At 40.8% G+C, this 275,349-nt stretch overlaps 1 protein-coding gene and 2 long non-coding RNA genes across 3 annotated transcripts; all 3 read left to right on the top strand.

Annotated features, from left to right (window-relative positions):
* Positions 13,182–23,814, top strand: LOC110395151. The gene is made up of 2 exons (XR_002436194.1): positions 13,182–13,234; positions 22,815–23,814. It is a non-coding gene; the product is annotated as an uncharacterized LOC110395151 (long non-coding RNA).
* On the top strand, positions 58,806–64,782 carry LOC110393393. Its single transcript, XR_002434989.1, has 4 exons — positions 58,806–59,020; positions 62,386–62,460; positions 63,727–63,876; positions 64,461–64,782. It is a non-coding gene; the product is annotated as an uncharacterized LOC110393393 (long non-coding RNA).
* Positions 104,650–237,777, top strand: ARPP21 (cAMP regulated phosphoprotein 21). The gene is given in 21 exon segments (XM_021386232.1): positions 104,650–104,871; positions 137,353–137,521; positions 139,162–139,367; positions 140,205–140,240; positions 141,023–141,112; positions 145,105–145,249; positions 146,470–146,521; positions 146,523–146,546; positions 148,058–148,117; positions 149,027–149,167; positions 164,150–164,258; positions 165,963–166,064; positions 172,304–172,341; positions 174,164–174,223; positions 176,732–176,961; positions 183,483–183,713; positions 188,273–188,442; positions 192,988–193,251; positions 201,433–201,559; positions 235,670–235,821; positions 236,959–237,777. Coding segments are annotated over 19 exon segments (2,457 nt in total). The 5' UTR covers positions 104,650–104,871; positions 137,353–137,521; positions 139,162–139,199; the 3' UTR covers positions 237,217–237,777.

Consider the following 275,349-nt stretch of genomic DNA (forward strand, 5'->3'; position numbering starts at 1 on the left):
CTGTGTACCAGAATGGATTTGGCAGAGGCTGTATCTTTTGGGGCCTTTGATCTCCAGTCAAAGTCCATTATTTCATGTGTGGAGAGGACATCATTTTGGCTCAAACATTGTGAGAATGTTCTAAGGTATTTCCAGGGAAACATTTTGAGAAAGTCAGAGCAGCTCTGAAGAAATCTAAAGCAAATGGATGACAGAATGGGAGAAAATGGTTTTAAAAGGAACAGAGTCAAAAAAAAAAAGAGAGAGATAAAAGACAATTTGGAAGATGACTGAAATAATCTGAAAGACTGAGGAGAAAAGTGAACAAATGGAAATGTAAAGGGAAAAAGGTGGAAAAAATAGGCATTAGCAAAAATAAAGAAATTATAAGGAAAAATGAGAAAAGGAAAAACATTCAAAGTGGAAAAAAAGGAAAGAGCAGAAGATGAGAGGGAAAGCAATTGATGGCAAAGGAAAAAGAGAAAAATAGGAAGTGGATGGATATGTAAAAAATGTGGATAGAGATGATGTCCTTAACGCTGTAATGTGGACTTTACATGAGTTTTACTTCAAAGTGAGCAAGGAAAGAAAAGACAAGTTCTATATTTTAGATTACAAAGACATTAGGCCAGTATTCAGTTGTCCAAAACTACAGGTAGATCTGTGTCGTTCAGAGCTGACAACATCAGACTGTGGAAATAGCCTTGTGATATAGCCCAGAGCTTAGTTTTTAATTTGGCTGACAGAATGCACATTTCATGCTGCTCTACAAGTGACTCAATGTTTATATTCTCAAATTGGCCCTTCTTTAATAAATTCTGTAAGGAAAATGCAATTTAAAATCAGCATTGTTATGTGAGTTTGAGAAGATTTGTATTTCTTCAAAAGTGTATCCAAAGTTTAAAGAATCCAGGCCTTACCTAGTCTCATGCAATCTTCAAAATTAAACTGGAAAGATTATTTGAATACAGAGATCGTATATTTCACAGAAAATTTTCTAGCCAGTATTAGGATAGCAACTCTGATCTTCAGGATCAGGGCTGCAGAATTTCTGAAGGCATTTGTATTTTCCTTAACCTTCTTCAGCTGCTGTGAATGCCAGTTGGAAGCAGCCCCACTGTGTGAATTTCCTTTCTACACAAGGATGATGACTTTTTTCCCCAAAGTTATGACAAAAGTGTACAGGTGAGGCTAGCAAAGATATAAAGCTACTAAAAAGAGACTCTTTCCTGAGGAAAAAAACACTGATATTTTTTAAAAGTCAGAGCTTAGCATTAAACTTTTGTAAGGTAACTTGACTTGGAAGAGCTGAGTCACCTGTTGTATTTATTGATTTGAAATTAGCTGTTCTTAAATCACTCAAGTTATTTACATGTTTTAATATGTATCTAAGATTAGAACTTTAGTTTTCTGCTGTTGAAAATTTAAGCTCAAATTTATTAACAAGTCTGCGGACTTCCTTCTTGCTATATAAAATTATATGAAAAACCCACAGTAGCTATTTTTGGAAGAGTTAATTGAGACAAACTAACCACGCTTGCCTAGTAAACAAGGACTGTTATGCCCTTACAGAAAAGTTAAATTTGGGATTGTGATGATTGTTGGTGGACAAGTTATGCAAAAATCTTTTTTTAAAAAAATACAGAAAAGAATGTTTTGCATAAACACAGGGAATGGAATAGAGCATATCTCTTTGTCAACATCTTTTAGAAGTAATTCTGCCCAGAAGATACTCTTTCTAGACTGTTTTTAGAGCAACACTCCTTTTTTTTCAGTCCATTACCTTATCTTTATCTTGTAAGTTATGCTTTCCTGTGACTTTTGCTGCTTACATAAGCACCTCTACTAAATATGATGTCCAAGAGCCTTTCCGTATGTGTGCTTGGTATGTACTGCTCTGTTGGCCACAACCTTGTGTTCTGGAAGCTGCAAATTGTTCCCATCCTTTTGCTCCATAAAAGAACTTCTTATGCTTTTTCCTTTCCGAATTAAGAACACTTGTTAAATCATTAACTTGCAATAGAATTTTAGCAAATCGTGACAGCACAATGAAAATCTCTGTTATGCATTACTTTGTCATTTCAGAATGCATTCTCTCTATGAACATTTGTTTTCCAATAGCTTCTCTCAACTCTTTCTATTAAAAGAATGAGAAGGGAGGGGCTGAGCATTTACACTGAAGTCATGACTGAACTGTGGACAAAGCACTGGTCTGGCCAGGTCTGGTTGAGAGCATCATCAGATGGAGAGCCCCTTCTCACGTGCTTCCAAAGCCAGTTGTTGACTTGTTTCATCCTTTCATTCACAAGATGAGAATGCAAACATTCATTTTCTCCCGTTACTTGCATTGCCCTTTTAAACATTTTACTCTTTCCCATAAATATTTGTGGAAGGTATGCCTTGGTTTATCTTTGGTTGTCTTGTACTGATATCTAAAAGCACATTTATCACACATTTCAAGGCAGTTCTGTTTGTGCTACTGAAATATAAGGTCGCAATAGTTTTCATCTTCTCAAGAAAATGTTAGGGCAGTGACAGATGAAGTTCAGATGGTTCTGAAGTCAAGCTAAGCACAGAGGAGTTCAGGCACGTAGATAAGTCTCCTGAGAATATCTTATTTACCCAGAATTTACTTAGGCACAGGCTCCCTCATGAGGTAATCTCTCCTGCTTCAGTCCTAGGTAGAAATACACAAGAGCAGCCCATCTCTGACATGTGATGATTTCATGTTTTTATACCAACAGGAATTCAGTGGAAATGCTTACATGCCATGTACCAGTAAAATAAATAAATCATTTGGTTAACTTAATTTAGTGTTCTTATTTCTACCTGCTTTAGGATAGGGTTAATATTTTTCCCCCTACAGATCTGCAGTATATTTTAATTGATGCTGGGACCACTTGTGGAGTGAATGTGTACTTCATGGCCACCTAAATTTTAATGTTTTCATGCTTTGACTTCTATTACATGGTCACTATTCTTATTGGGAAATGGGAAAGAAATATAAAGTATATGTGTGCAGAGTATTTATTTTATATTGACTTCGAAATAGTTTTCTCTAAATCTCTGCAGCTTTTTAAATACCTCCACATGCTGCTGTACAAGAGAAGCATTTTTTTTTTCTTGAATAGACCCTTACAGTTCATCATTCTTCTGAATAACAAGTGGTTGATCATGTACTCTAATTACAAGAGCAAATTGAAGGTAGTTGTACTATTCATCAAAATAAATCATGTATTTGTTAACTAATGAAAAAGTCAACAGACAGAAGAATAATACCACAGCAGTGCTAATAAACACAGGGGGAAAATTCTTAGCTCATGTATATCAGCATAGCTTTAGTCTCCTCAACTGAATTGTGCTGGAAGATACCGGGTAAAGATCTGACCTTTTTTGGAGGTAAACGTGAAGAATTTTGTGCAATAATTTTGCATTGAGAAATTGCATTGAGGCCAAAATTTTGTGATGCTTGCTATTAGAATGTTGTTTTTTATCTGTCTTTTCAGAAAAAAAAATGAAAAAAACTATCAAAATAAGACAAAACAAACAACCAAACAAAGAATTGTATTACTCATGTAGTGGGAGACATTTGCTTCCTTTCTGGATAAACCAAGTGATTTGTGATTACCATTTTCAAGGCCAGTTTGGTATGATTAGGTACAGAAGTTAAACGTCTGGGATCAGAAAGTTCAGTTATTAGGTGAAGTAAGGAACTGTGATTCTGCAGTTATAACATTTTGAGATTTAACTCGATAAAAGATTAAAGGCCAAAGTTATTCAGCGTACCAGAGGGAAGGCTGCTTTGGCCACTCCTTCTCAAGAACTTCTGATTTTAGTGCATGCCGTTGTTGGTGAATATCTGTCAAGATCTGGTGAAAAAATAAAGTGATTCGCTGTCCACTAATAGATGATGTGGGAACATATAAAATGGGTGATATTATCAAGTTGTTTACCATGGAAATCATAAATAAAAGAACATCAACTCAAGGCAACTCCATGAAATCACTGACTGAGTCTTAAAGAGTCCTAAATCCTAAAGCTCAGGATATTCTATGGATTCTATGAGCTCTTCTTTGAAGATCGTCTACACAACAAACTATTTTGATCTTTCTGCAGATGAGTATTCAAATAATTTCAAAGATTGCTCCTGGGTGAGTACTGCATAATCACGACAACATGTGTTGGAGAAAACTGGCAGATTCATTTAATTATTGCTTTGTCCTTTCCTTGTGTATCAGAAGGTTTTGCTTTGTTTATATCCTTTTTTCTTTTGCACAAAGGGGAAATGTTTTAGACACTCCTAATAACTGATTGTGTGAAGAGTAGCCCTGATGGTTCTTGGCTGTCTCAAGGCTTCTTGTGGTTGTAGGGCTCCTCCAGTCCCGCGGCAGAAACAATACCCTGTGACTTAGACAATCAATCACACAGCATGAATAATGAGCAAACACTCAAAGCAACAGTCACATTTGCATAAACCATTCATTCAGTACATTTGAATAACTACCAAATTAATGAAAATCAAAAGGAGCTCATGGATCATTTGCCAACAGGAAGGAGGACTAAAACCACTGAATAGATGGCTTGCTGAAAACAATTTGCATGGTTCTGTCTTTCCATAAGGAAAAAGAGGAGGCAGGTTGGAGCGAAAATTACCAGAAGAGCCTTTTCTTGTCCACTCCTGACAAGATTTCTTTCTGTGTAGTTCCTCTACATCACCCTATTTCCTCCTGTCATCATTTTTTCCAAAGCAGAAAAAAAATACCTGGGACCCACACTTTGCAACAAACTATAAGAAAAATCAAATAGTTAAAAATATGGAATTAATTGACTTTTTGCAGGTGGAGAACAAGATGTAAACATTATCAAGTAATACTGTTTTACAGAGACGTCTGCACTAATCAGATTTTGTTTATGGCACAGTGCATGCTTGGCAAAATCAGTTATATGAGAGTCTCTACATTCAAAACAGAACAATTTTGAAGGAAACCCAGAAAGAATTATACTTTTTGTCTGTTTGATTTATCCTATTTTTCCTCTTCTTGTTGTGGAAGGTGCTGACAGTCCTCTGCCAGGAGTCTGTATTCAATTTCAAGAAAGTAAACTTTTCCAGCTGTCACAGCAGAAGGCAAACACTAAAATCAACGGATGGCTTATCAGGAGGTGCTTTTCACTTTGCTGCTCCTGCCACTGCTCAGGTTTCCTATTTCTTGGGAAGCTTTTTTTTTCAGGAAAAGAAAGAAAGAAAGAAAGAAACTATGCATCATTCAAATGTAGATGCAATTATTTTACTTTGGATTTCTGCAATCCTAATGCAAGAACAATTCCATATTACATAAAAGATCAAATAACATGTGTTTCCATCTATACTGAAATTAAACAAACCAGTCTCTACCTAGTTACTGACTGCTGAATTATATTTTTTATGAAAATGCTTCCACATGTTCTTCATACTTTGGCAATACTATGTCAACAAAGATTTTATGCATGCCACTCTAATTACCTAAATTAGAAGATACATAATTATTGCTTTGGTAGCTCCCATAAGTAAGGAGAGAGCACGACGCGCTTCAGTCGATTGCTGTCAGGCATGGCGCTACCAGACAGCCTTGTGCTCTGTGTCTTTGAACAGTTCTCCAGCCTGGGCTCTTCCAAAATGTTTGTATTTGACATTCCTAACTGCTTAGACCAAATGCTGATGCTACTTCAACACAATTCACTTCTTGCAGTTGTTCAACAGGCTGTACAGAGTCCTCCAGAGAGGTCTTTTAACTTAAGGCTTGTGTCAGGAGGTTAAACAGTTGCTCTGTTCAACAGCTCATGACTCATATAGCAACCCCTCTGAAGGCACTAAGCCTGCCAGCTGACAAAATCCAGAGGGGTACAAGTTTCAGAGGGAATCCCATTTTGGGAATGATAGGAAAGGAGAACATCACTTGGGAAATGGTTTGCTCACTCCTAGAGCAATATAAGGCACTTTCTGCTTTTGGATCCACGAGTTTTCTCAAATCCAAACCACCATTGCCTCTGGGGTTCTTCCAGCTGCTGGGTTTTTGTTTGTTTGCTTGTTTTGTTGTTGTTGTTCTTTTTTTAAAAAGGATTACAGGCAGAAATACATCATCTCAACTTTTTGTGGCCCTTCTCCTGCAGGATTTGGTGTGTGGGCCCAGGGGTTTGAAGTTGAATGAACTGGGTCTGTTCCTTTGCATGCTCACAGTAAGCCATTGCATTCAGAGACATCATCTCTCTCTCTCTGACCTGTACGGTTATTGCTGTTTCTACATCTAATCACTGAAGGATCAGTCCCCAAAGACTAGATTACTGCCAGTGAAATCACAAACTCCCCTTTTCAAGAAAAAAAAAAGCCACTGTTGAAACCCTTTCATATGTTTTATGTACTATTTTAACAATAGCCATCTGATGTAGGCTTCAGTTCCAGCAATCCAGAAGGGAAACGACATATGATGTTGCCCAGATTTCCTCATCTTCTTCTCAGCTTGAACTCTACAGGCCACTTTTGCATTCTCTGTTGGCAAATGAAAGGCCCCATGAATTAACTTCCTTCTCTTGCCCGCTTTCATTCACATTCAGAGAACAGAGATTATGACATCTAAACACCAAGTGCTAAAGGCTGCTCTTTGGGAGAAGTGTATCTTACAATTAGTCCCCATGAAAATCAGTAACACAGCCATGTAAAACAAACTGTTCATAGATATAAAACATGTGAGTTTCCTGGTTTAAGTTGCTAGAAAATGTGAAGTTATTGGCATCTGGAAATTTCACTGTATGCTTTTTGTATTTTAAGCTATATCACAAACTATTGATGTTTCTTTGCTGTTTTCTCCACAGAAGAAACTGCTAAGATACATACCAGTTGTCTGTCTTGGTCCTGTATAACTTTCTTTCTTGTTCCTGCATTTGCCATGGCTTATTGTTTGCCTGACTGCTACTTTCTATTTATTTCTTTTGTAGCTCTAGACTTTTAGTTGTGTTTTTCATTCTCCCAGCTGTTCCTCAGTCATCTCAAGGGGCATGTGTTCTAGGCAGTGCTTCTTTTGATGGTCATGCCCTATACCCTATGATAGCAGAAAGGCAGCAGAGACTTTACCCACCTTCTTTGCTATCATGGATCTGTCCAAAGCTGTTCTGACTGCAAAGCTCTAGGTCATCATTAGTGGCACTTAATACTGTAGCCTCATAATGTGAAGAATTTCTACGTGTCTCCATGTTGCTTAGAGATGGAGCCTACTCCACTCCATGAATGCTCTTGCTCTCTCCTTCCAGTTACACCTTTTATTCATTTCTGTGCTTTTCTCCTATCCTTGGAAGAAGAGAAACCCACCCAGCTGAATTTGCTCTCTCCTGAGCTAGATACTTGTCTGAATCTTTTACAAGCATCTGCTGCCTTCTCAGTCGTGTAACAGAGCAGAACATCAGCAAAAATCAAATATCTGAGCTAGAGATTTCAGCTTTATTCTAAGCACAATGAATAGTTTTGTAATTAGTGATTTTTTCAGTCTAATACCCTGAGAGCTGAAGGGCATGGTATCATGTAGACTTCATTCCCTCATGGAAAGTAGTAGTACTTCTAAATATTCATGACATCATTATACATTTCATCAAATCCAAAGGTATTGCCAGCTTTTAATTTAGAGCACAGTGCAGCCATATTTCACTTGTAGCCAGAAGTATTTTTTTATTTCTTTTAACACTTGAATCCGAAGTATACAGAACAGATAGTCCATGAATTTTAAACTCCCCTTGTCTCTCCACAGATTCTCTTATTTACATTTTTTTTTGTTTTTATTTCTTAGGTTGTGCATTAGAGCAACCAATCAATGCAATTCAACAACATTTAACAGGAAAGCAGCTCCCAGTCTTTAATTCATTCTGGTTTCTGCTGTTGTTTTTTGTTTTATATCTGTAGTTAGGTTCATCAGAATAAAATCTCCAGGCTTGAATGATTGGCTATTCAGGGCATCAGACAGATATTTACCAATTATAATTCAATCTACTCTACTTTAATCAAGACAATTGTTTGCTTCAGTTAGACTATAGGAAGGAGAAAAATGAAACTTAGCTAAAACCAAAGAGAAAACCCTCTTTATAGGTTTGGATAGAGCATCCAAACTTCTGCAAATTCCTACAACTCTACATTCCAGAATAAGCGATGAAGACCTACTACTGCTTCTCTTCTTGTATGTATTTCTTCTTTATCTCCAAGAAGCTAGAAGGAGAAGTTGTGTGTTGTCATAGGTAGCCAAGAGCTGTTGAATGTTGTCACGTGAACCCAGCCAACATGAAGCCCAGAGATTGTTTTCCATGTAACCAAAACAGCAGAGCTGTTGCAAGCATGGAGAGAACAGGGATACATATTTCACTCACTGTGGAATTCATCTATCCTCTTGCCAATTTATTTTTCCAAAATAGCTTGGAAATGTGAGAAATAAGGATTTTCCAAGAAGACAATGCTGAAGCAAGAAAAGGAAGAGTATCATGGAATGGTGTAGTAATCATGTTGTTTGATGCACTAGTTCACTTCTGGGCATAACAGTAACTCAGCTTCCAAGCTCTGTTTCATTCACTAAGGGGTAGGTTTTGAGGAGATGTTTAGTTATGCTGTTACTTGTCTGGTTGCCTAATTTGTACATCAGGACCACCTAAAACCATCACCCCTTCCTCTCCTTAACATGAATGAGTTGCCCTAGCTCACACTTGGGTTTGGACTGGCAGTTCTTTCCAGCGTCTGCCAGAAGCACTGTTTTCTGGCTTTGTTAGCTAGAAGCTCACAGATCAAAATGTTTCACATCAGTTTGAGTAGATATATAATTAGTTACCATCTTTCAACTTAATCCATAAGGCAATATGAATAGTATCTTGCTTATCTTTGGGTAAAGGTAGATACATGAAGATGTATAGCTATCTTTAATTTCTTAAAAGGTATTTCATCATAAAGCTATTGACCTCATGCTTGTAACAATTTTAGTGCTTATGCATGTTAGCTAGATATTTGTCATTAGTCACGTTTTGTTGCAATTGGTCACTAATCCTTGGTTTCTGTGACACTAACTGAGGCATTCTGGAAATGCAGACAAGTCTACCTTATATCAAATAATCAGCACTGCCTCAGCATTTTATCTGGAGAACACTTATTTTGGAATCCTCTGGGATCTACTTAATAAAGGCTAAGCTGTTGTGTATTGATCTCTGTATTATTTGTAAGGGCTTTTGCTTTCTGTGTATCTGATATTGGGAATTGAAATAGCTTTTGTACCACAGGGCAGCAACTTCAGCAATATGCTTTGTGTTGGCTTGTCCTGTTAGGGAGAGTGATCCATTCCCAGCACCTTGGAGCCTGTTAGGCTTTCTGCAGTTTAGCATGTACACTTGAAATAGAGCCTGACTTTTCTTTGGTGCCGGCACTAGTGCCTCTGCTTTCTACAGATGATTGCCTTTTCCTTTGGAAGCAGCTGCTGTGCAGTGCTAGGAACTCTGAAGTCCTTTTTCGTTCCACTAAGGGATTGGTTTATTTACTGTCTGCCATTGATTATTACTTAATCTTACACTTTTTCCCTCAAGAAAAAAAGAAGCAATCTTCATGGAGTTTCTGGTTTGTTCCGTGGCCACAGAAGGAAACGCTGTGGTGTCACTGATTAAAGAGGCTGTTCAGTTTTGAATCGGAGTGCATTTGTTTTCATTTTACAGCCGAGTTGCACCTCAGAGAGATTTATTTTGTGGTAGAATGTAGTGAAAATTGCCAGGTTGATGTCCCCAGTGACCATTTTCTGTGTTCACCTGCAGGACAGTTGCAACAAAGACACCTCTGGCACGTGATGCTCCCCAGATCTCCTCCCCTGTTTGAAAGAAGAGCTTTTTGGTTGTAAGGCATGCCTGAGCACCTGAGGGGTGTTTAGGCAGTCAGAGAAATGTGCTCTGACCACTGCAATCCACTGGAATCCTGCTTAGGACTGTAGATTTGGACCTTTTCAGTTGGTGTTAACAGCAGGGTTGGTGTGAGCAAGAAACTGTCCTGGGCAACACACAAAGCAACCATTTGGTGTTGCTTGTCCCACTGTGCTGAACAGCCACTGAATAGCAAAGATGCCAACGCCACAGTGGGCAAGATCTGCACTAGTGACTTGGAGAGGAAGAACAGCCTGCAGGACAGAGGGAAAAATCTCCCAAACAATAAAGACAGGTCACTTCACAAGGAACAATAGCGAGGATGTTAACTTTTCTGTGCTTTTGTACACTAATCTTGGTGCTCTTGCCACAGTGGCCCTTGCAGGCTTCTCATGGACTCTCTTGGTTCACTCTCATGTCCCTGTGCCACCCGGTGGGTGAGGAGCTGTGTGTAATGGAACAGGGCTGGAAGATGTATGTGCTGCTGCGTGTGAGCAGGTAAAACACTGGGTGGTTGTTGGCAGGTCAAGCACAACTGAGGGAAGTTGCACTCACACTGCAGCTATTTTCCTCCCACGGAGAGCTCCACTGGCTCTTTGCTCAATCCATCCATCCATCTACTTGTATGAAACTTTCAAATGCATAATAACCTTCAAGATTTCAGCTGCTCTGTCAAATTTGCTTAAAGTTAGCTAGGAGGTCTAGAGATTCAAAAGGGGAAAATGAACCAATGAGCAGACAGAGATTGCTGAAGTTTTTGTCCCTTAAAAAAAAAAAAAAAAAAAAAAACACCAGCACAAAAATCGCAATCAGTTCAAAATCTATGTGCAGCTGGATTATTAGGGGAGACATATTCTCAATTATAAAATTTTGTGAGGGAAGAGGAAACAAGTGGCATAACTCATAAAAAAAAAAAAAAAAAAAAAAAACCCAAGCAAACAAACAACCAAACCACAATGAAAATGGGCATAATTTTTATTCATTTCTAAAGGGGGGGAGGGTGGGTGGAGGAAGGAGGTGGTAAAATTAGCAGTACAAACTTAATTACTGGCAATCTTCTTGTCTAAAATTACTTTTAAGCTACACTCCATATTTAATTTTGACAGGAAATTAGTGAAAAAAAAAATAATTTGCAATATTTCCTGTAGATTTTGTGAAAAGACTGTGATCAAATTATATATTCAGTGGCCTGAGAAAGATAAAAGCAAGTCTCAATAGCTCGATGCAGCATTTTAGTCTCATAAATATAAGAACTACCAAATCACTACCCATAATTATCATGTACAATAAAGAATAACAAGTATTTCTGTTTCTATAGTTGGGGGTTTTGTTTGTGCTTTTTGTTATTTTGTGAGTGTGGGTTTTTCTGTTTTTGTTTTTTTACATAAGTGATGGTTTTAAAGGGTTTTTAATTACATACTTGTAATACACACTTAGAAAGCTGGCAGCACTTGCATCTAGCAGCATCCCACCTGTAGCTAAGAACTTTTTTAAAGGAGGATTTTTTTCCTTCCCTCTACAGTTTTGAAGAACTAGATCGGGTTGGCCTTCTATTTGACATTCATGGGGACTGAAACCCCTAATCTTCTGACAGGTGTACAAATTACCCCACCTTGTCTTACCCCAGTGCACCAGCTGTCCCTTGAGCAAATGGAAATCCCAAAAGTGCTCAGTCCTGTCACAGCTCTGCTCCTTTCTATAACTAACAGGGTTACTGATGAGGCTGTAGCTGAACTGGACTGTCTTGAAAATTCCATCCCTTATCATCAGCCCCGCACTGTCCATTTAAGAATGTAAGGATGTAATGCTATTTCTCTGAGCAGATGCTCTAAGAATATACAAGAGCAAAAAACATATGGCTAGAATGCAGAATACTTCCCTAATCCTGACTAAGGTGTTAACTCCTGTTCTTGTTTCAAGTTTTATATCCTTGAAGTCACAGGATTCTGCTCAAGTAAAGCAGAAGGGAATTTACCCTATGGCTCTCACTGCCAGGCTGAGGGTAGAATGGGCTGTTGACCAAGATATATGTGCAGCAAATGTCCCCATTTCCCCTTTATCCCATTTATTTATTAGTACTGGATTCTATTTCAGTATAGAATATTAATAAGCAAAAAGCATCAAGACATTTGCTCAGGAAAATTATTCCAAAACCAAAACCTGCTTTTCTCCACAACTTCATTAAACATAACATTCAGAAGAAGATAATTTAAGGCAGATTTTCCAATCCTTCTCTACTACACAGTGCCTAGCAGTGGTGGGTGGGACTGGCAGGGCTCTTCTGGTGTAACCAGTGAAACCTTCTACAACATCACAAATTAAATGCACACCTGGGAGTTACAAGTATATTTACAATGATGGAGCAAGGAGCTGAAGACAGCCTTTCTGCTCAGTGTTGTCTACTGGAGTGCATGAACTCCAGATGAAAAGGAACCACCTGGCTATTCAGCCCACTCCCTCTTCCCCCTTTCCTCTCACCATCCACAGCACCTGTGCTTCCAGTTGTGAGGCTGAGAAACTCAGCCAGCCAGCCTAGCCAGGTTTCTGCATAAGTCAGCGCTTACCTGTGTCATTATTACATCTCTCTCTATATATATATCTTTTTATGACATGGGAAGGACTGTTTCATATATTTGTTTTACAAGTCTATTTTTCTTGTAGCACAGATGCTTCTAGAGGGATCTTTCTGGCCTGAGTAATTTCTCCTATCAGTTTAGCACGACATTTTCACAGCTGTCTCAGCAGTGGATAGCCCTGGATGTGCCTGAGCTCTCCAAGCCCCTCATGTTTAATGTGAAAATTCCCAGGCTGGAATTGTGACCAAGCACTGATTTGGGGTGAGCTGTAGGGGAGTTGATGTGCGAGGCCGGCCCTGAGTATGCAACAAGTTAAAGCTGTTCCCACAGGATGGCTGGAGCTATGTATGCACAGCTGAACAGTTGATCTTTCAGGAGAAAGTGTTGGAGGACATCGTACATCTTTCTCAAATTACAGCCAGGAAAATCTAAGGAAATGTGAGTGCCAACTCTGAGAGCCTGCAGCCAGGGAAATCCCAAGCAAGGATGCTCTACTGCGGCTTATTAATAATCTTGGTGCAGCTACTTGTGATGTCTCTGTTAGATAAGGGGAGGTGTGCCCTTGTAGCAGAAATGCTAACTCACGGCCTGAACAAGTGCTTGAGCACCTTGTGGGAAGGCAGGGCCAACCCCGGGGGGAGCTCAGGTGCATGCAATGTGCCTGAGTGACCGGAAGCGGTGGAGCCAGGATCCATCCCTTCCCAGACCTCATTTAAGGGTTGGCAGCAGAGGCAAGGGTATCTCATTGGAGATTCCTGTCTATCTGAGGCCTTCTGAGGGTAAGTGGGTTTTCTTCCTTTGTTCCTGTGTTCATAGCTGCTACATTTGGGCTTATTCTCCCTTGCTGTAGCCTAGGACTTTGCTACCCTGTTATCATTGTTATGCTTTCTAATGTATTATAGTGTTACAGCCTTGTACTCAACTTTTCTTCTTGGGCTACTTAGTACCTCTCTATGCAGTTTATGTGTTTTTGAGTCTTATTGTTAGGATTTAATTCCTTGTGTGTACTGAACAAGAACATGGGGGAGAGGGAAGACCAGGAGTGTAAATACAAGTGTTTGTGGACTACCTTATAGCATCTTAAATAACATTATCACTTTAAGTATATTGCTTGCCATAGCTTACCTGTTGTAGCTACAAAATGTGTATGGATGTCCCACAAACTTAGGGATGTCTAAAATGATCCCAGAATCATAAAATGGTCAAGATTAGAAAGGACCCCTCAAGGCCACCTCATCCAACCCCTGCTCAGACAGGGTCACCTACAGCTAGTGGCCCAGGCCCATGCTCAGGTGGCTTTTGAACATATCCAAGGAGGAGATACTGCAGCCTCTCTGGACAAAAATAATGGTAGGTGCATACATCTAGACAGCTGTATTCCATTGTGGGGATTTGTATCTCTGCTCTGGGTTTCTCTCCTGAGGTTTTAAGTTACTTACTGTAAGATCTGATGGGCTAGTCTGCATATCTTTCTTGGGTATCGCCATTACTGCTCGGGTAGTGCTGCTAATAAGGGTAGAGTGTCCTCAAGCCCATCAGGTATACTCCAGTGAAGCACCTGCTGCTCAGATGAATGAAATTTAATAAAAATATCTGACCATCAGCCTAACAAAACTATCTGATTTAAGTATTTTTCCCCAGCGTATTCGATGGCTCCCAGCCTCATGGTCTCACTTACACCTTTAGCCAAGTCTCCCTATTAGGACTATTTCTGTCATGATGTTCTTGGAGAAAGAAGTTTTGTTTTCTCTTGGGGAACTCTGGTCTGCTGCATTAAGCAGAGGAGAGTGGTGCTTGGTGGCTGCAGCATCTAATGAGCACTATGAGAAGCGCCGTGTCTGCACAAAGGGAAGAAATCAACGTGCCACAGAAAGCACACTTCATACAAGCTTTGAAGTTAGTAGAAGATCAGAGGATGTTAACAGAGACTTCCTTTATTTTCTTTAAACTTATTCCATTTGTATCACTGATTTATTTTAAAAAAATGTTTTAGGAAGCAAATTTTCAGAGATTGTAGGTAACAACAAGTGAAGTACTGAGTTTTATTCAAGTTAATGTTTGTGGTGCTTCTTTATTGTGTAAATACTGCTGCATCTAAGCATGACTTTTAATTTATATGAAAATTAAATTGAACTTACCTCCATGAAAAAATAAGTAGCTTAAAAGCTAATAATTGTACAAGAATTAAGATTAGAAAGTAATGCTATCAATGACAAAGCTCGATAATGGCTTTTTATCCCTGTGAAGTGGTGAACTATAACCAAGATAACTGGCCTAAATGGAATATACTGTTTCCAGGTGTCCTTTATTCTGCTTTACATTAATTATTCCAAGGTTTTGCTCTGGTCAAATAAAATTTGGATGGCTTGTCCACCTCTCTTCTGAAAGCCTGAGCAAATGTCAGATGAGATGCTTTAAGAAGTCAGGAAAGGCATAGCTGCAGCAGAGAAGATAAGGCCATGCAGAGACAGTAAATACAGAGGTGGGGACAATTGCTATGTGCATGATTTTCAGTCCACTCCAGAGGGTCATGCAGGATGTTCCCAGGTAAAAGAAACTTTGTTTTCAAGGACAAGATGCTCAGATTAGAGATTATACTTTTATTTTTCTTGTGAATCTACTCAGGTTTGCAAGTGAAAATAATTTTTTTTAACCCTGTTGAGGATGTATGCTGCTATCCTAAAGTTGTTTTAATGTCTAGTGTGGGCAGGTCTGCTCCAGGCTTCTCTGGGAGTTGGAACAACACAGATGGTTTTTGATCGTGGCCCTTGAAAGTCCTTACCAGAGGGGTAGATTTTTCCAGTAATGCCATGTATAGAAATTATAGTGGAATGTATCAGTGTGCTTTGATAGCCTTTGTAAAGCCCTTAAGAGCAGGCTGTGGCCTCTCAGGGACCTGTAAAGCACTACATAAAAACCATTGGCCTAAAGAAGAGAGGCTGTTGAAGTAAGAGATGTCTGGTCCCTGTCTGGAGATGCTGGCTAACAACAGTGAACAGGTAGGAGAGGTAGAAGCAGGCTTCTGAACTGCATCCCTTGCTTTCCTGCCAGCAGTTTGAGCAAGAGCTTAGTTATTCCCTCTTGTGCCTCTGCAGTCTGGAGTAGTGGAGGTGAAGGGAAACTACACCTGGTTTTGTGCCCCACAGTACAAGCAGGAAGGATGGATGCTATGGGGTTTAGGGTTTTGAAGGCTTAAGAATAAATGACTATATAATTCCCCCATGGCAAAAAAAAAAATAAAGTGGAATAATGGAGTTTGAGAGGCTGGCACAATACTTTCTTAATTTCTCCCTTTTTGACCTGCTACCTACTCATCCAAGTCTAGCTTTTACTTTGTATTCTTGTGACATTTTGTATGGGCAATAACTCAAAGGTTTATTTCCTTCCTGTCCTGCACCTCATTTGCTGAGCAGATCTTGCACCTGGCAGACAAATCAATTCTAAACCAGCAGATTTCAGGGAGGCTTGGTGCCATGCTCTATGTATTTTGCACCGGTTCAAATGGTAAGAACTCCTTAACTGATCCGAAAAGTTTGCTGTGCTAATGCAGTTCTGCAGTGAACAGCCTAGTACCCATCCATGAGCAACTAAATGGGATGAAAAAGGTACTTAAAGATTCATATAATGCATTAACCATCTTTGTAACTTAATTCATGGCATGATATATACAGCTGACATCAAAAGCCTTTCATAGCTATTCTTTAATTTCAGTTTCAGTAATGAATATAGATCCAATTAGAAGGGAGCTGATACACATTCAAAAGAATTAACAATACCCCTAATTTCCATGTTGAAGTAATGGCTGCTATTATAGACTTCTTGATTTTAATCAGTCTCAAAAATGACAGCAAACTTGGATTCATAATGTTGATTCTACAAGGGATGGCTCTGTCTGTCTCTCTGTCTTTTTAAAAATCTTACAAGCATAGAGCAAAGGCTTCTTCCACACAGTATCTGTTTTCATGGAACAGCAAAGTTTACTCAGGAAACAGAGAAACAAATCACAAGCAGCGTGTCTACTGTCTAAAGATAAGATCTTAGGCTCTTGGGCTAAAGAATTTTGTCTTTATGGTGGAGCAGTGGTCACAGCTTAAACTGAGTAAGCGATTATGACACTTACATCTCCAGGTATGGTGACCATGGGGAAAAGCACAACCCTGAACTGACCAGTAGGTGGTAATGTACCTTTTTTCAGAAAAAATATGTTAAGTTAAACTGGATGAGAACTTGCCAGGGATGGAAGATTACTTAGTGTACTCTTCATGAGGCTGTGTCCTAGAAACTGATCAATTTTCAGGGTTCCTCTGGTTTCTATGACTTGGGTCAATTTTAGAGGGAGGAGATAAAATTGTGTAGCTACAACACACAGGGAACAAATCTACTTATACAGGTGTTCCTCTCACCCATCTACCCTTCTGGTAAAATGTGAGTATGTTTTTTCTGACAGGATGTGTCTGTATCACCATCCTTTACCTTGCTAATATAGCCATTAGGATCTGGTATCGCAGCACAACTTATGCCACTTGAATGATAACACGTGAATGGGGTTAATTTTTTGTTATATACAACATCTAAGGCTGTAATGTAAGGCCTCTTCAGCTTAACTTACTTTGCTGACGTTTTTGAGTTGGTACGTACGTCAGCTTCAGTGTGTGTGGGAGGTGGGGTATGCAGCACCTCAGGTAGAGACACTGGAGAATATTACACTTCTTGAAGCAATAAAGCCAGGCAGCTTAACTGGGCAAATAAACTATTTAGAGAAATTGAAAGTGTACTGTTTTGTTGTCACTGAAGACAAATTCCCCAAACAGGCTCACCTTTTAATAACTACTTGACTGACGCATGAGCTCAAAATAAAAGCTATTGATAGTGTCTGGCTGCGACATCTGTACAGCAGTATAGGGAAAATCTATCCAAACCTGTATTGGAGGACACCTTGTATGCAGATGAGCTGTTAATCTGAAGCACATATTAGTCAAAATTTTAATCAAGTGCTTTGAATTAGAAAATTTCATCAGCAGGGACACATCCTTAAATTGAAAGAGATACTGCGTGCTGCTGAGTGAATGTACTTCTGTGTTCAGATTTGTCCCCACTTACAAATAGCTTTTAGATGTCCTGCATTTATTCTGGCTATGAAGTTTAAGTCTGATGGGGAGCTGTCTTTGGGATGTGCTTACTTCCCCTCGGTAGGTGTTGCGCCTCATAATTAATGTTGCCTGCTGCAGTGCTGGGAGTATCCTTGCTTCTCTCTCCATGTTTTCAGGAGGAAGTAAGTTAAAGAAACCTTCATTTATAATATGAGATGGTGGAGAGATAGCCTGGCATGTGTCTTTGTCAAGAGCCAGCCCTGAAACTATATTAAAAACTATATTAACACAGCTAGAACAGACAGGGCTGGATAGAGAGGGAAATACGATCAGTAGTAAGTTGGGAAGGCAGCAGCTGTGTTTCACAGTGGTATTAGGATGGGAAGTATTAAACTCTATTTCTATTTGATAATACTAATGCACAGTCCTTTGTCTCTATTTGATTCTTAGCAGCTATGATAATTCTGTATGTAATACATTCACTGTATTAGGTGTATGTAACTTGATCATATGCAGTGTGGAATCAGGTATGTATGAGGAAAGAGAGAATATTAAGCCCAGGGAGAATATCTTTGTAGCATGGTTTTTTCCATACTGGAGTGAATATACTTGCAAAGAAAAAATTCTCAAGTAAAAGCAGTACTTGATATTGTGTTGATATGAGCCTGAAATGAAACTCTTAATTCCTTAGTCTGCTTCCATCCTCTTTATTCCTTATTTCATGCTGCATTGTTCACAGCATCAATTCAACAGCGTTTCAGTAAATTTATACTTAATGTTTCCAGCTTTTACAAACTCAAAACTTATTCTTTATTTACAGGAGCTATTCTCCTGTTCAGAACTGCCTTATTTAAAATGGTTACCTAGAAAATATTTAAAGTTTGTTTTCCTCTGAAAATACTTTGAAGCAGCAGGAATATTTAGGTGTTCATATTCTTGTTTGGTTTGTTTAGCATTCTGGCAAATTCTTTTATATTCCACTACCCTATTTAAAAATCTAAAAATATTACTGGTCCAGAGATACTACTTTATGCTAAGCAAACATTCTAAGAGGTAATGAAATGATTAATTTCTGTTCAGAAGTATGAGAGCTTAGTAAACTGTTACTGTTAAAGGTTTGCATGTCAGGTCTTGCTCATAGCATGACTTATAAAAGTGCACTTGCAGTATGCACCAGTGATCTGTCCCTCCTGATATTGTAGCTCTAATGTGGGGGTAAATAATTTATTACAGTTGTATCAATTAAAAAATGTGCCCTACATATATGGAGAGATTCTTTAGCAATGGTTCAAGTTTAGTACTGGCCCTTCCAACACTGCCACGTACATATGAGTATTTGCAGTAACCATGGACTGAAAGCAAAAAAAAAAAAAAAAGTCACAGATGGAAAAAGCTGCATTAAATTGTGGCTCAGCCAGGAAGGCTGGGAAGACTGGAGAGTAAAGTCTGGCTGGGCATCTACTGAAATTGGTTCTACACACAGAACTGAGGAATATTAGCCTCTGTTACCAATCCATTTCATACCTAATCCTCTGGCTCTCCCTTTCATAGGTATCTCTGCTAGTGCTGGGCTGTGGTAGGAACTGTCTGTGTTCTCTTTTGTATTCAGTGTACTTATGGATATAACTCACCCAAAGTTCAGCAAAGACAAACCTATATTTGCTAAAAGCTGAAGTCACAGTTTATGGAGAAACCCAAGTGCAGACTTTTCATTAGTAGGCTGAAAACAAAAGATAATGAGTAACCTGGTGAATTATGATTTTAGTCCCATCTTCACAGCTGTGTGTTTCCTTTGGCTGGGTTCATGTGGTGGCAGCCATCTAAGAGGCTGCTACCTCTTCTGACAGGTCTCCTTCTTTCTGATGGAAGAAAATAACGGCACTTGTGCAAGATATTACCTGTCCTGTCTCAACATTCAGGGTGGGCACCTGATGTCAGAGCCAGCAGAGGGGAATAAGCTGCACCTTGACCACTGCAGTTCAGTCTGGGGTTGCAGGTGAAACCCATCTTTGCTGGGGTTGAAGCTGCTGTAGTGAATACTAGCTCTAAGGGGCAGAACACATCACCCTTCCATAAGCCCTCACAAAGGGTTTTGTCCCCTGTGTGAAAAGGAAAGGGTGAGGCTGGGCAGGTGGGCCGGCTGGGTTGGGATCGGAATTCCAACAAGGAGGCTCATCACCTTAGCCTCCCTCTGGATGAAGAAAGGCAACCAAGGCAAAACTGGCCCGTCAGATCTGTTAGGATGATCTGTGCCAACTTATTCAGCTGGAAAATACCCTGATCTGTAGACTGCTGGAAAGCTAATATTTATGTAATTGGTGATAATGGCTTCTCTTTCTCCTCAGCTGGGGAGAAAAGCAAGACTTGGAGAAATTTTTTGATGATTTTTTCCTCTTTCCGGCTCAACAAATAGAGTGGAGACTGTAAATGGTGTTTGTTTCAGAACTGTGCCTTCAAAACAATGATACATAGTTTAATTTTACTCTTACGCAAAGTCTCATTGAATCTGGAGGAGATTACTCATGGTAGTGAAGTGCAGGACAATAAATGCATGCAGGATCAGGGGCTGTCTCTGTTCTTTAGTCTAAAGAATTGTCATTACATTGTACCTTACTGATAATTGGTCTGCCTCAAAAGTTTTACTTCTGCTTTTCCTCTATTGTAGTTCTTTGAGATCTAATTGCTGTGTTTTTTCTTTGCTAATGCGTGGAATTTCTGGACGTGAAGTTGGATTGTGTTAAACAGTTAGAGTAACCCAGACATTCTGCATTCTGATGGTGTTGCATAAAAAGTGATTAAGCTTTACTGCTGGGCCCAAGCAGGCAGCTCAATTCAATCCTAGCAGGCTCAGTGCTTTCCTGGGTCACGGGCTCCCTTTGAATGCTCTTCTGCAAGTTCCCTCCTCTACCCGCTGAGCTAACTATTTCATTCATTAACCGGCAATCCTGGCCTTTGGCACATGGTTTTTATATACATGCAGCTTCCTGTTGCACTCAGGCACTGTCACACAAAATATCTTCAAGGTGGAAAGACAGTATTTTCTCCAAGTGAAAACATATCATCTTTCTTACCTCAAGAAAGAAGTGAGGCTTGACCTTACATATGAGCATTAAAATGTACTTTATCTGGCTTACTGTTGTATTTAAAGGTGATATCCTTATCATATAATGAGATATGATCAGCTGGTCTCTTAAGAGGGGAAATGCTGAAACTACCAGTAGGGAAATTATGGCAAATTAAATAATCAACAAGCCTTGAGGTAAAAAGATGCATTTATTCGAGCTGTAGTGATACTAAGTGTGATATCAACATTAACAAGATTTTTGTTGTAGCTGTTTTTAATGAGTACTGTTTGTTTTTTAATTTGTGTTATCTCTAAATCAACTATGTCTAGCTGTGCATGTATTGTTTCAATTCAGATCCCAGTAATGAGAATGTAGGTGCACTGATCTTCATTGTTTGAGCTCTTGAAGGGGAAAAATACTTTAGGCAACTTCAGAACTTTGAGATTTTGGTGACTTCCTCTAAAGGCTTTTTCTTTTTAGATTAACTTTGGTATATGCTTTCCTTACTATTAGCAATACTGTAACTATCAGATATATGGTACAATTATTGCAATGTCATACAGATAAAACAGCATAATTTCACAGAGCCAAGAAAGCAGTAATTGCTCATGCAGAGGAATTGCCAGCGAAGAAAAATTTCTTATGAGTATTTTAAATATTTTATGTCAAGTAAGTTATTCTTACACTAACATAAACAGGAAAGCAGGCTATGATTTTCAGATCACTTTGAGTAACATTTGTTCACATTTCTTTCATTCATTCTGCATTCTTATTGTACCACCCAAGAGCAGTTTCCCTCCCTTTACCACTCCATTCATCCATTAACGCATAGATAATGACCTCATTGCATTGCTGCAAAATGCACTTATCACTGGGATTCATTATTCTGTCATGGCAAGGCTATTTTTAGCCCAGACTCAAGCTGGCAACTGAGAAGAAACATAGGAAAGGAAATTGCCTCAGGTGCTATTAGTACTATCTAGTTGCCTGTAGTGTCTACCGTTTAATGTGAAGTGCCCTGGAGTACATGGCTCAAAAATTAATCTTACTTTATTTCTTCAGCTTGAGAAGCAATATGCTAGTCTGGAGAGGAAAAAAATGTATTTAAATAAAAACAGCAAAATAAAAAATGAATGCCTGCCCCTGCTTTAAGGGGCAGTACTTTACAGCTAATCAATAAGGGCAGGCAGAAAAATGTACAGCAGTGAGAGCTGACGTACAATTTGTTACCTTCATGTTATGCACCTTGAACCTTAGCTGTGATGGGCACAAGCTCATGTCACATTAACATCTCCTGATGGTTGGGAGATGTTTATTTAGGCATTTGCGCTTGGGAATGCTGGAGAAACTTGACATTCATCATTCTGTGAAGCACTCAGGATTTTTCAAACTATTCTTTTTAAGAACTTTCCTGAAATAAAAAATATTTCTGCAGGTCTTCCTGCTGATTTCTTTGACTTACTAATGTTTAAGATTATGACCTACTGGTGGGAGGGGGGTTGAAGTTGGAGAAATTATTTGACTTGTCTGACCTATCTAGGTGTAATATTTAGGAGAGATGCACTGGTTGTGCTATTTCCCTAACAACAAGTTTTCAGAGGTATGAACTTGGAGTGGAAAACTTGCAACCACAGACCAACCTTTGGCCAGAAGTAAGTGAAACTGGCTGCTGTGGGGCTGGAGGCCTGTCTTGTATGAAAGGGGTCTCAAAGGCCACAGATCACAGTGCACAGATTTCTGCATCAAAATTTGCCCTTTTCAACAGGGAAGCTAAATGAATGTGAAATATAAACTACACTGGAGAGCTGTCCCTTGGACTTGAGCAAACATTTTGGAGTGCAGACAGTGTTTTCATTTCTTTAGCATGCAGCCTCGCCTTAGTCCAGAATCTTTCTCCTGAAAACATCTGATGGGGACTTGCAAGTTTAAGCTGTTTTGATTGAGAATTGAAGGTTCTTATTCTGATCCCTCTTGCATTGCTAAAACTACTTAGAAAATTGAGGTTGGGATGCACTTAAATTCTCCACTAGAAGCATCTGATCTCCCCCATGCAAATCTGTGTTGTATAGTTTTGCTGTAGAATACTCATTTAAACTCACTGTTTTTACTACAGTCCAAATGCTGATTATGAAAGAATGCTTTCAATAGAAAATGTGTGTTGAAAACATAATAAAAGTGCATGTGAAAGTTCTTTCCCCTTTTAGCCACAACAGAGCATTTGGGAGGGAAGTTGAGGACTGTTTAACAAGAGAGCGAATGTGAACAAAACACCCATGTGCAAACCAGTCACCAGGAACTGCAAACCTTGCTGATGCCACCTGGGGACTATGACTCGCCAATAGTCATGTTGTTCTTTTGGATTGCGTATCACAATGTGGCCCGACACCTCCATGCCTTCTGAGTAACAACCCAGCCCTGGTCTTCCTCAATACCAGACTGAGGTGATGAGAGCTCTTTCTGTTGAAAAATCCACAAAGCTGCAGTAAATCTTCATGAAAATCAGCTGTTTGATTCCTGGATGAAATTCATCTCTAAATCTCCTTATTCAGGATGAGCAGCTATCATGCTTCTGCGATTCACATGACTAGTTTGATAGATGCGGTAAACAACCTGCAATAAGAGCTGCATGCCTATGGGAAGAAAACTTTATGCCAACATAAAATGATTTTATTGTGTGTTGTTTATCAAGGGAGAAAGATTAAGCTTTTATAAAGCACAGCTTTATCCTGCTGAGAGGTGTGACACCCAAAAAATTAAAAAGTGTAGTTAATAGATAGGGGAGCTAAAGAGAATCACAAATAATTTTGAAATTTTTTATAGAAATAAGGTCCCTTCATAAAGGCCATTGCCAATATTTGTACGTTGAGTTCAGTTAAGCAGAACTCCATCCTTTGCCTCAGGCATTGTTATTTCCAAGCTACTCTGAAGTGTCTATAATATACTCCATTATATCCTTAATTAAGCATCACAGGACGAAGAACAAAGAAGCTTTGCAAACAGTTCATACAGAAATGTTCTTCCTTGTGGAGAAGGGAAATGTTGTGCATGGCATCTTTTCCTTGTTATGATAAAGCATGATGGAAAAATAAAACTACCTTACAATACTTTTTGTAGTAAATTTAACCAAATTGTGTACCATGAACCTGTGAGTGGATAATGGTTTGACAGTGACTGGAGAACACCAACATGATTAAGAAAACTTAAGGAGATAAGTATAAAATGAGCGCTGCATGTGTAAATCATTGTCATTAAATGAACAATTCTAAATCATTGGGTTTAAATAATAGGCAGTAAAATATTGTTGAACCAACAATCCACTCCTGGATTTTTGAGCTACTAGAAATCTCATTAGGCAGCAGTCAAACAGGAACAAATGAATGTTAAAATTTAGATCATTTAAAAGTGGCAAAATATTAAACCAGCAAAGAAATAATGAACTGAAGTCATGAACAGAAATACTTTGACTGGCTTGGGAAAAAAAAACAATCTTTTTATTTCTTTCCGAGCTTTCTGAGACTTGGAAACTAGTATATTCTTTTTTTAAAAAAATAAAAATAAAAAAAAAAATTAAGCTAAGAACATGTTGGTTTCCTTACAGCTAAAATGCTGCTTTATCCTCTGTGTTATTCAAAATTTCTCCTCTAAATAAGACTTGTTGCCTTTCTGCATTTGCTCATGTTTGGGTTGTGTATGTGACAGTGCTGGTTCCTCCCAGTCTCTTCTCTGGGAAGAGAGGCAGGGAAGTGAGAAATAAAGGCTTCCCCATGGCTCATAGCTGGGCACTGATGCACAGTGAAACTGAGACTTAAACTCTGCATTTGGTGGTATTCAGTCAGGTGGTTTCCCCTAGTCCGGGCCCTGTTGGTTTTCTGCCTGTAGTGAAAAGTAGGTTGCAGATATGATGTCTTGAGGAGATAAGACCTTCATCCACCTATTTAAATCAGTCATGTAGCTGATTTTTTTTATCAGAATAATTGTGTTGTGAAAATCAGTTGTCATGGCTAACAGGGACATCCCTTCTTTTTGTCACCATAGGCTTAAAGTAGTTTTTGGCCATTTTCCCTTGCTACTAACAGAAGCTGTATCAGACAAACCAACCGCATCAGTCAAGCAGAAGCCAATGATTGGTGAGCTGTCCCTTCCTCTGTCATGCTCTCCAGTTTGCCCATGGTGAACTAAGGGCTGGCAGGGTGGTTTATCATGACAAACATACTGATTTTCAGAGTGGTTGCTGTTGTGCTGAGAGCTTTGCAAATGCAGCATGGTGGCAAAATGCTTATTTCCTCTATGTACCTAGGGCTTTAATTCCTTTTTCTGTTAACTCCGATTTGTCTTTGCAAAAGAAGATTTATGTCTCTAAATGGAAAGCTAGATGAAAGAGGAAAAATAATTCATATTTTCATGTGAGCAAAGCAAAAGTTTGCATTAGTTAAAGTATAAAAGCAAAAGAGAAATAACAACAGTTTCTTAACCTGAAGTGGATGAAAATGACCTGGGAAGAGAAAAACATCTTACTTCACAGCTGAGATCACGTGGTCCACAGACCCTTGGCATAGGATCTGCCAGGAGCTTTCTGGAATGACTCAGGAGCTAGATAAGAAGCAGAGGCTGCCAAAAACTGTTGGAAACTCAGCAAACCCCAGAACAATTCTTCCTTCATTTAGCATTTCAAATATTTTCTAGAAATTTAAATAGGAGAGAGAAAAACAGCTGCACAGTGCTTTAGGGATTATATGCTAGTCATTAAGAAAACATTCACTGGCCTTTACTAATTCAGAGCAGGGAGATATTATTGAAAATGTTGTGACTAAAAAAAAAACCAAAACAACAATTGCAACTAATAGACAGTTATGTTTGACTATTAGATTTCAAGTAGGTAAGTGGAAAACTACTGACCAAAACCCAGCAATACTGAGGAGTTTGTTTTCCTCAAAGAGGATTAGGGCAGTTTTATACTATATCTTTGGTTTTGACCAGGGTTTTTGAGGACTTTGCACCTAAACTCTCTGGGTGTAGACTGTGTGGCCCTGGGGCACCCCGGAGAGAAGGGTGGTGGGGTACAGGGTTTGTGTGCTCACCGCAGGCTGCTGGATGTGGCTGTGGTGGGCAGAAGAGACACAATAATTTCAGTCTTTCCATGGGCATGTACAGGAGGAAAAGCTAGCTGGTATGAATCCTGGAAAGCAGGGGATGGTTTCAGCTATGTATGTTGCAAAGTCCTGGCTGGTTGGAAATACTGGGCTGAAATTAATTACGTGTGATTAATTTCTATTGACTATAACTTCCTTTTTTGACCCAAGAATTAACCTAGAAAAAAAAACCCTAGTTCACTGATGCCTTTCTACCTCATTTTAGACTAGTTTTACAATAGCATGACTGGGCTTCTCCTGAAGCCATTTGCAGATATTCACTAAAGTTAATGTGGGAATGGATATCTCAAAAAAATATTAGATTCCTATGTGCTGAGTGAAACTTGCTGGTAATGGAGAGGGAAAGCCCTCATTAGTGCATAATAAAAGATGGAGGGAAAGAACATTATGTCTGTAGCCCACAGGCATAGCCCAGCTCCCATCACATTGTGATATACTGAAGCATAATCAATAGCCTAAGGGATGTAGGAGAGATCTGGGGAACAAGAGACTAGGGGACATGGGGGAAGGGGAAGGAGATATGGCAGGGGAGGAGCCACCGAGGACAAATTGCAACTATTGTAAGTATGGCAGCCGTACACAGCAGTGTGTGACTCAAGGCCATGCAAAAATGATCATTGTTAAAATGAGGTATACAGAACAACCTGTTCTTCATCTCACTTAGAGCTTTAGCAGCTAGTATCCTTATTAGAAGGAGGTCTTCTGCAATGTGGTGATCTGCAATTTATGTTATTTGGTTAGCTGAGACTAGACTTGTGAGTCACATGATGACATTTCTGTCTCAAATAGGATGAAAATATCTCTGTCAGCAAGCTTGTCCCAGAATAAGCCTCCTGTGTTGCCTGCTTAAATGCATCCCAATTGAGTTTTCTCCTGTGTTTGCATAAGATGATTAGCGAGCAGGTTTTTGGAATTAATATATTTGCTGGCATACCTGAGAAAAATAAATGCAACATTCAGCTAGAATGAGCTGCCTCTCATTTCAGTGACTGTTCTGTGTATACATATTTTTTTCAAATATCCAGAGTGCGTAATGTAGCTATTGTGCTTATTTAATTTCATCACTTTGAAGTTTGTACAGTATGGTCATGTTTCAGGAAGCAAACAACTCTGATCATAAAGAATAAATGTAACTCTTTTCCTTCTCTCTTTTTCAGTTTCCTCCAGCTGATTGGAAAGTTTCTGTTTGTGAATCTTCCTGGTTCTCCCCCATTGCAGCAAGCAGCAGATGAGCATGCCATCATTGTCTGCTTTTCCCTCCTGGCCCATCTAGCGTTTCCTTTCTTTCCCCTGCTTTGAGTGATATACTGAGGTGTTACAGCTGAGTTTTAATATCTAATTATATCCTTTAGAAAGTTGTCCACAGCCAGTTTTCTAGACTTGGAATTTATTAAGGCCACTGCATTTGCGGGCACATTGGGATTAAAAAAAATCAGAGTAGAGCAAGAGTAATGCTGCAGGCAGACCTGCTCATTTCAAGCAACTTCCAGTATACGTCAGTGTAGTACAGAAATTCTGTCCCATTAATAATTCTTTACTATTTTTTCCCATTGGTTTTCAAATTGCCTAGATCTGTCATGCTAAATGGAAATGGTGATGCAGGATTTACTGGAGGGGTTGTTTTGGAGTTGGGCTCTTTAGGGTAAGTGTTAAAATACATGAAAATACTACCAAAAATAAAAGAAGAAAATACCTTGTGTCATCCTACCCACAGAATATTTCATTTTGCAAATCTTAGTGATGAGTGAGGTTACTTATTGTTGTGTGCAACGGTGGGATGAGGAAAACTGTCATATCAGTGCCTAATGTACTGAATAATGGGCCCTCTACATGAAGTGCATTTGCTTTGTTCCTTTAGTGACAGATGCAAGGAATTAATTTCTCTTAGCAAGAAATGTTCATTGAAGATAAGACCTGAAATAAACACTGACACAACTGCGAAACGCCCTGAAACTGTTTCTTGGTGACAAATTACTGCTGAGGTATATAGACGCTTCCACAAAAGTGACACCTATTGAATTTATTAGACAGATTATAAAGAGAGGACTGAATCATTTTTTTGTCCTGTTTGTAGAGCTGACATTTACCAGCTTCTCCTAATGAATAGGATATAGGCTGCTGAAAACAAAAGTCAGATGGTTATGAAATCTCTTGGACTGGCAGCCATGGATCATACAGTTACCGATAGTGTTGGCAATGCCACACTTCTGTGCAGAGGTGGACAGACCCTAAGCTTGAGGCTGAGGTCGTTCATCTTTTCATGGGAAATTGTACAAGAGCTGCAGTCAGAGCTGTGAAGCCTTGGTGAACACATCAAAGCACGTGAACGCAATGCACAAGCACAGGCTGGATGTGTTGACGGGGTGGTAGAGAAGAAGAAACCCGAGGGTTTAAAAATCCAGCAGAGAAGCTGGTGGGAAACTTGGCTCTTACCAAGTGAAAAAGCCAATACAGTCAGTGAAGTGTAAGTAGAGATTTTTGTAGTCAGCTCTTTGTAGAGGAATAAATGCTGTGATAAATTCCTTTTGTGGGTGTTTATCCTTGGAGATTTCTGTCAAAACAGTGTTTGGTCACGAGTCAGCCTGAATGTGGGCTAATTTTAAATTCTGTCTCTTACTTACGCGTAGTCAAAAAAGATTTAACATGGCACTTCTCATCAGTACTTTGCAAGGGAGATTAATATCATGAGCTCCAGTTTACAGAGAGGGAAACTGAGATGCAGAAACATGATCAAATAGCAGTCGTTCCTCCCCCCAACCTACTGATGGAATCAGTAGCAAAACCGAAGTTGTTGATCACAGCTATGTTTTTTTTTTTTCTCCCGCCCAATTCATGGAGCTACAGCTCATTTTAGTCTTCTAATCTTGTCTTGAAAATTGATTCCAGGTTACTACTTGGGGAACAAAAACCATATCCTGTAACTTCAGACCACAAGTCACCCATGAATTCAAAAGTGTGGCAGGCCATGTGGCTTGGAGTGCAAAAGCACTAGGTTACTGAGTTGTTTTTCATGTAATCCTGTACTTAAAATGCAAGATAGCAGACTCCTAAATAAAAAGCATCTTAAGAATTTGCAAAAGCAGATGCATGAGGAATTTCCCTTTTGCATCTCCATCCAAATTATCATCAGTTATCTTTTACAAGGTAAACCCCCCTCCTCAAGTTATTTTGAAGGAGAGGAGAAGAAAGTATCCATCAGCAGTTTAGGATAAAAACATCTGAGAACTTCTAGTGAAGGTATCTCCACTCTAACCTCAACAACTTGGTGTTTGTCTGTTTTTCCTAGCTTCACATTCCTATTCCCTACAACAACTTCTCTGCAATGGGTAAATTGACAGCCTGACACATATCCTATATAGAAGAAACAACCAATAAAGCCTTGCATCTGAACCTGTAATATAGGTGAGCATTTTCTGGCAAGGCTCATGAAGCTATCTTGCAAGAGTTGCCCATAGTGCAGTATAAGCCCAATACACTACTTTGATCCCACTTTCTTCCCTGCTTTGCTGGACTCAAATACATGGGTGACTTCTCCCCCAGGATAAGATGGAAAGAGATGCAGTAAATAATATATGACAGAGAAGTATTAAACAGCGCTTTTCTTCTGTTTGCCTAACGCAGAGCCAGCTCTGCAAATAAATAATCTGCTAACTGGTTCAGCATGCTGATGTGGAAAGGCTGATCTCACTTGGAGATTTCTTCATGAGTTTCCCACAAACATGTAAGTGGACCAAATATATCTGAGTAACAGGTGCAGTACTTTGGATCCATTTGGCCAGATGTATGTGAAGACAACCCAAGGCTGTCCTGTTTCCACAGTGGAGTGTTTAAAGCAGCTCTCCATTACGTTAGCAAAATAAGAGAAAAACATCACTTTGATTCCTGTTTTTTCCTCCCAGACCTATTTGTAATGCCTTCTCTAACGTCAGCGATTAGCTGGAATTTGGCTGTCAGTCTTTTCTCTCTTTTTGCTTGCTACAGAATATTACCCATGTCAAGAAATGGAGAAATCTTTCTCCCTTTGGCATAAAAACTTTTGCATAACCAGTGTGATCTGTGCCATTGCACTTGAGCAAGATTGTGCATGTACAATGCAATAAAAAACATCATAAAGAAATTTCAGCCGAGCAATGACAAAGCCCTTGGAAAAGATTGCTTTGATATACTGTCATATGTATAATTTTAGTATTTTTTTCTCCCCAGTGATTTAAATTAATTTGAATCAAATCATTAGGCCCCAGACTGGTACTGAACATAATGACTCATCCCTAAATTAATATTGTCTACCCTGAACTGCTCCTGTCTAAATCACTGGAAGACTCACGCTACTCACAAAGTCAGCTACATTCAAATGAGTTCTGCAACAGTTCATTAGGTAATGATGTAATTTATGTGCCTGGGCCAGCTTAGGTTTTTTGTTCTGGCTTAAAATGGACAAAGTATGGATAATTAAACAGGTGTTTTGTAAACTTCTGACATTTCCCTGTGCAGGGGAAAAAAGGTGGGGGGGGGGGAAGAACAGTAATCAGAGTTTGAACGAGGACAAAATGCATCACACAGTACTGCAGGAATTTTCAGCACCAGCCTTGCTTCTTCCTAGCATAGCGAGGCTTTATATAAGAAACGTGCCTCTCTTTCAGCATATTCTGTCTTATAAATGATGTACTTGACACCAGCACTTGAAAGGAGCTATACTAAAGGGATCTGTTAGCATGAGGAATAAATGTATGTAATTAGTCTGGGTTCAGTGTCTAGGTGAAACCCTTGTATAGCAGAATTCAGTCATTTTAGATTTGTGCTGTACACTGAACCTCTCACATCACTGTATCACCATGCTATCCATTGTATCTCAATTGCTGCAGTGATGGAGGAGAGACTGGTAACAACGCACCAAGAGCAACCTACAGAGGGAGTTTCTCCTGAAGCTCTTAAATAGCGTATCCCCAATAAAACAAATGCAGAATTGAAAGTATTATCAGCTGAGCATAAAACCTTTCTGGTTTTAATTGTTGTTGTTTTTCCCTTCTGAGTATCATCTTTGGACAGTGGCTATTGTTATATATTACCAAGCCCACCAGTAAATGAACTTCTTTCCTCATACACGTGTGTTGACAGGGTATGGCATTTCAGAGTTAAGACTTAAGTAATCTTGGCCTCCTTAGGGGAAGAAGCTGTCAGTTGTTCCACATAATGAATGGTAGGTTTATGGTGTGAGGCACTGCCTGTAGTATTCAGCAGCAAAGAAAGCATGGCTGTCCTAGATTGCAAAATGCTGGCTTCAGGTTATGGTAGCTGTAATAATGAATAACTAAATGATACAACTTGACAACTTCTGTTTTATAAAATATGACATTGTTTTTGCTTAATTTTCATGTTTTTATGAGCAGCTAGAACTTATCTTCCTTCAGAAATAAGAAGTAAGTGGTAGTGAAGGAAAAAATAAGAGTTGTTTCTTTTTCCCTTCCCTTTACTGTGGTAAGATGATTACCTAGCTATTGAATCCTTTAGTAAAGGTCTCTTCTGAAACAATCTCACAGTGCGTTTTTATGACTAGTGTTGCTTGCTTCGGTTGCTTCTGTAACCTGAGTATGCTGGATGCAGCATATATATTTCATTGTGTCGTTCCGTTTGGAGGAAGTGAAGGAATAATACTAAAAATGAGTGACTGAGCTGGTGGAAGTGATTCAAGATGGCAGTTTGGAGAGGTTTGGAATAATTCAGGTATAATGGATGTGAATCATACCCCTATCAGCTGGTTTGCTGTCTGCAAGCCAGTTTACTGAAACACTTACCTGGTTGTATTTCTACAACTTCTGGGTTGCTGGCAACTGCTCAGTCCCCAGTGCCTGTGGGGATGGGCTGCTCTGACTGCTTTTCATCTTCTCCACCAGTGGTCCTATCTTGCTGCCATCATTTTCAAGGCGTCAAAGCATGGAAATTTCTTACGATACCAAGGTACAGTCCTGGGGCTATTAGTAACAAGTATATTTTTTTATGTACCTGATAGAATCTCTCAGAATCCTAAATCCTTCAAAAGTTCTTTTGAGACTACTTTTCTTAAGACATCTTCCACTTTCTCCTTTTATCTGGGCGAAAACAACATTTGGGATGGGTCTTGTGGTATTTTTCTCCCGGATCAGAAGTACTACAGAACCTGAAATGGTCACAGAAAAGTTGCAAGAACATTTTAAAACACTCAGTAAAAGTTTGCTTTGTGTATTTGACTACAAAAATGAGCAATGACTGTTTTTCATTGGTTCTTTGTTTAACAGGCATTTCTAAGCTATACGCGGATGTACAAATTGTTGAGTGTATTGGAATAAACTCACCGATTAAATTTTTTAAACAACACACTAAACAAACCCATTAGTGAAATATTTTACTTTGCATCTCTAAAAACTGTTGTTCAATCATGTAATTTTCTCCTTTGGCAGATTTTCAAAGTTTTCAAAATATAGATTGTTCTGTAATTTTGGTCCCCACAGCTGTGGCAGAGAGTTAATTTCCTTACTAGTGAAGCCAATCTGCATAATCAAGGTCTGAAACAATGGTCTTTTTTCTGCTTTTCCTGCTGAATGTCTGCCTCAAATAATTCTAGTCCTATAATGAACTGCTTGCAGGAACATGGAGCGGAATGTGCAACAGAGAGGTTTCACATGAAAAATAATGTAGTGAATTATTTAATGCTCCTGCAAACTCTCTGTATGCATAAACGTATGTACCACTAGCACCAGAGATGCCTAGCGTTCTTGTTTCTGAGTGCGCTGCTCTTCATACATAGACTCCTCTTCAGCTTGAAATCCCATGCACCCTGCCTTTCCCACAGATGGCCCAAGGAAGACTCCCACTTTCCCAGAGGGGAGGATAGAATTAAATTTATCCAGATGCCCTCATAAAGTCTCTCTTAGAAATAAAATAAAAGAAAATGACAGGCTAGAGTGCTGACAGGTGTGTGCTGACAGGTGTGTCTCAAACACCACAGCTGCTGAAAGTAAAGCAGTAAGAAACAGTGACAATAAATGAACGATAACGATAAGTATTCCTGAATAAATGAGTTCCTATGCAGCATTTGTGCGGACCAGTGAGGTGTAAATGCAATGAAAAAGCAGAAGTCTTTTTTGTGTCAGAGGTTAGGGAATCAAATGGCTTCCCATGTCAGTGGGATTTTGCTCATGATTTCAAGGTTTCACACTGAGGCTGTCTTCCTGTTGTAAGGAGTTAATCACCTTCACTTGAGGAGCTCACCACTGGTTCCATGTAGCTCCTTTCTCAGTGTAAAGGGAGAAGATACTTTGCAGTTAGCTTGTTGTCTATCATTTGCCCCATGGTCAAAATTGATACCTGTTTGTAGGAGACACGTTTAGTTTAGGAACTAAGCATCTCACATCTTAATGAACAGACAGCCATGCTTCCTCTCATTTATACATATATCTAGTGCTACACATCTAATGACACCTGGAAGGATGGCTAGAGTTACTCTGCTGTATTATCAGCCACCACCTTGAACAGCTTCCTGTACTTCTGTTTTTGTTTTAAATTTAAATACTGGATGTATTTAATTGAAAGGTATCTGGGTTTCTCTTTGAGGCTGAGATTTGCTTGGCAGTGTTTATGAGCCAGTCTGTTTGTTGTGACCTGTGTCAGGGAGCAGCTGCTGCATGAGGGGACCTGGCATGCCTTTTAGTGCTGCCCACACTTGGGGATGGCTCCTTCTGTCCTAACCTGGCAAGTCAAGTGGATCCTGGTTTTTAAGATAGCCAGGAATAGAGAGGTTCTGAACAAGTTCCTCATTAGTAATGCTTTGAAAAACCTCTCTGACCTAATTTACCCTTTGCTGAATATCACCATTAAGAATTCCAGTTCAGAAAACTCCTGACTGGTACATCCACATGCATACCTGTCTGTATGTGCACATATATACTTACGTATTTGAAAGCCTTTACAGGTGTGAGCAGTAGGTGTTGTATCTCGTTGTAGCACAATGGAGAGACAGCATTACAAGTTGTGATAAGCCATATGGCTGTTCTGCATTTCAATTCTACAAGAAGCCACAGCAGTCACACAATCGCTGTTTTCAGAGCTGTGGTTAAGGTGAGCATCTAATTCGCACCACACACAGGAAGCTAAATCTCCAAGCCAGAAGAGGACCAAAGAGCTGGTTCATATAAGGGAAAGTTATTGGCTCTTTCAGGGAAGACAGGACTTCAAAGATATGACTAATCTCTATTTACAAAATACAAGCCAGAGGTAGCTTGCACCCTAGTTCCCTGAGCAGAGCATGCTTGAAGAGCAAATTGAATGTAAGCTCCAGGCTGGAAATACATTTCTTTCAGAGCTAAGTGCTATGCTTCCCACATGCCAACTGCTTCTACTTTGGAAAGGAGAAACCATGGGGATTCAGGAGGTGCTGAGCTTAATATTAAAATGTGAATTCATAAGCCTGAGCAATTCTCAGAGTCGAAGTTGTATCTTTCCTACTGTATAGATGGGGAAACTGAGGCACAAAGAATATGTCCTATTTAAGGTCAGACAAGGAGTCTGTGACAGAGCCAAGATAAGAGTTTAGCTCCTTCCTTATCACGAGGCTTTATCCTTCATCACTTCTTCCCAAAATACAGTTGGTTCAGGGTCACCCTGGGACCCTGTCCCCCAGCACAGTTTATTCCATTTGTTGTAATGATGACCAACTGCATCACTAAGTTATTTTAACTAAAGATGCTTGTTCTGTCTTTCACAAAATTGAGATTTGCTTATTTGATTTAAGAAATAAGCAAAACTGCCTTTCAGCTATTATTATCTTTCAGAGTAGACATTAAATCCCAGTATCTCCTTTTAGTTTTCAGTTGTGTATGGCTTTCTGAGAAAATTGCACAATAAAGTTAGACAATTTATATCAAAGTTTAAGCTTTTGCTTGATGAAGTTGTGCTGCTCCCTTTTCTAGTTATTTTAATATGTTATTTTAATTGCCCTAAATAATTAAACTGTTTTGCACATAGAAATACCATTTTGTTGTTTCATTTCTATACAGATGTTTTTCATTTCTATCATAACTAAGAGGCAGAAGTGATTTGATAAATAATGTTAATTACAGATGATAAAAGTTGAAGTCTGTCCCTTACTTCTAAGCTTGGTGTGATTGCTGCACTATTCATTAAATTGAGATTGCCAGTGAATTTAGATATTGAGTGCTGCTATTTTATCTGTGTTTCTTACTGCTCTCTGCTGTCCCACTTCTTGAGCCAGCACCAGGAATTTGAAAGCACCAACATCTTCAGGGACATCATCTGTTTCACACAGTGAGACACCTGAGCTGTTACTGTGAACAAGCAAGCAAACAAATGCAGCTGAATGACTTGGGAATGACTTTGCTGCTCAAGAAAATATTCTCTGTCCTACTCACACTGTTTTTTCAAGGCTGTAATTCCAAGCAGTCTTTCAAGGTTCTCCTTGTCTTGTCCTCATTTTGTGATTATATTGACTGGATCTGTCATGTTTGCAGGCAGCACTATGGGGCTTGAAGGCCTCCTTGAAGGCCAGAAATCCATTGGAGGGTTTACTTCTAATGGAGCACTGGTGTCAGAATACAGTGCTTGGAAATGAAAGCAAAGCCTCTTTTGTTGTGAGATCAAGGAGGGAACTGCTGTCCATCCTCTTTTGGTAAGAGCTACATGAGCTCATGTCAGCATTTCTGGGGTTTTCCTGCTCTGCTAACCCTCCAACACAGATATGGGAGTCATATGAAAATGTTTTTAACATCATCTGCAGAAACTTATTCTTTCACTGAATGTATACCTCCTGATCTTTATATGTGGTTTCTCAGAATTGCGTACAGATGAGAAAAGGTTCCTGATATACAGAGGCACATCACATCGGTACCTAATGGAGGATATTTTGAGCCTGTATATTTAGGGAAGGCTGCAGGGTGATAGGGAGGGATGTGGACACCTGCTAGTGTCAACGCAGTCCTGTCATCTGGGGAAAGGAGGTGAACAGGGCAACCAGTAAAGCTGAGTTTAGCTTTGAACTCCTAAACAGATTGCCCACTTCACAGGTCACTGCTGATTTAGAAGAGTATGGCAAGGCTTTTAAGCCCAACAGGCTGAAGATTGACCCTGAGAGCACTTTCTTAGCACCTACAAGCAGTTTGCTTTTTGGAAGCAGTATGCTCCAGATGTCACTGATGATTTTGCACATCTGGGAAGGAGAGTGCACCAAGGCTGGACATCTGCCATGTGATCCCTGGAGCAGGGTTTTGTCTGCAGATTACCACCTTGAAGACTGCAGGGAATCTTAGGCTGCAAAGACAGGTAATAATGAAAGACCTAGGAGTTCTGATGGACAACAGGATGGTCATGAGAGAGCAGTGTGCCCCTGTGGCCAAGAAGGCCAATGGTATCCTGGGGTGCATTAAAAAGTGTGGTCAGCAGGTTGTGGGAGGTGATCCCTCCCTGCACTCTGCCCCGATGGGTCCACATTTAGACTACTGTGTCCAGTTCTGAGCTCCTCTCATTGAATTTACAGCTGAATCACAAGTGCTCTCTACCTGAGGGTGAAATTTCCCTTTTCCCAGCCCCTACCTGCAATATAGTATTTTTCACTCCTGTGGTGGTGCTGAAAACCAGAAGACCATCAGAATATTTTGCATTATCTATAACCTTCCCTCTGCCTTCTTTTGCCCCACTCTCACATCCCAGAGAACCTCAGACCATGGCTGTACTGCTGTGGCTCTGGATCATGCAGTTTTCCTCATCCTTTACTGGCTGCAGAGGCATAAGTACTGCTTCTGCATCCTGAGCGTGCAGCAGGATCAGAAGGGCTACCGATGGAGTTTGCTTTCTACTCTCAGGGCTGGAGCAGCTGACAGATGTTTGGAGGATTTCTTGTCTCTGGACCGACGCTTCATCTGTTCTGAGTTATTCAAAACACAAACAGTGGGTTGGCAGGAGTGAAACCTGCTCACAACTGAGATGTCAAAACAGAAATATATTTTTAAAAAGACAAGTGTCAAAAAAAAAAGAAAGAAAGAAAAAGGTGTTTGTGTGATTTATAGCAAGATGTATTTAAATAGTTGAGATTTTCTTCTTTTAACCCCTTGGACTCCCACCCGAAATAACATTTTTCTATATCTATATCAATTTTCATGCTTAGATATATGAATGATATTTTAGGTCTCCATTTCCTGCTCTGCTGATGGGTAGATTGGCCACGTTTCCAAGGTGTTTGGAGTACTTGATAACAACATAATTTGGGACTGTCTTGTCAAGCGTACTGTTGTAAAGCTGTAAAGTGATCCTGAAAATGTAGTGAGCAATACTGTTGAGCAGAGCGGTGGAGGGAACAGTCAGTGAAAAATAAAATTACTAAAAAAAAATAGAGAGGAGTAGGGGACAGATAGGGAGGAGAAGGCTGTAGAAATAAAAAGCTTAGGTTTAGAGGAGAGAAGAGGCAGTTTTCCAAGTCTAAATCAGTATAGATAGAATAATTTTGAGATCTGGTAGCAGATAATGCTTGTCTGCTGGCTCATTCAGCTCCATACGCAAAGTAAAGCAAGACTGGTAGCTGATAGCAATTCATTTAATTGGCACCAGAGCCCTCTGAAAAAGCATGTGCTCCTTCAGCCGAGTTACAATCTGCGGACTGTGTGTTATTAACTCCAGTCATATGTAGAGGAGTAAGTTTTCTTCTATGAGTTTTTTAGAAAGTAATCAAAATAGAATTCAAGAGAAAGCATAGGAAGCAAGTATTTAAATAATCAGAGGAAGCAAAATGCAAAAAAACAGATGATAAAATTGAAATTATTTCAATTATATTTGTCTTCTTTTTAAAAGTGATGATTTTTTTGAGTGGAAAAGAAAAGGAAAAGCAATCCACAGAATCACAGAATGTTGAAAACTGTCATCCCCTGTCCAAATGTTATTTGGCTGGAGTAAGAAGGTAGTCTCTGTTAGGATAAGATCAGCATAGGAGAAGGATATAATCCCATCATTATTCTGTGCTAATAAAACAGCAAAGTGCATCTTTGTTGGCTTTTGACAGTTGCAGAAATACATCTTTCTTCAGCTTCTGATGCTGTACATGTGTTTCACATGTGGATGCCATCACTATCATTTCTCTTCTTCTTATAATCGTTATCAGGACAGACATACAGTGATACAACTTGATATCATGATAGTCTATGACCTGTGAAGTTGCTGCATTTTCATCTGAGCATGCCTTTGGTGACAGTGGATAATTGCTGTGTTGTCTCTGCTCGTTGTTGTGAGAATGTGCTGGATAGGAGCACTTATTATTTTTTGATGTTTTCTATTTTCATGGCAAATAGTACTGATGCTCTGGCATTTTCCATTTTTTGTTGAGATCTGATGTGAAACTGAAGGCTCTAAATATACATGCATGGTGGATTTATGAATTATAGTTTTGAGCTTGCAGCACTTTTATTATCTTTGCAAGTCCAGACTGTGACTGAGTGCCCATTCCTTTTTCTCTCCAGCAGATGGATGGCTGTGTGACCAGGGCCCAAGCTAAAAGCAGTGGCACTGATTTTATTTTCACATTAGCATAACTCAGCTGACTTTAGCCAACATGAACTTTACTCATATTAAAATCAGTGAAGAACTGATCAAAGTGTATCTGTATGCAGTGGATATTTTACTGATTTCTTCTATGTCCTCTTTACCTCTCTTTTTTTAGTTTAGTTTTTTAGTGTAAACAGATGTTATAAAATCTTGCTGTCTGTAAAGAAAGCATGTAGCCAGGGAAGATGCTGCTTTTTTTTTCTCGACAAAATGGTGTACAGATATTTACAAAAGATATTTACCTGTGTTAGATTTGTAATGAATGTCAGTTTTGATCTGGCTGTGTGGATTTGGGGGCGGACACTGCTCAAACATTCGTACTTAAAGCATTAAAACTCTGTAACCTATTGCAGCTGAGGTCATAGCTACACCTACTGAGATAGAGGGTAGAAATTGGTGAGTGGGTGTGGACAGGGAAAGGACAGAAAATGACTTTTAAAATAACAAAATAAATAAATGCAAACCTGTGCAATCTGTATTTCACATAATTGGATCCATACAGCAGTATGTCCTTATTTTTGCTGACTCCCAGATTTACATTGTAGTTCAGACACTGAAGGCATTTTGGCCTGCTGCCTTGTGAACCCGACGCAGAGTAACTGGGGCTGTAACTCTGGCCTTGCAGCCAGGCTGCTGGCTGACCTGAAGAGCATCCTGCTGCTTCTGGACATTCCTGCCTGTTGTGCTGGGCAGCTTCTGTGGCAGACCCAGCATACAGAAGCCTGCATCTGAGTCCAGGAGTATTGATCTGCTTGAGGGTAGAAGAGCTCTGCAGAGGAATCTGAATGGGCTGTATTGATGAGCCACATCCATTTGTATGATGTTCAACAAGACTAAATGCCAGGTGCTGCACTTGGAGCACAACAACCACATGTAGTGATACAAGCCTGGGGAAGAGAGGCTGGAAAACTGTCCAGCAGAAAGGCTCCAGGCGTGCTAGTCACCAGCCGGCTGAATGTGAGCCAGCAGGGTGCCCAGGTGGCCAACAAGGCCCGTGGCAGCCTGGCCTGCACCAGATGTACTGTGGCCGTCAGGACCAGGGAAGTGATTGTCCTTCTGTACTTGGTACTGGTGAGGCCACACCTTGAGTTTGAACCCCTCACTACAAGAGGGATTTGAGCAGCTGGAACACATTCAGAGAAGAGCAAGGGAGTTGGTGAAGGGACAGGAAAACAAGAGCTGTGAGGATCAGCTGAGGGAACTGAGGCTGTTGAGTCTGCAGGAGGCTGAGGGGAGGCACCATTGCTCTCTACAGCTACCTGCCATGAGGCTGCAGCGAGGTGGGTGTCAGTCTCTTTTCTCTAGTGACAAGTGATAGAATGTGAGGCAATGGCTTCACATTGCACCAGGAGAGGCTTAGAGTGGACACTGGGAATAATTTCTTCATGGAAGGGATAGTCAAACCTCACAACGTGCTGCCCATGGAGGTGGTGAAGTCCCCTTATTGATCTTATGGGTCTTTTCCAACCTAAATGATTCTATAATACTATGAAATATGAATCCATAATGATGGGCAAGGACTTCTAACATGGAAGTTGGAAGGCGTGTTGGGCCATGGAACTAGGAACTGGAACTAATTTCTGAGTTAGCAGTCAGCAGTACCAAGATGAAGTGACACTGTCCACACCTGAAAAACATTCTGATTTTTGTTCGCTCTTCATTCATCTTTCTTTTAGGAGCACTTTATTTTAAATTGATTTTGTTATTAGTGGATCCGCTCAGAGGCAGTGCACCTGTTACATATATTGAGAAACCGACTCTAGACTTTAGCAGGAACAAGTGACAGTGTTTTAAATTAAACTGTCCCCACTGCAACTATCTTTCTTCTTTCCTTTATCTCCCCACCCAGCCATAAATAACCAGGCAGCAGAAGGCAGGTAGTGTTATAAATTGTCAGGCTACACAATTGCCTCATGTTCTGCATTCTGTTCTTCTTCCCCATTATCATCCATTTTAAACTAGAATTTCATGCATTTGTGGCTCCACCATGAGAGGGTGTCAAATAAATTGGTATTGCAATTATTAAAGAATACAAATATACAAAAATGCATTGATAATGCTCAGCAACTCAAAGAACTTGATACTAATGGGACAGTAGTGCTTTGTTACTGTCATTTAAAGACCAAGAGGAGTGAAGTATAATGTGAGCAAGAGTGAGTATTTCTCATATTGTTTGATTTAAAAAGATGAATGCTGGTTTCATTTGCCCATGATCTATTAGCCCTCTGTTTCCCTTATGTAGGTGGTGTTCTTCTAATAAAGATCTTGCTTTACCTCTCAAATGTCTGTATATCATCTGTCTGGTGTCTTCAGGGTGGTTCTACTACACAGTTGTAGGCAGAAATGGCAATGAGATAAAAGGCTCTTGCTATCCAAAGTGTTCAGCCAGAAAGGCATGGCACAGCATCTGCCAGGCAACTGGGGTGTCTGGCAGGCAGTCCATGACTGGCCCCATCCTTCTTTTGGGTTTGTCCTCCTTCTCCACTTTTTATCATGGCATTTCAGACCACCTTAGTCTCTTTCACTCCCCCTGGATAGGTGTTCTGCTCTATTTCCAGAGGCTCTCTAGGAACCGTAACCTGTTTTTCATTACAGTTGCTTTCTTAAACATGGCTTTGCTATCATATAATGCACATAGGTCAGATTTGAGTTGCGTAAATGTGCCCACATTGGTACCTACAGCTTGTTTCCTACATCAGGGCTGGGAAATGAGTGTGATTTCCCAGGAGCCTGCTTCCCATGCCACTCTAGGCTGCCATAAACATGTAAAAAGGATAATCCAAACTCCTAAAAAGGAGTTGACAGTATTCGTTTTGCCCAAGGAGACAAATAACAGAACAGCATACACAGTGCAGTTACCTAAATGATTACTATCACTAAAAATGTGCAAATCCCAAGGCCAAGGTGTATACTTTGTCTGCTTTCTACCTGCACCTAACACATAAAAACGTTGAGTTCTGTGAACAATCCACAACTTTCTTGGAAGAAAGAGACAGAACAGCAACTATCCTGTCAGAAAAATTTCCGCTCTTCTGCTGTCCAGAATCTCTCTAATTCGTGTCTCAAGAAGTGTAAGAAGACAAAAACGTATTTGTCCTAAGCTGTCATGGTCCCTAATAAACCAAATGGATGTGTGAGCCAGCTTGTTGGTGAATGGGACTTAGGTGGGGCATGGGGCGTGGGTGGGCTTTTTGGTGTTTGTTTGTTTTCTTTTAATCACTAGCAGCTTCTAAAATGTCTTGTCATGCTAGGCAACCGGAACTTCTTAATCACACTGCCCATTTCCTAGTAGAATTCTGTGACTGTTTTCCATTTTGGATAACCTTCATACATTTTGTAGAACCCCACAGACTGTATGTACCCAGTTAACTGTTTTACACCTGCACTCCCCTCAGACTGCCATTGAAGTTTAGATGGACAGAGGTGTTTTGCATAAACAGTGATGGCACAGCATGATTTATGATCTTATTTTAACAAACCAGGCTGACTTGCCAGATGGGTTTCTGCTGTTGGGAGCAGACAATGAAACACTTGTTTTGTCTGATTTTTGTAACTCCAGGGATGGAGAACGAAAGCGGTGTCACTGAAAGTAGACTGGCCTCAGTCAAATTGCCTCCACTTATTGCTTTTCTGAAAGTCTTTAGGATTGTGTTTTTTATATTGAAATCTTTTGCATATACTTTTTGCGAACTCAAAAATTCAAAAGAAAAATAAATGTGCTTCTACATTTTTGAGCCAAGCTTTCAGGCTATCTTTCACACAGTCCTTTTTGTGCAGTGCCAATCTCAAAATACTATACAGAGCTGTTGAGAAAGAAAGCTGCAATATAGTGATGCTACTCTGCAAACTAATGACATCCGAGAGGCAGCGTGATCACTTGGGCAGTATGATCATCTTCATATTTCCTCCTTTTTCTTACGATTTCAGTGCTAAAATTACAGCCTTCAGAAGTGACTTTTACAGAAACAGCCATTAGTAAAACCGGCTTGTCCAGGGGGAAGTCAATGAGCTTTATTGTATTTATGCTGCCTACTTCTAGGAGAATAAAGAACTATTTAAATAGATGCTCTGACTCCATGTAAGGAATCATTGGCCATGGAACATGAATACCAGAATGACAGCAATGACGTATTCTGGAGACTAATCAGGGGTTGCGTATGTGCTTGCTCGGTTCCACTTTAGTCTTGCTAGTTAAGCTGACTAGTAACAGATACTGATGGGGCAGAGGAGGGATTTGTTAACTTCTATAACAATTCAATCCATGAATAAAAATGCTAGAGGATGAGCACCGAGAATTGGGGAAACTCTGATACTATACATACATATACGTATATGTTTTTTTTAAGAGAGACAAAGATGTCTTATATCCAGAACTGGAGGCAGTCATGCTAATGAGTGGGAGATGATTGCAATAGAGCAGAAATAGGGATCAAAGTCAGTAATAATCTTAGTTTGCTCTTGCTTGCTTACAAGTAGGAAGCATTTTAGAGGGGAACTTGTTGATACAATAAGAGTTGGCCATTAGAAGGTCTGCTAAGGGTGTATCTGGCAGCATCATGGGATGAGCCTCACAAATAATTTGGAGGCAGAAAGGGAACCGTGAGTGACATATAACTGTAGCTTGTCTGGCTGGTAATGCTGCCTTGTAGTTGCTCTCTTCTCTGTATTGTGAAGACATTTTCAGTGCAGCTGGAAATGCTGTTGCTAACCAACACATGAATGTGAACACTAAGAATATAAAACCACTGACATTTTTAAAGAGAAAATGTGAAGGGTCTTCATCTGGAAGGTATTTGTACTTCCTAATAGCTTCCGACAGCGATAAATATATAAGTAGTATCATTTCATAAATGAGAGGTTGAAAATCTGAAAGGATTCCTCTGATTATGAGCCCTGAGTGTTTTTAGGGTTCCTGGCAGTGAGGAGGTCTATCCCAGGCTGACTTGCCATCCAGAGGACCTTTTCATTTCCATGCAGATCTTTCTTTTCTCCTGGTTAGAAAAGAGCAAAATAATTACAAATATTGGAAGTGGTTATATTTCAGGAGAATAGATCTTGCTTATAAATAGAAGAATCGCTGTACAAGCCATAATGCTGCATCCAGTCAAGCATCCTTAATAAGCTCCTAATGCTGTGCTCCATTTTTGCCAGATGGTGGCTGGGCACAGGAATGGAAGGTGAAAGTTGCCCTTCAAAGCTGGATCTGTAACAACTTGCAATTCACCTGCATGTGCAATAGTGCTTCACAGGGCCTGTCTCTACAGGGAAACTGAATTCAGGCTATTGGCTGCTCCTCAGTGCCACACCTCCCCACGTGACTTAGGGAAACTCGCTCTTGTGTTACCAAAAGAGGAATGAAGAAAGAGATTATTGCAGTATATGGATGCCTGAAGAGCAAATGGACAGAGATGTGTTCCTTTTTATGGTATTGTTTTCAAGTCCACTTTCTTTTAAGAAGAGACAGAATAGTCTCAAGGTTCCCCTAAATCATCCTTTAAATCATCCAAATGTGTCTTTCTGAGAGTTAACTGAGACTGAACTGTGTTTGGCTTGAAGTCTTTTTGTTTTGTCATTCAGAATAGCTTCTTTCTGAATATGTTCCTTTGCATGAAGCAGAGCAATGTACATGTAGAAGCAACCAGAAAACCTAGATGAATGTATTCATACAACAGCAATTCAATCCTTTTTCCTATTAGGTGTATTTCAGGTGTACATATGCTATTTAATCTCTAAAATGGGAGCTAAATCCAAGTTAGACCTGAGATACTTCCATAACACCCACAGGACTGAGAAGCATCACTACTTTTCTTCAAATGCCAACCTTATCACCACATGACATGACTGCTGGACCAGGTGATATCCCATTAACCCCAGGGAAAGGGTCTGTGCATGGCTGATCCTTTTTCTGCCATTGTGAGTTTCTCTTCCTTTGAACCCTTGGCTTTATTGGCAGTTCATATTGGTGTTGAGGCCATTGGGCACCTCTGCATCAAGGCAATGCAGAGAGCTCCTATGCCATCCTTTTGCTTCCATGCTCCCTCTGCCATTTCTTCTTCTCTGAGCTGGCATAATTTAACACCCCCATCTTGGCTCATTAGGACTTCTTAATTCTTCCTCTTGCTTCACTTAGGCTGTTACAACATTCAAGGGCATTTTTAGGCACCTGTCTAAAGCAGATCTACCATCTGATTGTTTTTAACTTTATTTTATATTTTCAGGAGCAGTCTCTTCTGTTTGGAGTGAAAACAAGCTGTGCTTGAGCACTGCTTCATGTCTCTAAAAATAAAAGTTGGCTTTCAAAGTGCACACACGCTCCCTTTCCCTCTGCTTCTCTCTCTCTCCCCTCTCCCTTCCCTCTCTCTGCTCACTTCTTTCTGCTAGAAAAGAGACAAGAGGACTTTCTTGGCAGCTACCAGAGATGGATCCTAAGTGGTGCACAAGTGCACACATAGCAATTTGGCACACAGCAGGGGCTGGGGGTGGGAGGCATTTTGGATTTGTCAGCTCATCGGTACAGCTAGATTCTTGTCAAACAGCAGAAGTTGCACAAGTCCCTGGTGGCTGAGATCGCAATTGGCAATGCTGAATTGGTCTGAAAAAGCAAAGAAGTGAGGCCATAGGACCATTTCTTCCTCCATACTCCATCACAGTTTGCTAACAGGGTTGCATTCTGGTGTTTCTGTCTCGACACCTATTCTCTTTCTTGTCTTGTGTGCCCCAGTTTTATGTCAGTTTTCTGTCTGTGTCTTCATTTCCTTCATTCACATTTCAGCAGTTGTACTAGTCGTGGTTCTGTTACATTAACTGCTGGGAAATTTTAGACCTTATTATGGCCAGCGTATACTTTTGTCTGAGAGAATTTTTGGCAAGCACAGAAGTTTCCAAAAGGCAATATGTATGCCACAGTTAGATGTGCTGCTCCAGAAATGTAACCAGTACAGTGCTGAACCAGGTGCTGCCTTTGCCAGTAATACTGCTTCCACTGATGAAGCATCAGTGACTTATAAAAAAATAATAATAATAATCCACAAAAATCAAGTGTATTGCATTCCTGGTCAAGGATTTGAATCTACTCTTCATAGTACAATATGAATTTCTACTGATAAAATGCTTTTAAATGTCCTAAACTCCTTTTCTGACTTAATTTTTTTGTTGTTGCTGTATTTGTGTATGACTCAGAAACACCCTTTCTATTCAGGATTGTGAGCAAAAAGCATCAGAGCTTTTTACCTCTGTGCTGTTTGGGAATTGTACTTTCATCTTCTGGTAAAATATACAGTGTAGTTATGAAAATGTTTGACTTTCTTTCATGACTTGCTTTAATTCATGTTCTATACATTTCTTTAAGATATCTCAGCAAGAGGCCATTCTAACCATATGATTAGGTTCCTCCTTTGACCTTTGCTGTTGCAGAAGTTGTCGAATCATAACGAAGGGAACACAAGGATTCTAATAGATTCATGTTTTTGTACATTCACAACCACTGTCTCCAGTGCAGTACGGTGAGGGGATGCTCCTCTGGCAGTAGGTTCAGCAATGTCCTTAGGAGTTATTTTAGAAACTATTAGGCCAATCTGTCACGTAAAGATCAGCCTGGAATTAATTTTATGATAACCTGATGATCAATCCAGCCTTCCCCAGAGTGATACAGATAGCATAATTACAGGCTTCTGTATGAATAGAGTCAGAATATTTTGGAAATCTCACCTCTGGACTTGAGCAGTTCAGAGGAGCTACTGCTCAGCCTCATCACGCTTAGCACAGCCCTACACTTCATACACATTCTGCGCATCCAACAGCGAAGTGGTTGTGTTGTTATTTTTCAGATGGACTGATACGCTTAGGAAAACAAAACAAAACAAACACTTGATGATTATTACTAACCAAAGATGAGAATAGTTCTGTCTATATAAAAATATTCAAATTTGTGTTTGGGCAGTTAAAGGGTGGCTAGCAGGGTTCAAAAACAAACATCTGGCTTCCCAATTAAGGCATTCTGCCAAGTTAAAGTCCAGTTGCTGAAATATATGACTATTCCCCTGTACATACTGACTAGCTGGAAACTTGAGTTTTGCTTTTGTCTTGTTCATAAGAATTTATCTTATCTCTTCTACTAAAATAGCAAGAGTTTGCAAACATCAACCTCAGAGCGAGCTGTTGCTGTAGTGCAGGGCTTTATGTTGGGTTCAAGTCCCTTCAGAAAGGGAAGGGGGCATAGTTTATTTCCATATACGGGGTTGCAGATCTAAACACCAAGTGTTCTGATAAAAGGAAAAAAGAAAAAAGATGTAAGATGTAGGGTAAATTGGCCCCAACTTCAGTATAAACTACTGACCTGGATGTTTACAAAATCACAGAATCATAGGGGTTGGAAGGGGCCTCTGGAGATCATCTAGTCCAACCCCGCTGCTAAAACATGTTCCCTTGAGTACGTTGTTTAGTGTTACTGGGTTGAAGTACAATCAAGTATACCCAATTACAGGTATTTGGAAACTTACAGTGAAAACTTTGAGGCACTTCCACAATGATACAAAAGCCAACTGTGGCTTTTGAATGTATAAATCTTGTGGATCTGATCTGATCTATTTTTGTTCTCTTGTATCCTTGGCCGTAGGTTTCAAAGTAGAACAGTACAGAGGTTGGAGGGGCTAGACTGAAAAATACTTTTCCTCTCATATTTTTAGTACTGTTCCTTCTGATAGCACAATTCAAGCTAGGCTGATGACAACAGAAGAGGCCATACGTTCCCTAGAAAATCTGTGATACTACTCAAAAGGAAAAATCAAAATATGTGTGAGAAAACTCAACAGTAGGATAAAATCTCTTGAGGGGATTACATGTAGGTATGTCTACAGGAGCAGGTCCAACTTTAGCCTCGTGCTAGAGCCTGAGTAGCTTGTTTCATATTGTAGGAGCTCGCACAGCATTGAGTGATGATACCAGCTGTGCTCAGGTTCTTAAATTACAGAGAGATGGTGGCTGTAAGGAGACAGACTGTGCCTGCAGGAATGGTTGACTTGCTGATAGACCCAAGAGCAGAGGGATGGCAGCTGAGGCTGAAAAGTAAATAAGTAGTTTCCTGAATCTCTGTTATTTATTAGTAATCTCTTGAAGAATATGACTTTGCATCTGATTTTTTTATTCTGACATGATTACCTTCTGATGACATATGTTGGCAAATAGCCCCATATACAATATAAGTGCAAAGGAGACAGCTAAATCCCAATGCACCCAAAGGTGAGACAGTGCCTTACCTTCAGTCAAGCTTTGCAGCTAGCTGCTGTCTTCACTTGGTCTTAAATTGTTTGTGATGTGAAGTCTAGCTAAGGTCATACTAAAACATTTCCTGAAATGGATATGCAACTCGTGCCTCAACAGCAAACATCCTTCATTAAGCTGATGTCTGATGCTTTCTTCTTTTAAGGAAAGCTGTAATTTTCTTCCTCAGTAAGCTTAATGCCTTTGAAAGAAACTGAACAAAGCAAAGAAAAATCAAAGATATTTGTTTATATAGGTGGCTACCCAGGGTTACTTAACATACTGTGTCACATCAGGACAAACCAGGCTTCCTACGTTCCACTTTGATATGTACTACAAGGGTTGCAATAAGTCAATTTGAATTTCCTTAAGAGAAATGTTCCTTTCTCTGGTAGGCTGGAATATGTCACTCTCATCACCTGACATCTCTTCTTTGAAATGCTGTAAAATACAACGAGAATGTTCGTAACTTGCCAACACCATTTGAAAGATTTAAATACTAAATATGTTTTGATGATTTGGTCTAAAGATAGACGTTCCGGCAAAGTGAAATTTTTTTTTTAAAGCTGAATGACTCAAATAGTTAGGGTAGAACGTATTTGGCTACTGCAGACTGGTGAGCCCATCGAGATTCAGTCAGGTAAACAAACAATAGAGCTAGTGGGGAAGGAGGGAACCTGCCCAAATCTTGGCCTGATCTCTGTGCAGCTACCAAAAGAGAGATTTGGCTGCGCAAATTAATCAATTTTCTTTTCCCCAGGGACAAAAGGGGTTACTCAGAGGATGCAAAGGGAATGTAGGGATTCATCTTTGTCACATTTTCTCTCTAATTTAGCTGTCTAGGGAGCCTCCCACGTTTTGCAGAAGTGGAAACATCCAGTTTAATTTCATCTTTCTCAGACTGCAGCAGCTTGCTTTGTCAGAAGCCAGGGTCTCTCTCCATTTACTTTCAGTGTTTGTCCCTTTAATTCTCCTACAGTTTCACAAGTACTTCTGGTATATTTTGTAATTTTAGCTTATAATCACATTTTTCGAAGAGGCACCATCTGGTTCCTGACATGGCTTAAAATAACAATCCAACTAACACGAACCCTGCAGCAATGCTTTATGCCCTTCCCAACTCAGTGTGAGAGTGTCTCCACCTATATTTCTTCACAAGTGCTCTACCATCAGGTCCCATCCCTTCTGATAGGTCTCACGGAAAGCGGGGCCTTTAAACTCTTTCATCTTGAACTGAGTCGTTTCAGGCAATCAAAATGGATGCTTTAAAAAAAAAAAAGCTCACAGCCAGGACAGAGGAGGATCTGCTGTGAACTGCTCAGTCGGAGATTTGGAGCTGGAGCTCACGTTCGTATTTCAGCTGCCCTCTGGTGCTTAGCGCTGCGGCAGTACACACCATCATCGTGGCCCCAGTGCTCAGAGATCCCTGCAACAGTCCAGCAGAAACCAAGCGCTGCAAGAATTCCTTTAAAAAGAGAAAAGTGGCCCAGTGCTGTGAGTGCTTTATTTTAAGCAGGGTAAATTAGTACTGCAGGTTATGCTGGGTGGGAAGTTTTCTTGGTTTTGACTTTTATAAACTACTTATAGAGCTGGCCTGTTGTGCCTCCACACTGCATGCAAAGTGCCATGTGTCCATGCTTTCTCGGTGGCCCTGGGTGATGCCTGCCATCAGGTAGTGCGATGGTGTGGGCCTCAGTTTTGCCTGCAGAAGGACCAGAGATCCTCAGTGCTGGGGCAGCAGGTACTGATGTACCCTCCTCTGTTCATGGCTGGCTGTTTTGGAAGGACTGAAACAACCGCTGCAGGGCTGATTTGTCTGAGGTGATAAACTGAACAGGACTGTGCAGGGCTCTGGGAATTCTGTTCGCTTCCTCCAGCTGATGGGGCCGGAGCACTTTACTCCTTTTTGCTTTCCCTTTAACTAGAGGCAGAGAAGGACAGTTATTTCCCTAAGGGCTGCTCAGTGGCCAGATCACGCTTCTTCCTGGCTAATATTAGCCACACAGCTGATTGTCACGGTTTGTGCCCCGCAACAGGTGCAGCAGGGCCGCGGCGCTGGAATCCGGCCCGGCCCAGTGCCGGCGTTGGCAGCAGCCTTCCCATTATATCAGGAAGGGCCATATCGCATCGCCGCCATGCCCCGGCCCCCCCAGCTCGCCTCAGCTGTCTGCGGGACGTGGAGCCGGGCAGAGGGTGCCCTGGAAGAAGCAGAGCCGTTGGTCTGTGGTGCGGAAAGCTGACAAGTTTGGATGCAACCGCTGCAGTGTGGCGGACAGGGTAAGGAGAAGGCCTCAGCACAGCTCCGCTGCTCGCAGGGGGGGATCCACTGAAAAAAATAGTAAAAAACTCAGCTATCAGCACTGCTGGTGAGCAGATAGGGGTTGTGTTTGCTTATGTGTTGGCCCTGGTTTCTTTGCAGCGCAGCAAAACATGAGCACTTTGTTTTTTGCATTAATTTTAATTGTAGTTCTCTAATTTTAGAATGCTCCTGTGCAAAATTACTTTCAATTCCAGTGGTGATTAGATGATGATGACGTGTTTTAATAATAAACATGGGAGAGATATAGAGAAAGAAATCAAATATGCTGACTGCACTTGTGGGAAGGGAGGTGAGAAGTGCTGCTGCTCAGAACTGAAAGTATCTGATCTGCCTGATCAGGGATCTGACAGTCTCCTGTATCCTTTGTTTTCTTCTTGAAACAGTGATAGCTTCTTTTGGTGAAACCAGCAAAATGTTGCAGAGGTGTTTACTGAGCATAAAGTTTGGAGAGGAGGTGGGAAGTGCCTCACAGGGCACTCTGGTGCCTACTGCGTTTATGTGACCCACTCCCCAACCACAGGGAGAGGCAGGGCCAGCAGGCACACCAGAGGAGTTCTGCTCTGAAATGATGACCAAAGGCACAAGATTGGCTACTGCAGTATTCTTAGACAGCGAGATCGATGCCTAACACACGGGCACCAGGGGGAACCTCTCCCTTGGCTTTGGTAGGCTTTGGATCAGCGCTGTCCTCACTGTTTCCATCTATAGGTGAAATTATTTTCTGGGAAGCTGTGGAATGAGTAAGCACTATCTAGACCAAAGAAACACAACCTAAAACTGATGAGGAAGGCCTTGCCTCACAAGCATTTGCTGTCTCTAGGTGCAGTTTAAGTTTCTTTCTAGGAGAGGTTTTTGCCCAAGACCATAAAATTAAGAACATGGTCTTTAGAAGACAGAAACTGCATTATTTCAGTGCTACTCGCTACAGTTGTGTGTTGGGTTGTGCCTGAAGGAACACAGAGGCTTACTGTTGCACACAGGAATTTCTCTGGGGTCTGTGGATTCTTCCTGGCACTACCTCTGACTGAGGACACGGTGCTACTGTAACTCTACTACTGTCCTGCTGCTCGTCACCTCTCACAGCCGGTGCTGCGCTGGGGACCTGACATGGCGGTTTGGCAATGAGGACACTATGTAAACTATGGTAATCCCATACATCTCTTACCCTCTGACTCACGCTTTCAGCCAAGCCATTCTCTGGCTCCCTGTATGCTTCACAGTGCCAGTTCAGCCTGGTTTCTGTTCCCCATCCTTTATGAAGCAGAACTTGCTGTACCACAAAACAGAGGAAATACAGGAGCTGCTGGGCAGGATTGGGTCAGGGCTAACTGCTGGTGTCATGCTGACAGGAGACACACCAGAAGCACAGAGAAAATACATGGCTGTCTCTTTTTGAAAGTCATTTATTTGCAACTTTTAAAGTGTCTCTCCAAGCAGCTTGCAGAGAGGTCATTTGCAAATGTGATGCCATTTTTTAAATGCAGTTTGTAAGTGGATTTCACTGCCAGCAAGGTCCCATGAGAGAACAGCAATCTGGGTCTCTACAGAGCTGTCTCTATTGCCTTACAAAGTATCTTGCATCCAGCTAGGGAAGAACAGGTGATCTATGTGGATCTCCAGTGGTGCAGGTGACATGGGAGATCAGAAAATCCCAAAGACAGAGCAGCAAGGCTTTTTGTTTGTGATTTTTTTTTTGTTTGTTTGTTTTGTCTGTTTTCTTGTTTGTATTGTGGGCTTTTTTTAACCATTATGGGCAAACGCTCAGAGTTGCAGAAGCCTGAGAAAAGTGCATCTCCTATTTTGCACACATCACTGATCTTGGATATGAGTTAGAGGGCATATCCAAAGAAGTTTTACAATTGACCTTTCATAAGGTCAAACAGTCATTGCTCTATCTGCATGATACTTTTTTATTATTATTTTATTAAAATTATGTATCAGTTTCATAGGAAATCGACATTATGGTTTTATGGGTTTCTGTATCACATTAGGTAGTACATTATGCTCATAATTTACTCTGCCATCATAATCTAGTAATTTCTTGGGTATTTAGTTTGTAATATCACTGCAACATAATGAGAAAATCCAATTACATTTCTAAGCAGCATAGGAATCCCCTCTGATACTGTAAACACATTAGTTGGTCAGGTTATTTTAATATGGTGATAAGGAAATAGAGTAATATACTATAATAACATACATATTGAGGTACTGAAGAAGACAATTCCTTTTGCTTCATCAGCTGTTACAGACATCTGCTATATAAAATCTAGGCCAAAGGAACATATACATGTGTGCATTTGAGAATATGACTTGTATAACATAACAGCACGGGCTAGGTAAGGTCAGCCCTCTTAGGATCCTGAACTGCTGCTGCTGAGGCTGGCAGTAGCCAGTAAGCAAGCAAGATACCCCTCTGTCATATATTGACAATCCTGCACATCTGTGAATTTGTACAGGAACACTCCTTTCCCTTTCTGACACAGAAGATCTGATGGTGGTCTGTCTACTCTTCACCAGAGTCCAGAGATATAGAGCAAGGGAGAAAGGCTGTTTGGCAAGGAGACTGGAAAGAAAAGACTGGGACAGATTTTCCACCAGATGCTCCCCAGAGCAAAGGCAATTTCTAGACAAGTTTATTTACAGCTACAGTTGTGTATTGTTTACAAACTCACACCTCCTGAAAAGCAAAAGAGGGAGGGGAAATTACTAGAAACAGAAAAAAGAACATGTGAACAATGTTACTAGCTATAGAGACCCTCTAGTAGGTTATGTCACCCATCCTTTGGGGAGGTCTGAGGAGTGCATACCCAGCTGGAACTGAGTCTGCTGAGCCCATGCCTCCTCTTCTTGTCTCATTTGTTATGAATAGCCTTCATCAGCAAGCCACGACAATAGTAACGTGTTCTCACTATGACTGATTACCTTTAAATAGCTTTGTCTTAAGTACAGGAAGATCTACCTAATGCTGGGTTTTCTTTGTTATTTTCCTAGCAAGTTCAGACATCTCTCCCTTGCTGCTACAGTGATGGCTGCACCTTTGCTTACATGTCCACTTCTTCCCCACAGCAGTTAAGAAAGATCAGATAAAGGTCTATGTAAGCCAGCCTTTGGGCTAAAGGTGTCAGCAGAGCATGTGCATGGAGGAGAGGACGGGAAGGTAGTCTGGCTCTTACCAGGGAAAGAAAAATCCATCTGCTACATATATTTATTTAAGGAATGAGGCGGTGATGTGTTTACAAAACAGACAGGTTGACGCTTCCTACGTGAAAGCAGTGTTGGTGGGGAAGGCTCATAGATACCCCTTTGAACCCCTTAAAAATGCGCTGGCAGCTCCAGGCAGGCTGCATGGTAATGGAAGAACGAGATGGAAGGCAGCAGCAGGGCCCAGCACCTGCGTGTGCAAATCCCTGCGCAGTGCGAAGGCCCAGAGCTAGAGCAGGGCAGGTGACTAGCAGTGATGGACGATGTTGAGATCTCACAGAGAAATGATATAATAAATGGTTGGTCTGACACAGTAGAAAATGTTTGGATAGAAGTGACGGGTAATAAATAAGCTCATGTTGCTATAGATCCTCCAGGCTGTGCTTCTGATTTTCTTTCTCTAAGGGAAAGAGGCAGGGGTTCATAGTAGGCAGGCATGAAGAAACTGTTTGCTGCATGCAGTCGATGTAATCTAAGGCTGAACCAGACCCAAGTCAAGTATTACTGCAGCTGTAGGTTCTCAGTTGTCATAGCTAAGGTTACAAAACAACTTCCCTTGCATCTTGTCTAATGTCACCATCTAGAGCTGAGGCCCCACTGTTTTATTTGTGGCTATAACACTTTGTTTCCTTGCACTTGTTATCAGGGCTGCCGCAAAGATGGAGACAATCAGACAGTTTGCCCCAGGCATGGACACATTATATGTGATGCATGGTGATACATCAAAGGCCACAGACTGAACTTCTTCTCTTGGGTTTCCAAATGTTTCTATGTACCATTTTCAGTAGTAATCAAATTTTATTTAATTTTTTGCATTTCTTCATGAATTTTTTTTTAACTTGAATGCAGTAAACAGATTTCTGTTGCTGCTGCTGCAATGGTAAGTTTGGTGGGTCCTCCAAGTTATTTTTTGCTGGATAGCTATATATTGTTTGGATGCCTCATTACAAAATTAATAAAGACTTGGATTAAGAAATCTGTTAATTGAGTTAGTGATCTGAAAGGAATTTCCCAAGAAGCAGATTAGCATAACAATTCTTGATTTAAAAAAAAAAAACCACAAAGGAGTGGCTACATTTCTAGCATTTTGTAGTAGTCACAAACTCCTAAAATCAGTGAAAAAAAGGGCCCTTTTATTTTCATTAGAAATGCTGAAACAATGCATAAGAAATTCCATAGTAAACTTTTTTCTACAATACACGTGTGGTTTAGTAAACAGTCAAGGAATGAGATTGCTAAAATTTTCTGCATAGCTTCAGTGTTTAAGTACAATGTGGTTCAGTGTATTTTCTGCAGGTCTCACTCTGTGTAATGACAGCTATCCAGTATTGATGAATAAAGCAGGGGCCAGAAGAGCACTTAATGATCCCTTCCAGACGGGCTGCTGGTATCTGCAGTGGGACCAATAGGACAATCCAAGAGAGTCCACATTTTAAAAACTGGCATTGAAGTTAAATGGCATAGTACATGAGGTTTCATGCATTTGTATCAGAGTTTTAGAACCTGTCATTTCAGAAAATGTGTAATTTCAACACTTTCTAGGGCACCTGATTTCATATCTCCTATTTTCTTAGCCATGATAAGGGTTTCCGGGACTTGGCAGGGGGGAGGATTATTTTGGAGCAGGCATGTCGTGACCTATCATTTGATTTACAGTATTGGGCAGAGGCCCAACAGTTACTACATAGGCCTACTGAGTTCCAGCATTTAGAAAGCAAGGTCTGCAAATGAAAACAAAGATTTTTTCCTGAACCTGTCTCGTAACTACAGTAGCTCCATGTGTCTGGATATATTTTTCCTATTTCCTCTGCTTTTGCAGCACACTAAGCCTATGCTAACTGGATTTTAGGATTACTTGCTGTTCAGTGTGGTATTGGCATCATAGGATTATAATGAGAGACTTTTCAACCACTGGATACAATATTAAATCCTGCACTATACTTTCCATAGTATTGCACTATGTTCCCCCTTCATTAATCTGTTGGCCTCTAAGCCCTGTATTTCTTACGATCAGATAACTGCTTTGTTACAGATAACCCTAATAGGGCTAAATCTTGTTGATAAGCGGGAATACCACATTTTACACGTGAGGAAAAAAAGGGGCTAGAGGAAATGCATGTAGGGGGATTAGATAATTACACGTACAATATATTAGTTCCAACATCATGTTTACCTTAATTATCTATTTGAGAAGTGGAGAAAGTTTCCCTAGAAGATGGATAGCTAATAGCACTGGTTTAATCTATTTTGCTATTGTTCTTTTTATTTGTAGATTTGACATGCTTTGCAAAGTGGTTGTGAATATGGTTATCCCTAATTTACAGATAAGTAATCCTGGGTGATACAATTTGTTGGAGATTAGAGAAAACATTAAGAGAGTAGCACCGTGTCTGCTACTCCCCAAGCTGTGTGCTCTTTGACTTTCCAAATAACCTTTTTTACTGCCACCCATCAGTGGCCGTGAAGGAGGGTCGATATGGAGGGACTAGGAAAGTGCTGCTGCCACTGCAGGCTGCAAGCAGCGCACACATATCTGGCATAGAATTTCAACCCTACTGCTGTCTTTTTGCTGACAGCACAGTAACGAGCTGAAACAACACCACGCTATTCCCAGAGCTGCGTGGACATTGCTAATGCCAATGAATAAGTAAAGCTTATCTGTTATGACATGAAATACTTGTATATTATGCACATATTTGTGTATTATGCCAGATCTGATGCTGTTAAATAAGAAAATCTCTCCTTGTTTTCCTTTTCACTCAAGAAAAAAAAAAAAAGAAGATAAAAAAATCAGTATTTTCAAACTGGGAGCGTGTATTTATCAGGTTTCTGAGGGAGATTGGAGGCTAAATACTAAGTCTCACATGACAATTTGAAGAATATTGCTGTGAAATTAGAACCTTTTCCCATTTTCATGCTTCTAGGCATCAGAGATTTAAGAGCAGCATCAAGCCAAGTAGCTGGGGAAGGGTGGGCCAAGTGGAGTTGCTATTACACTTCTGAGAGTGTCAGGATCTCATCAACACCCCAAAAATTAAGGCCCCACTGGTGTGCGAGAAAAAGATTCATGGAGAGGGAGGAGCTGCTCACTGGTGGCACTGGCTTCGTGTGACAGTGGTGACACAAGGCCAAGAGCTCCAGGCCCCAAGTGAGTGAGGCAAACAAACAGCCATGAAGAGTGGGAGTCGGCTTCGGCATGGCTCAGGTGATGTGGTGATGGCCCTAATGTCCTTAATGTGCCCGACTACCAAAGGGAGGGGAATTGTAGCACAGGTGATTTCTTTAAAAATTGTATCTAAGGAAGACTGTAGTAGAAAAATGTGGGGAAAACTCAGGCTTTCTTTATGGAGGTTTGAGCAGGTTCCTTGGCTGTGTTTGGGTACAGGAGGGAGCAGCTCTTGATGTAGACTTCTCTGACTTGCTCTCACTTCCCCTCACAAAATCTTCTGCATCACAAGGAGGCTTCACAGAACAGCACAGCAGAGACAGGGTTGGTTTTGGTGGCAGGTTATGGGACGTTTTCAAAGCAGAGATTTCATGAGCAACACCAGCCAGAGTAAACATTCTCATGTCTGGCCCCTGGAAAGGGAGATAAAGCAGTCTTAAAAGACCAGTTTTGTTGACAAGTAACTTGTGATGCATGAAAGATCTGGTGCTTTTTGCTGAGTGAAAACAGATCTGTGCCATAGTAACCAGGTGACTCACTGCATGGGAAAAATCAGAAATCAGAAGATGCCTTGTGAGAACCGGTCAAAGGCAGCATGGGGCTGATCCCATTGGTGTTTTGCATGTTTCACTCTAAGCCACAAGCTGAGGTCAGAGGCATCCCTGCACCACTCCATTCAGAGCCATCAGCTCCACTCTTCGTCCCAGCTTGTCTCGTTGTGAGGAAGTAGGAGACTAAAGGCTCATCTAGCTTAGATCTAGCTTAGGATCCAGGCAAGCAGCAGGGATACTGGAGAAGAAATAGGACATAATTACAGAAACCTCTCTTCGTGCTGCAGCTCCTCACTTTGGGCCACTTAGAGGTGCAGGGACTTCCTGTATGGTGTGGCATCCCAACCACCGTGTTTATTAGATATGCCCCTCATTAATTTGCTGTCAGGTTTATTTTACACTTTTGGCCTCTATACCACTCTGTGGCAGTGAGTCACAATTCATTTATACCTTGTGCAAACCGGTTCAATGCTGCGTCGGAACCAGCAATTAGTACTTGCAGTGGTGATGCATCGAGACATTTTCCGTGCGAAATGTACTTTTCATCAGCACTACCCCATGAGGGGAGCTGCCTGTTGAAGCTTGCAGGAGATAGCAGTTCCAAGGGGGAAGGGGCCAATGCCAGCTGATGAGCAGCACCACAGTGAGAGGAGATAGTGAGGCACTGTCAGCATGGGGCCGCTTGCTTTGTGCTACTTGGCACGGGAACAATTAAAAAATCCACATTGCTTGCTGAACCCCAACTGCTTATTTGGTTCACTGTGGTCATGGAAACACCTGACCTATTTACACCTTGAGCAGAGCGAGAGGCGGTTGGTGGAGGCGGGGTGGGAAAAGAAAGGATGCTTTGAATTTGGATTTTGGAGACATTTAATTAAGACAATATACATGTATGCATGCTCGTGAGGCACAGCAAGAGGACATTGGTTCGAGCAGACCATGGCTTCTGTCTCAGCTCAGCTCTGCAGCTCTGCAAGCTCCTTGAGCAAACATGATTTGCCTGAAGCCTATGTTCCGTGTATGTAAAATAACATTTACCTTCTCGCCCAACATTTCCAAAGGTTTGTCACTGGCTTTCTCAGGTCTTAGGGGAATTCAGCCTTCTGTCACTTTGACAGTGTGCTATGTCAAGCTCTCACTGCAACATCCATCTCTGAGCAGGCTTCTGTTCAGAGAAATCTGCTTGCTGTAACTGGGAAGGGACATAAAAGTCTCATTCTGCACCTGAGCTGCCCATGCACCTTGTGACTCTCTTGTACTATTTGTCTATCTCCCAGTACAGCCAGGAAGATGGGAATGAGCAACTTAAAGTTGTTTAAAAAGAACATGGCCAGCAGGTTATGGGAGATCATCCTCTCCCTTTACTCTGCCCCAGTGAGGCCTGGAATACTGTGTCCAGTTCTGGGCTTCCCAGTACATAAAAGAGAGATCTCCTTGAAAGAGTCCAGTAGAGAGTGACAAAGATGCTAAAGAGTCTGGAGCATCTGCTGTATGAGGAAAGGCTGAGTAACCTGGGTCTGTTCAGCCCGGGGAAAAGAAGACTGAGAGGGGATCTGATTAATGTTTATAAATATCTAAAGTGCAGGAGGCAATTGGACAAGGCCACACTCTTTTCAGTGGTGTGTAGTGATAGGACAAGGAGCAATGGCTTAAACTTGAACATAGGAAGTTCCACACAAATATGCGGAAGAATTTCTTTACAGTGTGGGTGATGGAGCACAGAAACAGATTGCCCAAAGATGTGGAGTCTCCTTTGGAGATATTCAAGACCCATCTGAATGCCTGCCTGTGCAACCTCCTGCAGGGAACCTGCTTTAGCAGGAGGGCTGGACTCGATGACCCCTAGAGGTCCCTTCCAACCCCTGCAATTCTGTGTTTCTATGAATCTTTTTTTTCACATCGAATGGAGCAGGAGATTTCGTTTAATTGCAGCTCAGGCTTTTACTTACCCTAAATGTTCCCATGACAGAATAATGCCATGTAAATCAGTGGAATATGGGTGGGGCAGATGTCAGGCTGAATTTTGAAATTCCTTGCCTTCCTCAGGCCAGCAGAGAATGTAGCTGACCTTCTGAGGGCATGTATTTATATAAAAGGGCAAATTAAGTAATGACAGTTACCTTAAATGGAACCCAAGCTGAAGGAAGAAGAGATCTGCTGGAGAGAGGAAGATATTAAAGTCTAGGTATGAAGAATTCTGCAGATACAAGATAATCACGGTGCATATTAAGAATGAAAGAAGCTTCAGGACTTTAATGATCTGTTGGGAAATCTTGAGGAAGAAAGGATGATTGCATTCAGTGTTAGTGAGAGAGAATCTTTAATATCCCCAAAGCATCTGATTAATAACCATAGCATCAGACCTCAGGAATTTGTTTTTGGTAGCTCTTTAAGATGAAAGCTCCCCCTCTGCATGCTTAAAAAAGGTATTTTTTTTGATTGCATGTTTCAGAACCATTCATGTTCTGGCCGGTAACAGTTTTTATCCTAAGAGTAAGGGTTGACTGAAGAACAAACTGTGCAAATTCTGTTCTCCAAACACCAAAACTAAAGAGAAAATACCATCTGTCTCCTCTCCAGCCTACTCTTCCTGGTCCCAGCAATGCCTTCTAGTGGAAAAACAGTTAAGCTAGTCATGAAGCTACTAATATGACCAGCAGCAATGGAGTGTAACATAATGGTCTGTGTGTGCAGAAGGACTGCTGCCTCTCCCCAGGAGGCAGGTGTAAGTCCTGGTCTCAGCACGTCAGGCAGGATGCTCCCACTGCTGTGATGCTGGGAGCTTGGTGGGATGCCTCTGGCACAGCAAAGGCTTTCAGGTGGCATTCCTGAGAGCTTTCCCCTCGCCCTGCTACAGCAATCAGATTGATGGAGTTTTGACAGCAGCTGTGACTCATTTCAGGAAGAAATCGACTTGAGTGCTCATTATCACTTCAGCATCATTTACATTTTTCCCAGTCAGGTGGATATTTTGTCGTGACAGGGTGCAGGCTGTTTCTTTTGCCCACACAAACGTAGTTTCTACCTGGAAGCTCCTGCCAGAAGCTTTGCATCTGGCTGACTTCTGACTTCCTTATTTCCTCCTCCTTGTCCTAAGTGGCTGTCTGGGTTTTGGAGACTAGTTACACAACGCTGCCTTCTCCCTCCTCCAGTGCTGCTGAGTGTGTTTCAGGACCATGGAGGAGGAGAGACTGATGTGTTGAGCTACCTTTGACCATCCACTTGTGACTGAGGTGTAATAAGTACAGTTCTCGGCAGAGACTGCCGAGAATTTTCTGCCAAATTGAATTTTTCATAAACTGATTATTGCAAAGTGCTCTTGGCTGAGGAGAGAGTTTAACGCCTTTCTAACACAGCTAGCACAGCTAGAAAGAGAGTTACTGAAATAATAATCCCCCTCTGGATCCTTGGCCAGGATTTTGGATTTACCAAGAAACTGCTTCCACCCCCGTTCCCTCGCCCCTTAGTAAGCCCACTTAAGGTTTTTAACAGCTATTATTGGTGCAGGCATAGGGAGAGTTCTCTGCTGGTGTAAAGCAGCCTACCTCCATTGATTTCAGTGCACCGAGTTGCTTTAGTACTGTGTGGGTGATCATATGATTCAGACACAGCCGATAAAGTTGACAGCAATCTACCCTCGATAACTTAATCTTAGCATTTTAATCCAAAGACAGCTATGTAGCCAAGGGAAGGAGCTGACTGAGCTACTCAGTTTGTCTCTGAATTTCTGCTTTGTGTTTTCTACTTGCAAAATAATCATCCTGAGCATTCTGGGGTTATAAAGTGTTCATTTTTAATTCCATGTCAGTGGGTAATCAAATGTGTAGGTGAATCTGGCTACTTAAGATGTGATGTTGCCTTTGGTGCCTAACTGTAACCCTACAGGCACTGACCTGTTGCTGAGGACACAGAACAAACTCCTATCTGCAGGTAAATGCTGTTGCTGGACAGAGTTTTCAGAATATATTTACCTTGCATGAGAGTCTGCAGAAGGGTGAACAGAAAACAGATTGCAGATGAACCAGAGCTGCTATTTGGAATTAGCCCAAAAATCATGTTTTGAACTCAAAAAATACTTACCAAAAGCATTATGTTGGACGAATCGTATCTCTTCAGTTTAGCTGCTTGAGGCTGTGCCCACTCAGCTTCTGTGGAGGACCTGGTTTGTGGTGGCACTTTGATGGGAAATCCAGCTGGATATCCCAGGGGTGGGCAGGAATCCCATGGCGCAGACCTGACAGAACAGGTGCCAGAAGTGAGTAGTGCTTTTAAAAAATAAACAAATTCGTCATTTTAAAACTCATGCCCCTCAGATCACCTTTCCAGCTCCTCACTTTGAGCAAATAGTACCTTCACAACAGCAACAGGGGGAGAGCGTGTCCTTATTTATTATTGTATTTCCTTTCCCTTTTCTTAATATTTCTGTCATTTAAAACATGACGGGGCTTCACACACGTTGGTGACATAGATCCAACAGAGAGCCCACGCTCTGCCAAAGGGGAGACGTTTAGGAAAGTGCCAAGGAGCAGAACAAAGGCACAATGTGCTGCCAGCCCACTGCCACTGAGATCCTATGAAATAACCCGTACACTGCACAGGACACATACGGACAATGCGGTCACAATTTAAAGCTATGCCATCTGTCTGGGGAAAACTGAATGGTTTTGATCTGCTCCCAAAATGAAAACAGAAGTAGGAGTGCTGGGACTTGGATTCTGCCGAGTGATGCAAACAAGCCTGGCGTTCCCAAGCGTCCAGCAGAGCCTCTTCTGCTGGGAGAGGGCGGCTGGGCTGCTCCGAGGGGCAGGCACAGGAACCGCTTCCACATTTGCAAGAATCATGAATGAATTAACATAGTGTGGATATTTATAATTCAAGTGTTTCTGCTGAGAGTGAGCAACTTGAATCTTTTTGTGGGCCAAAAATGTAGAAAAGCTAGGGAAAAAGAACAGTGGGAGGTCAAGAACTTTTTCTTGTAGGAAAATGTCTTTTCGCTGTCCATTAGCATCCATTTTGAAATGAAAAGCCATTTTGATTTGAGAAATGAACCTTTGTAATTAAAAGGGAATTTCAGTGCGACATTTTCACTGATGTGGGATGTTCACTGAAAATGACCTAAAACCAAAGCCAAACCCTTTCAAGAAATCCTTCATTGAGTACTTTCAGCCAGCTCTTCTCAGTGAGTGGGCGTTATCTACACCAGTAGGAGTTCTGCCCTTAAGCCAGAAAATACACATCATGAAAACCTGTCGTTTTAGTCGGATAATTCATAAATATTAAGGATAGTTGTTTGATGTGATAAACGAGATAGAAAATCACTATATGGTAGGGGAGGAGCAATGGTAGCTATGAGTACACTATGGTTAAGCGCCCAAAGCCTTTGGCAATAAAAAAAATCATGTACTCATTGTTTTCAACAAGAAGAAACTATGTTTTGTTCTGGTTTTCTTTTTAACAATTCAGACATCAAATCGTATGCCAGTAAGGATGAGTTTCAAAAAAACAAGAGTGTTAGAATAATTGATTGGGAACATTTTTCTGTCATTCCAGGAACTAAAGTGTCGGCAAAGACAAGTGAATACAGGATTCCTTTTCTGGAGAAAAATAAAATAAAAGATGAGCAGGGTAGGTTTCACCTGAAATGAAAATTATTTTCCCCAACATTATTCAGTGAAAAAGCTCCACATAAAATTTTTGTTTGTTTCTTTGTTAAAAAAAATAAAGTGAAAAAAAATGTGTTTTTTTTTCCCCATGGGGAATTTTTTTTTTTTTTCTGATTTTCTATTTAATCAGCTAAGGAGGAGAGGGAGGAAGTTTGACAGTTTCATTAAAAAAAGAAATGAAAAAGCTCCTTTATGTCTTTAAAAAATCTAAGCTCCTCCTAAGAAGCCAAGGTGGCCAAAAATAACGAAGCCTTCTGTTGCTTCGTTGCAACCAGAGTGTGTATCTCCAGTGTAGCTCTAGAGAGCTGGGAGCCTTGTTCTTTCCCTGGGATATGGGCAAGGAAGAATGATGGCACATTTCAGTGCTTGCTGTAGGTCTCTCCTAACCATTGTGTCCGTATGTATGAAATGCATTTTGAATTGGCCTCCAGAAGGACTGGGGACACGGTACCTATCTGGTGTCACCTAAATGCAGCTTGGATGAAGCAGGGATCGTAATATTTCAGGTTTTCCACTGCCTACACTTGCTGGGAGAGAGAAGACATTTAGTACTTCAGGTTCATTTTCGTGTTCTCACCTTTGTTAACACACATATCAGACCTAGAGAAAAAATCTCCACATTTATTTCAGAGAAAAAAAAAGCTGAAGTGCTGTTTTGATTCTGAATTGGGAACAAAAAATGCTCTTGACTTTCTCAAGGCACAGAATTCTAAAAATTCTCTTAGCATCCTATTTCATTGGCTTTTCAGTTCTGCATTTATTTTCTGTATTCTTCTCTAGTATGTCAATAACACACAGTACTGGTTTGGGTCTTTCATTTGGTCTTTTCTGCAATAGCTGAAATACTTATTTTAATCAATTCTTTTTTTAAACCTTAGGAGCAGCTGTTTCTTGGTGTTGACTAGCATGTCTTAACACTGCCTGTAGATCACAGAGGATTTTTCACATTATGGCTGAAAGCTTTTCCCCTTAGCTCAATCTTTTCTATAGGTATCTTTTTAAACACCATTCATTCGGATTTATAAAAGAATAAAATGAAGGCCCTCTATTTCAATCTGTGTAGCATGATTCCGTTAGTCCATATAATCCAGTATCAAACATTTCTTTAGATGCCTTGTTTCATTCAAAGCATTCTTCTGCTCGGAGGCAACAGGCAGGCCCCCTGGGCAATTTGTTTCCAGTCGAGAGATATTAATGTTCCTATCTGATAAAGTGTTGTTTTCCTCAGTTCCATCATTCTGTGGCACCGAGATTGTGAATGCAACAAGTATTGATGAACGAGGTGCTCGTGGAGCCAAACAGCAAATCCACGTCAGTGAGAACAGAGCAACCTGATGTAGAAACAAGAGTCGTCTCCTGATCCACGAATACACGCTTTGTGCGTACCTATAGGTTGCTGCAAAGTGCACTCTCATTTACTAGATGGTTATATGACAAATGTAGTGCTTGTGTCATTTCTGACCCATGCCTATGGAAAATGGGCTTAATGTTTTATCTAATGGCCATGATCTTTTGTCTATATTGCCCAGCAATATAGATGCTGGATGTTGCGTGTGTGTATAGTATCTTAAGTGATAAACAACGTGTTTTTGCAGTTTGGCCAGCATCATTAGTTAATTAGACCGTGGCTGTTTAGGCACCTGGAACAAGCAGTGGGAATTTAAATTCTTCTGATAAAAGGATTTATTTCTAATGAGTCTCAACACATAATGAGTTCCAACCGGGGGAGACTGACCATTAGCGGATGACTCACAGCATTACCGTAAAGATCAGAGTCACATATTTAATTTTATAAGGCTTACTACACTCGGTGAGAGCACAGATTCTAGAAACAAATCTTTTGGTTCCAGTTTTGTTACCGTGTTAGATTTCACACAGTCCTCGTATGCCTGAGAGTAAACACGTAGGACGCAGCAGACTATTTATTTTATTTCACTTTTTTATTGCTCTTCCTCTCTCCAGTTTCAAGAGGAAAAGAAGCTGAGTTTTTAATATTGCGAGAATGCTCAGCCCTTTTCAGCTGGGAGATGTCAGAAGCAGCTGCAGACCTAAATGAAAGGAGCTCATCTCTGGAAATTTGCTATGCTATAATAAATGCAGGCTTCTGCTGGTGAGCTGCTGATGGTCCTTTAATGTCTTTATGCTCCAGCACTACTCAAAGACACTGTGTTGCCTGCCCTCCCTCCCTTCCCCGCAGCTCCCTGCACCCCCTGCCCACCCAGGGTTAGGATTTGATGGTGCGAAGGTGAGAGTTCACTGCAACGCTCAAGGACTAGGCTGGGTCTGAAGGAAAGGGCTGCCACCTCCTTTTATCATGCAGGCAGCAGCTTGCATTCACCTCAGACTGATATGCTCCTTTACTGACATATTTGCTCGAGACATTTGGCTCCTGAGTCGCAGTCATATACCACGTATTGTCTGTGTGCAATACAGGGGTATGCAAATCTGTGCTTTGTTTAAGTAGTGTATGCCATGCAAGGAGGAATGCATTTGCTCCACATCCTGGTGCAGTATTTCCCCAATTAGAGATGCACTGCTCGTTTGAATGAAACTCAAGAATTGCCTTCCAGCCTCCAGGCCTCTGCTCTTTCTGAGCTAAGTTGGGAGCACTGGCACCTACCAGCCTGGAGCCTGGCGAAGTGTTAAAAGAGCAGGATGGATTCCCCAGAAACACATTTACAGCTGGGAGGTGAGGACAGCATGTGCAAAGCTTGGTGAAAGGATCTCAAAGTCTGAAGGAGGCTTTAGGAAACCAACTGGGCAAAGAGTAAACTGTAGTTTAGAAGCCTTAGCAAGAGTTGTAGAGCTGCTGTGCCCAGCTGTGATTCATCACAGGGTATGTGAGTAATGTGGGTGGCAGGTGAGCCCTGAGGGCAGAGGAGAGTGGGGCAGATGGGCAGCACTGAGGAGCATGGAAGAGCCTGGGCTAGCAGGTCCAATGGGCAGGGATATTGTCTTCATAAAACAGCAGGGTAGTTTGGATTATTTGGAATTATCACAGCAGAAATGCCACCTCCTGATGGGGGAGAGAGAAGGAGCCCCAGGGGAAGGCCTGCAGGCCCCAGCAAACAGGAAGCACCAAATGGCATGGCAGTGATAACACCTACTTCCCTAAGGTAAGTCACCTTCTGGTAACCTCTGCATGTCAGCCCGTGCCAGCACTTGAGACCAAACAACCACCACTGGAGAGCAAGGTAGGCTCTGGAGCCTGGAGGAAGGAGTGCATGTGGAGGCAGAGGACAAGGAGCCTTCGTGCCCATGGTTGGCAGGTGTAAAGCAGTTGCTGCCTCTCCAGAAGTTTTCTTGGTAAACAGCTCATTTTATTTCAGAAGCACAGAGCCCTCACTTGAACTTACATAGCACTTGGTTGGCAGTGTAGTGTAATAACAGAAAGAATCGGCAATCATCATTGTAATGAAACTTCAGTTTTTCCATAGCTTGGAATATTACAGTAAAATACCACCAAAAAGCGAGTTGCTCTGATTGACACGATAAGTATTAACATTTTGGAAATCATTTTTCTGCATTAAATTTCCCTTACATTTTTTATTTCAGATGTTGTTTTTACATCAGTTTGATTTTTTCAGACTCAAATAGTCCCTTGCATAAGACTTTAGCTGCCCAATTTCTTCTGAAGTTACTCATTTGTTCTTCTGTTGTAGGAAACCTGTTGGTAGCTAGGATATGCCAAAAAAATAAAGCAGACCTTTTGCTCTTTTTTCCCATCATGCCGCCCAGTTGTCCCGAAGTCTCATTGCTCTTTAATACCAAAGACTTTAATGCAGAGAGAGATAAATAGAAAGAGACTACAAGTACCTTCATATGGGGCAGTTTGCCACTTGGCACAAGCCTCAGCTTGAGTCAATGTTTAATTGCATTTGCTGATCATAGTTCTGGCCTGGATAATTTTAAATAGATGATGTCTATTAAAAAAAAAAGAGGGGAGAAGCACAACAAATTCACACTGCAAGGTGCCTGAACGCTTTTAAAATTTTATTTTTCCTTTTAAAATCAAGAGCCTGGGAAATTAAAAACATCCACATTACATCGATTGGAAGTAGAGACTTTGGAGCACCAATTTACCAAATACATGCAAAATCCAGATGTAATTCATCCCTGATGTTGCAGCTGGGATGAATTTTTTCCAAGATCGCTACAAAATCCTTTAATTCTCTGGTTTGACAAAGACCGGCAAACAGCCAGATTCTATTGCACATGCCAGGCATTGTGGGCTGTGGTTCCTTTTTGCCTAAAGTGCCCTCTGTGACCTCATTGCCGTGAAAGATTTTGTATGGCATCGTATGCATGAGCAGTTGATGTAGTTCATTCAGCCTAAAATATTGTTCCCATTAGCTAATGGTGACACGTTCTCATATATATATATGTATACATATATGTATTTATTTATTGTACTCCCTTTGCCTGTGATCCTGCAAGGTGAAATTCATCTGCTATCCACTCTGTGAGAATGGGGTACCACTCTGCAAACTGGAAGCTGAACTATAAAACCAGAAATCTTTCTCTGTGTAGCTTAGTGAAGGAGTATTGCAGCATCCCTTCACCTGGATGAAAGCAGCCAAAGAACCACCATGAAGGCTGCGGGAACAAATCTCCCCAAAATCTGGCAGAGGAATTGCAGCTCCAGCAGCCTGAAGTTTCTTGCTGGAACGGTTTGTCCGCACCCCATCAGGGGTCCCATGCAGCTGTGCCATGCTTGAGAGTTCTCTTGCAGAACAAGAATCCAGTTCATTTCAGCAAAACTGTTTCCAGGTGCAGATGTCAAGCTCTGAACTTGATTCCACGTTCCCAAGAGCTGCTGCAGCTGTGGCAACACTGCCAGAAAGAAATAACAACATCAAAAAATGTTTTCTGTAGCTCATTTTCTCTTAGAATTAATGGTGGCTGTTTAAAAAGCCAAAATGCCAAAACCAAACCGGAACACCATAGGGAATTTGACATGGAGTTTGACACGGCTGAGGGCAGGCTCCAGGTCATGTGCATGGATGGTACAGGACAGATTTTGCTCGTAGGAGTGATTCCTGGCTTTGTTGTCAAGTTTTCCTTCTTGTTCTCCGAATGAAGTATGAGAAGTAAGGATAGGTTGTGTGTAAAATACCAGGTGGAGTGCCGCTGCTTTAGGTCTTCATCCTTAAATTGACAAGGATGTCAGGAGTTTCATAAAACCCAAAGGGTGAGTCTCTGTTCCTCTAGCAGTGCAGCAATAAAATCAGCAAAGGCCGATGCTGACACATGGGTACATCACTCCCAGCAAACACTGGGAAGGCATTGCATCTCCTCAGTAAACGAAGCTGTCAAAGAAGGCCACTTTCAAGAAATCAACCTAAATTACGTCACATGGAAAGTACTGCAGATCAGATTAGCTCCTCTTATTTCATTCAGTGCTAACTGGCCAGCGTGAAGGGCAGGCAAGTAGGGGGAGGCTGGTTGTGTTCAGCCTGACATTTACGTAAATGCAGGTGAGATGTTGTGAACTCATGTCTTCTGCTGTAAGGGAGCTTCGTTGCATCCCCAGAGACACTGGCAGCCAGAGTAACTGTAGCTGTGGCACGCTGCGCTGCATGCTCGGCTCCCTCTCTGTGCAGACATGCTGAGTATTTCTCTTTTCTCTGACCTCATTGAAGCCATTCAGCCTGAACATGTGGTTTGTTCCTTGTGTACCAATGTGATAACCAGCAGAAACGTCATGCTGCTCTCTCAGCGCTGACCAGCAGCCTTCCAGGCCTGCCCTTCCCTTGTCCCCTCCCAGCTCTGCCAGCAGCTCTCTCTGCAGCCTTGGTTGAGCCATCTCCTGGCTGCTCTCAGCATGCACCAAGGGGTGCTCCCAATGCCTCCTTTCCTTTCTGGATGGGTAGTATGGGTGCAAGCCTCAATAGCAATGAATTATTAGTATTTGTGGAGGGAATTATCAGTATTTATAGTGCCTCTGGCAAACTCTGACTTCTTAAAGGAAGCGCCAATGATTTGTTATGGTGTTTTAATTAAAGAGAGCAATCTGTAATTAACAAAGGGATGCTATATTTTAGATCTGTGAGGGTGGTGAGACACTGGAACAGGTTGCCCAGTGAGGTTGTGGATGCCCCCTCCCTGGAAGCATTCAAGGCCAGGCTGGATGGGGCTTTGAGCAACCTGGTCTAGAGGGAGGTGTCCCTGCCTGTAGCAGGGGGGCTGGAACTAGATGATCTTAAAGGTCCAAGCCATACTGTGATTCTATGATTCTGTGATTATTTTTATTAATCATCAGTGCTACACAGGTTATATTCTCAGTTACTTGTAATGCTCTTTTGCATATTTTTTCCACTTCAGGGTGTAGTTTGCTGTTTTCTTAAGACACAGCCTGACGCAAGGCTCTGCTTATGTCAGTGTGGTGTTGTACATGCAAGTTATTCTGAATGCTCTTGAGAGAAAGGAAATTTCAGTTGCTGGGCTTTACGGTTTAATGCTTTGCTTCTTCTGCAGTGTAACTCATCTGCTGGACCTAAGCCATATCAGTTATCAGTGTTAAAACCTAGTAAAGACCCAGTGGTAACAACAGAGCAGCTTTCAAAGAGGATGTATTTTTCTGTATTCTGCTTTGGAGATGTAGGTATTAAACTGCAGAAATCTAGCTCAGGATGACCACAGACATTAATTTCCTACACAATGCCAATAACCATTCATCTGTGTATGCTTTAGAGACAGCAAGAGACAGTCTTGAAGATCGTTTCCTCCTTAAATAGGCTGTGATGCTGCAAAAGGTGGTGGAAAAAATCCTGAGAAGCTTCACACTGTTGGCATTAGCAGTTAACACCCTTCTTGTGTATGACAGGGCATGTGTAGGAGGTGCACGGCCACCTAAGCTCCCTGCAAAAAGAGGAAAATGGTTCAGAGCTGTCAGTGCTACAACTTATGTTTGTTCCTTGCTGTTATGCATGCACACTGCAGCTTCTTAACTGGTGGCCCCTAGACTTTAATTTTCAGGCTAGGTCTTCGCAGCCCTCACTGGGCTGGTGGAAGCATTCCTGCAGAGTGCAGCCTGATGGAGAGGCTGTAGCTGCAGAGTTAATCTGAATGCTAATGGCACATACAATTGGGATAAATGGGAGTGGGAGGAGGTTCTTCTTTCCAAAGATATCTCTAGCTGGGTGCAATTGGTGTAAGCCCACCAATGCTCTGCTTGATTGGTTCCTGAGAGCTGGGAGAAGCAGCAGCATGGCTCTGCCTTGGAGCTGGGTGTCCAGCCAGCTTCGCAGTGCAGCCCAGAGAGATTTTTCCAGCCTTTTTCTCCAGTGTCTACTGCCTTACCTCCCTCCCACAAATCAACATCTGGGTGTAATTGCTATTGTTTATTTTGAAATCATTGGGAAACATTCTATTTTTAAAAAAAATCATTTGGGAAAAAGAGAGGTTAATGTAACACTATTTTGTATCATTTTCAATTGCCCCATTTATTCTTACAGATATCAGTGTAACCAGGAGTTAGAATGAGCTCATCAACTCTAAGAGGAACCTTCTCAAACACCCTCACCACCTTCCCTCCTACCTCCCCTCCCACCCAGTGATTCAAAACCAGAGAACTTCCTTGAGGGAAGCGCTCACCTGTGCTTCATTAGAGATTTAAGGATTAGAGATTTGGCCTTAAACGCTTTCCCAAATAGGAACCGTCAAGTGAATCACAGCCTTGTAAAAATCCCTGGCAGGGAAACGTGGATTCTGGGGCTCCCAGATGGTTAACCATGCCCTTGTTCTGAGCTTCTCTGAAGAGTGCACGGAAGGATTCACAGCTAGAAATACTAGCGCCTGCCTTTTTTTATTTATTTTATTTTGGCAGTCCTCCTTTGCCTGCATGATCATGATTCCCTCAAATGGAGAGCAAGTGAATGTTAGCATTTACCAAGCAGTAAACACTTTATTGCATCAATGTGTTTATAAGCTCACACAGATTTCAAGGTACCAGAGAAGGTCCTGGAGGTCCCTCTCGCTTACTGTTGCTGAAGGGAAGAATGGAAAGGCAGAGGGAAGAAAGCAAGGAAAGAGGGAAGACAGAAAGGAAAAAAAAAAGAAAAGAATTAAGAAGCTAATAACAGGGAAAGCTCACTGCCTGGGCTATGTCTCTTGCTGTGTTTGAATGATTTTTCTTTGTAGACAGCTTTGCACAGCACTATTTTTAGAATCTCTTTAATAATTGAGCTGTAGCGATTGTGCTCAGCAGTTAGAACAGGCAGGGAAAATAGCATCTCAAAGAAACAGTGCGCCAGGGTAATAATTTAAATCAAACTGCATTATACTGCATCGCCTTCTCCCCCTTCCCCAGAAAGGTGAAATGCTGCAGAGCCCTGAACACAGGGGGAAAATGAAAATTGGGCAAGTTTACAGCACGTAATAAAATCCATCAAGAGAGTTTATGTCTTAGAGGTGGAGCAGAGGAAGAGGAAGAGGTCAGCTTCTAACGAATTGCTGCTGCTGCATGCTTTACAGTGGGGCTGCCTCAACTTCCACAATCAGCTGTGAATTAGGAGAGAGCAGCCTGGCCCTACATCGCAGTGAGAGACTTGCCACAGAGGAAAACATTTGTCAAACCATGTTGAAACAAGCACAAAATCCAGAGGCACACAGGAAAATCCAGTTGGACTTCCCATGTTTGCTGTGCTCGGCCATGGTCTGGCCATGCGACCCAGTTGGTGCTATCCAGCACGGAGCTGAGAGCCTGCCCTGCCCCCACTTACAATAAAATTGCATTGTATGGCTGGGACAAATGAAATCCTGCTTGCCCATACTGATTGCAGCCTCCTGTTCCTGGCTTCTCTGCTTACAAGTAGAAGATCCAGCTTTGTTGCAGGGTGAGGCGTGGGAAGCAAATCCAGAGTAAACGGGTAAACGTGTAACATCACTTGAAAATGCAGGACAACAGCTATGATGGCAATGTATAGATTACTACAAGCTATTTTGATTTTTAGTGAACTTTCTCTAGCCAAACACTGAACAGCATTTGAAAAGGTTAGCAGTTGCTGATATTTTCATATCTTAGTGCTACTAGAATGTAATACTGTTATTTCAAACATAATTTGATAATATTTTTGTTTTTCATTATTTTATGACAATATTTTTTACTACTGATATGCCCAAGCCTGATGGCATGATTAAATCCTCTTTAAGATTTTTGAGGAATTAGCTTTGCAGTTCCAAATCGGTTGCCTTGTCTTATGTTAATACACTTCATTACTATACAGACAGAAAATACTTTGAAACAGAAAAAGAATATGAAGTATTATGATTAGCACTAAGTAGTGGCTGGCTTTAAAGATAGAAAAATCGGAAATTTTCTGTTATCATCTCATAATGTAATATTACAGCACAGTAATAATTAGCATCCATCTCTGAACAAAACCGTGGGAACTTGTAAAAAAATCAGAGTTTCAAAAGAAAAATGTTGAGCTTCTATTCTCTAGAATTTTCTTTTAACATAAAACGCTTCAGCAGACAGACATTGAGCAATTCTTAGCAGTCGAAGAATCTGGGTGTTGAGCTGATCTCCTTAAAATGTCTCAAAACTGGGAGTTAGCTTGAAAATGCAGATTGATCCACTGGCTTTTCAGAGCAGGACCTTTACAGAAGATGACCATAAAGTAAGTTATTAGGAAGTTTGATTTTCCAACCAGCATACTGAAGATCCCCTTCAGCATTCCTTTATTCAAAGTTTTTATAATTACTGGAGTTTATTTGCTTATGTTCAAACTCAAAGCCTTCTCTCATAACACCTTCTTCCACTTCTAGGACGGTTTCTGGTAAATAATAATATTGACATTGTGATGTGAGAAATATTCCTATGATAAGAAGCTACTGTTAGAGCCTGGGAAACTAAGAGCTTCAGCAACTTGGCTGTCAGGGTGAAAAGGCTCTTTCTGAAAAACAATTATAATAGCCTAGGTCACAAAGGTCCACGAAAAGTATTAGAAATATAATTATATGGCATTAGCCTTTTCTTCTGTTCTGACCTAATTTGGAAAGGAGTCCCTTCTTTGAAATTCAAGCAGAATATTAAAATGAATTCACTTCTATGTTTTTTCTTGGTTGGGATTAAAATCGAAAAGGAGAGTTTCCTTTTTAGAACAGTATGCACTTTTTGCCTTACTTCTACTAAGGCTGATTTTTACAGATAATGCTGTTGCAACTAAATTTTAAGCTCCCATTTTTGACCAAATTGCTGTTGTATCCTAGTTCATGAATCGTATGTTGACCTGGTTCCCAGAATATCTGGTTTAATTTTGGAACTGTCAAACAAAACAAAAAGTAAGGCAGAATATGTCGCAGGATAAGTAGTTCCTCCATAAACATGGAGATAGCATCCCAATTGTGAGCTCTGAAGCGTCTACTGCCTGTCTGCAGATGAACTAGTTTGAAAATTAAAAATAAGATTGCCATGTTCATAAATAATGAAGTAATCCTAGCAGGCTTGTGTAAGAGGTTGTGTCAAGAGCTGGTAGTTTGGAGATGAGCTGATCATGACACAGCTAGTGCCAGCTTGCCGGAGACATCACGAGGCAGTAGGAGCCAGCAGCGGGAAGGCCAGTGCATACTTTACGACAGATTGCTTATTTTTTAGGTAACATTGAGTTTGCTTTGAGACTAAGATGTAACTGAGAGACTCTCTGCTAAGCCTGCGATCCATACTTCTCTTATATATCATCATAGGAAGATTAGCTTGAGAAACTAATTACAGCTGGCTTCTGGAGACTGGATGGGAACAAGATAAGGAGCAGAAATATTGAGGATATGTCTGTTGCAGTTCAGCAGATCCATACATAGGAGAATGAGGGCTGTGGGCCCAGAGGTCTTGTCCCAGAGCTGAGACTGATGGGTGACTCTGGTGGTATGGCATGGGGAAACGTAAAAGCACTTGGGGAGAGCACTCTGATCTTACCAAGGAGAGACTGGGGCTAGACTGCATGTCATTTCTATGGGGAGCTGATTGGAGAAAGGCAGTGGTGCAAGGCAGCATGCAAGCAGTGCTATTGCACAGCCAAGTTGGTCTCAAAATTACACTGGAAGATAAACTTGGCCTTCAATTTTAAAAGAAAAACTTTTTAAACTTGTTAATGTCATATACAGCAGGATATTTATAGCACTCTCTAAATGTTAAGCAGAGGGAAATATCACTGCTAGACAGTGGGCTTTTATATGAGTAAAAATATGTTTCACTTTTCTTCAGCTGATAAGGAAAAGTTATTAGATGTAGTAACCGAGGGTGAGAGGGGTATGAATAGGCAATAAAAAAATTAATTGTATTGTTTTCTTTTCAGCATCATATTTGATTTTATGCTTACTGAATGTTGGCTTCTATTTATTGTGGTGCCTGAGTGCTGGAGTTATATTTAAATATAAAATATATATTTTTAAAAAAAGCAGTGTGGCTTTCTTGGCACAAAAAATTCATTGTTTATGGTTTCCAGGTTGGCTGATATGCAAAGAATATGTGTGAGTAACATCCCTCTGCAGAAAGACAGAAATATACATATATCATTATACTTGCAGGCATTCAGCAGAATGGCAATTTTCAACTTCACAGACTTTCCTAAAGCTCAGCTGCATGAGCCAATTGGACCCATGAAATTGAAAATGAGCTCAGATTGGTTTGGAGGGATTAGGGCTACAAAGAGCATCCCCAGAATGGTGAACTTGGCCTCTCGGAATTATCCGCATTGAACCTCAGAAATTCTAACTGGAAACTTCATTTGATGGAATTCGTGGTGTGCTAGAGAGTCAAGTGGACCTGTGTTCCCAGAGACAGCTTTGTGGCTTAAATGTTGTGAGCTCTCAGCTCAAGACTGACTTCTCAAAAGCCTGAACAGATCTATTTAGTATTTGGAGGTTTAGGTGGATTATGTGTCAACTGGAAAGCCCGCAAGGCCTAACTGCTCCTGTAAGCTTGTAACTCCTCTTCTGTTCTTCTTAGCCCTGCTTTTCTGAATTATGAGTGATGGGAATTAGCATTTAATTTAATAATTTTATTTTCAGCAGAGGGAAAAAAGGAGGAACCTAACATTTAATTTCTCCTAACTTCTTTCTAGAAAGGCTGAAATAGAGCAAAGTGTCAAAAAACAGGAAAATCCATCAGGTTTTCAGTGTTCTTCATTTAAATACAAAGTCACCTTCAACCACAGATTACTAAACTAATAACAGTAATTCCTGCTTTTTGCTGATCCCCAGTGTCCTAGCTTCATGGAAATGTAGGTAAGAAAAAATATTCAGTAAGAAATACAGCAGCTGAAAAAGCTCTGTCTTGGTGCCAGAAATAAAAGCACCCGGCTGTTGGGAAGGTGCCTATTGCCCGTTGCAGGGTGTGCCGTTCTCAGCTCTTCTGTGCTCAGCCATTAAGGGGTAATGAACTTCTTAATACCCATTTGTTTACAGAGCTGGCTGACAGAGGGATCATTTAATCTGGCTTCAGTGTATTTTTTCAGAAGTGAAATCCTTCCACTCTTCCTACTGCAATTTTTTTCTTTGTGCCACTAGCAAAGGCACTGCCTCAGAGAGAAAAAGAGCTTTTACAGATTTTAGGATCACTCAATGCACCAGTTAGCTTTTAAATTGTGACTGTTAGCAATTGTATCAAAGCAGAACTGCAGTCACAGACTCATTGCACCATCTGTGCATACGATAAAAGACACGTTCATTTAAGGATATGCTAAAAGGGAAATAGTTAAGAAATTCGAATCTCCTATACTGATGGGCACTAGACTGTTGTGCAGTGCACTTAGTCATGTTGTGCCTATATTCTACACTAAATCTTGTAAAGAGTTGTTTTTTTTTTGACAAAGATTGAGAATTAACACTAAAATATATAATAACCTTTTGAATATATAGCTAAATGTCTATTTTTTCTGCAGAGGCTAAAGTTATTTTTTTGTGGAAGCTTGAGAGAAGCTGCTGTTTTCATAACAGCATCTTTCTGCCATTGTTTTTACTCAGAATGGCCTTTGCTAACGTGCAGTCATTATCCTCACTTAAGATGCCCATTGTAAAATGACCTGCTTTCTGTGTCGGTGTAGAGAGAGTGAAATTGTTAGTCTGATGTTTGGTAGTCCCATACTGAAAGAGAAACCTTTAGAAATGAAGAGTAATGGAAAGAAAATGACCATTTCATCCTAGCCAGGTGGACACAGCAGAAGACATCTGAGTGTTAATTATACAGGAAATACAGAGTCTAATCATTGTTATGCTACCAAATCACTTGGGATGAAACAGCATGCTACTGTGAGATGCTGAATTTACTGAAGGACTCATTTTAAATTATATTTTAATTTAAAAACCTAATTAACCAATTTTCCTGTAAACACATGGAAATACTGATTAATATATCAAGAACCTGAGCAGAGTCCTTCAGACAGGGAAATATAGTTAAATCCAGTTTGAAGAGCAAAAATCAGTTCAAACTTATCAAGGGGATAAATATATATATATGTATTTGCAGAATACGTGCAAATGGATATTCTGGTGCTGTATTTGTATGTATGCCTCTATTCTAAAATGTTTCTTTGATAAGAATGTATTATCAGACTGGAAAGTAATTTAAGACTTTGTATTATATTTGGGCAGATGTGTATTTCTTGCTAATTTATTACCATTAGATACTTTAATGCATAAATGCACTCTCTGAAAACTTGCATAGCTCTCAGGAAGCAAAAATTGCCTCATGTTGAAGAAATCATATAGTGATTTTATGGTACCATTAAGGCTGACCTTGGATAACTGGTTAGGGAGATTTTATGCCATCAATGCACCATTCATGCTAAAGTGCTAACCCGGCACTGTTACGGCTCCTTAAGTGAAATGGAGCTCCTGATAGGTCTTAGCAGTTATTTTACAGTTGTTAATCATTAATATGTAATGGTCAGATCTCGTATGCTTCACTATCATTACTTCAAGTAGGAAGAAAAATAAGGGATTTAATAGCACCATAATTATCCAGTGCTGACATATTACATCCCTAATACACCATGTGCCAAATTTTCAAGCTGCTTTTCAGGCTAAGTTCTCAAATGAGGCAGACCCCAGTTCTGCACTTCAGTTAGCAAAACTGCAGGGCAAAACTTAGTTCAGTGATTATTTTGGGGAGAAATCCAGTTGGTTCAACTGGAGCCCGCCTGCTGCCCTGTGCAGTACTAGTCAGCAAGCCTGAGGAGATGGGGAACCTGTGGTCATGTTATAGCGTAGACGTTGCTGGTATTTCTTCCTCATGCTTTAATTTATGCTAAAATTGTAAGTACTTGCTTACACTTTCAGGATTGAAGAGCAAGACTAGATATCTAGTATTAAATATAATAATATGTACTAAGGAGCAGTTGCTTCCTAATTCAGCAGTTTCAAGATGTTTGCACAGATATGACGCTTCAGATTTAAGCAACTTTTTGTGACAAATCTTCCTTTAGACAGTGGTTGATATGGATCTGTATGTAGATGCAGATCATGAATATAACAGAGTGGAAACAAGGTTTGGAAAGGGATCTCTGGGCCCCTACATCAGGTCCGTGCCTGTATTCATGGGATAGGAAGGGCGCACATGTTTGTATTTGCACCAGCTTTCTCTGATGACTAACAGACAAAAAAAGCAGAGAGCAAACTTGTGGCATCTGCAGCACCTGCTGTAGTACAGCCCTCAAAACTCACCTAAGACTGTCACAGCTTTTCTTTAGAAACTGTTTCTTGTACCAGGAGGAAGACAACGCTGGAACACGATAGGCAGACACTGTCACATCCATGCAGATACTGCTGTGGATGGAGCAGGTTGCACAGCCAGACTCTTCCCTTTTTAAAAACAAACAAACAAACAAACTCTTCTTTCAGTTATCAGTAGATCTGTCTGACTCCACTCTCTTGGTAGATACTTTCCGAAGTATATGCTTTGGGCTAAATATCATGGAAAATTTGTGCATTTCCACCTGGCTGTTTCTAAGAACAAAGCTATGCAAAAAGCTGGATATTTTTCCCTTACTAAAACCAAGCAAACAGAAGAACCACTCTGAAAAACCTTCCTGAAAACCCCATTTCCCCAAAGACCTGAATCAGATCTTTGAAAATAGCAGTTGTTTTAGAGACGTGCATTTTGCTCTTCCCATGAGCATCCACTAAAATTACAAGTTTTACAACTACTGCTCACACATGTGCAGTAGAGATTCTTTAAAAAAGAAAAAAAAAAGCAAAAAACTAGTAGCTGTTTTTCCTCCTGCTTTCTCAGCATTTTATACACTAAATTCTCTAAATAATTTAACTGTCCAAGGCTAAAGCTACAGAGTGAGTTAAAACAGTCAGTCTTGACACTGCTGGGTCATAATATGCTGCACCGAGATTTGGGCTCATGCTGTTAATATTCAAAATTGTCTGACATGCACAGATCATATATGCCACGTTTCTCATGAAGGTCTTTTACAAGTCCCAGTTTTCTCAAGAACATCTAACATGTGTTTTATCAGCTCTTCAGTACGTGTTGCTTCCTATAACGTGTTTAATTATGTGCACAGATTTTCAATAGGTCTTCAGTTACTTGAAGTGGTTGATCAGTCAAGTTACTGACAACCGAACAGCTGTGTTTACTTTTGTTGGTATTTTGTTTGACCAAATTGTTTTGATCCCTTTAACAAAGGAAAAGCCATTTTGATTCTGTTTTTGGTTCAGATAAAAACGGAGCTTGGTGTACATAGGCTTGCAGCTTAACTAGAGCTCTGCCCTCTACGGATACTGCAGATGATGAGGATGGTGGGTCTCAGTCCCCATCCCAATGAAAAGGGTATTACAGGTGAGCTGATCAGGGCTCTCTGGATCACCAGCAGTGGAAGAAGAGTCAATGGGGTAGAGCCTGGGGGACTAGAAAGCAAGCGGCAGGAAACGTGGAAATGAAATATTAGAGAAAGTGAAAAGACCAGGCATAACTGTATAAATAGCACTGGTCTGTGTACTACAAGGAGTGTCAGGATAAGCTCCCTACCTTTGGGATTTGGTGATGAATAGCATATTAGAGAAGAGGAATGAATCTGTGCTACAAGTCTTATGTTTGAGGCAACGTCTGCTATAAAGGGAGAATGATCATGGGGCAAGAAGAATGTTAAGGTCACAGTCAGGAGCTGTCAGCAAAGCATCACACTTGAATACATGCAAATGCATTATTTCTAGAACCTGAAGTGGTTCTTCAAGGACCTTGAATGTAAGCCTTGTTTTTAGAAAGCCCATTCCCCCAGCAGAGCATGTGTTTAATTCCCTTTTAGTGTTGTTGCACCTGAGCAACACTAACCTACTAGACCTCCACTAGGAAATGACAGAATTAGCTTTGCCTGTGTCACTTTAATTAGACCCTCCCCACTCTGCACATAAATAATTTACTCTTCGCAAAATAGTCTTTAACTGCATGATCAAATTCTTCCCTCTGGACTCATGCTTCATTCATTGCAAATAATAGATCTGATACAGTAACAAATACATACTGTGCAGCAAAGAGTGCTGTTTATCTACAGATTTCCTGCCTCGTCTGTTGAAGAAATTAGGGATTGTATAGAAGAGCTGAAAATGGAAAAAGAAAATTATCATAGTGAAATGTTTTCCTGAAGGCTCTTATTCCAGCTTCTGCTATGTTGTTCTGATGCAATATTAATTAAAATAAGAAAAAGGCAGGGAAGCTTTTAAAAACCCCGTTTGAATAGTTCCACAAACTTCGCCTCTGAACAGAAAATGTTGCCCCTTAACTGAGATTCTGTCACAGAATCATAGAATCCTTAGAGTTGGAAGGGACCTCTGAGGGCCATCTAGTCCAACTCCCCTGCAATGAACAGGGACACCACAGCTAGTGGTATGCCGAGGGCCTGATCCAGCCTTGCCTCGAAACTCTCCTGGTTGCTTCTGTCATGGATCCAATTATTTTTTTTTGTGTGTGTGTTTGTTACACTGAATAAGAGCCACAGTACTTTGCTGGTCATATTTCTCAGATGAACACATAGTAACTTCCAGGTAAGCTGAAACTGCGAGCCCAGAGGCATATTCAGAAGACTTTCAAATTCAGCTGCAACAGCACCTCACTGAAACCATTCCTTCAATTGGTAGTGAAAGTCTTCATTTTTACTGAAACATGAAAGTCTCATCTCTATCAGAATTTGAGTACTCACAGTGGGAGATGTGCATCAGACATAGAAGATGCTACTGAATGCTAAGCGTGATTAAACTCTCTAAGCAAGCTGAATACCTCTTTAGCTTATTTTAAAAAAAGAAAATCTGACCCTCAATTCTGGTTATTTAAAATGGTTAGTACCACCTTCTAAACCCACAGACTTTCAAAATGAAAAATAGACATTTCCAAGTTTGCTTGAATGAAGTGTGTGCCAAGGAAAAGTCTGCAAATAGATTGTTTCATTCAGAGCAAGGAGCAGAATGGAAAGCCAAACCACTAACACTCATGGACAAAAAATAAAATATTGAATAGGTTCTTATAAGGTGAATCCCTTCTATCCAATGTGTTGTTTGGTGCAAAGAATCTGCAAAGCAGTAGCATGTGACCATGCGATTCAAAACTCTAATGCTGTCTCACAAACAGAGAAAAATGAAGTTCCCCAGGCCATTTGAAGCTGCTTAAGAAAGACGGAGGTTAGGAGCAGTCTTGAGAGGGAAGTATTCAGTAAGGCGCAGGTGAGTGTGCTATTTATAATCCTTCTCTGCAGTTCATCATATGGTTGTCATCACTGCACATGCGGACTTGTGTGTAGTTGCAGAAAAGTTTTCCATAAGATCAAGTTCCTTTCCATGTAAGGTGACTGTGATGTGTTTTATTTATGTTTTTTTTTGCTAATTTTGACTATGCTGAGCTTTTAATGTGTGCCTCCTCTCAGCATCACTCAAAATATTTTTTCTAAAGTTTGCTGTTACATTTCCCCCCCCCCCAAAAAAAGGAAAAAAAAAAAAAGTAGTCCAAACCTACCCTTTATTCTAAGCATGAACACTAGGACTTGCTGTAGGCTGTTTTGTAATAAACTGTTTTAATTACAAGTAGTGCTGGCCATGAGACAATTTCATAATGATGCTGCATTGTGAGCTGTGACCAATACCTCTGTCTCTTTCTTTCCCTTTTTCATTCCCTGCACCACACTTTTGGCAAACATCATATACTTGCATTTACTCACTTAGATGTGCTGAGCAGCTGGCACTAATGATTAGAAATAGTGAAGTGGCTGATCCAGGTTTTTTCATGTGATTGTGGAGTTCAGTTTATGGGGAAACACAAAAGAATGTGTGTTACACAAGGGGAAAGAAAAACTCATGACATCAAATACAAGCATAAGAAGGAGCAGATGTGCAAACACGGACATTCTCACTTACCTCCTGTGTCAAGTCAGTGTTAAGGAGATGCTCTTGAATGCCCTGTTACTGGTTGGAGCACAGCAGAAAAAATTGATAAATTTATGAAGTGCTTAAACTTGCCTCCCAACCTAAGTTCAAAATCTTGGTTAGCTCATTTGAACTACAAAGGGCCTTCTACTTTCATTAAACAACTGATAGCACACCGGTCTTCAGAATTCGGGTTCTTAAAACCAGATGTGTCCAGATTATTCAATATATCGAGTAATTTAAAACTTTTAGTTTTTCAAGGAGACAATAACTCAAATACAATAAAAAACAGCAAACTGAAATATTCAGCATTTTTCATAGCTTCTGAACCCTCTCTTCCTTCTATACACCTCTAATTTCTTTTGCGATCATGTGTCAGAATTTAATGAAAAGGCTAAGAGCGCTGCCGTTGTGTCCGTGATTAAGGGAAACAAGCAAAGCAGTTGATATGCCAGGAATAATAATGTACTATTCCTTTTAATGAAATTGCCTTGAGTAGTTTTGTCCTGCAAGTGAGATATGCTTTGGTTTTAACTCCAGATCAGAATCACCTGGGTATTTTCTCCCACTGAGTCTCATGATAACAGGGAAAAACAAACAAGGCAACAAGAAACAGCAGGCAGTGTATGGGTATCATTGCTACACCAAAGTTTCCTCTAGGTGTTTTTTTTTCCCACTAATAACTGTATTTTCTGGTGATACAGAAAGTCATCTCTGGTCCTGTGAAGAATGTTTGAGAAGCAAAGTCAAAGAAAAGCTGAGCTGGGGTTTTACAGTAAAATTAGGTGACAAATAAAAACATCTAGGAGGAAAAAAGTCTAACATAGAATGTAAAAAGAAAAGTGTTTTTTTTTCTGAAAAAAAAAAGCTCTATATTCAGTCAGCAACTATCCTGACATACTATTATCTTGCTTAAGACGTGATTGTGCAGAAGGCTTCAGTACCTGATGAATGATCAGTTTACAAGATCACAGATGCACCATCTGTCACTGAACTTCTGTATGGCTTCCCTGGAAATTCCAGATTTTGTTTAGGCAGACAGTGGTGGTCTACAACACATGGGACTATTTTAGATTCAGAACTGATGTTAAATCACCTTTCATTTTTTATTTTCTTATGCTTTAAGTAATCTGTAAATTTCTTCAACACCCTCTGACACTTGGCAGCAAAATTCATGTGTAGCAGGTTTCTTTCCCCCCCTTCTTTTCTGCTGGAACAACATCCAGGGAGACCATTCTCCTGTCACAGAGCATCACTAGGGTTTCCTGTCAACGGGTATCAATGCTCCTTTCCCATGAAGCCTACTCCTCTTGGCAAGAATCGTGAGCCACATCAAGTAACCTTCAGATCACCATTCAAGGTGCACCATTTGCTGTTTGTGTCTTTTTTTTTTTTCGGGGGGGGGGGGGGGGGGCGCTGCAAAAGAGAATACATAAATCATGTAGAAGGTGCAATTTCTTTTGTCACTGTAGTACAGTAGTAATCAGTAAATTAAAAATAAACAAACAAACAAACAAAAAAAAAACATTGGAAATGAAGGGTCCATGGGAGGAAATCAAAATATGTGGATATTCTTAGTAGGCAAGCTGGAAATGAAATGCTGCAGTTGTATACTACAGCCGCTCTTCACAGTGTTCTATCTATTTTATTTACCCCACATGCCATGCATTGGCATCCACCTACATCAGTTAGGAGTTTAACTGGAACTGGAAGGATCATGAAATAGAGATGTAGGCTTAAGTTAGCTATAAATGTAAAGACACGTGCTTGAAAGTGAAAGCAAGAGAGGAAAAATGGATCACAGCTTCAGATGCTTTTCAGTTGCTCAGGGAGGTGAAATAGTTTTACAGTATTAATTAACATTTTAGGGCATGCTATATCTAAGTAGCAAGCGACTGTGTTTTGTGTGTGTACATGAGCGTGGGAAGTGTCATTTCACAGCAGAAAGATAGAAATAAATAAAAAGCCGTCATTTTCTGAGAAGTAAGATTTTACTCATGGTACAATAAATAGGTGTATAACATGTTTTTATTATCAAATGAAGAATTTTGGTATTGTTGGTAAATGGTGTTAGAAAAGTAAAACAGGTTGAGGAAACACATGAGGTGTATGTCTCTCTCTCTCTATTGCTGTTGCTTATCGCCTCTCCTCGTCACTGGCAACCAAGCTGTCCCTCCTCCAGTTCACATGTATTGAAGACCCCAAGAAAAGTTGCCTGGCTCTTTTCCCCTCAGTCCACAGTGCAAACACTGAAGCCCACGAAGGGGTTCCTCCTTAGTTACAGAGAATTCAGGGTGTGGAGCAAAACCTTTCTGACTGCACAGATCTTTATCCCCTTATTCACTACCAACATTCCTCAAGCATGGCTCCCTCTCATCCCAACCCCATGGCCAAGGATGCCAACCTCAGCCCCTTCATACCAAGCTTCCTCTTTCCAGTGCCTCACACAGTATGACACATCTACCTAGTCGTGGGGTTCATGGGACATCCCCTCTCTGCTCATAGGTCTCTCCTAGATGCAGTATCTCTGGACAGGTTGCAGGCAGATGAATGTGTGCATCAGTGGTTGAAAAACAGCAAGAAATCTTTAAAAGACTCGATTGTTACCTAGAGTACAGTTACTGTCTGGGCATCTTTGGTTGTGTATATCTTTTTGTATTTGTGTGTATCTTTTTGTGCTTTTGAGTCCTGAACTTGTGTTTCTTGATGCCAGGGTAGTGATTTGCAACAAGAAAAAAAATATTTTATAGGTGTTCCCAATGGAAGGTGTTGATATTTTAGCATCTGACCATTGTAGTGATCCCAGGTAGGCATATAGAAGGAAACTGAAGTGAATGGAAAAAAAACCTGTGACTAAGAATACATCAGTAACAAACAGCAACTGAAAGCAGTTGATTGTAAATACCGGGAAAGAAATCTGCCTTGCTGGAAAAAGAAAAAAATCTCACTTTACAAAGAGACTTAGGTAAACAGTAGAACTAAATGGTGGACAGAATCAGCACGAAATAAAATGCCTGAAGAGAAATCTTGATATCAACAGCAATTACACATCTAATACGTCATTTATAAGATAATGGGGATGATTAGGACAGGTGTCCAATTACATATTCTGTTTATAATTAAGCCATTATCTGATATCATTTTAAAACCAGTCAGTACCAGAAATTGAAGAACACAGCAGCAGGTTTTTTTTGTAGGAGTCTATTCTTTGTGAATGTCTGTGGCCAACTGTGTATTGATGTCCACAGTTCTGTTGTTAAAGAAATCATCAATCAGTCATTATGATACAATGCTGGATGTACTGTGACCTTACACTCAGACTACTCCAGGCCAAAATATTGATATGATTTATTTTCTAAGGTTTTGTGTTATAGAAGTTAACTGACAATTCAATAACTCAGCAGCCTCCTTGAATATAGCTTCCTTATATTGTTTTCCTCTCATGAAGCAAAATGGAAGGGGAAAAACCCAGCTGAGATACACAGTTCCAGCCAGCTTTTCTGCCTCTTTCAGGAAATATCTCAGAGAAGTGTGTTAGAAAGTTAAATGATAGACAATCTCATCAACTCGCATTCTTTGCTTCGCCATTGTTTGGGGCAGATTTGGGTAGGAAGTGAATTTTCCAGCTTCTTGCAATCCTGATAAAGAGAAAAGATACTTTTAATATAGTTGAAAATACTTGCATACAGCTATGTATTTCGTATCTCTGTGTTGGGCAGATTACCTGAAAAACAGAAGTTTCAACTCAGATCGCAGGTTTTGAATGCAGATACCTGAGCATGTTTTAATTTTGAAAAGTACAAGAAATATATTTGAGCAACAATTGTTTAAAGACAAAGCAGTTTATTTAAAATCTATGAAAATTTGTTATAATTTCTGATATCTTGAACTTTTTAAGACTGATGGAAGCTAAAGCTCTTGTACAGTTTTGACAAATGGTGATCTTTTTCTTTAAAAGGTAACAATAACAGAGGTGGCTATTTAAAAGTGGGTTCAGATCTGCATCCCAACAGTATGACTCATGCTTCTAATGCCCTTTCTATGCCTCATACATCAACATTTCCTACCCTGCCCAGGCCTAGTTTTACAGCAGGAGATAGAAGACTTTTGCAACATGTATGGCAAAATCTCCAGCTGATGGTGTAGGCAAAGATTTACTAGTTTACCAGATCAGGAGGACTGCTGCTAGGCTGCCAGCCAGCACGCTAAGCATAGTGAGTTTCTTGTCCTTGAGACCACATTGCAGAGCCACATGCACCAAGCTCCAGGTAATACCTGTTCTGCACTCCCCTTGCTTGGGGACTCACAGAGCTGGGGCTTCTTTCTGGATGGGAAAGATAAGACATGAGGCATTGATGCCACAGCACCAAACAATTTCATGATGCCTGGGATGATGTGTCTAAGCAAGATAAGGAGGGGGAGTTTCTAACTTGCATTTGTGCATATGTCTGTGTGTATATATTCACACATATGTATGTGTAAGCCTTGCAATGTGGCCTTGTGCCAAAAGGTTTGACTATCCAAAAGTAAACAAAAGATGCCTTCTTTATCTTAAACCACAAGAGGTTGAGTGGAATACTCTCTACACCTCTTTAGGGGAGGTTGTAGCCTTCGGATACTTCCATGAGCATTCAACTGAGTTGCTATTTGTATTACTGCATTTGGTGAAGAACATGTTTCAGTAAATTATAAAAAGTGTAAAATAAACCAGTGTAGATTCATGTCAGGTCTTTTTCCTAAGTTGTTTTACATGTTCCTCCAACCTTAAATGAAGATTGCATAATACATAAACCATGATTATACACACAAGATTTTAAAATGCCATTTAACAATAATTAGTTTTCATGAAACAATTGAAAACTACCAGAGTTTTCACAATAACTCTCTCCAGAGACAATCAACTGCTTCACTAGAGCTTGGTCTGTACTGCAAGTTCATTTTCCTTTCATCTTTTGCCTCACAGATTGAAACAAAAAAAGTGAAAAAAATAGAAAACTAAAATGTGAAAATATAACAAAGCAAAGAACGCTTAGCATACAATCAAATTATTTGAAATGGTATTGGCTTTATGTTGTTAAGAGTTTCACTGATTTCTAATTGCCTGAAATAAACTGTCTCAACAAAATGCCATTTAGACTGTTTATCTTAAAATTGTGTTTTGTAGGAAGGTTATACCCAAATCTTACTGCATTACCAAACTCCCTAAATTCTATATTAATGTATATATATGGGTATATGGACAAAGAAAGCATTGGATTGAAATATTTGGGCTGAAATTAAAATATAAGCCACATAATAAAGTATTAGGAAGTCTGAGAAAGGCTCTTGAAACTGTTCTGGAAAAAAGAAAATTGCATCTCAATGATCTATTAGTCTTTATCACAGAAAAGAGGAGTTTGGTGGCCTGCCCTGATTCAGGCATCTGAGCTACTGGTGGCCTCATGGTCACTGGGAGACTGGGAAGAGATTAGGGAGAGAGTTCAAGCTTTTGTTTCTGTGTGGTTTATGCACCCTTTGTCTCATATTTCTACCTTCAAATATTTGAGAGCTTTGTTTTGAAGTGGATTGTTGAAATCTTTGGCAATCTTTCAAAAAAGGTCTTTTGTTTGCTAGCCAGTCCTCATAGGATTTTTGTATTAACAGTTGTAGGATGCAAAAATGGATGTCTAAATGCAGGCTTATTGGCAATGTGCATCTGTGTTTATTAATTAGGAATGTGATGAATTAGGGTTTGTTAGGAATGTAATTTGGAACAATAAAAATAATTGTTGACATGTTGTTACAGGTTCAGAATTACGTTTTCCCCTGGAATAGTACAGGTCACTATTTTAGAGAGGATTCTGTGGGATTAGAGGGAGTTTGGGGAAGGAATGAAAATGATGAATAAAGGCATAGGAAAGCTCTTGTATGAAGTGAAAAACTTGTTTACTTTATAAATAAAAAGACTTAGAGGAGACACAGAAGTCTATAAAGCAATAAATGGCTGCAGACAGGTAGATGAGGAACTTCTGTATTGCAGCACCTGTGGAATATATAGATGGGGATGCTTAATATTAGAAAAGAAGTGCTCTTCTACATGATATTAAAGTGTTATTGGCTATTAGCAAACGTCGTGAACTTGGATCTTGGTCACTTATACAGAAAAATATCAGAAGTTTAGTGCTAGAAAACAGTTATTCATGTATTTCCTTCAGTTCATTTCATTATCAGAGGCAGAATCCTGGTAGGATCAGATCTACTGTGGTGAATTCTAAGTCTTTGTATGTGTGTGTTTCCCAAATGTCCCTTCCTTTACAGGAAATGTAGCCATGTTAAATTCAAGAAAAAGCATTTTTCCCTAACAGTGGCATAGCAGATGTCAGGAAACACATTATTTTTGTAAGTAAGTCTTAACCTATAAGGAGAACAAGTTTCTCATTTGTAACTGTTCCTGAAACTGGGATACAGCATGCCATAGGGACTGAAGTTACTAGCTGGCCGTAGAAGATGCTGGACAAGAAGACCAGTATAACTTCCTTCATCTCCGCAGTCCTTTAATCTTCCTCAGCTGGTAGCCTGTAGGAAAAGGCAACTGACTGCAGAGGAGCTTCAGCCAAGTAATGCTTTCTCTGGCTCCTCTCACTCCAGACACTAGAGGAGGTTTGACCATATTATAATTCTCAAGGAGAGTCTGGATAAAGCAATTCTTTCTTCCAGCACCACCGAGAAGGCTCTCCCAGTGTAATGGTAGAAATGGAATAAGCTTTCTTCCATTGAAGTCCCTTTTGTCAGAACAACAAAGAAGAAAAAAGGAGATTAATGTTCCTAGCACTTTGCAAAAATGAGCAGACAAGGTAGGACGAGAAGACTTTTATATGGTAACTGATTATCAAATTATAGCAACAAACACAGAAAGGCCTGAAATGGATGAGGAAAATGAACCTATTTGCCTTCTCAACTAAGAGTTATAGTGTGTACTACATCTCATGAATATTATGGCCCTTGACAATAAGAGAAAGGGGAATGTGAGATAAGGGTTACTAAATGTTTCTTTTTATCAAGAATTACATGGAAAATGCTAGGGTTTCCCACAAACTACAACAACAAAAATATCAATTTGTTTTCTTCTTTGGTACATTAATTGCAGTGATTGTTATTATATTGTATACATGACATTCCAGCACGTTTCTCTTCTTCTTTGTTTTCAGGCAAATTGGTTTGTTTTCTCAGCAAAGCTTGGCTACTTAACAGCAGCTTGTCATTCATTTGAAAGTTTTTTCTAACTTCATGACTGATCTTGTCTGCCTTTGATTAAATTATGTTTTAAAACGTACTTTTACTTGGACTTTTGCAATTTTCCCAGCTGCTGTTTCTCATTTCACCAGCTTGCTGACTTGATATCAAATGGTTTTACAGAAAAATTACTCTCTGGAGACATATCACATAGCTTAAAAAGCAAAACAAAAGGTAATCTAATTTACCTGAGGGAATAATCCTAGAAAAAACACCTACTGCTGAATACTGGATAATAGTTTAGTAGTACTACAGCTCAACATATGAGCGTACTCCTCTGTTCCTGAATCTGCTGGACATCACTTGGAGATCTGGAACCTGAAGTTCTGATTCCATCAGAAACAGGGGTTTGTTTGCACAGCAGATAGTTCCTCTGTTGCTCAGAATGGTACCACCTTCTGCTCCAGGTGCAATAAACGTAGCTGAGTACTGAACTGAAAAATTAGTTACTGTGCCCCAGCAGTAAGCTGCAATAAACATACTTTTTACCTCACAGCCCACCTTCATGCACACAGTGTTTTACTGTGGAATCGAGGAATTGTTTTGGCCTGTAATCCATTGCTTTTCCTTCTTTTGTTTTCCTTCTTGCTCCCAAAGCGGCCTGCAGTAACATCTGTTACAGTTATGATACACTGCAATGACTTTCTGATGCTGGAGCCCTGTAGCACTTTGGCTATGCAGCAGGAAAGAGACAGGCTTTTCTGTCTACATGATCTATAACATTGTGCTGCTAATTCAAGAAGAATGAACTATTTTTAGAGGTTACCAAATGACTCAGAATAAAGAATCAATTGTATAACAGATGAGAAACTGAACATTCAGATTATCTGGCTGCTAAAAACCTGGAAGAAATCAACTTCATTTCAGTTCAGTAGGGTTCTTTAACAGCATCCCAAGTTAATTACCAGCATATTCCTGAGTGTAGAACCTTTGCTATCGGAGCTATGGCTGCTCTAAAGACAACCAACCAACCCCTATCTCCCCTTCCGATAGCAAACATGGCTTTTACTGCTAGAGATTTATGCCAATGATGTTTGATGTTGACTGCATTGCACCTAGAGTTCTAAATCCCATTAGAAACTGTTTATCTTATTAAGTGAGAAGTGTAATAGTATGCTTGGATAGTCCACAGCCAAAACAAGATGAGGAGTGCTTTCACATAGTAGGAAAAATGATAAATAAGATGATGACTGAGTATGTGCGAAGTGTCAACCCTGTCAGAATCATGGGCTTGAGATGTAAGTTTTAATATAATATTTCTCAAACCCTATTGATTGTCACTACTTAAAATTCGCAGGTTCATCTCATAGTGTTTCAGGAGCATTGGAAATGTCACTACAAACTCAACAACTGGAAAGTTTTGCATTTGAGTCAAAAAAAAACAACAACCACAAACTACTGCAATGTTTACTCTTAAATATGGAGACAACTTAATAGCGCTAATATTTCAGCAGTTTTCTGCAGCAGTTTATTAGGTGCGCCGCATGAAGCTAAGATAGAAGTTTTTCATTACGTACCATGAAATAAGCAATTTTTAAACCTTACCCGGTGTTGTATAACGCTCCTGTAAAGATGGTCAGTAAAAAATTAGGCTCAGGTGAAATCAGCGGCACGAATTCAGCGGTGCTCTAATTTCATTCCACCTGAGAGAATTCTGCCTTCTTCTTGAAGGTGCTGGCTTTGGAGAAAATATTGGTAATGAAGTGACTTTTACTGTATCGTGAGATAAGGCATGCTGATGAGAGCATGCCAAGAGGGAACAACAGGATGGAGTCAGCAGTGGTAACCTTTGCATCCTCAGCTTTGAAAAAAAAAACAACCCATACATACAGAATGAACTAGAAAAACTGGCAGAAGGAAGGAGACCATACCCTGCTGTGGCTGAGTTGAGGGCTGCCAGTAAATTCTCGCTGGTTCAGGTGGAAATGTTTCTGCTGTGTCATATTTGTCAGTTTAATATGGTGGAGCTCCTCATCACTTCTGAGGTGGAAGCTAGGTGCTAGAGAAGGTAGAGCCTGCAGGGCTGTAGGGAGGGGACAGAGCTGTGGGAGTCACTAGCACCCACCTTGGTATGCTTTCTTCTTTTTGTGGTACTCAAGTACAGAGAAAACCCTGTTAGTGAAAGGGAAACAAATCTAGCTCCCTGGCGTTTTTTTTTTTCCAGTTGCATTTCCATCTCTGATGAATGAAAACTCATCTGGAGAAACAGTAATTGGGTTTGACACCACAAGTACAGCGGTAATGGAAGCAGGTTTCTCAGCTGGGCAATCTGATGATCTAACAAGCTGTCTCAATGAGATTAGCAAGTTTAAGGTCGTGTGACATTATTCATTAGTTTTCTAACACAGGAATCTTTACAGTACCCTTCCCATTTTGATGCTGTGTCTCCTCTAGCTGCAGGCTCTATTCTTCTACGCTGCAGACAATACTGCTTGTTAACTCACTGACACTCAGCAGTAAAGAACTAACACTCCCAAGCCATTCACCCCTTTCATTAAAGCTCTGAGGATGTTTATTTCACTTCGATGTTATTTCATCTTCACTGGAGAGGTGATGAGTTGATCAAGAAGCTATCAATGTGTATTTATTAAGTGATACCTGTGAAATGTTGGAATTAGTTATGTTCAGGAGAACTAGTAGAATATAATTGTGTTTTCAGAAATGGTGCAAGTGCAGGAATGTAAGAGCTGATTGCCCAGAGGAAGTACCTAAATCCTCTGATTAGCAAATTCTTTGTTCATGACAGTGTAGGAACTGGAAAACGTAAAAGAGTGAGAATGTCTGCAGTTCCATACTATGCAAATGAGTGTGGTAAGTAAAGAAAAACAGAAGTAGCATATGTGTCTGTAAATAATGCTGGATGTGTTTAGACATTACTGGGATTATAGCACAGCATTGTCTGTGCATTGTCAGATTTTAAAATCATCTGCAATTCTCCTTGTGATCACTGTTACTGCTTTTTGTATTAATTCCTTATCAGTATGGAGAAGTCTCAGTATTCAAAGTATGTTGTTTTCACGTCAATCTAAGCTGCTGTCACTGAATAACTGCATTTAACCCAAAAGAAAAATATTAGCTTCAGTTGCAGGAATGCAGGAGTTGCAGAGAGAAAATGTGCTCTGCTACTCCTTTTCTCCTCGAAAAACTGTAATGTGGAAGAAAAAATGTTTGGTATGCATGAACGAAAATCAACAAACAAAATGCATCTAACAGTATTTGTTTGCCTTGGGAGTTTCACACATTTCTTTTCTAGTGAATCACAGTATGAATGTAAATATCAATTGTCATCTCTCAAGAATTAGATTCATCCACTATTTTTTTGCTACTCATTGTGTGGATGAACATTTTGAGTATCATAAGGAAAAGCTGCTTGCAAACGGATTGTTTTTCAGTTAGGAAATATAATGTCCTATTCTGTTTTATTTGGGCTTCACCTATAATTAGAAATCAGCTGCTAAGAAATGAGTTTACTGTGCTAAATTATACTGCTTTATTTTGCTACTCTACTAATCCTGGTAAAGCTAAAAAATAGTTAATAGGCAGTCTGTAAGATCCGATAAGATGACATTTGGAAATCCTGCAGTCATATTAGTCATTAGCCATGGCAATATTCTACCATAAGGCAATGAGTCAGACGATTGATTAGAGAACCTCGTCATGATATATCCTTTGGCATGAATATGGAGAAAGGGAGAAGGAAAATCACAAAGGAGGGTGCATGGGGCACAGGATGGAAATATGGAGGAATGGAAGGGCAAATGAAGTCTGAAAGAGCTTCTAATTTTTTTAGAGGTGAAGTAGAAGAAGCAGAAAGTGCAAAACATGAAACTTGACCTACAAGGCATGCTGTCCTCATGCTTTGTGAGTGAAGTCCAACATCACTGGAAAATCTGATTTCTCTTGCTCTTTAAGCAGAGCAACTTCTAGAGATGTGGACACGGCAGCTGTTGGCTGCCTTTTTTACAGTTATTATATAAAAGCCACAGAGAAGACTTGCATTGAAACATTGCTTAATTCTGCTCATTTTCCCAAATGGATGTGTGGATATGTATGGTTTTACCAACTATCATCATGTTTGCTGAGGCGCAAAAGCAAAACAGCTGAGTGCACAGAAGGTGACAAAAAACTTATAGGGGACAATGGAGAAATGCTCACCTTAGAAAAAATTGTTGGGCACAGTAGTTAAAAGGAAAGAGCTCTGGTATTTAGGGAATTATTATTCTATTACTGGTGGCCATTTTATGACCATCCTGCTGCTGTTTTGGAAGTAAGCACACTGATTTTGGCTGTGATGCTCAAGTATGCAAAGCTGGGTACCTGTCCCATCCCTGCAGTCAATCTTAAAAGATGCCAGCTCCTGCCAGGAGAAAGGCAGGACATGAAAAATACAAGCATTGTATGAATAGTAGAATTTATACACACAAGAGGAAATTAGTTGTGCAGCTAAGACTTTAGCACATTTTTTTTTTTCAAAATTCATCTCTTCAGTGTGTGCTTTTCTCTGTAGCAGGGCATAATAACCTAAGAGCCTTATTTGCAGTATTTCCAAATGTCTGTGTCTATCTTGATTTGCCCAGAATCAAATTCATCTAGGTCCTCAAGTGATGCACCGTTCCATCAAAAATTGGTGAGCTTTGTAATTTTACTCCTACAGATTTACTAGCGTTTGTCCAGCGGACTTGTATTAGAAACAGTCAGAGGCGCTTTTGCCTTCAGTGCAGAGGAGCTATTAGTGAGATGTTTTCCTTGAAGGCACTTTCTTTAATGGGTTTCAATGGTTTTCTTGGTCTGCAAGGCTTGTCTCTTTTCTTAGGTATTTCAGGAAAGAGATTCCCACTTTGGTTTATGTGTATAGGAAAGTAATTACAGTTATAATACAGGGAAAATCCGATCTGGTTTATTTTTGGCTTTTTTTTCTGAAGTATTCTGATTTGTGTAGAAGTGCTCTGCCTGTGATAAATACTAACTACTTTATAAATCAAAATGAATAATTTATTGTTTGTGCTTTTAAAAACTGTGTTGATCAATACCAAACATTTCAGAAGAATACATACAGATGATATTATTGGCAAACGAGATTGCTTCTGAGATCAATGTAGAATTCTTGTCGTCTTCAATGAGGCTATTTTCAGACTAGGATGTAGGATGCAGTATTTTTGCAGACTGCCATTATGTAAACTTTCAGTGATGGATAGTCCTTTACCTTAGAATTACAATAGCCACAGGAAAGATCAGAAGAAACAGGTGTGAAGGATAATCAGTGGCATCGGGAGATGGGTTGAATTGCTCAAAGTTATCCACTAAATTTAAGGCAGAATCAGGATGAGAGCCTTGCTATTTAAAGTCAAGATGTAACTCCTGCTTAATGATGTTGCTTCACACGCAGCTTTCTCAGGTGATGCACAGCTCATCTTTCTTGAGCTGTGGAGATCTCATAGCATGTAACAGCAAAATCAATTGTAAGAACAAGTGGCAGCAGATTACTCCCCACTGCCACTAATTACTTCTTGTAGTGGCATCTAACCTTTCTCTCCGCCACGTCCCTACGAGTATGAACCACTTCTCTCTCTGTCATTTACAGGTGAGCTATAAAACTCTCATAACTATTAAAATAAACAAAATTACTGCAGATAACTACATAGCATAAGGTTAATGCCATGTAAGGTACATGTAAGGTTTTACTTGTCATACTGTATGGCATAAGCTTGTTTTGCCTTAGAAGTGAGCCTTAGGATTGTAATCTCAAACCCTTATACTACTTGCAAAACTGCAACTAATTTTAATGGTTCTGACATAATTATCAACCTTCTCTAGTAGTCTTTATATCTTTGTACAAGGATTGGCTCAGCTGGTTTATTATGTTTGTATCTTGCTCTGTGATGTCTCATTTCTTCTTTCAAGTGCTATTATTAATAGTGAAGTACATAAAGCAGTCCAAGGACTCCATCATTTTCTTTAGAGTACAATTATTTCTAGATAATATTTACAAATGCATAGGCTTTCCAGAGGAATGTGTCTAACATAATAACTATTTTACATGGAGAAATGGTGACTAAGGTTCATTATCCAATTGTATTTCAAGGAAGATCATCTGCCATGTAAACTATCAACAAGTAAAACACAAATTAGGGTCACGAACCAATCTTTCAAGAGCATTTTAGGCTTTTCTTACCCTATTCAAAAGATTTTTAGTGTATGTGCATTCAGTTAACTTTCAATTGTTCAGAAATTTCTTGATGGGCACAGAAATATGACTGGAGAGTATAATCAGGCCCCTTGTGAAAGTCTAACAGGCTCTGCCCAAAATGTCACAAGTGTCTGAATGTAAAAGACAAGATAGTATTAAAGAAAATGGAAGGATGGATTTTTGATTCCTTTAAGGTGGTGGTGGTTGTTGTTATGGTTTTAAATTGCAGGACATCCTCTGGTGCTAGAGTTTAAGAATTCACATAACTCAAATTCTGATAAGTAGCAGCCTTGGAATGTGATCTTAACTAAAGATAGCAGGACTATCATACAGTTTACTCTTTGAGCCTTGAATCAGGTCCTCAGAAATTTTCTTTTTAAGCTGCTTGCTCTGTAGAACCTCATAGTAGCCATATCAAGAGGTGTTTGAAAGCAGACCAAAGAAGGGTATCACCTCACAAAGGCCATTTGACTATACTGAACCTTCAGGGAATTATTTAATTTGCTTCTAGGGTTTTCCGTGATACTGGAAAGTGATCAGAAATTTAAAGTGTATAGTATTAAAAAAAAAAAAAAAAAAAGAAGAAGAAGCTGAAGGAGCTTTTTTCACAATAAACCCAATTTTCTTATCTGTTACATCAGGAGTTAATATAAAGTTAATATGTAAGTAAATGGCTCTGGCAAATTAATCTTCCTTTTACTAGGTGTCCCCTTGCTTGATGTCAGTGAGTATGCCATTCATACCTGGCTAGGCATTGATTCAGTCAGGACAGGACAGGATGTGCTGTAGTCCCAATTGGGACTATACTCATATTTGGATTATGTGTATATTTGCATAGATATTGGCTCCCTTCTTTACTAACAGGAGAGAGGCATAAAAGGAAACTCCCCTTGGGTTGGCAGGAAATAACTTTTTCATATGCACAGGTACTCGATAATCTTAAGGTCAAGTTTCCTAGCAAGCAAATGGGATGGGAATAGCTATACTTTAATTAACCCATTTTTTTCCTCTTGGCTGTCAGCAAATTTAAATTTGTCTGCAAGAATCCGATTGCTGTTGGCAACACAGGCACTGAGACACATGCAGCTTGTGCAGGCACTGGTACAGGCTACAGTCTAAGTACTGAGCTCTGAATTTCATTGCTAGGCTGCTTGGTGTCCCCCCCCCCCCCCCCATGTCTTTTAAAGTCTTCTAGGCTCTGGTTTATTGTATTACCTTTGTCAGTCTAAAGTGAAGTAATTTATATTTGTTACAGCTGCCCTTCATTTGGTGTGGAGCAACCTTGGGCTTTTGTCTTGTCTTTTTTATCGGTGAAGGAGTCCGGTATTTTGAATAATTAAAAATACATAAATAGTTGATCTTGGCGATACAGCACATAACACTAAGGTGTCTTACGTAAAAGCCACATGTTTTTACTTCTACTGACTCATTTACTTGAACTAGATTAAAAAACTGTTGTCATGAAAAATTAAAGATGATCATAATAGGCATTATTATCCTGTTTACTACATGTCGCTAATATAGAGAGATTTAGATTTCTCCTGAGGAATGGTTTGATGTATATTTGTTTTCAATTAAATTTGCATATGGTGCTTTAAAGAGAAAGCAACTCGATTTATCTCTCTATTTGCTTTCACCAAGGAGGGAATAAAAGTTGCATGCTTCTTCCCCCCTTGCTACAACACTGCAGGAGAGGCCTGCATTGTGCCTCATAAAGAGACTGGGAAGCTGGGTAATTAATCACGAGCTTTTATGTAATAGAAAGTTTAAAATTCATTAGCTTTATATCGGAGTGTTATGAGGGAGAACATGTTGTGAATGAGAGGGAGAGCCTTATAATTAAGGAAGTGTGTAAATAATAATGAAAGTCATTAGTGCCATTCAGTTTGTAAGAATGTCATAATGTAATCGGAGCATTAAAGTGAAATTTGCAATGACAAACATTAACGATACAAAAGAGAGAAAATGTGGTTATCTTTAGTTTGACAGATAATGTCAGCTTTCTTGCAAGGCCCAGATGGTGCACAGGAAAACGTTATGAACAGCTTTATTTTAACATTTTTATGATGTGATATTTGGGAATACGATGTCACAAACACACAAGGAAGGTTGCATTTGTGAACCAATAGTACCTTGCAGAATACGGAGTCCAGCACTCAGTGACTGAAGCAATAGACAGGGAGTCCTGTCATTGATGCAAGATTGTTGTTGCAATAAATGTGAGGTGCAATGTAGCATGGTATTACAAAGTTGTTAAGTTTTTTGTCTGTCTCATTCTTTCCCTTGGATGTGCACTTTGAATCTTTCTTTCCTTTTGGAGAAAAAAAAAAAAAGAAGAGAGGAGGAGGGAGAAAAGGAAGAAAATGATTTAACAATTATGGTGGAAATTATATGATTCTAAAATTGTACCATGTTCTGCTCTTGCATTGAAGGGGCTTTCTACAGTATTGCACATTGCAAAGGCTATAATTTCAGGGTGTGAAAAAATGTAGATTCCAAACAAAGGAAAATTTAAATATGTCTAGAGGATAAGGCAAGCCGAAGCAAAAATGAAGGCAGCTGGAGAAAATCTGGGGGAACTGTATTATTTGAGACCAATGACTGAGAAATAACTATGCTTAAGAATCCAGTACAAGACCTCAAAGTACTGGAAGCTTAAGTGTCTCTCTTAGCATTCAGTCTGTGACAGTGTTGTGGGTTTCATGTGCCCCTGCTCGCTTTGTGATGAATGGACCTAATTTTTACATGAGCAGCAATCCATTCCTTAGCGTCTCTTGTTGGCAGCAGACGAACGTATGTAAAAGTTGATTTGAAAGTGTTCAAGAGAAACACCGCAAACTGCTAAATTGGTGCCAGCCAAATTCATATTCTGATCGGAGCATTTGGAGCACTGGCCCTGTGAAGCTGGGGTAAGTGAAGCTGGAGAGGTGAAGGTGTGCTGGAAAGCAATGTGCTCTGCTCACAGGTACAGAGCACATTCTAAGGCTATTACAGCACTCAGTCTGGGGAACAAAGAGCCTGCAAAGAGGCTGGTGAACACAGCAATTCCCATGCCTTATCACATGGATTCCAAAAGCCCCTCAGTAGGATTGTAACCCAGAGCTCCTTGAAAACCCTCAGAGAGTTCCAAGTCAGATGACAAAGGCCTCATTTTTGCTAGTTTTATCACAATCAACAGAGCTTGAGAGGGTGTTAAAATGACACATAGCAGGAGTTCTGTTTGTTATAAGGCTGCTGCTTCACTTGGAGGTTTCGGATACAAATGTCCTAAGTAGAGTCATGCTGATTATGAACGTTACGGTTACATCTGTGCCTCTCTTGGTCATTTTTACCAAGCACAAAGAAGACTAATGTGTTGCTGGTACACAAAGTATAAAAAAGAGGCTGTCCTACATTGCCTCCAGTAGTTCATAAAGTGCTGGTTTTGGCAAGCATGATTTAGAAAAGCGTAGGCTCTTTATTTGCTTCTCATTTTTTAAATTTTGAGTTGCTTTTATTCTTTGGCACATTTGCACGCTGTTTTGCACATAAAGCATGATGTGGCCTTGAAGAAGGCAACTACTTTTTTCATGTGGATTGTGAGGGAAACCCCTCTGTCAGTGAAATATGCTACACCCCTCAATCCCTCTGTTGCGGAGGGTCTCCTCAGCTCTCTTGTGCAGAGATCATGACCAGTGTTTGAACTCCACTGCCTGTTGTTTGCTGCTGCTCTTACAGAGCAAGCTTATAAAGCTGTGTGAGGGAGGGAGAAGCACAGATGGTCATAATTTTACAGAATAAGAACTAGACTTTCATTTCCTTACATTTAGAGCACTTCCAACATTTATATCATAAATTTGTGTATAGAGGACAGATTAGGAGAGTTAGTCTGTGACATGGCAGGTTCATCCTTGTTTAGGTATGATGTAGTTTTTGTAGTCTTCTTTTTTAATTAATAGTGCTACAGTAGTGTTTAAGATGTGACTATCCACAATACCAGCAGCCACATCTTGAAATCATCATGCTGTTTTTACCTCTTTATACTCAAATATCATTTCTACCAACTTGGGAGTTACTTTAGCAAAGCCAAACCTTCTTCTACAAGCATACTTCAAACTGAGGATCGTAAAACAGCAACAATTTCCAAGCCTCTTCAACAAGATGTGTTGGACTCCTTCACTTCGTGTATGGTCCTGAATCAGCAATCCAGGCTTGCAGCTGCATCTGCAGGAGGCCTGAGGTGGGAGCAGCTGGACAGACGTCAAAGCCTGTGGCTGGGAGGTCCCCAGTTGGCTTGCTCTGTACAATAGCTGGTGCAGTCCCAGGATTAACGCATGTATATATTCTGTTCATTGGATTCTGGTAATGTAGCTTTCTGACAAATGTAAGCCTGAGAGCATACTGCAGAGATGTAGGATGGGCTGCATGAAAACAACACACCCAACTTACAAAGATGCCAAGGCTGGGATCCTTGCTAGAGGTTCTGATGGAAGAAATTAAACATTATTCTTAAAAAAAAAAAAAAATATATATATATATATATAGCTGAAGAATATCAACCTACTGGTGTATTACTAAACTACTTGCGAAAATATCTGCAAGGTGGCTCTGGGTCTAGTGGGAGCCTTTTCTGAAGATGTTCCATTCAAAACATACATTTCAGAGAATACTAGATGTTCTAGAAGCAGAAGTTAAGAGGGCAACATGTTCAGAGGGATTTTAAAGAGAGAAATTGGTGAGTCCTCTGGGTTACAGGGACTGTTTGGCACAGCAATTCATGTTTTCTTCACCTCTGGATAGTTCACCAACTTCAGTCTCCAGGTTTTCCTATCATACCTGATCTACACTGGCACTGCCTGTTTAATGGACAGTACATTGGGCTGCATCTATTTGCCCTGATCAAAATACAGAACAAAGAACTGGTGAACATTAGCCAGACTGACAATGTGAAATAGCTGAAAAGAAATACCTCACAGTACGTGTGATGGTTCTCTGTCTACTTACAGCTGGTATGATCATCTCTAAAACATATCTGGTGTTACTTTTGAGTGTTAAACCAAGCTTGTGGTCCTATAATCACGATTTACTGCTATTCTTAATAGTGCTGTGGCAGGATTTCTAGAAGGTAAATGGGGATTCCTCTCTTAAAATTGCTTTTTTCCTCTCTCTATAATTTCCTAGATCCACTTGCTCAGCCGGGAAGCCCCTTGGTCTCCCGGCTTCCTTTCTGCCAGGATACTTAAGGACAGATGATGTAGGTTTAGTGATGGTTTAGCAGAGAGAGAGGCCATGTACTTTTGGAAGCCTGTACTACTCGTATGTGGGTGTGGTAAATGACAATTGTCACCAAAGCTTACCTGCTCTCTAGATGTGTTGGGAGGAAAGCTATACTCTTATGCTTTGCTTTAGAGAAAGGGCTGCAGTAATGACTTTTGTTGGTGAAATCTTGAAGGGAAACTGCTTTGTGCTAGAGAAGTTCCGACAGTTAAGGCTCCTATGCTGATGACTGTAAGTACTCCCCTGGAGATGCTGTGTTTGTCCTAAGCTTCCTTAGAGCCACTCATACTTGTGATCCAACCAGTTCCTGGGCTCTTAGGTGACCCTGAGCCATCAGATTATTAAAGCTCATAAATCTTACTGAAAGATCTTGGAATTTCCTCAGCTTGATTTCTCCCCTACAGTACCTCTAATCTAAGTAGGTAGTGCACATTGTCCATAATAAGTCACATATCACAAGATAACTAGCTTACTGCATTCTGCACCTAGAACTTCTCCTCTTTTCTCACCAGTTTTTTGCTGTCCTGTTCTAATACCACAGCTCACAGCATTCTCTCTTCTTACTGCTCTCATTCACTCGCCACTGCACATCATGTCTCTCTATTCTAATATGCATACTGCACATATACATTATAAAGGGAAAAAAAAACCAAAATCATGATACTAAGTTCCTACATCAGAGATGTGCTTACACCCATAGCAACTGAGAACAGCCCCCTGTCTGAATTGTTTACCCTGTCAAAGTTCTTTGAATGTTGTCGGCAGTGTGTCTGAGTGAGTATACCAGGTGAGCCCTCTGTGTGGCCTGCACCTTACTGGTGGAACATCCTTTGCAAGCTGCCAGCCACCCTTTAATCCATAAACCAGTCCACTGTCCCTCCAACACAGTGACCTGAAAGTCCTCAGTCCTCCTGCCTGTAAGCATAAATGAAGAAAAAAGCTTTGACAGGAGCGCCCATTTGCACCAACGCTAGCTCAAGGCTACAGTTCAAATTCCTGCTCATTTTCTTCTGCAAGTCACAGCTGAGCAAGAACTGCGGTTTCTGGTCTCAGAAGGGATCAGAAGACACTTTTTTTTTTTTTTTTTTGTGGGGTGAGGAACTCTACACTGGAATATCCTTTTCAAGATATATAGATACGGTACATCAAACATTTTGAGATTTCTAAAAGAAACTAAGAGGGGATTTGAAATGTCAAACACAAAGAAACGATGCGTTCCTTTTAGTGGGGAAAAAAATATCTTCCTCAGCCCCTCTAGCAACAGATTATATTTTTAAAGGGTTGTTCATTGATCTTCCTCCAAAGAGAGAGTCTTAGATTTAGGTACATGATCTTAATCCTAATGAAGTCCATTGCAAAATTCTCACAGACTTCAGTGGGAATAGTATAAAGCTTCATTTTTTTTCTTCGTTAAATCTGAAATGCTATTCAAGTTGTACACAAATCACTTGGTTAATTTTCCTTTACTTGTGATGTCGCTGGAATAAATATTTCAGCTCTTCCTAAGAAGTGTCTGAGAACTAGAGTGATTTAGCTATATTTACATTTTGTAAAGAGCTGTTTTAAATAGAAGTGCAGTATTTTTAAGTCCATCTGCAAATTATGCATGATTAATTTGTTTGTAACACATAGGACATAAAAATGGAGAAAAGAAATCTTTAAAACAAACTGCTAAGGCTGATCTCTTTTGCAGAAGATAATGATAAAATACATCAACAGTTAGGTTATTATACTGCAGTGCCTTAATCTGAATCATTGCATAACTCCAAAACACCAGAGACTACACAGTAGCTTTCTTTCACTGAAAAATGACTAGAGGAAGAAGAAATGTGCAACCAGTCATGCAAGCTTTTATTAAGAAACACTGCATGCCTTCTATTACAGGAGTCTCCTGTGGCTGCAGAACTGCATGAATCTCTGTATGTTTGTCTGACATCGTATACTTCCAATCTGATTCTGGTTTTGAAAGCCCACTCATATTTTCTTGATTTCTCATTGAAATTGAGTAAATGTAGTTACAAAGTGTGTTCGCAGTGGAAAAAGTATTATAATCTCTTGTGGTGCTTCAAAAATATCTCAAGTTTTGTGCTGCCTATTGGAATTTTGTGCATGTACGGTGAAAGCATGTGCTGCAAGTTAACTGCTTCATTCCAAAAAGTACTTGGAGAAGTGCTACGCAACAGACAGGAAAAGGTGTCAGAGATCTGAAGAGTTTATCAAATTCTGACCCTGTTTAAACACATAGCTCCTGCTGACTTCCATGAGGCTTAAATGGACAGTTAGCACTGTGCGTGCCTACCAACCAGCACAGACAGCAGCAAACCATTGCCATAGTTTCCCACTTCTTAGAGGCTGTGACTGTGCAGTGACTGTGATTTTGTGATTTTATATTCCGCACAAAAAAGTCCGGAAGAGGGGAAGCAAGATGCATACCCTGTTAGAATCACAGAATGGCTTGAGTTGGAAGGGACCTTAAATCCCATCCAGTTCCAAACCCCTGCCGTGGGCAGGGCTGCCACCCACAGACCAGGCTGCCCAGGGCCCCATCCAATCTGACTTTAAGTACCTCCAGGGATAGATTCAGGACCGGCTCCTAAAAGATCTGAGGTGACTTCTCAACAAAGGGAGGCAAAGTCAGCTCCTCACACATGCTATGCCTAATACTGCTTGCCATTCGGAGCTGAAATCGTAGCTAGGATGAGGGTTTATTTATTTATTTATTTCCCATTTCTCCTTCGTTGTTGCTGAAGTTGGCGTCTTTTCGCATTTGGTAGCTTGCCCCAAACATCCTGCCGCACAGGAGAAAGTGGAGTGAACTGCCAGGACTACAGTTTGGATGAATTTTTATCTATTTTCAGAGCTGACATATAGCTTCAGTGCTTCCCACTGCAAAGGCACTCCAGGATCCAAACTGCGGGGGAGAAGCTGTGGGCACGTGGCTGTTCTTGCCCATTGTGTCTAGTGACTGGGGCAAGGCTGTGAAGTATCTCCTTAAACCTCTTTTTGCAGGCTGGTTGAGGTCTGTATTGAGTGAGTACCCTTCATGTCCTCTTGCAGCCCGAGGTCTCTCCCCTTCGCTGGTAGACTGCTTAGGATGATATGCAGCAGCCAAGTGAGGTCCTCTGCATTTCAGTGCGTCTTCAATACAGTTTTTATAGCCATGAACTTTATCTGAAAAAAACACTTCAAAGCCAAGAATGGGTCCTACCCCAGCCACCAGCTATTGCAAGCTTAGGTGCAATGCTGTTCTAAAGCCTTTCTGCTGCTCTTCTTGCTATCAGGTGCAACTTGTAGCACGTAGCATGGGGATATGTTAAACAGTGAAGTCAAGAGCAGATGGAGCCACGTGTGTCCGTCATAGGAGTCAGCCACATTAGGAGGTGCATTAGCACATGGGTCTTGGTGTCCTTGGCTGAATGCTTCTGATCACTGGAGGCGTGCACCAGGACTCTGCTAATGCGCTCCCCAGTGCAGTTCCGTGCTCAGTGTATTCTTCCAGCCCGACCCTGACCAGTGGTCCTTGGTGATGGCAGGTGCTCACTTCTAAGGGGAAGAAGAGATTCCAGGGGTGCTGGGATAATGCTTTTCTAAACCACCCTCCCCAACCCCCCACCCCCACACATACCTTCTGTGTACTTGTCAGCATTCGACTGGTGCATGGGTTCTGCAGTCACTAAGTGCAGAAAACTCTATTTTGAAACAGGGAATTGTTGAAAGTATGTAATAAAAAGAGGGCATTTTTTCACAGCATATTTTAAATTAGAATTATCTGTCTGTGGGAGTCAGGCTATTCGTATCGCTGCAGACAGAAATGATCACTATATGTTCTAGCACCTTGTTGCGTTATGCTGATGGACTGTTTATTTTTCATCTGTAGGATTGCTAATTGTAGCCAGTGCCAACGTTGCTGCCCCTTTCAGGTGACTGTGGTGGAGGGCACTGTACAGACGCACGGCTATTCACAAAGCGTGCACTTCCAGCAGCTGAATTGCTGGATCCGCTCTGAATGATCTATGGCAATTACATTTGGCGCTGCACTGCTATAATTTTACTGCACATTAACAGCCACCTAGCGCAGAGGTAAAGGCCCTTTCCTTGCCCGGTGCAGAAGGAATGCCTGGATGTATTCAGCTGAGTAAAACGAGCTGTGATTTTCTGAGCAGATGGCAGAGGTTTTTTGGTGTTGGAAAAGCGTTTGCCGGTGCAGTGCTGTTTCCCCCCACCCTGACGGGTGTGCAGGAGGCTCCTGGAGAAGTCCCATCCTCGGGTCCTGGCAGGGGGAGGGGAAGAGATGGGGATCATGTGCCCCATTTTGAGTGGCTCATCTGCTACCACCCAAACTCTGGTGCAGTCCCCCCCTTCAGCAACTCGGCTCAGCACTGCAGGCGCCGTCAGATTTATCTGGCAAAAAGAGTGATTAAAACACCCCCCTACACGCACACCTTCACTAAGGCTGGAGTCGGGGGCTGTGTTTTTAGGGTTGGGGGGGCGATAGGGCGCGGGTGGGAACGCGTAGGGAGGGTATGAGAAGATGAAACGGCCCTCTCGTCAGCGCTGACCGGCGCTTTGTGTGAGCTCCCGGCTGGGGCCGGGCCGCTGGGGAGTGCCGGGGTGTGACTGGAGGAGCAGCACCGCGCGCACAGGCAGGCGCACGGACGGCCACAGCCGCGGGGCCGGGCCGAGGGAGAGGAGCCGCCCGGGCGCGGTGTCTGCGAGGAGAGAGGGGCGGGAGGGGTCGGGCGCGCCATGGCGGCGGAGCCCGCGGCTCCTGTGAGGTGGCCGAGGCGGCGCGAGCCGGAGCGGCGGCGCTGAGCGCAGCGAGCGCGGAGCCGGCGAGCAGCGCGCCGCTGTCTGCGGTCCGAGGCGCACCACGCTGCGTGGGCGGGGAGAGAGAGAAAGGCGAGGGAGAGACTCGCAGACAGACAGTACAGCCGGGAGCGCGGCAGATAAAGGACAGGGGACGGGCGGGAGGGAGAGCGAGCCAGAGGGGACCCGGGCAGGCACGGAGGGGACCCGTGGCGAGGGCAGGCAGCGCCGAGGCGGGCAGGCGGCACAGCCCGGCGAGAGGAGCCGGCCCAGGCGGGAGGCGGCGGGTCGGGCGGCACCGCGGCACCGCGCTCGGCCGGCGGCGGATCTCCTCCCGCGGCGGAGGCGGAGGAAGAGACCATGTCTGGCAGGAAGACGGGCGCTGCGCTGTAACGGCGGCGCGGCCGCGGCACCGTACACGCAGCGGGCGGCCCCGCGCCGAGCGCAGACACCGGGCCGGCGGGACGCTGGGCGCATCCGTTATCAGGCAAGGTAACAACAACACGAGAGAACGAAACCCAGAGCGAGCCAGAAATCCGCAGGCGCTTGTGCGGCGTGGTGTCCTTTGTTGTTGCGATTTACGTTTATTTTTTCGTTCCAGCATGCTTTCTGTCACCCCGCCGGTGCCGGCGCCCCAGCGCTGCCCCGGCCGCGGGGCTGGGTGCGGGCGGCGAGGGTTTGCCTCTGAGCGGGGAAGAACGACACTGTGTGTCATCGGCAGCCCGGCGGGGAGGGACGGCAGGTGCTGGAGCCGGGCTGCCGGGTGCGGGGCGGTGTGCGAGAGGCAGGTGGGCAGCCGGGGGCAGGCGGCGGGGCTGGGGGCTGCGGGGAGCGGGGGGTGGTGTACCAGGAGGAGAACGGTGCGAATCACGCAGGAAAAAATAAACTTTGACTCGCTGGCATCGAGGAATACGCTTCTGCGTTGTTAGAGGAAAGCATTGTTCTGGAGGGTGGTGACTTGAGGGGAAAGGGTCACTTGGAGCCTCGGGAGCATCTTTTTTTGTTCTTGCATGCAGTGAGGGGAGCCGGGCGTTACAGCGCGCTGTCAGGCATCCCAGCAGCCCACTTCCATTAAAACAGCGTTAGTGTGCTCAGTGCAGTGCTGCGTGCTTGTCTGTGCCTTCAGCAGTGCCGCTTGCGGGTCTACGGACATGCTCACCCAGCGCAGCCATTGTGCGGTGTTGTTAATTACTGTTGTGTTCCGCATTCGCTCACTGCCTGCACCAGCGGGGGATGCGTGCGGCTGTCGGGTCCATTTGTGCGCCTGCTGCTCCCAGGTCTGTGCAACCCTTTGCAATGTGCCATTCCGGTGAGCGCGCTGAGATGGAACAAAGGAGCCACGGAGCAGCGCAGGTGTGTGTGTGTGTGTGTGTATGTGTGTGGGTCACCTGTTTGGCTTCCCTGCCTTGGCGCTTGGCTGTGTGTGTGCGAGCTTGGCGCGTTCGCTGCCCGACCCGCTCCGAAATGCCATATGTAAGTTTTAGGTGAGCGCAAAGCGTCGAAGCTGAGTTCTGGGGAGGGGAAGAACGCTTTGTAAACTGACCCGCAACTTTCCAGTCACATCACTTAACCGCACGCTGCTTTTTGTTTTAGCAGTCTTCGTCACGGATCGAGGCAAGTTTGCGTGCGCAATTAGGCTTGCACACTGCTAATCTCGCACAGGGCTTGCCTCCCAGCTCCCAGCTGGGCATGGTTACCTTGAGAGCTGAGGTGTCAGCGCTGTCGGAGCATGCTCCGGCGGGGAGACCGGGTGTGTGCTATTTTTAATACTATTTATTGAAGATGCTTCTCACTCTGCGATATACCGAGCATAATGGAAGAGCAGAGCGATGATTGGTTATGGATACTGGAAAAGGAGAAATGCAAAGGTAAAAATGGAAATCCCTCAAATACCTCTGTTACGATTATCAGAAGAAAATGCGGTTGTGCGGCAAGCTGAGCGATGAGCTGCTCTTAAGTCAAACTGTTCTGTGGTATCTAAAGTGATTTTATTTTCTTTAGGAAGTTGTAAGGAACAAACTGTAGCTAGAAAATGATTTCTGTTCTGTGCTGTTGATAAATATGATTGTATTTGGATATGTTTAAGTTGAGGAATGTTCCATTCTACTTTTTAATGTTGAAATGTCTTACAATAGAGTAGTGTGAGGGAACGCTTTAAAAATCCCCCCCGCCTTTTTTTTTTCTTTTCATGTGAATACAGTGCTAACCAATTTTAATGATTATTTATGTTCTTATTGGTAGCTTCCTGAAGCGGGAGTTCTAAGTTTTCATTGTTGCATGCAGTATTCGCAGAAGGCTATAAAACTGCCTGAGATACTTGTGTAAAGCAAATACCTCTAGATAACTACAACGTATGCCATTATGCGAGATGTGTGGAGATGGTTCTCAAAAACTGCCTTGTTTGGTGCCATGTATCTGCAGTCAGAAATACATGCTCTGGCTATCTGCTACAGTCTTCGGAATCATGTAGAGAAACTAGTCTTGGTTAAAGATGTTGTCTGTAAAACAACTGTATTTTCTCTGTGTTGCCTACAGTTTTACAGGGTGGTGGTCTAAGAAACATTTCAGTACCCCTCCTGCAAAATCCTTTTTCAGGCAATTACGCCTTCTTGCTCTGTGTCAGTCCTGACTGCCTTGGGGCTGAGCATGCGGATGAAGGTTGCTCAGATGAGGGCTCGCTTTATCACATCCCTGGAGGAAAAATTGCTTGAGGAGGATAGAAGAAATGTAGTTTTAACACAGGTGTAAGGATAGATCACAGAGAGATGCAAGAACAGTGTTGCAGCCACTTTGAAACTTTATCCTACTGTGGGTCAAATAATGTTTTCCTGATGGTGCTGCTTTTCCTGTGGGCTTCACTGGGGTTATTTGCATGATCACAGCAAACTGGACTTGGCCTAACAAATCACTGTTACCAAATAGAATTTCTGGGAGTGCGTCAAAGGAACCAAAGAAATCTTAAAATTCACCGCGCTCTTGGCTTCCTCCCAGGTTACGATTTTAACAACTAACACGAAACTTAGAGTAAACAGAGGGAGGGGGATGGCTTGCTTACAGTCTTCCTTTCCTCCTTTGTGCATCGCACTCACTGCAATCAGTGGGAGCTTTAAATTTGGAAGTGCATCCAGAGTTTGGTTTCATGGTTTTGTCAGTGCTAAAGAAAGACCCAGGGACAAATCTTTGGCAGCTGTGAATCGATGTAGTTCCATAGGGTTTAAGAACAGCGTCAGTTTACACCAGCTGATGATATGTCTCTCTGCTTGTAACATACAGGATCCATAATGGGCTTTGAGTAGTATTATCAGTTTTGATGGCATTAATTTCAGAGCGGGAAAATGATTTTGGCAGATCGGCAAACCCTTGTTTATATGGACCGCTCACAAACGATCCAGTGAGTGCTCCCATCTCAGCTTATTTGCTCAGTTGTAAAGAGAATTTGTAACCTACGTGATTATTTGAAGGGCATGCTGTTCATATTAAGTAACTTATTTTCGAAAACACCATTAAAGACTGGCGAGTTGAGAAGTAATGTAACTACAGTGCAATAAACTTGCAAAATGCATTTGTCCCCTGCTTGTTCATTTATTAGATTTGAAGTTTTATTATTAATGTCCTCAGCAGGTAGTAAGTCATGCAAATGGGTCACTTTTTCTTCTAGAAGATTGAAACATTCATCAAAGGAGTAATAAGTAGTACGCAGCAAAGGCTGTGTACGTTCCAGTGGAAAGGATTTGATTTGGAAGAGTTCAAAGTACTGTGTGTGAACATCTTTGTATCTGTATGGCAACATGCATTTCTAGGGCAGGTTCTGTTTTGATGACAAACTGTAACCCAGGTAAGTAGGATTTTCCCCATTTTAAGGCTGGATAAATAGAATTGCAGAGAAATCATGCAAACCACGTCAGGTCACACGTCTCATTTTTGACAGAGCCTGTAAACACGACCTTTTCGAGTACTCAGTCGTATGCCGGTCATCCCCAGAGGATAAGACTCCCCATCTAATTGCTGCTTTTGTTTTATAATCTTTCCACCTTATACGTGAAATGGTAACTTTTGAAAACATGTAAATAAGTTCAAATGCTTATGTTTATAATTATTACCATTATGACATTTTTATCTTATCTAATGGTAAAAAATACCTTTAGGACAAGTGAAAGGAATGACTCGTGCTGTCATGTCATGATCATGTTTTCTTTTGGAACCGGTGACGGCACCTATAATTTCAGGTGGGCATTCTGGTCGCTCTTAATGGACAAGATACGGTTTTCTTGGGTTCTTAGTTAAGAAGCAGACTTTAACTCCATCATACACAGACCACATTGGCTATTGTTGACTATGCCAGTGTGTACACACAATTCATTAGAAAAATAATTAAAAAAAAGAGCACTGAAAAGCCTACTTTTTAATTTAGACTTGTTTCTTAGTGAATAACATCTGTGAGGGATTCGTGCCAAGTAAGTTCTCCTTTGTCAGTGAAGGTCCAAACACTTAGTTACAGGTCTTCAGGGCTGAAGTACTCTTTGTTTCCTTGCATTTTTGAAGCAATTACAGTTTTTGAGACTCCACGATATTGCATATGGTACTTACCCAGTGTGTAAACTTGATGATTCATTGCAAAGAACTCAATTTAAAAAGGCTCTCTATGTGTAGAGGTCTTTTATGTTTTTCCTTTTTAGCTTAACTTAGTTTATGAGAATACATGAATAGTCTAGTTTAATACTAAATGTGTGGCGTGTGTAATCCAAAGTTATGTATTACCTTGATTTGTGGGGAAGAGTATTGGAGCTCTTACTGTCACTTTCAGGAAAAACAAAGGACTTTCATAATGTCCTGCCACATTTGCCTGCTTCCACCTGTTAGCAGCATTGCAGTGCTGCTACTGTCTTTTTCACTATTGTGATTTCAGGTGAACTGTTACCTGTACGTTTTTTTTAAGGTTCCTTGCTGAAAAAGTGTCCTTTCATTAGAATATATAATTCTTCAGTCATGGTGAAATTCTTAAGCCACGTTAGACCAATCTGGATTCCTAAATAATAAGTCAGTACATGAAAATGTGTCTTTTCTTTTTCGTACACCTAAATTCCCTTTTGCTGAAGAAAAAAAGTGTTCTAAACACGGAGAGAAATACAGGAAAAATGAGGAGTAAACCGAATAACCTATTTTACAAAAGTGAGTTCGTAAGAGTTTTGTAGATTGAATTGCTGGTGTGGTAAACGTGAAACATTCCAGACAACCCACTAGCTGTGGGTTTTTCTGTTAATGCCGGAGAAGCTATGAAGTGTGAGAGAGTGATAATGTCATACAGTATGACTTAGCTGAAATGCAGAAGGCATAGTTAGGCAGTGACAGCTGGGAATTTGAAATTTATGATTTGGATATCCAATGACTTTCTGAAGCAGCAGGGGATTTAGGATGTTTTCTGGTCACTGGTGTTATATGGAGGCAGTAACTGGAAGACTTTTCTCAGAGCCAGCTTGTTCACATAACATATGTTGAAGTATGTAAGGTGAGAACTGCATTTTTAAAGGTGGAAGAAAATGTTACCCACAGAGAAACTGGGACACCCTTACGCTTGTTTCTCCAAATCTGATGCTTGCTGTTGGATCTTTTTAGGCCAGGAGCCACAGTTAACAAGAAGAGTACCGTGAGAAAGGAAAGTCCTGCGTAAAGTATTCTTGTATTTTAATGCTTTCGAGTTTATTTCTCATTTAGTCTCAGGCAATGCTATGATTTATGTATGAGCTGTTTATACACTGCCTGTGCTTAAAATTGCAAAATCTTAGGAACATCTTCCAACTGAGCAAGCTGCCTCTTCCTAAATCAGATGCCTTAGAGCTGTAAGTAAAAAGAAGGCTTAAATGGTCAGCAGGAGGGTGTTCAAAAATGATCAGCAATAAGAAAAACAGAGCTTCTTTCCCTGCTGCTAAATACTGTTTTTATTTCTCAAGTCTTTTTGCCTTTTGTTTGGAGTCTACAGTTAAACATAAATACTTACAGATCGACTGCTCTCAGGCTTCTGTTTCACTCCAATTTTTATGGCTGCACAGCAGTGATTTTTACTGGCTCCATAAAGTTATCTGAGCCAGTTTTTATATTCCAAGACTTGAATTTTGTCATCAGAAACATTCCTGAACAGCTAATAATTTTGTCATTAATTAATCCTGGTGCAGTGTTTTTATTTTTATTGCCTCATGAGCTGAAATCTCATGATGCCTCCAGTACAAAAAGCATTTTGTAAATTTTCGTCATGTCCTTGAATGAGTGGTGCTTTTCTTTGCAGGGAGTACCAGCATCTCGCTTTTGGTGCCTTGCAGAGCTTCTTATGGTGTAGTGCTTTATTTATTGTGAAGAAAGTTACCACAATTTCTTCCTGATCAAAGAGAGATGGCAAGGCTTTTTGACTGAATGAAGCTAATGTAGATAAACTGCAGTGATTAGAAGCATGGTACAAATAGTGAAATTGTTGTGTAGTTTAATGCTTCACAACAGTTAGTGGGAAGTTTTACTGGGAGCAGCCTTCAGTGTGGGTGCTGTCATGTGAGTTAGGTACAGCATGATGCACTTCTGGGGAATACACCTGCTGCCTAATTTTGGGGCGTCTGTGCCATTGAACTTAATCTGAAAGCATTTGCCAATCACAAAAGTCAACAATAAATTGCAGTGGCTGAAACTAAACTTTGAGGTCTGTCTGTGTGCAAGTGAATATTCCATTTCCAACTACATTGCCATAGGCATAACAGTTAGAATCATTTGAATGAGTTTGCTTAATGTATTATAAAGTATTTGTCATGGAGTCAGAAATGTTTATGATGTCATAAAAGCTTTAGGAGAAACACATCAAATAAATTGGTCCACACTAAAGGCACACTGCAGATTTTAATGGAAGCCCAGGAAATGTCTGATAGCTTTATAATTTGTGTACTTTACAAGCCATGAAATCGGAAGTGAGGAGGTCTGACTTTCATGCTTTTGGCTTTTATTCTGTTAAGGAAAATTCAGAGCTTTCTTTTACCAAGAAAAAAGGAAAATCATGGGCACAGATCTGAAAAGAAAGCATAATGAGCGACTTAGGGCATCTCTAAGAGTCTTATTTCATAAAGCATACTAACACGAGGAAAATGATAACCATTTTTGACTCAGGTATGACTTTGGGGAAGCTTTAATTCATACAAAACAAGTTTAACTAAATTGGAAAGTGTTCTGTATTTACCAGCTTTGTGTATCCAAATGTGCTTTTCCATTACAGTGTAGCAGCCTGCTCTGCATGTAAGCAGGAAAATGGAGCGGTCTCTAGTGACCAGCGCTGTGGCAAGCAGTGTGAGAATCCTGCTAGATACTGAAAAGACAATGAATTATTACTGATGGGTAATGCTGCTTTGATTTATTTAACCTGTGCACTGATGAAAATGGCAGAATGGGAAAGAAGTCCTTGAATGACCCTCTTCTTTGAAATAACCATGCTGGAGTTGGGGGCTGAGCTGAGGGAGTGGTGCGGCGGGGACCTGCCGGCGGGTGGGCAGAGCAGGGGCATTAGGGATAGGAGGACAGCGAGGGGAAGGAGGATTGTTAGGAGATACTCCCTGAAGATTGAGTAACTGAAATTTGGATTACCTGGAGAGAAAAAATACATAGACGCGTAGCCTCTTCCCAGTATGAATTGTTTTCTGATTTAAAAAATAAATAATCTCCTTGTGCATGTGATGTGATCCCTGCCTCTGCATGGAGTGTCAGGACACGGTGGGCACTCCGCTGCATTCTCGTTTGGTCTCTTCAAATCTGAGGGTACAGGAACCGTAACGTACGTAGCCTGTGGCTTTTGGGTTCTGCTGCTGAATTGCTCCTGTCTGCCACCTTGCAGAGGAGAGGGGAAGATCTCAGCACTGTTGCAGAGGAGGAGGCAGAGGGCACCCGCACAGCAGCATGGCCTGGCCTTGTTGTGGGTGTGTGAGGCTGCGCAGCCCAGCAGCACTGGGAGGTGTGCGGGGTCAGGGGATCTCTGCTGTGGAGCTGACGTCTCCCTGAAAATAAATCAGCCTGTATCGTTAATAGCACTTGCCTCCACATGCCAGCAGCCTCATAAATTAGTGAGGTATTTACTGAAATAACAGAAAGGCCCCATGACTACATAAATTTCCCACCTTCTGCGAAGGCCTCACTGTTAATGGCAGGAGGGTTGGTAGGAAAGACCAGACTACAAGATGCCAAGGGTGACGCAGCGCTTTGGCTGTGTGCGGTTTTGCTCCTGGTGGCCGCACAGCCATAGGCACAGGGCTGCAGACACCATGTCCACCCACTCCTTCTCCGGAATCGGTTCCGCAATGCGGAGGAAGATGCGGCACGCACCTACCTCTCTCAAAGCCCCCTTTGATGTTTTTGTTATTCCTGAGGGTTTTTTTTTTTCATGAAGAACAGAGAACGTAATTTGTACTCTCCAAGGCTAATTATAATTTTTCCTCCACAGATGACTTCTTAGAGAGCTTTATGTTCAAAGAATTGCTGCTAACTCTTTTCTGTATTGCAGTTACGTTCAGTGTCCAGATGATGAAAGTCAAAATGTAGATTTCTTTGGCGTCTGCTTCTGTTTGCGTTTGTTCAGAAACATATATTTCTGTCATGTCTTTATTAACATTATCGGGCACTCTACATCCTTATGTAATAAACTGCTACGCTGAGACAACAAGACAGGAAAATATCAGTGGTACTTCAGTAAAACACTGTACTGATTAAATAGCGTAATTTCCAAATGTGGGAAATGAAATCAGTTCTGATTGCTTCAGTCCTTTGAGAGGAACTGCAGTAACACCCGATTGTTTGGCTTTCTGGAAAATCACAACAGACCGAGCCATTCAAATTGTACTTGGTGTTAGGAACAAATTGTGCAGCGCAGGAATGTGCTCGCTAGATTCACACTGACGGGAGATTGTAACAAAGAGAGAGCACCAGTAACCCAAGTCCTTCTGCTGTGCAGATGAATGTTCCCCTGCGATGTAGGATTTACTCCCTACATGTAGTAGTTGGAATGAGGTGGCACGTGCTGGTGTAACACCACGTGCTCTTCTGAACATCAGCTGCATGTGCAAGCAGCCTCAGTGTCTTGAAGTCCAGGCTTCTGGTTTTGACCTATGCGGATTTATGTCTGGGCCGGGAACTTGAGGTGCTGTTTCGGTATTCTAAAATAGAGATTTCAGGTAGCCAGCCTTACAACCGCAGTGCAGAGGGAGGAAAAAAATTACAGAGGGACAGAGGAAATTTAATGTTAAATTCTTCTGGCAGTAGCAAACTGGGAAGTAAAGCACACTGACATTATGTATCTTTCTGCATCCGTAAGTGTAATGCATAGAGGTGGCATGGTCATTCAAACCAGTCCAGAGCCCTGACTTAAAGGTTACTGAAAGGGGAGGAGGTCACTGCTATCCTGATAGAAACTCTTTTCTTGCTTTGTTTCTTCACGTACCTATTTCAAGCAGATGCTAGCATTTATGTCTCTGCCTTTTGCCCGATCCCTTCCATGCATGACACAACTGTCTCTTTTCTGCTTCTTCTGTCCTCTGAGCATTCTTCCTTCTGGGCCTTCATTTTGTGAGCTGTGCCCCCTGTGACCTTTCCTTTGTAAAACTGCCCTGGCTTTTCTTATTTTGTAACGTTTGCTTATGTTTCTTAGCTTTTGCTTCTTGTCTGTCTACATCAATTGCATGGCTGTGTTTGAAATGACTGAAAACTTTGATTTATTCATTATAGTTGCATGCTTTTTCAGGTAACTTAATTCTGTAGATATTTGCCCAGTTTATACTCTGACTTGCGCTATAAATCAGTATCATTATTCAAGCTATGCCAGTTCCTAGGTCTTTTGGACTTTGTTCTGGTATCTCCTATGGAGAGAGCACCAAAGAAGTCCTGATTCCATCTGTAAAATGAGATTTCGTAGTGGGATATGGAAAACATCCTTCTCTGGAACCTCTTCCTGTATGAGCTCCTGTTGATGTATGTAGGGCCCTTTCGGGGAGCAAATTCAGTAGCTCTCTAGAACTGTGTGTGTTCGCTGCTGGAAAATGTTGTGTCCTGAACTCTCCATCTGTTCATATAGATTTTTTTTTTATTGGTAATATTTTCAATAAATTTCACGTTCTTCACTTGCTCAGAAAATAAAACATAACAAAAATGCCACAGAACAAAGCTTTTGAGTGTGTTTGTTGGCGAAGACTTATCACACTTCGGCTCTCTGACCTTTCAGGTGGGCTGCTGCCTATGGTGTGAGCAGGAGATCCAACAGCTAGCTCGGCGCAGAGTGCATTGCACTGCGTACAGCTTACTGTATTAGTGGATTATGCAACAAAGAAATGAGTGTAGACGGAGTTTTATTTTGTATTTTACCTGTACTCTTGTTGAACAAGCTTGTGCACTGCACCAAAACCTGAAGGCTTCAAATAGTAGCCATGGATCATATTTGAAAGCAGAGGAGGCTGACTGTAAAGATGAAGTGAGACATGTATCTGTCTATGTTTGAGGACCTGTACTGAATACCTAATCCATTTTTGTGAAATGCATTTATAGAATCGCCTTGTAAAGGCAGATTAATTAAAACAATAAGTCTGCAATCAGCAAATGAAAATTGAGCTTTATTTTTCCTGGAAATCTCATCTTTTTTTTTTCTGTGTTTTGTTTCTCGTTTTTAACCTCTCTTCATTGCTGAAATAAATCAGGAGAAATGCCCGTGTTCTGCTGCCAATTACTGATTTAATTCAGTTATTTTCTTTTCAGTAATCTGATTGCCATTAGTGCCTAGTTCGCTAATTGCCCACTATACTGTCAGTTTATTTTGAAGGGGACATTCTGAGTATTCCAAACCGTACTGAAGAATGGTGGTGGTAATGTGTGAAGATGACGCATGGTAGTTGTGAACCAGTCTTCTTCTATGGGCTGATCTTGAGACTGGTGGCCAGTCACTTCAGTCATCCCAGTAAGCACCACTGAACTGAAGAGTTTTCTCAGCAGTTAAACCCTAAATTCTGTGATGTGGAGTCCTTCCATGTTTTAGTGGGATGTCATGCAAATGAGTATTTTATTCCATAAATAATGGTGCCAGTGTATTGACTCATAACTGAACTCCTGACTTCAGTTGCTTGCTAAGGACATAATTTGTGATTTTTTAAGACACATGTATAAATCTCTGTAATTGCACAAGGGACTTGGAACACAGTGAGGTTTTATTCACATAGCCTATGTTTAAGTTGGCTGAAGGAAAGCTCTCACTTCTGTTAATTCTCTAGTTTTAATCCTTGCAAATAAAGGTGTGCAAATGCTAGTCTGTGTAAATGTATTGCTACTGTTTGAAGAGATACACAGTTTAAGTCCATTTCTGCAGGAGGAAGCAGGTACATCTTTTAAGATCCAAATCTTAAAGATACGTCTTTAAGATTCCAAAATGTGTGTCCACATATTTTGTGGTCTCTTAGGTTAAAAGTGTAACATTTTTATTTTTGAAGAAAACTAAGTTTGGGATGTTTCCCACATGACTGGATTACCAGCCTGCTGCTAAATTGCCTTTCTAGTCTGATATACAGACGAGGGCTATTGACAGAGAAGAAGTAGGTTGCATATGGAAGAGAGACAGGCAAAACACGTGTTTTCAGCTTTGTGCAAAATTTGGAAACTGGAGCAGGTGAACCTATTATATGATAAAGGAGGCTGTTTTTGTACTTCAGCCTCCCCAAATGACTGCAGATGCAGAATGTGGTCTTCATTATCCCTACTCTTTTACATGTTAATGTCCCCTGAATGAAAATTGTTGAGAAGATTGCTGACTATATGCAAGGCAACTTAGTACAAGGAGGATGGCACTAGGCTAATACTGAGACTGTGAATAAGGACATAGCTGTCTAGGAGAGCTTCCTCCATTGATGCCCAGCTGTAAAGCACTGGGGGTAATAGGACAGTAGAGACCTGTTCCGCTTTGCCCTATGTAAGATTCAGTCATAAAGTGCACGATTGGATTCAAGAAACAAAAGCAGATCTTTTCTTAAATTGGCCAGTTATTCCACTCAGAAGATATGTTCCCTGAGTCACTAGCAGAAAAGAAGAAATGAAGTAACTTGGCATGCTTTTTCTGGGTATCAGTTGGCAAGGTGCATGTATAGCACATATGTATAGTATATGGATACTCACACGCACGCACACACGAAAACTTGCCCAGAAATGTGTTTTTGTGTAAATTGGAGCCTGATCCGTGAACGTGAAACAATTTCAAGAGGAGGATGGTCTACCTTGAGCCAATAACTTTGAGAAAGATATCCTAGCAATAGAAATGCCTCCTCAGTTTTAATTTTTGTTTCATATTTTTCTTCCTGACTTTCTCCCATGCTGAATTGCCCTTCCTTGAACACTGTTCTACCGAAGTGTGGATGTCTCTGGGGAAGGAAAAGAGGCGGCCAGCCATCTCTGATCAGCATGGAATTTTCTTAACAAGGATTCATTTAGGGAATGAGTAGAGGAGGGAAACAAAAGGATTTGCTTTCTAACAAAAAATGTACTTCCAGGATCCTTTTTACTGCACAAAGGAAAGCATATCAGAAGTATGTATGTTTTGGAGATGTCTGTACTGAGTGGTAGGCAGTGAGGATAAAACCCATGGTATATGTGAATTTTCCCAGTAGGGTTTTGAAAAGTACTGGGAGTTAATTCTAACTCAGGTAATGAAAGCAGACTAGAACTGAAATTGCACTGATCATCCTTACTGATTGCCCTGTTTGGTTTGTGATGATGCTGTGCAGTATCCCATAGTAAGGTGGACAGCTGATGTGCCTGGACCAATTCAGGATGCCCCAGAGAAACAGTCCTCCTATGTAACTGAAATCTGAAAGCTGTTTCCAGAAGGGTAGGCACTTCTAGTCAGGGTGGTACAAGAAACATGGAGTACAGTCTGCTCTCAACACTGCATTTGTCATAAATAACTGAAATACTATTGCATCAGAATTTACATGCTGATACAGCTATCTTTTTTTTTCACATATTTGTTGTCAGTATTATAGCGCAGGCTTGCACACTGCCTTTTTCTCAGTTCATTTCTCTTTCTCAGGAAATAAATCTGAGCTGTAATTATAAATTGCTTGTGTTATTTCAGTCTTATTAGATTTATAATGAAGTGAATCTTGTAGATAGTATTTTGCATGAATAAACGCATTTTTTATTGGTCTTTCTTACCTACTATCTTGTAGTTCCTAAAACAGTTAATTGCTACCGTTAATTGCAGTGCGCTTCAAAAGGTGAAGCAAAAGAAGCATGTGGGGCTTTTTCTGCTGAACTTCTAGGTTTCTTGTTTTGTGTTTTATACCTTAATGCATAGTCAAGTCATAAAATACTTTTCAATTTACTTACAGTTTCATCCATGGCTGGTTTTCAGTTGTACATTCACATCCCAGCACAAACATTTTTGAGTGTAAAGGCAGCACTGGAGAGTGGAACGTTGGAGAATTATGGCCATCTACCTGGGGAATAGGATTTTGCTGACCTTTTTGTTCTTCGTTTGACCAACTTCTTTGGTCATTTCATCTCTGTGTTACTCAGTGTCCTCATTAGAAGGTACTACCCTTTCTCTGTACTTACTCACTGAAAATAACACATCCAAATGTCAGATGCTGCACACAGCTTTCGGTTAAGTATGTCGGTTTTTATTTTCCAGATCAAGGTTTAATAGGCAAAAAATTTTGATGGGGAAGCTTTTGGTAAGGGTGAGGTGTAGGTACTACCTAGTTCATTATAGATCTCTGAATTCCCCTCCTATGTGCCTTTATCTTTGCTTTGTATACAGAATTTATACAAAGTTATCTCCCTTTAAATATATAAAAATGTATATATTTTTAATTCTGTTCCAGTTAATGTTTTAAAAATACTAGTATTCCGTACAAACCTGTGCTTCTAAAAGAATTGCAAAATTTAAAATGGGTCCTTCGCTTATTTATGCATTTTATTACTAGAGTGTAAATATTTTTTCCAGACATCTTTTCAACGTGTATCATGGAAATGTGTGATACTGCTGTGATAGTGCAAGTATCCACAATAATTTAATTGTCTTTTCCATTTCTGTTTGGTTTTGTAATTTCTGTCTCGAGACTCTGAATCAGAATCTGTCATTTCTCACTCAACAAGGTTTTCTTTGTGGTTGACATGGAGGCAACTTATTTAACATTATCTTGTTTGCTGGGCTCTATATGTGTATGAAGCCCAACTTTTGCCTTAAAGCTTCACTGATTTCTGTACACCACAGTTTCACTGTTGGATGTAGCTTCAATAGTTAGTAGTTCTTGTATAACTGCTCCATACCATTCATTTTAGGCATTTTATAGTGTTGTGGGTTGGTTGTTACATTTTAAGTAGTGCTGTTGGTTCATTTTGTTATTTGTTCTGACCGTCCCCTCTTTTATGCTAGTTTGTACCCCCGCTGTTTTCCTGCTTATCCAGACAGGTGGTACCAACCATGGTACCAGTGTTCTAATTGCTTTTCCCATCTCGTTCTTCACATAAAAGAAGACTTTAATTTAAAACAGGAGTCGTCTCTTTTCCAGCTGCTCTGCTGCCTTTCCTGTTCTCCAGGCTTTCTCTTACGACTGGAAATTTTACACTGTCCCACCTGCTTCATCCAGTCCTTCCTTTCCTTTTAGTAGTATTCTGTTTTTCTGAATTCCTTGAAATTTGATGATTTTTCTGATATCCCGAGATTACCTGTGAGTCAGGCAGCACCCTGATGCCTCCTTTTCCCAAGTACAGAGCCCTTTGTTCAGTTTTGTAACAGTTTCTATACGGTTGAAAATGTGTAACACATTTTAAATTTTGCATGAAACAGATGGCTAGTGGCACGAACTCCAGATTTGGTAGTAAAATAAGCCTGGGGCAGCAGTAAAACATTAATGTATTTAGCATTAGCCAGTCCTTTGGAAGGTCAGATGAAAACCTTTTAAATCAGCCAGAAGAGCCAGAAGGCAGTGGTGAAACATAGATTGAGGTATAGAGTGTTGGTTTTCTGATTGTCTGGTGAGAACATCTACCCACTGCAGGAGCAAGAAGAAGGACACGAATTCAATAACTTCGGAGAGTGAGTCAGAAACTCAAAATATCTTTCATGTATGTCACTTCTCAGTCTTCATACAATGTTGCTTTGGGACTTAATATTGCAGAAAACTTGTGTATGGTATGTGGCAAATGTTGTAGTGTTAATTATGGGAGTGTGTCAGTGGTTACAGGGTGTCACTACCCATTTGTCCCCAGCAGCATGACACTCAACTGACACTGGCTTCCCTGGAACCCTATAAATACAGATACCTCTGCTGTCATTGTTCAGTGATAGCATTGCCTACTTTTACTCATACCCAGTTGTTGTTGTTTTTTCCACACACATGCCATAGACTGCAACTGAATTTTTGCCTTCACTATGGCCATGAGCAGTAAAGTAAAGCTAAGGTGGTATTAAAATGGTTAGGTTAAATTTAACCAAGTAAACGAATGGCCTCTTTGGTTCTTAAAAATCACATACACAAGCCAATGACGTACATGTACGATATGGTGATTGGAAAAAAAAAGTTTCACAATTCTAGTATTAGCAAAGATGCTGATTAGGTTCTTTTGTATGTTTTCTAAATATGGTCTGACAAAGGCCCTGAAGTATCACATAAATACTCACCAAACTCAGGCACTGCAAAGTGAATGAAGTCTTCCAAAGAAGCATTTTGGGGCAGAAAGTGGACTTATGGTGCATCTGTGGGATCAGACTTCTTCAAGAACAGAAGTTTCCCAAGAGCAGGTCCATTGGTGCAAAGCAAGTTGATTCCTTCAGGAGGTTCTATAGGAACTGAAGGTACCCAGAAAAGAAATGTAGTAGTTGTAAAGCTTTTTACCATCCCTGGTTCACATCTGGAACCAATAATCCGTAGTATAGGAGCAAACCCAGAAACAATGCAAGAAAGCTCCAACGTGAGATATTCTCCTGGGAGGTCATTGTGAGTTTGGAACATTCTCAAAGAAGTATTTGGCAGAGGAACTAAAGACTGTTGAAACAAGTTTTATGTTGTGTCTCTTGAAACAGAAATAAATTTAATGTACTTAAATTACCCCTTCAGACCTCAGACCATACATCAGTATGTAATTCTGTTTTTTTTTACCCTTTGTTCTCCCCCTCTCTGAGTTGCCAGAGATTCCAGCTAGGTATGTGAAGTTGTTGTAAAATACGGGTTCACATACCTGAATTGATAAAAAATACTTAACACCTTAAGTCAACAAACCTCTTCCATAGGAGATTTTAAAAAGTGAAGAAGTGATTGTTAAGGAAAATTATGTGGTTAACTTCTAGAGAATTTGAAACATTCATTTAAATGCTTTGCCGTGTTTTTTAGTTAGGTTATATCCACAGTTTTGTCAGGTTGCTCATGCTAACCGCTGGACATATGGGCATAAATGAGAAGAGCTTTGAGTTCTGTAGAAGAAAGCAGAGTATTTTTGGTACAGAAAGAGGTAAGGTGATCTGGAGGCCCCTAGTACATGGGTGGAACTGCAGCCAGAAGCTGTACGTGATTATGGTGAGGAAGCTGGAGCAGAAGCATTGCCAGTCACAACGTAGTTCAATTGCAGTGCTGCTAATTCTGCTGTGGTCAGGAGTTGGTGCAGTCTGATACTTGAATCAATTGTTACAAGATATTAAATGTTCACATACTGAGAAAATTCCACTGACATTGAAAAAATTTTCTCCTATTGCATTTGAACTCTTGGCAACCCAAGTAAAATGAATATCCAAAAGTGAAAGGCTTGAGGGATCTTACAGTACAGAGGATAATAGTAAGGCATTTGATAATGAGGGGGGAGGAGGGAATAGCCTCTTGAGCAGGGCTTTTAGGACAGTGATATTTGCTAGATTACCAGTGGTTTGCAGCCTGCATGAGTGAGACTTGGACAGCCGAGTTCTTTGTCCTCCAGTAGCCTGTCAGTTGTTACAATACCTGCAGTATTGTAACACCCCCAAAAACATGAAAACTGCCTCCTTAATTATCTCTGCTCAGCCTGAGACTTTACCCTTCAGTAGTTTTTGCAGAGAAGTCCTCAGAGGAGGAGGAGGGAAGTCTTCTAAATTGTTTTAGAAGACTGGTTCTAGCCTCCCTAATTGAGTACTGCAAGAGTTACATTTTGAAGCTCTGCCTAGAGTTTGCAGCCAAGATCAAAAGTTCATTAAACTCTTCCTTTTTCAGTCCCACGCACTGAAGAAAAGGATCCTTTGCATTGAACAAGCATAAGTGGGAGGCAGATAGAGTGGCAGGGATCCATGTTGATGCAGCAAAACAGCATGTGAGGCAGGTGCATTTGTCGCTTTTAGTTTTCTGAGGGTAAACCACATTCATTACCAATGAATTTATATGTTCCAATTGGTACCTTTACTACAATACTGATGTACCTAAACTATGCAGTCAGGTGGTTTTTTTTTTTTTTTTTTTGGAAAGTTACAGGAATAAAGACACCTCTGAAACTTGTTTGACTTTGTGTTTTCTTTCAGTTGTTTTTTCTGAAGTGGCCCTCTGATACAAAGGTTAATAAGAAGAATTTACAACTTCAAGTGTTGTCAGTCTGAAATAATGATTTAAGTTTTGTGTAGCCTACTTGCTGCCCAGTATTGGTGATAATCTTAGCTCTGTTTATCCTAAGATGGAGCGTTGTTATGCAGCTGTATGAGCTGCAAACAAACAGGTCCTGTTTAAGTATTTACAGCATACTGAAATGTCAGATACTTCCTTTCTTAGTATGTCCAACTATGAAAAATTACTACGCAGCAGAATAGCCTTCAGAAAGTTGTGTTCACATCACACTCTGACCATAACAAGCACATGAGAGATGCAGTATTTTGCTAGGAGACAAGGTAGCCAAGAACCAGGCAGTAATTGATGAGAATAACATAGGTATAACAGTGATTCATGGTAGTTGTGTAGGCAGGAAATCTTCAGCTTTTCTCCTCCTGATAAGTTTGAAAACTTTTACTTGTGGCACCATCATGTCACCAGCTTCAAACAACAGGGATCAAGCGTCGTACTTGGAAGACACGTATGATAGGTGCCGAGTTTCTCCTTTGCTGTTGCTTCCAAAACCATCATTAAAAGGAAACAGGTGCCTGGCTTCTGCCATGGTTATCATTTCTGTTTTTTCCTAAATTGGTGACATGCTGTTTTCAGTGAAGGAAGCTTGTCTCTATAAAACTTGTCTGGATATAAGATGGTGATGAAGTGGGTATGGATTAGGAGAAGTCAGATGAAGAGAAGAAAAGAAAAAGCGCTGTGAACTCCCTATCTGTTCCTTTTCTTCAAAGACACTTCTTAGAAATAACCAGGTGTTTCCCAGCCAAATGTGAAGTTTCAGAAAGCAATAGCATGTCTGGATTTTTCAGAGGAGAAAACGATCAAAGGAAGGCTAGGATTCTCCTCTTTAATAATCTCTGTATGTAAAATGTACTAGGAACTGGGGGAAAAAATGTGCAAAACTTAAATATTAAGGCAAATCACTTTAAGTGAGAGGTAGCCATTTATCCTGCAGAAGGCCTTCTTATGACTTGTTAGTGGAAAATGTAAGGTCTTTAAGTTGACTGAGTGACAAAGGTCTTTCCTTGGCTGGCTGCGTCCTTACTGAGAGCTCAAAAGGGATCCAGCTCTGTAGGTGGTACCACACATTAAAACTTGCAGTAGCAAGTAGTGTGTAAAAGGGGTAGAGGATTTACTTGCAAGGTGTTTTAAAAGTCTGTTAGTGTAAATACTGGTGTTCCTAAAACTTGGTTCTCTTCATTTTTTGTTTTAAACCAAGTGTACCATATACTTAGAAATTCCCACACAGAGAAGTGATAGTATTCTTGCTCTCTTTTCTTGCCCTAACTCCTGTAACTTTTCCTTTCTTCTCTTCCCTTATTTTTGATACAAACAAGGAGATTATGTACCAGACCACCATTAGTATGATGCTGGGGTTGGCCATGAAATTGTTGGGATGGCTGCTGATGGTCCCACCAACAAGCAGAACTAAGCTAAATGGCACATATGTATTAAGGCATAAAACACAGAATATACCAATAGATAATATTCCTTATAACACATTATGCATGCTGTGGGAATCATCACTTTGAAAATCTCTACTTCTGTGTGTTTAAAATCTCTCTTGAAATGTAACATTAATGTATTTTTTCTTTTGCATGTAAATTTCTTCATGCCCACTGGTGATAAAAATCAGGTCACGAGTACCAGCTTAGTATCCCTGTGAACTCTGCATAGCAACCAGTCCTCCTCCCTCATTTAGTGTTTTTGCAGCAAAAATGGATAGAAGAAGAAATAGTTATTTGTGTGCATGCAGTGTAATGAAAACGCTAAAACAGTAAGCTTCCATTATGACCGTGTTCCATCTCAGTGAGCTCCAAATGATCTCTGATAAATGTTTTTAGAAAAACAGATTGAAATATTACTTTCTTAGCTTGCAGATAAAAGTAAAGGAGTACTTAAATTATATTTTTATTTTGCCAACCAGCAGGTGTGGGACCATTCTGCAGTGTAGTGGAAAGCCTTTGGTTCGTGTTCTGCAGTACAATTAATAGTTCCCATGCCAAGGCTACATTTCTAGATATCAGGGGTTACTAAAACCTGTAGCTGTGAGGAGGCAAACCCCCAGTGTGTGCTGAAGCTGACATCAGCAAGTTGCCCTGATCAAACAGCGAGCCTTCATCCGTTGTCTCATCCAGTGGTGGGACTCCTGAGCTGTCAGCGTTGTCTTCTAGCTTGCTTCCAATCTCATCCTTCCTTTATCCTGTTCACTTTGACTCTCTAATGTTTGAACGTTTTAGCTGTTAGCCATATAAAGTAACTTACATAGTCTAGAAGGTTGTCTTGAAGCAGGTCCTGCAAGGGTATGATAATTACTGCTCAGCTTGGGAAGATGGCTTCTGGTCAATGTTATTGTCATGCTTCAAACTTTCTCCTGTCATCCTCTTTTTAAGACTCCCTTTGAATTTGAAAGGAGTTTGTATGGAGCAGCAAGATACAGAGGTGGACTCAGCAATCCCTTGAAGTCCCTTCCAACCCCTGCAATTCTGCAATTCTGTGATGGCTTGTAAACAGCAGCAGAGTTTTGCATTTGAAATGATTTTGTTCAGTTGGCTGTAATTTCATTTGAGATGCAGAAGTCTTTAGTTAGATCGTTGGCTAGAAGCTGAGACTTTCCCAAGAGTCTGAGCTGCTTAGGTGTCCAACTTTCCTCAGACATTAATGAACGATTAAGGGTCTTTATTATCTTACTGTAGTGGAAATGCTAAGTCACGGCCTGAACCAGTGCTTGAGCACCTGGTGGGAATGCAGGGCCAACCCAGGGGAGCTCAGGTGCGTGCAGTGCACCTTAGTGACCAGAAGGGATGGAGCCAGGATCCACACCTTCCCAGACCTCATTTAAGGGTTGGCAGTGAAGGTGAGGATATCTTGTTGGAGATCCCTGCTTACCTCAGGCCTTCTAAAGGTAAGTAGCTTTTTTTCCTTTGTTTCTGTATCCATGGCTGCTGCATTTGGGCTTGTCCTTGTTTTTGTAGACAAAGGCTTTGCCACCCCTCTATTATTGCTGTACTTTCCATCACATTATAGTGTTACGCTTACGTTCTGAAAAACTGCACTTTAATACTGATAACAGAATACTGATATAAATTCTACAGTTCTAAGAGATTTGGTTTTGTTTCTGAGCCAACTTGCTGCATTCTTGTCTTATGCTGTCTCGTGGACTTGTTCACTGTGTTATGGTAGCTCCAAGCAACTCCTGTGAAGACTTGCTGTGGAGGATGCTGGATAAACAGATTAAAAAGTATTTCCCTCATTAAAGAGGATGCAGTCCATTTAATCTTGTAATCTGGCTAGACTTACAAATTAGAATTGAAAATCGTAGTCTAAATAACTTTCTGAAATATTTGCAAGGAGCTACAGCTTTCAGAAGTGCTCTCTTTGCAACTGCTGATCATCTTGGATTGATGCTGGAAGAATGCACCATGAGATAGTGCTACAACAGCCACAGCTTCAAGGCTCCTTTCTTATACACCAACGTGAAGATCTAATAAAAACAAATATTTTTATGGTCACATGCTAGAAGAGAGATCTTACATTGCATGGTTTTTCTTCTGTGAGCTGTTTGTATAATTCTTCATGAGAATCAAGATTCAAAATGAGGGAGAGAAAAAAGAGATTGCTGTTCTTTGATATTTTGTCTGTTTAGTTTTTCTGTGATACACAAAGCAAAGCCCTTAGGCATAAGGCATGCTGAGCTCCCAGGCATAAGGTGGTTTCAGTGCTCCATTCATGGAGGACTTTCTGAGTATTGGGGCTTTTCTGGCATGGTTATTCACTTGAGACAAATTTAGCCTATGGTTTTTAATTGAGCTTTCAGAACATTTGTTTGTATGGTGCAGTTCCATGAGTTGCTGCTGCGTTTGTTCATTGTCCTTCCTAAATCATAGAAATTTCCTGAACTTAAGTGACTTAAATAGTCAGAGAACAACTTAGACTGTGCCCACAAGTTTTCTGACTCGCGGTGGCTATGGAACTACTTCAAAGTAAATTACAGCACTGAACTTGCTCCTAGATACTTTATTTTTTGAGTTATCCAATGGTTTTAATAAGTAACTTTCTCCTGTTGCAATTCTAGGAGAGGAACATGATGCTTGTCTGGCTGTTCTGTATGTATTGTACTTGTGTATAAAAGCCAGTGCTGATTTGTAAAACATGAGAACAATCAGATACACTACGTAGAAAAAGGAAAAAAAAATGTAGCTCTTTCAGTCCTTCTCAGCAAGGACTTCCAGGAAAGTCAACTTGATCTTTGTATTTTAAGGAGAATATGGAGAACATTGTTTGGAAATAGAACTTTCTACTGGAAGTATTTTGGAAAAAAAGTAAGTTTCTAAGTCAACGGAAGCTAATTTCAAATATGCTTTTATTAGAAAATTATTTTTTCAAGTCTTTCCTTATTTTCAGATATTACTGTAATTTTAATACCGTCAAGTAGTTAGTAAATTTATGACATTTCTTATAATGAGAAAATACTTAGTATTTTGGACTATACTTCTTTCATTGGGTGAAAGATTTCATTCAGTCATACGTAATTGAAAGTCATGCATTATTGCAAGTTCAGTGAATCTCCATCAGAGTTGCTGATATCTGCTAAAACTGGTGCTCATAGTCAACACCTATACTTAACAGGTTCTTGGGTTTTAAACACATGCTGAAATTGAACTCATTTACTTCTTTTGTTTAATAGTTATAAACCAAACTTCATAAGTTTTTTCTGTGATTTTGAGATACTGTGGCATGTAAAATACCAGATTTCAAGCAGTTCCTGTGCTTTATTCTTTCATATGAAAGTGTGATTTTTCCACTTGTGTCTCAGGCTGTACAGTAGATAGACATTTTTAAGCAATATTCAATTAGAAGATTGGCTTTGCCGTGCCGTAACTAAAGCAAAACATACAGGATCCTAGTTTTACTTCTTCCATTGCGTTTTGCAGAATGTTATAAAGCAGAAAATTTCTAATGCTGGAAGAAATGACAGGGGCATTAATTTGTAGTGTTGCAGTTGGACGATGCTTAGGGTAAGGTCTTTTCAATTAGGAGGGCTGATTTGCAAGAAGCTTCACAGTTCCTCAGAAGCTTACAATGACAGTGGTTATTGACTTGCCCTTTCTCATAGTTGCCATGTTTCATCAGCCTTTGAAAAATCTTGAAGATATCAAAATAAATCCTGAGGCTCAAAAGCATTTTATTATATATTAAGAAATACTGGCCAAGCAGATTCTGCCTTGCGTAAGGTTATGTTCTAGTTCTTGCAAGAAGAAGGTCAGCCTAGACTCAGAATGCTATTAAATTGGTGAGCGCCATTCAAGGTGGAACTTATTTTTTTTAATGTTGAGAGGAAAAAAAAAATCAAGTGAATTATAATTGTCATTGAATGCTTCAGGCAACTTGTAGTCCCTCCCCTTGCCCAGCAAATTGATTCAGTTTGTGGAATATTGTTTGGCATTCTCTTTTTATAAAAAAAGAAAACACAAACCCTGCTAATTGCTTCCAGGACTCCTGTAATACATTTCAGTTTCTATTTGGCATCAGGTACCGTACTAATTACACTTCTAAAGTTTGTGAGATACTGAAATGAGCTAATTTTAAGAGCAGTTTCAGACTCTCAGTGAGTGGAAAAGTTCTCAAGCTTCTAAAGAAGACGATATTTTTCCTTTCCTTACTAGAAATCTAGGAGTGTTGGGCCAAATTTTTAGCTGTTACGTGACCTATCTTCAAGTATTTATATGATTGGGTATTTAGAACTGTATGTTGTCCATTGAAAGGATTATTCCCAAATGGGGAATAAAATGTGTACTTTAAGACTCTTCAGAATGAAATATGCCCTTGAATTAAATGGGCATCAGAACTGTACCAGTGACAGCTCTCTGCATGAGAGGCACTTAAAATCATGCTTAGGTTGCCTACATGTTACTAAAATCTTTGGGCTTAGCCAATGGAAGACAATGTTAGATACCTCCAGAGAACAGTTAAGAGCAGGGCACTTAAACATTCATCTCCAGCCAATATGAAATTTCAGGTGGAGAACTCAATGTGTCTAAAGCTACAAAGTACTTTAAGCATTCAGAACACTTACAGATAGCTGCTTGAATTTTTATGAATATATTTTATTTTTCCGAAAACTATTAAATGAAAGTCCCATTAAAAAAAATACAACTTTTCTTGAATGAAGAACCTGGAGTGCAGAGCTCTTCCAGGTGCCTGTTTGTTCATTATAGTCAGTGCAGAGCCAGCACCCCTGTTTTTCCTTCAATCTTCCCAAAAATATATTCCATTATCCCATTTCGGTGTTCTACTTTTTATAATCAGATTGCTCTTTACTCTTTGATTTGCAGCACAGCAATGAAAGAAGAATGATGATGCAACCATTGTGCAGTGGCGGTGGAATATATTATGGAGTATAGAACTTCTGTCCTGCACTTCTATTCCGTAATTTAAATCTCGATATTTTTGGACCATTGATGTAGTTAGTGGTTTCTTGTGCCAAGTAAGACAGATTGTTTCACAGCAGGTAAACACAATTTTGGATATTACAGGTTTTTTTAAAAAAAATTATATTTGAACTTGAGGAGACATCAATCTGTATAACAAGATTTGAAGTACTCAGAAAAACCCTTACTGTTTTTCTGAGTGGGCTTTGAGTGTACTTTTTGGTAAAATATGTGTTTTCTACTTTAAATTTTTCAGGATGTATTCCTTGGAGACATTAGCTTGAATATTTCACTTCTGCTGTGTATGCATTGCTCTTTTATGAGTTCATGTGTCATGAAACTTCTGGCTAGGCATATGTGGAGTGGCCAGTTACATTTTTAACAAAACTGCTTAGCTCTCTTTCTCATGCACGTCATAATTTCTTCCCTGAAAAGCACAAATAGACATCCAAGTGCTTTTTTCTGACTTTTGTTCGCAGTATCACACGGAGTCTGGAATTACCCCCTGGAAAAGGCAAACATAATGCAGAAACCACAGAATTTCTGGCAGGATATTTTCAGAAGCCAAAGCTTCAAATCCACTCTAGGAACTGGCACTCCTGCTTTTGTAAACCAGGGTTACTGCCGTCTGTCAAGATCCAGTTATAACTGCTTTTGAAGATTTCTTCCTCTCCCTAACCCTTAGGGTGCTGGTGTAAAATACCTGAGCTTACCTTTGCTCAGTTTTTTGCTGCTTTAGTTGGTCTTCTTGCTTTTCTTTAGGAATTGATAGCATTATCTACTATATTGGGCGGGTGCTGCTAAGAAGGAAATGTGACATATATCTGTACCTTTCTGAAGATGAGTGGTTACATAAACTGGGAATCTCCAACATTTTTGTAGATGGCAGAGGAATTGAGAGAATGTTGATTTCCTTGTTGTTTCTGTGAGTGAGCATAAGCTGAGAATATTTGGTGTGTAAGTGCTTGAAGTGCTACGCTGAAATGTGGAATGATGTCATTGTCTTTTATAAGATACCTTTTATCAGTAGCTATTTTAAGTTAGTTTTAGTTTTCCTTCTTTTTTTTTTCAAACTATGGCAATATACAGCATTGAATTCAAACCATGGCATGTTTTAGGATTTCTTGTAAAGTATGGGGTTTTTATTTAACTGCATTGCCTAAAACCAGCCAAAATGAGACAGACAAAATGAGAATAAGATATTTTACTGTATCTATATTTAATATAAATATAAAATTTAAATATGTAAAATACACAGACATTTTATGTAAGTATATATTTAATACATAATATGTTTATAATCTCCCTGTAGTGTTGGAAAGGCAGAAACAACATTAGTTATCTTACCATAGTTTACTTTTCCTTCAGAAGCACTTCAAACAAAGAGGGAAAAATGGGAATGGATCTGACAAGGAAAAGTGATCATGATCAGAAAATTCAAAGCTCAAAATGAGGTGCAGGTCCCCATTAGATTGAACATTGTTAAAATATTATCTACGCTCCGTGCAAGATTTTAGGCAGGGTACTGATAATGTAGTAAGATAAGCTTCCTCGAGGAGGAAATTGTTTCTAGACAAACTGCCCTGGACTTTGGTCTGCTAGGTTTGTTCACGTCCATAAGAAGCCAAGAACTAAGCTCTTATATTCCAATATATTGTCTAAAACATGATCAAAAAGGAATTTTAGGAGTGTCTGCATTGGTAAGTATAAAATAATAATGTAATAATAAAAATGATAAAATAATCTTGTCCTGGGAACTCCCTAAATGTCCAATGTTTGTTGCCTTTGGTTGAGGAGGCTTAAGCTGTAGCTACACAAATTGGTTGCAATATGAGTTTGGAAAACTTGATCATGCATTAATATGAGCTTGATACCAATTGTCTCTTAATACAGAGAGTATAATTGTGCAGTGTCTGAGCAGAAAAGTGAAAGGGGGGAAATATCTTGTAACGTGTTTTTTAAATCTTGGAGATTTATAGCCTTTTTAAAAATTCCTTGTCTGGAAAGAATAATTTTTCTTCAGCTGCAGGGTAGTTCTGTTTAAGGAAATTGCATTAGGACAAAAAAGAGTAGCTACTATGTTAACTCCCGTAATGAAGAGAGACTTTTGGGGGGTAAATAAAATAGTTTTTCTTTCTCACGTGAAAGCTTTTTGCTGTTCAGCAGTCAGTGTTTGTCTGCTCTGGCAATTGTAGCATGGGTTTGATTCATCAGCATAATGCTGCTTTGCTGTTAGCAATTATTTTCTTTCAGGATTTGCCAATTAAGCTAGCGCTCGTGAAAATGCACCTAATTTGTCAAGAAATGGCAGGATGAAATATAGGCACCATTATATAAATTGGGAGAGGAAAAAAAATGAGGAGGAGTGTGTGTGAGAGGATCAGTGATACTTGGTCAGTTCCTGCAGCATTTTCCTTCTGGTTCTGCCTTCGTCCACTGGTGATACTGGGAAGAAGTATAAAGCAGTTGGCTATGAGTCATTGCCATCCGTGTCCATGTTATGTTTTTAAAATACATAAAACACAATTTTGTTTTGAATGAATCTATCCAGAAACTTTATTGAAAGAATATGCTAGAAATGTAGTTGTTTTGGGTTTTCTTTGGACTTAACTGGCTCCGGGGAGAAGGCTCCTGGGAGACCTCATTGTGGCCTTCCAATACTTGAAGGGAGCGTATAAACAGGAGGGGGATCGATTGTTTGTGAGGGTGGATAGTGATAGGACAAGGGGGAATGGTTTTAAGCTGAGACAGGGGAGATTTAGGTTAGATATTAGGAGGAAGTTTTTCCACACAGAGGGTGGTGATGCACTGGAACAGGTTGCCCAGGGAGGTTGTGGATGCCCCGTCCCTGGAGGCATTCAAGGCCAGACTGGACGTGGCTCTGGGCAGCCTGGTCTAGTGGTTGGCCACCCTGCACTTGGCAGGGAGGTTGAGACTCGATGATCTTTGAGGTCCTTTTCAACCCAAGCCATTCTATGATTCTATGATTAACTGCTATGTTTGGCGTAATTGAGTGTTACAGAATAGGGTATAACGGCTTCTCTGGACGCTTGTTTATTACCTGCAGTCTGTTCAGACAAAATTCTTTATAGATGTGCTTGCTTTCAGTGAAGATGCATAGCTCTTGGGTTTTCTAGCAAAGTCCTTAAGTTTTAGGAAAAAAATGAGTAAAGAAGTAAAGTTGAATTTTTAGTGACTGTGTATAAAGCCAAATGAACTTAACGTGAGATGACCTGGAGGATATGGATAAAAAGTGAGACTGAAAGTAGGTAACAGTGGAAACAGCATGTTCCTGTGTAAGTGACAATTAAAAGGAGCTGTGTTTCTTAAACCTCACAGCAGAGGATGAGGTGATGTACACTTCTTCCCTGCAGGAAGAGAAAACTATCAAGAAATCAGAAAAGGAGTTTAAAATAATAAACATGTGTTAGCACAAGAAGGAAAATGTACAAAATACTTGTATAAAACGGGATAGTGGAGGAGTGTGTCCTTCCTAGGCAATGAGACTCTTGGACATCCTGACATGTTACTGGTGTGGTCTTTGGAACCCCTCTAACCTTGAAGTAAAGCTGATCGGTCTTTCAAGAGGGCTTTGGGATATGGTTACCTTTGATAGCCAAGCAATAGAGCCAAGGGAGTTTTGATCCCTTTTCAATCATGCATTTGCCTATACTGGTTACAGGAGTCATTATAAAACTTAACATGACTTATGTATGCTGACAGAAGACTTGTGTGCATTGAAAAGGTGACTGGGAACCACCGTGTCTCTGTTTGGAGTCATGGGAGCTGTTTTCTGCCAAGGAGTGTCTGACCAGGTAGGTTATTGACTTCAATTCTAGGAAATTTGTCTGAATTAGGTCTGGGAATGAGACGCAAATTGTTTGCATGTTTGAAATATGCAATGCTCTGAAGTCTGGGCTAAAGCAAACATATCATTCTGAGGATGCTGATTTATGTCTCATTAGCTTGTTAAAAGTTTGGGTGTTGCTTGGCTCCTGATAAACTACTGTGATTGACATTTATTAGCCAGATCAGTCAGTACCTTGTATCTTTCATGCTGATCCTGGGAGACTTCAAATGGCCATCATGGCAGATAAAAGAGCAATTTTTTGAGCCTTTTCTTAAATATGTAAACAGGCTTTCCCTGTAAGCCATCGCTATTTATTTTCCTGGGCAAAGCTTCTAGCTTTGCAGAAATAAAACAAGCTAAAGGGAACATCATTGCTACTGCTTGGCTGAAGATGATGACAGTGACATGAGGTCTTCTGACAGGGGATTAAAGCAGAAAATTGTGGTGGCAATCCACAGGAGCAAGAAGATCCCTTTGAAATATGAAATCAGTCATAAACCACAAAACACTGCTTTATAATTTTTGCTTGTTAGAATAGTCTCATCCCTGTTGTAATTCTTAAATCTGGATTTCATGTGCAGGTTGAGAGGAAAGCCAATGCTAGTCTTCATGCCTTTGAAGACGGAGTTCAGCTGGGATGCTGTTCCTCTTATCGTCTGTTCTCTCCTCTTTTCTTCTTAAAAGACAACTGGATGTCTCTGGATCTGAAATCTTATCCAGAATAGTTTGATTCATCTATTTCCATTAAATTTGACCACTGTTGCTGCTGGGGATTGTTTGCTGGAGTGTTTAAGGTGGATCAGTAGCCTGCTGTTGCAAGACACTCATGTTTCTGCCAGCCCTGGAAAAAAAAAACAAACAAAGGCTTCTGCTGTCTGACAGTCGGTGTTAAAATGCCAACAGTGAATAAATCTAAATAGCCTTCTATCTGCAAAGGTCTGTGGCACACAGGAGCAGAAAACGTAGGCAATCGCTACATCTATTTTGTAGTGATGGTGGAGAAGAGGCAAAGTGAAGACCAAAAGGAGGTGGGAAATGAGGCTTCAGACATTTTGTTAAAATATCTGTGTTTTAAGGTTAAGCAGGCAGCTTTCAAGTGCATAAAAATTTCTGTGGGAAAACAGGAAGGGAGCACTCAGTATGCTTGGTTTAGTGATGTAGATACCGAAGACAACTGAGTAGTAGTGTGTTCAAAATAAAAGCTCTGGGATTTACTTTATTTTCTTTTTTCCTTTTTAATAGGGTTTGTATTCTAAAGCTTTTCTTGAAAGCTCTGGCAGACTTGAAGCTTTGTTTTCAATGTGAACCCTGAGATTACCACAGAATTGCTTGATACTGAAACTTTTAAGTAAGGGTCAAATAATGGGGATTTTGGCACCATTGAGGGCTGAGTGTACTGATAATTTGGAGGTAATGCTGTAGTCCATTTCCTATGGTTTCCAGGAATTAGCAATAATGAATCAAAGCTGTCTTTGAATCAGTATGAATGCAGTATGTGTTGCGTAGTGGAAGCAGTGCCTGACCTCTGTATAGTGGGAGAGAGAATTGCTTTTACCTCTACTTCAAGGCTTTATTGGGAAAAAACACTTGGGTGTCACTTGAGCGGGTTGTGCTGTGCTGCCTGCTCCTGGTTAAAGTGTTCAGGCTTTAAAAACTGCTCATCTTCTCCTCTGAGAGAGGACATGACAATACTTACCTTAAATGAATCACAGAATGGCTTGGGTTGGAAGGGACTTCAAAAAGTATTGAATTCCAGCCCCTCTCCATGGGCAGGGCTGCCCTCCACCAGGTCAGGCTGCCCAGGGCTCCATCCAACCTGGCCTTGAGCACCTTCAGGCATGGGGCACCGCAGCTTCTCTGCGCAGCTGTGCCAGAGCATAAGAATCTCAAAATTCCTCTTTTGGTAATGCATGTGGGCAATGCTTTTGAGACCATGAAGGTATTTGCTGATACCTAAAACAGGAATGCTTATTCTCCTGTGGTGGGCTTTCATGGTTTTGTTAAAAGCTTTGCGGTTTAATTTCAGTTGGTGATCCACTATCAGATGTTCAGTGAGGTGGGCTTTCTAATACTTTTGCTCATTGCTCCCTTCTGTGCTTTTTTTTTTTTTTTTTGACAGCTCATCTTGCTATAGTTCCTAAACTCGTGTATTAACTTAAGTGTATATCTTCCTATGGGCTTTTCTGGGGATATGCGTGGTGTGTGTTATGCAAGCATATGTGAGTGCACGTGCCTTCCTGCAGCCCCTTCTCTTTGGGCTCCAGCAGCATCTGTTCCTGCACAGCAGCACCCTCAGCTTTTGAAGCAAAAACCCTATTGATAAAGAAAACAATTTAAGAAGCATTTTCATCCCACAACATATGCTGATCAGCTGGCCTTTATAAATTCTTTGCTAACTGATGATGTGATTTCTTTGGAAGAAGCTCTACAAACAGCTTGGTGAGCACCTGAATCTTCTGTTCCATGCTGCGTGTGATGCTCATGTTGTATTAAGGAATTAGAAGCTCAAATGTTGTTGCAAGCTCCTGCAGACCACATCTAAGATCCCAACATTGTATAAAATTAGACTCTCTTTTAAATGAGGGAGGTGGTTTTTGCCTAGCAACAGGCATTGCTCCTTCTTCCTGAGGTCGAAAGCTCTAAATGCGTGTGTTCAGCCTCCTGCGTCACGGCAGTGCTGAGGTCTGACAGCCAAATCAGGGCTGACATTTCTGATGTGCAAGGAGGAGAATGATCCAGTATGCTTCTCCATGGCAGAGCTGTCACTGTAGGACTGACAGTAGCAAAAAGTGTGTTCATCACTGAGTGACTGGGTATCCTGGGAATGCACGGAAAATAGAAATGCGTGTCCCGTCAAAACGCCTCACTTCTAATGGCTATTTTCTGCCTGATGCCATTTTGCTATTTGCATCCTCCCTGAAATATATGAATCTGAGTCCCTTTGGAAACCCACCCAAACAACCAGAAGTGTATCTTACGTATTGTAGTATGTAAGTGATTAGTCATCACTTGCAAATTACCTAGAGGAGGAGGAGGAAATTTATATTAAGGGAAGACAAAGGGCTTGACTGACTGGTATACGTCTCAGCCTTACCTGTCTTCTTGCCATTTTTTTCCCCAGAGATTTTTTAAAAATATTCCCAAGAAACGCTTTCATTGCAGGTCTGACAAATGATAACTGCACACTGTAAGCTTATCTTTCTGTTTGTTTGTTTTCTCAGGAAAGTTTGAGTTGTTTTAACTTAAGGTTCTATGGTTTTCTCATACTTTTCCATTGAAAAATTATGTTGGCATTAGGAATCTTAACTATAACAACATGGGGAATTGGGTTTGTGAAGAAATGTGTCTTTGAAGAAGCATGATAAGGTTGTGTCCAGCATCGGTGGCATAGAACTGTCTGTTGGAGCTGCGGCAGATCTCCTCGCTTACTGGTTGTGATATTCTTTGCTTGTTTGCTTTGGGGTCTGCTTTTTGGTTTGCTCTCTTGGTTTTATGAATAGTTAATCCATTCCATGTCATAACACTGAAGAATCCTGAAATAATCATTTGTGTCCTGGTTTTGGTACAGGTTAGTTGCTTTGGAAAGTTTCTGATTGCAGTGTTATCTTCCCTGGCTGCTTTCGAGGTGAAACTTTAACACACTGCACAACCTTCGGTTTCTTTGTGTGCTTTTCTCTCTTTTTTTAAATTTTTTTGTGGTGGTGATGGGTTTTTAGATTGGTTTCCCACCACCACCTCTCTGGGTTTTGGTTCTATTAAATATATTTTTGCATGTGCTTGAGTGCTTAGGCATGATTTTCCATGTTGTTACTTTTCCACTCGCATCATGGCAAAGTACGTTTCTCAGTGAGATGAATTACTGAAAATACCCTGCTAGAAATACTGACGTGTGAGTGGGTTGATGTACTTCGTTTTACTCCACGCAAATTAAGTGGTTTTAGGAAATACTTACATTAATGAAAGTTTGTGGCATTGTGGAAGTTCATAGAGCTATGGGCTCTTTTCCTCTGTGCCTGAAGTTCTGGAGGAAGCAGGACTTGATGTTGTGCAACGCTGAATTGCGTATTGGTGTCATGAAACTCAGCCACTTGAGTGCTGGAAGCTCTTGTGTACTGTCAATTCTGCCTGGCAGCTTTGAGTATACCTCAGAAACAAGGTACCTGCGATGATTTTCAGCTTCTCTTTTTTTCTTCCTTCCAAAGCAAAGTGCTGTGGGTTTCTTCCTATTTTCAGTTTTTGTGCATGTGTACTAACTGCTTCAACCTCTGTGCACAGGCAAGCATTGAGGAGAGGACAGCACAGCACTCAGCCATGGCTGGCAGATCAACCTTGTCTCAAAATACTTGCGTTCTTTCACACCAGTTATTCAGTTGGCCAGCACTCTCCTGATGAACAGAGTATACTGATTGCAGTGCAATCAATGCAATTCAGTGAGGCAAATCTTTCTTCAGGTTTATTTCTCCGGTGATAACCTGGAGATCTTACGTATGGCAGGAAGTTCTTTTGGGTATTGTTTGGGGAGTAGTGTTTCAAACTCATCCTCCTCCTCTTCTCAATAATTTCACTTTTATTTGGCTTGCTAAACCTCAGCTCACCCCCTCCCTCTCCGACAAAGGGGGTCACTTTCCAGAAAGCCCCATCTAGCTGATTTTTCAATACTGTTTGAAGATTTAAATTCTAGTCGGAGCAGCAGCTGTTGTTAAAAACAGGCAAGTCTTTCTTGCTCATGCCCTCAGAGATTTCTGTTGAAGCAAACAGATGAGCTTATATATAAATATGTATGTGTGCTTTTTTTAATGAAAAGTGCTGGAATTCACTAAAAAAGGTTAGAATTGAAGTGAGTAATCTTCAGTGCATAATGCAATTGTTAATTTTAGTTCTTTGCGTAGGAGCTGTTATGCCTTGAACAGCCGGCTCTAGCCTTCATTAGAGAAGAAGCAGGCAGTTTTGAGACAGGTGGAGCTGGATCAAGCTGTGAAAGTGATTTACTTGAAGCCGGTCATTAGTGTTAGAAACCTGGTCCTATCTAATGCATCCTTACCCATGCCGTGATCATTACCGTTACTGTTATTTACTTTTCATCTTTTTCCAGGTTGACGATGATCCCTCAAACTCTCTGAAGAACCAGCATGGAGATTGGCATGCTGAACTGCTAATGGGGACATGGGACTCAAGTTGTCGTTGATCATTTGTGTGGACTTAACTAGCGAAGAGCAACAGAAGACGCTAGGAAGACAGTGGGAATTATAGCAGTTTTTCAGGTAAGTGGTTTCTTTGGTGCAGCTGCTTAACTATGACTATAGCTGGTTTGTAAGCATTGTGTGAAGATGCAGATGAGCATGGGGGTGATTTGCGCAGGTAGAACTTGTGTGTATGCATGTCTTGATTATAAATCCTTAACAAATTAAAGACCTTTTAACAGACCAACTCTTGGTCTTGCAGTTCATCATGTTTTGAAATTTTAGCCAAGTGCTTCAAGTATCGCTATAGCTGAGGATTAGCCAATAGCATTACACCTCCTGGGTAGAAGGACTGGGGGGTGAGGACAACTCAAAGCTTGAATTGACTTTCTGCGATCAAATTTATAAGCTTAATATCCCATGTGGCTTCCTATCTTGCAAAATCCACAGTTCTTCTCAAGGGAAACAGTGTTTTGATGTATAATGTTGGAAGGATTTTATTTGCCTATCATGTCAAAAGAAAAGTGAAAACTGAAATTAATAAGGTTACAAAACACTAGTACACTTTATTTTTTCGCTTAAAGGATAGCTTATGAAAACTGAAGGTGAGTGCTAACGAATCTGAGTATTGATTAGAACCTGTAAAAAGAAACATGACAAAGTGTGGCTTTTTTAATAGCCGCTGTATCCTTATAGACAAGTGGCAAGATTTCGTGAAAGACTTGCAGAAATAACTCCTCAGCTGCGGTTGTTTTTTCCTGAAGATGCATCTTAAGCCAAATGATTGGGGAGGAAGAAATTATTAAATTATTCCTGAGTCTCATTTGACAATTGATCAGTGGGGAGGCTTGGAGAGGGTGCTAGAGAGGAAAGAATAATAATAGGCTTTAACTTTGAAAGGCTTTTAGAGCTTCTGTACAGCAATCCATTGTGAGCTGAGAGTAAATGCAGTCCAGCTAGGATATCATCGTTAGAAATACCTGCCGTGGGCTTCCTGTAGGATTTCCACAGTGCTGGAGAGTGACATGGGGCTTAGGAAGAGGTTTGGGAAGAGGCTTAGACTTTTAATAATGGAGCTGTCAGTTTGATGCCTGCAAACGCTAGCCCTGAGTGTATTATTGCTAAATTAAGATTTCATGTTTATTTTGAATTATTACCTTCCAATTGAGTTTTTATTATTAACCAATAGTGAGCACCACAGGCTTCTACTGCATACAGAAGACATGGCTGAATATTGAAAAGCCACAATATTATTGTTGGTGCTTGTTTTTTTATTTTTCATTCTCTTTCACTTGTTTCTTTCTTAAAATTAAAAAAAAGAAAAATCTAGAGTAGGGGAGAAGGGGTATGCCAGCCGCCTGTAAGGCAGAGTAGGTTCTTCCCTGCATGGTTCTACTGAGCTGTTGTGTAGAGCCCCTTGCCACCCTTCCCTCCACCCAACGGTCTCAGAACCTTGCCTTAAAGCTGTTTTCCCCCAGCACTCTTTCAGTTGGAGCTCTGCTTGATTGTAGCAAGTCAATTCTGCTGTTACCCAGTGCTGTCGATTGAGTACATCACTTCAGCTGAGGTGTATGTAGCTCTCAACTATCGAGCTCCTTGTTGCTTTAGTTTCATTGTTGAAGGGAATGAAATGATTTGCTTGCGAATGTAAAGAAAAAATTAAAAAAAAATTCATCCCTGGTGTTTTTGTGTGTTTGTGTTGTGGTATCTTGACCTTTCAGGTCACCAAATCTTGTTATTTTAATTTCTGTCTGGAAGAATGTCTGAGCAAGGTAAATTGAACCAGGAGATAGCGGAGGAAGCTGTGAAAGAGCAGGAGTCTGCCATCTCTGAAGCGACCCCAGACAACTGTATCCTTAATAAATCTGAAAGCTCAGAACTAGAGGAGAAGGAGGAAAAGCTGAGTGATGGCAAGACAGAACTGCAGGTAAGATGGGAATTGTGGATGTGTGCTTCAAATATTGACGTGTTGTCATTGCATTTCCATTTCTATGACCTCTTTCATTGCCTATGCTTCCCTTATTTTATTCCCTCATAATTTGAGACTTGTCTCTTTTTGTTCTTTTGTTTTTTATTTGGTTCCTTTTATCTCCCTATACAATAAATGCTGTTATTTGTTATACCTTTCAAGCTCTTTAGGCTGCTGTCCATGTTATTAATTTTTCTGAGAAGTTAATTCCTACACGTCTGTGTTAAAGCTTGGTGAAATATTTGACTGTTTTCCCTATTTGGGGATTTAGAAAACTACCTTGATCTCATGAATTTACAGGTAATACTAATAAATAATTACTTAATATGTGGTTTGGTTTGTAGGTGTTACTGCCAACAAAAAGTTGTTTTGCAAAGCCTAAGAAGGTAATTTAACAAGAAGACTTTATCGAATGAGGGGGTCTAAATGCATTTTGCTCAATGGAATATTAAATAAAGGGGGAGACTACAGTTTAAAAAGGAATTTGGAGAGGGGGAGCATTTACTTAAGTATGTCTTTTTTGTAATTCTATTCTATGAAAAAAATTACAAAACACTATGCAGTGTTTGTGCTGATTGCACCTGTTTTAAAATGAATAAAGTGAGCAGAGGTGATTCTCTGTTCTTCCTGCTTTCCAGACTGGGTTAGGGGAAGTTGTTTTTTGCAATTAGCGCCTCATTAAAATACTAGTTTAGAAATCATTTAATTTCTTTACTTATTGGTAATGCTCTTGTTATGCACGTTTCCTACTCAAGTGAAAACTTTTTTTTTTTTTTTTTTTTTTACCATACCTAGAAACGAGGTGCAAACCAGCAGAAAAAGAGATCCAAGGTAAGGGCCCGTGTCTGTTTGGAATTGCATGATAAGCTGCCATGGTCAGATAAAGAATTTTAGATGAACGTCTGTCTGCAATTGAAATGATGGCCTTTTGCTAGTTGGTTGTGGTGGTTTTTTTTCTGTTTATTTTTGCTTGCTTTTTTGTTTTGTTTTTCCTTACATCCCTAATCATGTTGCACAGTAGTTGAGGAGTTCCTCTAGGTAAGATATGTCAGGCACCCCATTATTTATCCACAGTACTTAGGTGCTTCTGGGCTTGTGTGCACCTGTTAGACTGAGTGAGCCAATGGAGAAGGAAATCTCATTCCTTTTGCTTTAGTAATGAACACTGTTTCAATTTTATTCTAATGGCATAATTCTGACATAAAGGAACAGAGGTTGCCTTGCTCCTGGGAGGGGATGTAGAGGAACAAAGGAGCTTCTAGGGTGGGAGGGGAAGCTTCTTTTAATTTTCCAAGTAGAAAATCTGTAAAACTTGTGTGTTTTGTCTTGTTCCTTGTTGTTAGTATTGGATTATCTACTCCAATTTCTTAGTGGATTTAGTGGAAGTAAGTGAACCATAGCAGAAATGATTAAAAGCACAAAGAAACCTACTACACTCCGTATGCGGCTCATTGCTTACAATAGCTTTCTGTCCATACATAAGGCAAGTAAAGCTCTACTGGATGAGTATATAGGTAGATATTTGGAATGCTTAGGAACAGCTGATGTGTGCTGCTTATGTGACTTGGAGTCAGCAGGAGTTTTTTCTCTATTTTTCTTTGTGTCTTATTCAGTCAGGAGCTAAAGGAAAGCTTGTCCGGAGTCTTGCTGTGTGCGAGGAGTCGTCCCCTCGCCCAGGAGCAGAAACTCTTCATGATAATCAGGTACGTTTACAGTCATTGCTGTTAGCTGCATGGTTGACCTCCAGGTTCTGTTGCATGGCTACATTACTTCATTGGGCATTTAGAAGTGTGTTTCTTGGGGGAAAAATTACATTTGACAGTGAACACATCTTTTTGGAGTTATCTGGTTTAGCGTGAACTTTATTTTGAAATATTAGTTTTACATCATGTCACAGGGTGTTGTTTGCTTTTTTTTCCAGACCCCCTGAAAATTTCAGCAAATGGAAAAGAATTCAAAAGAATTCAGATTCTAAAATTAAAAAAAAAAAGTAACAATCAAAAAGAATATTAATATGTTATTTTCTCTAAGGCTATCTCTTCTGAGGCTGCACCAGATACAGTTATGAATATGCTTTGGTTTCTGGGTCCTCTGAGACTCCAGGTCATAACAGCATCCCATTCACTTAAAATTCACAGGTTCTTTGCTCTCCAGAATACCTTGGTAGAGTCAAGGATGCCTTCTATCAAGTGGCATTTGTTTCCTAAACTCTTGGTGTAGATTTTTCCAGTATCAAAACCCTTGTCTTTGAGTCTGTCTGTACTGGTAGTGTTGTATTCCCTGTGACTGGTAGAGTTCTGTTCCTTCACCCCAGAGCCTAACACTGGTGGCAGTCTTTGTAGACCCACTTTAAAAAAAAAAACTAAAAAAAAATACCCCAATTGAAACACCTTAAATATGCTTCTTTGTTTGCCTGCTAAGAACAAGACTTGAATAAAAAAATACAAACCAAAACCAAAATAACGTGAGCACTGCCTGTAATTTGAGATGTGTATGTGCAAATGAGATCAGCCATGGAGAGAGTTGAAAGAAGTGACTTCTTGCAAGCCTAGCACAAAAACAAAAATCACATTCAAGTGTACTTTCTCTCACTTTCCTCTATTGACTTGAAATGAAACAAATTCAGCTCTCCCCTTAGCTCATATATGGAGAGATTTTTCTATTTTTTTATTTTTTTTTAAAGACCAAAAACCAGGTTGTTTAGCAGGGGGACTTCTCCATGTTCTACTGCTCTACAATGACGTTTATGCAGTAGCTAGTTTATCAGTTGTTCTGTTCTAGGTATATGCTTCTAGCTTAACATTCATTGCTTGAGACACGTGGCTTTTGTTCTGCTTTCATTTGTATTTTCTATTGTTTACTGGAGAATGAAAAGGAGAATATTATAAAGAGACTGTATTAATCATGGCATGGTAGCTGATAATGTACTGCACAGGACCTGTACTGAACCTCCTGACGCCAGGCGGAGGAGGGGCTCCAGCCACACACAGACCCCACCCCTTCCTGATTCCACTGGGAATGGCAGGGGTGTCCTTGACCATTCTGAAACAATAACGGGAGATGAAATGCTCCCCGGACCCAGCTTCCACTTTGTAAAGATGCAGTTGGCTGGGTGTGATTAATGAGGTAGGAATTGCATTTTTGCCCTCACTGCCCTTTGGCTAATGAACGTGGCTCAGCTTTGCCATGGGACCTGCAGCCTCCTTCTTGGACTGGCTGAAGGGTACAGGAAGCTTCGTGCCAACCCAGTTGCTTTGCTTTCACTTTAGAGGAGAAAAGCTTATTTTTATTATTTTTATAAATTATTATTTAATCTTAATGGTTTACAAAGCACAGAAAATTAATTGCCAGAGAATGTACGGTACATTGCCAGAACTACAAAGTATGGATTGTACTGCAGACTTGATGTTTGTATTTATATTTGAATACTTGCCTTCATTTTCCTGTGTAGGGAAAAAACACTTGTTTACCTGTATTACTTGATCTTGAACGCTTACCTGATAGTTCACTATGTCCTTACTTACAAGGAATGTTGCCTTTAATGTTATACTATTGACCAATACGTGTATTACTGCAATTTGAACATTTATTTTGTTGTTCACTATACTTACCTTGTATCAATGTATTTATTAACACTGTATTTTATTATTGAGAAAAATCAATAAAAATATAACAAAATACACAGTAGCTTGCTTTCACGACTCTACAGCCCTTCATGTGTGTTTCTTCTAGTGCAACCAAATACAGAAGCATTACGTTAAATGTAAGACAGTATTTACTGTATGTTCATTTGTGCTTATGTGCACAGTCTATTGTTTTCATAGAAATAAGTGCATGTTAGCAGCCATTGTGAAGCTAAGGTTAATGTCCTGAGAATGGCACGGCCAGTTACATTTTTCTCCTCTGTTTAGAAAGCTAATGACATGGTTGCTCTGCTCGGGGCAGCGCAGGGAGTCGGGGCTGTCCTTTGGGGTCTTTTGTCAGTGGTTGATCCAAGGATGGGGTTTGAATAAGAAATTGTTCTGCCATTTGAAGTGAAAGAAAGCAGGCGCAACCTTAGTCCTCTGAGTGCAACCAAGCAGGCTAGTGGATGTTTTTCTGTCACCTCTTATCTCAAGTGGCCAGCAGTCCTCCTCTTGTGCCCTCCATACACTGAGATCTTGGCTAATATTGTCATCTAGAGATAACAGAGGTAGGGATTAAGGACAGTAGTTCACATTAAATAGGGGCTCTAAGGCTTTGTTTCTCCTTTACAGTGCTTTTCATCTTGAGTCCTCTGTGCCACATCCGATTAGACTGAGAAATTACCCAATTCCTGTCTTAACTGTGGCATGTTTATGCTGCTACCTTGTTCCATTAGGATTTTGTCTTACATGTGTTGTGGTGACCAGCTTGTAGTTCTTTGCACAAAACAAACCTAAATTTTGTTTTAAAAAATAAATATTGAAAGCATCAGTTACATTAACAGTGGTCTGGTTTCTTTTTTTCTTAAAAAAAAAAAATCCCTTATTTTTAAGTTCTGTATTGATACTTTTGTTATGCTATTATTCTGTGAAAAATTGTGAGTTAGGGGAATTCAGTAGCATTCAGGAAATTCTGATTTTCTCTAGCAAGGGTGAATTTGGATTTCATTAACCTGATGCCAGAAATTTATCAGGCCTGCAGGACTCTCCTGTATTAAATATTGCATTACCACCAAGCTTTGCTGCAGCTTAATTCAATTTTTACACAGAAGCATATGTTATTATTTTGAGATTTTTTCAAGAAAAATATAAACACATAAGTCTGCTCCCTTAAGTTTTGTACAATCAGATTGTTTTCTTCTGAAGTTACCATAGTGTTATTTATATTTCTCAAGATATTTCAATTTGCATTTTATTCAAGCGAACACAATATAAGTAATGTTGTAAGTGGGGAATAGCAAGTTCCTTAAAGCAAATCAGGAAAGGCAACCAGCTTGAATTCTCAATTTTAATTAATTTTTAAAGCTAAAGCATACTTTCAAGGGGACTCAGTCTTTCTGAAGTACTGAAATTTTAAGGATAAAATATGTAGTGCCTCGGAGAATTTTGCTTACCACAACTTGTTTGAGTATTGCAGTGCCTAGTTCACCCCCTCAGCTAAAGGAATATTTGCACATCTTTAAATGTGAAGTATGTGATACAGTAACTTAGTAAACCATTTTGGATACAGCTGAATTTATAATTGCTGGCATATTTCTTCTATCAGAGCCTGAACTCTCAGTCTGGCTGACGCTGCGTTTACATGTACAAAGCAGTTCATGTGAACCTGCAACTTCCTTTTTGTGGGGAAAAAAGTCACATTTTTCAGATGTTTTTCCACTGATAATTATTTGACATATGCAATATGTCTTAAATTTTAGAATTCCTTACAAAGGCCCATATGAAATCCATTTCACTGTTTCAGCAACTCTTGGGAGACAATTAAAGTGGAGAATAATGTGCCTTTAATGTAGGTAGACTAAAAGCATGTAGGTCTCAAATCACCTACTAGTAGGATTTGGCTTCTAAGATGTCATTATTCTCCTGGAAAAAATCATTTTTTAAATAGGAAAGAAATGTACCTGGCTTCAGCTTTTCTAGCCGTACGCAGTTTAATGCATATCTCCACAGGTTGCAAGTCATAGGAACTGTACTGAATCTGGCCCTAAAGTTATTTTTTTTCCTCCCAACAGGAATCAATACAACTACAGCTTTCAAGTTTTCCTAGTTTGCAAGAAGAAGATAAAACTAATAAAGATGACTCCGAGAAAGAAAAGGAGAAAGATAAAAATAAAGATAAAAACAGTGAAAAAAACAAGATCAGAATGTTATCAAAAGGTGAATTTGAAATATTTAAATGGTTGCAATTACTCTTATAAGCATACGTTTCTTTATTTGTGCATAAATACTCAGCAGAAATGTTCTCATACATTGAGAAAATTCAGAACATGAAATGGTGTGTGCATGAATTTTTCATAGAAATGTTGGGCTTTGAAAGTGGGAAGCCTTCCAAAATGGTTTGATGCAGATATTTTTTTTCATGTAGAATCACTGTTCTGAATATTTAACTGTAGTGGTGTGAACTTAAATGCATGTAAACATGTATGGTTATGTAAAGAATAAGTGTCTGACCAATACCTTTTTTTTCCCCCCTCTATTGATGTTAATACACTGACATGTTGTTAGTGCAGTGTAGATAGCGGAGTAATCTTGTTTAGTATCACTCCTCTATGTCGGAGAATTTCTTTTAAATACCATAAAGAAATCCACCCATTACCTTTAACCTGCATTGCCACCTAATATTGCAGTTACCTATCACGTATTATCACCTACTACGACTTCTTCAGAACAGCTCTTATATCTAAACAAAGTCATATTTTTAAAATCTTTTTATTAATCAATGGTACAAAGTTAGAGCATAACGTCTTAAAAATAATCGTTGCCTACCTGGGTGCAGATCCGCAGCTGGTGTGAATTGTCATTTGGCTTCAATGGAGCTCTCCACAGCTCACGCCAGCTCACGGATCTGCGCGTACCTTTGGTTCAGGCAGTACGGCGATGCTGGAAAATTAATTCTGACTGCTGTCACGCGTCCCCATTACCCACCTACTTCAGGTGTCACTGTGTTTTCAGTCTGTTAATAGAATTCCCACTGGCACAACGCCTCGTTTTCTGTATGTACAGCATGTATTAAGCGATACAAAGATACAGTGATGAATAAAACCATTTTTAAAAGCTTTGGAGTTTAAAGGAAGTATATGGAAAGGACTTGCTTGACATTGGTGGTTTCTCATGATTTTCAAATGGCCAGTATTTCCATTCAGTGTCTACTTTTGGTATTATGTCTCCGTAGAACAGTACAACGGAATCATGAGCATCCACCTCATGCTTCCACAGTTAAAGTTCTCTTTATATACTTTAACTCCAAATGAATATTTTCTTTCTGAATATATGCTTTCAGATTGCAGCTGGAAAATGGAACTTGGTTTAAAGCATAGCTTAATCATAACTGTTGAAATAAAATAAACGAGTGCAGGGTGTTTGTTTTTATTTTTCAGATTGCAGTCAAGAGTATACAGACTCAACGGGGATAGATTTGCACACAATAATTTAAATTATTAAAGAATAACCCCAGGTAGGTATTTTCTGCATTGGAGTTGACCCTCCTGAAATTGTATCTGCCAGTCATAGAAATCCCATATGCTATACATCATGTTTTATTAGTTCTGGAGATGGGTGTGAGAGAAAATGTAAAGAAGGTAGGTTTCTAACTGAACAGAAAGCTGTTAAAAGTCATCAATGCGTACTCCCCTTCCAGTCATCTGTCACTTAATTTTGCTTTCAGTGACATCTGGTCTTTGTCCTTACCTTCTTGCATATAGAGTCTACATGATTTTAAAGGTACTATATTATAATGATTGCAGTTGGAGATTTGTGTATGAATATAAAATAGCTTTCTTTTGGTATTGCCGTAGACAATTAAAATCCTGTGCACAGTGCTGAATTCTGCTCTTGGTATTCCCACAGTTTTCATTTAGAGTAGTGAGCTCATTTCTGTTAAATTTGCCTCTAAATGCTTAAGAAAGGATTTGTTAAGAATTTATTCATTGTTATAAATGTTAATTTCATTGAATCTGTTAGATGCATGCCGTATAGTAGGAAAACTAGAAATAATGAGAGGCTATAGATTGTGTAACCTTTTCTATAGATCAGGCTGCATGCAGCCCAGAACAGCTGGTAATTAGCCCCATGTGCTGCCCCATGACATCATGGTGGCAGCTCTTCCTCACCAAACAGTGCAACCTGGCCCTGGGCACACACGTATCACTCAGCAACAACCAAACACTGGCCCAAGACAATTTCTCTTCCCTCAGTGGGTCCTAGGCAAGCCAAGAGGTTAGATGCTCACAACGTAGATGACAAAGTCCTTGAACAGTTTTACCTGTACAAAATGAGAGAGTTCAAAAGAGTTAAGGAGTGGTGGACTCTGTCAAGCTTAGAAAAATCATACATGTAGGGCTATGCTTGGACATTTTTGAATGTTTTTGGCAGAAGAGGGAGGACAAAAGGAACATTTGAGAACTTCCAGTTGAAAAACAGAATATTTGGAGTGAGAAATGCAGCACTGTCTCCTGGGAGTCCCCGTTCGTGGCATTGATCTCCATTGTGCTCTTAACCAGATCAGCCTGCACAGTCTTCTCACTCAACAGTCGCTGCCTACAGAAAGATGCATGTCCTATGGAATGCTGGACGTTTGTGTGGACAGCATCTCTTTAGTGAAAAGAGCGTAGACTAGCTGGAAATGTCATATTCCATCAAAAATGGTGAGAAAGCACCAGAGCTAGCTGCAATACTCAGGACTGTTTTGTGCAACATGCTGATACAGCTCCGTGTGGCTGGAAGCCCTCTGACTGTGCTTGAATGCAAGGAAGGGCTCAGTCTGTCTTCATGTCGGAAAAGATGCAGCAGTGCCAAGTGGAATCTTCTTCAGATGTGCCAGGGCAAAACACATTTCGTTTTTCATCAGGATGGCTGACACTTGGCAAAATTCCCTTACAAATGTTGCCATATTCATTTTTTGGTCTAAAATGGCTATTGATAGTTGATGCTACAGTTCGTTGCGTTTCTGTTTTTTCTTTTTGACAGGGACAGGATGATACTCTTGAAAATGGAACAGGAAATTATTGATTTTATTAGTGACAACAAGTAAGTAGAGCTCTGCACTTGGTTGAGAGGCCATGTGTGCATGCAGAAACTCATCTGAGTGATTGATGTACTCATATGGACCTCAGCATCCTGAGCCCTTTTACTGGCACATTGCAAGATCAGGCTTTTATTTCCTGACACATTGTGTCTGCTTAAAATACAATGGATGTAAATGAAAACCTTTTGCTTTTCCTCTTGCAATAACTTTTCAGTGGCTTTCACTGGCTCTGCTCAGTTGGATCCAGAAATATTAGTCAAGCTTTCAGCGCAGAGGATACAACATGGGCATTTCTGAGGAGACATAATCAAATACGCTATCATGCAGGTTTCCCTGTGTGCTCTGTTATTCTAGCATGCTGGAAAATACAACTGAACTTTGGGGGGTTTTGCAGTGGATTTTTTTTTTTTTAATTAACTGTTCCTACAGCTTTAAAAAGTAGAGAGTCAGAATAGGAGCAGAGGAAGAATTACACTCTTGGGAAATAAACATTTTGAGAGAAAGAGAGGAAAGACTAGAATGTGCCAGTCTAGATCTCCCCAGCATCACTCTGTGCCTGACCTTTAGGAGAAGGGCAGAAAACCACTGCTGGTGTCTCAACAAATCTGTGTTGTTTGTGCAGAGTGTGCGTTTGTGGGGGAGGGAGTGAGTTCTTCTCAATGCACACAGTGCCCAGTTGATAGCATGAAATGTGAGCTTTGTAGCGTGTGGAAATGTGCTTATTAGAAATCTTAAATATAATGGCTTCCTCTTTTCTGCCTTCTTGTAGTGAGCATCAATGTGCGAGTGCACCAAGGAGGATATTTCAGACTACTGCCCATTGAGTTAGGAAAGGCATTGCTGTTGTCGTTTCATTATAGCTTACAGGGAAATGTAATTATCGATGGAATTTGCTTTTTTTTTTTTTCCAGTAATCACTATAAAAAGTTTCCTCAGATGTCATCGTATCAGAGGATGCTGGTACACAGAGTGGCAGCTTACTTTGGAATGGATCACAATGTGGATCAAACTGGGAAATCTGTAATTATCAACAAGACCAGCAATACCAGAATGTAAGTAGCTTCTGTTGTGCTTTCCTCATTCCCTTTCACAAGAGCTGGTTGGTACCATGTCTGTGTGACGTTTCTTTCAGCAAACATTTTTTTTTTTGTATTATGAATACTGTTTAGGGTGGGAGGAGAGGATAGAGATGTCTCCACAGCTAGTACTGTCAGCTTGTTTGAGGGATTAAAGATAAATAAGAAATCAACCCACCCTGCTCTTTGCAAGTGTCTTGTCCAGTACCTTGGAATGTTGTATTCCCTGACTCCTTAGTGCCACCAGTTCACTGCAGAAATGAGTTTATTGCTTTATGTGTCACCAAATACCATACAGGTATACTCCCAAATAACCTAAAAGTATTTGGAAGGTTGCCTCTTCCCTGGTTCTGGCTCTCCCTGATTCAAGATTCATTGTCTGCCCAACCTGATTATTTAGCATTTGATTCCCCTCCCCAATCTGCTGCCGCTATTCATTCCCTTCTCCTCCTCCTGATTCTAGTTTATTTTATTTTCAGATCTCATAGAAACCACAAAGTTCTTACGGGATATAAAGTCCTTCTGATGATTGAAATGCATTGCAAAATTCCTGGCAGGTTTAATGTTTGCTGGCATGTTTTCTGCTCTCCTCTGTGAACCTGTAAAAAGCTAGCAAAACCTCAGTACAGAGACTTTTGACTAATTCAGCAAAGATACAGTTGTGTCCATGCCTGTCAGCACTGCTTCTTCTGCCAAGTGCCACATTTACATTAACCATAATGGATACAATGGTCTTTCTCTCTCTCTTTACCTATAAACAATATAATGAAGAGGAAGTAATTACTACTGTGTAATTAAGTTTTGGTATCTGGTATTGGAACAGAAATGCCCCATTTGAAAATTGTGTACTTCCTGTATTCAATTAGTAACACAAATAAAAACTTTTATTTCATTTACATATCCAGTAATTAGGTGATCTACTTAGACTCAGGTGCTGAGAGTATGTGTCTACATATTATAGATATAAGGTAATAGCATTTTATAAATAAATTATATATATACGTTTGTATTTGTATCATAGAAGGCTCAGGTTTTGATCTTGCTGAAGTGGGTAGTCCCTCTAGCACAATGGTATTTGTTATTTCTTTGAGCCCTAAGAACTTCCCATGTGTCTGAAGTAAATTTAAGATCACGGAAAATTTATTGTAGCTCCTTCTCTTGGGCCACCCCTAAGATACTCAGGCACCTGTAAAATAGCACTTAGACATCAATGTTTTTAAAGGTTTAAATAAACTGTGCTCCAGTGGTCTGATTTTCAGAAGTCAAGAGAATTACAGTAACTCAATAAACCTAGCACTCAAGCTGCTAACTCTTAGCCTCAGGATCTGATAGTTCCTGCCACCGTGCAATGGCAGTGTTTGGATATGAATAAAGAAAGCTGGGTATGCAGCAAACCGGTGTTCATTCCTAAACTGTAAATGAGGAAAAAAAATAATCTTAAAACACATTTGATCATATTTTAATGATTTTTAGGCATTTTTCTGTCTTTACTGCTATCCCTTTTCCCTTTATATCTGTCACCTCTGGAGTGCAAGAATTGCTACATACGTCACCGCGTTGCCTTCTCCTGGTGGTAATATCACATTGGTATCTGGTAATGCTTTGCCTGGCTGCGTGGCTGCACATCCCATATTGATAGCACTGGAACAGCACTTCTGGGGAGAACACTGAAGTCCCCTTCAACAGTAAAAACTTTGTCCAAGTGTTTTGGGGAAGCTGCGGCTTCTTGCATGGTAGGAGTGAGAGGGCAAGCCTGGTTATGGGTACTAATGGGCAGCTCGTGGGCAGGCTTCATGTTACTGTAAGCACCATATGAACTGCAGACTATTTCCCTTTCTGTAGTGATTTGAAGGTAGATAACTAAATGATATGGAGCTCATATTGCATCATGGTTCTTCCAGTGTGTTATTTACCGTGCTTCGATACTGCTTTCAAATAAAGCTTTATAGAGGCTCTTTTTTTTCATAATTGGAGGAGATAGCACATTGTTTTTTTTGTTTGTTTCATGTTCCTGGCTCTGACAGAAAATGGATGTTGTTGTCGAGTATGAATAAGGGTTGATGAGATTTTATTATCCACAGCAAATACTGTAGAAATTCCACATCTGAAAGCATCCAATGTGATTTCACATGTGCTGCATTTCACTGTTCTTAGGAGAAGCAATTTTGTGTAGTAGGGAATCAACACCAAATACTGGGAAAGTGTTGACTCTATTAATTACTACTTGGAAAATATCCAGAGTACCGGAGAAACTGGAGAGCAGTTAGAAGACTCTTCAGAGTGGTTAATGCTGTTCTGTGAGGCTGAGTTTTCATTGTTCAATGGAAGTTCATGGAGGGCCCCATAGATACTATGAAGGTTTGCGTTGTGTCAATAAATTATCTCCTGATGGCGTATGACTCCCAGAATAACTGCATCCTCCCATGAAGCTCGAGTTCTTCAGTTCAGAAAGCATATGACTCTGCAGAGTCACCATGTGGGCTTGAATATGCATCATGTAGCTTATGTCTCAGTTAAGCGAGGGCTCATGTCACATCTTGGCTCCCACTCACAGGTGATGAGTTGTTCCCTGGCTCCAGGCAATGAGATGGATTTGCTCTGCTCAGCAGTGGTCCCCCAGTCTTGCTGCTCGCGAGTGCTCGCAGTCACAAGTGTCACAAGAACTCATGGCTTCGAGGTGGATGGGCTGGTTGGTAAAATTGGGGGTACAGTGTTATGATAGAAGTGGTGCAGTATGGAACAGTCTGTCAAATGGGGGACAGGGATATGAATGGAGTAAATAGAGGCATTCCATTTATTTTGTCCACTGGCATTCTGTAGGACAACATACTCCCACTTTTGGATGCCTGAGATGGTAAAAAGGCTACTTCTAGGAGAGGTGGAATTTGAGAAGATGCTATTGAGGAGCTCATGGCTAGAAGTATGGCTGTGACTTTGTCCAGTCAACCATGTTGTTGAATGGAAAGGGGAAACTGATGGTAAGAAAACTTTAGGACTTGATTCTGTCTGGGATTGCAATCTTGGAGCCTTAGTCAACTCTCAGTGGATCCTTCCTTGAGGATGAAGATATGACAGCGGTCATATCTTAATGACTACTTTGCAGTCTGAAAACTACTTAAAAAGAGAGGCTTAATCTGAGGTGTATTTTGTTGTTTATTGAAATACGAAGAAGCCATACAATTTATGATGCTTTTTTATGAAATTAAATTCCAAAACACAGATGACCTAAACTCGGAAAATGCTTCAAAAAGTTCTTGAGCTCTCATTATGGAACAGTGAGTTCTAAAACTACCTTTCGCTATGTTTTTTAAAATTACGAGTAAATTTAAAGAAAAGGAATTTCAAAAAAGAAATATCCTTTTTTTCCTGATCCAATAGCTTACGAAGTTCTACCTAAACTGAATTGTCAGACTTCTAAAATGTTTTTCTCAGTAGTATACATGAGAAAAGTAGAGCAATAAATGAAGGCAGACTTGTTATTGTTTTGGTTTTAGAGCCAGAGAGCTCAAAATAATACTTAATTGGGAAGTCTGCTTTATTCATTGTGGAATTGCTCATGTCAGCTTTGTAATGTATATTTGTCTGTGATCTGTGTCTGCCTGTCATATACTAAAATGCACAGGGAACTTAAGACAATCAAATATGATATCAACAGAAGTTTGGAATAGAAGCAATATATTAAACAGGACATGCCAAACAAGAGCCAAAAAATGTGGTTGTGTCACTATCTATTCTGTGTACACTCATAATTCCTATCAGACAACTGAAAGTACTTCAGAGCTTTGCGCAGAAACTGTTCATATGATAATATGTATCAGTTCAATCAATTTCATTCATTATGTTATCTGTGATAGGTGGAAAAATGTAGGGGAAGTATGTTTCGAGTGCTTGGTAAATGGCAGGGGTTTTCATTCAGCTGAGATCATCCCATATGTGACAGGTATGTCTGTGCCACGGCCCACACATGAGTTCATGTACATCTTTTTTTATATGCCTGAGTGGCAAGGTTCATCAGAATGGAGAAGGTGGAGTGCTTATGTTACATAAATGATTGTATTTAGACATTTTCATACATTCTGAGGGTGTAACACACCCATTATTGTCTTTATACCGATACTCACATCTTCAGTTATGACTAATTTTTTTTCAAGAGCATCATGGTAACCATTGTAATACCTGATTCTTTTCATTCCTGCTCTGCTAATATATAAATATTGATACAATACTGGCCCAGTCAGAAGGGATTTTGTTCCTTTGAGATGCCCCTAAATAATCTGGGCAGTACTACAATGTTTTCTGTATTGCAGGAGTTCCTTTTAGTCCAGACTTGAACTGTATCAGCAGGTGACATACATAAAATATGTACTTTGTATGTCATAACTAGTCCTACTGTTAAGCCTGTTCTATTTTATCTCCTTTGTGTAAGGGGGATTTGATTCACCTGAAGAGAGATGAAGTTCTCAGATTTTCTTTTGTGTATTTACAAAGTGATCTTTCTGTGGGTACCATCTATGCTAGAAGAGGTGCACTGTGCTAATTATGATAAGAATCTGGACTTCAGTACAAGATCCTGCAGACATATCAGCAAAATGACATTCACTGAATGATGACTATTTCCATGAGGAACAGTTTCTAAAAGATTTTTTCCCCTAGACTGAGGTGCCAGGAAGACTTCCTTGAGATGAAAATGTAATGGGCTTTGGAGCATGTAGCAAAGTATCCCTTTCCCCTTGAGTGAATAAGGTGTTCGTGTTGCTTGGTGTAAATGACTTCAATTTCTTTAAGTGGTTGTTTGCTTGTGGGAAAGGTAGAGTGTTTTCCACACAAAATAGGTAGCAGCTGGTTTTTATTCAGGTATATGGCAGTAGTTGCAATGTGTACCTGAATACGTATACCTTGCTTTTTGCAAGACTTCAGTCAAAGCCAGAGTTTGAGCCACAAACCGTCTGTTTTTTTTCTAGTTGTTGAGGTTTTTTCTTTTGTTCTTTTTTTTTTTTTTTTTCCGCTTCTCTGTTGTAATACAGAACATCTATCTGGAAAACGGTTTGCTGTATGGTCTTGCACCTGCATTAAAGCACCTTATGGTACCCTTGCTTGTCACACATGCACATGGGGTAATCATCTCATGAGAACCGAATCACTTTTGCTAGCCACATGGTACGGGAAAACAGATGAACAGCATTATTTCTGCTTTTATTTCCTTTCTGTTGAGGTTTATGTTACTTTTCTTCAAGGGAGCTTTAAGTCAGCTCTGTTCCTCAGTTTTCTATTGTAGTTACCTCTTTCCCATGCTCACTACACCGTAGTTCTTCCTTGAGCACTAAGAAATAAGCAGAAACTGGGGATATCTACATGTTCCCTCTGACATATAGTTGATGTCCAGTCAATATATCAGTCATGTGTGAGCACAGAAATGTAAGGGTGAGTAGTAGCTGCATGCAACTTAAATGGAAAAGCTATATAAGTGAGAAATAACACCATAATTGGCCAAGATGCTTTGTTCCAGTTTAAGACAAACATCAAGCAACTAAGAATTTAGTAGAAACATTGATTAAGAAAGAAAAGCACACACTAATAAACTATGAAGTATAGCTACATAGCTGTATGCTTAGATTCAAAGTAACAAATTATTATAATTTTCATGGATTTTTATTTCTTGGACCAAAACTGTGTTCATTTTAAAAAATATGACTAAATTAAGAATATATTCAGAAATTTAAGGGAGTAGGAATCATGTTTAGGATGGAAAAGCTTGGTGTCCCAGCAGTCAGTGCTGTGATGCTCAGCTTTTAGCCTTTCTCTTATTGCTGACCTTACCCACTGCAGCTCAAGCAAGGGAAGACTTTCACATCCCAAAACGAGCAAGGAACTTGCCAAGAAATTCTTTGGAAGAACCTTAAGAGGAATTAGACATTTCACATTGAGATTCAGGAAACATCCACCTCCAGAAGAGTCCTGTGGATGTTACTAACTGTTAGGGATTTTAGCAATATGTTAATGGTTGCTGCAGCCATTTGTTTTAGTTATGTAGTACAGTCCTCTCTAAGTGCCTTATCTGGGAGTGTATATTCATCATTTCAGTACTTGGTGCTGGTCTGGAAGAGATTGAGATTTTTTATCCCAGTCTTATTGATTTTTGAAAATTGTTTATTTTCTTTAGCTTAACATTACTTGAATTAGGACAGTCTTTTTTTTCTCAACGTGTGTTCTCTCATTTTAGTTTCATGCCTCTCTTACATGTAAGATGGAAAAAAAAATAAAAAAAATTGGTATGTGTAGGGCTGAGCTGAATATGACTTAAGTACTGTCATCATTCATACTTCGATCATTGCATGCCATATACTTGCAAGCTATGGAAATGTCTTGCTCTGTAAATGAGATGTTAGGGCAAATGAACCAGTTCTAATAGCTCCAGTATTAAATTTTCATCTAATGTAATTTATCAAAACTAAATTATTTGTAATTAAGGTGGACACGTACTTTACAGCTGTTGTATAGTGTAATGAAATGTTAGTTAAGCATTAATTAGAGGACGTGTATTATTTTTCTGGGTTTTTAATCCTTGCAATCCCACTCCTTAACAATGCAAATTTTGACAAATGCAGAAGGTTATGGTCACCTGGACCGTGCTGGGGAAATGGAAGGTTGCCCAGAAAAAGAATGCTATGGAATAGCAAGGAGACAATTCAGTTGAGGGAAGCTCATGCATATTTTATCACCATTAACCAGTGTCTCTGTGTGCTCATTCAGTCTGTAACAGGAAAATGTCTGTTAATCAAGCTACTGTTGGACTGTTTATACTTTGGAATCACTGCAGGCAGGTCTGGAAATCTGAAATGGCATCTGTGATTTACTCAGTTAATTCCCTCAGTAATGGGTGAATAAATGTTTTTAAATTTGGGCTGTAGTTTTCAGAAATGAGGCACTGATTAGCGAGCAAGGGAATTTTTGAGATGGTCAAAATTATTCTTAGTAATTGCCTTTTACCATTCTGTTGCCTGCCTCGTGTTTAATGTAGGAAATATGACATAATTACTGGAAATTGAGAAAATGTCATGATTTTTGAGACTTTTTTTCTTTAATTGCAAAGTCAGTTGCTTCTGCTCCCTGCTCCAAGATAGACTTGATCGGCTGTCTCTGACAAGTTATTAAAAACCATCACTTCAGGGCAGTGATCATTCATGGAATGGCTTCTGGTCCATGACTGTTCCTGCTGGAGATGCAGAAAATGCTCATGACCCGAAGTGGAAGTAAACACAAGAATTTATGATGCAGCAGAGCACTGCTTTGTACACGTGGTGTATTTGAAGAGGACTGGTGGTTTCTTCATTAGGACTAGTGGTTTCTCAATTAGCTTTTGGGGAACCACCTTGCTACCTTCACTGGAAGCCTTCAAATCTTAGTCTCGCTTTCCTTTTGTTTCTTTCTTCCTTGTTGACTTCTGAACTTCTGAGATGTGAAAATGTAATTTTAAATAGATCTCTGCAGTTATGCAACACTAATTTTCCTCTACTTAGAGTGTGCCATATTGTCTTCATAACAAAATATTAATGAATTCCACAGTAAGCAATGTTACCACTCAGGTGTCTTTACTAACTGGAAATAAATTGTTGCTCTGCAAAATGTGAAGTTTAGATATAAATCCTGATATCAAGAACTAAATCCAGTCCAGGGGATTGGCAACAAGAGATGCAGATTCCTGAGCCATAGAGGTAATCCTAGTTTGATCACAGGGGGACAGTGAAGTATCTAAGTGCTCTTAAAATGGTCCCTGGCTGAGAGAGAAGGCTTTGCATTTCAGTCCTGGGCAGCAGAAAAGCTGGTATTTCAGCGTAGCCTTGGGCTGCTGGGCTCTCCCATGCTTTCAGAGCAGTTTTTGAGTATTCTGACCCCAAAATACTGGGCCAAATATTGAAGTCTGTATTCAGGTGAACTCTCAAGGGAGTACTGTGCTATTGCATCTGTAGATTAAAACAGAATGGCGATCTGGAATTAAGCTTTAGGAAAGCTTGTCAGGGTCTTGGGCTGTGCTATGCTAAGTTAAGGTTAGATCAAACTTTTTAAAATACTGTATAGTCTGAAAGACTGCAGGATCTGGCCACCTGCTTGGTCCTCATATGGAATAACTTGTTGCAGAAGAGATTCATTGTGCGTTATCTTTGGCCATCCTGCAGCCTTCAGGTTCATCATCATTTTCATAATGGGAGATACTACTGGTGCCAGGCCCTCAGAAATCATGCTGCTAGGGTACCAGAACAGAGCATTCTGAACAGGTGAGGGGTTTTGGTTTTTAGTAAGTAAGCCTACCTGCCTGCTCTGCAGAGTGTGGGTGGGTGACAGAATAGACCTCACGCTGTGAGCAACAAGAAAAAGTCGTAACTTCCATGCTGTATTACCTGCTCTGTTCCTTTCAATCCTGTCAGATTTATCTGAAGGCCGATCATCTCCATTAGAGAGAGAGAATGCCTATCAGAATCACTTGTGACATTTAATATCCTTGTTGTTCAGTAATAAATAGAGAACACGATTAGATTGCAGATGCTGTTCTGAAAAATGCTAAGAATGTACAGTCTTTACCCAGGAAAAATGTAACGTTTGGTATTGGAGATTTTTTTTCTGTGCTTTGCACCTTTAAGCAACTGCCTTGTACAGGGTAGATATTTTTTGATGGCTTTCAGTACGCTTTTGTCATCATAACAGAAGTTCTTAGTGACTCATGCTATAAAAGCAGCAATCTGTTAATGAGGCATCAACCTCCAAAAGCCCAAAATGCCATCTTGAGTGATTTTAAGTGTTAAGTTGTGATAATAGAACTGCACTGTGCTTTAACAATTATCTGTGTTTAAATTCCTGCTCTGACTTTTAAAAAGTGTTAGAGCATCCATCAGCTCTGAAAAATACTCAGTCCTTATTCTCGAAACTGTTGTTCTGAGGGAATATAATCAAAGAATTTTAAGCTCTAGGGCTGTAATTCTGCCTTACATCATTTTGCTGGTGCCTTTTGACAATGGTAGTATTTGCTTCCAACTTTTGTAAATTCTCCAACTCACAGAACGTATCACCATGACTTCAAGATCAAAGAAGTCATTTTTTACTGCAGATAATAGAGTTTTGGCCCAAAAAGTAATGCTTATGCAGTTTTATTGTGGCTATAATGCAGAGCACTAGGAGAGCCTCCAGCATAATACCAAAAAAGCACAGCAGGCAGATGTAGTAGATATTCACAAACTAGCAAAGCAAGAAAGGATGGCATACTGTGTAATAGCATGCCTGCAGAATAGAGGCCAACACGATGTTGGACCAAGCAGTTGGTTTAATTAAAGACAAGTGCAAATAACAAGAAAATGTGGTTAAGCCGTCAGAACACCTTCATAACAGCGCCCTAAATCTTCACAACTTTTCCAAACGCTGTCAGCAGATATGCTTCTCGGCCGTGCTCACTGTCCCATTGCTCTCCTGATGGCATGCTTATGGAAGAATGTGGAGCCACTTAACTCATTTTGTTTGCCAGATGATGATTCTGTGGGTACCCAGGGGGGCTCTTTGCCCCTTCCTAGCCCCATTACCCTACCTATCTATCCTTCTGCATTGCCACCCGTTCAGGAGAGGAGCATTAACATCCTGTCCCCATTTAGTGCATTAAATGAACATCACATTGCAAATGCAAAGCTGGTGTTTTTTTTTTTTCCTTTAGGCTTGTGCACACCACATCGATCTCCACTTTTGAACTTTCTTTCCTATATTGCATTCCTTATACAGCTGCCTCGCTATTACCTGGGAGGTTTTTTCAGATGAAATGCACAACAGCACTTGCTAGATTTTTTCCTTTATTGGGCACTGTGCTGGTAAACTGTCTGCCACACGTGGGGGGGTTGTTGCTCCTTTTGAAGGCATCTTGTGCTGCAGAGGCCTGTGTGCCATAGTGCTGTCAGAAACATATGCCACATAATAAAGATTTATGTGCTGTGTAAGTCAGCCCTGACAATCCCACGCTGCCTGCGTGCTCTGCTAATGCAGTGACTGTGTCTTCAGAAGTTCAGCATTCAAAGCTCACGCTTGTCTCTTCTCATTTGTCCTTCTTGTGTGGTATCTCTGTTTCCTGTTTCTTAGCCAGTTGTTTCAGAGCTAATTAACTTATTTTAAATGAGTGCAGATTTTTTTTTTCCCCAGTATTTCGTTTCTCATCTCCCATATAAGTAGAGATTTATGAAAGTGCATTAAAATGTTTCTAAACATGATACACACAACCAAATGCCCTGTGACTTACTTAGCCATCAGGATACATGGTTTGTTACCACCCTGCAAAATATTTTTAGAATCTCTAATTTGATTAAATGCTGAATACCCGCTTAGGACACTTAGGTAGTGGTTTTTGGATTTTTTTTTTTTTTTTTTTACATTGCTACTTACAATGGTTGAGTTGGAATGAAAAGCATTAAATGAGCACATAATGGGAATTCTCCTTAAATATTCCATTTAAAAAGTATGCCTGGGGGACAAACTCTGTTCTCTGTCATACTGAGATAAATTGAGAGGAACTCTGCTGAAGTGAATGGAAGAATGGAACTAGTTCACATTAAAATCACCATAATGATGGCAGAAAAATCTTGCAATGGATGTTGCTATCAAAATCTAAACTTTTTTTTTTAAACTTTGTCGCACATAAATGTTTACCTTATTATCCCCTTTCGAAAATACAAGCTTCGTTGTAGGGAGTGAGTCCAGAAAAATCTTTTTGGTTGGATTCTTGCTTAACTAAAGACTGCCGTTATGTTTTCAGGAACTATAAAATGCTAACAGGAAATGATAGCACTACCTCCATATGAGGATGCAAAGAGCAGTGTTATACTCTGAGAGCCAGTTTGTCTTAAAAGGCAAAACTGCTATGTAGTCTTGTAGCCATCTGCATAAAAACATCACTGGGAAGGAAGGAATGCTCTGGTTTTTGCTCTGAAACACATTGTCAGAAAGACAAGTATTTAACTGATACTCGTAGCTCACAACTTGTAGGAAATACTAAACGAATTCCCATGTGATTTGTGTTTTTGTGAAGTTGTGCTTTAGAGCACAGATGGTTTACTTCCACCAATACTGATGACCAATAAATATTTGGGTGATCAAAATGGTAATATCAAAGAAAAACAACTCTCTTTTTTTCATTCTGTGCAATTTTTTTTTCTCTCCTATGTGTTGGTTTCCAAGCCTTTAAGGTATAATTGGTCACACCTTCAGATCTTCTCAGTATGCTCCCCAAATTACAAAAGTCCCATTTATTTAAAGGGAATTGGTATTTCCTCCTTAGGCTTTTTTGGAGCAGTGGAATTTGGGATTCTCAGGTGATCCACTGATCCCAGGTATGGGAACAAAATGAAATACTGACTGTCATGCATGTGTGCAGCAGTCTTTGTAAGCATATATTTGCAAGTCTATTTTCTTGCACACTTCTGTTAGCATGTAAATACACAGGTACACTGGATCAATTGCGGTCAACCCCTCAAAATGACAAATAGTGTAAGTTGTGGGGTTGTGTTTTTTTTGGCTTTTTGTTGTTGTTTTGTTTTTATTTTCATATTGTTTTGTTTTCTTTGCGTGTGGAAGATGCCTAGAAAGCTGCAGTACTCAAGTTAGTGGTAAGGTCATTAGAAATATTCAGTGTCTCTTTCAAAAGTTATGCTAGTCCTTTTTTTTTACCATTTAGAATTAAACCGAGATGTGGTTAGGGTTTCAAGGTATTCATTATGATAACAATAGTGAGTAAGTTCCAGATTCTGTGTTGTTTTGCAGTAATGAACGTAATCCGTGTTTTGGATTGAGTAAGACCTTAATTTAGGTCAACGCTCTAAATAAGCTTGATAAATTCACTCCCTCACATGCACGAACACAGTCTAGTGCATTGTACAAACTCTAGTAATTATACTATGAGTGCTAAAAAAGCTTAGAAGAACAGTGAATGTGATTTGTTATCAATTAGGGTTTGCATGAGATGAATTCACTCTATCTACTGTGTTACAGTAATTATTTACCATATTAGTCTATTGACACTATGCTGCATCTTACACAAAATTACATATTTTTCTTGCATTTTTGATTTGTTGGCTCACCTTCAAATTCATGAACTAGTGCAATAGATTTCTCCAGGTGAAATACTATGTTGGTACTAGCAAATCTGTTATAGAATTACAGGGGATTTTTAAAAGCTTTGCATGTTCACTTATTCTATCAGAAGACTGGACCCCAGTCTTCACAAAGTCAGCCTCTTCTCTGTTAAAGTGATTAGAGAATTTGGTTCCACTTGCTTGTTTTAAACTGTTTGCTGTCTGTATCCTTTCAATACTATACTCTTGCAATAGATGTTGGAAAAAAAATGCAGTGAACAGTGTTGGCCAAAAAACTATATGGAGATATCGCTGGACTGTGATACCTTCTTGGAAATACTCCTTAATTCATGTTTTTCAACTAATTGTCCTTTTCTGAATTTGAGTGCTTATGGAGGGAGGCCTGCAGGTTGGTGTGCCCTAAGATGCTTGCTGCAGTGATGGCCTATTTCTCATTGGACGTTCTTCCCTCAGCTTTTGCATCCTTATTAATGGAGTTAGCTGTGCAGTTTCAACCTGACTGGTAGCTATGCCCCAGTCTTGCAGCAGTGTTGGGTGGGGATGGGCTCACATAGCCTTGCTGTGCTCTGTCATGCTCTTCACAAACAAATGTCTTTTCACAACTGAGGATCATTCACATACTGGGCTTGTAGATTAGTTTTATTAACAGGTGCTAGCAGCTCATTAGTTTCGGCTTGTGATTTGATCTCATGCTTCTCCTCCCAATCATCTTCTGACAGGTGGAAACATTTTAAAAACACTAAATGAAGTGAAAATTGGATTTTTAAACATAAAAATAATGTATCAACTATTAAAAGCACGTTGTTTATTCAACAATGTTATTGGTCGGAGATGTTTAGTTTCTCTTTTTACCCTTTTTTCTAACTTTCGGTAACTTTGAATCTTTTCTCTGAATTTTAAAGTCATAAATATTTGTTGTATGCACTATATAGTTTGTTAGATCCTTAACAGATAGCTTTCAACTATAAATTTTACAGTGATAGTGCAGTTAGAGAGGTTTTGTTGGTATTCTAAGCCCCAAAATCAGAAAAACAGCATTCTTCAGTTGGTCATTTCAAAGCAGAATATCTGAGGGAGCACATCCTCTATTCTAGCTGTATAGACAGAGCACTTGTTCATGAGAACAAAGGCAGAACAAGCTGCCTAGCAATCCTTTAATTGGATTTTGTAGCATTTTTGGTATGAGCAACCACCTCTGCCTTTAGTGACACATGATGTCAGAAAACTACATAAAAAGCCAAGCTCCTTTGGGTTGCCAAAAAGAAAAGACTTGGTAGGGTATGCTGATGGTTGGATTTGGTGTTCCTAAAGGCCTTTTCCAGCCTGTGTGATTGTGTGACTGTAAGGGCATCTGGAGAGTCTGTTGACTTCCAGAGTGTGGGCCCAATGTCTGAAAGTGTCAACACCTCCAGCTGATGGAAGGAGTGTTTTAATACTCAAAATCTGTGGAAATCAGGCCGTTATGTTTTGTTGCTTTGCCACCAAAATGCAAATTGTGCCCAGAAGTGGGAATTTGTCAAATTGATACAGAAAGTGAGGCAGGAGAGCTGCTGTCTCCTAATACTGAATTTCCAACAGTTCATTACGAATGTTTCCTGCTCACCTGATGGTGAATTGTGATGGTTCGTAATTATGGCATGAATACATGCTGTCTTTTGATTTGAAATACACTGCTAATTAGTTGAATACAAATCTGAGTGATATAGCAACAAAATGGTGGCTGATTTACACCCAGGATTGAATTTTCCATTCTGAAATAAAGCAAAGCTGAGATTTTCTTTGTAAAGTTTGCAGAGGGCTTTTAAAAATTGTTTATAAAGTCAGTGAATTCCGTCAGCTCCACCTTTGATTTTTCAGGGTTGGTCCATTACTGTTGGTGGCAGTTTTGTGTCTGGTTAGTGGAGGTTTATTCAGTAGGCATGAGTATCTCCTTGAGGTGCCGCTGCTGGAAGCAGACATGCTCCTTCAGCTTTTCAAAACCAGCTTGTGATTTATCAGTGGGTGATAGTATATGAATTCCAGCTCTTCATGTCTCCAGACCGTTGGTCACCCTATTGAAATCCGTGGGACGTGAACCGTTACGGGCTGGGGTCCAGCAGTGGCACATCCTGGAGCATTGTCAGCTACAAGGGGTGGCAGTGGCCAGCTCAGTAACACAAGATGTTTCTGCTGTTTGCTTTTTGCATAAGGTGTGAACATGGGAAAACAGGGAACAGCTCCTCTTGGCTTATAAACCTGAAAATGTGAAGCTTCTAACTTGTGGGGTTTGGCTCTTAAAAAATAAAAGTCTGCATGGGTTCAAATCAGTGAACTAATTGATTCTCTGTGACTCTTGTGGAGAATTTTCGCCACTTAACGGTGATGAGATAATTACTTGTTTAAGCAAAATACCATCAGTCCCTCCAGTTATGGTTTTATTTGTTAGGAGTAAGAAGCTCTTGCTTTTGCTTGTAAAATTTCAATCATTTTTCCCTTACTTGTAAAAGTGGGTAGACGCCACAAAGCTGCCGCGTTGCTGGAGATCCCAGCTACTGAAGGAGCCAAATTAACATGCAGCATGTTAATTTGTTTTCCTGTCCTTCAGTCACAGAGAGGAGAGAGAAATATTTCAGTGAATTCCCGCTCCTCACTACATAACAACAACAAAAGCTGTTGATGGCAATAACAGTTAGCAGCGGGGCGATGGCCCCAGACAGCTATAGGACGCATCTCACGATGAGTACAAATGTTAACTGGTTTTGCACTGAATGCCTCTGTGAAAACAAAGAGCACTGAGAAAATAAAGATCGAACTAAAGCCGAAAGAAAGATTTTTTTATTGCTATGTTTTACTTTGCTGGCAGACCAGAGCAAAGGTTTTCTGAACATTTAAAAGATGAAAAAGGTGAAGAATCCCAGAAGCGATTTATCTTGAAGCGAGATAACTCTAGTATTGATAAAGAAGACAATCAGGTTGGTTCTCGGCTCGAGAGTGGCTGAAATTTTGTTCTGTTCTTTTCTTTTGTTTTGGAGGCGGGCTGACTGATGTTATTGTTGTTCTTTTGTTGTTGCTCTCCTCTCCCCCCCGCTGCTCCTTGTCCCGCAGCAGCTCCGAGCCCTGCGCGGCCGCTTGCGCCGTGGCAGTGTGTGGGTCTGCATGGGCGGTTTGCTTGGCAGGACGTGCTGCATGCCCACGGGGGGAACGCCGAGGCTCGGGCTGCGTGGGAAGGCCGTGCCGGTCGCATTTCTCCATGTGTCGCCTAACGATGGCAGCTGTTCCGCTCCCTACAGCTTGCTCCTTCAGTTGTACCCATCCATTCAGAGCTGGATTTCAGTATGGACCGATGATAAACTGGTGTAGCCCAAAAAGGAGAGGAAAAAAAAAAAAAAAGCCCCAAACAAACATGCAATGGTGAGGCCAGGTTGATTGATTTTTAAACCATCCTAAAATAAGTTTTGACCAAAAATGAATCAGTCCCATCTATGAGCTCCCTCCCCTCCCCCTGCCCTCACCGTGTGTTACTGTCTGTGTGACTGACCTGCTTGTTGTGCATGCACTGCGGCACCAGTGTCCCCGTGTTGCTCATCCCATAACACGGCATTGCCGAAGGTGGGCGATGCATAGGGAGCACCAGGGGAGCACGTACCTTTGTGCTGCCTTCAGTCAGTGTTGTGCTGTTCCGGTCTCGTGCAAGCTGTGTATGTGGAATATATTAACAACAACAACAAAAAAAAAGCAAAAAAGGTTCTGACATAAATTGCTATTATGAGAAAATTCTCCCAGGTAAGACAACTGTGTGTGTTTTCTTTGCTTAGGTTGTGTTTGTTGGAGGTACCTGCTCTAGTGAGTCTCTCATTGCCACTCTCCTTCATGTTTTCAGTAAAGGACTGATTTTCCTTTCTTTTTTGTTTCCCTTGTCTCCACATCGTACATAGCAGCCTTGCAGTTAGGCTGCGTCTCAGTTGGCTTAGAAACCAACTCTCAGCCATTTTCAGGGTGCAGTGAACTTGGGGATCAGCCAGAGGAACACAGCATGACCAACCAGAGGGTGCTGAGTGGGTGGAGGAGAGCTGTGCCTGAAACCTAACCACAAACGAAGCACTTCTTGCTGGGGGCCCTCCTCTCTTCCCTCCCTCCCCAGAGCACAGACACTTCCTGCACTGTAGTATATTGATGGGCAAAAAGGGCCATGCTTTTCCCAGTGAAAATGAAATCAGGGGTTCCTTATGGCATGGAAATGGTTAAAATTCTTGTACGAAGCACTTGGGACTTCTTACTAAGCTAGCTTTTGGTGGGCTTCTTTTAGGCCTCACAACTTAGGTCTTACTGCCTGGTTTCCCTCTTTTCTTCCTTGATCTCATAGGTAGTGCAGTACTGCCTGCCCTCCCATCTCACAGCCGCTAGGAGAGCTGAGAGATGGTCAGAAGGAAAGGCTTGGGGTGAGAATAGGAGGATTTAGGGCCATGGGTTGCAGGCATCGGGCAGGAGGCCTCCTCTCACCCTGGGCTCTGAGGGCAGCGTCTGCCTGGGAGCCCTTGGGTGCCCTAGGAGTGAAAGCTATCGTTTTCATGGTTCATTTGTTTGAGTGAACATTGATTATTCTCAGCTGACAGTTTCTTAATGGCAGTTTTTAACAGCTCAACTTATATAACCCTCCTGGTTTTTTTTCTGCTCAGCAAAACAGAATTCTTCCATTTAGAGATGACAGACGAAGTAAATCAATTGAAGAGAGAGAAGAGGAGTATCAGAGAGTGAGGGAGAGAATATTTGCACAAGATGTGAGTAGTTGTTTTCCTTGCCTCTTTAGTGCCATACCTTTCCCGGTAGCCAGCCAGCATTCCCCCCGCAACGTTGAACACTGGATTTGCCCCGTGAGCTGGAGGTGGCAGGGAAAGGCTCTGAGAGAAGCTTCAGGTGTTGAGGTTGCTTTCTGGAGGAGGAGGAGACGCTGAGAGTTGCAGGGAGATGGGCAGAGGAAAGAGGAGGCCCAGCATGTTGTCTGAGAAATGCTTATCCTGTTTCCTTGAATGTTCGTGTTTGTGTGGTCGAGGTTTTCTTCTTTTTCCTTCTCTTTTGCCAACCAAAGAGCAGCAATTTAAATGGACACTCTCAATGATCTTGAATAGCCGTAGTATTTCATATACCTCAAACCAAATCACTTTTTTTTCAAGTAGCATTCAGCAGAGCTGCCTGATGGTTACGTGCTTCGGACTGATGATGTACAACTGAAACACTGAGGACAAAGAAAAGTCAGAGGGTTAACATGGAGTTGCACAGGTTTTCTGAAATGACTGATTATTTCTGCCATCAGAAGGAGTCCTGCTGGTGATTGTGTTGTGAACAGAATAAAGTGAAATAGGCACTGTAATTCCTGCCTTAAAAAAAACCAAAAACCAAAAACCAAACCAAACCAAAAAAACTTAAACAACAAAGCTGCATTTCTAGGGGAAAACATTTAAATCTGGAACGTCTGTGAGCTCTACCTCATGTTCCTGAAAAAAGAAAATGATAATTTGCTGTACTACGGTAATGAAGGGATCCTAAAAGGAGAGATGGAAAGAAAGGAAGCGGGGTAGTTACCATTTTGTTTTATCTCACATCTCTGTGGGAGATCTGTCACTTAGAGGAAGATGGGAACAAAACCAATTAAAACTTACTGAATCATATTTGGCAGTGTCCTTTTAAATTTAACTGCTCCTATGTTGCAGGACTAATGCTGTTGTCTGAGATAACTTTTTACTTTGCTCCGGTTTTGGAGTTCCACACATCCAAGTTATTGTTATTTTTTTTAGTAGAATACGTTCTATGGTTTTAAGGCGTTTGTTGTCTCATTTGTGATTGGTAAGATTTGCTCGTTAATAAGTAGCTTGCCACATCTGAATGTTTTTAGCCTGGCCTTTTCCTTCTAGTCTGAGAAAGTCACAGGAAAACAGGAGCCCTTCAGTTTACGTTATGCTTTCAGCATGTGGGTCTGATGTGCGTAGTGTCACGGTATGTACGGTAGAGTTAATGAGTCATTCATGAGCCTCTTTTTGCAACCTGTCTTCTGTATGAAAGATGCTGCCTTTGACTTATTACAGAGGAGCTTGCAAAACCAAAAAATCTTTGGGTTTTGAAGCAGACTGCAAATGAGGCAAAACGTTGTTAAAAAAGCAGCAGCTAGAAATGCCAGGCTGGGAAGCAGATGGCTGGAGAAGTGTGCTGGAACTCGCTCCCCAGAGTGCTGCTGTTCATATTTTTAGACTGGTTGAGCTTTGAGGGCAAGTGGTGAGCTTCGGGTTGCTCACAGTTGGAGGATGTTGTGGTCTGTTGGGTTAGCACCTCCGAGCAGCAAGGCTCAAGCAATGGTATGGTTGTGGCAGGCATCCTATATGGATGTGGAGTGAGCATGTTTACAGATAGCAGTGTAGATCTCTCCCTCTCTCTCTCATATCCACTCATTTGGTCTCTCTCTCTCTGCTCTTGCAGGTACTAGCGAGCCAGCAATACATCATGTTGCAGTGAATTTCAGCAAGTTGTGCTGATAATATTAACAGGAATTTATTTCTTAGCTGAGCTTTTTTTTTGAGTGGATCACTCCTTACGTTAGGTGTTTCTAGGATGATGTCAGAGTGTTGTAGTGGTGGACAATGTCATGTTTTGGTCTGTTTTAGGGAAGAGAACTGTGGCTTCCTATCATAGGCAACCACTTGCTGCATGTAGGACTTCTTAGTTTTAAAGCACTCTGCAATCATTTGTAAATCCGTTTTCCCCAAGTTTCTCTGAGGTAGGTACCTAAGCACATAAGTCTTGTCATCTTGCAAATTACAGATGTAGAAAGACAGGGAAGAATTAATCACATGGTATGAAGAATTAATCATATGGTATTTTTATTACCTGTATGCTATTTACACTCCTGTAGTCAAGGCTTTATCCGTGACTTGCTTGTGAACCTTAGAAAATGGTTTACAGATATTTCACTTCTAATTAGAGCAGGCATGAAGAGGTCTTGCATGAGAAGTCTTCAAAGGGCAGCAGTGAAGGTGTAGCCATGACTTGTTGCACCTAGCATCACTCAAAATATGCCTCAGGTATCTCAGTCTCTGTGGAAGATAGATCAACCCAACCATCTGAATGCAGAGCAAAATTTAGGAGAAAAAGGCAGTCTGGTGACAGAGGCAAAAAATCCTGTGCACTTTTCAAGTACCGTGAAAAATACCTTAACCTGCCCCCCACATACTGAGCAACAGAAAGCTTCCTTGCCCTTCCTTTGATTTTTTGCTGCACTCCACTGCACCAGATATCTTCATTTCCAAGTTTAAAATAAATATGTTCATGAATAATGCTATCATTATGATAGTCCTCATGATGATTAGTCTGATATTAGTCAGTCTAAATTATACTCCCTGTCAAATTTTCCATCTGCTGTGTTGGCTATCATAAATTTTGATAAGGGAAGCTGGAGATTCTAATGACTCCTCTCATGTAGAGTCGTAGCAGGTGGCAGGGACTGAGAGAAGCATGTTAATGACATAACTTAATAAAAGGCTGGGTAAAGAAAGAGTTACTGTATTTGATCGCTTCAGCTGACTGCAATAGGAACTGCAAAGCATGTACCTCCTAAACTTTTAGGTTGCTATAACAGTAAACCAGCACTGCATGAGCTCTGTTACGCTCAAGGTTATTTTTCAGTTGTAAGGCCTACAACCTTTCTACCATAAACTTATTTTTATTGTAAATCTAGCTTTACAACAACTTGTCAATTTTATGACCTAGGGCACAGAGGACCTGGGGTATCCAGGTCTTGAAAAGAAGTTTCTCATCTAAGCTGCTTCGGTTGCTTTTATTACACTGAAAAGTAATTCCCTGAGGGAAATAATAAGAATAAAATCTAAAAGAAAAGAAAGGTATAGGTTACTCTTTCAATACACATCAATACAAATTATAGATTTAATTCAGAATCCCGAATGTGTATGTAAATGGCACAGTACGTTTGGCTTTTAAGCATGCAGAAAATTGATTTTAGAGACAAGCAATTAAATTACTTAGGGGAAATTTCATTTTTTGAGGTTAATGCAATGTATAACCTCATGAGCCAGAATCACGTAAGAACCATTCATTGTTCATAAACGTATTCTCTAGTAATTATTGTGTATTCACTGAAAAAAGTAGATGCTTTATTAGTTACACAAATGCTGGAATTGCCCATGGTGCACATGGAACTTATTAAAGGAAATACATTACACTTTTTATTTTTGGCTGTTAATTGTTATGGCTATTTTTGACTAAGCAGTGTATTATGAAGGGCCAGATCCTTTAGATAAAATAAATCATGATTCCTCTGATTAAGAAAGCGTGGTGCATCTTTACTGCTCCCTGATTCAGGAGCCACTTAATGGATGTTTGAAAAGCTGGCTTCTTCCTTGTCTTATCATACAGGAAAAGAGTAGGAAGAAGAGGTTTTAAAATAGACAAAAACCAGGAAATGCCTTGTGTTGGCTGGCATAGACCCACAGGTACCAGGACTCCAGTATGGCTGTACAGAGCCCTCCTTTTTTTGCTGCAGATCAAGCAATTAGCATTAGTTGTAAGCCTGAGATCTATCAAATCTCATTAACTGACATGCAGATGATTACCTGATGGTATCCACTGCAGGATATTGCTGCATGTTAATAGTTATCTATGCAGGCTAATATAATTGAAAACAAGAACAGCAACCCCCAGTATACCTAGTGCTTGACAGAGCTGAAGCACGTCTTCCAGTTGAGACTTAAAAAGGTTCTGGGAAATTTTACAATGAAAGACTAGTTTCACGAGTGACAATTAGTCATAGAGAGAATCGTAATGGAAATCTTGCATGCAGAAGTCCTCGAGGAGGTGAATTTGTAGGTGATCTTCCATAACCTTTCTTCCTTGAGTAGATTTGTTGTATGCAGTTTTGATCAGTGTAAAAGAGCCAAGAGTTTCAAAAACGTTTTTCACATCTGTTCAGTGTGTGTACTTAAGGCTCAACTAAAAGTACTATGAAGGCTTATTGATGCTGTAGATCAGGAAAGTGAGTCCTGACCTTGTAGCTGAACTGCTATCCAGAGCTGCTTAGCTATCTGACTTTTTAACAGTAAGAATAACATCATAAAGTGCCTGTCTTTTCAGCCTCACGCCTATTCTGAAAAGTAAAGTTTCTAAGAATTGATAGCCTTTTGCCAGCATCTTCAGCCAGGAAGGCAAATGGAGTTGTTACGGAAACTGTCCTTAGGTCTGTAATGCAGTTTGTAGTGCATCAAGACACTAAAAAGGGAGCGATCCTCTCCACTTGCTTAATAAAGTATAAATCTCAAATATGTATTCTGCTTTATGCCCATTTCTTTACAACCTTAATCGTAAAAAAATGCTCATAAGCACTTCTGCAGACAGGTACACGCCCCTTTCCTTTTAACTTAGTGGGGATGCAGACCAGTACTCTGGTCAGAGTAGTGGTTTTTACTTTTTTTGGAAGAGCCAGCTCTTAAGGCTGCTTTGGGAAGGTGTCTGAGCTGAAGTCATTGCACAGCTGCCCGTCATGAGCCACAAAGAGAAGATGCAGCCCCACGGTTGGGGTGGTACAAGCCCACAGGGGGATTTTAGCAGACTTCAAAGTTGTTAGACTGTGTTCAAGCCCACACACCCCCAACTGTTGATGAAACCTAGTGAGTGAGGCACATAAATGGGAGCAGATGAAGTGTTGTAGCTGTGCAAAGGATCCCAGTGGAATAGTTCGTGTCTCCTCTTAGCCTGAGATGGAACCTTAGGTCTGCTGCAGCCAGTCCCTGGCAGTGGAGACCTTGACCCTGAAATGCCAGGGCTTTGTGCTAATGAGATGTGCTTGCCATCAGTGCAGCCTCGTGCATTTGATTCCTCCAGAATTCCTCACGCTTAGCTGGGGAGCAGGCTGGGAGCTCACCTGAGAAGCATTCACCAGGGAGCTGCCCCCTCCATGCGGCATCCCTGGATCAGGTGCTGGGTGGGCAAATGGCACCGCTGAAGAGAAACTGCGCTGTGTCCTCAGAGCTGAGTTCACACATTTCCTATACAAGTAGAAAGTGACACCAATAATGATGGTGTGCCATTATTCCTTGAGCTGAGTCCCATTGTTGCGGAGGGGGTGGGCATGAGCTGTGATGTCCTCAACCCCTTGCTTTCCTTTTGTTTAAATTCTGTATGAGCACTGACTGTCCTTTCTTCTGTACCTCATGGAGATATAATCCAATGACAGCTACGAGGCACTTTGTGTAGCGAACATGAAATAGGAGGGAAATGGAAAAAATCAAAGGGAGAATTATTCATGGGAAATTGAGCACAGCTTCATTTCTCTGCATAAAAAATTAAGTAATGCCAAAAGAATTACACACTTGCCAATAGGATTTATTTCTTCTGAGCCCTTCACCTTTCTCAGGGTCTAAGACATCTAAGTCCTCCAGCAGAGAACCGTTTTTGCAATAGATTTTATTATTGATGTTAATATTAATATTACCCTCATTTTATATCTCGATGTGGGTATGGCTGTTTCCTCTCCACGCGAAATCACTTAGTATCTCTAAGCACTGTAGTATCTTCTCTCCCTTTGAAGAACTTTGTTGACTTTGCATGCTCTCCTCCTGTTTGTCCTCCCTACCTGCAGCTCTGTGCTATTCTGCAGTCTTGTTTCTGGGTGGTAGGGCAGACTAGTGGAACCTTGCTTTATGTAGGCAAAACATTTTTCCCTCTGAATCACCAGCATTTTGCACATACCACCTTCTTCTGATCTCAGGACTGAAAAGTTTCAGTTTGTTTCCAAACTGAGACCCCTTGTTGGCAATGTGTTGTAATGCATGGAATTTATTTTACTGGCCTGACCTCATTCTTGACCTTTTTTCCCCTCTTGTCTTCTGCAAATGCAAATGATGCATGAATTGAAATCCCCTTATGCCTGTCCAGGGGAGATAATTCTAAAAACAAGGAAGGAATTGGAACAGCAGAGCATATCTAGAACGTCTGATACAATGCCTTTTTTATTTTTCAGTCAGTTTGCTCCCAGGAAAACCTTTTTGTGGAAAACAGGTAAAAAAAAATACAGCTTTTTTTTTTTTTTAATTCTCTAGCTGTTTTTCTCTTACTATTTGGTGTATCCATAGCTGTTTATCTGAATGCCAGAAGCACTGAACAAATTCATAATCCATAATATCTGCAGTATTTTTCTGCTTTTGGGAGGGGGGACAGCGGGGGAGGAAGGGGTTGCCTTGCAATGCTGTGTTTGATCAAATAAGTAAGGTATGAGTGCTGCTTTCCCCAAACTTTGCATTTCACTTTCAAAACGTAGTTGTGGGGTGATGGTGGTGTAGGAGAAAGCCCATCTAATATTTCATTCCAAGTGACTAATCTCACTCCAGAGTGCCTTCAGAATTTAACTTATCGATCTTTAAAAAGCACTCTAGCAGTGGCTGGATGACGGTGTTTACAAAACCCCGCGTTTGTGTTTCTGGTGCTTAACCTGCTTTTTGTGGCAGCACTGAGCCAGTTGTTGCTGCTGAGGGCTCAGGAGTCCCCCGGATCCTGCATTGTAATCATGGAATGACATTACCTGAGCCAACTGTTACTGCATTACTGTGTGACAGTTCTTCAGGTTCCTTATCATGATGGTTCCTTATAATAAATTCACTTCAAGCAAAGGGAAGAAGAAACTGTGTGTTAATTCTGAAGGTATATGAAATACAAAGCTCTGCAGCAGCCATAAATAAACTTAGCAGTACTGAAGATCTTAGAAACTGTGTGCCATTATGGCAGATAAGGACTTTAATCAAAATGCTGGGCATTTCACTGGTGAGTGCTGGCACAGTGCTAGCCCAACTCTATCCTGCGCATGTTCTAAAACTGTTCATTGTTGGCTTGGAGAAGATGATCTTTCACAGTATTTCTGTCTCTGTATATCCTTTTGTCATTTACGGGTAAGGCTGTTCCCATGGTCAATGACTCCTCAGTAATGGTACAAAACAGCCTTTCTGGTGGGTAGTCCGGAAGGAGGAAGGAGTTATATCCCTCAGGATGTCCCATTGCCGCCTAACCACCTTGCGTTCTGAGAGCCCAGTACATTTCCCCAGCTGCTGCTTCAGTATCATGAGATACGTTTTGTCACAATACATCAAAATTGTAAAAGAGGAACCCTAAAAAGCCAAAACAAGATACTCCTGTAAACCAACTTTTTTCTCTTTGGGAATGGGAGAATAAGTGTGAGGATGCACACACAGGTGAAGATCAGTAAAAGACCAGGGTGGAATCTGGACTTCTGCTACCATCGGCTCTATTACCAGGGGAGCCCTCTGCTCCATCCATCAGAACACTGCTTTTTCTTGCTGCATGCCTTACAGCTGTTGGCCAGGTGAAACACTTAAACTCATACTGAGCTCTGTGCACGCGAGCAACCTTGTGGATTTGCTGTGTTGGAAGTTACGTATATGTTTAAGTGCTTTGCCTTTTTTCATCAGAGGACCTGAGCATTTATCTGCGTTGCAGAGATTTCCAAGGGACATAGCAAGTACTTAAAATTATACTTGCAGTATTTTGTTGGCTTGCATTTTTATGTTCTATTAAGTGACATTCTAATGAATTTTCTTTTAGATGTAGAAGCATGGTTCCTCGGCTTCTGAGAATTGCCTTGCTTGGTAACAGGAAATGTTAAATGGCTTTCAGCCTCCCTGGCTGACATTGTTTATGTTCAGTTGACTGCCAAGTTGTGGGAATGGGAATTGGGGGCCAATTTTAGCCTTGATTCTTTAACTATTAACCTGGCAAGTTGGAAGATATTGCTAGAAATTAAATGTAATTTTAAAGATAAATTTTGTATTACTGTGTGTGTTACCATAATATTTCTTTTTCATTTTTTCAGTAGGCTCTTGGAAGACAGTAGTATATGCAATGATACCCATAAGAAAAGACAACTGTTTAGGTTTGTATGGCTTACTTTATTTAATATTTGTTCCCCAGTAACTCTCAGTTGTGGTTCTGCCTGTGTCCTCGCCAAGGACACCTCGCCTGGGTGTGGGTATGTCATTTTTCTGTCCAGAAGGGAGCACAGAGTTCTTATTCTGCTCATCCCATGCTCTCTGAATGAGGAGATCACAGCAGGACACCTTCCTTTGGCTTTACTGATCATCAGCTCAGGAACCACATCTAGATTTTCAGCTGTTTCAACTCCCACAATTTGAGTGTGATTGTAACTGGTGGGAGTCCGTACAGCTTTAGTTCGGGCATTTTTCACAGACATTTTTTCCATTCTTTGTTTTATTAAAAGCAGAAATAAAAAATATAATGAGATGAAACTTGTTGAAGTTCCTTTATCTTAAAGCAGCAGTGCTTGGGAAAAGTTTTCTCCATTACCTTTCTGTTCCAGAATTTTTTTCCATCTGCCCAGAGACTCTTCAGTGGTAATCTGTATCCCAAAAAGCATCCCATGACACAAAGAATCGGTCCGTGTTTTTGTGGAGAGCGCTGGGGCAGTGGAAGACCCAACCTGATCCAGCTGAGGGACTTAGGCTGTCGTCCCACACCAGGAGCATCAACAAACTTGAATCAACCAAAATTCAGCATGCCAAGCTGCATATTGGCTTATAAAGCCAATCAGCTGCCACAATTTTTAAGCAGAGTAGGCAGAAGTAATGAATTATTTCAGAAGCATATCCTTCATCTAGTAGAGCATGGGCATAGCTAGATTTGCTGTTTGCATATGTAGCGGTGATATTTTGTCACTTTAAGCTTATATCGCCTATGTTAACATGATTTTCACAATGAGATGCAAGGACACCGGATTATTGATGTGTATATGTGTTTGCCAATTGTGCATGTCTGCACAGCAGCCACAGGAGATGACAAGACCACGGGTGGAGGAGAAGAGCTGGAGCTGGCAGAAAAACTTCTCCATGCTTTGGGCTAGCCCTGGTGATCTGATGGTCTTGGATTGGGCATGCAGGAGTAAGGAAGCATCAGAAATATCCACGCAGAGGCTCTTAATAAATGATATCTATTCAGGTTTGGGGAGAAAATAGGACTTTTGTGTAACCTGCAACTGTAGAGAACTGGGATGCAGAAGCATTCGTTTTCTCTCCCTCTCTTTCACTAGAATCTAAACATAAGTGAATGACTACTTTTTTAAGCACAGGAATGCAAAGGAGTCTGTAAATAATAAACTTTTTTCCTTTCCAATTAAATCTTAAAGACACTTTATTTTTTAAATTTTTAAATCTTTTTTTCCTTTTTTTTTATGTTGTTGCTTCTGTGCTGTTTCTCTTTGTGTTTTCCCTCTGTCTGGGTCTAGCAAAGGTCAACAGGTAAATGCTGCCGATCACATGGGTGTGTGGCTCTGATTGCAGGCAAGCAACGCACCAGCCTGATCCTGTCCTTGGCACCCTGCTCCTTCTCGTCCTGAGTGGCACAGCTTGGCACGTTCTCCAGTGAGAGAGCAGGAGCCACACTCGCAGGGAGAAAGGGAGTGGAGGGGCAATAGATCCACTCTCATCCTTTTGATTTGTAGAAAGTGCTTTGATTGAGCCTACTGTAGAATAAGACAGAGGGGATGGGAAATGTCTTTTAAAAGCCTTCCAAAAGTCAGTGTTATTAGCCTCACTCTGGGTCATAGTGTGTTAAGCCGTAGTAGGGCATGCTGGTTCTGTCATTTTAGCAATACAGTGTAAGCTGTTCATCATAAATAAGGCAAATTTTCCTCTGGTTTTTGCTCTCTGCTCCCAGTTTGCTGTGTTGTCACTCACAGTACTCTGGATGCTCTGCAGCTGTTCAAGGACGGGCAGTCTCTACCCAGAGCTTTTTGCAATTTAAAGCTGGGACACAGGCAGAGAGGGAACATAGTGATGTTATTAGTGTATGCAGAGGGGAGAAAACCAAACCTGATGGGGTCTCTAAATGGAGCATTAGCCTTGAAGATTTTAGGCTCGTTCGGGGAGGACACCTTCAGGGAAAGGGGTCTGGTGACTTACAGCACAGATGAGTGGTGATGAGGTAAAACAGAAATAAAGAGGGTAGTTGTGAAGGCAGTGGTTGTAGAGGACAAGTGATGCTAGTGAGGAAAGCCTTACAGTTGATGGGCAGCAAAGGGAGAGGTATTGAGGAATTTCCTAAGGTAGGATATGGGTAAACAGGCAGTGGATGTGCTACATCAGCCCAGTGTAATATTACTTCATCAGTCCCATCTAGTGAAAAGCTCTTGGGATGTATGGGATAGGGGAGCACTGGTAAGTGCTGTGCATGTAAAAAAGGGTTGTGGCAATGTTAATTTGCTGAAGGTGGATGAGTATTGGGGTCAGATTCTCCCTTCTAGGCATGCTTTTGTAAATGCAGTGTACTTCCTTTTTCTTTAGTAGGCTCACTGCAGGGTACCCAGAGATAGGCTCTGCCCTGACGTCTTTTTGTTTGTGTATGAATCTTTGTTTTCTGATGTCCGCAGGGGTAACAGAGATAGCACAGGGAAGGCATCTGGCAGTCGGCAGAGCAGCACGGAGAATGAATTGAAATGGACAGACCACCAGAGGCCATGGAGCAGCACAGACTCGGACAGTTCAAATCGAAATTTGAAGCCAGCCATAACAAAGACAGCAAGTTTTGGTGGCATAACCGTCCTGACAAGAGGAGATAGCTCATCAAGTAACAGAAGTACCGGCAAACTGTCTAAAACAGGTAGCTAGTACTGTATTGGGTTCACAGTACTCTTTGCTGCACAGTGATAAACGTACATGGCAGATGTGTTTGCCCATCTGTGTATGCTAGTAGCTGGGTACTGGGTGTTCAGTTTATAGGAATTGAGAAGAATACCTGATCTGTGAGGTTTGCAAACCCTAGGTGAAGTAGGCTTTCCTGGAATAGGGTATTTGCACTTCCGATTTGGACGCTCTCTGCAACTGTAGCCTCAAAAGGTAGTAGTAGCTTTTAGAACAAAATAAATGAAACGGCACAGATTGTACCTTTTTATTAATCTTACTCTTTTTGAATTCTAAAGAATTGTGTCATATAGCAGATGAGAATTCCAAGAACATTTTGTTGTCGTTGCTACAATACAGACCATCTGCACTCCGGAGTACAGCCTCTCCCCATCTGTTGGCAGATGAGCCAGTGTGCTGTGGTAGAAGCCATCAGAAGCTCTGGATTCACATAGGTCCTGCAGCCTCTCAACTTTCTTGTTTGGTTCCAATTAAATGAAAGCACCATTTAAGGGTACTATGAACCTGGTGGGAATTCTGCATTTATTTGCATTAACTTCACAGGTGCATTAATATATGAGCGAGTCACAGTGCCTGGATCTAAGTAATTTCAAGCCATGCCATTAAGCTACTCTATTATATTTTTGTGTAAAAGTGCATAATAAATAATTAGCCCATCAGATGGCTCCATCAGTTTGGTTCACTTGATAAATATAGTACAGGACAAGTGGTAATCAATACTTAGCACTTAGTGGTTTTTCAGCTTGAGAGTGCTTTATGGATGGTACTTAATTTAAATTCAGCTTATCAGACCTTTGTTAGTCAGATTTCATTCCTATTCCCAAAATGGTATGGTAGCCTTTGCTCTGCTTCAGGGTGCTCAGGAATGGTGTTTTCAGAGTGAGTTGAGGAAACCTTCGACTTTGCAACTGCATTCTGCACCTCACAAACTTGAATGCAGACGCTATTTTTTTCAGAGAAGGAAGGGCACTCAGCTGGTCAGAAGGGTGCTCTCTTAAACCCTACTGCTCCTAAAGAAGCTGAGAGCGCTCTCAATCTTCTGCATCTTTCTTTTTTTTGCCTTTCTTTTACCTTTCTTTTTACCTTTCCTTTTACCTTGGACGAACAATGGTTTTGTATTTTATCTTAAGATTCTCCTTCAGTTCTACTCCACTTCTACGTATGTGCAATCGTACAGAATTAAGACCTGAATTTGTCTTTGATAAATATTAGTACAGTACAGTTGTTTTTTTTACCTCTGTATTGTTCCTGAATATAAGCGTATGCAATGTAGCGCAACCAGTGTGTATATGCCTTTGAAAATGTGCTCCTGTGTTTTTGTTTTCATTTGTATGAGAGATTAATGGGCTATACAGTGTGGCCCAAAGTATGCAGAAGACCATGTTTTTAGCTCCAGAACTATTTGCTTCCCACAAATCTTCCCATTGCGTCAGAACTCTATTAGATATATATGAATTAGGGAGGAGGCTCAGGTTGCAGGTATACTTTTTCCTGTAGTTAACCTTCAGCAGAGTGTAGTTGAATGTACTCTGCAATGTTGTACGCAGAACCTTCCCACCAGTGTCAGGGAAATCCAGTTTGGTGGGTTGAGACATCTAATTGCAAAACAGTAATACTTTTAAGTATTGGTGTTAAAATCAAGCATATTAAAGGGTGCACTTAGGAAGTTATATTAAAGGAGAAATCTCTGAAGCATATGAATAATGGTAAGTGCATCTGTACCCTTTAGGCACCAAACCCCAAATTGCTTTCAAATGAAAGCTCTTACAATGCATTTTTAAAACATCGTTGATATTAAAATTCCATGTTCTTTGCAGAGCAATTACATATTGTAAGTGCTCTGACTTTTTTTTTTTTTAAAGCAAGTGTTTTCAGTGTGAAACCTAGCTGATGCATAGAAAGAGTGAAAATAAGTTAACTAAAAGGAAGAGTAGATGGAGAAAAGAGTAAGGCTGGATGTCAAAACGAAGTCACACCTTCAAAGCTGGGACACAAAGTGAATCTGTCAGTCAGCCTGAGGAAAGTTAGAGGAAATAATATCTGAATCGCTATTTCTGTCCATCTCTCTGAAGCGTTACTGACTGGCGTTAAAACAGAGTAGGATAACTGTTAAAAAACAACAGGGAAATATGTCTTGATGAAAAAAAATAATAATACAGCTATCAGAGCTTCCATGCGCTATTTGCAGATGTTTTCCAGAGTACGTTAGGTACCAAGCAGCACTTCACTTTGTGTAATTCTGCATTAGATCTTCATTACCCTATAATCCAGTCATAGGTAACGATGGACATTCCCCAGTCCAGAGCACATTTAAAGCTTTATCATGGTTTGGAGATTTTGTTTATTTTCTTTTGTCCCTACCTGGGATATTCCATTTCAGTCACTGTTGTATCACTGCAAACCCCAGGCATGCTGCTGTGATGCTGATAGACACGAATTCTGTCCTAGGCCTCATCTACAGAAAGCACTGGTTTGTTCTTTGAAGAGTCTTATGATTCACTGTAATACCTTCGAAGCTCTTGTTGTCTTAAACAAAGTATATACTGAATCAGTCTGAAGTAAGCAGCAGGTTTTCCATTGGTTAAACGATGAAAAATGTTTTTCACAATTTTAAATGTGAAAATTACACTACACCTATGATGGTCATCCTGAAGCACTGTCAAATACTTTTCTTGAGTGTGGAGATAATACAACTTTGAGGATTTTCACTGATGGCCCTCAGCTGCCTTTTAGAATATATAGTGCGATGAATTATTAGCACTGTAGCCTTTCTGGATGATTTTAAATATTTTCACCAAAATCAAATGTTCTGCCCTTAACCTTCACTCCTGATAAATCAGTAATCGATGTTACATGGTGGGCTTAGAGAAACTGAAACACTGAAAGAAGTTTCCCTCCCCTTAGGCAATGACAGATCAGAGAATGTGCTGTTTTCTGCAATGAAGTCTAGCAGTATCTATTAGTCTTACACTTTAATTGCATTCAGCTGCACGGTAATAAGAGTTTAGCAAAGGAATTATGATACTTAATTCTGCAGACTTCACGAAAGGAACTGTTTGAAACCCATTATGTGGTTATCATACTGTTTGAGTATTACTTTATTGCACCTGATGATTGCTTAGAAGGCACTGCTCCACTTAAAAAATACAGATCTTATATTTGAAATAAAGTTTTCTAATTCATTACATTGCAGCTTAGTAGATACGTAGATGTATTATTTAGGTTGTAATTCAGTGCCAAAATTAGGACTTAATACTTAACAAACTGCAGTCAGACTACATTAGGACAGCTGAGGACATCCTACAAAACCTTGGCTTCGATTTCCACTAGCAGAGTTGACTTTCTGGGGTTGACTAAATGTCTGTAGTTGTGCGTGTCCCTGTGGCTATCAAAGATGAATCCGTGCAATCTGTAACCACACACATCAAGAGAAAGTCTAGCTCATAAACCGTCACCTTATTTTCACTGCCACATTACAGTCATTTTTAATGTACTTCATTAGGAGGGAAGACAAGATGTGTTCCAAAGAAATGTCCTCTGTGCCTGTGTATGTAGCTTTATATTTATTTGAATAATTGTTGGAAGGCTTGTAAGGTCTCACTGCTGCATCTTTAGCTGCTCTTAATGCATTTTCCTTAGTGCGGAATGCACATCTGTTGGAGTGTATTTCTTTCTCTCCCATTTACAAAAAGATGGCTGTGTGGGGATATCAGCGGTGTTGATACAGATCTGTAGGAATCATTAACTTCCTTGGAGTGACTGCAAGTAATCGGAGCCTCAATCTAATCTCTCCTGTTAGGTGCTCACTGCTACTCCTGTTACACAAAGATGATTATACTGCAGGCACTTCAATACATTAGCTTTTATATATATAGATAAGATATCCTGTGAATTATAATATTGTGTCTGGGTTTGGGGACTGTATTTCTGCTTCCTTATGATTTCCTTTGATCAAACATTAGTGGATTTTGCAAGTCCAAGAGAAATTGCAGGAATGCTGACCTGTGGGTAATAAATTTTTGAGCCAACTGCTTCCAGTCATACACTTCCACCAACTGACTGTGCTGAACGATCAACCTTATTTTGAGAAGTGAAGCTTGTAGAAAAGTATTGTGTTCACGTGAGCGCATATCGCTATCATTTAAAACAACAAGAAGTCCTAAATGCATTATAATATGCAAATATACAAGTGACTTATGAAAGTAGCAAACAAATAGGGAACCCGCATTAGCAGGGGGTTGGACTTGTTGATCACCAGAGATCCCTTCCAGCCCCTAAGATCCTGTGATTTTGTGATTTATAAACTTAGCAGGTTACTGCTCCTACAAAACACCAGCTGGAGCAAGTAGTGGGTAGAACTTGAGTCCATTTGATAAGAAAGGAAAAATTTACTGGAGACTCACAAGATGAGTTGAGCAGAGAGGCTCAAATTCATCAGATACTGAATATTAACCTGAAAAAAATAGAGTAAAGTGTGTTGTGTTGCTCACTAGTGCTCAGAATATTGGGAAACTAATGATACCTCCACGCACTCCCCCTGAAAATTAAGCTATTAAGATTTTGTGGTGATCTTTGTCTCATTCTCTTTCACAGCTCTTTGAACTGCTGTATCTCTCAGAACACTTTAAAAATGTATTAATGGGAAATGATGAGAATGTGCAAGTTACGATTATGCCAACCGTGAAGCAGCAAGAAAATTATTGAAGAATCTAGAAGTAGCCAGCATTACATACTGAAAAAAGATGTTGGGTTGTGTAATGGGGGCACAAATCTCATTTAGTCAAAGATCCTTTCAGAAGTCTTTAGGAAGGCATCTCTTAATGGGAGTCTGAATAAAGTCAGATATCTCATTTTTTTTTCATTTGCTACAGTACTGAATTCATTCTGTGGTGATTTCTTATTCCAAATTTAGAAACCGTGAAAATGGCAAATCAGAGCTACAAAGACAAGATTAACTGGTGTTAATTTCCAAACATTAGTGTTGGGATTTATTTGGCTTAATATGTCTAGACTTAAACTGATAAGAAGATGTAATGAGGGGAAATTTTAAAATAGATTATTATGGTACGGGATAAATTGTGGCAAAAGTGGTTAGGTAATAATTTCTGGAATATTTTGGAAAATATTAAGAAAATTGCTAAAATGGTTTTATGCCTTGTTTGCCTCCTTTCAAAATCACCAACTTTATCTACTGACATAGGAGTGCAGGTCTGTGATCTTTTAAGGAATACGCTTCATAGCTCTCGTCTCAGGAAACACGTGGTGATAGCTTCAGAGATTGTTCTCTTGCATCTGCCTTCCATTTGATGAGTACATCTGAATTTGTTACAGTCCTTTGGCTTTTCACATTCAGATGCTGGTAAAGATCATTCCGTGATTCTGCCATAAAAACAGCTGAAAAGGAGGGAAAAAAATGAATGTCATAGCTGCAATCTTCTTTTATGCTAATGGTGCTTCTTCAGAATAGCACTAAATGGGGAGAAGACTTTGAACTTAGGTTTGGTAGTACTTACAGGCTTAGAAATAATAATGGGTTGGGGGGGCTATGGAATCTTGTTTAGAATCTCCAAGTATCTTTCTAATCCACTGAATTCCATCGGTGACAGAAAAGAGAAGAAATTAAAGTGAGAACTCAAATAAGCAGTATGAAATGCACATAGAATGGCCACAGAAATGCAAAAAAGGACCTGGTAACCACTGCAGAAGAAAAATAGAACTCCTGTGTCTGCATTTACACTGGGGAGGAGGATGCCAAGTATCACTTGTAGCTTGCTGAGGACGATCTCCAAGAATATCTCTGCAATTGTAGAACTGGAGATCTTAAATGATCAAATAAACAGAACTGTCCCTGCAGGAATACTCTATATTTCCAGCCTCGATATGCACAGAGAGATAAAAATAACAAGTACAGTAAGACAACTTTGGAGTGTATCTGTAGAAATTTTTTAAAATCTTCTGAAATCCCTACAACTTTCTTGATGGATGTTGGAGAAGCAGATTTAGGGTCCTGCCAATGGCAAGTAGTGCACAGCTCGTATAAGAGAATTGTTTCTGTCATAGCTGCCTAGCTACCATATGGAGATGGGGTTTGGAATAGAAAAGTTTGCATCAGCTTTTACACAACAATCCACAGCAATCTGTGGAAAGACACTGTGTTTGTTAGATAACAGGATGCTTGTATGACTTCTTAGGAGGAAACCAATGCAAGTAAAATCTCTGAAGTTTGAAAATTACATATGGTTGAAACTCCCTTCCTTCCAGTCACAAATGTGCGTTAGTACATTTGGTTTAGCTGGTTGAATTTGAAACTTTTGAATTGCAGAAATTCATCTGAATACTGAGCTCGTTGGGAGGGAAAACAAAACCCTACTCCTGCCAGCTGAGCATGAACTACTGCTTATCCCTGCTTTATCCCTACGTATGCGACATCTGTGGAGGGGGCCTGGGTCCCTCGTAACTGCCATTCTGTCTCTCTCTTAGGCTCAGAGTCTTCCAGCAGTGCTGGCTCCTCAGGATCCCTGTCACGAATACATCAGCCTCTCCAAAGTGCACCTCTTGTCCCCGGGTTGACGGCCAGCAATTCGGGCAGCGTGTCCTACCCTGAGAACGGGATGAGTGGCCAGGTGGCTCCCAGCAACACCAGCTATATCATTCTTCCACTTGAAGCTGCAGGGATACCGCCTGGCAGTATCTTGCTCAACCCACACACAGGTCAGTCTGGTGCACTCCTGCCATGTGCGTTTCAGTGTTACTCTTATCACCTGCGAACTCAGCACAATTCTTGTTTGCAGGGAGTTTTTCTGGAGGGAAGTAATGCAAAACATAATGCTCATGCGGCCTTGGGCAGGATATTAATCCTGTGAAATCCTGGCACTCCTTGGCTGTGAATCCTCTGAGGTCCCCTTAACTTTAGTAGGGACAGATACTCTTCCATGTCGAGCATGCTGAGATATGGTGCAAGTAAAATACGATGCTCAAAGTTCTAGAGGTTGTACTTAGTAATAGAAGAATTTCAAAAGGCTTTTGAAATAGCGCTACAGAGTTAGTTTCCTTACGTGAGCTGTGTGATCTGCAATTGTATATAAACAGGAAGTTTTGTGAAAAATGTTGTAACCTCAATTCTGCATTGTTCTGGTAGTTAAAACTGCAGTTTTAACTAGGCACTTGCTGCCATCCAAGCATTTTAGAATCCACTCAGCTTGAACTCGAGTGCTTGCTGAAAGTTTAAGGCAATTTGTTACCTCCTTGGTCCAGAGGAAGTCAAGATAATGTTACGCTATTACTCCCCACAGTATTGTACTGACAGCATTAAAAAGGTTCAGGGAGGTTGCGACTGTGATGCTTCTTCAGTGATTTGCACTGTTTCAGTGACCATGACTAGCTGTGCTGTCATCCTTAGCTGAGTTATGCTGGGATTAAAATAACAAAGCATACAGTGCAGTGAATTTTCCATTAAACAGGGAGTTGGGAGTTGAACTCCAAAAGATTTTTTTCAAACTCCTCAATGGAGCATTCAAAAGCTTTTCGTTTGGGGATTACTACTTATAACCAGTACTTTATGTATATTTTACCTCTGCTTTCCAGCCTTTGGTTGCAACTGTGTAGAGCTGATCTGTGAGTCCACTACTAATAATATTGAGTTAGAGTGGAGTCAAGAAAAAATGAAAGTTATTTAAGAAAAACACTCCTGGAAAACGTTAAACCAAGCTTTACTTGGGCGTATAGAGGTAGAAATATCAGGAGATGATCAGTATCTATCAGCGCATGTGTGATCAGGGAGGAGTTCCTCTTTAAGTTCAAATGTGCTAAGTTCTTTCCAGACAGAGCTGACTTATTAACCTGAACATATGTTGATTTTTCTAAAGCTTTTAATGTTTGTGTAGTTGTTTTCGAGTTATGATATTCTTGATATGAGAGCCTAATTTTGGCAGCGTAAATGGAGTTTTTAGACATTCCTTAAGAAGTCAAATTATGGAAGAGAACTGTGGAAGGTAGGTATTATACAAAACCCATGTTTATGAACTTGACTATTTTTGTTGTGCTGGAAGTTGACAGTACTATCTGCAACATCAGAATTTCTTGGTCAATACAGACAAAAGTATTTTGTGCGCCTTCATACAAAACCCATCAGGCCTAGGCATAAGTCCATGCATAATTCAAATGCCAGTGCTGAAAGAAACAAGTGGAAGGAATCACTGCTGCCTCCAGTCAAATCGATGGCCCAGAGGTTGTGCCTGTTCCTGGCCATAGCAAGGATGAAGGCTGCAGCTTACCACACTTGCAAGTCATCAGAGGTGGTTAAGAGAAACACATCCTGCATCTGCTTTGGCAGTTCATCAGTTTGCATCAGCCTGCTCATATTTTTCCTTGATACCCAGGGAGTCTTTTGTCTGCCATAGGCATAATGCCTGTCAGTGTTGCCACTAGATCAGTGCCTGGTCCTCCCTTTGGTGTGCCTCAATGTCTGCAGAGGCATAACCAAGAGTTCGTGTCTGTTGTATGTTTAATATTGACAACGTACGTGTAATTCTTTGTTCTAATTCATTTTCAATGTGCATGTTTTATTTCTGTAGCTTATCTGTAAATAAATATAAGCATACTAAGGAAAACGGAGGGAGCAGATTCTTAGAAGGACTGAAATTATTGATTCAAATGTATAGCTTCACACTGTTACCTGTGCTGGAAGCCAATCTGTACTGTGTTTTTTAACATGCAGCAAAATACATGCCACAGATTTTCCACTCTTTGGACTCAAAATCTTTGCATCTTATTACAGTAACATTACAAAAGAAGCTCCATAGGGAGGAGGCATAAAGATTGCTGGATGCTGTACCCGACTATCAAAGTGATGGATGCTGTCAGAAACATAGATGAAGAGAAGACAGTTTAAAGAAAAGGAAAAAGGAGCTTTGTTTCCTGTAATGAATAGATTCTTTCTCTGTGTAACATCATTCTTTAGTTCTTTATTCTCCTTTTAGAAAGTGGTTACTTCCTGTCTTCTCTCTTTTGATCGTAACACTGTGTCCTTTAAGATCTTTGCTTCCTTTCACACTACATAGTCACTGACTGCAAGCCTCTAATGGCACCCACAGACACTGTCCGCACCTCCTTGCTGTCATTACACTGCTCAGCTCCTTCTCAGGTGTTGGCAACTCGCACTTTTCCATATTCACAGTTTCTTTCAGCTCCTCCAGTTCTGCCATCTCCTTCCCCAGATAGAGAAGCTTCCAACTTGCTTTGGGTAGGGACTATTTCTGCAGCTTTGTTCTTTTACTCTCCATTTCACCTGCCTCACCAGTCTGCTTTACGCTTTAAAGGATTCCTCTTGACATGTTCTCTGACTTAACCCCTTTCACAATTTAAGAGCATTTACATTTAATTCTTACTCCTTCAGATGGCATCACAATCTTTGCCCTTCTATTAAGGCCACAGTTCATAACTTACATATGTCTTCCATGTTGCCGTCTGAGCTCTCCTTTTCATTACCTATTTCAAAATTTCTTCTTAAAAGGTCCTTTTTTACATCTTTATAAGCATTTCCAGACCTTTTTTTCTTTTGGTCCTGTCATCCTTCACTGAGCCACTATAACTATTCTTTATGGCTTTATTTCAGTGCCTGGCATGTGCTTCAGGAGCCTGTTACCCTGCTCACCCAGTCCAGTTCCCAGTAGCCCACTTACTGCTTTTTGGATTTATTTTCCCTGTAAGCCTCTTCCATAGTGGTTTTCCCTTTGGACAGCCTCTGTGGCATTTTGGTTACAGGTGTTTATTCTTTGCAGCTTTGTGCTGTGTTACTTGCCAGCAAAGTCAGAGCTGATTCGTAAGGGGAAGACCGCCTTTATCTAAACTTCCCCTGTCACTGCCTCTTTTTCTTTGGTCTGCCTTGAATCTTCCAAATCTATGAGGAGACACGAGCTGGACATGATAAAGCATTAAATGCTGCACGTGAGTATTATTGTGGCCTTCTCCAGTCTCTAAAATACTTCTGCAGCCTGAGACTCCCAAGTTAAGGAGGAAAAAGAAGCCACAAACATTTCTCTGTATGCTATTTACACCCAGAGTCTTCACAGCAACAGTCAAGAAACCATCTATTGCACACAGCTGACCCATGCCTCCCTTCCACTTCCTTTGATCACTACCTTTCCCACGGTGAATGTGACTTAATCCAGAAAATGATCATACTTTGGAGAGGGAAGGCAAGGTTTCTTTATGTGGCTCTTCTCATGTGGTTCTGATCACAGTAGTAAGAGGGAGGAACCAAAAGGCACAGAGCAATGAACAGAAGGAATAAGCAGAGGCACTACCTGTACCAGGGAGGTATAAAAAACACAAGCTCCTTATTTCACTTACTCAGAATCATCACATTCCTCCAGATCTCCTTTTTTATCTCAAATATTTCTACTTCACTTACCTACATTAATTGTTATCACTTTGTGCCTAAAATTTATTTTTTTCTTATGTAAACATATGTATTAATTTGATTTATGAATTTCTGATAGAATTGAAGAGAACTGAGGTCTTGGAAATGTTGCCTACAGAGGAAAACCTTTTTTTTTTTGTAAGGCAATGACTTGGGCAAGGTTATTTTTTACAAAAATTGTTTTTTCACGTTTGCTTTCCCCAGCTAAAATATCTGAAGCAAAGTGATTTCAGCAACTTACATGTTGTAACATACATACCGCCTTCTGCCTTTAGTGAAAATTGGGCTAGAATTTTTTTCTTATATAAGAGATTTTCATAGACATATTTACTGTTTCTTCCCTGATGACTTCCCGGGCTGCCTCCTGTAATTAAGGCACCACGCTCTGAAAAACAGCACTGTTACTACAGTGTGTAAAGAAGTTGGTAACAAAGGTTTTTTTCTTGTATATCTATGAAGTACGGTGTGCCAAGAGTAGTTGCATACATTTAACCTCCATTGTACAGTGGTAAAATGTACATGAATATCCTCTGCTTTCAGTGTTTGTTCCAGAGTTGTCTCAGTACTAATTGATTCATCATTGAATGATTTCCAGTAACCAAAGCACCTGAATCATCTTATAGTCATGGCAACCTTTTACTCACTCCTTGGGGGTTAGAACTGCCAGAACAAATATCAGTTGTCTGCCTCACCTGCAAAAAAATAGATGGTTGATAATGTAATGAGAAAGACAATCACTTTACTGTTGTAGCAGGTCAATTAGTGATCATTTGGAGCAAGCTTGTGTGATTTCACACAGAAAACAGTCTTTTTTTAAAATGTTCAGCAAAGGAAGTGTGTTTCATTTCAGGTCAACCCTTTGTAAATCCTGATGGGACACCGGCAATATACAATCCTCCCAGCAGCCAGCCAACCATGAGGAGCCAGATGGTGGGACAGTCTCAGCAACAGCCTTCATCCCAGCAGCCTCAGCAGGTTCAACAGCCTCAGCAGCAAATGGCAAGTCACCTTGTCACGCAGGTAGGTGTGGTGGCCATCGGACAAAGAAACAGAGCGCTCAGGGATATGGAGGATAACCAAAGGATGAGGGTAGGGAAGGGTGCAACTAGACAAAATGCTTTCTGTTCTTTTCTTTTGAAGAAAATTGTGTATTTCCAACATGGATGAAGCAGCCAGAGAAAGAAAGTTCCTTTTCATATTCCATCTAAAGGATGGTTTCATTTTGAAAAGGACTATTAAGCTAGTTGGTATACATCTACGTAGTCTTTAAGTTTCTTCTGGAAAAATTGCCATGCAAGTAGAAGCTGAAACACTCATTTTTGGACTAGTGCAATCTGCAGTTCTGTACAGATTGCTGAGAGCGGAGGTGTGGGAGCACAGATCTATATTGACTCTTTGCCAGCCACCTTTACCTGGCTTTGAAAATAAAAGCGAATGTATATTAATGGTTTCTCCTTTTTAGTGTTTAATTACTCTCCACATTTTCTCTATTTTTATCCATGCGTAGGCTTATACTATACTAACAGCTACACTGAGCAAATTTGATCCCTAATGCTAACAGACTGTATAAAAATTTTAGAGTACTCTTCTCATGGATTTTTCTTCTTCTGGTAAGAGAGTTGAGGCATGCAACTTAAGTAGGCTATACACAGAATATTTACACAGACCAAATAGGCTTGGAGATTTTCATCACCACCATTCCTGATGTAGAGTCTGCCAAGCTGAGGGCAGAACTAGAAGCCAACTGGAATGATAGTGTGGGAGGGGAAGGTGGGTAATTTGAACTGCAAACTTTACATTACTACTTAGTGGATCTTCAGGGGTCCTGTGCTTTCTCCGTGGCTCTGGCCCATCACACACAAATTTATCCTGATGCTGTGTGAACTGCTGTGGACCTTTTCCTGTCCCTTTCCACAGCAGAGGGGTTGAGTTCAAAAATACAAGTAAACTTGAATATGGGGCCCTGCTAACTCTCCCATTCAGGTTACGTCAGGCCTGTGCTGTAGGTAGCTCTCTCACAGCCCTACCCCACCAGAAAAACCCCCAGTCTTCTTCTACCTTTGCCCCATACTCTGGCCATGACCCCACTCTGAGCTAGAAGCTCTGGAGCTGATGCAGTAGAGGGGAACAGCAGCGGGGTTTAGGCTTAGTGCTTCATCTCCCTGGGCCCTGGATGGCTGCGGCACATGGCCAGTGATCACCAAGCACAAGCAGCAGACCTTGCGTCTGGTTCAAACTGTACACTGCGTGTCTGTTCACTCAGGGTGGGCTGCAGGGCAGACAAACGGAATTACTCCAGCAAGAATCCTGTATCCTACTTTCTCTAAGAGCAGTCAAGATCTACTGTACTTTCTGTTGTTATAATTTGGCACAGTTTCATCCCAGGTTATCCTGAGGATTCACTGCAGTTGCTTTGATGTTACTGTGTTCGCACTGATGTTTGTGGCTCTTGTTTCTTCATTTGGTCTCAGCAGTTTTAGAAGAAGGTAGTGGTTCCAAACCTCTGTAAGAGTCGAGTTTAACAAGAGATTAAAATAAAATAAATGGTAAAGCTGTTCCAAGGCAACACTGCTGTAGAAAATTGTTCTTTCACTTAGGTAAACATCTGTTCTGACAGACCTGTCTCTGTCATTAATTTGCAACCTGTTTTTTGTTAATTTTTTCTAGCTATTATGTTCTGCCAAAGCAGCTTTACAATCATTATTCCTTTGCCTATGACACACTGAGTTAAATCAGTCATTATCAGCAAAATCCAAATGTAAACTTGCACTGTGCTGCTCTTCCATTTTATCTCTGTAAATTAAATGTAAAATTATAATTTGGCTTTGCTTCACATCAGCGATAAGAAGGTGTAGCTGTGGCTTTATTTAATCTAGCAGCCATCAAATATAAGAAAATAAGGAGAAAAGTCTGTAATAATGAATTGTTTGTGGAAAGCTAAAACGAGGACTAAAATCACAGTACCTGACCTCTTGTACTCTTCTGGCGATGAGTCACCTGCATTTTCAGAGCTGTGTTTGAGTCCTTTGTTCTCAGAAACAGAGTTTGTTGTTGTTGTTATCTCTCTCTCTCTAAGTGGGTTGTATTTATTGTCTTTCACTGTGTTTATTTTGCAGCCTGTTCAGGCAATGCAGCCATCTTCTCAGTCAGTCCAATATCCAGCAGTTTCTTATCCTCCCCAGCACCTCCTGCCAGTCTCTCCAACGCAGCAGTTTTCTGTGGTACTAAAGACTTTTGTATTTTCCTTTCCTTGAAGTTGGGTGTGTGAGCATGAGTATGCTCGAGAGCATCTGGGGAGGACTGTGAGGGGCTTCCCCCATGAGAGGTCCATTTAAATCCCTCTTGGCCTTAACATTTTTTGGCACTGACAAGCATTTTGTAAGAATGTCCCCACTGGTTCTAGCTGTCCAACCTGGCCAGTGAAGTTAGGAGCAGGGCTCTCTGCCTAGTTCGTGGAACCTCAAGGAAATGGGTATTTGAGATTTGGATGTTATCCCCTTTTTCTGCCCACGACTGGAAAAGAGACCTCTAGGAAATCCTTTAATTTTATTTTATCAGTATATTAAATCTGCTGCCTAGATTTATTCCCTGATCACACCAGAGCACTTAAAAAACAGAGTATTGGTGAGCCAGCTGCCAAAGGTGTGATACTGTCATGCATCACCACTAAACACTAATGGCCCGTGTATAATAAAAATAAAAGAGTGCACTTCTGGAGTCTGAATCTGGCTTGGTGCTTACAGGGCTAAGATGATACTGTTGTAAAATAAAGCTGACATTTTAAGAGGCACTGCAAGATATTTTTTTTTCTTGTTATTTTCCCTGGTAATCTTGTTTATGACCAATTTTTCTCAAGGTAGAGATGCCACCTAGTTATAGTAATAGATGGAAACAAAGCTGAATAGTATTCTTAATGCCTGGCAGCTGAACAGTACCACTTAAAGAACAAGAAAACATGTCTGGTGCTGAACAGAAGTTGGATATCTCAGTGATAATTTCCTTGAAAAGTATCTTCCATGCATCTCAGATTGTTCTAGCGATAACCACTAAAAAATAACAAGCCAAGTATGACTATCTTAATAGTGAAACTTCCCCTTCTTCATGAAATTGTTAGTTTTATCAAATACTAGATTTGTCTATTTAACGTACATTGTATGCACAATGTGTAAGTTGTAGGGTTTTGAAGCTCTTGATCTCCGCTGTGCAAATCCAGAGACATTCCACGTGCAATAAAGCTTCTCACTGAATTTGTTTATAGTCATTTGCCATCCAGGTAACTAATATCCTACCTTTTCAAACAAATAACTTCAGATACGCCACTTATGTGTCTGAGTATGGATGCTGAGTGCCACTAAAGCTAATAGCTATCTTTTCTTATGCCTCCCAAAGCTCTGGCCAAGAGTGTTTAAAATGATTGCCCATGGTATCCTTTTGCAGCGCAGAAGGGTGTCTGTGGAGCAAGTGCTTGTTGCTGTGCTCACCACGAAAAGCCATGTTTATCTGTTTTGAAGTTTCCTGCGAGTAAATACATTGTGCAGGATGGCTTTGGAGAGCAAATACTTCAGGACTGTCAACTTAATCAAAGACGGTCCATTTATAAAATGACATGGATGTTTTAAATACAGTTGATTTTTGTATTGCTTATTCCCCATCCCTGAGGGCAGAATAAGAAATCTGCATATTAGCACATGAGGTAGTTTTATGAAGAGTATATTACTCTATAGAATACATTTTAATGTTGGATATTTAAAAGTCTTGTAATCTGGGCACAAATGAAGATCCACAGATCCACATTTATAAATCTTTGACCTTCTTGGAAGAAACTTGAGAGCTGATTTTAGGTGAATCTTTTTGCAAGACTGAACAGACACTGTCTAGAATCCTTCTATAACGACCAGCATGTAACAAGACCTAGGTCCGTTGAATTAATGTGGTATGTTCATCCTACCATAGATTTTTTTTCCCTTCTCCAGTCAAATACAGCACTTGTTTGTTTTCAACACTGAATTAGAAGTCTTGAAATAAGAGCCAAAGGCTTAGCTTTTTTACCTTCTCTATGTATGCAACCTTCGATTATCAAAACGGTTAAAAAGGAAAAGATCTGCACCTGAATTCTACTGAATTCCTGTTGGGATCATTTTGAAACACAGGTGAAATTACCACCATGTCTTTGGATGAGGAATTTTGTGTTTGGCGAGAGGGTATTCATCATAAAGTTACTTTCATGCCCTTTTTATTGAAAATGTCATCTTCTGAACACTGTAAAGTTCACTGACATTTAGGGGAAAAAAAGAAGGACACGGGGAAGGTAAAAGACAAAATGATTGGCTTTTGTGCCAGGCCATGCCAACCACCTTGCAGTCTTTGTCAAAGCATTTATAGTCATTTTCATTTTAATTGCTTCCATTTTTTCTAGATATCTCTGCAAAGTTTGGCACTTACTCGAGCTGAGCAACTCCTTTTCCCCTCATGCTCTGTTTGAACCTATTTTGTTTTGCTGATTTGCTTAAACATCTACTGCAGACATCATGTCTACATTGTTTTCTACTGACTTTTGCCCTGCAGCGAGATGACATGACCACCCAGTTTAACCAGATGAGTTTAAGTCGTCAGTCATCTGGAGACAACCCCGAATCGCCTTCTGGCCCTGTCTACCCGTCACCCATTCTGCAGCAACCTGCCCAGCAGACGGGTTACATCATGGCTTCCCCAACTCAACAGCTTCCCCCAGGAGGCTTTACAGGTTCAGGTCCACCAGTGTCCCAGCAAGTGCTGCAGCCGCCACCACCACCCCAGGGCTTCGTGCAACAGCCACCACCACCTGCTCAGGTAGGCAGAACCTTCACTTCTTTCTATTGCCTGTGTGGCATGGTGCTCATTGTGAAATCAGAAGGACCATATTAAAATATTCCCCAGGTTCTTGGTTTTTATTTTTATTTTTTTCCTGCCTTGGTAAAGGATTAGCAGATTTTCGGGCAGCAGGGAACTCACAAAGCCTCTATCGTTTCCGGGGTTTCAGCAGTTCCTTCCTTATCCCCAAACCATTTTCTGAACATATGTTTGAACTCCAGGACACATCTGCAGATGAATATGGAGGAGGAGGGTAAGTAAATATCCATAGACCTTTTTCCCTGTATGTATAAAGAGCAACATACACACCAGCCCAGGTAGTCATTAATCATATTTAATTGACTTGAACATGTGAGATGTCACAGATCAGTAATTTTTACTGTCTTCTTGAAGACTGATAATGTTTTTCTGTTCACTACCAAACATCTCTACTTGTCTCCTGGGTACCTTTACAGAATATTGAAAGTGATTACTGTCAAGAAGTAAAATGCACAGATGACTTTCTGGCCCATTTTCAAGGCATACACTTGAAAAAAAACAAATTTCTTATCCAATTATAGATATAATTTTAAAGTAGAGTTTAAATCAAGTTATTAATACTACGTCTCCTGTTTTTCTTTTATCCTTTTGAAGAAAGTATTCAAAAAATAAAGTAAAAAAACTCATTACTTATTTAGTGTAAAAGGAATTTAAATTCTAGTGTTTATTTGCTTTTAACTTCTTACCAGAAATCTGTAATTATCTTTGTTACTACAATTCCATGTTGCCATATTACTGAAGAATTTGTGCTGTTATAATACTTCAAGTGGGCTAGAGATGTAGTGCCTCACTAATTAAAAAAAGAAATGAGAGAAATACTGATGCTCTCATCCCACAGAGGACTGTGACATCCCTTGTATCTGTACTTACAGAATCTACACCCTTTTTTTCTGAGAAAAGACCTATGAAAAATAATACTTAGGAGCTCAAATTTAAAATAGTGACTTTTTTTTTTAATTGAAAAGACAGCTAGAAAAAGATTTCAGTGTTTGTCAAATGTAGAATTTTTTCTACATTTCAAGAGGAAAAGATGACCTGGAAAGCAGAATCCCCTAATGCATCCCTCACCTGGTCCAGACTGTGTCTTCTAGGTGAATTAGCAGGCGCTGCCCAGCAGTCTTTCCTCACGTGTAACTCGCGGTGCCTTCAGTGCTTTCAAGCACCATTTAACCAAGCCTCACACCACTTCTGGTGACCCACATCACTCCAGTGCCTCCGTGGCGCTCATGGCACACATGGAACAGCTTCTTCTGGATGTCATCTCCAAGCAAAGTGGAAGAAAAGGTTATCAGGAGTAGCAACATGGATTCACCAAGGGGAAATCATGCTTGACCAATCCGGTAGCCCCCTGTGATGTCACGACCACCTTAATAAATGAGGGAAAATAGCAGATGTTGTCTACATTGATGTCAGAAAGGTTTTTAACACTGTCTCCTATAACATTTGTCATATGTAAGCTTAGGCAGTGTGGGATAGATGAGTGGGCAGTGAGGTGGATTGAGAACTGGCTGACTGGCAGAGCTCAGAGGGTTGTGATCAGTGGTGCAGAGTCTGGTTGGAGGCCTGTAGCTAGAGGTGTTCCCCAGGGGTGGTACTGGATCCGGTGAGACTGACTGTTAATCATGGAGAAAAGAAGACTGGCAGGGGATCTTATCAGTGTTTATAAATATCTAAAGATCGGGAGTCAAGTGGGTGGGGCCAGGCTCTCTTCAGCAGTGCCCAGTAACAGAACAAGGGGCACTGGGCACAAACTGGAACATAGGAAATTCCATCTGAGTATGTGGAAAAGCTTCTTTACTGTGAGGGTGACAGAGCACTGGAACAGGCTGCCCAGAGAGGTCGTGGAGTCTCCTTCTCTGTAGATATTCAAAACCTGCCTGTATGCTTTTCTGTGCAACATACTGTAGGGAACCTTCTTTAGTAATAGGGTTGGACTAGATGATTACCAGAGATCCCTTACAACCCTGTGGTTTTATAAGCTGTCACTGCAGCAGGGCAAAATGCAATGCATTACCCAGCTCTGCAAGCTGGGGTCTTTGCTGCAGGAGCTGAGGGTGGTGCAGGGAGACCCTGCCACAGGACTGTGTGTGTCCACCCTGTCCATCTCAGGTGAGACCAAATGTGTAGCACGGTGGGGTCTCCACTTAGACGCCCCCCATCAATTGATTTTTGGGATGCTTTTCTGAGCTTACCTCACAGAACATTGCCATGCATTGTTCATCTGGGGGCTGAGTGGTGAGACCTCACCCTGGTGATGGGTAACTGGGTGCAGGATTTTCACCCAGACTAGTTCAGTGTCTTTTTGTGAAGCTGTATTCTCTCATTATTAATACTTGGTAATGGCGAGGCAGAAATTTTCTCAAAGGAAATGTAAGGAGGAGGTGCCTTTTTATCTGTGGGCTGGTGTAGGACCAATACTGTGCTAACAGTGTGTCTACTGGCTGCTATGTCTCTGTCCACGCCCCAAATGTGGTACATACAGGGACTTTCCTCCTACATCATAATAAATTGGAGAGTTACTAAAGGCAAAAGAAATATTTTCTGGGTTTGCAGCAGCTTTCGTTATTTTCTCTAGTAATTACTCGTCCTCAGGAAGGGGTAGAAAGGTGTGAAATTCAGAGCTGCTCAGCTTCCCTGCATCTGTTGCACATGCACACCATTCATCTCCAAACTGTCACTGTTCCAAAAAGTCAGTCTTTTTCAGATACTTGTGTGGAAGAAGGCATGTGGACATCAGGCCCTGTGGCCCATGCCTGTATATCATGAAAGTACAGTGGCCTTGGTCTGCTGGGGAGGGAGGCAGGGCAGCAGCTTTTTTCATCAGAATACAAGATGGGAAATCCTGATGTAGAATATGGCATGGTGGTTTATGTGCTACTCGTAGCATGTGTAGTTCAAATAGGGGCTCTCTCTTATAGAAAGCTAAGCAAAGCCTTGGGAAATAGTAGTTCCTCCATTCCCAGTGCCCTGACCAGCCTTACCAGTTCAATTCGCTGGGCAGGGCAGCTACACCTTGATGTCCTCCCTTACTCATAGCACAGCTTGACTGGCACTGGCTATTCCCAGTCTGAATGCCTTGTTACTGTGTTGGGCTTAGATGCAACACTGGGCTGGTTTCAGATGCCAAATCCAGTAGTCTCAGGGAGACTTAAAAACAAAAAGAGTGATAGAGGTAGTAAAGCATGCAAAACATTGTGATGCATTAATCAATGCAAAGCAATCAATGTAAAAGCACTTTTATATCTTGAATGTTTCTTTTGGATTTATACCAATAAAAAGGAAGCTTGACTCTAATGGCTAATTAGTTCCCATAAATGCATTGCTTAGAAGGTTCTAGTAGATTGGCTGTGGAGCCCTCTATGCTGTTGGAAAATGAGAGCAATGAAAATTTGGGTAGAAGCACTGTGAGTATGAGCGCTTCCTTTGTGAGCTGAAAGGAAAAGCAAGAAAAGCTCTCCAGGCCTACAAACCCAAAGGTACTGTTTTTGTATTATTAGCTTTTGTATCAAAGTTTAAGTAAATATGGCTGCACAGCCGCACTCCGAGATTCTGTATCAATGCAGAAGCAGACTTGAGTTTGGAAGAGCTCGCCTAAGAAGTGATGAGAGGACCCCTTACACATCTTATGCTGCATCGTTCCTTACAGCTGTTCTTCAGTTTAACAACCAAGTCATGGTTTAATAACCCGAAAATAGCAATCTGTCTTTGTTCAGCCAGCTGGCAAAAAAACTCTTAGTCTGTGTTTGCTGAAAGGGACTTTTAGCAGCAAATTCGTATTTGCTTTCTGTATCACAAATAGCAATCATCTTCACTTTCTCAATTTTCTTCTCTGTCTGATGATTCTTCTGTAGCACTTAGGGGCTCAAGCACTTCCAATAAGGGTCCACATTACTTTTCGGAAGCATTCTGTCATTGATACTTGTCACTGCTCAGCATTTGCTGCTGCTTGTTTCTGCCTCTGCAAATGAAAAGATGGGGAAAACTGTAAATACTGTGACAATGACAAGTCATACACTTGTTTAAGTTACTTCCACTTTTTGTGCAACTTGTACTGGCAAAATTATATCTGAAAGTGAGATAGTATGAATTCTTGGAGAGACTGGGAGAAGTAATACAGTTTGAAGGATTTTTCACCTGAATTAATTTTGTCATCATTAATTTGAGCCAGCTCTTTTCAGAATCCCCCCTCCTAGAGACTCTGTAGCTACCGTAAGGCAAAACCTTTATTCGTAGTACAGCTCCTGTAGGAGACATGAAAAAAGGTGGGAAGTCAGTTTGAAGGCAGAAATTCTATATGTGGGTGGGTCTGTGGGTGGGTCTTAATGATCTGATACAGTCAGATTGGTGGAAAACACTGCAGGTGTTGCACACAGGCCATCATTTCTGTTACTATTCTTGTAGTTGTTACAGAGGATGGGAGGAAGAGAGAAATGCTTGATAAAAGACGCAGCCAGTCAGTAATGATACTGGAAAGAAATGTTCCTCCATGCTTCAAGACATTATTGTGGTTTCTGTTGTCTTTTCTCCAATTTTATGCAACCTTAGCTGCCATTAGCAACAGTGTCAGCGTCGCTAATCATCTGGGTGGAGGTGTTAATTCAAACGTAATTGAATATCAGCAATGCCTATGAGTTGGCAGAATTGAGCTGTGAATCAGTAGGGAGATAAGCTAGAAAAGTAAAAATCAGTCCAATAGACGCATGGAGTTGTATTCCTACAAGAAGAACATAAACAATGTACCTGTCAATTTAAGGGAAGCTGTTAGATAATAGTCTGAGAGACCTAGGCTCACAAAGGGTTTTTGAACTGTATGTGGATGGAAGAAAACAGAAAGCCAGTGCTGTGTTGAGTCATTGCCCATCACTTAGAGACACAGCACAATAAAAGGAGAAAAAATGATGGCAGCTCGTGCCATGGGTGTCTTTGAAGCAATGTGCCCAGTCCTGTTGCACATTAAATAAAAAAGAAGTAAAGATTAATAGAGATGTGTATAAATGGTAAGCATCCAGACGAAGAGGAGATTCACCTTCCGAATATCTCTGATGGAAACGATCACCTATCAAATATTTTAAGGCTAATATTACAGAGAGGGGATTTTTTTCCACATCAGTAATTAAGACAATGAAGTAAAGTCCTTAGGCTAGAAAAGACAGCATCTTTTAAGATTATGGTCTCAGATGTGTGAGCTTTTTTATGATAACCATGTAGCTGTGTTGGCATGCTCGTTAGGGTAGTAGAAACTTTTCAGTTCTGTAAATGATATATGCTGTACTTGCTAAAATACATCATACTTGCTAAAGCTCGTGATTTAGACTGTGTATTCACATGGGAAAACAATTCAAAAATAAGCTGACTTTTCAGTAGGCTTCAACAGAAATGTAACATGTTTATTTAGAGGGAACATAGGCAAGATGTTAGTAATGCTGATGTAATGAAAAACTGAAAAATTCAGGAGGGTCTGAGTAGACAATGCAAGCAGTATTTACTTCCAATTCCTCTAATTTCACTGTTCAGTAATGTAATAACTGAAAGAACAAATAACTTGTCTCAGCTACTGAGGTATTGTTGTACTCAAGATAAATGAAAATGGATCCTTCCAGACCCCTCAGTCACCAAAGACCTATTATATTCATGTTTATATTTTATACCACGCCATTCTTTTAATGTCTGATCTCTTCCTTTCAACTTGTGTGTGTGATTACTAGCAAATTCATCCATCAATCTTTATAAATTAAATGATTTTTTACCCAGTACTCCTACCACTAATGTTTTTCAGGGTGATAGATTTCAGTCTGATAAGCTTTTAAATGGAGTATATAACAAATGTATTAGATTCCAGTGAACTGAGAAGATGAGAGAAAACTGACTAATTCTGAGAGGTTAATATGTGATTTAAAAAAATAATTCCAAATACACTCAGTGTTTCAGTGTAAGGTTTTGTACATGTTCAACTATAAAGCTCACTTCAAAACTTATAATGTTAAGGTTGTATTTTAAATCTGTACCTGCAGACTCTTTCCATGAGAGACGATTCATACATACTCATGCATTTTCAAATATCTAGTCTAATAAATCTAGGTAGGTCTACAGAAGGAAAATGAGGAAGTTTAAGGTCAATCAAATATATTTAAATCCTTTAAGTGAGAGTAACCTGCAGTCAGGACCAGTGAGAGTGTTTCCAGAGGGGCTTAATATCCTTTAATTTGTAGTGTGCTGTAATAAAAATAATAATTAAAAAAAAAAATTGAGATCCGTTCCTCTGCTCCAAGGCAGGGTCAACTATCTTCAGTGTCTTTACTAAGCTTGACTCCTCTCACCTCGTTCAACTCTGCTGTTGCTGAATCTTGCTGAGAGCTATTGGGTTTCCACGTGATGAGTTTAGTGTGATAAACTGTCCTGATCCTTTATTTACGCTGCTTTGATGTACCCGGAATCTCTGAGTCTCCTTTCCTAATATCTTGTGGCTTTTCTTTGCAGAGAAACAAATTAATTGTACTTTTTGCAAGGCGTTTTGCTTTTGTTGCTTTACTCTCTAAGAAAATAAATGACTCAAAGGCAGGCTGTAGCCATTAGTTGTCACCTGGTATTGCCTGGAGGGAGGATAGCTTACAATATTTTCCAATCAAAACATCCATGTCTTTCTCGTATGTGTTTGAATCTAGCTGATATCATCTAGAGGAGAAAAACAAAAGCAAAAAAAGCTACGTGATTTCCATTGATTCAAGAGAAAATTAATAATTCTTGAAAAATGAATGGGAATTCAGCTTCTTGATTGACAGGTGGTATTAATTGTCAGTCTGTCTGGGGTTCACTTCACCAGCATCATCTAGTCCAGTTGTGTTTATCCCACTACTTTTCCCACTGCCTTTGCTCATTAGCCTTTTACTAGCATAATTAGCCATCCATATCCTCTTCTCAGCTTTCAGATGTCCTTTCTGTATACGAAATTATGCACTTACCTTTACTTTACTAATGTTTTCCTTTGTGGATAATCAAATAATCAAATCTCTTCCGGAGCCACTCCCTACATGCAAATAAAAGAGGCAAAAATAGTTCTAAGTTTTGCGTGGAAAAAAAAACATTTTGTATGACTTTGTGGAAATGTTTGAGTAGGATAAATACTACATGATAGGAAAAATATTGCATGATTTAAAAAGAAATGCTGATAGACGTTGTAGAATTCATGAGGGAAGCAACACTGAAGCCTGTGTCCCTCTGCGGTTTGGTACCATAAGCTCTTGAACTTTGTCAGGTGCCTGCAGAACCAACTGCAGCTGAAAATGAAAAATTTTGAGTGCTTTGAACTTGCCAAGGGTCAGCTGAAAACTGTTTAGCTCAGACGTGTCAGTAATGGCGATATAGCATGTACAGGAAAAATCTTTAGCTCCAGTCACCCTCAGACTTCATGTTCAGCTACATGATGAGGTGATGTAGTACATGTTGTTCTGTAGTAATAATAGAAAAAAGAAGCCCCTTTAGCAGAACTTGCTGGATCAATGCCTACCCTTAGCTCCCACAAGAAAACCACCATGACTGTTTCTGCACACCAAGTATGAGAGAAGCTTAGAAGAGAAATGTTCACATAAGGATGTAGCTAATAAAATTAGCAATTTAATAACAGTTTTGTACAAGACTAGCAGGAATATGGATTCTATCTTTCCCACTTTGTCACCTATATATATTTTTTTTTCCAGGCCATCCTTTGCCTCAAACTGACCATGTCATCCAGCATTCACTCTGTGGTTTAATATGCTGTCTCTGTGTATTATGTTGATATGGATGGTGTCATTTGCATTCATTTTACTGCAGCACTTGATATCTTACCACAATTTCTTTAGTTGGTGTATAGTTTTTTGCAAATGCATCCTATATGTTTGTCTCCTCTCATTGCCGCTTTTTTCCATCTGTTTCTTAAAGCACCTGAGAGCAAATTGTGTAGCAGCCGTTTTCCTAGCAGAGCTGAAAGCAAGCCGCAGTGCTCGAAGAGATGTGATGCAAATCTCTCCACTTGATTACTGTTACTGCTCTTCTTCCATTTTTGTTTTGTTTTGTAAATCTAAAAAATTAAAGAGTTTCAGACTACATTGTTAGCTGCTTTTCTCTCTCTTTCTCTCCCCGCAGATGCCAGTGTATTATTACCCATCTGGTCAGTACCCTACCTCAACAACTCAGCAGTACAGACCCATTGCCTCAGTTCAGTACAATGCACAGCGGAGTCAACAAATCCCACAGACTGCACAGCAAGCAGGTATTTACATCTGTTATTAATTTCTTCATCTACTCACAGTGCCTTTGGCTGATGAAACTTATTGGTTGTGTTTTAATATTGAATTGAAAAATAGAGGAGAAAGTTGGTTGCTGTTTTCTTTGAAAATATAGTGAAAACTGAGAAACTCTTTGCTTGGAGATACCGAGCAATGGAAGAATGGAGATTGCATTCTCCACCACTGCTGTCCTGCATGCAGTGCCATGTCCTTGGTGCTCCACATGACAGGGGCACAGAGAGAACATGAGCAATCACGCTGCATCTTCAAGACACAGTTTTCCCCTTCATCATGCAAAGTCCGCAAAACATTTGTAGAATGAGACATGTTTCAGCTCTGTGCCAAAGATTTGCAGTGATGCAGACCGGGTTGGTGCTGTGCTCCACCACCTTCTGCTGTACCTGGGCCTGGGGAGCAGCGAGGTGGTCCATGAGGTTGGGGCCAGAGGGAGCAGTTCCACAGGGATGTGCGGCTGGAAGGGGGGCCGTTACACTGTAAGAGAGTGAGTAGCAGGTCTCACAGTGAACCGGTCTCTTTTCCTGCTGTGTCATGCCACTCCTGATGACACCAGAGTAAGAGAGACATAGGCAGAGATGGGTGGGTGCATGCTGGGGAGGGCAGGGGTTGTGCTTGTGAAAGAGTCCTCACATTTCAAATGAATAAACAGCTCTTCTGGCTTTGGAGGTTTTTGTTTAAGTCATCGGTTGTCTGTTTCTTTAGTGCAAACCTTCACTCACATGGTGTCTCAAACAGTACCTCCAAGGAGGTGGTGCTGTTTCCCGGTAGGGCTTGCAATTACAGACGTGTTGGGTAGGGTAAAGCATTCATCATTCTGTCTGGGTTTGACAGAAACTCCTCTGAATGGCATAGCAGGTTTCCTGCAAAGGCATTGATAGGAAAGCCCTTTAAGATGCAAGTCAAGAACCCAGACACAAGACGTGAACAAGACTTATGGGGTCATCCAGCCTGTCACCCTCTGTTAGTAATGCGACTGCTGGCAATTTCGCTCATGTTCTCTCAGGCGCTCAGACACAGCAAACACAGCTATAACTAAGCAACTGATTACTTTTTTTTTTTTAAAGCTGTTCTATGCTTTAATAAAAATGGCATTGTTTTGGATGGTGTCTGTGGTGGCTATCAGTATCTGCCTTCCTAACTTTGTATTTCTACATTCCTAAGAGAGAAGGAGGTGAGATATTGCACAAAGGTCATCTGTCTTTTGTAGCTTCTCATGCCTGGCGGTCTGGCACCATATTTATTATCTCAATATAGTGGATCTTTGAACCCAACTACAAATCAACTTAAAAGACATCTGGCTTTGCTATGTTATTATAAAAGCATATTTATCAGTTTAATGCTGCATCCATAGCATAGCGGGGCTTATGGTAAATGAAGTGCAAAAAAGATGGTCTGAAATGCTTAAGTGATGTTCTGGAGACAATTCAGCTATTTGATCTTGAGGTTGTCATAATTTTAAAGATAAATTGTAGCACAGTAGCCATTACATTTAAGTACAGACAGTGCAGAGATGCAAATACAAATTTTGTTTCTGTTTACTGCATCATTTTTCTGTGGATGTTTGGAAAACATGAGTCAAGGAGACTGTGTAAAATCTCTGGCGCGTCAGTCTTTTCCTGCAGTTCGCTCTTTCAGCTGCCTGCTCACTTGGAAACATTATTCTTATCTCATTTCAAAATGAAAACATTTTGACTATGGTTTAGACTCCCTGCTGTGGTGATTGTAAGCATTTAGCTATTCTCAGATCTTGAGACTTGACTGGGAACAAATTCCTCAAGCTGCTTCATCCCTTTGGGCTCAGATACATCCTTCCAGATAATCCTTGTCTGAGCACGTGACAGGCATGCCAGGAAGCAGCTTGGGGGTTCCTACAGATCTTTTCCTTGAGATATGATAGGATGAAATCACGAGGGTAAGCTCCTGAGCTGGGTCACCTTGTATGTGCACCAGGATGGAGATGTTAATCCCCCTTGTCCCATAAGGACGTAGGTGCTGTTGGGGCCCAGCACTGCCCCATGCCTCCAAAGAAAAGAAACTACAAACTACAGTTCACAAAGTGATTTCCATCCTGTGTTTCTGGTGTTTTGTTCAGTTTTGTGACTCTCTTTTCCCTCTTTTCTTCTGTTCGTACACACATAACTTGGAATTTTGACTGGAATCTGGGAAGTTACTGAGTGTCTGCAGAAGTAGTTGTAGCTGAGCCAATACAGATTGTGTTACCAACTTAGTAATGTCAAAAATTCCTTCTGGAGCAGGAACTGGAGAGTGTGAGGAGCACTTTAGGTCTGTTAAAGGTTTAGGTGGTGACATTCATGGTCATAGTCGATTATTGAAAGGATATGATGTGATCACTGAAATTTACGTATTTTGCATCCTTGGCATTTGGAAAATAACTAGCTTTCCAAAATATCATACAACTTATACCAAAATTAAAAAGAAATTGAAGTGTGGGAAAGTGCATTATTTATGGTAAAGACTTATTGCAGGAGGTAGTCACCAAAGAAGTGATTTGGTGATGTTTCGGGTGGCTTTGTGCCCAGTGTTGCTGCATCTGCTTTTCTTCCCACCGCACATCCTGTCAGCCACTGCACACGTTTTGCTATCCTGTGACCTCAGCCCAACCTACAAACCCCTCGTCTCTTTCAGTGCCCCTTTGATGCCACACTCTCAGCTCCCCACCATGCCCACTGACTTCTCACAGGGCAGGAGATGATTGGTGACTGGCACCGCAGCAGAGGGAGCAGTGACACCTGCATACTGCAGATAACTGGTAGCTTCTGCTGCGGCTTTGTGGCACGTTTCTCCTTCAAGCCACTGACTGTTACGAGCCTTCAGAAGAAACATCATGTCCTTGCAGCTTCCATCTGTCTGTCAAACCTGATAGAAAGTAGACACTGAGCTCAGAAAGTTGTTCTGAGGGTTATTTGAGGAAAACTGACAGGGTAATCACACACATTTTTCCTTCAGAAACCAGGCTAGGAAAACATAAAAAAAAAGAACACTTGCAAACCTTCCTAGAAATGTGTACTTGATTGGAAAATAGCAATCATAGAGTGAGTGTTTCAGACCACCATTTCCCTACCGTGATCCAGAACAGAACGGAGCAGGTCATGCTTGTGCTGGGGGTGCCTAGGGGTGGCAGAATGGAGATGTAACAGAGAACAGAGTTGGTGAAACAGAGCACAGGTTGGGGGTATTGAGGATGGGAAGGGGGAACAGCTGAGAATGAGGCAAACAAAAAGCTGATTTCAGGAATGATTTCTGTGAAGAGCTCACTGCTGCTGTGGCTGCAGGCCTGCCCAAATTCAGGCTGGCTGCCTGGGCCTACCGACTGCTCACACGGCAGTATCAGCCTGAAAAAAATGCTTTATTAAAAATAAAGTTTGCCTTCTTGAAGGGGCTTTTGGAAGCTTTCAAAGCACCAACAAGGAGTCTGGATTTTGGTTTTCCCACTTTGGGCTGCAGAGGTCAAAGTTTGATCTAATGCCAGCAATTTGTTTTCATTTTTCTTAGAAAAGGTCTCTTCAGGAGCAGAGTGGTATTGATGACTTTTATAGCAAGCAGTGAAGTAAAATGTCAGTGCAGCATCTGTAGTGGCTAAGGGTGCCTGTATTCTCTCATGGTTCTGGAAGGAGAGCAATATTAAGTTAAAATGGCTCCAAGGCAGAAAAAAAGATGAGCTCACCTAATATTAGATTAGAGCTCTGACAGCAATAAATCATTTGGAGAGAAGGATGAGAACTTTTCTGTGTGTTTATTTACTTTTTTTTTTTTTTTTTAAGCACAGGCTTGTATGAGAAGTGACCGATTTCTAGCAGAAGCATCTTGTCCATGGAGGTTTTTACATTTACATTTGTTTCTGTTCAGGACCCAGTCAAAAATGTGTTATCTGATGGTTTGATAGCATATTGTGTGAACAGAAATACTTTCATTTCCCTTGAATATGTGCCATCATAACTTTTCTTCATTGTGCTGCTTCTGCACTATTCTCGTGTCCAGTTCTGCTCAGTGCACAGTGATTCCATGTGTTGTCACTGAGTCAAGACAGTATGTCACACCATGGCATGCACAGGACATGTTAGGTGGATTCTGTTCAGAGGACTGCTTTCAAAAACAGTATGCTCCTTTTTTCAGACTGTGTGTGTATCTTGCTATTAGTGTGTCATCATGTTCAATACTGTGCAATGCCCAGTTCTGTAATAGCAAAGAAGTAAATGATACTGTTGTATCCTCACCTAGCAGTACTCTATAAATCGTAGCTCTAATATCATCAGTAAGTATTTCGTTCGTCAACAGTTATCTCTCTATGTTGGTAGTTTTGAAAGTGTTAAATCCTAGTTATTGTGCTTGAATAAAAAATAGAGATATATTGATGACAAGTCAGTAATGATTTGCGTTTTACCATGGTAGAAGAAATCAGCAGTAGGCTATCTTATGTCCATGTGTCTGTATTTACTTTCATTACAGTAAGTGCTGTGCACTTAGAGGATTTTTCATCTTTTAAGTGCTTCATAAAGATGAGAGGGATAAGTACATGAGTATTACTTTGGGATATATAACTGTTATTGCTGTTCACCAATGAGCAAGCTGCAACAAATTATGTCATTTTTTTTCCTACTTTGATTTATTATTGTATGTCTGTCTCACATGTTCCAGACAATTTCAGAGCACTACATAAGTTTTATGGATAAAGTCACATTTAGATTCTTCTTTGGGCTATACATCTGAAAGGCAGTTAGCTTGTTTTATCATACAGTTTTAAGGTAAAAACATGTGGCATGTGTTTTGCGTCAGTAATGAAGATCTTCTTCTAAGGAAATTAAAGCTAAAGCTTTTAGTATTTGGTTGAAATATTTTTCAGCCAAAAGTTTACACTGTAATACATCCAGAAAAAATAAGATGGTATTCAGCATATCTGGCTGGTCTGCAGTTCCTTCAGTCAATATAGTGTGGTTTTAGGATTTCTGGTATGGTTGAGAATCAACAGATGTTTCCATTATAACTTGTGTCAGTGTCCAGATAGCACTGGCATGCTCAGATTTCATAGGAGATCTACACTTTTTCCTAAAAGCAGAGCAGGTCATTATGTACAATTGCAGCTTTGACAAAAGGAAGATGTTGTGTGAGGAAAGGCTGTGTCTGAACACTGTCCAGATGCAGAATCCCTTCTTAGTAAGTATGCATGGATATTGTGTCAACAGCAAATGTTTGTCATGGAGGACAATTAATATTGCTGATGAATGACTGTTACTAGGCTTTATAGCTTCCAGTAAGAAAAAAGAGGTAACTGCATCTCTCATGCATCTCCAAAACAAATTTTAAGCAAAGACAAAATGTACCTTAACAGAATCCATAAATTTGCTTAACTACAAATCAGAGTCAAATTGACAATGAAGTACTGATTTTTTGTTTAATTTAATCTTTAAGGTGTCATTGTAGTTGAAGAGTGTTATCTTCAAGTCTCCTTCATCCTCTTTGTCTTCCGAAAGCATGTGTCACTATAAACTGATATGGAGAAGGAAAAAAAGTGGGGGAAGGGTAATGTGCAGCACTAAAAAAAAAATTGTTTGTTATGATGGTCATTACAGAACCTTATAAAGAAAGATTATAGCTTACTACCTTCATTAGCAGTCTGACAGGAGCTCATGGTCCATGACAGATTTGTTTGCATAATTCCACCAATAATTTCTGTGCTTATATAAACATAAACAACTTCAAATTTTAAGTATCTAATTATCTAAAGAAGCTGTTTTTCCAACAGTAATTGCTTACTGCGCTATTGGAAGAGATTTGTACTGAAGGTGTCCATCTGCACTGAATAACCAGAATTGCAAATACTATATTTTTTCAGCAGACACTGCTTCTCCTGAGGAGCATTCAAGGGGATATCTCTCTTTTTAACAGAGTTGTGACAGGAACAGGACAGACAGAACCCTACTGATAGTTAAGTGTAGTGCTGGAACCAAACCATACAATTCAGCCATTCCTCTAGTATGAGAATCCCACATGCTTTGGTCAGCCCAAGGAGGTCTTATGTTGTTCACTGATGGGGAAATGATCACCAGAATCTCTGCTATTCAGGGATGTTCTCCACATTCCCTGCATTGCTTTCTTTAGGTAGATGGAAGAACAGAGGAGGAGTCTGAAGGAATATTGCATTCAAGGCTTACCAGAAGGTGCGTGGGTGAGACAAAAAGTTATAGAATTTCTAGTCTTAGAAACGCTAAGTGATGTTGTCCTTCAGACACTAAGCAATAATGCTGCACCAGTATCAACAAGCATCTAGCCTTACAGAATAAGTGCAATTTAAATTAGTTGCAGAATTAGTACCGCTATATTCCCTCTAGCGTACTGGATCTTGAAAATTAAAAGGCAGAATAACTTCTGATGAACAGCTTTGCTCCTTTTCAAATGCCTCATGTGTTCAGCATTCACAACAAGAGAGAGGAAATATTGAGGGAAGAGAACCCTGGTAGGCTGAAATGTGTATGTATCTTAAGCATTTTGAGGTTTTTCTTTCAAATTTTCTCAATTTTTGTTCAACTTCTCTAGTTCTAATTAAAAGCTAAGTCATTTCTGACAGTATTCCTAGAGTTTCAGACTAATATATATGTATATCTTCTACTGAATTAGTATGTATTGTCATACTTGTCAATAAACAGGAGTAAGCAGAGAGAGAAAAGATTTCTAGCAGCATTGTACAGTGAGTGGGACATCAAAATATCCCTTGTAAAAAATTGCAGAGGCCATGCTAAGATGTAGGGAATGCTCTGAGGTATTCAACAATGTCTACAAAGAATCTTTGTATTTCTGTCTTTTCTTTGCCAGAAAGTCATACATCATCTCTATTGCTAATTCTGTGTTCGATCAATGGACACTGCTTCCACTTCTTGCAATGAAATTTTCCTGCTCTGAATAATTGAGGGGTTTATGTTGTAGCCCTTTAGAGCAAAGACAGAGTTCATATTTTCTTATTATGTTTTTCTTTTGCCAATCCCTCTTGCTAGAATGCCATTGCTAGAATGAGTGGAACAGCATCATTGTCAGAATTGCTCATCTGGGAGGTGTAGGACATCTCCAGTGCTGCTCCAGGCATGCTGCTCACAGTAGGTCTGTAGATTGTGGGGCTCAAATTTTCTATAACTTTCCTGCAGATGGAGTCACGCAGCAGGGTAGAGAACTATAGCAGGGCTTTCTGGGTCTGAGTTGATGAATGGAGAAATACTCCAGATGTACACCAGAGGTCTGCACTGCAGAGGGAGCAGAGACTTTTGCCTGTCAAACCCTTTAGAGCATCCCCAAACACGGGAGCTGGTTTCCTTAGCGACAGGCAAGGATGTGTGGTGCCTCCCCCAACACTTCTCCACCTCTTCCCCAGGTCCCACTAGCTCATTACACACCAGAGCAGGGAGCATTCCTGCAGTGGGAGCTAATTATAATGCATGAGGGCTAGGAGCTGTCATTGTTATTGGGCACAAAATAAAAAAATTGAATTTGCTGTCTGAGTGTCTGGTTCTAACAACAGCTTGATTATTTCTGTTATTACTAGTGATCCATGGTCCCTGCTGAGGTTTCACTTTCAGTGGGTATCTCTGGCATTTATCATTATGAACGATAAGGATAAACTCATGTTTTCTTGCTGCAAACTGTGGTGAAGACTCCCTCATGGCTAATGGGATATAGATTGAGAAGGGAAAATGGTGATTCTTTATTCAGCCTTTGCTGCCAGTCTTGAGACCTAGCTATGAATACAAGTCATTTTACATTAATTCACTCCAGAACTAACATGGCCTATGCTAAGTGGAGGCTGGTCAGTGCTACTTAGATCTGTTTTTCCTGCTTTTGTTTATGAGCTGAAGGTGAGAGACGACTATACCCTCATCAGGAATCTTATTTTCAGAATGGAAAGACAAGTACATTACCCAAAGTGTTGAACAAAAATTCATTTTTACAAAAATGCTCTTTTTAACCTAAGTATTTCCATAGTCTGAAAGTTTGAATCCCTAAGCCAACCTTACGTGGATAATGGGAAATTAAATGCACTTTTATTCCAGCTTGTCTGGAAGGAGTTAAGATTTTAAGCATTTTAACACAGATTTTTCTTCTCCATTTTTGTTTTTAATTTAATTTTTTATTTTCCCAAGATCTCGGTGTCTTGGTAAAAGAGTCTTTTGTCTACCATCACACCAGTGCTTAAGGAAAGGCAGACTCCAATCTGTTCAGTAATGATTACTGTACTTTAGCAGTGCCTAGGAGCTGTTCGTTCATTCACTGCCTATTCACTGTCTGTAAAATGTTGGGCACCTAGGGTTCCCACTGAAAATGGTAAGTAGCTTTTGGGATCATACATGTAGCATTATGTGTGCTGTCCTTAATCGTACTGTTCAGAATAATTCATGTTTTTACAAGTGTTCGAATTTCTCATCATCTTTAGTTTTGGTGTTCCTTGGATTTGCCTATACAAAAAAGCCCACTGCCATAACATAATGACAAGTGAGTGGACTTCCCATGCAAATGAAAGTAGTCCCACCCAGTTTTATGTGACTTGGGCAAAACAAATTATGTTAAAATCAAGTCTTTCTGAAACAACTTAGCCCAGAGAAGTTACTGTAAAAAAGCTACCATTTCCAAGCAAGCACATGTTTAGGCTATATACTTAGGTCACTCCAGAAGTAATGCCTTCTATTCATTTCCATGGAAACTACAACAGATACAAAGAGCACAGTAATACTGTTAGATACAGCAAATTCTCAGTTATAAAACACTATTTTTCAGCGTACGCACCACCACTAGCTAGGCATTATTGCCAGCAGTGAACAAGAGACTGTGTGCTGGGCTCACAAAAATCTGCAGCAGCGGAGGTGACCCAGTGTTGCTGTCACCGCTGCCAAAATGCACCACTCACCACCTCACTGTGCTCACATCCACTGTTTGGTCTCCATAAACAATTAGCAAGCATCAGGAAATGTCAGTGGGTGGAATATTTTCCACATGGAGGAATTCAGTGACACACCTTTGCTTCATCCATACTTCCACATCAGATGCCATTTGGTCCATCTGGGATACTGGTGGGAAGGTTCAACCTCTACTGCTATACCACCAACATCCACCTCTGATGTTGTGAGCCAACACAATAAAATAGGAGGCATTACTTTCAGAGCAGCCCCGGTATATGTATATCTTTGGCCCTGTTTGGTTATAAGTGACTCAGACAAAAAAAAATATTTTAAAATAAAGCATCTCTCTGAAAGCTCTTAGTCCCGCAGCATTACTTCAAAAAAAAGAAGTGCAGAGTTTTCTGAGCAAGCAGATATTTAGGCTATATATAAGTATCCTTGCACTTTTTGTCAGCCTGCATTAGCAAAACAATTTATGTGCTTCAGCACTGTCCTCGGGACTTCCAAGAAGCATCCTGATAAAAACAGAACGTCTTCAATACTATCTGCTCAGCACTGTTGGATTGCTATTTTGCTCATTGTTGAGGGCTGCCTTTCAACAGATACTGAGTCTGTAGGAGTGCAGAAGACTGGATTTTTACAGTTCCTTCCAAGGAATCTCCAAAAACTAAATTTTTAAGGTTGCCAAGTACCACTTTATGGATTAAGCAAAAGAGGGGAAACGTATTAATTTTAAGAAACAACGTGCTCCTTCAAAATGATTGCTGCATTAATAGCTCATATCAAACAGCAATTTTAATTCCATCTTCACTGGAGAATATAAAGCAATTAATCTTTTGTAGCACATTGTGAAAAATAAGGGCTTAAGCAGAATCTCAGTTGAGGCTGTTTCTTCACTTAACCTTGAGCTGGGCAATAAATAATTATACATGCAGCTACACTGCAAGGCAAAAGTAATCTGGTGAAATATAATTATATCATGTAATAAAAGAATGAGAAATCTGAATTAGGTTTCTTGCGGTTCTTTGTTCTAGAAAAGTATGAATTTGTCTGTGATTTGTGTGTAAAAGAGAGGAGCTGGATTTTTACAAAGCATCTTCTATACCCAAGTTATCACCAGTTGATGAACTATGTATTAGTACTGCAGTGCTGGCATAGAAAAATGCTGTTGTGCTCTCTCTCTACTATAGCTCATGTAGAACGTATCATGATAGGACTTGTATTATGGAGAGAGAAAATAGTGTCCAAGGTGTATGCATGTCTTGACAGCTTTGAAATAATCTTCTGCTCTTGACCCAGGGCACTGTGTCATCAGTGCCACCTTCCACGAAACTGTCAGTGATACCATGTTCCATACACACTTTGCTCCATTCTGGTGAGCTGCTGAGAGCTGCTAAGGAGACTGGAGATTTGACATTACAAATTGCGCTGCTGTGCCTTGCAGCTCCCGTACATGCTTTATGTATCCCAAAGCAGTGCTGCTAGCCTTACTTCACGTTGAGGCTCTTCTGTCAATTCAGTGAGTCGGTCAATGGAAGTATTGATTAAGCATGCATGCTATGGGTCATCAGTTTCTCATGGAGCTTTGTCAAGGATCCTCTGATAATTAGAGGTAAAGGATGTGAAAGAAAATGGAGAAGGAAGTGAGGCTCTTCCAGAAAGCATGTCTCAAAATACTGGAGAAATAGACAGGAGCCATTCAATCTCCTGGCTAGCTCCATAATGATAAGAAGCCACAGGACACTTCCTATCAATCTCTTCTACAGGCTGTACTGTTTCTATGTGATAGCCAAAGGAAACAATACTTGTTTGCTGTCCTTGCTCAAGAAAAAAAAAGTTGCAGCGTTTTGCTTGAGAAAAATCTCCATGCAATTCTCTCCTTAAAAAGTTCTGTAGTCCTCGCTTTTTGCTTCTGGCTTTCATTGATGCCAAGGCAGCAGTGACAGGCATCCCAGCGTTGCAGTCCTCAGTAGATGCTGGTGACTGTTGGCTTGTACCCAGGAGCTCTGAACCAGGAACAGGATAAGCTCAAGGCCCAAGTGGAGCAGCAGCTGGGGATGCTATTGGGAGGGCTTTGCTGCTAGAACGTACTGAGTGTGTCTGTGTTGTGGTGCCTCAAGTATGGCTTGTGAGCAGAAGCCAGGTGTAGCTTTTGACCTGTAACTAAGGAAAGAAAAGCAGCTGTCATTGATTGAAAAATAAGATAAAGACAACTGCAACGGATGAGAGAAAGGGTCCAATATTCTCTCTTCAGCAGTGACAGAATAGCAGCAGTTTTGCAGAAAAGCAGAACAATCAGGTACATGCTCATGTTTCCTCAGAAACCTTCCTCTCTGTGAGCAGTATGCAGCAGAGCTACTTCTTGCCTTCACATTTAGCAGCCTTCTGTGGATTTTTCCCTCTGAATTTGACTGGTTTTGAGCCTGTGAATAATATCCACAGTTCTTTAGGGGAAGACATTTTGCTGTTTAGTTACATTCTGTACAGAGAATTACCTTTTTGGGGGGTTGTTTTTTTCGACATTCCCTTAGACTTCATTTGCTATCCCTTAATTCTTGTGTTGAAAAGGACAATTGAACAGTCGTGCTGTAGTCGAAGACTGTTTCTGTGCCTGTCATGGTCTTACTGCCCTTACAGTCTCCTTTCAGTCAGTGGTAATACATTATTTTTGTTTCTACAGCACACAGATCTGAATATTTATCATTGTTTAAAGGAAAAGTCAGGTTTCTTCTCAACTGCTCAGAGCCTAAACCAAAATCCAACCCACTTGGCTTGCAGTCCCTAGGAGAGCAGCAAGGTTGACCATCTTTAGACTTAATACAGCATTTATATATAAATATGTATGTTTCTCCCTCACTCCACAGCGGGTCAGTTACACTTCAGTGGTAGAAAATTTGCAGTGATAAAAACTCAGCTGCTTTTATCCATTATGTCCAGGTGTTGATAGCCCACTATAGATTGGGTACAAACTAAGCTAAATTTCTGAGTTTTCTGAGTGAGATTTCTGAGTTTTATAAAATGTGAAAAAGAAATGTAATGCCTGAATTGCACATGCACTCCTTGTTTCCTCTCTCCAAATTTGAGACTAGCTGAATGGCTGCACGAGCTAACAGAGTATGCTTCAATTTGACAGAACTTAACAAAAGGAACTGTAGCTTGTATATGTGTGTACCTTTTTTCTCCCTCCCTTTTTCCCTCTTGGAGTATTTACTCACCATGTTACAAGGGAGAAAGTTAAAGTGCAGAGCTATTTGTTCTTATTAAGAGGTTTAGTCAGGTTATCGGTGTGTGGCTGGGCTAAGACTTTTTAGTCCTAAAAAAAAAAAAAAACCAACACAAGTTTTCTGACCAATTTGAAGCCTGGAGGAGGGCAAAATTAATTTGATTTCTGCTCTTTCTACTCAGTCCTGATTAATGTAAGTTTACGGTGGTGGTTGAAATGCATTAGACGGCTTGTTTGTGCTATAGTGTGGCCCATTGTGTAAATACGGAGTGATACGATCTATTGGAGCAACAGGTGTGGACATGTGAAAGTACGATTTACCTTAGAGAGCTGCTTCTAACTGACTAGTGAAATGCCATCTCCAAGCAGGGCATAATTAATCAGCAAGAGCTCTTTTCTGAGTTTTCTCCTGTGAGTGAACAGACTCAGTACATCCATCAAGTTGAAGATGAGAGGGAAAAGGCCTGTCTCCAGCGAGCCAAGTGGTTGTGTGCTGTGAAGCAATCCCAGCAGGGTGCTATGTTGAGTGATGCCAAGATGGGCTTTGAAAAGAAATGCTGAATTGCATATTTCTTGTAGGATTGTTAAAGTTTTAATATACCAAGTGTGACTATTGAGTGCCAGAAAGGAAGCTGAGGTGAGGGGAGAGAAGAGCAATTGCACAAAAAATAGGCTAGTAAACTTGTACCACCTTGTGTAAATACACTGGTAGTTACTGCAATTGCTCTAATAATGCTGAACTCACCAAGCACAAAAGTGAGTGTCGGAGACTTGTGTTGGATATCCATTTTCACATTTTACAGCAGCATTAACTTTTTTGTTAGTGTTTTCAGAGTCGTGGGATGTGGAGATGTTTGGTCTGGACGTATTCTGGAGTGAAAGAAGCGATAACCCATCTTTTATAATACACTGCAGTAATTTGAAAACCTCACTAAGTTTTTATCGTTAGAAACGTGATCTAGCTTGGTTTTCATACATATTGTGATGCTGACAGACCTGTCACACTCTGCTGGTGTTGGAATGGGAGGGATGCTGAAGGATCTGCTGTGCAGGTGGTTAATTTCACACTCAGCTTTAGTAAATGCAAGAATACCTAATTTATTTCTTGCTCAGCAGTTTGGGTCTGAGATTTTTATTTTAATACTTGTAAGTCAAAGGAGGACTTCAGGCTATCCATATTATCTAGTCCAAGGTCCAAACAACTTACTGGCAGGGAAGGTAGGACCTCCAGGGTGAAGAGAAACAAGTCAAGAACATCTGTGAGACGCTCGAGGAACTGCCTCAATCTTGCTGCACAGCAAAGACAGTAAAGCATTTTGGGGGGATTCTTATCAGCTGGATTTTTACCTTTGCTCATCAGGTGGCTATCCAAGCATTATCTGTTACTTTCTAGTGTCCAAAGAAGAGCAGAACTAATAAGATACTTAATCTGTTCCTTTTAAAACCATGTTTCTCTAAACACTTGCATCTTATACAACTCACTGTGTCTATTGTACTGGAAATGCAGCCTATGAGCCTCTAGCATCCTCAGGAAGAATTCTGTGGGCTCAGAGAGTTGTCTGTTGCACGAATGTGGGGGACTTCCAGTTCCAGCAGCTCAGTCTTACTTAAAAAGTTCTTCACTACTTCACTTATGTATTTGGTTTTTTTTTCTTTTTTTCTTGAAAACAACTTTGTGAGATTAAGAGCAATCACTGTATAATAGTAGAGGTGATCTAGGCAGGAATTATTGAAATAGACCTCCTAGTTTGGCTGCTTTCACATGAAAGCCATCCAGTGAATTACGTTCTGATCCCAACTGATCAGCACCTAAGTTCTTAAAATCTTCAACATCTGTGCATTGTGACAATGAGATAGCGTTTATATAGAGCTTTTTTGACTGTTTTTTTTTTTTTTGGTGAGATTTGCATCAACCTCTTGCTTTCCAAAGAACATCCTTTATACGATTAAGAAAACACCCCCACGTGTGACTTCTGAGTATGAGGAGTACGTGTGAGGTGTGTTATTCCTTTTAGAATTAAACAAGGTGGAAAGAAAACTTGCAGCTTGAAACAACATACCTCAGGGTAGGAGGTGAACATTTGACAAGATAGTTCTCAGTGAGACCACTCTTTTGAGTGCCCTAGCAAAAGCAGATGCAGATTTAATTGAGTCTTGATGTTTTGAAATTGAGAGTTTGGGTACTTAGTGTACTCCTCGTGGTATTTTCCCCATGGCTTACAACGGATACATCTGGAGAAAATTGCTAGCAGTGTATGCCGATTTGGCTGTGCATGAGAACGTCTAGCACTATGTGAGGGTCAAGGTGAAGTCTTTGTAAGCTGTCATGCTCAAATCCATTTTGAAGTCCTCCTGTACTTCGTAACTAAGAAATAGGAAGATGAGAAATTCTGATGGCGGTCACATTAGCAATTTACAGGGCAAATTCTGTTGCAGTATATATGATTATTATGTAATTAAATACTGCATCTTATTCATGTATGTGTAAATTGCTGGAATTATGGTTGTAGGGGCTACTTTTGCATTGCCATTCCCTGATTTCTGCATATTTAACCACACCACCTGGTGTTTTCTGAGGCCATGTGGACACAAAACTGAACTGTGTTCAGTTTTAAAGTGCTGGGAGTGTGACCCCTTAAGGCAATGAAGCTCTAGCCAAGCAATGACAAATTTCTCACACTTTTCAGTCCTTGACTTTCATTTTGAGACCTGCATATCTCTATACGGATGTCTGTATGCTTGGCTCTAGATATACTTCTTAACTTGCCTTTAGGAGTAAATCCGCCTTCTATTCTGCAAGCACAGAAGGTCCTTTGGTAGGGAAGGTCCTGTGATCTCACTGGGAGAATGGTTCTGGCATAAAAGGAGGATTACTGTTTACGTCAGACCTTAACTTTCAGCTGTCATGAGCTGACATTTTGGGCAGGTATATCTGCACAAACCATCCTGCACAATCAGATTTCGTATTTGTGTGCAGATCCTGGGGAATAACAGTGCTTTGTGTCCAAGGGTATGTAAGGTATTTAGCATCTCCACCTAGGCCACCTCACCCTTAGTCTGCAAAGCAGATTGTTATCTGCAGAGTTAGAATTGTATTTGTAATTTGACAGTACATGAAAATAGAGCCTTAACAAAGAGATACCAGTTACCTTTGCTTGAGCAATAACATTGATCGCGCAGAGATGGAAGAGCTTTTGTTCTCTTGTTAAAAAAGACTGTTATATTGACATAACAGAAACAGAAAAATTGAATGTAATATGGGGGAATTTTGCTTTCATTTGAAGGGGAACACAGCAAAAAGGCATATTACAGTTACTAGGCTGTAAGAGCAGGTGGTAAAATACTTATGCCTTTTATGTGGTACTGTATTTACCATTTATGGCAGCTTTCCAGAGCCACTGTCTTAGGACTGGGAAACGTGCTGCTGTTTTCTTTGCACAAAACGAGGGGATTTGATATAAATGGAGAATTTCCAGTTTTCATGACAGCTTACTGTTTGTATTGTTATAGTTGATAAAGCCCTAAAGTAAAGCTGTGGGTGGTGGGTACGACTGAACACTTGGTTTTAAAAACAAAGAAGGGGGTGGGGGGGAAATATGTGCTTCACGAAGCTTCTGAGCAGTATAGAAAAAAATGGGTAAAGGGAGACGGAGTGAGGAGCAGATTGTGTTCTCCGTTTACCCTTTGCCTTGCAAAGAGTCTTGAAATCATAAATCCAACATGCTCATTTGTGTTAGAAGATCGTCCGTTCTGTTCTGTAATAATAATAATGTCTTGGAGGCCCAGGAGGCCATCCCTGTTAGAGGGCATGGGGGAATAAAACCATGCATTCTCCACTCACTTTTACAACCCAGGCTACTGGAGTGCTATGGGGTTATTTCATTGCTTCAGGGCGGCAAGCACATGAGAGTGGTGGGATAGGCAAGGGTGTTCTTGCTTCTCCTGTAATTGCGAACCAAGTCTGGTCTGTGATAATTACTGCTTCCTCCTGCCCAATTTGCAGTGGAGAGGGAAGAATTCTTCCTCTGCTCACAGATAAAAACTTGGCAGAATATTTCTAGTCTTTTGGTAAGGGATGCTGCAGAAAGGTTCCTTTAGCTGTTTAGCAAATGTACACCTGAAGGGTACAGGGGGGGAAAAAAAAGGAAGGGGAGGAAAGACTTCGTTGTTACAGCTTTTGATATTCAAGCTGCTGTTACTGAAGAAACAAGAGCGTTCCTGTCCTTCTCCCTTGCTTGAATTTCATTTCTGCCTTGTACTTCTGTAAAATGAGGTAAAAATCATAATTACAGTGTACTAAAGTAATTCTTTTAGTGTGTTGAGCTTAAAATAATGTTGAATCCATATTTCCAGTAGCTAGCAATGAAAAAAACTATTAAGAATAACAGTTACCTTACAAACAATTCAATTCTTACAAGTGTTTCTGAAAAACAATGGTGCTACAGAGCCGTAAATAAATGAAAGCAATAATGTACACTGTTCTGTAATTTCTGTACTACCAAGAATTTCAGTTCAAGGAAGAAATCTGCTTTCTTCTAACTGTTAGATCAGTTAAAAAAAAAAAAAAAGATATGAGGGCACGTTCAAAAAGGTTTTGAGCTCTTTTTTCCCTATACAATGTAGAAGAATAAGGAAAATAACTGCTAAGTTTTGACACTTTTCCATCTTCTCCAGCTCCAGCTCTAGGGAATGTGTTTACCCAGCTTACTTTTTAAGTATCGTTCTGTACGTAGGCATTTTGTACCATTTCAGTAACAGTGACACTGGCACTTTTCTCATATGGAGCCTAACTGCAGAAACCCAATTTTCTCAGACGTTTACTGGCATAAATTCAAGGAATGGCCAACTTTCTCTAAGAAGTTGCATGAACTCATTCTAGAAATATGCAGTATATCTGAGGTCCTCAGGTTATAAGTAATGGGTATTACAGAAATGAATATTGATTATCTTTTCTCGAGGGAGTGTTTTGGATTAAATAGAAGTTAAAAAATGCCCACCAGAAAAAAACTCTTTGTTAAATATGCTTTTTGTTTGGAGAAGAGCTGATTAGTGTGTAATTGCTGATAAACTTCTTTTGATCCGCAGCAAGATGGAATTGCTTTGACCGAGTCATTAATTTCACTTGTTGCTGTTAATTTAGGAGCTGTAAAGAGACAGAGGCTTCCTTGTGCGTCAAAATGGAAGGACTGTACCGTTTGCTGTGTGGATCTCAATCTTGGGACACAATCTCTTTAGAAGGGCAACTCCTGAAGCCCAGGCTATGAAGTCAGTCTCGGTGTGGTCTGTGCTAATGCATTGTAAATTTAGCCCAGAGAATCTTACAGTAAAATATTTTTTTATGCTTTTACAGTAGTAAGACCTTGCTGTAAGAGGATACTTTGGCACCATGCTGTCTCTTTTCAGAGCTCCTCTGAGCTGTGGGAAGAACCTTGCACTCACTGCAGACAGGACGTATAAGTAGTAACTTGCTTCCTTCTCAGAAATGCTGATGCAAATGCCAGCATGGATGCAGTGACCAAATGTTGTATATTTCCCATCCTGTTCTGTGTATAAGCATGGCTAAGTCATGGAATCATGGCAGCACTTGAGCCACTTTACAAGTCTTGCAAGTTTGGTCTTGCAGCAGCTGGGTTGTATGGGAGCTGCAGCCCGTAGGCCTTGAGCCTATGGTTGTTCCACTGCCTGCAGCCTGGAAGCAGGAGGCATTATTTTCCAGCTTCAGCATAAAAGGTAGCAGCTAAACTGCAACCATCTGTGCCAAATGTTTTTCCAGAGCCAATTCATAAATGCTTTGTATGTCAGCCTTAGCTGGGAAGTCCCAGCCACTCTCACTGTTGCAACGTTATCTTCCAAAAAGCCAACAAAAACACAGCTTTGATATGTTTCTCTAGGTGCTCAGATGCCGTTGAATGTGAGGTATTATCATGAAAACCACATTATCAGAGTAATTTGGGGCCTTTGGGCATCTGATGTTGCCAATTGCCTTCACTTCTGGCTGGTATGTAATTTATCACTGGTGTGGGCTACCCTGCTAAAATACGCCCTTTGTGGGCAGAGACATAGCTAATATACGTTCAAAGTGTATTTGAATTGCTTCAATAAATCACAGCTGTCACTGTGAGCAATTTTATCACTTGCTAGCACAATATGTTATCTTCATACTTCATAGTCGTGATACTATGCTGGACTTTTATTTGTGTAAATCGTAATGCAATCACAACTTACTTTATCAAATGGATTTGAGCAGCCTTGATATATGTATATATATTAATGGAAACTTTGCCTTTCTCTGTAAAGAAGACAGCACTTTTATGCGATGTCTTGTAGTTACAACCATTATCTGATTATAATTAATTAGCTTTAAGAATGCTTGCATTTGTTTTTTATTTGTTAATTTTCATTCTTCCATGCAGTTCACGTGGCTGGGGTAGCTTTGCTTGTGGCTTGTACTCATTTCTTCTGCTGCTTTATTGTGTAGGTCATCCACACGGAGATTGAGACGTGGTCTCTGCAGTGAGTAGGACAGTGGGGAAGTGCAGGAGCTTTCTTGCTTCGTAGACTTTATTTGCTATCTATGCAGAAAATCCACCACGCTAATCAATTGCATGGATTAAAAACAAAACAAAAAAAAACACACCTGCCAGTGTAAGCTCTGTGCAGACACAAGATCATCTGCCATTTCTTTCTCCTGCCAAAGTAGGAGATCATCTCAGCATGACCTGAGTCTGGTACAGGACCTTGCTGCCCCTTGGAAGCTTCCTGCAGCAAGAGCCTCTCCTTAGCTCTTTTTTCTTGGTGGTGGTCTGGCATTAAATAAGCCATTTTCAGGACAGGCACTATAGTGTCTCCTTTTTATGGCCATACTTATAGAACCAGTGAATATTTATGAACCAATTTGCTGTGACTTCTCCTGTGATGGGGAAAAAGTGCTTTTCTCTTAATTGATGTGGTGGCTCATTTCAGAATATGAAATCAAGGTGTATAAATTAGGGTTTTTTTAATAATTAGAAAATTATTTTATTTCCTGCAGATCTTTTTGCTAGAAGGTAAAGATTGTACTCACCTACTTTTTAGTTTGAAAAAGCTATGCTAATTGTTTAAAATTGAAGAATGGTGCTATTGTGAGGAAAGTTTATAGCTGCAGACTTAGTACCATGTCACGAGGAGCAGTCTGAAGGTATGACTTACATTTGTCCTTTTCCAGATACAGAAGTTTGTGTTTATTCTCAAGGTTTTAAACTCAGAATGAGTGCTGGTTACTAAAGAACATTCTGCAGATGTGTTTACAGATCCTGTGATTTTCTCTTTTCAAAAATTTTTGCTACACAGACATTTTCGGCAGATTGGCTGGGCACATCAGCTACCACTTCAAAAAATGCATGTCATAAATCTTACGTGGAGAAACATTTCTGCTTCGTGGTTTGACTCCGTGCAGCCCTAGCAGAAGTATATGAAATCAGCTACCCCATCCAGAGGACATAAGCAGGAGACAACCATTTTAGCCTAAAGTAGACTTCTATGATGGTGCTGCATTAATTTCAGTTATCGCGTGGGAAGGCATATGTACCTGTGCCCAGATATTTAGATAACTTGTAAGAGCAGAGCAGCTAAGGATGGCGTATACTTACAATTGTATGAAAAAACACTGAGTTACCTCCTGTGCCCACAGAAGACCTCTCTCTCCTGTCAGCTGAATCTCAGGAGCTGGCAGTTGCCTCTAGGCAAGCACTGGAAAGCCTTTGCAAAACCCTTCTCAGTTAATTTCAAAGTGCACATTTGTATCTGTTTGCTGGCCCTGATGATTTGCTGAGACCTGTGTTCTAAGACCAGTTCTCCAGCGGATGAGTCTCATTGTATCTTCTTCTCGTCTTCCTGCCAGTACTGGCAGACCTCCGTCCCTGGGAATTCAGCCCTGCCCTTAGAGGTGCTGACAGAAAAAACATCTTTTTGTTGGCTCAAAGTAGGGTTCTTCAGCCAACTGGAAATTTTGCAAAGCTCTGTATGCAACTCTTAACAAATTCAGTACTCAGTGATCTCTTCATATTATATATTATATTGAAGATCAGCTTTTTTTCCATCGATTTTATCCAGGACCTGTATAGCACTTTTCAGCTCTGCTGGACTGAAGAATGTCTCATGAAGAAGTCTTCCCTCAGTACCTTATTCTACAAATGGGAAAACTAATACACAGAAAGAAGTAATGCATTTGGAGTGTACTATATCCTAAGCAAGCAAAAAGCTATCAATATTTATCATTTATGCAAGAAAAAAGTCCTGCTGCTGCCTCAGAAGCCTACTGTAACCACACACACACACAGGCTATCTTCAGTTTTATGCTGAGCTGAAGACTCCATATGTGTTTGGTCTGTGCATTTTCCATTGCTCTGAATATGTAGCATCAACCACGATTGCAGACCTTGCACATAACTTCCCAACGTTCATGGCAGCTCTGCCACAAAGATTTCTGAGAGCCAGCGTCTCCCTGGAGAGGTCTACAACAGACAAAGCACAAATATTCCAGAGACTTTTCTATATTTAAAGTGTGCTGTGCTCCCTTTTTTGGCTAATGAAATTGAATCTTGCATGCTTTATGGTTGCACAATTGCAGATACCTTGAGAGGAGAGGCGGGGCTCAGAGCTGATCCTGTGGGATTCACAGACCCAGTCTAGTTAAGGTGCTTTTGCTTGGCAGATCAGCCTTCTCCAGCAGTTGGACTGGTTGGGTTAACTAAAATATCCTTTCACAGTGATAACCCTGGACCAGCTGTAGCAGCAGTCTGCCTGTGTCCTGAGCACCACTGTCAGCCTCTTGGCTGACTCAATAGATAGACTCAGGAATGAATGTAGAAACCAAACAGTCTCTTCTGAAGCCACCTCCATCCTCCCTCTGCCTTTTCGCTCTCTCCTGTTCCCTTCGGACCAAGATTTCTTCTCTGCAGAAGAGCTTGCAGCTGATAGGGTCACTTCTATTCATTTCTTATGTAGACACACAATGAGGTTGTGCCTCCAGTTGTTAATCCTCACATTTTTAAGTGTCACTAACCCCTTTTAGAGGAAAAAAAGAAAACAGGTGAAAGCTTACTTATGCTGTACCTTCCTTTTTTTTTTTCTGTTAATATTGTTCATCTTGTTCTGCCCACCCAACACAGGAACTGAAATTGCATTTGCCTGTGATAGGCATTGTTTGCAGGTTTAGCTGCCTGATCTATCAAAGGAGTTTATTAACTGCATGAATAAGTGTTTTTGCAGATTCCTCAACCAAGAAAAATAAAAGCCTCACATTCCTGTGAAGTACAGCTCTTTTCTCCCCAAACGGCAAACTAAGAAATGAAGCAAAAGCTTTAAATTGCCTATGAACAATTACACTGTTTCATTTCTTTTTTTTTAATTCAAACAAAGATTTTGAGGTCTTAGAAATTGGTAGTGTTGTATTAGGAATGTCAAAAGGGAATGTTTTTTAGTTTTTCAGGTATTTTTGGCTTCAGTTCACTTATTCCCTCCTATCTTGCCAGATGAGTAGTATGACCATGAGTGAAGCTAACTAGGCATGGGGGTGACTACATCTGCAGTTCTTGCTGCTCATCTCCATTCAAGACAAAGGTTTAGCTTAGAGATACAGCCTAGTTTTAGTGCAGTTGAAGTATTGCTTTTACACATGTGGCAGAATGGAATAGGTGTTTACATTTCTGCAGTGATACAGAATGGACTGGTTGCATGGAAAGATGGATATCAAGTACATGTGCATGTCTTCTGTCTTGTACTTCAAGGAGTAAAGACAATGGAAATTGAAGATCTTAATGGTAACAATTGCTTTATTAGCAGAAAATCCCTAGCCAAATTCCCTTATCACCTCTTTTGGATTAACAAGAAAACCAAGAAAAGTGGACTAGGATCTATAGTAAACCAGAGGAGTTTGCTTGCACTGTAAGGATGACTGGAAACACTCTGCTTGTGCCACACGTGCCAGACTCCTCCCTGGCTGCTATTTATCTTATAGTTTGCAAGTATCTCTTGGTACACAGCGAATGCTTATTGTGTTGTGCATAGGGCCATGTGAATACAGGCTCAGTCCCACCTCACGTGCTTTTCAGCTTGTGGATTAAGCAGTGACTGTGCAAAAGGAGCATTGAGAAAAGGGTTGATTTTGTATCTTGTAGAACTGAATTTTACTGCAGTGGGGCTTCTTTTTCCTTCTGTTGATTGGACCTGTCTGGTCAGGTTTCTCAGGAGCTTTTTAAAAGATGCTGGTAATATACTGTGAATAATATACTGTGAATCCCAGTATCTCTCCTATTGGTGATTTCCTCCATCGAGAAGCTGAGTTCCTTGGCCTCAGTCCAGAAGCCTGTAAATCACTGCCCTGAAATCAAGAAATCCGCTCACATGTTTAGAAGTGAAGGAAATGCTAAAGGGATGTGCTGTACAGGGGCCAGAGTAATCGCTGTGTTGCAGGTGAGTGCTCCCAATACAGTGCAAAGTCAGTTAAAGTTGATTGCTAACCTCGGTAGTCCTTGGATTACGTTCTGCATGGGTGCGCTCAGAAGAGATGCGATCTATGCAGTTGGACCCATATGGGCAAACATATGCTCCATCAAAGTTGTGTTGGCTTCAGTATCATCCTTGCATCTGTTCGCATCTAGCTGGGGGATGCAGCCCACAACTTGCTGTGCCCTTATGGTATAGGTAAACAAACAGCTCCTCGTGCTCACTGATGTGATGCATTAACCTAAACGTGTGTGCAGAAGCAGTGGGGATCTGCAGTACCTGAGTGCAGCTGTAAGCACTCGTGCTCGTTAAAGCAGTTCAGTGTACTGAGATGTTCTGGTGCATTTTCCAAGAGAGCTTTGTGCAGTTCTCCTGGGCATTCAGTTTTCAGCCTCCAGCTGCCTTGTCTATTCAAGAACGCACAATCTTCAGTGCAGAGACTGCAGCTATTCCTTGCAGTTTGCACAGCTGGCATGGTGGAGGTTCACCCTGGGCTTACGTTTATAGATATTCCAATACTAAGAGCAATGTTGCGGATTAGTACATGGGCAGTCAAGAGTTTGCTTACTTGGGGGCAATCCAGAAAATCAGACTGATGTAATGCAGGGATTAACCTGCTGAAATTGATTGAATTTGTGTGCTAACAGCTTGCATGGATGTATTAGACCTTTTTCAAATCTGTTCCTGTTGGTTTTGTGTTTGGAGTCATACCTCATACTGCTTGGGTGGCTGGCAGTCCCACTGCATGCAGCTCTTAAGTACTTGCTAACAAAAGCAGTGGATAGGCAGTTGCAAATAATCGTTAGACTGTGGTCAGAAATTGCTTAGTATAACAGAATACAACCACAGAAATGCATACATATGGGCCATATCACACAGAGTACTGCTCATCTCATGAGCTGTGCTGCTTGCAGCCTCCTTTGGTGTTCCAAGGCTCAAACCACCAGCACGGAGAACAGCTGGGCTCTGTCAATTCCAGTAGCCCAGCTGATGTCTGTGACTGTTATCTCCCTCTATCTTGGACATTGTCAGTCATATCTGCAGATGGTTTTAGCTGGAAATACAGCTGTGAGCCTGGTGTCCTTGGAAAGGCCAGGACTGTTCCACACCGTAAAGAAAGTGATCATACTGACAACCTTGGGTGAAGAAATGGTTCAGGTGTAATCAGACAAGGAAGAATCTCTCCAGTAGACTGTCTGAAGGGATGCTATTCAACTGTTTTCATTACACATAACAAACTCTCCCGGGCAGCCCTACGCTGAATAGCTGTATCACAAAGTCTGGAGCTGCCACATGCCCTTCATCTCACTGCTAAAGGAGGTGGTTAGGTGGCAAGTACAGAGCTTGCAGCACATGGGCTACTACTATTCAACATGCTTTTAGCTTTCTATTCAATCTGTTCATTTCCACTGATGCAGATATATGTGCGTGTGCATATGTGGATGTATATACCAAGAGTTAAGTTGGTGCCAGTGTTTTTTCTGTAAGAATTTGAATTTATACCAAGTGTAAGTTTGTACCAGGTACAATGTTGATATTCCCACCCTGAACTAAAAGAAGTTGCAATTTCAAGTGAAAAATTTTCATGTGAGAAAATAAATGCATTTGTAACTGAGGTTACATTCTGAAATTCTGCAAGAATACAGTTTTCTGAGTAGAAAGATAAGAAAGGAACAGTTTTTTCTTACAGTTTTCAATCAAAGCTATTGGTTTCTTCTTCCTCCTGAAAATAGTTGTGATCAAATAGTTCATGATATGCTGCTTTTCCTTCCAGTTTGCTGTAAATCTTAGCTTGCAAGAAAGTTTAGCTTTTCTGTGACAATGTGCAAACACTTCATCTCTGAAATCAGCAAATCCAGAGTGCAATGGTGCGTACTCATTCTACAGGAAGACCCTCTGTAACATACTGCTGGCAAGGGCATCCCCCTACATCTCACAGCTTCAATGTGAAGCTGGGACTTCAGCATGGCATATGCCAAAGGAATTGAGCTATTAATATGAAGGGAATTTTCATTGCTGTTAGCTGTATAGTAGCTATTTGTTGTGGTTAAGTTGTATAATAGCTACTGAAAAAGTGCAGCAGACTTCACCTGTGTTACAACCTAAGACTGCAGTAAGAGCTATGACTAGATTTGTATGTCCTTTGTTTCTTAAACAGCAGAGCTCTTAAGAGCAATCCAGAAACTCCACAGTGATCTGTTGGCCTGCCCACCAGTGCATTAACTCTCATTAACGTCAGTGGGATTGGCATGCAGGGGCTGAGAGCAGGAGAGTTGAACTTGGCTTTTCCTCAGTGCTCTTCGGGACCTCCCTGGTGTCACCAGCACCACACAGCAGCCCATAGCAGGTGCCTTCAATGCTTTAGCTGCACTGGGACAAGGAGGCTTCACCCCTCTTAAAGTGTTGCTTCCCAGGCCCTGTAGTACCCACTCAGCAGGCACCAGGCTGGCTTTGGGTATCTGCCATTGCTTATCATGCTAACCAAAGGGAAACTCTTTCCAAATCCATCTCCCAGAGGCTGTCGAGTCCTTTCACGTGGCTGAGTACTTACTTCAACAGCATAAAATACTTCCTCTCCCTATCACCTGTGTTGTTTGCTGGCTGACTTTTTTTTTTTTTTTTTCCACCTCCAATAAAATTCAGAAGCCTCAGATTACCAAAACAGCTGCACATGCTTTGTCTGGGTTAGTGCATTTAAGTCAGGCTCCGGGCTGCGGGTAAGTGCCAGGATCCTGGATCAGCTGCTTCACTGGAATTATGCTGCTGTAATGGAGCCCTGCATTACTCTGTTGCAATTATTTTGGCTCGCAGCTGGCTGTTCCCTCTATATTTTTACTGAAGTGAGATAAAAGGATTTTGTCTTAAAAATAGAATTTTCTTTTCTGAGTCTTGCTGAAGCTTTGAGTTGCATACCGTGTCTGATAGAGGCGCCCATCCATTTATCTTCAGATTTATCTTCAAAAAGGAGAGTAAACCATTTTTCTAATAGGTTTTGAAAAACAGGAACTAAAGGGTCTTAAAACATAAAATAGAAGGATATTGAAAAGAGAAAAAAGTAAGTGATTAAAGTGTCACGTAATAACATGGTTTTAGATTCTCAGCAAGAACAGGTTGATTTTCAGCATCAAGCCACTTAGCAGTAGCAAGTTGTGCTTACAGCTGTCCCTGTAATTTAGAAATCCTTTGTACAGAGAAGTAAAATAATAGATCCAGACTTTAAACTGAAGAAAAATGTTTCCCCAACCTTGAATCTCCTGTATTTGTATCCTTTCTCACTCCTTTTGATGCTTGTAAATATACATTTCTTGTCAAAAAGCAGCTCTTGGGTTCTCCAGTTGATAGTGAAAAGTAAACTGAATGCAATCATTTATCTTTGAACTGTTCAACTGTGCCCTTCTTCGTGTTCTTGTTAATAATGCCAGGTCTCCTAGGAGTGCTCTCATGCAATTTTATCACATAAGCTTTTTGTTTGACCTTACCTGCTGTTCCCCTGGCACACGGGGGAGGAAAAAAGCCAAAATGCCAGCCTGCCTTAATTAAAATTTTAGTCTCAGAAGATGTTACGGTCTGTGATTTCATTAGGTACATAATGACAATATTTAATCATATCTCTTATTTGTCTGGGCTTTTTTTACATGCAGAGTTTTAAAACAAATCTTTTCAGGTGTGGAAAAGTAACTGATAGGCAGGTATGCATCTTTAAGTCATTCATAAACCTTCTTTCATGATATCCACGGTTTTGCATGTTTGCCCTAAAGACAGCTGCTTGAATAGTGGAATGGAATGGTCTAAATAACAGTTCAGTGCATCTTGTGAAACCATTCTCCATGGGACAGTAAGCACGCATATAAATTTTTTTTTTTTTAAGTTGATTCTGTTCCTTGTCTCCAGCAGTTAGAGCCTGGCTTCTTAGAAAAAGGGTAAAAGAAAATATAATGGATGTTTCTTTGGTGCTGACATATAAGAAGCTCAAAGTATTACAGGTATGCGGTGTTACTTTCATCATTTCACGCTGGCATAATCTAGACCACCATATCAGGAGGCCTTCTTCCAGCAAGATGGGGCCATTTGTTTTATACAGTTACTATTCTGGAAGAAAAGACTGTGCACAAAGCACTCTCAGATCTGGTACAAATGTACCTCATTCCAGTTTATGTAGGACAAGCAGAGTTAAAAATAGACTTGTGAGGCCCTGATCTCAATCGTTTGTACTGGGGGGGGGGGTTGCTTAGCTATGGGATGTGTTATTCCTCTGATCTTTGCATTTTATTAGCAGCTGGGAAGTTCCTGTGTTGTTTGTGGTGTCCGCAGCAGTGCATGAAACCGTACTTCAGATGCTCTCTGCTTTGGGTTTCTTCCAGCCTCTGAAGTTGCAAAACAAGATTTCACATAGCTTTTTGGAAAAGAATAAATGGCAAAGACAAGGATGGGCAGTTCAGCAGATAAGACAGGCCCTGCTCTAGCAGCTGGATATAACTACCCGACGGGGGATTTCAGAGTTGTTACGCGCAACAGATTTTCTTTTGTGTACGGGTATTTTCATCAGCAGTTTTAACCAAATCCTACAAATGGGTCTTTCTGAAATAATGCAAAATTGCAGCCAACTTCCACATTTTATTTCTTCTTCTGAAAGTGAAAGAGCTTTAATACTGTGTTTTGCACGGCCGACTTTGTGGAACAGAGACTTTTGCAAGCCATATAAAGAGCAGGGGGAACAAGCTGTCTTCTAAGCAGTGCTTTTCTTCCTTCTGTTATGATAATAAAGTCTTACTGTCTTTTATCTCTGATGCATACATCTTGCTGAGCTCTCTAATGCAGCTGGATGCGATCCTTTTTCTGTGAGCCCGCCAGAGATGAGTCTGTTAGTCGGGTTCGGGAAGCAGGAAAGTGCTCTTAGCAGAGCTAAGGCCAATTTAGGAACCAGGGAGCTGCAATTCTGGCAGCAATTATGTACTGAGAAGGTTAACTCAAAATCCTGCTGCTTTATAACCCCAGCTCTTCACTTCAGGCATAGGTGCTCTTGTTTTTCCTTTGTGCGTGTATAAAAATGAAACAATTGCATGGTCTTATGTTTTGAGGGGAGGGGAATCAATTTTTAGTGTTAAGCTACTGTATATTTGTTCTTCCAGCTCACGAGGTATCCACCTTACACCCATAAATTATCTGAGATGTCTTCAAAGGGAACACAGAGCCCAACTATCTTAGTAGGTGAAAACATTTTTATGTGCAGTGCAGAGGGAAAGCAGACACAGTAGGAGTGGATTGATCCACTGCAGCAGATACGGCTTATAACATGTCCTTCAGATTTCAGATCCAAGCTGGAGCAACAACATTGTGTACAGAGCGTTTTGGACTCCAGCTGCACAAGATGCAGTTTAAATCTTCAGACTGGTGCAGAAATTGACACACCAGCAGGGAGATGTTAATTAGCGTGGCTTCTGTGGGACACTTCCAAACTGCAGACGCTTAGGGGTGGTGAAGCTGAAATCCAGCTCAGCTTAATTTTACAGCAGTGTTTTCAGTGAGACTTCCAGTCTGCTACTTGTGTGAAATGGGCCAAATACTGACCAACTGCACAGTGGAAAAAATGAAATGATTTCCTCAGCAGCCACGAAAATGTAACGTGTGGTGCAGATGTGAGAAGCCAGGCTGAGCACAGTGCACTAGAGCCAGCAGTGTTTGGGGAGGTTTTGTAGGTGGTCATTATGTATTTGTGTGGGAGGTGAACATCTGGTTGCAGTACAGATGTGAGGCAAAGAGCATCAGCAGGAGGTACAAACAGATACCTGTAGCACACAGGGTTTTGTTCCAGCTGGTTGAAATCCGCATCAGATTCCTTCTTTCAGTTGTGCTGGGAAGGGACTTTGGCACACGTGTCCCACGGCTTGGCCAACTGTCCTGAACCCAAGCAAAGGCAGAGCAGAGCCCACTTCCCTAGCCCTGCTTTCTTTCCTTGTATTTTACAGGTAGCAGTTAGGGACTGTCGGAGAATCAAAGTGTTCTCTGTGTCAGTATTTGCTCTTGTTGAACTGCTTCTTTCAGTGTTGTTCTTCCTTCCAGCTTTAGAAGTACTTTGGGATGGACCATCTCAGAGCCTTTGGCAAACAGACGAGTTGCCAAAACTTGCTGCTGTGTGCATGACTGAATTGAAGTTTTACTAAGACAGATTTTCTTCTCTGGCTTGTAAATTCTCAGCAGCATTTTAAGTTTCTGTGATTATCGGGCAGAAACCGCATCCCGCTCACACCTTATTTTAATATTTAAAGATAATTATAGCCTGGAAAAATTGTGGACGTTGGTACTGATCAGGTTCAGTCTGTAAAACTTGGTGAGCCATTACTTCAGCGGGGGGAAGCAACCTGAAATAGCCCAGAAATAGCCGTTCAGTAGCCACCTTATGCAAGTGAGTTCTCTGCATGGGGGTCAACTTAGTGGCAATGCCGGTATGGGATCAAAGGAAAGAGATGGAGGGATGGGAGTCCATGTCACACACAGGAGCTTAGTGCTTTTCATTGTAAGACTGAAGAAATATCAAGAGCTAACTGGCTCACATTTTCCAGAAGTATTTCAAGTCTTGATCATGTAATTTAATGCTCTGAACTGTACTGGACGCAGTGCATACTCTAATCATACCTTTCTTCCCAGAAGTTCTTATTAAGCTGATGAATACCTTCTAGCAAGCTGTCCATTCTCATTTTAGAGATTTCAGGTGACAGCAAATGCGCTTCATCTCTAGGTCGATTGCACCCTTCCTAATTACAGGCTGTGCTGAAATGTTGCACTTCATTTCTAATCTGAACAGTTCTAGGTTTATCTTCCAACCATGTAATGTTATTATGCCATTTTCTACTCTGCTCAAGAACCATCTGCTAGCAGCCAACTCTTTGTTGCACAAAGCCCCATTAGCTCTTCTGGGGTCTTCCTTTGGAATTCCTTTTGGACTTGGTTGCTCCAGGTTGCTGCAGGGTGCATCAAAATACACGCCTTTTGGTTGTGTCCTGGGTTTGCTGGTGACCACAGCTTGGCTTCTTGAAGTACTACACTGAAGGAAACAGATGAGCTTTCAGATCACTTCACACCAAAACCGCTATGAATTTACATGCTTGCATCAGTTGAGCCTAGATGCAAGACACTGTTAGATGCAAGTGATGAGAGCAGAGTAAGATTTGTGGTTCAGGGAGTAATGCCAGGTAAAATTCTCATCGTCCAAAATGCTGATTGCTTTTTACCCGGAGTGCTGATGCGCACATAGTATAAAGCTATCTTGCTAATATATGCTTCAAATCTGAAAGGAGTGGATGTGCTGTTCACGAAGGACATGTGCTGAGGCTAGCAGAGCACCCAGCCTGCTATAATTACAGCTCTGGGTGATGGTACTGGCAGGGGTGCGAGACCACTGCATTTTCTCTTCTAAGCTCCATAGCCTCATTAAGAAATTAAAACATTTGTGGGTGTTTCATGTAGTGTTTCTCCCTCTGGGAGGTTTCAGCTAGCTGACTGTCAGCATGGTGATGCAGGCTATAAAGGTTCAGAGCATTACCTTGATGATACGTCAGCCTCTTCCATTTAGACTGCAATCCAAGGCTCGTTTTTCCTCTGAGGCATTCATTGAAATTCTGCACACGATTTGTTCCTCTGGTTGTTTAACAATGTCTCTCATGTTTGCCCTGATTTAAAAAATCCTCCTTTGTAGCGGAGATAACATAGAGCAGGATGATATAATTGCAGTAAAGAGGCCCTGGAGCTTGCAGTAATAGGATGGTTCATCTGATGTGTACTGCCATTAGAAAATAACCCACGTATGTGTGTTCTCAGGGGACAGTAAAGAAGCTTTTAAGGATTACACTTTATGTAGTATGAAAGCTAACGAGCAAAAGAGCAAGTATGAAGAAAACTATTACTGCAGAAAGCATGGTGCCATTTCCTGTTTTCACCCATTTCCTGATACCTGTGTAGCTCCAAAATGCCCATCTCTGCCCAGCAGTGCATGGCGTTCCCTCCTGAGCCTTTTGAGAATGCTGTATTATTTTCATTTCATCGAAAAATAAATAGCATGTCAAAAGCATGGCAGAGCCAAGTTCTGGATTGAAACTACCATGTGTATACAAAATAGTGTTGGGGAAATAGCAATCTGGTAGTCTGCGCCCTCAAAAAATAGGTGGTTTGCTAGAATGATGGAGTCTTAAAAGCGCTGCTGAACGGCTGGGATATTGAGGCTATCAGTGATGAGGACTCTCACTTCTCCCATCTCCATTCTTTCCCTGGACTGTGTGTGAAAACATATGAAATGCAGAGTCAAAACTGCACAGTTTTGGCTGCAGAGGTGGAAAATTCAGAACACCTGTTTTCTGATATTAACAGCTTTGTGTGCAAATGGATTGCCATGTAATGTGCCAGTTCTTTCCTCTTGCTTTTGTGCAGAAACAGAGGCCAACCAGTAACCTTCTTAAACATCCCACACATGATTCAAGGGAGCTGTGGTCAAGAGACTGCAGTAGCTCCTTCTGGACTATACAAGTGACAATTTCCCTTAAAGGCAAAGAATAGTCAGGAAACTGTGCAGGAAGATTCTTACATTAAGATCTCTTTGCTCCCATCTAATCGCATTGGAAGGATGTTAAGAGTACATCTGAAGTACTTCTCTGCTTGTATTGAGACCCTTCTGGGTGGTCAGAGCATTGTAAACAGCTTGCAGAGGGGAGTGAGAAAGAGGTCTTTTGTGATTGCCAGGGCAGTAAGCAGGACTCTGCATGCTGGGACGTGGGTGACGGGTGTATGTGCCCCATGGGCTGAAGAAAGTCCTTGAAGAGTAATGGAGTCATTAAAATAACAATCCATAGCCTGGCGGACTTCAGCTCTTGAACATTTTTAACACTTTTTGCATTCTTGTACCTAAACTGCACAGTGGCTGTACCATCATCTGGAACACCTCTCCTGTGAGTAAAGGTTAAGGGAGTTGGGACTGTTTAGCCTGGAGAAGAGAAGGCTCTGGGGAGACCTCACTGCAATCTTCCAATACTTGAAAGGAATTTACAAGCAGGAGGGGGACCAACTTGATACACAGGTGGATAGATAGTGATCGGACAAGGCGGAATGGATTTAAACTGAAAGAGGGGAGGCTTAGGTTAGATGTTGGGAAGAAATTCTTCACTCAGAGAGTGGTGAGGCACTGGCACAGCCTGCCCAGAGAAGTTGTGGATGCCCCATTCCTGGAGGCGTTCAAGGCCAGGCTTGATGGGTTCTGGGCAGTCTAATCTAGTGGTTAGCAACCCAACCCATGGCAGGTGGCTTGGAACCAGATGATCTTTGAGGTCCCTTCCAACCCAAGCCATTCTATGATCTACTAAGCAGTATTTGCTGATACAGAGAAGGATTTTGTCAATACATTTTGGCAGGGCAGAAGTACACATTGTTCTAACAACCCCATGAGATGACACCTATGTGTTCAGCATAAGGGTGTCACCTCATCATTTTCATAACTTGTTTCAGCTTGATACTCCTGTCTGCAGTGGGCAATAAATTAATCCTATTGGTGAATATGGAACACAACACTGAGGTGAAGAGACAACTATCAGCAGCAGCCTGATTAAAATAATGGCAATGCAATTACATTGAGAGGTGACAGCAGGGCTGCTCTCATGTTGACCCCAATGGTGTCTGTCTGTCTGTGGAGCACCCGTCACTACCCTGTGTCAGCGCATCACGGTCCAGAGCCCAGATCCAATGTTTGGTAGCATTCCTCAGCTTAGCACCTCTTGGTCTCTGGTCTGCCATCAGTCCATCGGTCATTGCCGCATCTGCGACTGGATTTGACAAATGCCACTGATGTGAAATGAATTACCTTTTGAGGCTCCCACTGTCAGTTCATCTCTGCTTAAATTTCCGGGCTTGCAAATACCAGAATAGTGGTGCTAATTTTTTTATTTCTGTCCCTTCTGCCCCCTCTCCCCATAATTGGTATAAAGGAGCAGAAGACGACTTGCAGTTCTGTTATTGCTTCATAAGCCTTCTGTAAACTCAGTTACAGCACTTCTGATGTTGGTAATTTTTGTGACTGAAAAATCTGCTGACTCTGTGTTTGTGTGCAGGAAAAGAGCAAATTTGAATGTACAGTAATCTGATGCATTTGGGAGACATTTGACGCTATATTCCAGCCAAGTTAATCACTCGTGGAATTAATTTTTGTTTTTATTATTTTGCTTGGCTGACAGGAGACATTAATCTCCTGGATCTGTGGAAAAGGCATCCGTAATGCCCCAAAATGATCAGAGATCCCCAACATTTCTCGAGCATCAGGAAAGGTTTTGAAGGAGAACTGTCAGTTCACAATAGACTGGCAGAAATAGAGACATGAGTTACTTTATTTTTCTTACATAATGAAGAAGTACTCAGGTGATGATTTCCAATTCACTGAGTATATCAAACCATATACTGTATTCATGAATATAAATTGAGCAGACGCAACACACATTTTTCATATAAAAATAACACAGCGTTGCTGCTTCTGATAAGTCTTCTTTGCCTGAAATATGCTTATTCTGAAAACATTGCTACAGAGTTAGTATGCACTGCATAGCTACATGTTAAAAATATGAGTGCTAAAGGACGAAAACGAGTCAAGGAGGAATTATTCACAGATCCTTAATGACCATGGCTGGCTGCATTTTTCAAGGACAGGATCTTTCTACATCTTCCTTTCCTTTTCCACCTTTTATTTTGCAAAATTCATTAACTACTAGCCTCTGTCAGTAAGCTCACTCTCATCCAGCAAGGCTGGGTTGTGTTGCTGCCATGTTGTTTCCCATCCACGCTTCTGCCTCATTGGCAGCTTTGCCCTCTAGATCTTCTGGGCTTTGCCCATTTCTCAGTCAGCCCTATAGGAGCCATCCTGCAGAAAGCCAGCCATGTTGTGGTGCCTTTGAATGCAGAGGAGAAGCACCAAAATTTCATCCCTGGGCAGGGACTTCAGAGTTCCTCTTGTGCCGAATGTGAAATGAGTAGGATGGAATATGACACTTAATGTGCTCTAGTTGTATAGGAAGCCTTGTACAGGAAACCTTGTGAGGGGGAGCTGCTGAGCATACAGATGCTGTTCTTGATTAAATAAAGCCATCTCTGTATACGTTATGCTAGTGGAGCATTGTGAGGAAGGTAAGAAGAAGGGAGGGTGCTCTCCGAGGCACTAATCTGAAGATAAGAAAATATGACCTGAAGGAAAGCTGCCAGGTAAGACGGTGATGGCCAAATGTTGGTGTCCTTGAAATTGATGGGGAGTGGCCACAGGGGAAGAAACTGGCAGCCAGTGGCACCTTGTGTCTGCTTAGGGCTTTAAATTGTATCCTGACGTCACGTGTCCCTCAGGGTGGCCTCCCCACTCCTGCAGGGCTGCAAGACGTTCGCCGTGACTGAGAATGGTTTTAATTGTGGCCCTGTAAGCGACAGCATACATGAAGGTGGCTTTCTTCTTGCAGGTTACCAGCCTGTCCTGCCGAACCAGCAGCAAGGGTTCCAGGGCCTCATGGGAATGCAGCAGCCTCCCCAAAGCCAGAGCCTGATGAATAATCAACAGGGAAACCAGGTGCAAGGCATGATGGTGCAGTATCCAGCCATGTCGTCTTATCAGGTATCACAAGCTGCAAGGACTGATTTTTTATCTTCGGAGAGTGCGTAACTGAGTTAAGTTTTCGTGTCACGGAACGGTCTTTATTACTTCATTAGGGCACCATGTGGCAGGAGGCCTCCAGATAAATGCCTTTTTAAGTCAAATTGGTTTCTCTGCTTCCTGTTTATGTATTCTTAGTACTCCCGATTTTCGTTGTGAATTGGGAATACATTAAATGAACTATTTATTAGAGCCTGCAGTGCGGGTGAAACTCCACAAAGCACGAAGGAATTACACTACTTATTGTGCCAAAAATGAACAGAAGAAATAAGAGACAGAACACTGTTCTCTTTTTTTTTTCCTCTGCCAGTGCAGTATTGTTTTCTGTAATAAAGTTGAGGGCTTTGTCTGATCCAGTTAAAAATCACTCATCTGTGAAGACTGTTGCCAGTGTGTTAAGAGAGGATCTCACCCTGCCTTCTGAAACATACTGTAGCCAGAGAGAGATTTTTTATCGGAGTTAGGAAGGAGTTAGGCTTGTGTTATACCAAGTCCATAAGTTACCCAGACATCTGCATTATACCTGGGTTCTGTGAGTTATGACAACAAGAGCCTACAAGGCTGCCTACAAAATGGCGGGTGCTTATGTTTTCTGGTGATCCTTATGAAACTCACTGACATTAATTCATTTTCAAAGATTGCACTCATAAAGCATCCATTCAGCTCTTCCATCACCTTCCTGAAAACACCACATCAACCCAGAAGGAAACGGAGGAATTACTTATGACTATATTTTTCCCCTTATGTCTTCAGATTTACTATACAGAACATGTGTATTAAAGGTAATGAACAGGTTAAAGGCCTACACTTTTTCAGTGGCCTAGATATATTGGGGTTGAGTCTTCCGTTTGCCCTGGTACTGGCAATTCTTAGCCAGCTCATGGCAGTGCCACTTAACAGACCAAGGAGCACAGTGATTTCTCTTTAACCCATCTCTAGTCAAAAGAAAGTCCTCAGGGATTAGAACCATTCTGTGCAGCAGAAAAGGACATACTTTGTCTGAGCATGTCGTATACCTAAATTCAGACAGAAGGAAAACAGGAATATTTATTTACTAATTACTGTGGTTTTTTTACCAATTTTTCTACTCCTGTCTAGGTGCCAATGACCCAGGGTTCTCAAGGACTGCCACAACAATCGTATCAACAACCAATCATGCTACCTAATCAATCAGGTCAAGGAACACTTACAGCCACTGGAATGCCTGTTTACTGTAATGTCATACCTCCTGCCCCACAGAACAACCTACGGTTGATTGCCCCACACTGCCCCTCCAATAACGTTCCAGTTATTTCTGCCAGCTGCAGGACAAACTGTGCGAGCATTAACAATGCAGGGTGGCAGGTCAAGTACTGACACTGTGGCCTAGCGTGGATATACAAGGATAGCGGTGCATTATTTGACAAATATCTCATGGCCTTCAAATGAAGAGGAACACAAGAGAATAATCAGTTGAGGACATAAGTACTGACTATGCTCAAGTGATTTGCTGCTGGAAAAATCTGTAAAAAAATAAAATAAAATAAAATTTTGAAAAAAAAAATGTTTGCTGGTTAATGGTGCATATTTTTGTCATGTCTGCTAGGTATGCCTTTATAGCTTAGCTAGTGACATGAATTCATTGAGGTAAGATTTTTTCCTACCACTGAACACCACTGTGTAGATTGTAATATCCCTGATTCGGATTAGTTTTGTACTTTGTGTTGAGTTTGTGAAGCTAAAAGTATTTAAAAAAATATAATAAAATCACATTGTACCAAAGCTGTAATGGAGATGAAGAAAAAAAAAAAAAACAAGAATTACTGAATGGAAGGAATAATTTATATACACTATAGAGTTTTTTTTATGGATATATACTGTATTGTAGTGTTTAATCACAATAAAGCTATTTGACCTCATGGAGAAAGGTCATCTTTCTACCACCTGCTTGGTCTCCTCTCTGTTTCTGAGTGAGTGATCTTCCCTTTGGTTCTCTATTGTCTTGTGTTAGGTGAGGCTAAGGGTAAAACTATGCTTAATGGGTCTGTGGGAGTTTGGAGAAAAGTCTAGATGTCTTAGTATACACTACCATAACAGCAAAGGCCACTCAGAAATATGAGCGTAGACACTCAGAGGTGCCAGACTGTCTTAAACCAAATTTTGTGCATTCCCAGTCCCCAGCTCTACTAACACGATTTGCTACAGCTGCTACCTTACACCCGTTCAAGAGGCCACACACCAGTTGAACATGAAGCACAGATGTCCAGCGAACCTCCTCTGCTGGTGCAGCAGCCACAGAGTCCAGCACTTCTTCCACAGAGAGGGATGCTCTCCTCAGTCATCGCTACTGTAGCTATAAAGACATTTTAGACAAAAGGATGACACATTCAAGTAGCGGGGATGAAATATTATAGTTGGGGTTCTGGCTCTTAAATCACGCAGAACAGTGCTTTGCCAGAATGTTAGATTTTTATTAAAGTTTTTGTGGTGTTTCTCATTACATTCGTGTTCACCCAAATTCCCAGCTTGTTTTGATCAATTATTCTGCATTCATAAATGCTGCATGGAGTTCCTCAGACTGCTTCAGTGATGAGAACATTTGAGTTGCAAATGTGTTTACCAGACAAGTATCTGTTGTTCCTCTCACTTAAGCTGCTTTCAGATCAGTTCTGAACACCTTTAACACAGATAGCAGTTGTGCACCCCAGAATTATGCATCCATATCATGAGAAAGCCTGAGATTCTTCTGTGTGTAAAATCCACATGTGTCATAGTAAGATTTTAGGTATGCTCAGGATGACAGTAGTCACCAATGCCCTTGACCGTTGCTAATCCGAATGCTAAGCAGCTTTGGTTTTTCCTTTAAGGGCAGCATTTCCTTTACACACTTAGGCTGTGGAAGCACGAATTACAAGGGCTACAACCCATATTTAAAAGAAATATTTTTCCATACGATAAACATATTCTTCAGGGTTCAGGCTGTTTTTTATAAATCTATCTTAGAGTGTGGAATTTCTACTGGAATGCAGTAGTAAAAAAGCGGAACACTGATTTTCATGTAGAGTAATCACAATTCATTTGCTGATAGACAGTCAAGAACAAGAGCAGGTAGGTAAACACAACTCACTCTTCAATTAGAGGTGAAACGCCTGGGGAGAGCAGACTGATTGAAATCTTCTTCCTTTTTTAAATCAAGACGCAACATTTGAATTTTGCCTGTGACCCAGAACTCTCATTTCAGGCACCCTGCGTTGTATGGCTTATTTGCTTTTTAACGTTTAAAATGCCGCAGAGGGTTCTCTTCTAGCATTCATATAATGAGACATACTGGATTTGCTGCTGCTGAATGAGTGAGTGCGGAACGAATGGCTGCCCTTCCCAGTCAGGGCTTGAGTCCAGCAGGAGGGACAACTAGTGACCTTGGGCAGGACAGGTTGAGCTGGCGGGGAGGGTGCGCAAACCGCTGTATGCGGTGTCTGGAGTGAAGAGACCCCTCAGCAATCACTGTGCTGAAATCCTGTTTCTTCTCTGAAGCTTTACTGTAACCCAGTCGATCCTTTGCGTCAAGAGAACCGAATGAAGTGCCTGGTAACAACCACCTCCCCTCAGTGTCATACATCAGTGGGCTGTAGATTCACGCAGTGGCAGTAGGGAAGGGAGTCCAAAAGTAAAGCCTAGGAGTCTTGCTTCTGTCAAAACACAATTTCCTCACGTCCTTATGCTACTCTGTTGGTCACATCCCTTTGGCAAACAGCATACCCTGTGACTGACCATTGTTCTGAATTCCCATCCCTCTCTGCTTGTTCAGTGAGCAGCTCATATAAAAGGTGCTAACAGCTGTCGGAGCAGGGATCGTCCCAGCCTGGAGCACCCACCTGCAGAGCCAGGAACCTTTCTGCTGAAGGGTGGCTTTAATTTGCTACGTAAATGGAGCGGTTTCAGGAGGAGGTCACAGCCACCACCCGCACCCGGCCTACATCCCATGATTGTCTCTCTCTCCAAAGAGTTTGAATCTCCTTAGGCATAAGAAGAAACCAAATTTGATCTCCCTCAGCTACGGAAAATGCCCTAATTATTAAGGTGTCATATACATGGGGGACAGATCTCACATGGTGGTGCACCTAGGTGCTTTACTCAGAAAGAATTTATAATTGAAGAATTATAAAGTAATTCTGCTTCCATCTCAAATTAAGTACAAAAATTAACCCCTAATTGAATTTTTATATCATAAAATTATTTTTTAAGCTTTTCTAAATTTTGTTTTTTGTTACTGAAAATATTCTGAACTAGATTGCTTACCAGCTTTCTCCTATTAAACTTGAAATATTTCGGTATTAAGCCACTGACAGAAGGTGAGGAGGAGAAAAAAAGAAAGCAAGTTGCATAACCAAAATGCCGCATAGTTGCTTTGTAGCTGTGTTTTGCTTTCTCCTTCTTTTTTAGATTTTGGAGCTGGTGGAAAGTTCTCCCGTGGCCCAGAAGATATTTCATTTGCCACTGTTTTTTTTGTTGTTCTTGTGGCGTTTTTAATTCTTTATTTGCACTGAAGAAATCAAAGGAGTATATTCTGAACTAAGCTGACTGCATCAGAGGATGCTGCTCAGACTTTTGGATGAGTCTATCTCATGTGAGCTGTACATCCTAACAGAAGACAGATGCCATCTGCTATTGTTTTGCCCTTTGTACTACATGAGAAACCAACTATTTCCTTCTAAAACTGTATTTCCTTGTGTTTCCATTTAACTCCATGTGAGCAGCTTCTTGTACTGAGAGAAGACTGCATAAATTACCCCAGCAGCAAGGAATGGCACAGGGAGATAGCAGTATGCTGAGAGCATCCCACTCTGCCCTGTTAGCTACCTTGAAGCATGGCAACATGTGCTGACGCTGCCATTGGGTGCCTGAATACGGTTTCTCCATCAGCATTCCTGACAGCAATGCAAAATGCTCACTGATCAGTGTCATTTCAGCCTTCCTGTCCAAAAAGCTGCTGAACTGTGGCATGCGGTGCCCCTTCAGGGTAAGTACATTAAAGCAGAATCCTTCCTTAATACTGAGATGAGTTCTGTGGGTGCTGCCAGACAGGTACCAGTGGCTAAAAGAGACATTTGAATCAAGAATCATAGAATTGCAGAATGTCCCAAGTTGGAAGGAACTCACAAGTATCACCAAGTCCAGCTCCTGGCTCCACACAGCACCACCCAAAATTCAAACCCTATGTCTGGGAGTGTTGCCCAAATACTTCTTGAACTCCATCACTTGGGTCCATGCCCACTGCCCCAGGCAGCCTGTTCCATGCCCACCGCCTCCTGGTGCAGAACCTGTCCCTAATCCCCAGCTGCCTCTCCCCTGACACAGCTCCATGCCTTTCCCTCGGGTCCTATCACTGTCACAGAGAGCAGAGCTCAGTGCTGCCCCTCCTCTCCCTGTGAGGAGCTGCAGGCTGCCAAGAGGCCTCCCCCCAGCTTCTCTGCTCTGGGCTGAACAAACCCAGCAAAATGTACTTGTTGTCTTGTTCTAGTTGGACCTACAGAGCAGCTGGGACACTGCTGACATTGCAGAGCACCACCTGGGTACACAGCTACTGCCTTGCAGAAGCCATGCTACTGAAATCACGGAGCATTTGCAAGAAGTGGTGACAAAGAGAGGTGGGAAGAGATTGCTATTTTCTTTTGTTAAGACTGCTTGGGAAACTGGAGCCCATCTGGAGAACCAGAGGAGGCCAGAAGGAAGTTAATCAGGGACCACACAGGGAAGGGGAAGTAAGGTCCAGGTGAGGAGTGATCCCCTTTAAATACAGTTTTCTTTGCTTCTGTACTCAAGTTCAAACACCCGTGGCTCTGTGCAGGACCAGCAACAAGTGCTGGTCAGTGATATCTGCTCTGGCTGCTCCAGCCAGCCAGGCCCTGAGTGCCACACAGCGATGTCACTGTGATGACACGTGGGCATCATGGTGATGTTTGAGCATTGCCCAACAGAACACCCCAACAATTCTGTTGGATTTCACTTGTCAGCTGGCAAGCTGAAGACTGGCTCATCGCAGAAATGCCTCTACATGAGACCTTCCATCAAACTGAAACAAGAAAAATTAAGTTGAGCCACCTGAATCAGAAACATCTTCTGTTTCTGAGCCAGAGAAGCTGATTGAGTCCTAAGGCTCCCTTTCTCCTCATCCTCCAGGACTGGATGAACAAGGAACAATCTGGGATGCTGCTGCAGCATGGATAAAGGAAGAAAAGGATTCACTAACTTTTTCTGATGAAGAGGAAACCAAATGTTTCCCTCGCATTTCTTCTAAGGAGAGTAAAGCCAGCTTCTCCTCAGCCCTCAGCTTTCCACAGAAACACTGGCGATCGGTTGAAAGAGACCAATTTAAGACAATTTGGTGGGGCCATGGTGGAAACTGTGCTGTCACTGATGAAGAAACATTTAAGCTCCAAGTGCTGGCAAGGAAAGGACCTCTGAGAGTTTTTCAGACAGAGAACATGACAAGCTTCATTCATCAGCTTAATCTGTATGGATTCACCAAAATACAACGTGAATGGAAAAGATCTCCCTCTGTTCCCAAAGCATTTGCTGCTCACAGGAAGGTACGTCAGTTGCTCCACACATGAACCAACTCTCACAGGACTCTGGTGGGAGGGATCGAGGTTCCAAGAAAATAAGCCTTGGTGATAGAGGAGAGGAGGATGACAGTGAATGTTCTGATCTCCATTTCTTTCTCTGGTTATTTCCAGGTATTTTAGAGGTAGCCTTGCTGAGTAGTAGAAATATGGATAAAATAGATTTGGGTTATATCCATGGAAAAGAAAGATAAATAAATCAGGATATGATGAGTCTGTTTATTTCAATACATTTGCAACATATCTTTTTTTAGTCAGCCTAAGTTCTAGGATTAATCTGACCAACAAACCTTTTTAATGCCCATCTTTGCCTTCAGCAATTAGAAGTCTTACTTCCAGTATCTCACTGTCTTTTGGATAGCAACTAACTCTTCTCCTTTGCATTTTTCAGTCACTCTTCTACTCCCACCCACGCTTCACAAGAGATGATCCCCAACTGCCTGAACACTGCCAGAAAAGAGTTGCCCTGAGGAGGCAAGAGGTGACTGTCACTGCCCTGCAGGGAGACCTGAATGAGAGCCACCTGAGGAGCAGACCAGGTGCCCAGCCCATGCGGGGAGTGGCTGCTGGGCAAGACAGGAGCCTGCTGGCAGTGCCAAAGGAAGAAGGCATGGAGACAGCAGCACCCATGGGGCCCCTGCCACTCAAGAGCCCTAAGAAAGCCACCACCCAAGCCAGTGCTGTCCAACCCTGCCAGACCCTGCTGCAGCAGCACAGAGGGAAACGTGCCAGCCTCTGGCCCACTCCCTGCTGCCACCAAGCAGCAGCCAGACCTTGGCTGTCGCTTCTGCTCCTCCTCCTCACACAGGACCCGGGTTTACAACCGGCCCAGCACAGCAGGAGCTTCCCCAGCACCCACAGGTGCCAGAGCAGCAGCTCCTCGGGCCCTCCTCACCTCATCCCTTGCAGCGGCCATGCTGGCAGCAGCCATGCTGGGGACACCTGACGGACAGCCCCGTCCTGCCCCAGTGGCACCTGCAGCTCTCACTGGGCACATGCAGGGGATGGGCTGGCATCCAAGTACAGAACCCACTGCAGACTGTGAGGACAGCAGCACCAGTTACAGGTTCATAAGTTGAGAGGTGATAGATAAGATAGTTCTGGAAAGATGTTGGAGTAATAGACCTTCTGGAAAAAAAAATGAATAATAAACCTCTTCACTTGTCACTTCTTTTTAGTCATTCATTCATTTAATGGTGAAATCTCAGACTGAGTCTGTATTTTGTCTCTCAAAAGGAACTAGAAGCAACGGTTCTAACATCAATTTAATGGTTTTCTGTAAGAATCAAGCTCTAGATTCTTAGCTTAGAAGTAACAAAAACTCCAAAGCATTGTTTCATTCCACTTTACATCTTCTTAGCCCTCCTTTGGATGCTCTCTAACAGCTTTATGTCCTCCTTGGATTGTTATGCCCGAACCTGCACCCAGTGCTGGAGGTGAGGCCGCACCGCACAGAACACAGCCGGCTGGCAGTGTGGGCCTGATGCATCACCCCTTTGGGCTGCCAGAGCACAGTGCTGACTCATCTGAGGGAGACTCATTTCCTTAGCCTTCAGGAACATGCCACTCACACTTAGTCCAGGGACTATTCTTTACAAATGCTCCCATCTTCAACACATGTTTAGCTCATCATACAAAAAAAAGTTTCTGGTGTGGGACATCAGCATGTTCTCTCAGGCAGCGGCTATGAGCTCAGTGCAGAAGATCCCCATTTCTAATTGAATTTCTGCCCCTGGATTGGCTGAAGGATTGACTCTTCCTCACTGGTTCCCTTTGTTCCTCTGAAAATTGGATATAATGAGCCTTTGTGGCAGTGGACTGATGGTTGAATAATTAATGCCACATAGTGTTCCCGAGGTTGGTTGGTCCAGCATTCAGTAAGCCGCATGAAGTACTGCTATACTGCTGTATGTTTTGCAGTGCTAGGATTTTGGTAGAATATTGCTAAAAATACTGATTTCCAGCACATGGCAGTGGCAGGAGAGCAAACCCCAACTCTATGGCTCTTCATACAATGTCTCATAAATCACTGAAGAAGACGACTCCTTATTACCTCTCCTGATACAAGGTCAAGGGGAAATAAGAGAAATGCTTATTGAAACAGAAGTTCCAAAACAAACAAAGCACCTTTTTTTTTTCTTTTTTCTTTTCTCATGGAATGTATAGACAACCCATTCCATTGCTTGCTGTAGGATGTTAGGCTTGGCTTCAGATACGGGTGGGCAAGGTCACAGAAGGAAGCTCTACTGAAGGCTGCTGGATACAGGGAGCCGGTGTGCACCTCACAGAGAACAGCCTGAAGAAATGTTGTCTCATAATTGCCCTATTCTTAAACCCTTCTCCAGATGCTGTTACAGATGACTGGTGATGAGCCTCTGGCCTGACTAGATACAGCACTTCTCTAAAGCAATACTCATCACCTAATGCTTAATAAACAAATTAAAAAGTATTGATATCATCTGGCATCATCCTGTAAAAAAACCTTGTAAGAATCAGGAGGAGGAGGAAAGTAACGCGAGCTTGATTTTCTTCCATGTGTTTAGTGTCAAATGCCTCTGACTGCATGAATTCCTGGCCTTATGCAGCAGCTTGTTCTGCTGCTCAGAGAGGGACGTAATGCCATGCTGAGGATGTAATAAACCTTCCAGTGGGAAGTGCCTCATGATAGCTTTCCATCATCTTTCATTTCTTCTCTGCAGCATGTAATTGTTCATTAGCTCTGTAAAGAGCAATTATGTTTGAGCAACGCTTTTGTGCTAAGAGGTTTTTCCTTCAGCTGATATTAATTGAAATACTTTTTCAGGTGACTTTATTTTTATATAATCTGTAATTTTAGGTCAAATGTCCTGGCTTTTCTGAGTATCAGATATAGTTGCTACTAAGAGTGTTTTTTACAGTGTTTTGTAATTGACTTAACAGAGGTTAATTGATGGAGGCACTGCATGAATAAACTGCAATGGAGCACCTGAGATTAGCTTTCAGGCTGAAGAACAGCAGGTGTTCTGGGTAAATTCATGGATGGCTTGCTGATAAGCAGAATTGAAGCCTTCTTTCCCAGTTTTCATTGACAGAGATCAGCTGCAAGCCCGCTTGTGCTTCATGAAGCATTGAACCTTAGCTCATCCATGTGTATCTGAGGAATAGTTTTAAGGGCTACAGATTTAGGAAAGCAAGTCAAAAAACTTTGTAATTCATGTTGTGGGTGCAGTTTTACAAAAGACAGTTGTAAAAAGGAAATGTAAGCGCAGGACAATGTTACAGCAAAGATAAATGCTCCCCAGCTGAGAAATTATCTGCATTGAACTCTACTAAACAAATCTCTAGAGGAATGCTTTAAAAGAGTCCCCTGAAAGAGCCCTGTGTATCCTGAGATAAAAAGGAGATTTCTCAGTTCCTATGCCTATATAGTTTTTTTTCAGCCCTAAGGGTGAAATATGGGTTTGAATCAAGGCACTTGCAGTAGCCAGATCTACACCAGATCGCCTCCACCACGATGAAGAACTACCTTTATCTGCATGGGAAACAGACAGACATGAAATCCTTCGGCAATTTTGCTAACAGCAACTGGCCCAGTCAGTGTGATAGCAAGACCATATGCACTGATAGTAGAAGAGACTGGAAATTTTGCTCCCACTGACTTCAATCCCACTGTAATCAAATGTTATGCCATGGGGAGATACATGGTGGGAGAAAAGGCCTTTTGTGTATGTGTGAGTAAAAATGTTCATAAAGATGAGAAAAGATGTACTTTTTTTCTGAAGCCTTTCAAATAAAAACCTAAAGATTTGACAAAATCTCCTGTGAACTGTGCTTCTGTTTTCCACATTCAGTGTTGCTGAACCATTGAGGGAGTGATTAGTAATGGGACACAGTGAAGGAGATCTGTGGTCACAGTATAATCCTTGGATGTGTTAAATTTCATGCAGTTATTTGGACACCAAATTATCTCATCTAAGAATCAAGGAGAGAAAAAAATGACATTGAGATCATCAAATCTTAATTGGTACATTTTGAAAAATTCTGCCCCTGAGATTAAAAAAAAAAAAAAAAAGTCATATCCACTAGTGAAGATTTCTACAGGAATTGAAAATAAATTACTTTCAACACCACAGACTATACCATCGGTTGCAAAGACCAGGAGATCAAATCTTAAAGTCTGGATATTTGTATGCATATATTTGTATGTGCATATTCACATGGAACTACTACATATTTGCAAGGTTCTCAAAAGCAACATAGTTCAGAGTAATGCACACATACCTGCTTGGTGCACTGTTGTAACAGTAAATGAACTGGAGCCCCAATAGCATCTCTGCCCAAACCCCCAGCAAGATTCAGCTCCCGACTGCACTTAAGGAATGCAATTGCATGAAGTTTACATGCAGCACCTGAACCACCCTCCTGCACATGCTAATGGCTGCTCTTTTTCTGTTTCATCTGCGCAGATGAAAGGCTGAGCTGTGCAGTGTACTGCAGCTCAGTGCTGCCTCAGGCACCCACCGTCCTGCTTCCTACTAGGTGCATGACACCGCTGAGCAACACATCCCCAACACTATGGGGTTTGATGCCTCTTTTACTGGCATGGAGATCACAGGGCTCACTGCCTTCTTCTGCTGGGCTAAAATTAACAGTGTGTGTTTGGGAAATGACAAATTGGTCCAAATTGTACGGAAGACACTCAGATAAATCTGGACATTTGGATAAATCTGGAGCGTTCCTGCTGTCCTGGAGATGGAGAAAAAATGGTCTGTTTTAAGTGTTTCTTGTGCAGATTTTTATCTCCCCAGTCCACTGGGACTGAAAGCTTACATACAGCTGGCATGTGGTGGAAGGAGTTACTGCTGATGTGCAAATAAAGATGTTGCAGACATCAGAGCTGTCACACTACAGTGGAATGAGCTCTGGACATGAAGCATTCATACAGCATTGGCAAAATTTTGATCTAAGAGTTGTCCTATCATTTATTCATGTGCTTCTCTGCTCCCCTGGACAGGAGCTGTATTTTTCAGAAGGCTGCCTCGTGCTACAGCAGATGTTCTGTGGTACAGAACTAGAAGCATTGCCTCTCCTTGCTTAAGAAATAATTGGGTTTGGATCAAAGTTTTTTTTTTTTTTTTTTTTTTTTTTTTTTTTGAGTGGGAAGGCTGATTGCCTGAGCAGATGTATGTATCTGTTTAGCATAAATGTCTGTTGGTGAGAGTAACTCACATTGACCAAGAATAAGTGTGTAAAGAGAAGCTGCAATTTTTTCAAACCATTCACCCAGTGCAGGACCCCACTGGTAAGGCTGTAATTTATTACCACCCATTGTCATCAATAAAGCAGGAGGCTTTTTTTAAAAAACAAGGTGTGGTGTTTAACTATGAAGGTACCAGTGACTGTTTTAAAATATGCAAATGAATGCACCTTTCCATGAGAAGCTGAGAATTTCTTCTGCATTCAAAAGTAGTAGAAATACTTGAGAGCAAGGCGCAGTGTTTTTTGGCTCAGCTCTGCTGTGATGAGCTCTGTGGGTGCTGCCAGCCAGGTAACAGCGGCTGAAAGAGAAATGTGATTCAGGACCCACAAGGATCACTGGGTCCAATCCCTGGCTGCACAAAGAACCGCCCAAAATTCAAACCCTATGTCTGAGAGCGTTGCCCAAATGCTTATTGAACTCCAGCCGCCTGGGGCCGTGCCTACTGCCCTAGGCAGCCTGTTCCACTGCCCAACCACTCTCTGGTGCAGACCTTTTCCCTAACCCCCAGCTGCCCCTCCCTTCACACAGCTCCATGCCGTTCCCTCGGGCCCGGTCGCTGTCACAGAGAGCAGAGCTCAGTGCTGTCCCTCCGCTCCCTGTGAGGAGCTGCAGCCGCCATGAGGCCTCCCCTCAGCTCGTCCGCTCTGGGCTGAGCAAACACAGGAACCTCAACCACTACTCACACGTACTACCCTCCACCCGCTTCCGTGCCTTCATAGCTCTTTTTCCTTTTCCCCGCCTCTTTGTGTTGCCCAGCTGTACTCCATGCAAATAAGAGGGAGGGGACTGAGAAGGGTCTGGAAGGCCGTGTGGACACCACGTTGGTGGGTGCTTGTGGTAAAGCCTCTGCAGCACTGGGCATGTGCCTGCAGCAAGTTGCCTGGAAGCACCGTGGCCTGCAAAAGAAGTTACAGCCCAGCTGCCTGCCCTCTGTGCCAGTTGGTGCAGTCTTTGCACAGCACAAGCACAAAAAGGCCAGGTGTGGTCGTGCATGAGGTGCCACGGCATTTCTAATGCCAGCAATATGAATAAGATCACTAGGAAAAGGATGCCTAACTCTCTGGTACCCCTGAGATCCAGAGGGGAGATGAAAGTGATGCTAATAACCACATGGTGGGAGCGTTTCTGCAGGAGAGGACTGATCTTTTGAGCTCACACAGAAATGCCGGCAGAAAAACCACCATTAGAGCCAGCCCCAACTGGAGCTGCCTGAACAGCACACGTCCCTGTGCGGCTGCTGCCTTCATTAGGGGAAGAGCTATTACCTCAGTTTTTCACGGTGAGGACAAATCCTTTGCAGAGAGTGCTGTGGCCGCAGTGTCTGAAGTGGAATGGATCACTCATTCTAAGTCCCAGCTCCTCTCTGTATTGACAGAGGGGACCCAAGACAATTAGTGCAGCTTGGTGTCCAGCTCCCAGACAGGGAGACGTGGGATAAAAGGCACCCAGGGAACAGAAATGTTTCTAGGGAGACCAATGACCACGACCACTGCCCACTGCCTCCTGTTGTTACCTGCTCTTTGTCTGCCCAGTATGTTTTACTGGGCTGCATTACAGAGCACAGGGTGCATCCTTTTAACATGCATCAGTGCTGTGTATCCCAGGGATCGTAGCTGGAGAGAAAAGGCCTGGGATGCTCTCACGCAGAATGACTTGTTTTTTCAGAATCAGAGCTGTGGAAGGGCCAAGGGAAAGATCTGGTGTGTGCTCCCTGCCACTGACAGAGAGCAGAGCACTTTTTATTCCATGCACCGTGAGTCCCACCAACCCAGGGATCACACCCATGCTGCTTTGCAGGCCGCTGCCCATGGTGTTTCTTCTCAGCAGCCATTTATCTGTGCCTGGCACCTTGGCAAGCCTGTTCCATAGGGATATGGTGGCTGACAGCCTGTAAGAGCATCTAGGGTCCACTCCAGCCCACACTGGAGGCCCACACCTGAGAGCAGAGCCCCGTGTTGTCAGTGGCTTTCAGCTAGTTGTGAATGTCATTGGCAGGCCCAACTGCCCCGACAGATGCACATTCCTGTCAGTCATCTACAGACACATCCACGCTTCATTTGCAAATAGTGCCTGATGCCGACAGCCCCAGACATGCAGTGCTGTGGCCTTCTGGTCACTTGTGCGGACTGAGCCAGCCTGGCACCTGCAAGGCTTGTGGCCCACCCGCAGTGGGCATGCCACTCAGCAGCCTGCTGCGACACTTGATCCCAGCACTTAATGGACTGCAAGCCAGAGAATAGGCAGCACCAGCACATACCTGTGCTTAATGTATTCAGTGCTGCTGTATGCGGTAGCAGCATTTTTTCATTTCCGTCCTGTTGCTATAGAAATAGGCTGAGCACATATGGAAGTTGCATTAGCCTGACATTAAGTCCTTCTGAAAAGCCAGCTAATTAAAATCATGTTATGTTCCAGTTTTCTAATGTCTGTGCTATCAGTGCACGTACAATAGTGCCAACAAGGGCAAGTGTAAATAATTAGCTAATTGAGTATTGCTTGAGAATGGCTTTCATTTATTCATTCATTTATTTCCTCCTTCTCATGCGTGCTTTCTCAGCTGCGCATGCTTCTTAAAATGCCATTCCTCATGGAGCACCACCCAAATTAGGAGGGGGAAAAGTTATTCTTTAAGCTTTCTCACCATCTCTGAACTTTGCTCTGAATTGTGTAGATTTTAAATTTGCAATTTCCTAAACTGATTTTTTTTTCTTTACAACAGTCTTCATAGCTATAAGTGATCTTGGAAATGGAATGTGGTACTAAAAGTACAAAAACAGCCTATACACAGAAAAATATATTTTCACCTTACCATAATTATTTTACATGCTTTTGGCACTCAGATTAGCTAATACGCTTTTGGTTATGAGACACTAGATACCAAACGTGATTTTAACATGATTTTAATTGTCACGTCCCTTTGAAAGAGTGTTCTGCTTGTGTGTGTGCATCCAAGCAGTTCTTCGTGAAACATGGGTGGGCAGCAACACTGCCATCTTGAGACTCTGGCGTACAAAGCCCTTGTAACTCCTTCTTTCACACATATGTAATAGGAGTGTGAGATACAGCTGTGAGCCTTCATAGAGATATCACTGCTTTGCACATCTATGCCCTTCTATGTGCACAGATTCAGCTTCTAACGCATACTAATCTCTAGAAATAGCTGTAGTGGCACTGAAATGTAGGAAAATGAGAATGGTTTTGGGAGTTGGTATTGTGGAGCTTTGTGTCTCAGATCTGCTTTTTCCTGTTAATCCCTCTTCTTTCCTTCTGAAAATCTTAACATTTCTAAACTCTTTCCAGGGAAGTGCTGATCCTGTAGGAAAATGCTGTTCAATAGCACCAGACTCTTGCTAATAACTTTCCCAGGTGTTTCACAGTATGTTCCCAGTGTAAGGAGGTCAGCTTCATCAGCTCTTGGCAGGTGGATGCACTTGGGAGAATGGCTTTGACCAAGATCATGCAGCAAATTATCAGGCAGCAAAAAAACAGAAGAAATGCAAAAAAGAAATACAAATACTCTCTCTGAAGCTGATGTTAAAGCTAGGAGACATCAGTATGGCAATGCTCGAGGCTGTAATGAATTCCTCATAGCAAGTGTTGAAAAGGAAGGTGCAGGGTGAATCCCATAGGTAGGATTCATGCCTTGCTCATTCGGAGCAGCTTAACTTCAAAGGCAAGGAGCAAGATTTGTGTGGTTCCCCCTCTGTTTTTTCTTAATGTATATTTTAGCTCAATTAATTTTTCTGTTTCCTAAGAGGTAGTTAACAGGGCTGATAATACATTGGCAATGGAAGAAATCCAACTCAGCCTTGTTATAGAACCTGACTTTTCAGATGTCATGGGTTTATATATATAAATATATATGTGCTTGTTCTGTTTGTTATCACTGAAAGAAAGTTGTCCAGAGTTTGGAGTGCAGCAGAGACTGGGAGAGCTGAGAAAGCACAAAAAAAGATGGACAAATGTGATTTTTCTCCCCACTTTTTAACTACCACAGCTCTGGTGAAACAAATCAAATACAGATTTAAAACTTCCCTGCTTGAACTTCTCTTTCCCTTCTCTCTCCCTGGGGTTTCTGTTTTAGAGCTCTTGAACTGATTTGTTCAGACAGATCAAAGTATAAAGTATTTCTCAGCTGGTCTTACTTCTCTCACTGGATTGTAGTGGCAGGAGACAGGCAGCTCATTACAACTGGGAGAGCATTCCCGTGAAACCAACTTGAGAAAAATAAGATTCTGCTGGAGCTGTAGTCCAGTCTCACCATTACAGAAGCAAATTAGTTTAGAATGAATAAATAATGCCACACTGCTTCTCGTTAGGGTATGAGTCTGAGTATTAACTTGATGTTAAGTACATCTGAACAGCACTGTTTCCATCTGGTACTGTGAAGCCTTTGAGGCACACCCTGGGCTTGTCCAATTTCAAGCATATCTCCTGCATACTTGTTCCTTTTATCCCATTTTCAACAATGTTTTAGTGAAGAGAGAGGAAGGGGAGGAGTTCTGCTCAACATCTTGTTGGCCTTCTCTGGGTGCCAGCTGTGTTTTCTGAGTCAGCAAAGTGCCAGCTGTGTTTGCAGGGTGCTAGTGAACGTGGCCCTGTATCCTGGAGCACATTAAAAAGCAGGTTGAGGGAGGCGATCCTCCCACTCTACTCTGCCCTGGTGAGACCACGTGTGGAGTACTGTGCCCAGTTGAAGAAAAACAGAGAACTCCTAGAGAGAGTCTAGCCGAGGGCCACAAAGAGGATGACAGGCCTGGAGCACCTCCCTCATGAGGAAAGGCTGAGAGCTGGGACTAGCAGCCTGAAGAAGAGAAGGCTGAAAGGGGATCTCATCACTGTTTATAAATATCTAAAGTAGAGGAATCAAATGGATTGGGTCAAGCTCTTTTTAGTGGTGTGCAGGGACAGGACAAGAGGCAACGGACTAAAACTGGAACACAGGAAGGTCCATCTGAACATGAGGAAGAACTTCTCTATTGTGAGGGTGACAGAGCACTGGAACAGGTTGCCCAGAGAGGTTGTGGAGTCTCCTTCTCTGGACACTGTCAACGGTTTATTGGCAAGTTTGGCCTGGTTCCGTGACTAATGGGGCAGGGGACCCACGGACCCAAGCCCCAGGAAAGGGAAAAGGGAAAAAGGGTAGGGAGATGGGCCTAAAAACAAAACAGTGGCAACAATCTGAGGAGAAACAAACTAATTTACTAAATAAGATACCAGAATGCAAAATAACACAATATAATACAATATAATTACAATTTAAGCTAGTAAATCCAATAAAATGAGAGAGAGTGTCCAAAAACCGAAGAGGCCTTATTGTAATTGCTGAAGGCGAGACGGCTGGGGAGCGAGATGCTGCCGGGACGAGAAGAGGGTATCTCATGATCTGCAAACAGTTTCATCTTTCCCTCTGAACGGAAAATGGTAACAGAGCAGCAAAGTCCCCTGGGAAATGTAGTTCTTCTTCTCTTCTGAGAACCAGGTACCCGGAACTATCCGCGATCCACAGAACTGGAGCATTAACTCTTTAACTCCCAGTGCATTACATGATGTTATTATGTGGAATACCTATAACCAAAAATCATAAAACCATGACAGACATATTCAAAACCTGCCTGGATGCTTCCCTGTAGAGAACCTGCTTTATCAGGGGGTTGGAGTAGATGATCTCCAGGGGTCCCTTCCAGCCCCTATGATTCTGTGATTCTGTGTAAGCCAGATGTGGCTCCTTACTTCTTTTAAGAGTGCACTATGGAGGCATCTATCACAGTACGTGATTCCTGGAAGTTCGTATTTTTAGTTTCTTCTTTCAAGCAATGTAGCAGCCTGTTTGGAACCATTTCTGACTAATTCTCAAGGGGTTGGTGTAACTCTTGGGTGCCCAACCTTTTGGCTTGCCTGGGCTGCATTGAGGGAAGAGAAATTGTCGTGGGCTGCATATAAAATACATCATTTAATTAATGTATATAAGTAACAAAACTTATTTTTTAATACATTTTTATTAAAACTTAAGAAACAGCAACAAGTACATAAAGCTAGTGGAATATTTGACCTTGTTTTTCTGAAACTAATGCATCAGTGTCTGCTTCAATGGAAGTGGTTGCAGTTCTCAGTGAGCTCTCAAGGTGTTCATTAGAGATTTTTGATGAAATATTACTCTTTCTGTGATTCATCCTTGAAAACAATTGTTCACAAATGTACGTACTGCTAAAAAGCAGGGACATGATTAAGGCATGATTGTGAAACATGGGATATTTTTCTCTGCTAAGACAGGTCTTACAGAAGTCTAGGAAAGAGACATGATCAGTTTTTTTTGAGTTGAATGTCTGATTGCAACTTTGCAAATTCCATTTGAATGTGCAAATATTGTATTTATGTGTACTGAAAATGGAGTCACAGATATACAAAAAAAAATTGATGATTTTTTTTGAAATCTTGAAACATTCTCAAATTCCTTTATCAAAACTGAAAGCACAGCTGCATGTTTTTCACTGTTCACAGAACTCTTTAGGCAACATACCAAAATGCATGAAATTATTTGCTATAGCTTGAGCTTGCCATAATTTAAGTTTCATTTTGAATGCTGTTACGGTTTGAAACATAGCACAGATAAGTTGATTTTCACCTAGAAGACACGTGTTTAACTCATTTAAATGAGTGGTCAAATCCACCGAAAGTGCTAAAACTTTGAGCAGTTTTCATCTTCAAATTCTGGCACAAATTTTCCTATTGATTCCATAAATGACTTGATTTCATTTCACAAATCATAACATCTTTTAGCACTTGAGCCCACTTTAGCCACCTTCGTTCAGGAAAGTAAATGATGTCTTCATAATCAGCATCCACGCTTGTAAGGAACTCCAGGAACTGGCGATGATTCAGTCCATTGGGCTTTATGAAATTCACAGCTTTGATGATGATTTGCATGCTACCCATTTTTAAGGCTTTCGCACGTAAGTTTTCTTGATGTCTGATGTAGTGATATTTCATCAAACATGAGCTGCCAGTGGCAATTGCATCGTCTTCTATTAATTTTATAAGTTCCTATTTTTTACCAGACATCACTGGGGCACCATAGAATCATAGAATCACCAAGGTTGGAAAAGACCTCTAAGATCATCCAGTACCTATCAGTAGCTATACCAGATATGTTGACAAGAGTTAAAGAAAATTGCTTTAACGTAATTTTTACTGCTTCGTATATGTCAAGATTTAGTTGTGTCTATTAGTGGCACCAAAGCAGCCATTTCTTCAGTGACATTATATTCGTTATCAGTACCTCTAATAAAAATGGCAAGTTAAGCCATATCTGTAGCATCAGTACCTTCATCTATTGCCAAATCATGAAATTTGAAATTAGCAGCTCTACTCCCAAAATTCCTTTCAATAGATTTTCCTGTTTCTTCAGTTCACCTGGATACAGTCTGGTGAGAAGAAAAATCCAGTTTTTTATCAGGACACATTATATCTGCCACACTTTCCAAACTGCTCAATAAACTTACCATCAGTAAATGGTTTTGGTATTTTTGCAGTCAGATTTGCTGTCACGGAGCTAGCTTTTACGACAGAGTCCGTTTGAGTTTTGACTTTTTTTAAAAGCTTTTGTTGAGATGACAGACTTTTTTTCAGTTCCACTATTTTGTCTTAGCGAAGCATTCCTTGATATGCATCAAGTGTGGCAGCATGTTTCTGCAGATCAAGTCTTTTCTGATTGTGATCTTTGAAAACTGGTGCAGTTTCGTAGTGTTCCATAGTGCCGTATTGTTTGTCTCGACAAAAAAGTACTCATCTATCCATTTTTTCCTTGAACACTCTTCCTTAATTCATGATTTTTCTTTTTCAGGGTTCTGTTTTCTTCCAAGATGCCACGAGGCAGGCTGAAATATTAGCACTAGCTATCGCTACATTTTTCTCAACAAGCAGCTCAGGTGCGTGCCATGTGTAGTACAAGCCCTCTCTGTGCCCTGCTTCCAGCCCAGACAGTGCTGATTGCCCAGAGATGGTTTGATTGTTACTGAGCGAAGGGAAGGAACCTGAGGTTGAGCCACCACCATGATGGCACAGGGCAGGGGGTGAGCAGTATTGCAAGTTGTGCTGGGTCGCATGCGGCCTATGGGCCACAAGTTGGACATGCCTGCTGTAACTCAAAACACTGCAGAGCCCGGGCCTGCCAGCAGCAAGCTCCAGCTCAGAGCAGGCAGGCAAGGAGACTCCTTCTTACTGCAGACCACATGTGAGAGCAGGACAAGCTTTGTGCCTTTGCCTCCTGCCCTCATCCTGCACCCTATACAAGCCTTTAGCAGTCCCAAAACATTTTTAAAAAGCTCTGTTTAAACCAGGGGTCAATGCCATGGTTTGATCACAGCTATGCTTATGTTATGGGTGAGGCAGCAGGAATGATGGCCGTGTCACTCAGAAACAGAGGTGGTCTGTGAAAGTATCCTCTGAAAGATCAGGCCATTGAAAGGATTTTAATTAAAAAGAAAAGGAAAAAAAAAAGAAAGAGAAGGGAAATGACCCAGCCAAGACCATGGATTGGTGGCAGAGATTTCAGGTCTCCTGGCTGCCACATAATAATGCCCAATTCTGAAATACCTTTGAGGTGTACATGGCTTAGCAAGCACGTTGGGACACAGCATACTGGAAGCAGAATGTAAATGTCTTTAATTGGAAAGGGACTCTCCTCCTGAGGGCTTGTGCTTCTGCCTAAATGCAGCCTGATACAAATTGTAGGCTCATTTCCTCTTCTTCTTCACATAAAACAGAAGAAAGCCAGAGAAAGATATATTCCTATAGAGAAGGGTAAGTACTTTATAAATCAACAGGTGATGATAATTATTTTGAGTGGTAGGACTAAGCATTTTGGCCAGCTATGGCTAGAGTGCAGCAGATTTTGGGCAAAGAGGCAATAGGTACTGATGCTGGCAAAGGAAAGAACCTCACCTAGGTGGGTGTGTGGCTGCACTTTGAGCCAGTGGAGTTGGCCCCATGTACACAAAAGCTAAATTTTGCTCATACTCTGAGAAAACCTCTCTTGCAGAGTAAATCAAGATCTGGGATGGAAGCAAGGTCATAGATGGTCCTTGAAATGCGACGTTGTCTGGCTGAGTTCTTGCAAGACAAAGTGAAATAAGGCTGTGTGTTGTGAGCCCAGATGGAAGGTCCTCTGCAAAGGTTCTCTGTGGGGCTCATGACCACCATCAGTGGTGCCCTCATGGGCACCCGTGGAATAGCTAAGCAGAAACAAAAGCATCATGAGGGTTAGTGTTTTTAATGTAAATATGAAGCGTAGCCTGAAAGGGACCTTTCTGTGTCACTGAATCCTGTTCAAGGCATTGCATCACCCTGCTGTGTTTACCCATGCATGCCATAAAACCACACAGACATTTTGTCCCCCCTGTCCCTGTGTGCATGGTTTGGAGCCATGCCCGTGTAGTGCTTTGAGACCTCCTGATATCTGACCATCTGGCAAGACTTTCTGAAGTTACTGTAGAAAAAGAGATTTGAGTGTATGGTGGGGCCTCTGCAGCAACAGGGTTAATCTTTATCTCTCGTTTCCTGACTGTGTTGCATAGCTGATGTTCAGACATCTCAAAGACACCATTTGAACAGAGCTGAGGAGTTTAAGGCTAGAAAAGCTATGTCAGAGATCTGTGCCCGTGTCATGAATTTCTGTCCACATCCACTTTGCCAAGCTGAAGATTGATCTGCGTGCAGCACCCTGCTGTTTCCTGAGCGTTTTCTGCTGCACAGGCCTTTCTGCTAGGGGATGTGGAAAGGAACAAAGACTTAACTTGACGCAAATGTTTTGGTGTCCCTACACACTCCTGCCCCAATGTTACAGGAACTCTTCAAAACTAGAAAGAGCTTGACAGACATCTTATTCTACGGGCATGCTTTTGCTCATGAACTAAAACTCAGATTAGATATACCCTACAGATGAAGTCTAGGCACAAAATCTCTATTCCACTGATATCCTTAAGAGTTTTGCCATTATTTCAAGGGGACTTGGGCTTGATTCTCACTGATTAAGTTTTGGCTTCATTATCGTACTGGTTTTGGCTGGAATGGAGATAATAATAGTAGCTTGTGTAGTGCTATGCTTTGGATTTGTGGCCAAAGCAGTACAGGTAACTCACTGATGTGTTCTCTGTTGCTGAGCAGTGCTAGACAGTGTCCAGGTATTCTGTGCATCTCACAGAGCCCCACCAGCAAGAAGCTGCAGAGGACACAGCAGAACAGATGACTCCAAACAGATTCTATACCACATTATGTTGAGCTCAGCAATGAAACCTGGGATGAAGAGGAGGGGGGTTGTTCGGAATTATGGCATTTGTCTTCCCAAGGAAGAGTTCTATGTGGTGAGCCCTGCTTTCCAGGAAATCTGCCTGCTGATGGGAAATATTGAGTGGATCCTTTGTTTTTCTTTGCTTGTGTGCAGTTTTTGTTATAACTATTAAACTTTTACTCCCCCCATTCTCTTTCCCATTCCCTCATTTTTGGAAGCTGAGGTTAAGAGAGTGGCTGAGTGGGGCTCAGCTGTCAACAGAGTTCACCCACAACAGTCAGCTATCAGCTGTGGGCTAATTGCTCCCATTGGTTGTGGAGATGGGGCAGCTGAATAACTGATCCGAAGAATTCACAGCCATTTTTCAGGAGGGATGAAAAAGGATGAACTGAGCAGAGTGCTGGGACCAAGTGCTGGTTAGTGCTAATTCCAGTTGCTATTGTCTCCTATATTTCTGGTATCTGAAGATTTGTGATTGTTTTGGGTCAGTTTCTGTGTTGATGCAAGAGACAAGCTTTTCTGCTGTAGTAAATGGAGGTACTGTATCAGTCTGGTTAGTGCTATGACAGGGGTAACATGCATGCTGGGGAGATCAAACTGTGAGCAACAGTAGTGCAAAGTTCCTGTATGCCCCAGAGCTGTTTCCCACATCTGCACAAAGTCAGGCCCCTACTTTTGCCTTCTGGTTCCCCTTTCTTCTTATTACAGCTCATAAAGACCTCAATATGGGTTACTGCTAATATGCAGCCTGATCTTCAGGTCAGGATTGTCCTCAGTCCTTGAGCAATTGTAAATTCAAGTTCCTGCTTCACACAGTGCATGCTGCCTGCTCCCATCTGTTTTGCCTCAGCTTGGCTTCCAGGCAGAGCCATCAGTTTCAGCAAGATACTGGTGTCTGTATGGGTGGTGAAAGCATTGCAGTTGTGGTGGGCTGCTAGGCTTGCCCACCCAGAAGCATCTGTGTCTTTCTGTATGATGAGTGCTAAAGGGGAGATGCTATCACTTCCTCAATGTATGAGGGCTGCTCTGATAGTGAAGTCTCCTGTTTTTTTTTTTTTTAAGTTGGCCCATGATGTCAGAGGCGGATGTTGGGAGTATGGCAGTACAGGCTGAACCTTCCCCAGCAATATTCTGTTACATGTTGTTGCTGTGTGACAGATGGCAGCAGAGGGGCAGTCTGACAAAATGGCATCTGACGTGGACGTGCATCTGAAGCAAAGGTGTGTCACTGAATTCCTTAGTGTGGAAAAAATGGCACCCGCTGACGTTCACTGATGCTTGCTGAATGCTTCTGGAGACCAACCAGTGCATGTGTGCACAGTGAGGCAGTGGGTGCTGCATTTCGGCAACATCATCATCATAGCAGCTGTGAAACAGCGGGACAACTTGGGTACTGCAGATTTTTATGATCACAGCATGCAGGCTCTGGTTCATTGCAAGTAAAAATGCATAGCTAATAGTGGTGACTCTGTTGAAAAATAGCATTTTGTTGCTGAGAATTTGTTCTGTCAAATAGTGTTATTGTGTTCTTTGTATCTGTTTCAGTTTCTGTGGAAATAAAGAGGAGGCATTACTTTTGGAGCAATGTACATATATGCTTAAGACACTGTAGTGTGTGTTGCCATTTTTCATAATGCTCTAGCAATGGTGACCTGTAAAGAAATAGCGTGTTCTTCTTTGTGAGTGTTATTTCTTATTAACAGTGGTCTAAAGATTTTTTCCTCTTGCTGGCTCCCCACAGAGCTATGTGGAAGTTTTTGGGTTTCTTTATACTTTCAAGAACTTACTCATGTCCCCTTCTGTGCCTGCAGGAAATCTAGTGATAAACGTGAGACCGTATTTCTGACTCAGCCCTTTCAAAAATTATTATTTACAAGTTAGTGACTCTGAAAAAAGATTTTCCCAATATTACAGAATAGATAGAATAGTCATATGAATGGTTAATAACTTCACACATCCAGACTGATTAAGGTGGCAGCTGATATAGCAGAATTTGACCTATTTCAGACCTCACTGTATTTTTGCCCTGGGTAGCAAGCAAAAGTGAAAGTCATTTAGTTAAATCATATTGCTGCCCCCCCCCCCACCTTGCAGACCTTGTACTGCAACCAAATCAATAAAAGGGAGAGTCTCTAAATAAGATTCTGTTAAAACAGTGACCTTACACTTTAGTGGTATTCAAGTGGGTTTAATAATTCAAAGAACTGTTTCTGAGGTGTCCTGCCCTGTTCAAAGAACTGGCAGATGAGTTACAATGGGCTCAAAGGCTTTCCTCATAGCTACCAATAGCAATATGAGGAGTTGTGCACATTTGTACTGGGTGAAACTAAGATGCAGAAACTTGGTCATTTGCAGACTTATTTAAAAGTATTCAGTGTTTTTTGTCAGGTTATCTACCATAACATTGAGCTTCTGCCATGTGGGGGCCTGGAGTTTACAGCCAATTGGAGATTCTCCAACAGAATGTTTTCTCATTCAAAAGTACCAATTTGTCAGAGGTTGAGCAAAGTTTTAGACTGAAAGGAAACAGAACTTAAAATATTCCCTAGCAAAAACAAAGAAAACAACAACAAAAAGAAAAAAACCAAAAAAAACCACTCCCAAAACCTGAACAGAGCCCTCTGCGAAACAGGAAAATAGAGAACGTGCTTCTAATTTTAACTTCAGATACCTTTGGCATAGGATTTTAAAATTCTGGCTTATAATAGAGTTTGGTCTGGAGCTTTTTGTGGTGGAGTTGTTTTGGGGTGTTTATTTTATTTTATTGACTTTTGTTTGGTGTTTTTCTGTTTTTTTTTTTTAATGATTTAAATCAGAAGGGTTTTGTGGAATAGAGAAAATAAAATGATCCTGGAGGTTCCTTGTATCAAGTAGGGTTATATCTCTGCCTTACTGAGAGAGGAATAGCAATCCAAAAGAGGATACCACCAAAATGAAGGACAGAGGGCCTTTAGCTGGCCCTTCTCTAGAGGGACACTTTCTTTGCCAAGAGAAGCAGTGAGGGTGAAGCAGGGACAGGCATTGTGCCTGCCGGGAGCAAGAAAAAGAGGAGAAAGAGTAAGTAGCTGTGTAGGACCACTGTCTCCCTTAGCTTGGAAATCTGCATCTGGGTGTTGCAATTCAAGGACCATCTCTTCTGGCTGTGGTAGTTTTTGAAACAAGATTCACCTGTGGTATTTTTCTTAGGCAATGCTACCTGGGACCCTCTTTTTGTATGTGACCTTTTGTACCAGATGAAGAGTGTAATTCTTTGTCATACACTTGTCCTATAGCAAATATTATTTTCTTTAAATCTTCCAGCTATGACCTTAGGTATTCTCTGTAGTTGTTATAAAGCAAAAAATGATGATCTATTTCTTATCCAGCTGTCTGCTTTATAGGAAATGAGTGTGCCTGTAATTGGGCATGAAGTATTTTAAATTGGGCCATCAAATAGAGTGCATCTGTTGTTCTTCTTATTGTTATTCATTACTCATCAGAGCCACTGATGTTGTATTTTCATTAATTTTTCTATTAACTTTCTCCATCGATGTGATTAAAGATTCATTAATCTGATGCAAAGAGTAAAACAACCTGCCGCCACCCTGCATGCTAGAGATCAAATCAAAACCATCCTGCATATAGCATTAGGCAAGAACTAATTCGGCCTTATAAAAACTGAGATATCTTGGAAAACAGATATGTTAGCAAAGGATTAGCTGTTCAAATGGTCAAGTCAAACAAGTCATAATCAGGGCTATCTTTACACCTCCTCCTCATTTCACTTCTGCCATCTGTGATTTCGTAGTTGATGGCAGTTTAACTTAGTGCCAATTATCTATGTATTTAATTTAGCCGTGTAATTGGCAGACATTTCCAACTTGGATAATTTTTATGTGCTGTGTATTTAATGTAGCTGAAGTTTTTTTTTTTTTCTTCCACTCCCTCTTGTTACAGTGAGTATTCCTGACTCCTATCTCTTTTTGGCTGCTATAATCAAAGTTGGTTTTAAAAGTCCAAGAAGTACTGTTTCTAGCAACTTGTAAAGAATAGGAAAATGATGGAAACTGAAGTCCAAATGCTTTTACACATTGTATTCATGTGTATTAAGTAGCTGTAAATTTTAGGAACTCACTAGTGATTCTAGTTTCATCAATATTATCATTACTATACAAACAGTAGAGTCATGCCTATTTCCTCAGTATAAGACAATCTCCTTTGTCAACTGCTAGTGATTATCCTCCTGTTTAAGCCACTCTAACCCAAGGGGATACAGCATTATCAGGCAATATTCTAAAAAAAAAAAAAAAAAAAATCTGGTCTTGCTATTCAATTTTGGGTTCAGTTCATGTTTAAACTCGTCTTTCCCCAAATCTTCTCTGCTTTCTGCCAAGCTAATTTCATTTCAGTACTTTGAGGGAAATTGATTAAGGGTTGGATGTGCTTTGGCTGAGGGCCTTCTGGTGCTTACTGAGTTCCATTCAGGAATTTGGGCAGGGATGCCAAACTTGGTTCAAAAGGCTGCTACCAGTCATGGTAACATTAATGCTAACACCATTCTCCCATATGAATTGATAGACAGCGCAGAGCACAAACTGATGCTATGTGGTCAGAAACTAATCAGTGAATGAACCATGGAGTACACGGGACTCCACTAAAACACCTGAGAATACTGATTTCAGTCTCTGCATGACTGTAGTTACTGAACACAGGAACCTCTAGGTGCTGTACCAGCCCATTTGAAGCATTTTAACAGATCATGGTTCTAGTGAAGATTAAATATAATTTCTTATGAGGCAAAATCAGCAAAACTGTTAGATCTATAGACAGAAACAACTGAGACAAGAGCAAGATATATATAAATATAGCCACTTATTCTGCAAATTATCTCTAGTTTCACCCATCTAAAAGCTCATGTCTGTGATCCAGGTTTCTGGCAAAACTTCAGTTATTGTTTTAGATACTGTTTTTGTCAACCGGGTTTGGGGAGAAGTCTCTGCCTATTTCTCTTTGGAGAGGCCTTCAGAGTCTGTAATTCATAAAGACTATATTCAATTCATTGGGAGAGGTAAGTGAGGGAACTTTTTTTGTCTCCCAGTCTTCATTCCTCGGTATGTTCATTGTCCCTGTTTAATTTTGAGAAAAGAAGAATGCTGATGTCCTCCAGGCAAGATAGAGCAATCTTCTAGTCAGACAATCAAAGAAAATATTCTCTGAGTGTTAATGCAGCCTTATGACTGGCTGGGCAGTAATATGGCAGTAACAGACTGTTTTATACAGATAGATAAATAAGTGAGACTCATGTGTGCCCTTTGTTCCTCTTTCTTGATAGAGGGTATGTATGATGGTGGTCCAACAACTTTGAGGTGACAGGTCCTGCATGACAAAATTAAGTGGACCTGATATTTAGACGTGAGGAGTTAACGACATTTTGGAGACAGACCTGTCTGGAAATCAAATAAACCAGGTCATACAAAATAACTTCAGCACCAGCAAAAGCTTGTGCTGCATGAATCTCAGATACTTGAAAGGCTGTTACAGCGAGTAGTTGTAAACCAACGTTGACTGAGATTATATTCTTATCAGTTCACTGGATATTTTTAAAATGATAATCTTTTAAGATCCTCTTCATAAATACTTTAAGCAAGGTCCAAGTTTGCATTTCTATACGTGTATTTTCATTTCAACTTTTTGAGAAAAGCATGAGCCACATTTACTGGGAGTGCTCAGCTACAATTTGTGCAGACTACTTGAGGTAGTGAAGCACAGCAGACTTGGAGGAAGGGTGAATAGATTCATCTGAATTGGTGCTATAGTACTTACAGTGATGGAGAAGAATGGTCTAGAAACTCTTGAGTGCTGGAAGAAAAGATATGCTGACTAGCTCTGATGAAATGGAAATGCCAGAAAAGTTAGTTTTATATATACCCACTTACAGTTTTAGTTGATCCGAAGTCTGTGGGTGTATTTGGCACAGAAGCAGAGCACTTCATAGCAATGTGCTGTTAAACTGGAAAGAATAGTTTAAGACATAGCATCAAGGAGATGAGATGCAAACAAAATTGTTTACAGCTCTGAGGAAACAACTTTCACTTGGATGATGAAAAAGTGAAAGCGCAGATTTTAAAAGGAAATATTGCAGTCAATAGAGATATTGGTTCCCCTGGAGACAAATCAGTAGGAGTTATCTGTATTGCCCTTCAGAGATGATGTCTTTTTAGTCTATCTTGAGGAAAATGCACTATCTGAAAATCAGATGTCCAACTGTGACTCTGTTAACAAGACTATTCTCTAGAAATGTGCTGTCTAAATTCTGGCTCGACCATTTAATTCTTGCTGCTTGTTTTTCTTTAATTTATTCTAACTACATAAACACTGTGTGGTACAAGACAGCTGCAGTGGAATTTAACATGCAGCCGTGCAGGGAAGGAGTCCACCTTGAGGAGCAGAGGCAGAAAGGGCAACCCAGTCCATTGCTGGAGACGCATCAATAAGGGATGAGGTGTAGGGTGAAGCCTGAAAGCTAATGCTCTCTAGAAATGGTTTCCCCATTGGATTTAAGAGCTTTGAAGTTAGTGTCCAATTGTTAGCACACAGAACTTTGTTTGGATTGATTGCTTTTCTACGTGGAGCTGCAAATGAAAAAATGCTGGGACCTGACATTGCTGTGTTTTAACAGACAGTGAAAGAAGACCTTGAAAATGCTGCATCTTTCACATTCATAAACTCACTTCTACTCCCCTATACTTATCCACCCCCCTCTTAGGGTTTTAGCAATCAGATACCTAAACAAACTTGTAATTTGTAAGTGCAGCATAAATTACCTATTTCACACAAGGAGCACAGAAGGAGTCATGAATTCACAAAGATTATTTTTGTAATTTCCTCAATTGAAAGCAGATTGATGAAATGGTTTGCCCAACTCATTAATTAAGTGAACTGACCCCTGAAGGTTAATGTAGAGCTTCTGTAAGTGTCAGAGTAATGAAAAAGGGAAGACTGTATCAGAGCAGCTATGGAATGTGCAACAACTTACTGCCTTGGTGCAGACAGCTGTGGGATGGGATTCAGACTTCTGTTTTTCCAACACTTCCTGAATTTCAAAATAGTTTGTGTTCCAAATCATACCCCTGGTGATAGTAAGCAGCTCCTTTCACCTATTCTCAAAAGAGCCACAGGCCTGAAACCTGAGGAGTGATGTTTATTACAGGGCAATGCATCATTCAGTGGAAAGAGAAAAACCACATGTAAAAGAGTAGCTGTTAACTACATGTGGTTAACGAGTCAACTGCAGCCTACAATGAGTCTTTCTCAGATGTATCATTTTTTACAGTGGTACAATTCTACTATTTGCAGATACTTGAATGATTCTTCTGAATAAGACGAATGGAAAGCCAATGCCACTAGTATAATTTGCCACATGATAGATATTTCATGATGTGCCTAACAAAATAACTTTTTTCTGTGTAGTATGCATTTCACGCATCTTGAAGTTGTCTGATTCATCTGGCACAAGGTAGTGATCACCTGCCATTCAAATGGGAAGCTCTTTAGCAGAGGAGACACCATCCATTTGTTTCTCTAGTCCTTTAGTCCCAAAAAATACTTCTCGATCTTCCATATCGCAGAAAGAAACAGTCGAGAAAGTGTTACCTGCTAAGATAAAGCACCTGCTTAAATAGTTGCTGGCTCAATCCAGTTTGTAGGGAGAAGGTGGTGAGGGAGTAGGGACAAGCAGCCAGGAGAAGGGAGGTGACAATGTCTCCAGCTGTTTGAAGAATTTCTGCCATCAAGCATGTAACCGAGGTCTGCAGATAGGCTTTGTAAAGTGCACTTCATGTTGATTTCTGTTTCGCTTAGCCTTGATGTTCAATGTCGACAACAAGCTGTTCTGTAGTAGCTCTTGTTATTTTCCCAGACAGCACCCTTAGGACTGTGTAAATGGCAGCAACAGGAAAAAAATATTGAGAACATCATTATTCTCTAAGTGAGTTTCTGTTGTTGTTACAGAACATGGAGAGTCTGGAGCACTGGGACTCATAAAAGTGTCTTTGATTATTAGTTCTTACAATTTAATCTTTTTTTTTTTATGTTGGGAATGAGCTGGGATCCTGAATGAAACATGCACTTAAGTTGATGGTATTTCCTTGAGTTTATGGAACACATGCTACCACATGATGAACTGATATAATATGTTTATCTTGAGTGCTCAAAAGATAGAAATCCTCCCTTATTCCACTCTTAAATAAATAAAATTAGAGTTAGTTAGGCCCAAATTTAATTCCTAAGGTTCATGGTTATAAAGAAAACTTTGAGGGAAAGACATTTCTTTATTTTTTTTAAACTTCAAGGCATTGATAAAATGTTTTTTCTTCCAAAATTTAGAAATATACTAGCATCCTCTTCGATGCAAAATCCAAACATAAAAAGTACCTTTTCAATGAGTCAACCTGCCTATGTTTCCAGATGTCACATCTACAGTCTAAGATGGCTTGTGATGATGTACTTATTGGCCAGTATTAGTGAATTAGTGTGAGTGTAATAGAGTTCAAATTTTTATTTCTTGCTTGCAAAGCATTTAGGTAAGGTTTATAATGCTGAGCACGTCACTGAATTTGTTCTTGTAAGCAGCTGGAGTGAATTCGGAGGGGCAAGGGAACTACCCTCTGTGGGGTGGGACTAGACCTGCTCACGTGCACCCCACACCATCCATAACGCCTCAGAACACCAGATGACATCCAAGCTCTAACTAAAGATACAGAGAGTACAACTAAAGATACAGAGAGTACAACATGAGCCATAACTGGGTTGCAACTTTCTGTACCTTTCACTCCTGATCAGCAGCACCTTACTGTTCTTCAGCCTAGTGGGAGAGTATATAGTTGAGTTGCATCACCTTGCCTGATAAGTTTCCAAGGCTTAATGCTAAGGTTAGCCTATTGGATGTCAGTAAGAAACAGGTTTTTCGCTTGCTAAGAATTACCCAGGTCTTTTTTAATGCTAAATACTGAAAATGCATCATGAGTTTCTCATGTGCTCCTTGCATGTCTTAGAGCATCTTGTATGTGATTGATATCAGTAAATCTGTAAAAGCACATACTTGAGGATGTAGTTAAGTAGTTATACAGTCTGAGGCAAAAGAACAGGCTTGTCAGGTTGGACAGATGCTCTTAGGGCCTGCCACCACAAGGAGCTTTGGGAAGGCACATTTTTTACTTCATGCTATCCCTACACTGAGTCTCTGGGTGTGCTGCTGTCCCTCCCACAGGACTGTGCACAAAAATTGGCCCAGATCTAGAGGCATGCTGTTGTAGGCTAGTATTACGAACTTACAGCTCATATTTTATGTAAAGTGGTAGTACACAAGAAGTACACTTCCCTTGCACCATATTTAAAGGAAGTGAATCATTCTTAAAATGAAAGCTACTGATCACCATTGGAAGAGATACTACATGGCACTTGGAGTCTATGAAGGGATTTTCTTCCTCTCCTTGTTTGTTTTTGTTGTTGTTCAGGTTTTCTTCAAGCTAGATGTAGCTACAAAAAAGCATGTGGACAGGGTAATTTACTCATGTCTGTTTACTCCCAGTTTACTAGTTTTTTTTCCTCGTCAGGAAGATAGAAGATCTTACCAGCAATTCTTGACTCATTATTGGCACTTCCGTTTTGCATTTACCACAATTACAACATAAGGATTTCCCACTGTACTCCAGAAAATAAAAATAAAAAATAGGCAGTCCACTGCAAGTTTGGGAAAGCTGAGCTCTTTCTCTCACTACTGTCTGGCAGCCCAAGCTCTTCTTGCAACACCACTATCAAGAAAGCCTGTGGTTGTCTTGTCATTTCTCTGTTCTGCTGTGTAAGGAAAGATGGTTAACTGTTTCTTGTTTCAAGGGGCAATATCCTTTCTAACCCTTTTCTTTGGTTTTCTAAGACTAGATGTTGTGGTTTAATTCAGCAGGTAGCTGAGCACTACACAGTCCTTCACTCACTCCCCCCCAGTCCCAGTGGGATTGGGATGAGAATTGGAGGAAAAAAACCCAACAAAGTAGAACTCATGAGTTGAGATAAAACTATTTACTAAGACAGAGAAAAGGATAATAACTATGATGTATACATATCTATATCTATGAATTCGTACATAAATGTATTTAACAAGTGATGCACAAGGAATTACTCACCATGCTCTAACATATGCCCAGCTAGCCCTCCCAGAAGCAGGAGAGAGAGAGATCAACTCCCACCCCCTTCAAAACTCCTGCATGATGCCATACAGTATGGAATATCCCTTTGGACAACTGCTGTCCTAATTCTGTTCCCTCCCAGCTCCTTGGGCCCTTTGCTGAGAATGGCCTTGGCTTTATGCAACACTGCATAGCAGCAACTATAAATATCAGTGTGTTATCAACGTTGTTTTCTCTCACAGAACCAAAACATAACATCATACCAGACACCCTGAAGAAAACAATTCCGTCCCAGCTGAAACTAAGACACTGGGTTTCATCTGTTTTTACTATGATATACTGAGATGGTAATTGCAGCTCAGGATGTTATGAACACTGAGGAAAGAGGGCCGTCTCCTTCATGGCTGTCACTGTCTGCAATATTGTAAATGTCACTTTCAGTTTTACACTAGCTGAAATTTTGGTGTTTTGTCATGCAGTTATTCCCAGGCAGGGAATCTTTTTTTTCCCAGATATTTATATTTTGATTGGTACTGGGAGAGGATGGCTTTCTTTGCTGATCAGCAAATAACAGTAAGAATGCAATAATTGCTGAACAAGACCGAAAACCTTCCCTTCCACATGGTTTGATAGTGGTGTTTCTGTTCCATCCACAGAACTCCTATATTTGACCACACTAAATGTTTTTGTTTTTTTTAACCTGGTGGCTGATTTACTGACATAGCAATCAAATAATTACCAGGAGACTCAATCTGGTGTACTTCAGCAGAAATGGAATTTAATATGTCATTTTTTTTCATTAAGCAAGACTGATTATGTAGTTAAATATTAGAGTAAAGCATTCCATGTAGGACTGAGGCCAGGGCACTTTCACAGCAAGTCCTCTGGTGCCTCGGTGAATGGATTTAAAAGGTTTAAGTGAATGTAAAAAAAAAACAAACAACAACAAAAAAATTGGGAACATCTTCATTCTGCCAAAGAGAAAGAGAACAGTTCAACTTGGGAGGTAGAGAAAGCTTCCTGCAAGCAAGCCTATTTGGGCACCTATAAAGAAAAACTTGTGCCATGCACAGGCTCTGTACACAGGATGGAATTTCATGAACAATGAGAAATCCTTACCAAGAACAGCGCCCAACATCACCCACATAAAATATATGGGGGTGATGGCATTCTTGAAAATAAAATAAATGTTTCAAAGGGATCCAATTGTACAAAATAACACAGGCATATAGTTTAGTTAAACTAGGTTTCAACTCTGGGTCAACATTTGGAGGAGTCTCTCTGACTCCAAGTGTAGTGGAGGGAGACTAGGTGGCCAGAATAGAGATTTTACTCTTCCCATATTGGGAAGTCAAAGTATGATTACCTCATACCAATAAAAACTCTGAAAGATATTCCTCCTGCTGGAAGAGCAGAGCAAGTCTGAGACTGCCTCATGAGGCTGAATGTCTACAAGTCTATGGTGTTGGACAGCATGTATCCCAGGGTCCTGAAGGAACTGGCTGATGTGATTGCCCAATCATTCTCCATTACATTTGAAAAGTTGTGGCTAACAGGTGGAGTCCCTGGTGATTGGAAAAAGGGAAACATCACTCCCATTTTTAAAAAAAGAGAGCAAGGAAGACTCTGGGAACTACTGGCTGAGGAGACTCACACCTGAGCCTGGGAAGACCAGGGAGCAAATCCTTCTGGAAGAGATGTTAAGGCATGTGCAAGATGAGGAGGTGATCTGAGACAGCCAGCATAGCTTCACCAAGGGCAGATCATGCCTGACCATTCTGATGGCCTTCTCTGATTGATTGACAGCATTGGTGGACAGAGATAGAACAACTATTGTTGTCTACCTGGGCTTCTGCAAGGCCTTTGACGTAGTCCCACATCGCATCCTTACCTCCAAATTTGCGAGAGATGTTTTTGAAGGCTCAGCTACTCAGTGGATAAATAATTGTTTGGATGGTTGTAGCCAAGGAGGATTGTAATCAATGGATCTATGTGTGGATGGAGGCTGTTCACAAGTGCTGTTCCCCAGGGGTCTGTCTTGCAGCTGGTGTTCTTCAACACCTTTATCAGTGACATAAATAGTGGGATTGAGTTTACCCTCAGCAAGTTTTCTGATGACACCAAGCTGGACTAGATGATCTTGCAGGTCTTTTCCAACCTTGGTGATTCTATGAATGGTGCTGTTGACACAATAGAAAGAAGGGATGCCATCCAAACATCTTGACAGGCTTGAAAAGTGGGCACTCATAGAATCATAGAATTAGCTAGGTTGGAAAAGACCTACAAGATCATCTAGTCCAATCATCACCTACCACCAATAACCCCACTAAACCATGTATCTCAACGCTATATCTAAATGTTTCTTGAACACCTCCAGGGATGGTGACTCAACCACCTCCCTGGGCAGCCCATTCCAGGGCCTGACCACTCTTTCAGAAAAGTACATGAACTTAATGAGGTTCAACAAGGTCAACTGCAAGGTGTTGCACTTAGCTAGGGGTAATCCCAGATATGTGTGCAGACTGAGCGAAGAACTCATAGGGAGCAGCCCTGCGGAGAAGGACTTGGGTGTCCTGGTGGTCTATGTCCAGGGCTGGGACCCTCAGCCACAAGAAGGATGTTGAGCTCTTGGAGTGGGTCCAGAGGAGGGCCACCAAGATGATCAGAGGGCTGGAGCACCTCTCCTATGAAGAAGAGTTGAGGGAGATAGGCTTGTTGATCTTGGAGAAGACAGTGCTCCAGGAAGACCTCACTGTGGCCTTCCAGTACCTGAAGGAAGATTATGAGCAGGAGGGGGACTGACTTTTTACATTGTTTGATAGTGATAGGACAAGGAGGAATAGCCTAAAATAACAGAGGGGAAAATTAGGTCAGATTTTAGGAAGAAATTCTTTACTCAGAGAGTGGTAAGGCACTGGAACAGGCTGCCCAGAGAAGCTGTGGATGCCTCATCCCTGGAGGTGTTTAAGAACAGGTTGGATGGGGCCCTGGCCAGCCGCCTGATCTATGGTTAGCACCCCGGCTAATGATAGAGGAGTTGGAACTAGATGATCTTTAAGATCTCTTCGAATGTAAGTCATTCTATGATATTGCTGCTTGGAGCACAGTAAAAGAAACATTTTTAATGCATCTGGATACAAGTATGGAATCAAACTATCCTGTATTTTCTGGCAGTCTCCATGCTTGTCAGATTTCTGCATCTCCATGGAAGTACCCTGAGATTCAGATTCAGCTATACGCATTATTCATAATTCAGGGCTTCTTTACTCTGCCTCATTAAATTGTTTGCTATATGATAAATACCACCAAAAGGCTGATCTACAGACACTTAGGGGTCAGAAGCATTGCACTATAGGATGGTTAGGAGACCCAAGCACTTGGACTCTTCAGGCCCCTGGCTCATACTTTGTGCCAAAGCAAAGCTTTCTTCCTATTTTCAGTGCAATGTTGTTATACACTACTTTTAAAACCATGAATAAAAGCCTAAACACTGAAGTTCTGTATCATCACGAAGTTCAGATTTTTGTAAGATCACTTTTGAATCAAGATACAGGAAGTGTTTAATCACTTTTTTTCCTTCCTGTTAAAGCACAATCCTCTGAAGACAAAGGATTTAGCATCTCACCTTTTACTAAAAATAGCAATACTGATCACCATTCTGAGACTTCTTTGGCTATTAAACGAGGCACCCACTTCTGGTTTGGATGGTGTAATACAGTGTTTCTGTGTACAGTAATCAATGCTGAAGTAGTGTTCTTTGCAACTTCAGTTCTGAGAATCCCATGGCTGCTAGGACAACTTCAGATACTGCGTTACTCTCTTAGGTAATCATCATCTCCTTTGTATCATGTGCTGGGTTACTTTTTAATTAGAAAAAAGAAATGCTCTTTCTTATAAGCAAGAGGCTTCTGTCATTAGCATTGTGTATCTGTCATTGGGCATTTGGTCCCAGATTAATTTATAAGCTGAAGCAGGAGCTGTCTCATGAGCAAATCTAGGTTTTTTCCCCTGTCATCATGAAAGATCTAAAACACTATCAGGAAGGTCCCACTTTGAAATGGCCTTTAATACTGGTGAGCGTGTTCAGAGGAGGGCGACGAAGCTGGTGAGGGGTCTGGAGCACAGGCTTTATGAGGAGCGGCTGAGGGAGCTGGGATTGTTCAGTCTGGAGAAGAGGAGGCTCAGGGGAGACCTCATCGCTCTCTATAACTACCTGAAGGGAGGTTGTAGTGAGCTGGGGGTCAGCCTCTTCTCTCTTGTAACTAGTGACAGGATGAGGGGGAATGGCTTCAAGTTGTGCTAGGGGAGATTTAGGCTGGACATTAGGAAACACTACTTTTCTGAAAGAGTGGTCAGACGCTGGAACAGGCTGCCCAGGGAGGTGGTTGAGTCACCGTCCCTGGAGATGTTCAAGAAACGTTTAGATATAGCGTTGGGAGACATGGTTTAGTGGGGTTGTTGGTGGTAGGTGGATGGTTGGACTAGGTGATCTTGTAGGTCTTTTCCAACCTAGCTAATTCTATGATTCTATGATTCTATGATTCTTATACTGTGAACACCGTTGGTTTATGGTCTGCGTTTATCACAAAAGGGCTTTATTCTGCATTTACTGTGGTATGGAGAAAGGGAATGAATCCATGTGCATATAAAATGACTTAATAACGATAGTCATACTAGTCTGAAACAATAAGGATGCATTATATTTGGTGGGGGGTAGGAAGAAATAAATTCCTCTGGCACTGTAATAGTTTTCTTGATTTGTTTTGTTGTTGCTTAGTGTCCTTCATAACTATATCATTTGGACAATATTGCCAGTAGGAAATCAGCATGCTCAGACAATTACCAAAATAGGACAATCTTGTAAGATTTGTTGTGTTGGTAGTCATAAATAGAATGAAACGCTATCCATAAATGCAACAAAACGCTGTCATGAAAAGCCTGGCTATTTATGTTTCCACGCAATTTCAGTTGATAACACCGCCTCAATAGGTATTAGACTTCAGAATAAGTCAAGTAATTTGGGCAAGGGAGATGAAGTCAATAGAATTTAGTATGTTATAAGGTTATGTAGGACTCACATAATTTGTTTGGCAAGGTCTGTTGTCATATGGAGTATAATCCCATGCAGAAGGGGTTTCCTTAAAAGAATTTAAATAATCTTCTTCGACTTGAATTTTTTTTTTTTTTTTTAATTTAAGAAGATTAATCACTTCCTCAACAGTTGGGACTCCATAAATGCATTCCTCCCTGTGATCCTAGAGAGCAGCAAGTTTGGGTTTAGGACAGCTATCTTTTATTCTAGATATTTGCAGTATAGCTTTAAACAGTAAATTTCTTCCCATATCCAAAGCAATAAGGTAGCATTAGGTACTGGGACAGGGACTTGGAACTTAAGTTTTGAGCTGCCTCTTAGCTGCCTTTTCCTCCCAGCTAGGGTCTGCAAGGGCCTTTTCCTTAGAACTTGGCATTTGTAGCATCAAACTTCCCTCCAAACTTGCAACTTAACAAGATATACATCCTAATTCCTGACCCTTTCAAAGTCACCTGAACTTGCTGTCTGACTCCATGTTGTTTCTACCAGGCTACTTATCTCTGAAGACACATCAGTGAGTTTCAACTAACCTCCTGTGGTTCTTGAGAACCACAAGCTCTTTTTATTAAAGCTAACGCTTTACTCCTGAGTGCAGAGCTGGAAACAAAGTTATGAAAGAAATTTTAAAAGATAATTATTAATATTCTATGACATCTCAATGTTCTGTGACAACAATTCATAGATTTTTTTTTCTTGGAGATGCTAGCATCCTAACTTTTTTTTTATTTGGGAGTCTGAGGAAATAATTAACGTGTTAAGCTAGTCTTCTATTAGTTCTCTTAGCTGCCATCTGAGTGAAGCTTTGCAGAAGTCAACCCTAAACCAACTGAATATCTAGTACCTTTGCCTAATGAGAGCAGAAACCTTCTGAACTCTAACTTCTCCTTTTTTGAGACAGCTCACTTTCTGTTCCCTTTACAGATCTGTTTACTTATCTTTTTGCTTGTGCTTTCATCCAACAGCAGCATAGTACTGACTTCATATTGTAGATTGATTATGATGGCTTGCCTCATTCCCTCATTTTCTCAGGAGTAGAATTTCTTGTTTCTTCATCTTGGTTAATCAGTCTCTTTCTCCATATGTTGTTACAATATATATGTTTTAATTTTTTTACACGATTAAATGATTGGTGAAGATTTTCAATGAGTTTGTAATGAGTTCATGAAATGAGCTGATGCATCTTGAATACACATTGTAGGGAGAAAGATAATTCATAGTGTATAGCTGTTTGTCCTTGAACGTGCTACTCCACTTGTGATTTATCTTCCCAACGCTCAAATATCCTTGTCTTCAGTGAGAACTGCTCTCCTTTCCAAGAAATTCTTGAAAGACCAAGGGAGGTGTAAGGTTAAATGAAAAACTTAAAGAAGTTTTTTGTTCTGATGCAACCTGGTGCTTGAAGCTGAAGCTGTACATTAGTGCAAGCAATTAAAACGTTTGTCAGTGCTTGACAAGGTGTACTGCTTTAACAATTTAATCATATCTACTTATCCATCTAGCTGCACTTCTGCTGGTTTCCAAGAGGAAGTTACACTGGCTTCACACAGCAGCATGATTCTTTCAAAACTTATGTTGCATTTCTGTGTAGCATGCTATGAAATAGAGGAGATGGAGGAGGTATGCACATAAATGTATATCCCCTTGGCCAATTTTGGGTGTTAATATACATTCATCACAACATATTCTAGCAATCTCTTAAGCAATCATTCTACTGAAATTCCATCTAGTTAAAAATGAATTCACAGCTGTGAAGCTCATGGTTTTTCAAGTTCTCCAAAAGCATGAAGAAAACTGTATACTAAAACTATAAATTCTTTCAGATTTAGTGAGCTTCTAATTTTGTATTGGAAACAGTTATTATATAGTTTAGTCCTAAATGCAAGATTAAGGAAATCTGCAGCGAATTACTTATTACTTAGAACTATGTCAATACTGCAGCAATTAAATAATTGCACTTAGTTGCTCTCTTATTTTCTTCTTCTTCTTCGTCTAGCCATATTCTGTTGGGTTTTTTTGGTTGGTTGGTTGTGGGTTTTTTTGGTTGGTTGGTTGTGGGTTTTTTTGGGGGGGGGGGGGGGGGTTGATTTTTTCTTTTTTTTTTTTTT

The sequence above is a fragment of the Numida meleagris genome, chromosome 2 (assembly GCF_002078875.1).
Source record: "Numida meleagris isolate 19003 breed g44 Domestic line chromosome 2, NumMel1.0, whole genome shotgun sequence".
In the NCBI taxonomy this organism is placed as follows: Eukaryota; Metazoa; Chordata; class Aves; order Galliformes; family Numididae; genus Numida; species Numida meleagris.